The sequence below is a fragment of the Petromyzon marinus genome, chromosome 14 (assembly GCF_048934315.1).
Source record: "Petromyzon marinus isolate PM22_M1 ecotype Great Lakes invasive population chromosome 14, UKy_Petmar_22M1.pri1.0, whole genome shotgun sequence".
Lineage (NCBI taxonomy): Eukaryota > Metazoa > Chordata > Hyperoartia > Petromyzontiformes > Petromyzontidae > Petromyzon > Petromyzon marinus.
In genome coordinates this window covers 2,331,888-2,554,643 of record NC_133680.1, presented here as the reverse complement: position 1 = coordinate 2,554,643, position 222,756 = coordinate 2,331,888, and the positions used below count along the sequence as shown (strand labels likewise).

The 222,756-nt window shown below is 51.3% G+C and overlaps 5 protein-coding genes across 17 annotated transcripts; 3 read left to right on the top strand and 2 right to left on the bottom strand.

The window, feature by feature from the left end:
* Window positions 1-205: 205 nt before the first annotated feature.
* NOPCHAP1 (NOP protein chaperone 1) lies at window positions 206-11,386 on the bottom strand. Its single transcript, XM_032954363.2, has 4 exons — window positions 11,183-11,386; window positions 6,060-6,146; window positions 4,960-5,096; window positions 206-4,181 (listed from the first exon to the last, which is right to left on the bottom strand). The coding sequence occupies exons 1-4, from the start codon at window positions 11,340-11,342 to the stop codon at window positions 3,945-3,947; spliced, it is 621 nt and encodes a 206-aa protein (XP_032810254.2). The 5' UTR covers window positions 11,343-11,386; the 3' UTR covers window positions 206-3,944.
* Window positions 11,387-13,759: 2,373 nt separating this feature from the next.
* On the top strand, window positions 13,760-122,239 carry LOC116942442 (solute carrier family 41 member 1). 8 transcript variants are annotated; one of them, XM_032954366.2, is made up of 13 exons: window positions 13,762-14,214; window positions 21,079-21,514; window positions 25,145-25,425; window positions 45,538-45,645; window positions 49,053-49,124; window positions 49,929-50,073; window positions 51,603-51,749; window positions 57,557-57,704; window positions 60,830-60,909; window positions 61,164-61,298; window positions 68,048-68,196; window positions 73,692-73,923; window positions 74,215-82,083. In XM_032954366.2, exons 2-12 carry the CDS (start codon window positions 21,328-21,330, stop codon window positions 73,875-73,877), a joined length of 1,638 nt encoding a protein of 545 aa, XP_032810257.1. In that variant the 5' UTR covers window positions 13,762-14,214; window positions 21,079-21,327; the 3' UTR covers window positions 73,878-73,923; window positions 74,215-82,083. The 8 variants fall into 8 exon arrangements, with proteins under 8 accessions (XP_032810263.2, XP_032810262.1, XP_032810257.1 ...); XM_032954372.2 differs by lacking the exons at window positions 73,692-73,923; window positions 74,215-82,083 and adding an exon at window positions 122,162-122,239 and having other exon boundaries at window positions 13,760-14,214; XM_032954371.2 differs by having other exon boundaries at window positions 13,761-14,214; window positions 21,079-21,505; window positions 73,692-82,083.
* CHST11 (carbohydrate sulfotransferase 11) lies at window positions 89,030-174,664 on the bottom strand. Of its 2 annotated transcripts, none has more exons than XM_032954373.2 (3): window positions 174,335-174,664; window positions 130,605-130,687; window positions 89,030-97,830 (listed from the first exon to the last, which is right to left on the bottom strand). In XM_032954373.2, the coding sequence occupies exons 1-3, from the start codon at window positions 174,417-174,419 to the stop codon at window positions 96,922-96,924; spliced, it is 1,077 nt and encodes a 358-aa protein (XP_032810264.1). In that variant the 5' UTR covers window positions 174,420-174,664; the 3' UTR covers window positions 89,030-96,921. The 2 variants fall into 2 exon arrangements, with proteins under 2 accessions (XP_032810264.1, XP_032810266.1); XM_032954375.2 differs by lacking the exon at window positions 174,335-174,664 and adding an exon at window positions 138,453-138,951.
* Window positions 174,665-194,029: 19,365 nt separating this feature from the next.
* LOC116942444 (ras-related protein Rab-7L1-like) lies at window positions 194,030-208,581 on the top strand. Its single transcript, XM_032954376.2, has 5 exons — window positions 194,030-195,018; window positions 200,520-200,591; window positions 201,749-201,930; window positions 203,403-203,524; window positions 205,152-208,581. The coding sequence occupies exons 1-5, from the start codon at window positions 194,904-194,906 to the stop codon at window positions 205,264-205,266; spliced, it is 606 nt and encodes a 201-aa protein (XP_032810267.1). The 5' UTR covers window positions 194,030-194,903; the 3' UTR covers window positions 205,267-208,581.
* A 3,101-nt stretch (window positions 208,582-211,682) lies between these two features.
* Window positions 211,683-218,954, top strand: NFYB (nuclear transcription factor Y subunit beta). 5 transcript variants are annotated; one of them, XM_032954379.1, is made up of 7 exons: window positions 211,683-211,822; window positions 215,460-215,555; window positions 215,981-216,120; window positions 216,498-216,698; window positions 217,263-217,347; window positions 217,807-217,886; window positions 218,014-218,954. In XM_032954379.1, exons 2-7 carry the CDS (start codon window positions 215,462-215,464, stop codon window positions 218,044-218,046), a joined length of 633 nt encoding a protein of 210 aa, XP_032810270.1. In that variant the 5' UTR covers window positions 211,683-211,822; window positions 215,460-215,461; the 3' UTR covers window positions 218,047-218,954. The 5 variants fall into 5 exon arrangements, with proteins under 5 accessions (XP_032810270.1, XP_032810272.1, XP_032810271.1 ...); XM_032954381.1 differs by having other exon boundaries at window positions 211,684-211,822; window positions 216,498-216,695; XM_032954380.2 differs by lacking the exon at window positions 211,683-211,822 and adding an exon at window positions 211,897-212,000.
* The last annotated feature ends 3,802 nt before the right edge of the window (window positions 218,955-222,756 follow it).

Genomic DNA, 222,756 nt, shown 5'->3' with positions numbered 1-222,756 from the left:
ACGAAGATATGATCCCCCCTGTCTAGTTGGCGTGAATAATGACCTTGGCTCTTAAAGGCAATCCTCTAGCGTTCAGGGCGAGGAATTTCCTCTGGCATGTTGCTCGCGTGGAATAATTGGGGTAAATGATGACTGCAGATTGTGGAGTGAAACTCAGAGCCAGCATAAAGAGTTTGTTTTTGAGGTAAGCCATCGGATGTCAACATTCTCAATTGATGTAGCATTTATTGAAACACATTTTACACTTTTAGCTTAAAAAAATAAACAGCAACAACTTGATGCATTAATACGACAATGTACAATGTTAATTTATACAGCGTGGAAATGTGACTGAATCTCAAGACCCTGTAGAGCAGTGGTTCTTAAGCTGGGTTCGATCGAACCCCAGGGGTTCGTTGAGTCACTCTCCGGGGTTCAGCAGGGGTCAAGACACACACAGTATAGCAGCCCGGTTCGCACCGGTAATGCAGGCCGTTTTTGTCGGCCGTCAAAAAATTGGCAACACAATTTTTCTTCGCCGTGTTAGATTACAAATATTTAGTTGCTTAGTAAAAATGTGTTACACAAAATAAATTCAGCCCACTTGTATTATTCGTGACGTCACGCTCCGCTTGGCCATCATTGGCTGCAGCTGATCACGCCACATTGCGTGTTCAGGAACTTGGTGCGCTCAGTAGTCGACTTGTGGCTGTTGTGATTGTACGTCATTTGTGATTTTCTTTTAATCTTTCAATCCCTTCATACTATGTCGAGCAAAAAAATAAAGTGGTTGGACGAATACGTACAATATGGATTCACGTGTATAAAGGAACGCGATGGGAGTCAGCGTCCTCAATGCATGATTTGCAATGCCAAGTTGAGCAATTCTAGTCTAGCACCGGCAAAACTAAAGGAACACTTCCTAAAGCTGCATGGAGATGGGAAATACAAGAACACAACGCTCGCTGAATTCAAGGTGAAGAGAGCCAGATTCGATGAAAAGGCTACTCTGCCTGTTCTCTGCTTTGTACCATCGACAAACCGATCCTCACAGCATCGTACGAAGTTGCGCACCTGATCGCAAAGCAGGGCAAACCACACACCATTGGTGAAACACTCGTAAAACCAGCTGCATTGTAGATGGCGAACATCATGCTGGGAAAAGCTGAAGATAAGTTATCCCAAATTCTTCTTTCAAATGACACTATCAGCAGCAGCAAAATAGACATGAGCGATGACATCTTGGCTCTAGTCGTTGCAGATCTGATTTCAAGCCCAGCAAAATTCAGCCTCCAACTCGACGAGACCACCGACGTTTCCAATCTAAGCCAGCTTGTTGTATTCGTGCGCTATATGAAAGACGTGATAAAGGAATATTTTTTTATTTTGTAAGCCTCTTACAACAACCAAGGCAGTCGATGTGAAGAAACTCGTGGATGACTTCTTCAGAGACAACGATCTTTCGTGGAATATGGTTTCTGCAGTTTGTACGGACGGAGCTCCAGCCATGCTGGGACGACACTGGTTTTGGAGCGCTGGTGAAATCTGATGCACCACACACCATTGTTACGCACTGTGTTCTGCACAGACATGCGTTGGCAACAAAAACCTTGCCTCCAAAACTGGCAGAAGTATTACAAATTGTAGTTGAATGTGTGAACTACGTGCGAAATAGTGCTATGAAGCACCGCATCTGCAAAGAGCTGTGTAAGGAAATGGGCTCTGAATTCGAGGTACTTCTGTACCATTCTAACGTTCGGTGGTTATCCGAGGGAAAGGTGCTGAATCGTTTTTGCCATTGCGTGTGGAATTAGCCATGTTTTTGCGAGAGTACCAACATTGTCACGCAGATTGCTTCGAAAATTGAGTTCATTCTCATTTTGGCGTACATGGCCGATATTGTCGATGCTCTCAATCATCTCAATCGACAGATGCAGGGAGGTGGAGTAAACATCATCGAAGCGGAAAACCTGAAGGCGTTTTAAAAAAAAACTACCTTTATGGAAACGACGGACAGAGAATGATAACTTCGCAAACTTTCCCCCGGTGGACGACTAAGTAAGATCGAATACGTGCCTGGAATTGGAGACATTTCTGTATCTGGGGAGCTGAAGCAAGCAATTGCCATGCACTTAGATGAGCTCGCAAAGTCTCCCGACGGGTACTTCCCCACCAGTCATATCCAGCATGGGTGAGACAGCCGTTCACGTTTAGTGAAGCGACAGCAGATGTCAACGATGAATACCTCGAGGAAATCATTGAACTTCAGCAGAGCCAGCTTCAACAGCAACTCTTCAGAACAACGCTCTCAACGTTTTGGTATCACCAAATCGTACCATACCCTCTTATTGCTAAGACAGCCCTTGAGATACTCACACCGTTTGTTACATCGTATCATTGCGAGCAATATTTTTCGATGGTAGACATAAAAACTAAGAAAAGGAACAGACTTTGTTGCGAAAATGATGAGTGGCACTTGCCAAGGTGAAGCCGCGAATTTCTGAACTTGTATCTGAAAGGCAACAGCAAAAGTCACATTGATTTGCAGTAAATATTAATTGAGTTATGTTTTTGTGAAATTCATGTTTTGTTGGTTTTGTTCTTTGAACACAGTGATTTTGTGTGCAACTGATGCATGGTTCATTTTGTGCACTAATAAAATATACCTATGTTTTGAAGAAATCAAATTTTATTTTTCCAATCACGAAGGTTTCGGTGAATGCACTGATGAAGCTTGCAGGGTTCAGTACCTCCAATAAGGTTAAGAACCACTGCTATAAAGCAAGTGAGCATAAACCATCACGCGGACTCCGGTCCATCCTTGAAGTGGCGGGTTTTGGCCAACCATCGAACAAAGATGGCCACTGCATCAGGCACTTTTAGATGCGCTTCTGCGGCCGTCTGGAACGCTCTTCCTTGCAATATTTGGAAGCCACTGGAACTGTGCACTTTAAAATCTCGATTGAAAACTAATTTCTTTAGAAGTGCTTTTTGTGTTTGTTGTCCTTTCCCCACACCTCCGATTAGGATAGTTGGCTACGTACGGCACGGAAGAAGTTCATACATACATAGATATTTAATTGGCAGTGGGTCATAGGTAAAGAGGAAGGTCTTGAGCCTTGACTTGAACAGGGAGTGGACTGCATGGATGGCAGGGGCTATAGGGGCAGCAGAGGATAATGAACATCACTCAATTTGGCAACACAAAACATAATTTCAATACACACATAAACAAGTCCCGTTATGGATATTAGGCCACGGTACGCATGCGTCAATCCATCGCGCACCAGGGCAGCTCGCCGATAAACGCCCACATTCGCCACCCTCCTGGGGGCCATGTTCTCTTGCCGGGGGTGACCGAGCAGATTTCCCTGAACCCATACATCGTGCCGATCCTCTCGCCGATCCTTTCGCCATCATCGCCGTGTTGTTATTGATGACAACAAAAAAGCACCGACCACTCCGCTTATCCACTCTGGCTTGCATGCAACATTCCCTAAAGAAATGAAGAGGTAAGCCACATTCATAAAGGTCCTTAGGCCACACTTAAGAGTGTCATCGACAAAGGTCAGCGTCTCAGCCGCAATGTAATGGTCGCACCGAGATGAAGAGCACGTGAATTCTGGCCCATATTTATTTACTTATTTGGCAGGAATATGTTAACACATTGCGGTGGCCAAAAGCACGTTGAGGAAAACAATGCAACAAGAAAAGAAGCCCCTTGTATGTCCCTCAGGCCACATGGGGAAGGCACTGCATGACCCGTTTTGGGCTTTATGGCGGTCAATGCGTGAAAGATCTAATTAACGTCAGTTTGTGCAAAAGAATGTAAGACGTTTAAACAGAGGCAAAGAAAGGCATTTACACAGAGCCAGGAGAAAGTCCTCTGGGGCAAAAGAACAACCACAAAAGAACATCCTGACACCATTGGGAGGATTTGGCGGAAGAGAATCCTCGTGCGTTGGTCACGTGCCCTGGGGCTCACGTGGCGGCTGGTCCGTAGCAGGCAGAGTGTCCAGCTCGACGATGCGATGTCGCGCTTGCGCCGCCGGCTTCTGGCTCAGGCGCAATCTCGGCATCACCGGGAGTCCTTCCCTCCCGTCCGCCATCTCCGAGTCGGATGAGCTCCCAGACGAGCTGCAGTCTTCCTCCTCCTCCTCCTCGTCCGTGTCCGAGTTGTCCCCTTCAACCAGGGAGATGCTCTGCAGGTAAAAAAAATAATCACAAAGGGGGGACAAAAAAATGAACCGTAACGGTGCATCGTTGAGTTACGTACGGTGGCGGTTTATTTATATTTGCGACGAGAATGAAAAGGCCACCAGCATTCTCAAAAGATGATTTCAATACGCATGTAAACAAGTCCCATTGTGGATATTAGGCCACGGCACAATTACATTTGCGAAAGTATTAAAAGGGCACCAGCTGAATGTGTTAAGTTATGATCAACTGTGACCTTCTGATTAAATAATCGAATTTAAAAAAAACACTCTCGGCCGCTCCAGATCCACGTGATAATAAATTAAGTGACTCATTGCACTTCTGGCATCCTCCAACTGGAACTCAGCCACATTAGCAGAGTAAGTAGGTTCATGTTTAATATTTACCCTTTCCTGTTCAGAGACGTCTGCAAGTTGCAGGTCGGCTCCCATTCACCGCCGAATCTCGGAACACGCCAACGGTTCAGCGTTAATTTTATTTAGAGAGGCAAAGCGCCATTTTTTTAAAGGCACTACACTCGCTGCAGAGAACTGTAGCGACACGACTGCACACATGATAGCTGGCGTCAAACTGTGCCACACGCCCTCCTGCACGGCCTTTAACTTCCGATTCCGTTCCGATGACGTACACCTACGTCATCGGAATGGGAAAGGGTTAAAAAGAGGCCTCTACCGCCATTGCAAGGGCTTGCCCAGCGGCACGAAGACGCAAACCTTTGACGGCTCGCGCGACGGCGTCAAGGGCCCTGGGCGGCACACGCACCATCTCGATGACGCGCTCCTGCCCGTCGTCCACATGCTCGATATCGAAGTGTCCCGCCGGCATCTCCTGCATTTCCCTCTGCAGGACGTCGTTGGCAGCTGCCAGCTGAGGCAGGAATTTCTTCACCTGGCTCAGCGCTGGGAAAGCGGCAGTGGAGCGAGTGGGAAGGGGCGGGCGAATACGAGCGAGTTGGTGGTATTCTACTCCCAGATGTAACAATTGGTTGGGTCGTTGATGCCGCATATACGGTGGAGCATTTACGGAAAAAAAATGTACATCATGTTTTATTTCAAACTTGCGGCTTATGCACATGCTTGTTTTCATAATTCAATCGAAATTTTTCATTAGCTACCGATTATGCCGTCACGGACAATTGCAGAGGTATTACGGCCTGACGAATGTCGTCAGCATCTTTAATAACCTAAAAGAAAAAATATATCTTAGCTTGTAGGCAGGTACCTACGCTGTGCATCCCATGACCTCTTGTGAATATAACACCTTAATATAATGGTTGGGTGATGTCTCCGTGCTAACATATTAAAACGTATAGAGCGAGAGACTTCACGTTGCTGTAACTCGCGTGCGACAATGATAAACTCATCTTAACTTCATTTTTTTCTTCTCATTCATGAGGTGCAAAAGGCACAGCCTGGGGACATACAGAATCATAATATTTATTTGTGCTGGAGGAATCCGATGCTATGAAGCTCTTTTAACTTGGACCAAGTCACTATAAATAGAAAATATAAGATGTCTTCCTACAAAGCGATTACCTACAACGCAGCCTTTTTGTCAAACCACCGCTGAAAACAAGGGCCTCCCCAGACTGTGTGGGTCATTGGGTTATTTTGACCATACTTCACCATTCTGGCCTGAACGGGTTAGCGAAGGTGGGTAGCATAGATACGGGAGCATAGAATCACAACAACGCATTTTGCCGCCCTGCTCTCTGCTTCCCACAATGCAGCACGGCCGTCGCAAACGCATGGCAACCCGTCACGCACGGCGGCGGTGCAGAATGCGCAGACATTTTAATTCTACTTGTCTTTACTTGTACCTTTGGGTGTCAGCAGAACGTACAGCAGAGGTAGTTCACTCACCGCAACTGGGGGGCAGGCGGCTGGTGGAGCCAGCAGCCTGAGTCCTTTGGGCCACTCTGGGGTTTATGAAGAGTTGCTTGGGAATGACTGCACACGGGACAGAAATAACAAAAGAGAATTGAATATATAAAGGACACATACAGCTCTTTTGTCCATCCACTGCTGGTTGAAGGTGGATTTTGAGCCACTGCAATCTGCTGCCCACAGCGCAAACTGGCAGGAGCTTATGACACCTGTTTAATGCACTGCTGGATGAAGGTCGACCGAGGCCGTTTCAGTCATGGGGGTTGTTTGACCATACTTCACCATTCGGGCTAGTGATGGGGGGTGCTCAGTATCGGTTTAAAAATCGCTCACCAATGGTGACAACTATGGCTGGGAATCAAGACTCTGGTTGATGGGTTCATAGTGGAGTGTGCTAATCACTGCGCCACCACTCCGCTCAACATATAGTAACTACTCCACGCCAAATGTCCGAGCAGTCATTTCATGAAGCAGCAACATGTCAGTGCGCACCAAATGTCACAGTCACTACTTTTGGTCAAAGTGGGTTACCGCAAATATAAAACACTCGACATACAAGCTATAATCACAGTAACACTGAGTGTCCAATTGTCCGTAAACTATAAAATAATGTAGAAGTTTGGCTTCTAATTCAGAGGAAGCTGCATTTACTATTCGTTAACTTCAGTCACATTATAACATTTATGAGGAAAGAAACTTAAACAGGTCAAATCGAGCACAGCATGAATATAGAACTTTCATTATTTAAGATGCAGTTACCAAGCAACATTACTCTAACATGATAGCAAACATGAATAATCAAAGTTCCCAGAGTGAAGGGAAAAATCCGTTTCCATTAAAAAATGCAAATTTAATTGTCAGCAAAGTTCTATATGGCCAAAATGAAAGGACATCCAAATTCTGCCCGTAATGTAAAAGATTATCTATGACGTAATCGCTTCAGAAAACAAAGTTAATATGTGAAACCTTATAGATTGGTTTAATTATTATTTGACATAAAGTACAAAATGCTGCCAAATGGCAGGTGGAATCTTTTTCTGGGCAGTTCATGCAAAACAAGCTTCAGCCAACAAGTCAATTAAACATAGCAATAGTAAGCAGGTTTAATTATACAGGGTCTGTTAGGTAGCTCAAAGTTGAAACGGTTATGTAAGAGTGTGTAAACAAGAACCGATTAAAATATATGAATACATTTATATCCTTATGGTGTCTCGCATAATGAGGACTTCATATCAAGATCTTACCTTGAACCTATGTGACAAAATTAACACTTTTGTCCCATAGGTCACATAGGTGGCGAGATGTTAAATACTTCGCCAGGAATACGGGGAGGTCGTGGGATCGATCCCGACCCTGACGCTGGTATATTTGAAGTTTGCACGTTCTCTTCATGGTCGCATGGATTTTTTTCCGGGCGTTCCGATTTTCCCCTCCACATTTAGAAACATGCATTTTACAGTATTAAGCAGCCATAAATGTCCACGTGATGAGCCACTTCGTTGAGCTATCATTTGTGGCGAGGTCGCTTCTGAAAAAGAGCTATACAACTCAGTGGGCCTCACATGGTAAAATAAAAAAAAATTCAACAAGGGGTTTTTGGGATGCCAAATTAATGTTTAAATCGCGAGACTGATGGTCATCTACTTAGTGAGAAGGTGAGCTAGTTTGCCAAAGAGCCATTTTATTGTATTCCCGCAGCTGTCATGTGATGGTCGCTCTCTGCCGCTGTTCAAATCCCAAATTTGGAACAAAACTGGAGGAAGTCAAAGTGTCTTCAGAAGTAAAATATAAGCGTACAAAAAAATCTCCTTGTAACTGTTCCTTGCCAAAGACAGGGCTTGTCAATGTGTTCTCACCTGGAAAAAGGGGCAGCATGCGACAAAGTTGTAATCATTACCATTATAAAGACAGAATCTCGATTAGATCTCACCTAGCTAAAGGACATTGCAAGACAACCTTAAAGAGTTCTCATTTGGCTAAATTAGAGCCATAAATCACTAAACCTTTCCACTTAAAATGTTATATTTTCGATATTACTCACGAGTATAATTTAATTGCTTCAGATTATATGTGCTACTTTTGACAGTTGTGTATTGAAATTGTAATTGGGTTTTGTAATTATTTGTATTTTATATTCGTAACTCTGGTTTTCTCTTGAAAATTTTACTTTGAAAGTCTCAATTAGAATTAACCCAGTCATACATGAAGTACTTAGACAACGTTTTGAATCTCAGCTGGTTATATGCATATTAAATAAGGTAATATTTACCAAATAAATTTAACCACAAGTTGATCTAATAGTTAAACAAGGACGTCAATATTCTTGGTTCTTTCGGTAGTCACGTAGAAGGGAAACAATAAAATAAAAATATAAAACAATAAAATTATCACGACGTTTCGACTGCAACACAAGCAATCATCATCAGGTGTTCATCAGGTGTTCCCCTTCTACGTGACTTTACCAAAAGAACCAATAATTTGAATCCCTGCAGTCATGAAAGCTTTAAATCAAAATTTAAGGATGTCAATAACAAGAGACAATTTCATCGTGATGGGGGGGGTCGCACCTCTTGAAGGATGCCAGTTTCAAGGACAATGCATATATCATCAGAGTATGTTTTTTTTTGCATTTTGACTGCAGGTATTGTGGTTAATGCAGACATGAATCCTTGTAAAAAGGTTTCAGTTTTGTTGCTCGAAAAAAAGTGGAAAAACCCTATTATTACATTTTGGTACTGGCAAAGGAGGTCTAATGATGTAGATGCTCACCCCGAGCCCTCATTACTTTGATAGTGCATTGTCTTTGAGCTGTACGCCTTTTGGCGTCATCTGGTCGAGCACCAATTGGGTCGAGGCTCAAAAGAAAGCCATCCCTTGGAGTGGACCAATCAGTTTCAAGGACAATGCATATATTATCATAGTATGTTTTTTGTTTGCATTTTGACTGCAGGAATTGTGGTTAATGCAGACATTAATCCTTGTAAAAAGGTTTCAGTTTTGTTGCCAGAAAAAGGGGGAAAACCTTATTATTGATACCAAATAAGTTAATGAATCACAAGCCTTGGGTCTCGAATGGTTAAATAAAGAACGTCAATTAGAAATATAACGGATCTCATTCCGTTTTGTTGACGAGAAAAAATTTAAGTCCCACGTGTTAAATCAAATGTAAATTGTAGATGTTGTGGGTTCGCTCTCCCAACACACGCGTGTGCCGAACTAATAACGAATTGGCACGTTTGTGTCACGTGACAAACATTACTCATTGGCCGTGTCGTCGGTGGTGGCGGGTTTAACGACACATTTATATTCTTTGTTATTTTCGGTAAAGTCACGCAGATATAAAAGAATAATAAAGTGAATAAAAACAAAAAAAACACTAATGTAAACTGTAGCCTGGTTCTTAATCAGAGTGACACATTTACATTAACGTGATCTAACCCCCCCCAAAAGAAGAAATGTTAAGGGAAGTCAAAATAATGCGCCTCAAATGATCGCGGACAGTCCAACGACGTCAATCACTTATGCATACCTGTCAACCCCTTATCAGTGCTACCTTATTACAGACCAAGTCAGACCTTATTGGTCACCCCGTGCCACTTAGGGGCCGTCCATAAATGACGTCACGCGATTTTGGACGATTTTTGACTCCCCCCTTGTCACAAAAAGTCAGACCCCCCCCTCAAATGTGACGTCACAAAGCTCTGCCCCCCCCCCCCCCAAAACAAAATAAAACATGCTTCAAATCGCTGTAAACTATTGTCATTGTAGTGCGTATTTAATGTGGCGCTGCACTCTGATGTCGTAGGAGAAAACATTTATTTAAAAAGTCTATTTAAGTAGAACGTGTTGTCTATATTTATTTAAAGTTGCGCATTTTGATGTGACGTCACATTTCTCAACCCCCCCCCTTGTCACACATCGTCACAAATGTCTGACCTCTCTCCCCCCCTAGGTGCGTGACGTCATTTATGGACGGCCCCTTATAAATCTCAACGTTCATCCTACAAAGTCCCTTAACAAGGGAGAAACACAAAGACACGTTTCGTTTTAAAGCTTTCGTGACTGCAGGGATTCATATTATTGGTTCTTTCGGTAAAGTCACGTAGAAGGGAAATAATACAATAATAAACAAATAAAACAATAAAATTGTGAAAACCACACCTGATGAAGATTGCTTGCTTGTGTTGCAATCGAAACGTCGTGAGAATTTTATTGTTTTATTTTTATTGTTTTATTATTTCCCTTCTACGTGACTTTACCGAAAGAACCAAGAATATAAAAAGACACGTTTGTTTGTTTCTAACTCAATTTCCCTGTAAAAGAATCCGGGTAGTAAAGCGTATGCGTTGACAGGTGTGCGTGTCATAAATTAACATGCACGGCCCAAATTGAAATTTAAAGCTTTCGTGACTGCAATGAGTCATATTCTTGGTTCTTTCGGTAAAGTCACGTTGAAGGGAAACAATAAAATATATATAAAACAATAAAATGATATTTAATTATTTATTTTTTCCCTTCAACGTGACTTTACAATATTTTTTTGAAATATATTTTATTATATATATTTTATTATTTTATTGTTTCCCTTCAACGTGACTTTACCGAAAGAACCAAGAATATGCACAGCCCACTTATCAAACCGCTGCTGGACGAGAGTCGTGCGTGCTAAATGACCATACTTCACCACGCTTGGCTAGTGCCGGTTGAAGGCGGTCGACAACAGTCGTTGGGACCACAGAAGTACAGTACAGCACACCAATGGATGTTTTCCTACATTGCCCTCCGATACCCAACATCGCCTACCACCCCTGCTCTTCACAGAGTTAATGACCGCCCATCCGCGCACTATCCAAGCTCACCCCTTGCTTATCTCCCCATGCAGGTGGGTGAAATAACAGGGCGATTAAGCAGCGAAGAGGAAGTGCAGGCAACCGTGAATGCACCAGCGGCATATCTGTACGAATTAACGACTCGTAGAATTCGTGACTTCACCGTGAATTTAATGTCTCCGAGAGAACACGGGCATGGCTGCCTTACAGCACCACCATCGTCAGCAGCAGCAGCAGCCTACGCCACATCGCACTCGCTCGCTCTCTCACCAGGGCCTCCTTTGACGCCGAGCAGCTCGCGGGACACGGTGACGCCTCGCCTACTTTTGGCGAGGCCGGGAGAGGCTTCACCATCACCATCACCACCACCATCACCACGCTCCATCCCCTCACCAACATCACCACCACCACGCTGCTTCTCGGAGGCCATGACTCCCGCCGGGCGAACCTTGAACTCTCCCCCGCGTGACGTCACCGCGTGCAGGCTCCGCCCCCCTCCCATATAAGGACCACTGAGGCAATGGTTATTTATATTATTACTTATTGCATTTTTTTGTTGCAAATAACGTAACATGAACTAAATGGACACGTGTGTCGATAACAGTGGCCCTAAAAAAAGGTTAATATATTGACACCGATTCAAAAGTTAATTGCTGCTCATGTGAGGTGGGCAATCTCCCCTGTTGCCAGCCCTGAGCGAGTTGGTGGAAATTCCACATTCATATGGCAGGGGGCGAGCCTCTCCTACAGGGACAACCACTGTTGACTTCTCCACAAAGTGGTACTATACTCGTTTTAAACACATCGGAGGGACTTAAACTCACAACCTTCCGATTGTAGCCGGATGTTTTTCTGCTGAGTTCTTGTCACAGTTTCACTTAAATTAATTATAGCTCCGGCCATCGATGTCAATTCATACTGAGAATTACAACTTTCATGACGTCACCCCGCCGACAAAACCCACGCGCTCAAAACATGACCTCATCATACATACTCTTTGGTTTTATTCGGTAAAGTCACGTAGGTAAACAATTAAAAATAAAACAAAAATCACGACGTTTCGGCCACAACACAAGTGGCCTTCATCAGGTGAAGGGACTGTCCAGAGGACAGCGTTGGAGTGAGAACAGCCAAGCCCAGGTCGCGTCCTTTAAGCTGTGTGGGAGGAAACAAAGGCGCCTTGACAAAGGAATTAGCATAACAATGAGCATGATGTACGTAGGGGGTACATGTTGGACCGGCGAGGGGAGGGGGGGTTTACATAATGTTGGTGTGAAGGGAAAATAAGCAGCTGTGAAAGTTTGGGATACCACTACTTGGAAATATATATACTGTACCATTGAAAATTAAATTTCGATTTAAAGCTTTCGTGACTGCAAGGATTCATCTTCTTTGGTTCTTTAGGCAAAATCACGTAGCTCTGTCGTCCTGACGGGTCTGTTCCTTTCACCTGAAGAAGGCCGCTTGTGTTGTGGCCGAAACGTCGTGAGAATTTTATTGTGTTATTTTATTTTGTTAATTTATTATTTTATTCTCATTCTACGTGACTTTACCGAAAGAACTAAAGAACATTGAAAATTAGTTTAATGTTTGGTTTGATTTAAATAAATCCACCGTTTAAAAATAAATAAATTAATGCGAACCGACACACCTGATGACGACCGTTTGTGTTATGGTCGAAACGTCGTGATAATTTTTTATTGTTTTATATATTTTATTATTTTATTGTTTCCCTTCAACGTGACTTTATCGAAAGAGCTAAGAATATCTTTCCAGTGATTGCTTAATTTGAAACCATCCTCTCGGTTGAAATTGTGTCTGTGTTTGTAAATCTGAATTGCCTCGTGGACAAATCTCTGATAAAAACCCGTGGGTTTGCAGAGAACCTTGGTATCGGAGAAAATTATATCGCGATTACCCACAGCGTTGTAACAGTGATCAGCTATGGCAGAATAATTCGTTCTGCCGTGTTTCAAATCTGATTTGTGCTCGCGAATTCGGTCAGAGACATGTCGCTTCGTCTCCCCGATATAGCAGTCACCACAGGTGCAGATCAATCTGTAAACTCCAGGGTACTGTAAGTCAGGAATAACATCCTTCACGGATGGGATCATGTCACGGATTTTGTGTACTGTATTGAACCGGACCAAGATCTGTGTTTGTTTAGAATTTTGGAGATCTTTTTAGTAACGCCTGCTATATATGGTAGTGTGATGGTTTTGATCGGAGTATCAAGTGGTTGTTTCTGTATGGAGGGAGAAACAGCTTGGCGGATGGTACGGGCAGAGTATCCGTTCCTCTTGAGGACCAGATGTACATGTTTTAATTCACTGGTCAGGTGGTGTTGGTCCGAAATGCAATGAGCCCTGTGGTATAACGTTTTGATGAGAGAATTCTTTTGAGTCGGGTGGTGGTGGGAATCAGGTTTCAAGTAGGAATCTGTATGGGTGGGTTTCCTGTAGACAGAATGTCCCAATGAGCCATCAGGTCTCCTCTCAAACAGAACAAAACCAAAGAGTATGGATCCTTGCAGTCACGAAAGCTTCAAATCTAGAACTCATCATACATCTTGCAACGATGATGTCACAGCGCCCCCCCACTCACCCCCAACCCTACCCGCAATTTCTCCAACACCGCGCGGTTTACATGACGACATCAGACGGCAACGTGTCCGCGAGACGGGTCGACGTCATCCAATAGCTTGCTGTGACGTCACGCAACGCCTTGCGCTGCTGGGGTAGGGGGTGGAGGTTTGTTACACCCTGCGCTGAGGGGGGACCGGGCTGTGGTGGGGAGGGGGAAGTGGGGGGGGAAGTGGGGGGGGGTGTGGGAGGGAGTGGGGGGAGAGGTGGGGGGCGACTCGGGGACTCAATCGGGCCGGGACGAACGCTGTTGAAGAGGCGACGGTCCAGCTGCTGCTACGGCCACTGCTGCCGCTGTTGTCCCAGCTCCTCCAGTTGCTACTATTGCAGCAGCAGGGGCGGCTACAGGCACTGGTGCACCTCCTCCTGCAGCAGCAGCAGCGGCAGCAGCGGGCAATATTAAACCACCGTTCGTGTATCGACAGCAGTGGCCGTGTGTGGGCAGCATGGAAGGAGGAGGAGGAGGATGTAATGGGACGAGCGTGAAGTAGTGAGAGGAGAGAGAGCGAGCGGGCGAGCACAGCGCAGGCGGGCCGCGTCCGTCCGCGGGTTTCTGGTGGGGCCTGCCGCTGTGGACGGCCTCAACACGCGGCCAGCGAGGAGGCTGCAGCTCGAGCGAGGAGGACGCGGGGGGAGACCATGGCCGGGCGAGTGGGCTCGGTGTGTATGCGTCACCCACTGCTACTGCTGCCACCACCACCACGACCACCACCACACACACGTGGCCGGGCGAGTGGGCTCGGTGTGTATGCGTCACCCACTACTACTACTGCCACCACCACCACGACCACCACCACACACACACGTGGCCGGGCGAGTGGGCTCGGTGTGTATGCGTAACCCACTACTACTACTGCCACCACCACCACGACCACCACACACACACACGTGGCCGGGCGAGTGGGCTCGGTGTGTATGCGTCACCCACTGCTACTACTGCCACCACCACGACCACCACCACCACCACACACATGGCCGGGCGAGTGGGCTCGGTGTGTATGCGTCACCCACTGCTACTGCTGCCACCACCACCACGACCACCACCACCACACACGTGGCCGGGCGAGTGGGCTCGGTGTGTATGCGTCACCCACTGCTACTGCTGCCACCACCACCACACATGTGGCCGGGCGTGAGCGCTACGTCCGTCCCCTGTGTAACGGCACGGACTCTGGATATTGACAGGGGTGGAAACATCGACACACTTGGTCGACCACGGTCACTTGTTGGCACATGGACTGTGATGTTACAGGGGCAGGTAGCTCCTGCATGGTGGTTATGGCTATACCGCCACGCACTCGCCTTTGACGGCGATGTTACAGGGGCAGGTTATCTTCACGACTGCGTATTGGATGTGAATACACCTACCCGGCTACTCGCCATCGTCACGTACGGGCTATTGACACCCGTTGACAACTGCGACTTATTGATTGTCGCGTACGGGCACAGGTATCCACTAAGGTGTTTAACACAACTTGACGTACTGGCCAGTGGTAGTGTAGTACAAGGGCAGAGATGACGTACACACTATGGATATACCTACCAGCTGTGCACCTTAGCTGGTAGGGTTCGGACAGTGATATACACATTGACACGTACGTATAGTATGGTTATTGCTATACCCGCCATGCATATTGACCTAACCTTCTCTTGGCAGTGATATGCAGGACTCTGTATCCGGGTATGGCATTAACAGTACCGGTGAAGGTATTCGCGGTACACATCCGGTTGAATATACCGGCTGTGTAAACTGACTTACAAGTGCCCTGGTATCTATAACGGCATGTATATATACCTGCTAAGAATTTACAGGGTATATGTGTATACAGCAAGGCCGTAGCCATGGAGCAAACATTGGGGGGGACCAAATCTTCCAGGGGGTCTGGGGGTCCCCCCCCTTAGAAAAAAAAATCTAAATTTGAAAACTAATTTCCTGCCTAAAATATAAAAAAATCACTAACACATAGGATGGACTTTTTATTTATTTTTTACAACAATGTCTAAGTGTGTATTGTATTACATTGCTCTGTTTTTTTATTTTTTTACCTTTTCTTGTTTCATTGTATGTTATGGCAGAGATTAGGGATTAATAAAGTACAACCAGAACCACAATCAAATATACAGAAATCTATTTGATAGCAATATATTGGGGGGACATTTTGAGCATATTTGAATATTGGGGGGGATGTGCGTCCCCCAATATATATAATAATTACGGCCTTGGTATACAGTACCGTACTGGGTATGGGCATACAGGGTATCGATATACCCGTATGGACATTGATTTTCTTGGTACGGGCATATCAGTCATGACAGTGGCATACCTACTACCTATTATATGTGTCCAAATATTAATTGGCTTCCCGTTTAATATTTGCACACGCATACATACTGGTTATGGATATTCAAACATTGCACCGGAATAGCCAAACCAGAATAATGAATGGGTCACATTATCATCTTCAGCCAAAATGCATGTGGGACTTCTTTCGCACCGTACGTATCCAACCGTGGCAAATCACTGCTGGATAACAGATATTTCTAATGCATTTAAAATGTATGACTTAGCAATGTGTGGCATAGACTCGAGTATTGTTCACGCAATGCATGGTGCCGTGTCGACGAGAGCAAGTGGATTTATACACAATGGGGACTTGGAGAGGAACACACCGGGACGAGAAAGCTCGCACGCAAATTAGAGACGTCGCACATCGACTGTTGAGAAACGCGGCTTGCAAATTAACGGGGTGGATTTAAAGCCGACGGAGGAAGCACGCTCGAAGGGACGGATTCTCTGCGGAGATGAAGCGACGGAATCGGCTGCTGTGCAGGGGCTAGACGGGTTAGTGCATTGCAAACCGACGAACGATAGCGACAGCTTGGGGAGGACTTCATCCAGCAGTGGATTGATCATGGGTTTGATGATGAAATGCGCCCTGTGATGCATCATATCAACCTGGTGTGTAGGAACGTGATGGTTGTGATTCCACGTTAATACAATGTGGAATTCTACGAGTATATGACAAAATCATTGTAGTACAGATAATTATTGGCAAGTCGTGTATGACGTCACAATTTGTAAGACACAACGATAGACTGTATCTATACTGCAAGGATTGCATCACAATCATAATACCACTCCAGCGCTGTCCTACCAGACAGTCTCGTCCCTTCACCTGATGAAGGCCGCTTGTGTTGTGGCCGAAACGTCGTGAGAATATTATTGTGTTATTTTATTTTATCAATTTATTATTTTATTCTCATTCTACGTGACTTTACCGAAAGAACCAAAGAAGATGAATCATAATACTGTAATGCTTCAAAGCGTAATACGGTTAAATCTTGTAGTTTTGAGCACACCCAGATAGGGACAAGGTCCTCTCCAGACTGCGGGTTGGTTGCTCGGGTTTATTTGATCATAGGTCAGCACGCTGTTCAGTTTTGAGTTGGTGAAGGTGAGGAGCATAGACACGGGAGCATATATGTACAGCACAACAACGGATTTTTTTACCGCCTGATTTATTCGGAAGCTTGAATGTGTTTTTAATTTATCGTGTTGTTCACTTGTTGCGAGTAGCCACGCCGATTTAACCCTACGTTGGGAGTGTTGGTAACAGATGCACTAAAGCCACCCCTTCGATCTTTAGTACTAGCAGCTGGCAACACTTACACGGCAAATCTGGACTCAAGCCCGTGGCGCACACTCCGTGGCACAGCAGATTCGTGCCATCGCACAAAGTTTACTCCGCGGCGGTGGACACTGGCACACCGCGGTGGTGTTTACCGTTAGTAGGCGTCGGCGCTGTGCTGCTTGAGTTCAAGAAGTAGCCCGGAGTTGTGCCACACTTGTGGAAAACCCCAGCGACCAGCGGCGCTTCCGGCCGGAGAGCACACTGCTCCTGTTACATGGTCATTTAAGACAAACTTTTCAGCCATCTCCCGTTTGTAAAAGTCCACTGACACAGAGGCATTTAATTTTCTAAAAGAAAAAAAAGTAACGCGAATGTGCGAAAACCAGCAGAGCAAGAAATTCTGCGCTTTGAATATTTCTGAGAGGTTTCGTCAAAATTAAATCCGCGCTGCGAAAACACATTTATTTACGCGACAAGTGGGAATTTAGGACCCTGGGTCAATGCTTAAGGGCACCGATACCGGCTCTACCATCACCGGAATCCCGTCCTACATTTTGAAACGTGTGTTCACAACTCAACTGTGGTGGCGGAAGCGTGTCGCGCTCTGAACCTGGCATCCTGTGGTCCTGTGCTCCCTTCCCAGCCACGGACTGAAACTGCCAGCGAACGGTATCGATACCGGTCCTTCCACCAACCAACACTTTGCCAGCTTGCCAAAAATATGACCAACGTGGTATGGTGGATCCCATTTGTCAAGCAGTGGATTGAATGGGCTGAAAATTATTATTACGAATGAATTGCTTATATCGATACCATTTAAAAAAAAATTTCGTGCAGATACAACCTCTTCGGTTTTCCTGTGGCAAACAGAATGTGCATCTCAAAAGGGCTGTGTTGCCTGATTAAATGGAGCAGAGGTAATTACATTTAGCAAGAGGACACAGGCAGGCAGGCAGTTACCCACGGGAGGAGGAGGGTTGATCACTCACTTCCTCTCTGCGACCTTAACTTTTGCATCGCGACCACATCTTAGTGCTCGGGCTGCCTTGAATGCTTTTATTTGCCACTTGCAGTGTTCGTAAAGAGACGCCGAGCAGAAATTTGCATGCATTAAAGCGCTGCAGCAAGACGATTCTGCTTGTGTATTTCCGCTGATGTTACAGGAAGACTGGGTGATCCTTAAATAACCGATGCTGGTTTTACATATTAACTTTCGATTGTGCATTAATTTGCAATACAGTATGCATTAATTTTAATTATGTGGTGTCGTAAGCACTATGCAAGTCGGTGAGGGGTTGTTGGGGGGCGGGGGTTGGTGGGGGGCAGCTGTTGTTCAATTGAAGGTTAAATATTACATGTGGCTCGATTAATTATCACAAGTTTTTCTTCATTAATTATATATATTTTTGTTCTCATACCACGGCATCCCGTATAAATGCACGTGCGATGTCTCGGGACGGCACTTTGATCGGTGGGACGAGATTCCATCTGCCGTTGAAGCTCAGGCAAGCTTCGCTCTCAGGTTTGCATGCAAGCCCTCGTCGTCACGACGCGGTGCAGTGCGGCTTTGCACCGCGTCCAAATTGTCCATTATCTAAATGCCTTCGTTCCGACGCTGCTGCTGCATCGGTGCCGCTGCTGCTGCTGCTGCCAGAGGCTCAATTTATAAGGGGTAATTGTTGCGGTGCGGAAACTAAAAAAAAAGTCAATTAGGTGGTGACTTTTATTAAACAGGTTTACGGACAAAGCGACGAGATGGCCAGAGGGCATACACGGGTTTGTGTTTGTTAGAAAGTAAATTTGTCATTTAACCATGGCTTATCAGACGGATGTTATATGCTTATGAACAAAGTTATGATGTGCGATGCTTAAGTTATTTCAGTGTACGGATTCCCAAAGAGAATGTGCTTGAGGAGTGGTGCCCCAAGTGTTTAGCTCGCTGTGTTATGAACTTTGTGATCTGACTTCTATTCCCGGCCACGGCTAACATCAGTGGCGAGTTATTTTAGAAACGGTACTGGGACCCCCTCCCCGTCCTCCACAAACCCTCGGTGACCGGCATGGTGAAGTTTTGCCAAACAACCCCACATGACCAATACGACGTGAGGTGGCCTAAATCCAGCAGTGGAGTGATAACGGTCCGAAGCTTACTAACGCGAAATCTCCGATTCAAACGGTCATTTATAGCAGTGCGTTATAATTCGGGCGTATTTAATTTACGCTGCCGTGGCTTGTCGGTGCGCCGAAAAATAATTGAATCGATTTGTATGGACGCTTTAAGGTCGGGTGGCGTTTGTTGTCGGTCCGAGTGCAGTGGTACAACCGAGCTCGTACTGCTGAAATCCGAGCGTCGGCGTCGTATATATACACGTGGCCACCCGAGCCGCTATACATGCGCTCGGCACACGTGCTGCCGTTGCGCGCTCCTCGACGCGTACGTCGAGCGTTCGCAGACTCGCCAAAAGATGTCCTCAACCCATTGGAATGTTGAAGCGGCACCTCCACTGGCGTTTTTGGGCGAACGATGGCGACTCTGCCCACTTTACAAATGAGGAAAATTGAACGGGAGATTAGCGGTCGTGAAGCTGTTCAATGCTGAAACGACTGCATTGGCTTCCGAGGATGGGACGCGTCAATTGTAAAAACGCTGCATGTACCACCGTGTAAGATTCTCGCGGTTGTGCTGTGTATCCCTGAGGTGTGTTTTGATGTTGCACCGCGCGCTGTTCGGCACGAATGTCCGACGCTTCACTCCCCATGCCGGGAGTTCCTGAAGAAGCTCCCGGCTTGTGGAGTGAAGCGTCGGTCGTTTTGCGGAATGGCACGCGGCGATACAACCAGAAAAAACGAACCGGAGAACTGTTTTGCCGCTGACATTAAAGGCCCACAGCTGTATAAATCTTACTTAACTCGTTAAAGCGTTTAACCTTTCGCAGTTGCTGCGATCATTGGCATCGTATCTCCTGGAAAACCGATCTGGCTGGCACTTGTTGTGGAGTTTTTGCCACGTTGGCTGAGACATTATGTAACAGTCTTGGAATTCCAACTTTAGTCATGTAAAATTGTGTACGGTTGTAGGTCGGGCTTGAGCACACGCGAGTCAGTCTGTCTCGCTCTCTCACGGGGAACTTTCAATCAGTGCTTGATGAGTCTGTTAGGCAGTCACAGGTTGAATGCGGTACCTCCTTGAGTTTACATAACAAGGCGTATCGGTCGCAGTGACATGTGCGATGCGCCTTAGAGGTGATACGCGAACTAAAGGCGTTGTACGAAAACGTATTTATTATTTGGGGAATGGTGATGCAGTGGTACAAACATGGCATTCTGAACCCAGCGGCCTTGAATTCAATTCCCACCCACTGCGGCACGTTAATGGCGAGTGATGTCTGAACCAGTTCTACTCTCCAACCCTCTTCTCACCGACCAGCGTGTTGAAGTACGGCCAAATAAACCCTTGTGACTGACATGGCATGGGGTGATCTTAATCCAGCACTGGATTTAGAAGGGCTTAGAGTAATATTGTTCACTAGAGGCATGCTGTTTGATGATAAAGTAACAGGTCAACCCCCACCCGATTAAATTAATTGTCACGATTCAGGGGTCGTGTATTTAATTAAAGGATAGATCGTTTTTTGCCTATCCATCTCATTTTGTATAATTTCTAGTTTGTTCCAATTGATTTACACCATTTCATCCGTTCAATAAGTCTACATGCAAACGCTGGCGTATTTGCATTTCCTTCTCCACGAATCACAAGTGACCAATTCTCACACACTTGATACGTTGCACATATTTTGAGCATAACAATCTATTTCAACCGATATTCATTTACACGCCTACTCTCCGAATAGTTGATGACAAGGGAGTCGCTGTTGTCATCGTCTTTCCACAGCTAGGGGCATCGTCCCAGCTTTCGTGAAGGCTCTCTAGGCCCCAGCTTCACCCCAACACCCGCCGGAGATCCACGCAACGCGAGCAAACGCACACCGGTACAGACCGACAAGCGGACGAATCGACCGACCGACCACGCCACGTCGCCCGCGGGCCAAGCCAGGAGAAACCGAGAGACGGGCATCGTTCCAGACGGCGCCGGGAACGGCGACGGCGCCACGAGCACGGGCGCCCGCGCGGAGGCGGAGCCATGGTGCTGCAGGAGCCGAGCGGGTGCACGCCGACTGAGGTGGTGGCCGAGGGCAACGGACGGGTGTACACGGAGGGCACGGAGGGGCCCGGCGCCACCGACACCGCAGCCGGCAAGCAGGCGCCGGCGCAGACCGCCGCCAAGACGGCCATCGTCTTGCTCAACGGTGCCGCTGCGGGTGAGCGAGGTGAGCCGCCGCGGGCACTCGCCGGTCGGAGAGAATGTCGGGGCCCGCTGGCGACGCGTCCGTGCCGCCCGCTCGGGTCGACGCGCCGCATCGTGACGTCGCACCGCGTCCGGTGGTGACGACGGTGCCACCCAAACAGCGCTGCTGAGTAAGGAGACGGAGAACCACTTCTCTCCTGGTTTATGGCCCTAGGCGAGCGAGGCTTTGGGCACCGATTGTTGGCAATCGGCCCGCATTTTGTTCTCGTGTGCCGTGTGTGATGCGTCTGTGGTGCAAGCCACCGCTTGACGTGTTGGCTGGTGACCGTGTCACCCAAACGACGCTGTTGAGGAGGGCGATGGGAAACCAGTTGGACCGACCTCCTCTCAGTCAACGGACCTGTAGTAAGCTGCGTGGTGATGCGAGTGGAATATAAAAAAAACATGGAGGGACCGTGAGCCATGGCTCTTAGGCAGGGAACTTCCCAAGTAGAGTACATAGGTCTTCTATGACGTTGGACAATTGCCTGAAGTGTCATGTTATTGACGAATGTGTTGAGTGTCTTATCCAGAGGTCACCCCGGAGTTATTGTAAGTCTCCCAAATCTCCCTTGCTGCAAAAGACAGTTGCCCCTGGATCTTGACACAACAGCACTGTGATTAAGTTGCAGCAATCATCATCACCATCGTCATCAACCATGTCAACGTTGTTCTCACCATCATTACAAATAATAATTTTCTTCAACGTCATCGTCATCATAATCATACAAATCCCTGTATTTTTCCATCACGCATCTCCTAGGCCTGCCGCGTAACCAAAAACACTCTCCACTCCTTCCCCCCCCCTCCCCACCCACCTCTATCAAAGTGTAAACCCCAGGGTCCGCAAAATCAATGAGGCAGCCAAACCCAGCTACGGAGAGACCTCTGCCCAGGCAACGTTTGGGGGCCGCGTTCGTTTTTTTCAGCCGTTTCTGGCGCTAACTATAGAGCGCTGCCGCGAGCCGGCGCCAGCGGCGGAGCTGGGAGAGCACGCCGTGGGGGGCCCTTGATCGGTCGCCGCGACGGGCGTGGCGGGCCTTCGTTTCTCCCAAACACCGGGACCACGAATAAAAGTAAAGCGGCGAGGGCGAGCGAGTTGGCTGGCGCCGGCATCCAGCGTCCTCCGGGCCACCTGCTCGCAAGGGAAAGTTGGTGTCGTCTAAATAAAGCGCGGGGCCCCTTTATAAATGGACCACGTTGTCTGCATTTCCGTGTGGATTTTTTTTTATTTTTTCCCGGTATTCTTTTTCATCCTCACCTCCCCCCCCACCCCTTCACCCCCCACCCTCCCCCCCTGCCACGCATGATGTTCACAAAGTAAAACGGGCTGAGGCGGCAATGCACTCCGCTCGATGGAATAGCGGCCGAGACTCAAGTCGGAGGGCTCCAGCCAAAGGAGGGAACGCAACACGAGAGCGCGTCCCTCGTGGAGATGGAGTGATGGAATTGGGCTCGTCTGCGGGTGTTTCACATGATAGCATTATGGGAACACAAGGAATGGTAGTGGCTTGGAGGTGAGGGAGGTCTGTATCCAGCAGTGGATTGATCATAGCTCATGATGATGATGATCACTTCTCAGGACTGCGTAAACAACACAAGAAGCGATTAATTTGACAAATTTAATAAATAAATGTATTTTTAGAGGCCTCAGATGAAGTGCAATCTCAATGGCTGTAAAATAAATCTATCTCGTTCTCTCCACTCTGAATAAGGGCTATTGCCTGTAACATCAGCCGACCATCTATTTTCCTTCGTAGGGCAGGGTTAACAAACTTCCGCTTTCACATGGCGGGGAGTTGATAAGGAACGTTTATTTTTTTTGATGCCTTGAATAAAGGTGTCAGTTTTTGTGCCAGTTAAAAGGGTAAAACCTATTCCTGAACGTTTATTTGTTCATGTCGAGGTTAGTAAGTGAGCCACCGAGCGGCTTCAGGAGCAGCCTCACGGTCAATAACTGAATTGCTCTCGGAGAATGAGTGGAGTGGACAGCGGCGTTACAATTTGTCCGCTGCTTGAGACTCACAATCGCCTGAAGATTCGTAGCCTTGCGTGAAGACCCACGGACTCGCGTTGAGACCTCTTGGACTTGCACAGAGACTCGTAGACGCGTGGAGAGACCCACAGGCGAATTATAGAAGAGGGCAGTCGCCATAATAGAGGTTTATTTGGATTCGATCGCATAAATATAAATCTGTCGTTAAACCCGCCACCAGCGGACAATTAGTAAGGTTTGTCACGTGAACAAAACATGCCAATTTGTTACTAGTTCAGCACACCGGTGTGTAAGCCCACAACATTAACAGTTCGAGTACCGTGATGTTTCGCCGGTAATTAAAACCAGCCTCGTCAGGCGACAGCCAGAAGGGCAGTGGCATTACTGCGTGGGCCCAGGGTTTGTAACTGGTGACTGCAAGTTGCACTTTCGGCTTGTGTCGGGATTGGTTTTTTGCGTGTGCACGCTTGGGCACCGTTGTCAACTCGGTTCTTTCATCTTTTTGTTCCAGCGCATGAAAGGTTTTTTTTATTGCGGCAGGTTTGTGCTTATGCTTTGAGTTATAAGTCAAAGTGGAATCCCGCTCAGTTGAGTCTTGCAGAGGCATTCTTCATCACTGATGGCCCAATGCCAGCGGTGGATATTCCGCATTTTTGGGGGGGGGAGGGCGGAGGGGGGAGGCAATCGCATTGTGTGATTGTTAACATCCCACAAAGTGGTGCTCGTTTTTATCGACCCCAAAACAATAATGAGCTGGTGAGATGCTGACTACCTTGCCTGGTATACAAGAGGTCGTGGGTTCGATCCCGACCCTGATGCTTGAATATTTGGAGTTTGCGTGTCTCTCTCCCATGGTTGCGTGAACATTTTTTTCTTCGGGTCCTCCCGGTTTTCCGCTCCACATTTAGAAACATACGTTTAGAGTACTTGGCTCCTATACATTTCCACGTGATAAACCACTTAATTGAGCTACCAGTTGTGGTGAGATCGCTTCTGAAAAAGAGCTATACAGCTCAATTGGTCTTACCTGGTAAAATAAGCATCGTTTTTTTGTTAGTTTTAGTTTAGACTCTGCTGAGACTTAGGAGGGTCGAAACTGGTCCCGAATTTTCTGCTGGGTAACGTAAGTCAGGGAGCGCGGGAGGCCATTGGAATCTAAACATCTCTTGTTATCATGTGGACGTAGCGATTGGATGTCAGTGTGTTGGATTTGTTGAGACAAGCGGTCTCGTCTTCACGCGTTTAAATTAATGCGGAAAAAACGGAAAACCAATTGCAACGTGTACACCAACAAGCACAAGCCGTTCAGTGAGCTAAATTTGTTGTTAGTGTATTTTAATTAATCATTTGTTTATTATAAATAATAACGAATGGATAGATGAACGAATGGAAGTATCAAGGGTTAAACGTCTGAATACTATATGGAGAGATGGACAGTAATGTTTTCAATAAAAAATACATTTAATATTTAAATGGAAATTCTGTCTAATAAAATTACTCGGTTATGGAAATGACAATTAGTTTATTCCCAATAAGCAGGTGCATTAACAAACGAATACGCTGCGAGCTCACCCCGCCAATACCGTACCCGCCCCCCCCCCCCCCCCCCCCCGACAGGTGACCGACAGGAAAGTCCTGGCGCTGATGGCGGCGGCGGCGGCGGTGGCCGGAAGGTGGAGGGCGTGGAGCTGGCGGAGGTGCGCAGCGCCCAGGAGGAGGACGCCCTACTCGAGAGCGGCAGCCAGGCCACGGAGAGCGACGACGTGGGCAGCACCGAAGCTGACGCCCACGGCACCCACAAGGAGTCCGCCTTCTCCATCGGCATGCAGGTGCTGCTGCCCTTCCTGCTGGCGGGGTTCGGCATGGTCGCCGCCGGCATGGTGCTCGACATCGTCCAGGTGAGCTCGAGGGCGCCCCGGCGTCTTTGGCCGGAGAGTGGGGTGTGTGCGCAGGCGGTGCGGCCGCACCGGGGAGGAGGGCCCAGGCGCCCGGGCTTTGGAGAGGGGGAGTTTGGCATCGAGTCCCGTGGACTTGCATGAAGAGCCATAGACCTACACGTACCGACAACGAGACGCATCGATTAACAGAGACTCGTAGGCTCAAATAGAGCTGCGTAGACTCACGCAGGTATCCATAGTCTCGCACAGAGACCCCTAGACTTGCATAAAGACCCGCAGACTCAAAACGTGCTTCGAGACAAAAAGGCTTACATTGGTGCAACTGGGCCAAAGCCCATGAGCTAGAGGGGCCCAGATGACAGGCTGTGAAGAGTCGGGCAAATTGGACAGGGGTGGGGGAGGCACCCATTTAAATCCTTTCACCAAGGCTCATCCCCACCTCAATATGCTGCTGGGTTCGGTGTTAATCGCTGTGGCTCATAGAGCCACACTAAGGCTACCAAAAAGTTCAGTCATGACCGGTAGCTGTTGAGTGCAGGCAGTGCAATGTGACCTAGAAAAGGGGGTTGGGATAGACGGAGGGGTTATGGGCTGCGGGGGGCATAGGGGTACGGAGAGGATATACATTTAAATAGGGGGGTGGGGGGGAGTGTGTGCTTCATGTTGTTCATTGGACCATGACCTTCGACGGCAGTGGGTTCCCCGTGAGAGCATGGTGGGGAGGGAGATAGAGGTATCAGTAAAACCTCAGCCCAGCGGAGAGCACATTGAGTCAACAAGTTTGCAAGTGAGATGTCGGTCACTAAAGGCATACAGTGCACCACACGTAACACGAGGTCAAATCTGATAATGGATCAATAAAAGCGTACTGCAAACAGTAGTAAAATAAGATTAAATAAAAATGCCTTTCCGCGCGCCGTATGTTCACATGATCCAAGGCGTGAGGTGATTTTCTTGGCGTGCGTGTATGTACGTATGTGTGTAGCGTGGGGAGAGTAATGGTTAGCACGCTGCATTCGATTCCCGCTCATCGCCGCACCAGTGACGATTATCTGAACTGGCCCTGGCCCTCCCCTAGGTCGACTCAGCCTCAAATGAGTCCCAGGTGCGGTGTGCAAACATCACCACTGGGGAGACAAATGCGGTGTGATGCTGACCGCCCACCCCCATACTTACTGTGCCGGCCTTCATAGGTGCTGCTCGCTAACAGCACTTGCCCCAACACTCTTAAGGCTATAGGGGAAATTTTTGTCTTTCTTGTGGCCATCCGAGCTCCATTCCTGGCCACGGCTAGCATCATTGGTGAATGATATTAGAAGTCCGTACCTGGACACTCAGCACCTGATCGCGGCACGCAACCGTCAAACGCGTCCGGGGAAAGCGCCGGCCACACCAACGCCTTGTACCCAGCGTCAGCATTGATGGGTGCTTAGCCACTCACAGTCTCCGAAACAGGGGGGGGTCTTTGTTCTGGTGGTGGTGGTTGTGGTGGTGGCGTTGTGAGTGCTGTCACAGCTGGGGAAACTTTTTGACAGTGTGGGGGTCATAAAAGCAACCACACTTGGGGCTCATTCCCCTTTTTATGACTTTGAGGTGAAAATGTTTCACAGCTTTCACTTATTGGGTCACGCCTTGAACTTCGTTTACCTGAACTCTTAAGGTGAAGGCTGCCTTTGGACGTGCAAGTAACCATCATCACAAAATAACAAGCTTTCCAAACGCTGGCATAAAAGAGTGTCAAAACGTAAGCCCTCAAGTATCAATAAATGTTTTATTGGAAGTGATTTGACGTAAAAATGCATGTTATCGGTGACTTCTTAAAGACCCGTTGCAGAAGGTTAGCCCAGTCATGACAAAATAAGTACCACTTTTAGTGGAATCCAACATTGGTTGTCCAGTGGAGTGACCCGCCCCTGTCAGAGGAACGTGGACATGTACTCTTTTGGCTCAGGGCTGTAGACAGGAGATGAGCATTGTCTTATTGCGTATTTGAGCAGCAGCATGAGATCACTTTGCCTTTTATGGAAGGTAAGTCGCTCTCTTGAGGTTTCGTGTTAAAGGGTTTTAGAAGGCATTGCAACAACAGCCCCTAAATCCTACGTAGCAATGCGATTGTCTGATGATGTTGCGTCGACCTGCGTTGAAGTGGTGTAACCATCGTTCCAACTCGCCGCACTATGAACCTGGCAACCTGAGTTTGATTCCCCAGGCTATGGCAAACATCGGTGGTGCGCGATATCTAAAACCTGTTCTGTGCTGCACTCCCCATCACCAACGTGCATAGTCCAGCGTGCTGAAGTATGATGAATAAATACAAAATCTCCGTGAATGAAACAGCGCGGGGGGGGGGGAGCCAATGACACCAGCAACGGATTGACAACGGGCTCTTTATTTATAGACGTCGTGTTTACACGCGACACGCGCAATTCACGAAGCTCGAGGTGGAGCACGCCGGCCACCCGAATTGAAGTCGCCACACAGCCCAGGCTGATACCTCCATCGCAGAGTGTGGCTCTGCGATGGAAGTAGCAGCCTGCCTGCCTGCCGTGCCTCGTGTTGTTTGCAGGCGTAGATCCCGGCTGCCTATTGTTAAATACGAATGGGCTGTTTTTGTTGGGGTCCGTGTCACCGAATCAATACTTATTCAAGAACTGTTTTTGGTTGTGGTGCATCTCAACATACCCCCCCCCACCCACCTTTGATGTTAAGGTCTCACCGCAGTTGTTATTTTGCCCTGTGGCACCCGTGTGCTCGCCTTCCTTTGCAATCCCATTGGGCTCACTGGGCCATGGCCCAGGCAAACAAAATTTAATAAACGGAGGCGAAGACACGCGAGTCATCGCGCGCGATATTTCGGGACACTTATACCATGACAGATGTTAACATTTTGGGAAAATAATTAATTTGCGTTAATTTCCAGTTGGGGGGTAGAAAGTGGGGACGGTGCAGCGATTTGTGCGCTGTGCGATGAGCCTGTCGCTTGAGTTCAATTCCTGAACGTAGACATCATCATTGGAGAGCAATGTCGGAACTGGGACTATGTGCCCCCCCCCCCTTCACCAACTCATGCTGACCAGCGTGGCGAAGTATGATGACGACTCGGTGTGGGGGAGGCCTTATTTTCCACTGGTTTGGCAGAGGGCTGTCATTTATTTTTTAAATAGTTAAACATTGAGTGTATTCTTATTATTATTACTACTTAATCATCATCGACATCCATTTTCTCTCCACTGCTGGATGAAGTTCTCCCCCGTTTCCATCACTTGCATGGTCCTGTGATGCATGGTTCCATCTCACTCGTACGCGCATCAGCTGACCTCATCGCTCCGTCTCCGCCGTGATTTCCCGCCCCTTACAATTAGCACGGTTGGCTACGCACGGTGCGAAAGAAGATCAACTTGCATACACACGTGCGTCCTCTCGGGCGCATTCCCTCCCTTCCCCTCCCTTGGCTGCCATTCCATCACCAGTGTCGCCTATCGGCCCTCGTCCCTCCACGTGACACCTGCTGCCCAACACGCAACGGGCGACATTGGATCTACGGGGGGGTGGTGGTTATGATTTGATTTAGCTCATCGGCATGCTGATAATTGCCTTGCAGCGGTCTTGCCAGAATGACACTCTTCCAGCGTTAGCGAACGAGCTCCCTGCATAATTATCGGTCACGTGGGCGAGTGACCGATGATGTACGCAGTCGCATTTCCCCTTGTGTGCGGTAACTTGCACGCGGTTGTCAGTTGTAGTTGCCAGCAGTCATCCCGAATTTAAATCCTGATTAAAAGAACAACAAAAACCATTACTCATGTATTCTTAGAAGTTGGCGTGCGGACGGTTTGCTGCTATGGCAATTTATTGAGTTTAATATAAAAATTCCTCCGTTGAAGTTGAACAGTGGAATTTTTTAAAGTACTTCTTCGGGGTTTTACAGTTGAGCATTTTGAGGCTTAGCTATCCACAGCCGAGTTAATGAGTCCCTTAATGAAGGCCTGTGCCCATTGCCTGTGCCAGGCCTATTGAGCTTTGTTTATTATCATCAGGGCCCCGCGTGCGAGTGACTCAGATTAATGTATTAAGGGTTTAATTTATTTTAGCGTTTCAGCACAAAATTACCCTGCAACCCTTCTAATCACATTAAAATAAAACCAAATAAGCATTCGCAAGGATTTCACACATTTTTTCCCATCAGTTCTGTTATTCTGTAATATAAACCGAGCTCGCACATCAGGGGATCATTGATAGATACTTTCTATTTTTTTACGACCATTTCGAGTTAAGGTGGCGGGGTGAAGCCTTCGGTCTTTAAAGAGGAGCCGTATCAGCCGTGGTGTATTGAATCTGGATTCTGGAGTGCATGCCAGTCCCGCTTACTGCATTTGCCAGTCAGCGGACTGCATTGGAGATGCGTGCCGTGTCCTGCGCGTTTGAGTGACGGGGATTTTATAACCCGGAAAAGTGGACTGGATTAAGCCACCTGGACTTGGAGTAAGCCCACCTGGACTTGGAGTAAGCCCACCTGGACTTGGAGTAAGCCCACGTGGACTTTGAATCTGTACAGCCACGGGCTTCAAACAAGGGCAACTCCACGTGTCGTGGAAATGACCCAGTTCATATTGTCACGTCAACCACTCCAATAAATTGTAAACTCTAAATCGCGGACCGCATCCGCGAACATAAAGCAGACTTGAAACACGGTAGAACGAACTCCTCTGCCGTGGCAGATCACTGTTATAATTCAGTGGGCTCACATGACATTGACTTCTCCAAGACGGAGGTTCTTTGCAAACCAACCGGCTACCATGAGAGATTCGTTCATGAGGCCATTCACATATACAAGCACAGAGACAATTTCAACCGAGAAGATGGATTCTGGCTTAGTAACCATTGGAAAGATGTTTTAAACCATTTCGGTTCTTAATTAATTGTATTTTACGATGACCTTCAGACCGCAGCTCTTTCGCTGGCATTGACTCTTAATACCTCTCACACCACGGTTAATGGTATGGTTTACAACATGGAGTATAACAGCGCCTCGCAGCTGTCTCTCTCCCCCTCCTCCGTTCCGACCATTGATGAACTCGTCCGTCTGAACGGGGCTCGTAGCTATCCGTGGTGCTGAGGTTGAGGGTAAGAATCTACCCATTTTTTCGCCATATAGCATTGTGATATATAACGACTTATTGTTGGTAGCTTAGCTGATTGGAGAATATATAGAGTTTATTGATAACATTGAGGTAGTTTATATTTTAGTTTTAATTGGTTTACTATATGGTATTCATTATATAGTGTAGTGTATACCCAGTTACTGTTAATAGCTCAGCTTATTGAAGAATATATTGAGTACATTTATTATATTGATGTAATTTAGACTTAGGTTTTTTTCACATCGGTTTACTATATGATAGTCGAGTTGTTGCAGCCCCTTTGGCGTCCATGTACTAGGTGCCTCTGTAGATGTGTAGGCTTTGACTTTAACATAGCTATTTCTATGACCAGTCACAAGCTAATCCCTCAGTTATTTCAATGCTAAATTATCCTGTTTGATTTATACTAGATGCCTCTGTGGATGTGTAGGCTTTGACTTTAACATAGCCAGTTCTGTGACCAGTCACAAGCTAATCACTCAGCTATTTCAATGCTAAATTCTCCTGTTTGATTTGTACTAGGTGCCTCTGTGGATGTGTAGGCTTTGACTTTAACATAGCTATTTCTATGACCAGTCACAAGCTAATCCCTCAGTTATTTCAATGCTAAATTCCCCTGTTTGATTTGTACTAGGTGCCTCTGTGGATGTGTAGGCTTTGACTTTAACATAGCTATTTCTATGACCAGTCACAAGCTAATTACTCAGCTATTTCAATGCTAAATTCTCCTGTTTGATATGTAAACCCCTTTGTCAAGGTGCCTCACTTCTCTAAACCAGCTTAAAAGACGCTACGAATCTTAACAACGTTCATTGAAGCTCTGTCGTCCCGACAGGTCTGTTCCTTGTGTTATTTTATTGTATTAATTTATTATTTTATTCTCATTCTACGTGACTTTACCGAAAGAACCAAAGAAGATGAATCCTTGCAGTCACGAAAGCTTTAAATCGAAATCTAAATCGCATGTTTTTTTCCTGAGCAGACTAGAATCAGAATTTTTCTTAAAAATATGAAGTACGTAACCAGCACAAGTTCATGACAGTATTAACTCATCAATATTTTATTTAAGAAATATTCAGTCCCGTACATAAAGGACGTGAGGTTATCTATCATTATTATTATAATAATAATAAAACGAATTAGTCGGTGATGCTGTTGTTGGCAGTGGTTCAAAAGCACAAACAACAAAAAACACAATTGTCAACATGGTAACCTTAAACAGAAAAAATATATAATACGACGCTTCGGGCAACGGGCCTTCACATCATATAAATCATTTACTTGATATTGTATTTTTTTTATTTTATCCCCCACATACAGTGTTATTGATGAATGTGTAGATTTTTCAAAAGTTAATTATGATACTTTATTGAAGAATTACTGAATACGTTAACAGCACACCTCCGGCTTGGTACGGTGCGACACAAGTTCAACATACATACCAACATACCTTACAACCCATTCTTCTACTGGGACATTGAGTTTTCATGCCCATACAGCATATAGCCGTTTCAATACGGGAAACTTAAAGTGTAGTTTATAATGTAGTTTATAGTAGTGTATAGTGACTTTACCGAAAGAACCAAGGAGTATAGTGTATAGTAGTGTAGTGTATAGTACCATACCTGTCAACCCACACTGTTTACCCCGTATTCTTGTACAGTTAAATTGAGTTTTCAGGTCCATATGACGTAGAGCCGTATCAATACGGGCAACATTGTTTTGTCTATTTGTTTGTGTTTCTCCCTTGTGATGGGACCTTTGTAGGATGAACGTTGAGTTTTATAAGGACACGGGGTGACCAATAAGGTTTGAATTGGGCTGTAATAAGGTAGGGCACTGATAAGGGGTTGAAATGTGTGTTGTTCATTCATACAGGTACACAGTCATAAGTCTTTGGTACATAAGCATTGCAAATTCCTTAATACATTCAAATGCCATTGTGATGACCAGGTGAGGCCCCACTGAGGCCACCTTTGTCTTTCCAGGTGAACTTGGGCCAAGCGGTGCAGGAGCCGTGTTATTTACACGTCATGAACAAGTTATAATTTTAGCTTGAACCCTGTTGAGATAATTAATGAATCAGTTATAACAATGCAATGTGGAATTTAAAATCTCGCCGCGTATTTAAATGTATTCATTGTTAAATCAAGGTGTAAGGTGTTGTCTAACAGCGCTTGCGTATTGATTTAAGTGCCAATTCCAATTTGCTCTACCTCTCCCCACGTATGAGGAACGCCGTCAGAATCTGTACACTGGAGGAATTTGAGCTATGCCACTCGTATTCACATAGCTCTCTTACTCCAGTCGGGGCGAGGCAGAACGTTACAACAACACACAATACAAAAAAATCAGACAGGACTGCAACCTATAGGGGAGGTAAACAAATCACTTTAAAAACATCTACAAATACAGCAACAAATATACCAGACAGGTAAAGCCCACTGAGCTATTGGCTTCTTATTTCAGACGCGACCAGGCCACAAGTGACAGTTCAACCAAGTGGCTTATCACGTGGACATTTATAGCACCAAAAATAACCTAAAGCACTTTACATAAAGAATAGCTTGGAAATGTCGTCATATTTCCTCTTGTGACGTCACGTCGGAATGTTTTGGTGGGGGGGGGGCATCTTCAATCGCCAGGGTTTGAATGTGGGATTAATAAACCAGACGAACCGGTTCGGGAACCCCCCCCCCCCCCTGCTTTGTTAGAGGCATTCATGTCATGCCAAACGAACAACACGGTTGCTACCCATTATGTTTGTAGCTCCAGCCTCCCCCATTGATGTCGTGTGGCTCGTTGGTGCTTGGTGGTGGTGCTGTCACAGCTGTCCCTGGCGCTTGTTGTTGTTGTTGGTGGTGGTGCTGTCCCGGCTGTCCCTGGCGCTTGTTGTTGTTGTTGGTGGTGGTGCTGTCCCTGGGGCTTGTTGTTGTTGGTGGTGCTATCACAGCTGTCCCTGGCGCTTGTTGTTGGTGGTGGTGCTGTCCCTGGCGCTTGTTGTTGTTGGTGGTGGTTGTGCTGTCCCGGCTGTCCCTGGCGCTTGTTGTTGTTGTTGGTGGTGGTTGTGCTGTCCCGGCTGTCCCTGGCGCTTGTTGTTGTTGTTGGTGGTGGTGTTATCACAGCTGTCCCTGGCGCTTGGTGTTGTTGTTGGTGGTGGTGCTGTCCCTGGCGTTTGTTGTTGTTGTTGGTGGTGGTGCTGTCCCTGGCGTTTGTTGTTGTTGGTGATGGTTGTGCTATCCCGGCTGTCCCTGCACTTGGTGTTGTTGTTGGTGGGTGTGATGTCCCTGGCGTTTGTTGTTGTTGGTGGTGGTGGTGCTGTCACAGCTGTCCCTGGCGTTTGTTGTTGTTGGTGGTGGTGCTGTCTTCCCGGCTCTCCCTGGCGCTTGTTGTTGTGGTTGTTGTTGGTGGTGCTATCACAGCTGTCCCTGGCGCTTGTTGTTGTTGTTGGTGGTGGTCCTGTCCCGACTGTCCCAGGCGCTTGTTGTTGGTGGTGGTGGTGCTGCTGCTGCTGTTGTTCCTGCTCTCCCTGTCGCTTGTTGTGGTTGTTGTTGGTGGTGCTATCCTAGCTGTCCCTGGCGCTTGTTGTTGTTGTTGGTTCATAGTTCCATTTATTTGGTATAGCCCTGTGAGCTATTCGGCTCTTGAATCGGGTGCAACCGCAAAAAACAAAAACGTGAACAAGAAAACATCTTAAAGTGACTATGTGACTGTGCAAACAGAAAATCCAGGAAAAAAACATCAAAATATTCCTGAGATTGCACCGTACACCAACGCTGTGTGCAAAAATCCCAGTGGGATGCAAGTCAAACACCAACAACAACCACAAGACAACTAAGATTAAGGCCATCAGTCTAACTCCGTACTACAATAAACAAAAACATGGCCAAACCAAAAAAGACAGCGAGGCAACACACAGACGGACATCACAAACAGCACACAGAAGAATGGCAAAACTGCACGGAGGCAGCAATGAATCCCTCTGGCTTTAAACGTTTTGATAAGATTGGGACATGCGCACTGAGATGAATGTGGACTGAGAGGAGGAAGAGGAGGAGGGTGGTGAGAGATGCGTTGAGAGATGGGAGTTCGCTATCTATCAGGAGAGACCAAGGATACATGAAGTTGGGAGATTTACAGAGATGTAATCATAGAAGGCTGTAAGCATCTATTTGGAGATGCACCAGGAGGAGGCATGCTTATTATTTTAACTGGGCTATTATATATGTGTGTATTATGGTAACGATTGATGATAACAAGCGTTGATAATCATGGAAGTGTGTACAGATGATGTGAGTGTTGTATATTATAATTTATGATGACTGTGATCATGATGGTGGTCGTGGTCATTACCAGCAGCAGCAATGATGCTGTGATATTCCTTATGGATAGTGGAGCTGATTATGATGACGGATAGTGGACAGTTAAGATTATACAGATGGCGAAGGTAACGATCATGGTGATTTAATACGAGAGACGATTATGCCAGCAATGCGACTGATGATGCTACTGCTGTTGCTGATTTTGCTGCTGCTGCTGCTCCATGAAGACTTGCGCAGATGATTTGTGTGCTTGCAAATTCCCTGCACAGAATCCCCACGTAAATATTCCCATACACCACTGCACGCTGTGCAATCCGAGGGTCAACAACCATCGCCAACCATCATCATCACCACCACCAACAACAGCAACATAAATCATTATCAACACCGTCGTCATAATCATCAGCTCCTGCAGCAGCGACATCACCACCACCACCCAGCCACCACGGCCAGGACCACCATCATTACAATATCACTTACTGTGCACCGTTATTGTTGTCAACGTGCCACCATCACCACCATCACAACCGTCACAATCACAACCGTCACCACCACCACCACCACTACCATCATCACCACCATCGTCACCATCATCATCACCATTATAACCATCATCACCATCATCACCCCCATCATCATTTACATAGTCGACAATATCGCCATCACCACCACCATCAAGACTCTCTCACCTAACCTGGCGATGGCCCGCCACGTAATAAAATATCGTGTGGGAGGAGGAGGAAGATTCTCTGGTTCCTCTCCCCTTCCTCCCCTCCATGCCTCTCGTTCCATTCCTCTTCCTCCCCCCTCTCCTCTCTCCATCTCCTCTTTTTTTTCGCCTCCTCACTCCTCTTCAATGACGAGCTTCTTCCTCCCTCTGCTGCTGCTACTTTCACTGACCCTCTCTCTCTCCCTGTGCCATGCCTCTCTCCCTGCCTGCCTCTGTCACTGTCCTCTCGTTTTTTTGGTGGTGGTGGTTCTGGGTCTCGGATGCTGCTGTGATTCCCAGCCGTGAGAGTATATGAGCCAGAGCAACAAGTCCGTATACAACCGAAAGTCGCAAAACGTCAGTCCTACCGATGTATTTACACGGCCAATAGCAGTCACTGACTTGATAAACCACACTCATTTTAAACTCTAAACACAAAATTCAATCTTATTGGCCACGTCAAGCAATTTGAGCCGCTAAAGTTGAGCCACCCCAAGGTGGGTCCGATGAGTGAGATGTCTGGGTGAGTGAAATTGAACCCCCAACCCCCCTTCTACACAAATGCACATTTAATAAAAATGACATTTTGGTAAAGCATCCCAAGACGTGATTGCTTTTAGACGCTCTATCAATTGAAATTTTTGATACGCTGGCGTTTGCGCTCAGTTCGGCAGTCTCGGTGGTTATCTTTAATTCCCCGACAGCTCCGATGTAGACCGGGGGTAGATAATCGCCATCGCATTGAGCTGTCACCATCTCTCACGATCCATCGCAGGATAAGGAGAGATGGAGACGTCTCGGGGAGGGCTTCAACCAGCCGTGAATTGATCACTGCTGATGATGAAGATGATGATCCCCACTGTCAGGCATAAGGGAGATGCACTTTGCGTTCAACATCAATCCATATTTACACCCACATGGCGTGCGACGGTCATGGAAAGTGCATGCGACGTACAGTGCTCTGTACATCTACCTCTGCACGAAGGCCTCGCCCGCGCCGTGTCCATCATGGGGGCTGTTTGACCATTTCTTGTCCAAGCTGGTCAGCACAGGTCGCGCTGAATGGGGAACACCTACGACCGGTTCGTTTATCACTCGCCACTGATGTTATAACCGTGGCCGCGAATCGATTTCTGGTTTGCAAGGTTCACCGCGCATCGCGTTTAACCACCGGGCTCACCGTGGGGACCCTAGAAATTGGCTCCGTCGGCACGACACTCTGTCGCCGTCAATTCACTCTTGCGCTTTGTGCTGTGCGGTCGCAGTGATCGTAAGTAGGAGTGCACGGGGTTAATCTGTCGGCGTCGGGGCCGGGCTGGCTCGTTTTGATCCGCGTTGGGGTGTGAATTTTTTACTTGGGGATCAGCGCAACAAAGAGGCTGTTGAGACCTTCTTAAAGTGTAAACATTTCGCCGGCTGTAAGTGGGGCTGGTACACTCTGTTTGTACGCTCAGCTGCGGTGAGCATGTTATCATCGCCCACGGGTTATCGATGTGGTCATGCGATCTGCGTCGCCCCTGCGCTTTATCGTTAATCTCCGCGTTGCGATTTTATCGACGGGTCGTAGTAATCGCGCGATCGCTCTTCTCGCCGTCCGCAGCAGCCGTTGCTCGCTTTTCAAGCGTGCTCGCAGATTGCTCAACCCTCACTCCCACTGGGGTCGCTGCACCTTGTCACCACCCTCGTGCCGTCGGCGTGGCCCCGACTTCTGGAGACGCGTCCATGACCAGTGCCTTCCACCACCACCTTCTTCTTCCGTCCCCCGCTTTCTCTCGCAGTTCAGGAAGAGTCAAACTTGTCGTGCTCTGCCCACCTCATCCAGCCACCTCATCTGTGGTCTGCCCCTTCTTCTACTGCCTTCTGCCATTCCAAGCATCGACTGTTTTCTCTCCAGCGCTTCATCCCCCCCAACTACATGACCGGGGATCGCTGGCTCTCCGGATCTCCGGCCACGATTTTAACATTTGAACCCCATTGCGTGCCACTTTTCGCCCTTGGACGCGTCGTGTTTTTCTGCAAACAAATATTTAGCAATTAAAAACGATTACGCGAAATTTGCGATATTGCGAACATTCCTTCTGCTTGGTCTGAAACGTAAAGTCGATAATCCGCTTAAGGATTTACACTTGCATATTTGGCATCTAAACATATTTATGGGTAGTCGCACAAACTTACAAGCGGCCACGGTTGTCAACTTTAATTACTTTGGAATTTAGGGGGAATACATATTTATAAGTGGGATTGAAATCGCACTACCAATAATAATATATATTTTAAAATCAATGAAGAATTAAAATAATCTCAAATACTGTCCGGGGTAGGCTTAGTGCATCGGGGACGCCACTGCCACCTTCCATCCTTGGCTGGCATCATCTCAGATATTCACTAGGCTATGCCTGAAGACGTCCACTAACTCACTAACCGAGCCTTAATAAATATACCCATTGCCGATCAACGCGCTTTACAAAACGCGCAGACACCGGCGTGGGGAGCCCTTCATCCAGCAGTGGATTGACAAAGGGGGCTGTAAGTTACTATCATCATCATTATCAATTTTTTTTTATTAAAACTGATCTGCATTGAACAAAGGAACGTTTCACTGCTGCTGCTGTTGTTGTGGGTGTTGCTGCCCCCGGTGACGTTGTTGGCCGGGCCCGGGCCGCACGTGCCTGCCGCACGTGCCGGGCGCGGTTACTAAAATAGGAAGAAGAGAGCGGCGGGCGGCGGGCGGGTGACCGGCAGATAAACCACCCCTGCTGTCCGGCAAACAAAGACACGTGGCCTGGCAGGGTCGAGCTCGACCTCACCCAGCGAGCTCCGTGTCGCCCCGCGTTATCACCTAATTAAAATGAATAGCGGCACAGGGACGGGGCGGTGGACGGGGGGAGGGGGTTACACCTCTTCCTACCGCGCATGGACACCGACTAAAGAATAGGAGCACACCGGTGTGCCGAAAATAAGAAGGTTTTAAATCGTCGGTGCATATCACCCGCTGTAATGCGTTTATTTAAAAAAATGGATGTAGGTCCTGCGGTTTTTTTCCACGAGCCAAACAATGCCTTGAGATTCCAAATGCTAGGAGAGGAATTTTTTTTTTGAAAGGGCAGGGGATAAAAAAAAATAGTGAGCATTGTTTTTATAGTTGTAACCTGGTGTGACCCAGGTAGGCCACCCTCGCAAAAGAGGCAATGTGTCACGCACCTCAACGGGCCCTGTATCTCATTTTCTGGTTTGAAGAGGGCAATACTCTTTAATCGCTTTATAAAACTCTCGGCATTACTCATCCCTAAAAAAAATCGTCTGCCTAGCCTCCTAAAATTCCAGTGGGCGTACCGTGAAGCATTCCTTTTACCGCCCTAACCTTTCGCGCAGTTAAAAGCTGCACAAAAGACGGTGACAATAAATTGAAGGAAAAAAAACGAGAATAAATTGCGAACGGTTGACGTTTTCTTGTTACCCCCCCCCCCCTTTCATCTGTTTGCTCAGTGGCTTGTGCGGCCACGTGGCGTGGGTTATCGGGTTATCCGCGATGTGTTTACCCAAGCGCCCCTATTAAAACAGTCACCGCCGTGCAGGTGTATCCATCAATTTGTGGTGCACGCCCTTCGTAAAATAAAAATTAATATTAAACTGCGACTGACATAAACAATTACGTGACTTCCGCTTTTTTATTGCTGCCCTCTCTCTCCGTGCATTTTTTTTTAATCTCGTGTTTTTATTGGCCTCGGTTACGGAGAGATGATGCAGGCAGCCACCTCAAAAGATAACTCAGTCATCGCTTTGGGGGGGGAGGGGCGGTGTGAGCCGCAGAACTGCGCCAATTTGTCCGTCATCGCCAAGTGTTTGGATCAAGAAAAAGATTAATCAATGGGTGAAACACTCGAGCAAAATGTGAATAATTCGTAAAACTTCAATAACTTCTGAGACTCTGCATCTCTCTCTCTCTCTCTCTTGCCAGCCGAAAATAATATACGGTGTCAAATTAAATTTAGTTTGAAAGTTAATTTTGTTTAACCAGCTGAGAATTCAAGACACCAGGATGAAGTCTCATTTGCAAGAGTGACCTGGGGGCATTGGTCTGCCCGTAGGGGATCAATGATTGTCACGCATAGGCCCAGTTTAGCAACTTGTGGCTAATTTTGGAATTTTTAAAAATTGAAATCCTGCTTACATCTGCAGCGGCGCACTGATAAAATGCCTCCGTGCCTAACAAACCGCTCTGTCATGTAACATCGACTCTCACTCGCTTCTTTGTACACCGTCGTCTATTGCGAGCGTTTGCCGACTGCTAATTGGCTGAGTTTTGCATGCATGGTTGGGGGCAGTGGGGGGGTGGGTAGAGAGGGGAGAACACAGTCCTCACCCGGTAGCTGCCCACGAGCGGCGTGCCGGCTCGCGGAGCGGTATCTCGTATCGATGGGAAGGTTTCTCCGAGTGATTGGAGCCGGCGGCTGCTTTTGGCATGGGAACGAGCGTGTCGTCGGCGTGGCGATGGCGCTAAGCTGCCGCGTGGTGCGTGTCGTGGCATTGCCACGTCCGCGATGCCTCCACGGGACTTGCACTCTCATCGCTTTGTTGGGTCACGTGTCCTTCCCTTAACCGGGCAAGAGCCCATTGACAAATATTTACCCCCGTTTCCAGTTCGCGTCTTTTATTTCAACGAGTGCCGCTCATTCGGATAAAAGTTGTTTGGGAAATCTGTGATGACAATAATACAATTGGTCTTTGCCCCTTTTTAGCGAGCTCCTGAGTGTTTCCCCATGTATGCGTGGATCTTCTCCGGGGTTCCCCGATTTACTCGCACTTGCCAATCACTCGTGGGTGGAACTGGCCGAACGGCCCAGCAGCACGCGCCTGATTAAGAGTCTTGACACTTTGGCGTTTCTCGGTAAATAAAGGACATCATTCATATTGTTATTATAACAGGGCTGTATGAGCAACACAGTGGTTAGCACAATATACTATGAACCCAGCTACTTGAGTTCAATTCCCAGCTATGGCTAACACTCGTGGCGAGCAATATCGGTCCGACAATCCCTCATTCACCAACCCGCAAGCGGCTGCACGGTGAAGTATGGTCAAACGAGGCCCGTGACCGAGCACGCCACGGGCAGGCCGACACGTGGCAGTGGATTGACGGGGCACTGTAAACATTATCTTGATGACGGTGGATAACCGTCTCCCGGCGAGGTCGTCAGCCACTACTCCGCGATCCGCCTTCGTCGCCCGAGTTGGGACGCGAGGATAAACTAAATGCAAACACCCCGAGTGGAGAAAGATCATCGCCTGACAGCTGCGTGATCGGCGAGCGTTTAAAACTGACGAGCGCCGGGGAAGGTGTCCGCAGGCTCTGGATCAGGTTGGCTCTCGCGAAGGCGTGCGGTTGTGTAACGAGCGCGTGGTTCGGGGTGGATTGCCACGTGGGCTAACGCGGCTTTGGGCACGCGGGTGCAATTGGTGCCTCCTCATCCCACATGAGAGGGATTGACCTAATCGCCTGTGCGTGCACGCTCGTGTGTGTGTGTGTGTATGTGCCTTTCGTACGCGTGCGTGTGTGTGTCTGTGTGCGCGTGCGTGCTCATGTGTGCTCGTGTGTGCGTGCGTGTGCGTGCGTGTGCGTGCGTGTGCGTGCATGTTTGCCCGAGAAGAGCTGTGGCTAAGTGGTTAGCGGTTTGCGCCACCAACCTGGCAGATGGAGTTCGATTCCCGCTCACAGCTGACATCAGTGACGAATATCTGAACCAGTCCTGGGCCTCCCCTAGGTCTTAAATGAGTACCTGGTTCGGTGCGTAAACATCGCCAGTGGGGAGACAAAGACGGCTGGGCATCGTGTTCGCCAACCCAACTGCCTCGCGTGCCGTGACGGCACTTGCCCCGCCAGCCTGTTACAGGCTTTCCAAGGGCGTCTTTGTCTTTGTGCGTGTCCACACGTGCTCGTGTTATTCCATTTCCCGTGAATAATAACAAGAGAATTATGTGCAGAATTATAAAAGGACGTGAATAAATAATGAGGTTTATTGAATAACCAACATTGGAATACGTCTAATCAATCGTTGGCGGGAGATGGGATCAGGGTTTTGCGTTGGCGCTTATTTGAGATAGTCCCCCCGCCCCCCCGTGTCCATTTCTCATCCCTGAGCCTCATCATCAGGGTGTAACCTGTTAAATCGACGTCGCTGCTTAACCGGGTATTATGGATAACAGCCATATATGAGACACTGCCGGACTCAAAATTGTATTGACACATTTAGCACAAATCAGTGAAGATGAAAAAACCGAGATACAATTTTTTTATATATTGAAATATAATTTTTTTAGTCCGTGTGTTCATGTTTGTTGTTGGCTTTTCCCCTAATTCTATCCTGATTTCGCTCGCGGCATCATACAATGAGTAAAAGCATCAATTGGGAACTCTCGTACCGTGGTGCAGAGAAGGACCCGCGCAAGTATATATCGCAGATCCCTTCAAAGTGACCTCTGTTGCACGCAGTAAGAGGCACTGCTCTCTGTGGCATGGCACAGCAGTGTTCATCGCATGACAGTCAAAGCAATGTTTGCAATTCTCCGGCACGAAACCAAATTGATTGTGATGGTGCTGTTTGTACGATCACTGGTGACCGGGCTGAGACCACGTCCGCGTTACACTTGAGAACCCGGTTTAATAATTATAGGCAGCTGCCTTGATTTGAACTCGGGTTGTAATGAAACCCAGTTGCCTGCATTAAATCCGGGATCTCGACGGTACCAGCTCAGCGCTGTGACCTCTGACCCACCTCCCCTTCTGAACGTTCTCAACGCCGACATCTGCACGCCCGAGGGAACGCGATTATTTTATTTTTAATATCTTTCAAGGCAGCTGCCGTTTGGCAGACGGAATGAATCGGGAACGAGTTGGCGAAAAAGTGGGCAGACGTTGCAGAGCGGCTTCGCGTCCATAGGCAGAGCAAATCCGGCCAATGTGCAGTGCACGTCGCTCGCTCAGCGGTCGGGGCGTCCCCACATTGCGTCCTCGCAGATATTGATCGGCTCTCTCACTTCGCTTGTTTGGGGGCAAGATGAAGAGCGGTTTCCGCGTCGCTGTTTGCTTATTCCCGCGCGCAATCGCTTTTAGTACGCAGCGGGAGCAAAGCCGAGCGGCGGTCGGCGGCCTATCGGAATGCTAGCGTGCAACGCGTGGCGTTGCGAGAGGCAAAGGTGCAGTCCTGCAATTGCCGTGCTAAAGCCACCGTTGGCAGAAGGGGCTTGCAACTAGAGGGAGCTCGTGGCAGCCCAGCGGCGTTCAAATAAACCGAGTCGTGAGGGGTAAAGAGCGGTGCAGCAACATCGATTGTCGTACTGTACTTTGGTCCCGCGTCTGTGCTCCCCCAACCTTCAACAACAACCCGTACCGACTGACGCGGGGGTCAAATAACCCCCACGTCCTGCACAGCATGGGGGGTAGGCCCTCATCCAGGAGTCAATTGACAACAGAGTTGTGCGTGTAAATAAAAAAAAAGTATTATCCTGAAACATAACCAATTAAACTTTATTCGATTGATATGCCGCTGCTGTGCTCGCAACACGAGGAATCTCCCTCGCGCGACAGCCGGGCAACCGATTAGACGGGACCATCCGTGCAACGAATCAAAATGAACATCCGCGAGTGCGCGCGCGAGCGAGCGAGCCTACGGTCGCTCTCGCAGCGCGCGGCGACGCAGTCATCGAGCAACGGCGCTCTTGCAAGTATGCTCGTCGCCGCATCACACGCAGCCGTTGCCGCACGGTGCTGACCACCCACGAGCGTCGAGTCTATTTTGAAGAAGGGGCCGTGCAACCTACACGGACCTGGCTGTCTCTATACATAGCCCGGTGCACGCGCGCGCGTGTGCATGTGTGTGTGTGTGTGTGCCAGTGGGGAGTGGTAGTGTAGTGGTGAGCACACCGCGCTAGGAACCCGGCGATCAGAGTTCTATTCCCGTTCACGCCCACCACCGGTTACAATTATCTGAACCGGTCCTGGGCCTCCCCTAGATTGACTCAGCCTCAAGTGAGTATCTGGTGCGATGTGTGGACATCGCCACTGGGGAGACAAATGGTTCTGGCCACCCACCCCACCCCACGTGTACCGTGCCAGCCTTCATAGGTGCTCGCTAACAGTACTTGCCCCAAAAGTCTGTTAAGGCTGTACGGGGGTTCATTTTTTTTGAGCATGTGGGGAGTGTGACGTCGGATGCTCACAACAACTAGCGGATCACTGGGCGGCTAAAATTGTACCACTGCAAGGTGATACAGTGGGGAGCACAGGCGGTGTATCTGTCCGTCATCTCGGTTAACCCATAACACCTCTGAGTTTGTCCCTTGACATATCTGCTAGCAGATCTTTGACACTTCACGTGGCAGGCTCTCTCAGAGGGTCTCTAGCTCTGCGTGATCGCCGTGGTGATGTAACTGCCACTTAGTGAAGAATGGCGGTTGTTGTTGTTGTGGTGTGTGCGTGAGTGCACACCCACGTCGCTTGAAAGACCATTAAAAAGTCATCGAGAGCAGTGTGCCTTAAACTGTTTGTGGCCCGCGGGCCACTTGGCCGATGCAAACACTTGCGTGCACCACACAGCCCCCCACCACTGGTGACAACACGCATTCACCTGTCTCTAAATAACAGGAATACTAAATAGTTCATATTTACCGGAACATCATTTTTTAGCGCAGCTATAAGTTTTTTTTTGGAGGGCGGGGTGGGGGGGGACATTTAGATCTTAGAGATCTAAAGTAAAATATGAATTAATGTCTGAAGCAAAAGGTATAATAAGCATTGTCACTATTGTCCACCTGGAGGATTGTCACGGATCACCAGTTGGCCTGGGCCCGCACTCTGAGAAACACTGAACTGAAGTGTCACTCGATGATTTTCTTCACGCCAACGAAAGCAAACTGATCCAATTTCCGATTCTTATCGCTGAAATCGGCTGAATTCGGTGAAACTAAACACACACGACATGTGTAACGTCACGCTGTTGTTGAGCGGTTATTTGTGACCGTGCCTCGACCATCGATTCTCTGCGTGTGAGATCTCTTTAGTCATGGGCAGCTCCCTTCGATTTGAACCCAGGATCTTGGTGGTGCATTGTTCTCCCAAGAGGGTGGCACAATTAATAAGAAATAATAATTCAGTGCGTTTAGTATTCACGCGGTTATCATAGCACATGTGGCCTGTCTCTGTTTATATAGCACACATTCTTACGACCGATTAACTATCAGACACAAAGAAACGACATTCATCCACTCCGCCTCTCCCCCCCCACCGATTAACAAGCTTACAAAATTAACGAGATAATTGATCGCATTTCAGTAATTGAGTGTCGTAATTTAATTCACATTCACACTGTAATTGGCAATCGTCTGGCTTGGGTTTATTACTTGCGATAATTTTTTACAAATCACGCTCCTCTCCTACGGTGTGTTGCGCCGCGGACGCCGGCCGTGGCGGTGCCGCCGATTGTTTGCGCTCGTGCGCAACGCGCCTGTCCCGCTCGTTGTCACCGAGCCTGTGTGTGTGTGTGTGCTCGCTGTCCCCCCCCCCCCCCCGTGTGTGTGTGTGTGTGCTCGCTGTGGGGAGCGATAGTGTAGCGGTTAGCATGCTGCGCTATGAACCTGGCCACTCGGGTTCGATTCCTGCTCACGGCCAACACCAGTGACGATTATCTGAACCGGTACCGGGCCTCCCCTAGGTCGACTCAGCCTCAAATGAGTACCTGGTGCGGTGTGTAAACATTGCCACTAGGGAGACAAAGGCGGTCGGGCGTGGTGCTGGCCACCCACCCCCTCGTGTACTGATCCGGCCTTCATAGGTGCTCGCTAACAGCACTTGCTCCTACAGTCTGTTAAGGCTATATGGGGGATTTTTATCTTTGTCTTTGTGCTCGCTGTCCCCCCCTCCGTGTGTGTGTGCGCGCGTGTGCAGCACTGGCCGGTGTTCAAGCACGTGGAGGAGGTGTTCATCCTCGTCCCGGCCCTGCTGGGCCTCAAGGGGAATCTAGAGATGACCCTGGCATCTCGCCTCTCCACCGCGGTAGGGATTGCGTTCTCGCAGCCCGCTTCCTCTTGTCAATGCTTCCGTCTGTAATGGTGGGTGGGGTGGGAGGGGCCATGACCCGAGATGAACCAAGATGTACTCTAAAGTTGCGTTGATATTTGCGACTTCCCCAATTGAAAACCGGTGAATTCGATTAAAGGATTTGCCCCACTAGTTTGAGACACAAACCGGAGTAAAAACAAAAAAAGTGTTGGCCAATTGATTTGGCCGGCGGCTTTCAGAGACCGTAGGGGCCAGTTGCAGTGAATCAAAATAAATGATATTCATTGTTGAAATTAATTGTATCGTTATTTGTTTTAAAGCAAGCATGTAAAATAATTACTGTGCAGTTAATCTAGTCACCAAAAAGTGCAATAAAATTACATTTGGACCACTCAGCCTGTGCACTTATTTCGGCTGAATTTACATTTCAGCTGCATTTGTGTTTCATGGAGAAAAACCTTGGACTGGTTTCAACTTCCCTGACTCACACCAGTTGGCGCAGCCTGTTAAATAAGTGGTGCAGTGTCAGAGGCAACAGCTTTCTGCAAACATGTGGAGCCATGCAGCAGAGTACACAAAATATCTACAAATATACTGCCTTGGTGGATTGCGAGTAATTAAAGAATAAAACAAATAAATGCACAGGTCTATTTCAACACCAAAACAATTATTAAAAGTAACATGTTTCAAGCGGATCTCGCCGCGGTGGTGTGATGGTTAGCATGCTCGTCTAAAACTAAACTTTAAACTATTTTTTTTATTTTCCCACATAAGGCCCACTGAGCTATACAGCTCTTGTTCAGAAGTGACCTGGCCACAAATGATAGCTCAACGAATTGGCTTATCAGCACGTGGAAATATAAACGCATGTCTGGAACCAGATGTGTGCGTCTGTCCCCCCAGCGGTATGAATGGGGTATGCCACGGTTAGCCGGTCAGCAGGTGGGGTAAAGTGTGGGTACAACCACCTCTTCCAAGACTTCTGGCCAGCATGGCACAGCGAACCAAAATGCCCTTTAGAGAGGCTTCCCTCTCGTGGAGGCCCCCCTTGCAATAGTAGCATGAGCAACCAATTCTAGAGCTGCACCCTTTATATATTTATAACTTTTTAGATATTATTAAAAGAAACAAACCCATCCGGATGGTTTGCAGGAGCCAGGCTGGTCACCCACGCATGCGTGCCAAGTGCTGCATGAAGCTATCGCCGTGGCATTTCTCTCGATATCCGGGACGAGAGAGGGCGACTCTGGGAGGCTTCATGCCTCGCTCGTCCACTGCCTCCCTCCGTTGAGGAGGTGGCCCTGTGACTCGGGTGGCCGATGCCAAATCAGAGCTGCGAGTCAGCCGCTGCTGAGACCCTGCCGTTTGATTCCGTGTTTCAACCGCCCCGTGATTGAACTGGGTTCTCATGTTGATGGTCTCAGCCTGGCCGTGAATGACTACACAACACTCCCCCCCACCCCCGTTCCGTACCCCCCCCCCCTCCGATCCATCCCCCCCACTCCATCCCTCCCCGCCACATGCACCCTTGAGCTCTGAGGTTAGCTTGACGTGCAATTAATTTTCTTTTCAGGGTTTATGAAAGGTTATGCCCCAAGTGAGGATACCGACGATGCCTATTGAATTTATTCCTTTTTTGTTGTTTGTTGTTGTTGCATACCTTTAGTTTTTATGCCGTTTCTTTATTTGTTTTGATTACCTTTAGTTCCCAAGGGTCTTCCTTCACTGAATAATTGTTACAAATAGCATTTAGCCCTTTTACATAATTATCGTACAACGTTGTGAGATGCATTTGGCATGAATGACGCTGTTGTATAATTTTTTGTTTAATGTATGTTTATTATAATCACAGTTGATTCTGTGAGGGCTCCTTCCGGGACCCTGACACAAGGTGGTGCACTGTAAATCCTCGAGGGCCTTCCAGTCGACGTTGCCTTTCGCCTCCTCAATGGCAGGGTCAGAGATGTAGTGGCACAGCGGGAATACGTACGGTGCCGTGTGCTTGCTATGACAAGTCGACACCCTACGTACGGTGCGAAAGAAGTTCAACTTACGTGCATACACACCCTTTGCAAAGGAGGCATCGATTGCCTGGGGTTATCCAAGTGAAATATTTTAATGAACAAATAAAGTATATGTCCCGTTGTGTCACTCCACTGCTGGAAGAGGGCCTCTCCTCTACAGTGCGGGGTGTTTGGGGTTATTTGACCGCACTTATCTGTGCCAGTCAGTGTGGGTTGGTGAAGATGAGGGAAATGGATGTGGGAGCGTAGAAATACAGGACAGCGATCGATTTTGCTGAAGCCGCTCTCGTTGCCCGTCAGCCGTCTTGACAACCTGTTTGCGTGTTTGCGTGTGCTGGTCACCCATCCAAGCACTGTCCGGGCTCAAAGTCTGCTTAGCTTCTGAGATCTCTTGAGATCGGCCGTGTTGGTCAATAAGAACATATTGGAGAAAACCCGATTTTTATATTTTGAAAAACACCGTCCTCCGCCCTTCTTCTAATCCTTTATTTATTGGAAGCGCCGCCGCGATTGTCGCCACCGCTGCCTCCCCCCCCCCCCCACGGTTGCCATGCAGCTGACGGCTTCGCTGCACGTGTGCAACACAAACATTTGCGCCGCGCCTTGTTGCTCACGCGGTCAATAGAGACGCGCGCGCACGCTCATGCGACCGCCGCGCCGGCGACGCGCTCTCGCGGGGATACGAAGCGACAGGGCCGGTAAAGGTCGCGGCGGCGGGTTGTCCGCGAATCGAGATTCGGAGACCCCGGGTGGATTAAGGCGGGCGTGGTGGTTTACGCGCCTCGGGACACCGACGCGGATCTCGCACGATGAGGCGGCGGTGGCGATGGGCGATCGAGGTGGACGACGATGCGAGGTGGGCGATGACGGAGGAGGGCGATTGCGCCGTGACGACATCGGCCCCCCTTTCGCGGAAGCCGCCAGTGCCTCGGTTAGAAAGTGGCGCTGATGACGGGCCGTCGTCCATCACTGCAAGTGCTGTTATGATTTCGTTTGTCGGATACCCACACCAAGGCTTTGGTTCCTTCCAATAGGTGGGCACGTGACTAGTAGCCACAGCTGTAGCGAGAGTCGTACTGGGTGTGGTGAGCCGGGTGCGGCAATATTTTAATTTCGGGGTAAAATTAAACCCCGCTTTCCGCAGGTTCGCGATCGTGCTTTTGGTGGCAAATGTCTCCACCGTGTTTTGGAGCCCCCTACTGACGGCGGAGACGCTTCGCCTCGCTGCGTTGACAGCTGCGACGTCAACGCTCGTCGTGGCCTCTCCTGACCCCCCCCCCCACCATCGCCTGCCCCCTACCCCACTCCTAAACTCACCACCAACACCCGTGACTTGCCCCCACCCCCCCCTCTCTCCCATGCGTCTACCGCGATCAGGCCAACATCGGGCACATGGACTCTGCCCCGGAGCAATGGCGCATGATCACCAGCAACCTGGCGCTCATCCAGGTGGGAGAGATCGCCGCCACGCGCGCTGCCCCCCGTTTAGCCTCCGCTCGCTGCGTAGGCGCCCGACATCCTGTTGACGTCTCCGGGGGGCTCGTAGGCCGATAAGCTGGGTGCCCTCTGCAGGCCCGCAAACGCAGCGTGGGTGCCAACGTAGCCTGGGCCAACGCGGCGTGGGCCAACGTAGCGTGGGCGACGCGTGGGCGACGCGCGGGCACCAAGGCAGCGTGGGCCAACGCGGCGTGGGCGACGCGTGGGCGACGCGTGGGTGCCAACGCGGCGTGGGCGTGCGCGCCCCCCCCTCCGAGTGCGGTTTTCCCGGCGACAATCGACCGCGCGCTGGCGATTGGTCATTCGCTCGGTTTTTGTCAGCTTGCCTGAGCGGTGGTGGCTACGCACGCCCGAGGGTTGGCGGATCGGTGCACAGATGTTGCGAGACTCCCCCTTCCCGCGGGCGTTGTACACTGGCTCGCCGGGAGAAGGCGGTACAGCGATTGGACTAATCACCACCTGTTTCCGTCTGTTCGGGGAATGAGTGTTGCCCCCTCGCATGCATAAACACTCATTAATTGGCTGAAAAACGAAACGATCAACAACACGTGTTTTTTTACTCTTCTAAACCCTTGTTATTACTCTTTGGTGAAGCTTCACGTTGATATTTGAGAGCCCTGGGACCTTGCAGATTGGGTTTGCATCTCTTTAAGAGCCCATAATAACATATCTATCTGGTTTATTTTCAAGTCGCGTCCTGCATCAAACGAGAGTGACGCTTCGGGTTGACTCGATGACGTCGTTGTGAGCCCACAGGTCCAGGCCACGGTGGTCGGCTTCCTGGCGGCGATTGCCGCCGTCATCATGGGCTGGATCCCCGAGGGCAACTTCGACCTCCACCACGCCGTGCTGCTGTGTGCCAGCAGCGTCGCCACCGCGTTCGTCGCCTCCCTCATTTTGGGTACCCTCCCCCGCGCCTCCCCCGCGTCTCTCCCAGGCCCACCATCCTGCGCTAACCTAGCTCCTTCATCACACATAGTCAGCGGAGGACCGTTGCCCCAAACGTGTGACCTCTTGCGACAGCGTCCGCATGAACTGCTCTTGGCTGCCGTACACTGGCGTGTCTCGAGTGATTTGTTTCATCCACGGATCACAGAGGACGGGGGGGGGGGACGGCCACAGGGGCGGCCACAGGGGCAGTGCCATTGCTTTGAGGGTCGCGGTCCTCACTTCGAACATTGACCACCAACTGAGAGATAACTGATGGAACCCGCTCCTTTTGATGGATGTTTTTGGGTTAGGCCGCGTGGCAGTGGGGTTTCATGCCAAGGTTCTTGTCATTAACTCCACCACCAGCACCGAACAAGATTGTTACGGTTACAAAGATGTTATTTACGCGCGCTATGTGTTAATCAAATTCTGACTAATGATGCTGCTCCTGACTGGTGGTTGAATACTTTTTGGGATTCTAATTTAACATAAAAAGCGACTTTGTGCTCAAACTGCTTTGTGCATCATCAGGCAGTCACCTTGGAAATCGAGCGGGGGCTCCATTTGTTGTCTCTGTAGCACCTTCCGTCCGTCCAGGGGCTGCCCCGCAAGCCCCGCTAGGTCCGGCCCGACCGGCCATGCGCTGTGATGGAATCCAGTGAAAGGCGCGCTCACCCAGCCGCACCCATTCACCCAGCCGCACCCATTCACCCAGCCGCACCCATTCACCCAGCCGCACCCATTCACCCAGCCGCACCCATTCACCCAGCCGCACCCATTCACCCAGCCGCACCCATTCACCCAGCCGCACCCATTCACCCAGCCGCACCCATTCACCCAGCCGCACCCATTCACCCAGCCGCACCCATTCACCCAGCCGCACCCATTCACCCAGCCGCACCCATTCACCCAGCCGCACCCATTCACCCAGCCGCACCCATTCACCCAGCCGCACCCATTCACCCAGCCGCACCCATTCACCCAGCCGCACCCATTCACCCAGCCGCACCCATTCACCCAGCCGCACCCATTCACCCAGCCGCACCCATTCACCCAGCCGCACCCATTCACCCAGCCGCACCCATTCACCCAGCCGCACCCATTCACCCAGCCGCACCCATTCACCCAGCCGCACCCATTCACCCAGCCGCACCCATTCACCCAGCCGCACCCATTCACCCAGCCGCCCGCTATATTTTCGCTCACCCAGGTCGTCAGGGTTTTTTTTAAAGTTGTTCGATGCTGGTGCCCCTAGGACTTCTTCACAGATGCTGAATGCTTTTGATTTAGATCGGATTGGGATATTTTGCAAGCAGCTGAGAAACGCCAGATTTGAAACTTCAGACAGTGGTGATGGAGATGATTATGACAGTGGTTGTGATGATGATGATTGTTGATACTGGTGATGATGATGATAATCGATGACTGGTGGTTATAATAGCGATGATGTCGACGATGCCGAACGATGGGTCGAGGTGTCGACGGCTCCGACTCGCGCAGGCCTCATCATGGTGGGGGTGATCGTGGGCTCCAAGAAGGTGGGGATCAACCCTGACAACGTGGCGACGCCCATCGCAGCCAGCCTGGGCGACCTCATCACGCTGTCACTTCTCGCTGGCATCAGCAGGGAACTCTACGGCTATATAGGTACGCGGCACGGACGAGTTTCGTCATGGAAAAAAAAAACAAGATTTAATGTCGCCTTTATTTAACGAGGTCAAAAAAAATACCCTTGAGATTGAACGCCTCGTTTGCGAGGGGGACCTGGAAAGAAGTCGGAAAAAAGAAATCACCACACACATACACACACACATACACACATACAAAGACAAAGATCCCTCGTATAGCCTTAACACTGTAGGGGCAAGTGCTGTTAGCGAGCACCTATGAAGGCCGGAACGGTACACGAGGGGGTAGGTGGCCAGCACCACGCCCGACCGCCTTTGTCTTCCCAGTTGGCGATTGTTTACATACCACACCAGGTACTCATTTCAGGCTGAGTCGGCCTAGGGGAGGCCCAGGACCGGTTCAGATGATCGTAACTGATACACACACATACACACACACAATGCGAAATAGTACAATATAAAACAATAAAACAATTACATTGGTCAATGACATTTTCTTCTATCAGAGCTTTGAAATCAGACAGTGATACCCTCTTCTCCAGTTTTTAAATATTTTGTAATTCATTCCAGGACCAAGGAGCTTGACAGGAAAATTATGAATATAAAAAAATGACCATTTAGGATATTTTCATGGTGTTCCCGCACCTCCGATTAGCACGGTTGGCTACGTACGGTGCGAAAGAAGTTCGACGTACATGCGTGGATACGTCACAGGCCTCTGGGAGAGAGAACTCGCGTCAAAAACAGCATAGGGCTGCAACAGCCCACAGCCAGCACAGCAAGAGGGGACGATGGCAGTGGCGTGGCCGAGAGAGTTGTGCGTCTCGCGATGTCACCAGGAGAGGGCGCACTCACTCCGCCCGCAGCTCCCCCCGCCCGCTCTGCCTGCCTGTGTGCGGCCGCGGCTTTGCCAGCGCAGCGAATTGTGTCGACAGATCAGCAGCGACTTCCCTGTCGCGACGAACTCTGTTGCTGTTGCTTGAAGCGACTAAAGGCAAATCGAGCGACTTTCTGGGACGAGGGGACGATGCGCTTTTGGGAGCGACTCCCACGCGCGTGTTAAGCGTCCCGCATCGGTTTACGATGTTTTAAAAAACGTGCCGAATTGCCCAGTTACACTTTAGACCGCTTTAGATCGTTTATTTCGTTGCGTCAAGCGACTTGTTGATGTTCCGTTTGGCGACGTTCCCCCTTTCAGGAGTTGGCTACACCGGTGGCAGCGGTCGTCCGCTGCCTTTTTGTGTGAAGGACCCCCCCGGGTTTTGTGACACGCTCGCCTCCGAGCCGGCTCGCATGTAGAGACAGCGGTTTGCTTCCCGCCGCGGCACCGGCCCGTAAGCTTCGCAATTGCCCCTAGCGTATGGATCTTAAGCAGGGCTGTAACAATTCACCTCCCCAATTGCTGTGGTTTATGGTCGTGGAAGATGTTTTCCAAGCTAGCGACGGGGTAAACAAAATAATGGCTCGAACGTAAATGGAGAAAACATGAACCATCTTGGCATCACAAGGCTGTGGGCGGGTGGGGGCGACATCGGGAGGCCTTCATCCTACAGGGGGGGTGTGCAGGTTGTCGCCGCTGGCGATGGCGATGATATTTTGGGCACCGTTATTTCTTCGAATTTCTGCCGTCTTAACTTGAACGTTTTCATCATCGTAGCAGTTTGTGCCATTTCCGTCTGACAGCGTGCATCAGTGCCCCCCCCCCCCCCCCCCCCCCCCGGACGATGCAATGCATTAGCGTCGCCGTGCAGCGTTGATGTCCGTCTGGGCGTTCCAATATCGCATCAAATTATGGATATTGATTCCCCGGCCGCCGCGTCACCTTCAATGTCTCGTGTCCCGTCTCCCCGGCAACCTCTGCTGACCCCCCCTTTCACTTTCGGCGTCGTGATCTTTAGGCCTCGGCAATATTTAACCTTTTTCAAACCGGCCGATTAGGGTGAACGATGTTCACGCAGCCGTCGTGCCGGAGGCAATTGCTTAGTAAACCCATGCCGTTTGCTTTTTTTGTGTGTCCACGTCGGCGATGTATGTCCAAGGCAAACATACCACAAGCGACTCGTATAAGCAAGCAGAAACTGTTAGGTTCTCGCGTTTGAGTTTACTGAGATTCAGCTGCTTACGCACTTTAAACGGGAAGCGAAGTAGAGTCGAGGATGTAATGAATGAGAAAGGGAACGGGGGCGGGAAGAGAGAAGAGAATGGGGAATAAAAAGTAGATGGATGGAAAAGGAAGGGAGAAATGGGAACGGTGGGCTAGGAGAGATGAGGAGAGGGAAGAGGGGAAGGCTGCATCAGGGCCTCGATGCTGCGGCACGGGGGAGCAGCGTCTGTTTTCACAGCGGGCGGGGAGCGGGGAGAGACTTGGAGTGGGGGTGACCACACACAAGTCAAGGCGATTTACAGGAGACTTGAGCTGACTCGGCTATATGTGTAGAAGAGGATTTTAGAGACTTTCATCTTTTTTATTTCCAACGTTTCCACCAATCCCAGAATTCTTTAGCCTTTTAGTGTTCAAAGCCACTCGGTCAGATTCCACCACGGAGTGCTTTGAAACCGCAAATTGTTGCGCGTGGCGTTTAGCATTAAAAAAAAGAAACTCAATTGAGAACACAAACCAATTTCCACGTCCGTAACCTTTGCACCAACCACATAAGGAAGCCATTAAAGTAAACGCTTACAAAACATGTTTGTGACATTTACTGTACATTAAAAAAAAACATTCCAGGCCACGGCGGGAGCTTGGCTCCCATCTCGAGTCGTCAACCGACGGCGCGGGTCGCTGCGCCGTCGGGAGTGAAAGGCGTGAAAAAATCGCAACATTTTGCCGAAACTTTTCGCCTCATTCAGTGTGTTGCTGCGTGAGCCACGATGGCCGTGCCCCCGGGGTACCCGGCCAACTAAAGCGGCCCTCCCCCCCTCCCTGCGGGACGACCAGCGCCGAAATAAATCGTTGCCGTGTGCCGGTCGGACTCTTGAGAGGAGCGGGGACGTAGGAGGGATTCTCCGGGGGGGGGGAGGGGTGCCATGTTTCTGTGTGCGCCCACGTGTGTGTGTCTGTGCGTGCATGGGTGCATGCGTGCTTTTGGGTGCATGTGAATGCGTATGGGGAGTGGTAGTGTCGCGGTTGGCACGCTGCGCCACAAACCCAATGACCCGAGTTCGATTCCTGTTCACGGCCAGCAAAAGTGGCGGATGTTCGAACTGGTCCTGGGCCTCCCCTAAGGCCACTTAGCGTCAAATGAGTACCTGTGGAGACAAAGGCGGCTTGGGAGTGATGTTGTCAACCACGCCCACGTGTGCCATGTTGGCCTTCATAGGTGCTCGCTGAAAGCAATTGCCGCAGCAGTCGTTGAAAGGCTAAACAGGTCCCTGCAGGGTGGGCTGGTAGGAACATTGGAATTTTGCGCAATTTTATTTTTACACCCCAACAGCACGAGATTTCACTTCGTTAAAGTATTGAAAGGGGACGGACGGACGGACACATTAATCTATTGCAGGCTGGTACACTCAGTTTACAACTTCGTTCCTACCAGTAATAAGACATATCAAGTCTCTGCGCTGTCTATTGCTGATTTTACACCCAACAGCACGAGATTTCACTTCGTTAAAGTATTGAAAGGGGACGGACGGACGGACACATTAATCTATTGCAGGCTGGTACACTCAGTTCACAACTTCGTTCCTACCAGTATAAAGGAGGTCTTTGTCTTTGCCTGCATGTGCGTGCGTGTGTATTTGTGCGTGCATACGTAGATGCCAACGTGTGTGTACGTGCGTAGGTTGGTGTGCGCGCACGTACACCTACAAATACGAATTACGTTTGGGGATAAGACGTAAGTGGCATAAGCTGCGCAGCGGAAATGAGGCGACCGCAAGCCTTCCCGCTCGCTCGCCCGAATTAAATCCCACCAAAAGGCTCTTTCTGCCCATCGAGGTCCCAGGAGCCGGGTCGGGTGAGTGTGGGCGGTTTCAGGAGGGTTAAAAAAGAAGAAGAAAAAAAAAGCCCTAGACGCTTCAGCAGATTCGTTTCCTTCCTGTGGCCTCACCGAGCCCGGCACCGCGAGAATCGTTTTCCTCTGCGTGGCTGTGACCTCGCAAAAGCAGTTTGCGAGCATCACAAAAAAAATCCAATGTTAGAATAATCAAGCAGCAGCCTTGACGAACGGTTAAACACACTGCATAATACAGTTTTGCGAGTAAAAAAAAAATGATAGGCATCGAATTGGTTGTCGGGCTTTCAAAAAAAGGAATGTGCACATGGGGGGTGTGGGGGCAGCTCATTTTTCTTGTGTAATGTACAAGCGGTCGGCTTCAGTAACAGAGCGGGAATTTTCAGGCCTTCCTTCGATTCCTGCCGGGGTGGAGGCTCGGTCGTGAGAGGGCATCGGGTAACTGCTGGGAAAGTGGAGCCGTGCCGATCTTGTTAAGTAAGCAAATTGCCCCGAGCACTTCAGACAGTGTTACGCTTTGATGTGTGGTCTGATATTGGCCTGGATGGGTGTCTAGACTTTGCGATTTTTGTGCCTGGTTGGGTCATGTGTTTTTACGGAGTCTGAAAATTGCTGCGATTGTTTATTTAACCCACAGTATAATCGACTCTTTGCTCTTGCCAACAAATACATTTTCTGCGATCGTATTATTCACGCAAATAAACATAGAGGGTCCCCTTGTTATAGCCATATAGACTGTTGGGGCAAGAGATGTTAACGACGGCCTGTGAAGGCCGGCACGGCGCACAAGACATTGCGTGGAGAACACCACGCACAGTGCTGACCTTTACACACCGCACCGAGTCAACCTAGGAGAGGCCCAGGACCGGTTCGAATATATTCGCCGCTGTTATTCGTCACCGCACCAGCCCTCCGCTCTTGTAAACTCGTACAATCACGCACAGCTGATATTTGCAAAAAATACCATCAAACATGCTTATTTCACTTGACTAAGTTGATGGCCTCAGTGCATACTTTTGAACGTGATCACATCGCATTCTTGGGTTTTCCCCTGCTACTCTAGTCCTCTCCCACATGCAAAAATCCTCAAGGATTTTGGGAAAAAAACACTTGTTCCTGCATTTATAAGCCTTATTCACAACCAGACGAGAAACCCATTAAGACTGGAGTCTCTTTTCGCAAGTGAGTTCTGAAAAACATCCAGAGGGACACCATCCTAAAAACAACTTGGCATGGAGAGGGCTGGGCAGTGCCAGATTATCCTAGGAGCAAAAGTAGCTAGATATGCTACAGGCCCCGCATAATCCGGCACTGGGGCAGTGGCTTGCGCACCGCGCTGTGAGCCCGGCGACCCGACTTTAACTGCCGTCCACGGCTAACGTCGGTGGCGAGCGTTATCCGAACCCGGATCCTGGAGCCACTAAACCCCCTTTGTCGCCAACCCGCGCCGACCAGTGCGGTGACGTATGGTGAATCAACACCCATGAGTGACGCAGCATATGGCGGCCTCTATCCAGCAGCGGATAGACACAAAGTACCGAAAATTAGGAGCTAAAAAGCTCTTTTGCAAGGGCGACACGGCTGGCGGACAACATCAAAGAAGGCTACAACGTCGGGTGCAGGATAAATGCAAACAAAACTGAGATAACGCACGAGGATATGTTTCCAAACAAATTAAAACAAGCCAGAATTTATTGCCCAACGTGAGTTGCGCTCGGATGGCCGTGACGGAGAGGGGTCTTCTCCTTGAACCGCGGCTGTCCTTACGGTAACGATGGTGCCCCCGCAATGCCGTTTACCCAAGGAGTTCCCGAACCGACCTGACCTTGCACGCGCGTGTTCCGTGTGTGTCTCGCTTATCTCCGTGCCGCAGAAGTGTTCAAGTTTGTGTCGCCACTCGTGTGCGGCCTCTTCGTGGTGCTCACGCCGCTGTGGGTAATGGTGGCACGCAGGAGCCCGCAGACGCGCGAGGTCCTCTACTCGGGCTGGGAGCCCGTCATCATCGCCATGACCATCAGCAGGTGTGACCACGCGCCGGCGGCCACTGCTGCTGCCGCCGCCGCCCGCACCCATCCCACACGGCCACCGACCGCGTAACGCTCTCCGTAAACTCTGAGAAACCCATCGGACAGAAAAGGGGGCGTGGCAGGCTGGAAACAAGCGCGGGCGGTAACGATAGAGCGCGCGCAAGGCGACGTCTGGGTGGCCAAAATACTTGATTGCGACCGCAGGATCGGTGTCCCCATCGTGCCTTGCGGGTCACGTGACATCGCCGTACTGCGTGTGTAACGCCACGGAGCTTCGTTTTAAGCGAGGCGTCGGGGGCGACGACGCTCGGCGGACGCGCCCACACGCGTCGCCTCGCCCGCCCCGCTGCCGCGGCCTTGTTCCCAACGGTGATGTGCCGGGCGCGATGAGAACAATCGCGCTTCTTGCCGTTCGCGATCCCTCCGACCACGCGGCAGGTCGGCAGCCCCCGGCGCTCGTTGCCGGAGTTTCTCAAACTTCTCCGGTGCCGAGCTGGCTCGCTGTTCCGGAGGCCACCGTCGGGGAATCGCCGCGAGGGTGAACTCGGAGGTGCAGCCATCGCTGCCACGGTGCACGGGCGCGTGCGGGGGATCTGGCCTGCAGGAGCGCGCGGCGCTCTCTAATCTGCCATGGCACCACGAGTTATAGATTTTGCGCCGAGCTTTATGTTCTAAGCTCATTTTCGTTCCGTCACGCTTAGAAACCAATCAATATATATTTTTTTATCGAGACCGCGATCAGCAATATCGTGCAGGAAGGTCGGTTTGATTTCTTTTTCTTTTTTTTCGTTTTCGGTTCTTCTTGCTTTTTTTATCTATTCTTTTGCGTCGTGGCCGTTAGCGCCTGAGTTTGATTTCTTCGGGGATTGCTGCAGCGAAGCAGCTTAATAGAGTGAGCACCTCCCCTTCGCCGTATTCAGGCGTGGGAGCATATCTTACCCAATTCGGATTGAAGCTTTAGTCCATAACCCATATCTGGGTCATGCGCTGTGCCTGCCGCTGGCGCATCTGTCGATGCCCTGTTTCGCATTAACATGCAATAAAAAATGAGGTACATCCACCGATCCAGCGCCTATATATATTAAAAACAAAAGCTACGGTTAATGTGCTAAACCATTGCGTCGCTGCTCACCACACTTTCCACGATTGATCGGCTAAAACTAGAAGAAAACGGATACCACGGATGAAGGTTAACGTTGACACCGCCACGGTGAGAACCAAACTTTTTTTGGGCAAAATATATTTTGGTTTACAAATATATGTATATATATATAAAAACAAAGATCTCCTCACGATTCTTAATCTTACCGAACGCGTCAACGGAACACCGGCCTCGTTAAATCTCCCCTGCACGCGCAACCTAACGGGACGGCGGCGTGTTCAAAGCGAGCCGCTTTCAAGCATCGGGATTGATCAGCGGTTTTAATCGGCGGCTGCCAATTTTTGTCGCGCGCGACAGCCGCTTGTGTCGGCCTGGGTTTCGTCTTGGCCTGGGGTGTAGACGGCATTCATTAATTATTACAATTATAATTTTATCATTACCATTACTGCGAAGCTCCTTTACCCACAGCTTGTCTTGCGTGCGGAGATGTTTGCGTTTTCGTAGTTAACATCCCGCGGTGGCGAGATGTTAACTTCCTCGCCTAGCATACAAGAGGTCATGGGTAAGATCCCTACCCTGACGCCTGTGTATTTGTAGTTGCGGTGTCTCTCCCCGTGGTCACGTGGATCTTTCCCTGGGTCCTCTGGTTTTTGCCTCCACATTTTGAAACGTGCGTTTAAGAGTATTTGGCTGCTGTAAATTTGACCATGACAAGCCAACTTCGTTGAGCTACCATTTTCGACCGCAAAAAACGATGAAAATGTCAACGGCCTTCATGTTTTGTCATAAATGCATTCAGGGCACCAGCGAATAAGTGTCAAGCGGAAATACGTGACGCGTGATGGATTTATCCAGTTATAGGCAGTTGTGTTCTGGCCACCGCTGTACAAACAAATGTGTAAATCACAGCAAACCATTGCAGGATTGATCATGAAAGAGGAACAATTCCGTATTTGGAACATGCTAAGTTACGTAACTTTGTGCGAATACTTTTTGGCTCGGCGGTAGAGTGAGCGGGTGGCTCGCAACGGGAAGGTTGATAAAAGGAGGACCGCTTTGTGATAAAGTCTACTGTTGTTGTTCTTTGGGTAGACGCCTCCTGCCATAGGAATGTGGAAGTGCCATGACTCGCTCAGGAAATGCTCGCTTGAGACGGAAGTCACCGTTTCTGCGATTTCATAACTGAAACCAAAATGTCCGGCTGATTTTTACAAAATAGATTTGTTCATAACCTTCTCACTTTTTTTCCCAGCATTTATCCTCACAGCTGTGCCATGTGTGCTGTTCCTTATGATGTGCAGCTCGAGATAAGCCTCCTTTTTTAAAAGTGACTTCCGTCTGAGCTGTTTTACTTTCCATAGGGTTTATAAAAAAAATAATTGCTTTCTGCAAAAAAATAATTTGGAGCGGCAACGTGCATTGTACTTTGTTCTCTGATTGATCTCCATCGTTAACGCGAATACCGAGCGTCCGCGTCTGTTGCGTCGCGTTGGCGCGGTCACAGGGTGAACTTCACACGCGCAACGCTTTCAGCTGACAATTCGCAAATGAGTCGTTTGCCAACGCCACGGCGAAACTGCCACTTCCCAGAATGCCCTTCCCACCCAAAGCCTAGCTCTGGCCCCATCTGCGATGGAAAGGAACATATGGACTCGCTCTGCCGCTCAATCACGGCCGGAGAACCAATTAAGTGCTTTAAAATTCCTAATCGGAATTCGTTCGCCTCCCAGGGCGGCAGTTAATAGAATAGGCCTACGTCGACGCCTGCGCCGCAGCTTGTCGATGAGCAGGCCGCGTGCGGTGGGGTAAAGTATGGGTACTCGCACCTCTTCCAAGACGTCTTGTCAGTGTAGAAGGGTCGGTGAAATTACCCTCGAATGAGGCTCTCTTGCCCCCACCTCCCACCCCCCTTTATCAACCCGAGCTGTCGGCGTGTCGCACGGCCGGGCGAGTTCCCACCGCCAATTGCCGCGTCGCTCACCGCTTTTCCCACCCCTCCCCGAATGTCGGCCCGCAGCATCGGGGGCCTGATCCTCGACCGCACCGTGTCTGACCCCAACTTCGCGGGGATGGCCGTGTTCACGCCCGTCATCAACGGTGAGCAGGGACTGGCTTGCCTTCTCTCTTGGGGCTGAGCGGCACGACGCGGAGCCTCCACCTCCGATACGCAACCCTTCATGTCGGAGAATGGCCCATGGAAGCGGATATCACCGAGCTACGTCCGAGCTCTGTTCCGGTGACCCTCTCTGGTCCACGCATGGCAGAGGGTTGCGGTCGACTCCTCGCTCCACTTAGTGCCCCGTCTCTCTCTCTCTCTCTCGCTGCCTGTCTGTCTGTCCCGCACCCGGCAGGTGTGGGCGGGAACCTGGTGGCCGTGCAGGCGAGCCGCATCTCCACCTACCTGCACCTGCGCAGCCTCCCCGGTATCCTGCCGGACGAGGTCAAGTCCACGTGCCCCACACCCTGCCGCACATTCTGCAGCGGAGGTACGTGGGGGACCAGAGGGGTCTGTGGGGCCCCTTACTCCTCCTCCGCCTGTTGCCAGCGTCCTCTGTGAGTGTCCTGCCACCTTGCGATTCAGTCGTGTCCCCCGTGTCCCCCGTGTCCCCCAAGTCCCCCGTGTCCGCCGTGTCCCCCGTGTCTCCCGTGTCCCCCGTGCTCCCCCGTGCTCCTGTGTCTCCTGTGTCCCCCGTGTCTCCCGTGTCTCCCGTGTCTCCCGTGTCCCCTGTGTCCCCCGTGTCCCCCGTGTCCCAAGTGTTCCCTGTGCTCCCCCGTGTCCCCCGTGTCCCCCGTGTCCCCCGTGTCCCCCGTGTCCCCCGTGTCCCCCGTGTCCCCCGTGTCCCCTGTGCTCCCCCGTGTCTCCCGTGTCCCCCGTGTCCCCTGTGCTCCCCCGTGCTCCCGTGTCTCCCGTGTCCCCCGTGTCTCCCGTGTCTCCCGTGTCCCCCAAGTCTCCCGTGTCTCCCGTGTCCCCCGTGTCCCCCGTGTCTCCCGTGCTCCCCTGTGCTCCCCCGTGCTTCCAGGGCTTCTCTTGCATTCGAGAAATTCCACCGTTTTGGGCGGAGATTCATGAAGTTTTTTTTCTTCCTTCGGCATATTATGTCAGCCTTTGAGGACATAACCCAGAACACACCTGAGAAGCTAAGCAGGGGTGGGTAAGCCTCGATCGTGCTTGCCGTAGCCAACAGCGGGCTCTGCGTGGTGGTCAGAAGAGGACAGTGCAGGAAAATCCGTCCGTGCCCCCTCCCTCCCCCACCCTTTACCAGCCCACACTAGCCAGGATGGTGAAGTATGGTCAGGCAATCTACGCAACCGACATGGCCTGAGGATGGCCTACATCCAGCAGTGGATTGACAAAGGAGCCGTGAGATGTTTTATTATTTTTGACTAATAACGACTTTTATGATGACAGAAAAAGCACTCATCCCGTAGTTGGGAGGCCCTGAGTGATAGGGGCCAGTTGGTATCGATCGGGCACGGAATGGACAGATAAGCTGTGGCGTTGGCCTCGTTTGCGGCGCAAGATTGCTCGCAGTGATGGCTCTGGCAGCTCCTGAAGCCTGGGGAGCCGTGCGGTGGAATCTGGTGTGAGCACACAGACAAAGATCCCCCGTATAGCCTTTAACAGACTGTCGGGGCAAGTGCCGTGAGCTAAGTTGCACCTACGGAGGCGAACACGAGGGGTGTTGTGTGGCACGCCCAGCCACCTCCGACTGCCCAGTGGTGATGTCTACACACCGTAGCAGGTACTCATTTAACGTCGCGTAGACCTAGGGAAGGCCCAGGACCGATTCAAATATTCGCCACCGATATTGGCCGTGAGCGGGCATCGAACTTGTGTTGCCGGCTGCGCAGCGCTGTGCGTTAGCTACTGCACTTCCGCTCACCGCGCCTCCGATTAGCACGGTTGGCTACGTACGGTGCGAAAGAAGTGCAACGTACATGCGACACACACAATAGTGAGCTGACACTGAGCTGACGTTGCAGTGAGCTGACATATCGGTGGAATCGAAAATCAGTGAGCCGACGCAATTGCGCATGCACACACAATTGGGCACACACACACTAGTCAACTGACAACACCAGTGAGCTCCCACGTCAGCGGGCTGACACACCAGTCCGATGGCACGCCAGCAAGCTGACATATCAGTCGACTCACACCAGGGGAATGACACCTCAGCGTACTGACAGACACCGGCAATCATACCCAACACCACTAAAAAAAAAAACACGCTTACAAACGTCCCCCGTCACAAAATAATTGTACCCGGAGGTCTGCAATTTTAGCCGATCCCGTGACGGATTCTCGTTGCCGCTATTTTTATTATTATTATGCTCGCGGACCTTGAAGCACGCGAGGGCTGAAACACAATGAACCCCTTGCCTGATGTACTGTGTCTAAGCTGCGGTCAGGCGCGCAATAATAACAGGGCCATGAAAATGAAAAACGCACCACCTCCAGTCCAAAGCTAAGCCTTAATTAATGAGCTGCTGGCGGTTCTAAACGAATTGGAGAAAAGGTAAAAGAAAACGCACCTTTGCATCTGACTTGCCCAGCCGTGAATTTTAAATTAAAATCGGAGTGCCGGAAAAGCGCATAGCTCACATTAGACCACACACAAATTGGAATTTACATGCACCGCTGATGTGGAAATTTGTCCCAGAGGGGGGTGTTGGGGGGGGGGTGGGGGGGGGCTGGTGGGGGGAACACGGCCGCATATATTCCATGCAGGAAACGTTGAGCAGCTGTCGTCAGTGGTGGGCCGTGGGTGGGCGTTGAGTTTGGCCCGCGACTCATTATATTAGATGACGACTGGGTTTTGGCAGCGTTGAGATGCGTCGTCGGGTCGTGACTGTGCCTGCGCGCTGCCGCCGACGCCGCTGATGTCGCCGCAAGGCCCTCTTGATGTCTACCGTCGCGAGAGCTTGTCCGAGACGGGCACGGTCACCGTCACACCCTTCCGTCACGTCTGTCCGTCACGTCGCCGACGCACCACAACAGCGGCTGACGCGGCCCGCATTGGGAGCGGGCGACACCGGGATCCAGCGGCTTCCCGGGCGGACGAAACGAACGGCGCGCCGTCGCGCGCGGCGCGGAATACGCAACGGGGTTAAAGCAATTGGGTCGCCGTGCGTTTGTGCTGAACGCCAATTTACAACACAATGGCGGGATTTTCTTATTTACATTTTTTTTACCTCTTTCTCAAAGGGGGTTGGGTGGGGGGGGGGGGCGTGCGGCGAGGCTTGAGAGATGGAATATTATTGACGGCTCTCTGTGCGCGCGGAATTTTCCACGAGCCCTTTGATATATTAACGCTGAAAGGATTGGCGGCCGAAGAGGTTTGTTCATTACGATGATGAACGAGGCGCCGGGGCGTTACGGGAGATTGTGGTGCGCGTGGTGAACGAGAGGAGGAGCTGTCAGGGATGCCGCGCGTTCACGTTGTAGCCCCCTCGCCCCCACAGCCACACCCCATGTAAAACCTGTAATGTGAAAATTGGGGGGGTGGGAGGGGGGCTTGAAGGGGAGGGGAGGGAGGTGGGACGGGGGGCGGTTGGGGAAAAAGGCTCCGTCAGAAAATCCATTGCATCATAAATTGCCGTTATCGAATGCGAAAGCAGTTAAAAAAAATCATACAGTACGCGTTGACACGCGCTAGATATATGTACGATCGCACACGGCACTTTGTGCGGTGGCGGTGCAGGGCTTAGCAGTGGTGCACAAGCACAGACAATAAATATTCAACACGTTTGTCAACAACAACGCACGGAAGAGCAATCATCCGGGGTGCCTCAGCGGTGAAGGGAGCGGCTCGCAATTGGAAGTTTCCATGTTCAAGCCCTGGTTGCGGGTTGACTCAGCCCATCTTCCATCCAGGGTCAATAAAATATTTACCACTTTGTGGGGAAGTCAATCGTGGGGTTGTCTTTTGGATGGACACGTCCCTGCCATAGGAGTGTAGAATTTACACCACTTTAAACGAGATGGGCACAGCCTCGCACCTACGATTAGCACGGTTGGCTACGTACGGTGCGAAAGAAGCTCAACATACAACTGGGGACCCTTATAGAAATAGTTTCCTTGCCTTGGTATTCTTATTCCAAGCTGATTGGTTCAAAGGTCACGCGATCATTTGTAATCTCGCGTGCACCACCGCGCACCGCAAGGTAGGCCAATTTACCTATGGCCCGCCTTAGGCAAACGTAGTCTCTGTGCATGTGTAATTGGTCTCCAGCTGCTAAGATGAGAACACGTGCAACATCTTAAATCTGTTTCCCCGCAGCCTGGAATTGATTCCAAATGGTGGGCCCACGTTTTATAATGGAGGTGTTCGAAAAACAAGCGGCGACCGCATATTATAAACGAGTGCCTCTGGGTTACAAACGTGACGTCCATCGCCCAATAATTCCCTCCACCTTCATCTCGGGGGAACCGTTAAATGGCAATCTCGATGACAGGTTCGACTCTGGCGCAATAATTCATCGCTGTTGGACACAAAAAGCGACCTCGCGATTTGTGTAATATATAAACGTGCGTCTGCTGTGCGGGCAACACAAAGACATTAAACGCTTTCCTTGGCTCCGCCGTTCTCTTAATTGTGCCACGGATTTATTACATTTTTGGGACAGGAACGTGTACGGAACACGTATTGATGTTTATGCGGGTGCACGATGATAATAATGATGAAAAAAAGAGAGGACGTTTACCAGCCAATCGCGTCTTCCGTGGGTCGGGAAGGCGAACGTTAATTACAGAATTCGGACGTCCCTTACAGGAACGAGGTGTTGTGTTCTTCTGACCGCCCGCGCCTTTAGCCTGCACCGGCACGGCCGGTGCGCTCACTGTAAAGCGTGACGAACGTTTACTACTTTATAATCAATCGAGTGAAATACTCACCCGCCCGCCCGCTTGTAAATCCCTGCAGGTTGTGAGCGCAGTGGCACTCACGATTTATAACCCGTGCAGGTTTGACTGAACTGCTCTTGATTCTTTTTTAGTTTTGGTGTCATCGTGTGTAAAATTTTATTATTATAAGTTCCACGTTGAGACAGTGGAACGGTTTGTGTTTCCATCAGCGTGTACGTTTGTGGTGGGGCCGGGAATTGTTTTGTTTTATTTTCGCATTAAATATTTAAATGCGTATTACGCTCACTCTGGGTGCAATCGGATTACAGTGCAATTTTGAGCGAGTCGACGCCGATGAATATCAACGTTGACGCTCTTGGCACCCGCGATTTACAACCGTGCTGTAAAATAGCAATTCGGTTAAGTGTGTTCCATTCAGGGCCAGGTGTGAGAACGCTTGTAAGTTTCAATGCTTCTGTTACAACAGAGAGCTGAACAACAGCGAAGGATTTTACGGGAACAAAATAAAAACACATTAATTCTTCACAAATTAAGTCCAGTGACATAAGGTTGTACTTACGTTGGCATCCCATCATTTCACATCGGGTGTGATTGATTCCATTACACAGAAGGACCGTTGATATCGCTGGGTAATCAACATCTGATTTATAACATCTGCGATGCAGTTTTCCCGTCGCGGTTTGCTCAGTGTACGGCGAACCCAGCGACACGAGTTCAATTCCTAACCGCGTCTTAACATCAGTGGCGAGCGGTCTCCGAACCGGTCCCAGGTGTGGTTAAATGGTGGTGGCCACCCACCGCCTCGTGTGCCGTGCCGGCCTTCGTAGGCGTTCACCCACTGCTGTACGGGGGGAATCTTTGTCTTCGTAGCGCGAGAAAGTTTCCTGTCGTGGTTAGTGCGCTGCGCTACGAACACGGCGGCTTGAGAGAAATTTCCGGCCACGGCTAACGTGGGTGGCGATTGTTGAAACCGGCCCTGGGCCTTCACTCGGCGGTGCAATGTGTAAACATCGGCAATGGGGGAATCAAAGGCAGCTGGCCATGGTGCTGGCCACACAGCCCCAAGTGTTCCATGCCGGCCCTTAATAGGTGCTCACTATCAGCACTTGCCCAACAGTCCTTTAAAGGCTACACTGGGGATGTTTGTGTTTTGTATATTGTATACAAACTTTTCCTGCCCTTTCTTAAGTTGATGTTCTTTTTCTCGGCTGAGTGTCACGGGCTGTGCAATGAGTTAAAGGGCGCGAATGTGAAAAGTGACAGGTTCCTTTATCGCGCTCTAATAACGTCCCCGAATTGACGTGTCGAAACGCACAGGGATGGGCGTCGCGGTGACATTACTTGGGCGCAATGATGTCGCGTGTTACCCTCATTTTTATATTCCCGTTGAACTCGCGTCGCACAGCCCAGGACGCGCGGCCGAGGAATATAGCGGCAAGCTTAGGGCGGGGGAGGCTGTTTAGATTGTTGTGTGGGTCACGTCTTCATTTAAGAATATCATTCATTCAGTCAGTCATTGATGCTTGAAAACGGTTCATGGTATTCCAGCACAATTTCATCACTTGAAGCAATTGGCGGGACGCCGGGGTCCCATCACTGCCCCGGGGTGGGAAAAAGCCGCGTAGCGACACGAGTCTTGCCTTACCGACAACAAAACTAGCGTCATGCGATTGGCCTCGTCGAGAGCTACTCGGGGACACTAAGTTTCGTAATAAGTTGAAAAATTACATAAACACGTTAAATTCACTGCGGCGGCGGGCTCGCCTTGGCAAAGAAGCTGAGGATCGACGGCTGACCGGAGGGCGTCGTCGCCGCGCGCGACTGCGGCGGACGCCCCCCGGGGCTTGCGTTTGGCCGGTGGGGTGGCGCCCATCGTGTCGATCGCCGCCTGCTGCTGCTGGCGCTTGTTGGCGCGAGTCTGGGCGGGCGGCGTGTTGCTGTCGGGATCACGAGTGGGCGGACTGAAGAAAAATAATAATAATTATTGACCTGATTTTTGCGGGACCCCGGGGTCCTGCCAAATGATTCACTTGTGCAACAATGTGTCGTCGACTGGATTATCACACGTTTAATCTGAAATACATTTTAAGTCATCATAATTATCATCGTCGGCCTTGATCAGTCTGCTGCTTGGTGAAGGGCTGCCTAAGCTGCCACAACCTTTCAACTCAGTGTCATGAATGACTCAATGAATGACTCAATGAATGACTCAATGAATGAATGATTGACTTTGTGCTCCAGTCATTGCCATTGAGCTGTTTGAACCACGAATGGCAGCAGTGGTGGCAGCATTCGGCATTGCCCTTGCAACCCCTGACCTACTGTGACCTTCAACGACCCCTCCTATGACCCCCCCCCCCCCCCCCCCAGTGGTGAACTCGCGGTCGGCGCGCGTTCTCTTCCTGCTCGTGGTGCCGGGCCACCTCGTCTTCCTCTACACCATCAACTTCATGCAGGGTGGACACACGACGCTCACCGCCATCTTCATCGTCTTCTACCTGATGGCGGCGCTGTTGCAGGTGCGCAGAGCGTGGGGCGTGTGTGTGTGTGCGTGCGTGCGAGTGCGAGCACGTGTGCGTGAGTACATGCGCGGGACGGGCGTCGATGCCGGTGGCACGCCGTGGCTCGAGTTCGGGTCGGCCAGAGAGTTCCGCCTCGGGTTTTTGCAGGTGGAGAAATCCACGTGGTTTCCTTTGGTGGGAACAGTTCTGGTGTCCAGCCCAGGCAGCACCCAACAGTGCATTAAACATTGCATCTGCTTGCAATCACGGGCTTGTGATGCCTGCAAACGCAAAACCCGAGGCGAAGCTTACTCCCCGACGGAACTGGGTCCTCGGTACCGTCCCCTCTGTGCTTTACGGCGTGTTGCCGCTAACACTTTGTGCGTCTCAGTGTGAAAGCATTTACGGCGCAGTACAGTTGAGCGTTTCAAAGCATCCCTATGCAATAGTGGCTCAGCACATGCCACAAGAGGGGCTCGTTAAAGGGGAGGCGGGAGAAGGAGCAAGAGAAAATATAACGGCAGTGCGCTCCACGGCGGAGGAGGAGTTTGTGAGGTGGCCGGGTGGCTCAGGAGTGGGAGGTGCTGTGCTGGCACCACTGACGTCCTCGGTTCCAAAGCAGGCAGTCGCCTGTGATTAAACCGGGTTGTCAAGCGGCAGTCAGATGGATGTTCTCATCTCGGGCACTGGTGACTGCTCGTCATAAAAAAAAACCCCATCACATTAGATTTAGTTCAGCACTTAATTTGGCTAAATTCCCAGCCTGAGAGTAAAAAAATCAGTTTGGCATGCAACAAAACATTACTCTCTGTAGCCGGGTGGGGTGTGACATTTCTGCGCCTTAGTGTGTGGACCAAAAGGTCACGTGGAGGGATCTTGGCGGTAGCTCTGCGATACCCACTTCCGCGTGCCGTTCTTCAACGCGAAACGTCGCACTGCTCTGTGAGCGAAACCAAATGGATTCTTCATCTCGTGACGTGACAAAGGATAGTACAATCGGGATAAACCTGACAAAACAAACTATAAAGGTAGACATTGTTTTTTTATCAATTGCCTTTTTCAGTGGCGCCGAGTTCCAAACCCCGCAATCTGCCAGCGCTCGACCGTGCGATGGCGTATCCCCGGCGTATCTTCTCACGGGGCGCTCTCTCCAGTTTATCATGCGCGGCAAAAGGTCCCCGAAACGGTTGCGCCGCGCCCATTGTCACGAGGTGGATGGCCCTATCTCGATGAGGCGCTCCCTGGGTTCGCGGTGGATTAATGAATCCCATTATTCGCCTCGCGGTCAGGGGCACTCGCCGCCCGGGCCGGCTTGTTGCGGAGAGCGGGGGGGGGGGGCCCCACCGTTCTCACAGCAGCTGCTCCGGCGAATCTCTGCGGGGAGGTTAACAAATCGTGCCGTCTGCTGCAAAAAGCTGGTGTCATAAAGCCCCCCACCCGCCCCCCAGCCGCCCCCCACCCCCGTGATTTTTCGTCTTGCGGGAGTCTGACACTCGCCTGCCAGCATCGCGGCTCTCGGAATCCTACAAAGGTCAAATCGACTCGAAGCTAAGTTGTCCCCAATTAATTCATCTGGACGGTGCTGCCGGTTCAGCCCCATAGACCGATTGAGTCGGTCACCGTGAGATAACAGGAGCGGTTTGATTCGGTTTTATCCTGCACATTTAGAATCGATGTGTCCGTTCGGAGTATTTGGCTGCTGCTATAGATTTCCGCGTGATAAGCCGCTTCGTTATGCTATCATTTGTGGCCAGGTCGCTTCTGTAAAACAGCTGTAATAGCTTGGGTGGGCCTCACCTGGTAAAATAAAAATTGTTAGCAATGGTTAGTCGTAGATTCTGTAATTGGGTTATTTATACATGCATTTGCTTGCCCCTGTAGCGCGACTACAATCTGGTTTTGGGATGAAAGCTATGACTCTCGTACGCATTGGCAATAATCGATTCTGACACGCGACGATTTGATGATGCGTGCAACTTGCGAGCGCGAGAATCGACGTGAATTGAAGAGCCCCGGGCCGCGTCGTTCCACAAGTTGATATGCGCAACGGTCTCTGCGCGCGGCTCCGTTCTCCCAGATGCCGACATCTCCGCCACAAAGTAGATAATGAAAGTCAATGGGCTCTCGCCTGGTTAAATGGAGGACATCAATCAAGCGATGGATCCGTGTGTATTCTTCTTTTTTTCCACACGGACCATGACTGGTTAAATCTCGAAGGTTCTGCCTTGAAAAAGAGGCTTTTAGTCTCGGCGGCCCTCTCCGCCCGGTTTAAATAAAGGTCGTCTATCTCTATAGCTGTCTTGCGTAATTGAAGGTAGAGGAGATGCCGAATTGGTGAGGGGTATTGGAGTGGCACCCCGAAGGTCGTCGTCAAGGGTGGGATGTAATATATATGACAAAGGTGAAGATAAAGGACCTCCGAAGCCGCATGATGACGGCGATGATGGGACTGCGTACGAGTGACCTTGAAGAACATCTTCACTGTGTAAACAAGGGAAAAGACCTCGGCAGACGTGGGAAATTATGGGAGGTGGATTGGTCCTTTGAGGTCACACGATTGACTTTCCAACGGCTGCAGAGCGTTGCAAAAGGAAGGAAGCAACCACAATGTTTCGGGTGCCATCGGCGGCATCGGGAATCGCCATGACCCCCCTTTATCCCATGACCTCCCTTTATCCCATGACCTCCCTTTATCCCATGACCTCCCTTTATCCCATGACCTCCCTTTACCCGGAGCTTAATTGAAACGTGAAACTGCCCATCCGCCCGAAGCTCCGATCCATGTGTAGTTTAGTTTTGGTTGTATCATTTTCTTTTTCCTTTTCCCCGCTCCAGAATTTCTCTCCGTGACACTCATCCGCTCGGAGAGCGAGGCCCGGCACGTCAGCAATTACTGTCGTTCCCGCACGCCCATCGAGGCGTCTCTCTGCCTGTGATCTGTCTCCCACCATCAACCTCTCTCAGGCCCGGGCGAGCGTGCCCTCTGGAGAGTAATTTCAAAACAAATTAATAAGAAAAAAGGGGCTCAGGAAATGTTGATGTGCCCTTGGCCGTCGTTTGATCTTGTGAAAAAAATAAAAGTTCAATTGAAGCACACAGGGCACGAAGCTGCTATCACCCCCCCCCCTCATCTCCACTCCTCCACACGATATAGCGAGTGTCGTTAAAACTAATAATTATGCATGACGCCTAAGTAGTTTGAATACTCTTAAGGGTACGCGGTGTTTGTGTGCGTGTGTGTACGTGGTAGTGGTTAGCGGTCCGCGCTATGAACCCGGCGACCCGAGTTTGATTCCTGCTCACGGCCAACACCAGTGACGATTATTTGAACCGGTCCTGGGCCTCTCCTAGGTCGACTCAGCCTCAAATGAGTACCTGGTGCGATGTGTAAACACCACTGGAGAGACAAAGGCGGTTGGGCGTGGTGTTGGCCACCCACCGCTTCGTGTGCCGTGCCGGCCTTCATAGGTGCTCGCTAACAGCTCTTGCCCCAACAGTTTGTTAAGGCTATACTGGGGGATCTTTGTCTTGCGTGTGCACTTCTAAGGGCATGCAGTTTGTTGTAACATCTGCATGCGCGCAATGGCTTGCGCTTCTTGCCTGCGATAACGTTGTTCCCCGAACGCTGCGGGCATGTCCAATCAGCGCACTTGGCGTGCACTTGTAAACACATGTTCTCCGTTTCTGAAGAAGGACTTTGGTCTGAATTGTTGGCACATTGTGTATATTCTGTGGTTCTAAGGCGGGGTTTTTATTTATTAATAACACTGGTGAAGGTATTTCCCTACTTGTGTTCCTACGCCGCAACCAACATTATAATTTATTGTAATTGTGTTTTATAGCAGTGTGTAAATCCAGTACTGGATTAAAGGCACTCCCCACACTGTCGGCCATGCTTCACCACGCTGGTCAGTGTGGGATGGTGAAGAGGTGAGGGGTTGGAGCCCAGGACAAGTTCAACAGTTCAGATATCACTCGTAACTGACGTAAGCAATGGTTGGGATTCGAGCTCTTTGTCGCCAGGTCTGTAGCAGGGTGCCTGTAACCACCGCACCCACTATCACCACCACCACCACGTGACCGCACAGCCGGCATGCTAAATACATGTATGTTCTATGTCCCTGCCAGCCCTTGCAGGTCAACTCGTGAACGTTCACCACACAAGGAATTTTTTTGAAGTTACCTTTAGAATTTTTCTTTAAACAATTTTTACAGACCCCGGAGAAAAGAAAAACAACATCACTCGTACAAAATCAGTTTTCTGAATAGCCTAAACAGAACTAACCGACTAAATGATGTCAGCTTATGCGCGCAGGCTTTTGTCACGCGCGCGGCTTCTGAAAGTGCCGAGTAAGCGATGGCGTTTGCCTGGCTGGTTTATTTTTTATTAGTAGTAATATTATTATTATTCACAATGCCCTTACCCCAGACAAGTCTCCTCCCCCCAGTTTTCCCGGTCACCACCTTGCTTGACGTATTCGCCTGTCACGATAAGCGAATCGTCGACGCCGCCACGCTCATTTTCGTGCACCCGCGCAAACAATCCGTCTAACTTATACCTTAATTCCGCAGCGCTGGTTCGACATGATCTCGCCGCAGAAATCAATGCGGCTCCGCGTGTACGCACGCGCGAGCGCAGTGAATCCGATTCCGCTCTTCAGACGTGCGTGCGTGTGTGTGCGTGTTTGTCTCCGCGAGCGGTAGTGTAGTGATCAGCGGTACTGTGCTACGAACCTCGTGACTTGAGTGTACTCAAGATAAGCAACAGTGGCAGATGTTCGAACCCATTCTGGGCCTCCTCTAGGTCACCTCAGCCTTAAATTCATACCCGGTGTGGTGTGTAAACATCATCACTTGGGAGACAAAGGCGGCTAAATGTGGTGCTTAACACACCACTCCCTCGTTAGGTGCTCGCTACCAGCACTGTGTAGGTTACACGGGGGCACCTTTAGCTTTGTATTTATCTCCATGCTCAGAGAAAAAAAAACAGTGCAGTGTTGCAGATCTGACCGTCACACGTCAGCCCTGACAAAGACTGCACAAATTAGTGCAGTCTTTGTGCACGGTGTAAATGTCACTCTCTGCAGATGTGCGCAAATCTGACCTTTTCACGCGGTAACGCGTCCCTTAATCTCGCGCCCACATTCGCCCGCACGTCGACAGCACGGCGAAAGCATCTTCCCCACCGTGAGAGCAGCTTGCGCTTGGGCGTCGTCCCACGAGGCCTCGCTGTGCACGACGGCGCCGCCGCCGCCGCCCTCGTCCTCCGCCGGTGCCCGCGTTGTCCGCCCACGGCTCGGTCCCGAGCAAGTCGGGGACGAATTTTTTTTATTTTTTTCCGAGTGACGGTGTGGGGGGTCGCGTGATTCTGCTTTTAACATTTCGGCGCCTTCGCACGGCCGCCTTCCCCCCGGCGGCCGTGGCGGCCGTGGCGGCGGGCGACGTCGTCCGAAACTTAAAATGACGGCCACGGAACGGCGTGGCGTTGCGCGCGCCACCGCCGTCCCCCGCAGGTGGTACTGCTGCTGTACCTCGCCGACTGGATGGTGCACTGGATGTGGCGGCGGGGCCTCGACCCGGACAACTTCTCCATCCCCTACCTCACGGCCGTGGGCGACCTCCTGGGCACGGGGCTGCTGGCGCTCAGCTTCCACCTGCTGTGGCTCATCGGCGATCGTGACACCGACGTGGGGGACTAGACGGCGGCGGGCCGGACGGGCGCGGTGTGGCCGCGTGGTGGCGGCGGTGGGTACGGGAGAGAGGCCCGCACGCGCCGATGGCTGCCTGACTGGTTCCCCCGCCCCTATCCAGCCACCGCTGCCACTGGCGAAGAAACCTTATTTTCCGTAACGTTCAGTGCACTAGCAAAAATTGTGTCAATCTATCCAAGCCGGTAATAATGTCGATATTAATGAGAATAAAAAGAAAAACAACAAAAAAAATACCGGGAAGGAAGCACCTCAATGAGAAACACTCAACGTGAACAGGATTCTTTCCTCCCGTTGTTAATTTTGTAATTTGTTTGTTTTTTTAAAGTGACTTTGGAAGATTGGCAAGGATGCTTGATTGCTGCGCCACCCTTCGCAGACCCTTTTGCCCCGAGGCAAAACCACGGCTCTCAGCTGCCACCTCTCATCGCCTGCTGCCACCGCCGATCTTGGATCACGTGGAGTGCACGCGCTCTCTGTATTATCGCCATCGCCGATACCACCAACGTTGTCGCCGTGCGTCTCCCGTCCAGCGTTCCCGTCCCCTTTCCCCCCGGCCGACGCTCGGGCCGTGCGTCCGCTCCACCGGAACTGGCGGAGCGCCCTGGCGGTCCGTCGTGCTTCACCGCAGCTCCAGGCCGCGTTTGGGACTTGCAAGATCATCGCGGGACCCTGCGAAGTTTGGCGACGTGAGCCGAGAGCGACGCTTTACCTCTTGCAACGCCTCGCGCCCCGGGGACCCAAGTACTCTCTCGAGATGGCTCGCGTCTGAACAATCCACGGCGTGCATCGGTCCCACCGACACGGGTCCGCCCCCGACCTCTGTCGACGGGGGGGCCTCGTTGAGGAGTGAAAGGTCTCGGTGTCGCGCGGGTGGCAAGCGCTCGCCTGGGACGCACGGCGCTCTTGCCCGCAGCTGGCCAGTGGGACCCGAGCGCTCGCGCGTGGGTGAACTCGTCGTGGGTCAACTCGTCGTGGGTGAACTCGTCGTGGGTGAACTCGTCGTGGGTGAACTCGTCGTGGGCGAACTCGTCGTGGGCAAACTCGTCGCGGGTGAACTCGTCGCGGGTGAACTCGTCGTGGGTGAACTCGTCGTGGGTGAACTCGTCGCGGGTGAACTCGTCGTGGGTGAACTCGTCGTGGGTGAACTCGTCGCGGGTGAACTCGTCGTGGGTGAACTCGTCGCGGGTGAACTCGTCGTGGGTGAACTCGTCGTGGGTCAACTCGTCGTGGGTGAACTCGTCGTGGGTGAACTCGTCGTGGGCGAACTCGTCGTGGGCGAACTCGTCGTGGGTGAACTCGTCGTGGGTGAACTCGTCGTGGGCGAACTCGTCGTGGGTGAACTCGTCGTGGGCGAACTCGTCGTGGGTGAACTCGTCGTGGGCGAACTCGTCGTGGGTGAACTCGTCGTGGGTGAACTCGTCGTGGGTGAACTCGTCGTGGGCGAACTCGTCGTGGGTGAACTCGTCGTGGGTGAACTCGTCGTGGGTGAACTCATCGTGGGCGAACTCGTCGTGGGCGAACTCGTCGTGGGTGAACTCGTCGTGGGTGAACTCGTCGTGGGTGAACTCGTCGTGGGCGAACTCGTCGCGGGCCTTGACGGCTGCAGCTGGTACGCAAACCAGGGGACGTGTTTTGGGGACGCGTCCCCATCGGGAAGCAGAAGCAGGCACCGCCGCACGCGTGGCAAGCACGTGTCACTGGATCGAGCGCGGCCCAGGCTAAAGCGATTATCGGCTAATTCAATTCCATTGAAATGCTGTTTTTAATTAAGCGGCAATGTAATCTGTGCAATTTATAGACTGTCTGCTCGAGAATGATCGTACGCTTGATGGAAATGCTGCAGCGAGTTGCTCGCTAAGCAAATTAAAATTTAATTCCGTAGTCGGGGGGGCGGCGCCGCTGCAGGTTCCTATCGTTCGTGGCTGCCGCGGCGGCCGTGGCTCGCGAATTAGTGAGCCCGAGCGCTCGTGCGCCTGCTGTCTATCGCCGCGCTCCTGACGGCGCGTCCCAAGTTTCCGCCTCGTTCGTTGCACCTCGTTTCAACGGCCGACCCGCTCCCGAGTCAAACCTCGTCGCGTTTTTGTGCTGTTTCCCCAAGACGCTTTGACGAACCGAGGCGGACGCCGGGCGCGGTTTTGAAGCGCACGGAGGCAGCCGGCGTGGGCCAGCGCTCGGGATCCCTCCGTCAGGATCGTAGCGTTCGCTCGTCATGCGCACAACGCGCGCGTTTCGGGGGCCGTGAGCAAATTCATCATTGTCCCAATCATCTCAACGAATCGTTGTCGAGAAACACGCACGCAGATGTGTGCAAGCAGCGTTATGGATCGTCCTTATCGAGGGCCCGGGGGTAGGCGAGGGGGGCGCAGACTGAAAATAGTGCCGGCGTCGTGCGCCGCTCCGAGTTGTGAACCTGCTTCTGCAGAGACCGACTCTCCGACCCGCGCTGCGGAGAGAGGGACACGAACGTCCGCAGTGCGGCGCGTCCACCCCGCCAAGCGGGCAAACGGAAACGCCGCCTCCTCCTCTTCGGCACGTGCCGTCGTCCCTCCTCACCGCCGTACGCACGTGACCCAGCGGTGACCCGGCGTCACTGGTGACCCCGAGCACCACCCCCCCCCCCCACTGCCCCCCTCGCCCCGTGCCAGGTTCCACGGAGTGTCCCTCAGAGTTGAGGCGCGCACGGCACGGCACCGTGCCTTAACTCCGGCTACCGTTAGACCCTGTGAGTGTGAGAGCACCGGGGCTCAGCGAAGGCCTCTCTCGAATCTCGGTGGTTGTATTTTTTTTTTAAGTCTGCTTTAGATATTGCTCCATCTGTGATCGTTGTTACGTGACTCTGAAGTCAAAGCCTTAAAATCGCCGACCTTTTCCGCCCGTGGCATTGGTCCAAGTCGCTGAGTGTTCGGGTGGGAGCACGCCAGGGCGTCCGCTTCACGGGATGCCCGTCCAGCGGTGGCTGCGGAATCGCAAGGCCGCTGTCCGCTCGCACGCGGCCGTGAGGCTACAGTGTTCGTGCGCTGCGCAAACGCGGATGAAGAATTTTTTTTTTTAAACCCAACCGAGGAAGCTGGAATGTGTCCAAGGAAACAGCTCCAAGCACTCGGGTGATCATGACATGGCGTGCTGAGAGGGGGCCCTTTTAGTTAGATGAGTCATTAAGCAAGCCGTGTGCCTTCCTGGCTCATTAAAGTCAGCCGCTGTGCAATTACACGCGACGCTATGCATGCACTTTTGTGGTAACGTTCGCTTGCTCTCGCGCTCCTCTCTTGCACTCTGTCTTGCTCTCTCCCTCGCTCTCCCTCGCTCCACTCTCGCTCCACTCTCGCTCTCTGTCTCGCTCTCGCTCTCTCGCTCTCTATCGCTCTTGCTCTCTGTCTCGCTCTCTGTCTCGCTCGCTCTCTCGCAGCCCAAGGACAAAGCTAGACGGTAATTGTTACTGAAGAGACTGAAGGCCAGCAAGATTGAAATTGTTCTCGTATTCATGACGATAAGACTTTCAGATATGTTTTTGGACGAGCTTGTGAAAACTATTAAGTATTTTATCTGGGACGGTCATCGGTAACTAAGTAAGTTGATGAAGAATTAAGTTTCGCCTTTTACTCGACAAGTTTTACACGATTGTTGATGATTTAAATTTAACGAAGGGCGTTCCACCTAGTGGTGCAGTCCATGATTAAGATATGGGTACCTTTTAGGAGTTTTAAAAAATGTACGTTTTTGTTTGTTTAAAAAAAAAGTACATTTTTAATCTTAGAGAAGGATGACCGCAAATCACATTGTAATCATTTACAACGAGAATCATTACAGTCAGAAAGAGAAACGGCGCGGCCGTTTTCGGGGTCGTACCGCGCGTTGTTTAAGAACGATGTCCGACGTTTTGGCACGACCCGGTAACACAGGGGAGAACTGCACTTCAGTAGAACCGCCACGTACAGAGTAGTACATTTCTTTTTTACGTGCCACTCCCAGTATTTCATCCCAATTGAAGACAATATTTTTAAGGACATGGTTCAGTAAGTTTCCCCCCGGGCATTTTAGGAATACATTCGCTGGCGGCTTCCACCCCCTTCCCCCCATGCTCACATTTATTATTTATAAAGCGTCATCGCCATACATCTGAATCCCTTAATTAAAACACCCCCAGTGCCATGAAGGGGAGCTGTGCAGACCCTTACGAGAGCCTCCTCAAGTTGCCTCTGCCAGCCCGACGTGCGGGACCAGCAATCTCACGTGGCTACAGATCGCTCCGTTCCCATTCTAGGTCAGAGCCACGCACACGAGAGAGAGGCTCCGCCCCCGCCAAATTGCCCGCGGCTAGCGCTGCGCTGCCACGCAGCCGCCCGCCCGCTCGTTTCGTTTTCGTAATTTTAGTTTGTTGCTAAACTGGAGCCCACAGGTCCCGCGTCTCCGTGACGGGGATTCCTTTGATCTTTACGTCTGCGAACGTTTGCGAAAGCTGCGCTTAATCCGGTGCGCGTGTCGCATTTCACAAACTCTGATGACGCGCAGCTGTGGTGGAGGTTAAACCCCGGGGCCTCGCCCCACACGGCCGAAGTTGTGTCTCCTGCCCCCCCCCCTCACCCTCGTCTTGACCCCAACACCACCCACTTGCGCTCCCACCCTTATCGGCATGTGCACCCCCGGGCAGCCCAGTGGCCACCACGCAGGCTAAGTGCGGCCCTGTCGGTCGTCATCTCGAGTGTTACTGGGAGCAATGTTTGCTCTGTGCTGGCCAGCGCTCGGAGACTCCCACAGCGACTACCCAACCAGACCAGGCGACTACCCAACCAGACCAGGCGACTACCCAACCAGACCAGGCGACTACCCAACCTGACCAGGCGACTATCCAACCAGACCAGGCGACTATCCAACCAGACCAGGCGACTATCCAACCAGACCAGGCGACTATCCAACCAGACCAGGCGACTACCCAACCAGACCAGGCGACTACCCAACCTGACCAGGCGACTACCCAACCAGACCAGGCGACTATCCAACCAGACCAGGCGACTATCCAACCAGACCAGGCGACTATCCAACCAGACCAGGCGACTACCCTACCTGACCAGGCGACTACCCAACCAGACCAGGCGACTACCCAACCAGACCAGGCGACTACCCGACCAGGCGACTACCCAACCAGACCAGGCGACTCTCCAACCAGACCAGGCGACTATCCAACCAGACCAGGCGACTGCCCAACCAGACCAGGCGACTATCCAACCAGACCAGGCGACTACCCAACCAGACCAGGCGACTACCCAACCAGACCAGGCGACTACCCGATCAGGCGACTACCCAACCAGACCAGGCGACTCTCCAACCAGACCAGGCGACTCTCCAACCAGACCAGGCGACTACCCAACCTGACCAGGCGACTACCCAACCAGACCAGGCGACTGCCCAACCAGACCAGGCGACTACCCAACCAGACCAGGCGACTGCCCAACCTGACCAGGCGACTACCCAACCAGACCAGGCGACTACCCAACCAGACCAGGCGACTACCCAACCAGACCAGGCGACTGCCCAACCTGACCAGGCGACTGCCCAACCAGACCAGGCGACTATCCAACCAGACCAGGCGACTATCCAACCAGACCAGGCGACTATCCAACCAGACCAGGCGACTATCCAACCAGACCAGGCGACTATCCAACCAGACCAGGCGACTATCCAACCAGACCAGGCGACTACCCAAACAGACCAGGCGACTATCCAACCAGACCAGGCGACTACCCAACCAGACCAGGCGACTACCCAACCAGACCAGGCGACTGCCCAACCTGACCAGGCGACTACCCAACCTGACCAGGCGACTACCCGACCAGACCAGGCGACTACCCAACCGACAGTGTTGTCTTGAACAAGCGGTGGAGTTGTAACTGTGTTTGTGCCCCTTCAAAGAGCTGGGCCAATCTCGCAGTCTTGCAACAAATTCCACATGCGGGCAGATACCTGGCCAGCGAACTTGTGTGTGTCGGTTGCCGTTGTGGTTCTTGTAAAACTAAAAACAGTACCTTGATTGTGGAAACCCACCATTGATTAGTACGAGGTTGATTTTTTAAATCTCTTGCCATTCAAAAAGAGGGCCCTGTTTCACACGTGTTGTTGTTGTTGTCAGTGCTCTCATCGTGAAAAGTACTGGGCCAATGATACCTGTGCTACTTTTTGTACATAGTGGCTGGGAGCGTCGATTTTTTTTTCTTCCTTAAAGTCTCCTCTTGGTAAAAAAAACAATTTTAGCACTTTCTAAAATAATAGCGTTTGGGAAAAAGCATAAGTTTTATTTTAACGCCAGACATAGAACAAATATATATTTTATTTTTTAAAGAATCGCCCGGGTGAGCAGTGGGTTTGGAATAAGGCTCCTCTCCTCCGTTAGGTTTTCTTACAGAAAGAAAAATAACAACCAGCACATGTTCGGTTACGTTTTTGTTTGTACATTATATATTATTACACAACCACACACAAAGAGCACATTCACACATACACACAATGTATACATTGTAAAATACATTACAGCTATGGTGTTGTACGCACAAACACACGTTGTTTTATATCCAGTAAACCCATAACACAGACGTACAGTCACACCCGCTCACCCCCACCCGCTCACCCCCACCCTCTCACCCTCACCCGCTCACCCTCACCCGCTCACCCCCACCCGCTCACCCCCACCCGCTCACCCCCACCCGCTCACCCTCACCCGCTCACCCCCCACCCGCTCACACCCACCCGCTTACACCCACCCTCTCACCCCCACCCGCTCACCCCCCACCCGCTCACCCCCCACCCGCTCACCCCCACCCGCTCACCCCCCACCCTCTCACCCCCACCCGCTCACCCCCACCCGCTCACCCCCACCCGCTCACCCTCACCTGCTCACCCCCACCCGCTCACCCCCACCCGCTCACCCCCACCTGCTCACCCCCACCCGCTCACCCCCACCCACTCACCCTCACCCGCTCACCCCCACCCGCTCACCCCCACCCGCTCACCCTCACCTGCTCACCCCCACCCGCTCACCCCCACCCGCTCACCCCCACCCGCTCACCCCCACCCGCTCACCCTCGCGCATTGCTGGCCACTTGCAGTGCTGTCGAACTGCTGCCGGGATGGGAATGATGATGACGATGTTGGTGAGTGAGTGAGCACACTGGGCTCCAGAGGGCACCGGTGCAATCTCCCGGCCTGGCATTTGAAGTAACTGACTTCATCCCCTCCAACCCCAGGCTCTCTGCTGTCCACCCAGCAGTGTAAATGGGCAACACTTACAGGGTCGCGTGTGCTGGGGTAAAGTGTGGGTACTCGCAATTATTTGTTCTCCAAGACGCCCAACCGGTGTGACAGAGTTGACGGAGTGCATTCGCGAGTGATGGGATGGGCTGTCTGGAAGCCATTCCTCCTGCTGGGGCGTCAACAATTGCAGGGCCGAAGCCTTATCCGTGTTGCAGCGTAGCACTCGCAAAAAGCCACGCCCGGCCACATTTGTCTTCCCAGTTTCGACGCGTGCACATCGCAGCAGGTACTCCCGCGAGGGTGAGTTGACCCCAGGAGAGAGACCAGGACCGTTCAAGATGTTCATCACCGGTTTTGACCGTGGGCGGGAATTGGAACTCGGGTCGCCCGGACCCTTAGCGCAGCGCGCTAACCATGGTGTACATTACCGCCGCTCCAACTAAAAGTGTTGTACGCGCACGCGCACCAGTTCACGCATGGTTGGCGTGCCGTTCATTCTCGTCCTATTTGTGGCCCAAAGCGTGCCCTGGACGGTTCCTCCCGCCACCAACAACAGTGAGCGGCGCAGCTTCGCCGAGGTGGTGGTGGTGATGATGATGATGGCGTTAAACCTTTCCATCCGCCGCTTCGCCACAGAAGCGTGAATCGGGGCTGCCCGTGACGAAGTTGGTTCGAGATGACACGCACGTGGCGCTCGACGCGTGGCACGCGACACGCGGTTGCGCAACGTTGCGCGCGGAGACCCGGGAAGGTGGCTGCCTGGTTATGTTGCGCGCGCGTGGTTGTATTCGTTATTTATTTGATAAAAAAAGAAAGAAAGATTAGAAATGAAGGACCTTGTTTTGAGCCTAACTGTTGCGCATTGTACCGTGGAAGAATCGTTGTGACGGGGGTAAGTCGGTGAAGTGCGCTGGAGAATGCGACCTTATTGAAATAAATGACAAAAGGCACACACCGCTGCAACGTGCGCTTTTCCTTAGCTTTTTATTAATTTGTTCAAACGTTCCCATTGTTTTGTAAAACAACTACAGCGGGGGGGGGGGGGGTATTGGATGGATGGGTGGATCGAGGCAGCTCACCGGGGAACTGAATAAACAAACTGCGCTTACAACCTCTCACGGCCTAACCCCCCTCCCCACACACAGCCACGCGGTCTCGCACGCTGCGTTCTCTCCGCACCACCGCACGTGTTCGACACGAGGGGCGACAACTTCTGCTGCAATCCTCATTCATTCCGTCGCGTGTTGTGTTGTTGTACTTTCGCCCCCCCCCTCCCCCACCGCGCACCCCCTGTTGTTTTACATTCGTAGCCAGCCGCGTGAGTGATGATCATGCAAGCCGGGTTATTTTTTGCCCATCGCCTCGCCTCTGATCGTCCTCGCCTCCCACGAATTTGCAGCGGGCGAGCGGGGGGGGTCGTCTCGAGACGTCGATGGCACCGCCACGTGGCCTTCCTCGTGCCGCGCGTGCCGTGTTTTTGTGAGCGCGTCGCCGGCATGACGTCACAATGGCCCGACGTCGTCGTGACAGCTTGTGGGCCTAACTTCGGAGCAAAGTGTTCAACTCGTCATCAGCAAGTTGGCGAGTTCCATTGCCGGTCAAGGTGGCAGCTCGGCCACTTAACGCTTCTATAATAGTACACAGCGCTTAAAAAAAATCCACTGCTAGATGATACCGGTAGTGTCAAGATCGACATCTATGGAGGAGGCTCGTGAAGGACGCTGCCTTGCCAGCAGGGAACCTTCCGTGCTTTTCGTGGCCTGGCACGGGCGCCGTGGTGAAGTTACCGCCACTTAGTGGCCAGAGGCGACTGTCGTTGATGTGAGGTCAAGTCGGTCTTTATCCCGCTTCCAACCCGGCGATTAAGTGAATCCATCGAGACAGTGGGAACAACATTGCCTCTCTTACACGGGCCCAAGACCCTGGCTGGGGGTCGTTAACATCCAAGCCAAACACACGGGGTGACATCTCGGTGAGAGTGGCACCTACCATCGTGATGTCGATATCCCCACCACGGACTCGCAGCTGCAGGACGAGATGAGCCATGCCCGTCCCACGTGACACGTGAGGGGCGTGCGGGGGACGCCGCTGACCTTGGGGGCCGAGGCCAATGCCGTGGGACGGACGCAGACGAACGCCGCTGGGCCCTCACGCCAATTAATGTCTCTAATATTCATCATCTCTCTCTAATATTATATATTTCTCTAATATTCATCATCTCTCTCTAATATTCATCATCTCTCTCTAATATTCATCATCTCTCTCTAATATTCATTATCTCTCTCTAATATAATATATCTCTCTCTAAAATTAATCATCTCTCTCTAATATTCATTATCTCTTAAATATTCATTATCTCTCTCTCTAATATTCATCATTTCTCTAATATTCATTATCTCTCTCTAATATAATATATCTCTCTAAAATTAATCATCTCTCTCATATTAATCTCTCTAATAAAGGTTTTTTTTGTTTGCTAGATCGCGTAAAGATGAATGTGTCCTTAACCCACACACCACCCCGACACAGCTGATCGGTAAGGTTTGTTACGTAAAACAAAACGTGCCGATGAGTTACTCCCTTTCGGCACGCCGCCGATGGTGCTGGTGAGTAACCCCACAACGACGTTTACAATTTGAGCACTGTGACGTCACGCTGGTCATTACAACAACAGCAACCAGCTTCAGGCAATTTGCCAGAATCGCGATCTAACCCCCCCCCCCCCCCCCCCAATGTTTTAAATAATGTTATTACGGATGATATTGGTCGCGAAAGCCCAACCACAGTACGTGTTGATCACCTGTGTGTGTGCGCGCGTCACGGGCGTGGCCGGTTCGTGCGTATCGCTGCCACTCGCCCCAAAGAGACACTGCCTTCACTACGCTGCTACGGGCTGCCTGGCGTTGTCGTCGGTTGTTCCACCGCCGCGCAGAGCTGCCCGACGTGTTGTTGTTGTTTTGCTGTGTTTTTTTTTGGGGGGGGGCGGGCGGGGTCATTGCCGTGCGACGTTCGGCACGACGCGTCTCCGACGTTTGGCTCCACATCCCCCCGTGGTGCGTTCAATTTCCTGCAAAATAAAAGTTGGCACCAGCGCGCGGAGCGGAAACGTCCGTGTCGGTGATGCGGAGCGGCACGCGGATTACGGGCCACCACCACCACAACAACAACAGTAGCAGCAGCAGCAGCAGCAACAAACACCACGTGGCACGGCAAAAAGCGGCGTGCCGCTTACATTGCGAGGTGCGCCGCTCACTGATGGGAGATGGCAAGACGGTGGACCCGCATCGGAGCCACCGGGGTGAATGTCCAACAAGAGGGCGCTCCTTTCACCTCTAAACATCTGGCAGTTTCGCCAGCATCGGTTCGATATTGAAATCGGTCCAAAGCTTTGCTTGCGTTGTAAACCAATGTCTGCTGAAGTCCTTGTGGCTAATGAAATGTGCTAACCGCGTACATATACACCTTTAGAGATACACCTCTACAGATATACCTTTACGTGGCTGTACAAGATATGTCGTTGCTTAGCCCCTAGCTGTCAGAGCCGAGTGCTCTTTTGCCACCCGCACTCTTATGTTGCGGGCTCATCGCTCGAGCGGGCTCTACGAGATCCGAGGATGTGGCAGCAGCTGTCGCGTTCAGTCCTTACGAGCGCGGCGGTGGCACGGTTCAATAATTATTTTCCCACATCATACATATATATAATGAATGTTCAGTCCGATAGCCGCTGTTCGGCGAGGCTGCTCTTGGCGGGGGCCCGATTCGTGCGGATCGATGACCTCCGGTGGCCATTACGAACCGCGGCGCGGAACGGAGCGGTTGCCTCGCGGGACTAGCTACGCTCGTTACGGGAGCGCCTCGTTAGGAGCGCGTGGTGACGGAACGATGAAAGGGGATGATGGAACGCGCCTCTGAGCTGCTGCTGCTGCTGTCGATAGCGAGAAATGTCATCTCTGATGGCAGTGGTGCGTAATGGTAGTGATGAGAATGATGGTGGTGGTCGTGGGAGTGGTGATGTTGTACTCTCGCACTCCTGAGCTTTGACGGCAGAGTTGGTGTCTCATTCCGAGATGGAGCCATCGAGTATACGACACTCCCAACCCGAGTGGGCTTTAATGGGTTCGGTGGTTTCCTCCCATGGGCAAACATCACAATTCATGACCTTGCTAAAAGCAGCCCTGAGACTCCGTGAGACCTTTTTGGAAATTAATCATAACGACTCTTTGTCAATCCACTGCTGGATGAAATACTCCACGCGGCGTGGAAGTTCTGTCGGCATCCTTCACCGCGCTGGTCCAGTGCGTGTTGATGAAGGGAGGGCTCGGAACTAGTTCAGATGTCTCACACCACTGGCGTTCGCTGTGACCTTGACTCGAACTCGGGAGAGCCGGGTCAACAGCCGCAGTGCACTAAGCGCTGCGCCACCGTTCCTCCCCTCCTTTCGGGGAGACGTAAAGGGGTGGTGTTATTCCCTGCGCTGTTCCATTGCACATCTTTGAAAGTTGCGCTCGCTCCCCGGGTCGCATTGCAAAAGCGATTTGTGTGTCAATGCGTGGCCACTTAGCTAAATAAGTGTACAATTGTACACGTGTAACTGATGCGTTTAGGTAATGAAAACCCGACGCCAAACACATTCACGTGGGACCGGTCAAACATCCCAAAATGCAGGCGAGGAACCTTACAGGAAAATATAATCCTGAGACGCCGCGTGGCCCTTCTGGACAGATGAAGAGCATTGGTATGATTGTTATGATCCGTGTACACGTGGAAATTTGTAATATTTATGGCATTGTGTCAGTGGTGATGCTGGCCCAAAGGGGGGGGGGCTAAGCAGAATAGAAATGTATGACCCCCCCCCTCTTTCAGTTTACAGGATCCTAGTGAGATGACAAGAGATTTCGATGAGATACACACATGGTGTGAATTGAGATAGGAGACGCAAATAGAGTCGCGGTGAGATGAGGGAAAAGAGATGCAGGCAAGATAGAGTTGAGAATTGAATTTGTTGTTGAAATGTTAATCGGCTTGATACGTTTATTAGAATTTGAATGTTGATCTGACAATTGATCTCAATGTAAATTCGTTTTGACTGAAGAAATTATAGGTACGAGAAGCCGAGGAAGAGGGTGCGTAAACGATTTGAACAAGCGGATGCAGCTAGGCAGGAGTTTATAATCCAAGTAACATCACAGACAGAGATAAATGGGAGAAAAAAGAGCCATGCGTGGTTCGCCGACGTCTTTGAGAAAGGCCGTGGCTCGTAACGAGAGTAATGATGCGGGGCTTACTAAACAGTGGGAGACGTCTGGATTGGTCGCGGTGAATGCGGGCCTGACTCGAGTCGCTTGGGTGCCTTAAACGGCTTCTCCTCGGTGTGTCCACGCCTCACGGCGCCACCACCGGTTAAACCAAACTGTGTTCTTTTTTATTTTACCAGGTCAGGCCCCACTGAGCTATGTAGCTCTTTTTCAGAAGCGACGTGGCTAAGAATGATCGCTCAACAAAGTGGCTTATCATGTGGACATTTATAGCAGCCAAATGCTCTTAAGCGCGTGTTTCTAAATGCGGAGGTAAAAACCGGAGGACCCGGAGAAATATCCACGCGACCACGGGAGACATTCAAACCCAAAATCTACAGCAGGCATTAGGGTCAGGATGGAATCCACGACCTCCTGCACACCAGGCGAGGTAGTTAACATCTCCTAGCCACCGTGGCGCCCTTTCGCACCGTACGTAGCCAACCGCACTAATCAGAGGTTTGGGGGGTGGGGAGGATAACAACGGAAACACACAAAGGTCAGGATGCTCCACCAGAAGCGAGACAATGGTGGCCCGGTGGTCGAGACTGACGACAGAGTGGCAGCTAAAGGAGAGAAACGCGCCCGAGAGAGAGAGAGTGTACGTGCACCGAGGAGACGGAGCGAAGGGATCGGCTTGGTCCGACGACTCCAAGAAGAAACGATTGCTCACCATTGAATTTGACAAATAAACTTGACGAGAATCCGACACGTGGTCTGGCATAGACCAGACACCAGACCGAGACTGGAATACAAACGTTCTGACTTAACGTGACCTCCTGGCTGGAGGCAAGGCTGCGTTGGCTAGGTCGTGTAGCCCGCACGCCCAGCCACCGCATGCCTGAACAGCTTTTGTTCGGCCAGAAAGAGGGGGCTAAACGGGCGCGGCACGGGCTAGAGAAGAGATGGAGTGATGTGGTACAGGAGGATGTGGAGCTGAGTGGACTTGCCGATGACTGGTACCAGCGGTGTCAAGATCGGCCCCTGTGGAGGAGGCTCGTGAAGGACGCTACTGGGCAGTTGGAGGCAGTTTTCCTCCAGCAACAACGGAGCGACGCTCACAACAACGAGCAGAGCGCCAGGTGTCTAAAATACAGCAAGTTGGCACAGTAGGGGGCACAGGTGATGCATTGGCCAGTCATCTCAGTCGACTCATGACACCTGGATCTGTCCCGTGACCTACTAGCGGGCGTTCGTCACTTCACGTGGCCTTAACGTGCATATAGCCTGGCACCAGCGCCGCAGTGGCGAATGGGGGTTGTTGTTGTATACACAAAATGCACCGCCCGTTAGGTGAGAAGCATCGACTTTGTTATTAATCGCTTGCCATTTCTCAGGATGATTACGAATCCATAGCCACGCTTGTGTGTAATCCTTTCCCACACTCGAGAGAGAGTAAATTGCCCCGGAAGTATTAATGCCCAGCAATGTGTTTGTCGTTGGTGCTGCTGCCGCTACCCTCGCATGTGAAGCGGAATGATCCACGTGTCAGAGGCATCACGAGATTGAAAATCAATGTTTAAAACAACAAAATAATAATAGGTGTTTACTCTTTCTGGCAATAAAACAAGAGGTGTTAAGATGTTTAAACACCAATAGAAACCTTTTTTTTTGCGAGGAATCCAGTACTGAATTAACCACACGTACTTGTAGTGAACATGCAAACAAAACACGCTCTTGGAAACCTAATTTGCCAGTAACAAAATATGATAATTGGTTTTTTACCCTTTAATCTGGCAACAAAACTGACACTTTTTTTTTTACAAGGAGTCATGTTTACATTGACCACAATACCTGCGGTCGGAACGCAAACAAAAAACAACTCTGATAATGTATGTGGCACTGTCCTTGAAATTGATTGGTCCACACCCGAGACAGCTTTCTTTAGAGCCTCGTCTCACATTGTGTTGGACCAGAAGACGCCAAAAGGCGCACAACTCAAAGACAATGCACCATCAGAGTATGAGAGCTCGGGGTAAGCATTTACACCATTGGAAACCTAATTTGCCAGTGACAAAATATGATAATTGGTGTAAATGCTTACCCCGAGCTGTCATACTCTGATGGTGCATTGTCTTTGAGTTGTGCGCCTTTTGGCGTCTTCTGGTCCAACACCATGTGAGACGAGGCTCTAAAGAAAGCTGTCTCGGGTGTGGACCAATCAATTTCAAGGACAGTGCATACATTATCAGAGTTGTTGTTTTTTGTTTGCGTTCCGACCGCAGGTATTGTGGTCAATGTAAACATGACTCCTTGTAAAAAAAGGTGTCAGTTTTGTTGCCAGATAAAAGGGTAAAGAACCAATTATCAAAACACGCTCTGTGATTATAATTGATGGGCATTGTCGATGAACCTGATTGGCCTACACCAGACACAACAGCATTCTTCATGGCCTCTTCTCACGAGTGTCAGACCAGAGAATGCCAAAATGTTCACCACAAGTACTGTGTGTGGCTCATGCAGTAACTTGATTCCTTGATAAAGGTTTCTATTTGGTGTTTGAACGTGTTAACACAACTCCTGTTTAATTGCCAGACAGGGTAAAACACCTTTTCTTAATTTGCACACATTCATACTACAACAAAAGTCACACTCAGTCACACATTACAACTCAAGGCCTTTATTCTTTAACACGTGTAACTCACGGAGTTCAAGCGCTCCCGCACAGGCGCGCCCGGACACGCGCACCACTTTCCCGTCTTAACGCGACTGTGCATGGGCCACGGCTGGCCGACATCTGCGCCCCCTACCCCCAGATCCCCCCCCCCCCTTCCCTTGGCACCAAGAGGCCGTGGCGAGAGTTAGCGAGGGGGAGGGGGGGGCAATGTCGGTGTTTTTTTTTCTTTCCGCGGCCATATCATTTCGTGTCGCGACGTCCGACGTTTCGCTGCACGCGCCGGTCGACCTTTGTCGGGAACCAAATTCTGAAAAAGCAACCCCGGGGTTACCTGGGGCGAAACGTCGGGCGTCGTGCCGAACAACAACAGGCGGCGATGACCCGAAACCCCAACAACATAATCGGAGAGTCGGCGTGGGGAGTTGGTGCAGAGTGGCGGGTCTCTGCCTGCCATTTCTCTCTCTCTCTGCCAATGGAAAATCACAAATGAATTCAGGTTTGGGGTGGGTTTGTAATCGAGTGAGAACTCAAGAGAGCAGGATGATTCCCGTCGGAAGCGAGCGGAACCTGGGAGTTCATCACCACGGTGAGATGGGAGAGAGCAATTCTCTTTTAATTTGAATAAACTAGATGCTGGGGTTGTTGTTCAATAATTGCAGGGGCCGCCCGCTCCGCCGTGAATTAATTAAAAGTTTCTTCCGAAAATTTATCGTCGGTAAAAATCGACAAAGCCACCCCCCCCCCCATGCCGGGCTCGTTGATCACCCAGATGTCGGCGGAATGATTCGCAAAATAACTCTCTTTCACAATTGACGCGATGAGAAATGGCACGTCGTTCATCGTTATTAAGGCAAGCCTGGCTGCTTAATGCAGCCTTATAAATTAAGCGTTTAATATTGACATATATACATCACTTAGGCTGTTCAGCAGCAGCGGCGGCGGCGGCAGCAGTGACAAGCCCAGCTCAAGGAGAGTGATGTTAAAAATAAAGGCAGAACGTGTAAACTTAATTTAGATGAATAATGTTAACACTGACTTGAACGCAAAACATTGATCTGAAACCGCGCTTAAGATGCAACACTTTTATATATTGCGTTAATAAATTACGGGGGGAATTATAATCGCGCAATTTAAAAGGCAGGAGATGGACGATCTATTCATGGAGGAGGCTCATTAACAATCGCCGATCTCTCGAGTTGTTTTGGAAAATGGTGTGAATAATTGAGTGTTTGACGAGCCGCTCCTCGCCTACTTAAATTCCCCATTGAGCAAAATTAAACGCAGACATAGGGATTAAAATCCGCAAGAAAAACACGCGACTGCTCGGAAACTCTTCGACGATTCGCAATTGACGGCTGCCCCACCCCCCCCCCCCGCCGTTTCCTTGCCCACGTGATACCACAATAGAGAAATGGTATCCAACATAGCAATTGTCTAATTTAACTCCAAGCAGCTCGCGAGTTACTGCCGGCAGTAACACGCGAGCTGCCGGCAGTAACGCGAGTTGCTGCCGGCAGTAACGCGAGTTGCCGGCAGTAACGCGAGTTGCTGCCGGCAGTAACGCGCATTCAGCGGGCAACGGTCTCGCCGAGGCATCGCGCCGTGCGTGGAATTGGTGGGGGCGGTGGGTTTGGGGCTGTACGGCAATAGCCAACGAGACCCTAACTACATACCTTGCTCTAGCTACCCGCGCCTATCAGATCCTTGCCACGGCAATGACCACAACCGCGGTTTCCAACTGCACAGTAACCCGAGCACTAATCTTTAACTTTGCTAGCCAAGCGAACCGCAACCCTAACCATGCTATCACCATACCCTGGCGCTAACCTTAACCACGCTCCACAGTGAGGCAAACAGTTCCTAGCTTGACCATAATCTTGATCAGCTCAGCATACCAGACCCTCACCCTAACCCCGGCCGGAATGCTAACTCCCCACTAGTCATCCAGATCCTGGCCATAGCACCGTCCCTATCTCTAACCCCTACTTGTGCACAACCCAGCCTTCGTTTGCTTCTCCCTGTTCCCTGGCCAGGTGTAAAGATGGAATTTGTTCAACTTTCGGGGGTTCACAGTAAAACTCGTGACGCACCTGCACGCACCTTGAATTGAGCACCGCATCACAGGGGCGCACTCACGTTTCCTCCGCCGTACGTCCGTCGACGCCGAACAACTCCAGAGGGAAGAAAAACAAATCGCCTTCTCGACCCGTTCGAAGGCCTTTCTGTTCATTAAATAATAACAATAACCACAAGAATAGCAATAACCGTCTAGCGCTGGCTGAACAAATCTTTGCACCGATAACACTTGGCGGTTCGTGAGTCTCTGCGCATCGTAAACACTTACAAGGTTCCCACTTCGCGCCGATCTTTGGGCTCCGCGGGGTCGGCGCTTGACCGGCGCTCGTGGCCCCGCGTGGTGTGGAGGAGGGAGTGGGGGCGTGGGGGACCTTTGGCCTCCGAACCTCGGCGCGGTTTAACGAAGTGGCCGGGCCGGGCGGGCGCCGTGGCCGGCTCCGGCGTACCGCGGCGCAGAGTCCGGTGGTCTGGAAGCGGCCAGAGTGGAAACGTCCGTCACCTTTGCGTCTCTGTCATAGGTAACGAGGCCTGCACATCCCCTCGGTCAACTCGGCCTAAACATGAGTCCATGATAACTTTGGTGGGGGGGGGGGGGTTACCAGATGTGGAACGATTCACTCGCGAGGGTCACGATTTGATTCAAGAATCGATTAAAATAATTTCCTCTTGGTTTAGCTTCTTGGTGTTTAAAAAAAGAAAAAAACGTTATTTTGTCTTATTTCAAGAAGTGTGTTCAGAATCAGAATGAGAAAATGTATTTATCCCTGGAGAAATCCGACGAGCCATGAAGCTCTTCATCAGCGGATGTCCAGGTGTTTCGCAGACGTCCCGTAATTGATTCTTATTCCCCTCCTCTGCGGCCTCCTCTTCCGCGGCCGGCATCCCATCGTATCCCCGCCGAACGCATTTCAGTGTAAGGGGGTGAAGGAGTAGCCCTGCAATTGCTTACTCACGCTACCGCTGGTGGAAGGGGCCTCCACCTGGATGACCAAGAGGAGGCTAAGACGCCCTTCAGGATTGTATCTCCCGAGGCCCTTGCGTCTAGTGTAGGCCCTGCTACCAGCAGTGCCACGAGGCATGGAATTTCCACGCTGTGCCTGTACCTTGTAATATTAATCATGAAACTAATCAACGTCGCTGTGCCAGGCTAATAAAACATTACGGCAGTGCTGCGTACAATTTACAAATATTAATTGGGGGGGGGGGGGGGCAGGGAGGGGAATACAATTGGTGGCAGGAACGATTTTCAATGCACGATTTTCTAACCGGCTTGCTAAGTTTCATGTGCCTCTAGTGCAGCGCAATGTGAGACCGGGGCTGCTTAATGTGGCCAGGCAGCCGTTTAAATCATTTGTACCCTTAACATTTTATAAATCACAAAAGCTCAGGGCATTACATTTCTGGAAAATGAAACGTACACTAAAATTAAACTCTTTCACGAAGTTACACATTCTGTTCGTCTACATCATGGTTTTGGCTCCTTCGCAATTATGCAGAATGAACACGAACAGCGGCTGATTATTCCTTGATAATTTTCCCGATCTTTTACAGTGATTGCACGCTCCTCTTAACGAGCCAAAGATTCCATTCGGATTTCTCGCACAGCGGCGCCGGCTTTTGTGTCCGAGGTCATCCCGTGGAAGTGGATGTCACGGAGCGACATCTGAGATCCATTCATTCGAGTGACCTCTGGTTCACACAGTAGAGGGCAGCACTTTTCCCCACCTGCTCTGCCATCACGTAACAGTCAAAGCAGTATTTGCGATTGCCAGAGCTGAAATGTAGAAAACTTCAATGGCCACCAATATTTACCACGGCGGCTTTTCGTCGCTTGCTCACTGGTAACCTGGATAAGACCATCCACTCACTCGTCCCAGGCGGCCAGCTAGATTCAAACACCAGGATCTCTGCTCAACGAACCCGCTATCTCAATGATGAGTGACAATCGGAAGAAAAAACACACACGCGAAATCGCCCCCATCCCAGGAGAGAAGAGGAGGGAGTCTCTCTATACACACAACAGCCGCCACCGCACGCCGGCAGGGAGTTGGGGGCACACGCTCGCACTGCACCCCGTTTGCCCCGGGGAGAGCTCTTTCTCACCCAACGGTAGAAATTAGCGCCAACGCAGCAGATTTAACATTTAAACAAAACGTGCGCACGCTTTGCCGGCCTCTGAGAAAAAAAAAGACGATAACAACTGCGGCGTTGCTTTTCGCGGCCGAGGGCACGTACGGCCAAGTTCCCGAAATGCTCGCCGATGGAAATGTTTTTTTATTTTTCAAAAGAGTCGCACTTCATTATTTCAGCGTCCCATTTTTTGTTTTTTCTTGCAGCGGTGCCCCATTCCAAAAAATAGTCTACTGAAAGAAGTCTTTTATAGAGCGGCCGATGTTTTGTAATATATTTCGCTCTCAAGAGTAATTACGTCTGGGCCGGGGCGTTGATGGATGTGACGGTGACGTTATCGCTGACAGGGTGAACGAGCGCCGAGGGAGTTTCATTTTATGCCACTAAGATTACCACGGCGCCGAACCCTTATCACGAGGCATGCGATGAAATTCCAGGCAAATTCGAACATTTTCGCCCTGCTCTAGCCACCCACGTTTGCATCTTTCCAAACGAAAATAAAACCGAAACTGCGTACATTCCCTTTATTGCTCTGTGAAGTCCATCACAATAAAAACGTCTACAACCCTCTTTACACTTATCTGGAGCCGAGGAAAATGTAATGAGAAAGCAAGCCCGCTTCATGAGTCACATGATCAGGGCTTCCTTTCTCGTGGGCGCCACGGTGGCTAGGATATGTTAACTACATCGCCTGGTATACAGGAGGTCGTGGGTTCAATCCCGACCCTGACGATGCCTGCTGCTGTATATGCGTGGAGTTTGCGTGTCTCTCTCCCCGTGATCACGTGGATTTCCCTTCGAGTCCTTCGGTTTTTCCCTTCACATTCAGAATCAACATCACAACGCGTTTGGAGTATTTGGGCTGCTATACACTTCCACACGATAAGCCACTTCGTTGAGCTATCATTTGTGGCCAGGTCGCTTCTGAAAAAGAGTTACATAGCTCAGTGGGCCTTACCTGGTAAAATAAAAAAACTGTTTAGTTTAAAGGATATATTTTCTGGAGCTCAGCTCCAGACAGATCCTCCTCCAGCTGAAATGAAGCCCTGGACTCGCTGCTGTTTGCAGACCGAACTGTGCAATGCGTAACCATCACCGCAGCACATCGTGAACATAAAAACAAAATATTGTAGGCCATCATCACCGAGTTTAAACAATCATTTAAGAGGAGAGAGAACACTATGATTGTTTAACAGCAAAAAAAAACCCATCCCCACAATGTAAAAAAATAAATCATACAAAAATAAAAAAAGAAATGGCTAATTTGTTATAAAAATATAACACAGTCCCATCATCTTGTTTTTGTCATGGCCTCACTCCTATTGAAACATCCATTCTCTTCGCCGTTTGGTTCCACTCTACGTTCGCGAACACCAACGACGGAAACAAAAAAATATCCGCTACCTCCACCCCCCAATCTCCGGAAGGTCTCTGAATGTTAAAACGCCTCCCACGAAGCTTTCGTCCCAGATAGCTGTCCGACTTGCCAGCGGGGACGTTTTCGCAGAGGCATTGCAGAGCCTGCACCTTGCCCCTGGCCACTGGCGCCGGTGCCCACCAGCGCGGGCATCGGCGATCGATCCCCACCACCACCACCACGACACCGACCGGTGGCGGAATCCGTAAATCGTTGAAATCGTCGCGATTGAAAACTCACTTCTTGAGAGCCGCTTCGTGCTGTTGCGTTTCGTTTGTCGTCCTATCTCCCGCGCCTCCGATTAGCTCGGTTGGCTACGTACGGTTGCGAAAGGAGTTCAACGTACATATGTAACACTATTGGTAACACGGTGTAAACCTTCCACCGACACTAGCTGCTCGATAGCACGCCCGCGAAAAATAGAAAAGGTTATGCCAACCGCTGCCCGTTGTGCGACGTCTCCGTTTGGACTCTGAAATGTGCCGTGGTGGCCGATTTCGGATGGAACATTTTTTATTGTGATGCTGCGCTGGCAGTGGCGTGCGAGCACAAATAACAAAACCTACCTGTCCATTAACCCAGAGTCTGAAAGTAAAATATAAATACGGTGAAGCGTCGGGCAATGGCCCCGCTCTATCGCAGAGAGGGCAGCGTGGTTGACAGATGCACTCGAGATTCTTGGTTATTTCTGGCGGACTTGCAATGCGGCAGTCACTTAGCACCATCAAATTTTTAGCATCTACTTCAGCCGTGGTCTATCCACTGCTGGATGAAAACACCGGCTAATCTCATTCCTGCGCATTAACGAATCTCATCGCTCCGTCTCCGCAGCGGGACGCTCTGGGTGGATTTCTTTTGCCCAACGACCGGATTAGCAGCGTGTAAAATTGTCACGTTGCAATGAGCGGGTGAGAAAATTAGACGCATATGTTTTTCTGGTGGCCAGTTTAAAACGGGCCTGCAGTTCAGCTGATACAGAATCACACAGTTCTGTCCAGAGTGGCGGGGTAATTAAAGGGAGCGTCAGTCACCATGAGGGCCGTGACAACGGATGGGCTAGTGCAAAGTGAGCGTGATGCATGGCGGGTGCGTGCCGGGCGCGCTGTGGTCTGTGAACGGTCGTACCGCCGCCTCGTTTATATTCCGTATGCTAGGTCAACCGCAATCGCACGGTGAGGAGGAGAGAAAAAAATAACTTGCCAGCCAAAAAAACATTCCGTGGGCTGCGCTGCTTCAGAAGGCCTCTCAAAGGCTGCTTCTGGAGTCTTGCACGAGGGCCCACGGGCCAAAGAGCAAAGGCCATGAGCAATTTAGGAATTCCAACTGCACCCCTCACCTCCTCTCTCTCTCTCTCTCTTGCTCCACCTCCTCCGCTCCTCGTGCAGCTGCAGACCGGTCTTGAGACATCGCTTATAAGGCTGCGTCCAGGCGAGGTGAAGGGGATGCAGATTTATATCAAAAGGCCAGTTTTGGCTTCCAGCCGTCGTGTTCAAACCAAACTGTCCGCTCCGTAAACGGAGACCACGGCGGGCTGGAATGCCGCGCGGCCCACGGAGAGAGAGAGAGCCGGGAATGCCTCCAGCAGCTGTCCCAACAACTTGTGCAATCACGGCGGACGGCGATAAACACCTCGCGGCTTCTAGCACCGGGGTCCGAACGCCAGGCCGCTTGAGATAGCGGCGGCAGTGGCGGTGGCTAAAAGATCCCCCCCCGCCCCACCTCCCCTGATTCAGAGGTGTAACGCGTTCGGTCCTGACCCGTGAAAAAGCGTCAGTAAGAAAAAATGAAATAACACTCGACTAATTACTCACGCAGACAAAAAACTAAATCACTTTTTAACGCGCGGGAGGGGGTAAAAAAAGGGGGCGGAACCCGACAAGTCAAAACGTTTCACAACAGTGCAAATACTCCCCCTGTCAGAATTTCACTTAACACTTTTGGAAAGAAAACAAAAATTGAAAGAGTCCTCTAAGCCGCGCGGCCCATGGGCAATTACCGCGCTCGGGTCAGGGCCGGGGATGGCGGCGTTGATTGCGCCCCGCTTGGTAAACGAGTGCCCCCAGCCAGATGGCGCCGTCAATTACCGCGCTGAATCGCACCGAGCTGCTAAATAGTCGGTGTCATGAGACGCCGTTTGCTTTGCTTTTTTGTTATCTTTGCACGGAACAAATAAATAATGGTTGCGCCGGCACCCCCTTCATCCCCCCCCCCCCCCGACTTCATCCCCCTTCTCGCGGCTCCGGGCCCGCATCCCGTTCACTGCGTCCTCAGGTAGCTGGGCACGGAGTAGTTGAAGAGGAGGAAGTCGAGGCGGTAGAGCTCGTAGAGCCGCACCTGGTCCTCGGCCGTGATGTTCTCGAAGAACTTGGCCGTCATCTCGTTGGTCGTCCTCGTCTGCTTGGGGAACGCCGGGAACCCGACGAGGCGGTCGGCGCCGGCGCTGCGCAGCACGAACGCCGCGTCCCTCTCGAGCGTCTCGTAGCGCCCGATGACGTCGTAGCGCACGCGGCACGGGCTGCACAGCGAGCTGGCCAGCTCCCAGTGCTCGTTGAACGGCTCGGTGCGCGGGTCGAGCAGGTAGCGTACGAACTCGCCGAAGCTCACGTCGTCGCCGCCCTCCAGCGCCTCGGCCGTGGCGTTGGCGCGGTACCGGCGCACGATGCGCGTGCCGTAGCGCCGGTGGAAGGCCGTGTTGTAGGCCTGCGTAAACTTGTTGCGGTAGGCGCTCACGAGGCGCTCGAAGGGCTCGCGCGAGAACATGAACTTGACGTAGGAGGCGAGGCGCCGGCGCGCCTCCCGCGGCGGGAACTCGGCGAGCGAGCGCAGCGTGCCCTGCACGTGCGCCCGCGCCGCGGGGATTCCCAGCGGGTCGCGCGTGCCGCCGCTCTGCCCCGTCAGCACGAGCAGCACGCGCTTCCAGTTGGTGCACGCCACCTTGGGCACGTAGCAGTAGAGCAGCCGGTGCTCGTCGTCCACGAGGAGGTGGCGCAGGCTCTCGGGGCTCAGCGGCGGCGTCTCCGCCGCGTCGGGGTCGTTGGGGTCGTCTGCGTCGTACGCGGCGACGCCGGTGGAGGAGGCGGAGGAGGAGCCGTCGGTGGCCTCGCAGGCGCGCTGGAGAGCCACGCGCCGTCGCTCGTGGATGGCGAGCATGCTCTCGAACTCCTCCTGAAACACGACGGCAGCGACAGCATGAGCAACCGCACCGCAGACAACCACACCGCGGTTAAACCACACCGCAGACAACCACACCGCGGTTAAACCACACCGCAGACAACCACACCGCGGTTAAACCACACCGCAGACAACCACACTGCAGACAACCACACCGTGATCAACCACACCATGACTAACCACACCTTGTTCAAACACACCGCGCCCAACCACACCGCGCCCAACCACACCGCGGCCAACCACACCGTGGCCAACCACACCGTGGCCAACCACACCGTGGCCAACCACACCGTGGCCAACGATAGCAACAGCAGCGGTGGCGGCAGCAAACGAGCGCAGTATGACCCGGAGAGAAAAATCCACGCGACCAAGGGGAGGGAGACACGCAAACTCCAAATATACAGCAGGCGTCAGGGTCACGATCGAACCCACGTCTTCCTGCATATCAGGCGAGAGAGTTAGCATCTCGCCACAGAAACACATTCATTCTGTTGCGATCTATCGCAATCACACTCGAATATGGCGCTCCCTTACGGCACGCGGGGTACGTTTAGCAAACATCGGGCTCGTACAGCGCGCAAATCACTTCATTTGCATCGGGAGCGGGGACGATTGGCGGACGTGGGAATGTGTGTCTCCGTGGGAGGTGAGGGCCGCCACGGGGGACTCCGTGGCACGCTCGCTGTGCAAAGTCGATGTGTGCGAGCACCGGCTTAGAACGAGCAGGAGCCAATAATGAGCTTTAATCGGCAGGATTTTTTTCGAGGAGGTTGTGTTGCGTGGGGTTTTGATAATATATATTTTATCTTTAAAGGGCAAACCTTAATTAAACAGCGGTTATGCCAGAGTCCTGACTTTTGGCTCCCGGTTCCAACGCGTGCTGTGATTGCCCAGTGCCACGGGCGTGCTCTCTTCGTTTGATCGAAATTGCTCCCCAGTCGTTTGCCATACGGGGTCCCATCTCCCGGTCTGCAAAACGCATTACATCTTAATTAGGCCACTTTTTTTCTTCTTTTACATCTTCGTCTTCTTTGCCTACCCTCGATTAACCTCGTCTTGCCGGTCCCGTCTGCGAGGCCGGCTAACGGCTGCCCCGAGACTTCTGAAGCAATGATCACATTGAAAACATTTTCTTCAGAGCTTATTTTTTTTGTGTTTAGTTCGCTGCCCTCCCACCGCATCTCCGATTAGCGCAGTTGGCTACGGACGGTGTGCGAAGGAAGTTCCGCGTACACCCGTACGCACGTACATATCGAGCGTGCGGGCGGCTGGATGCAATGCCCACTGGGAGCCGTGGTTTCCGGAGGGACTCAGACGCCGGCGCTGGGAAGAGGAGGGCAAAAAATGGGACGGGGGTAGCTGGTCCCATTTCCATCCCCACGGCCGCGGGCCCTTGCCAACGACGTCACGCTACCGGTCTCCCGCGCAGAGCTCCGAGCGCGCTTGCCGCTTCGAGACCACATCGCTGGCATCCGACATTCAAGTTGACGTTTGTTGATCTAAGCTTGGCCGCTGCGGGGTTATCGTCAGCGCAAGACACCTGGACGATTCCGTCCCACTTAAGACTCATGGGAAGGGACGGCGGAGCAGCTTCGCATCGATTCCCATGGCAAAAAAAAATGTTTTTTTACATTATTCTCCCCTCCGAGGAGATGACAAAGCCTCGTGGCGCGTGACCCCGCCGCGCTGAAGCGAAATGAGAAGCGAGTCACGTGACCCGTGTGGCCACGGGATCATCCGCCCGGGCGGAGTTTCCCGCCCGTGCCTTTGTCAATGAGTCGCGTGGCCACTGACGGATATCATCTGGGAGCAAGCGATCCTCAGAAGCCCAATTTCAAGCCGGTCTCTCCATGCAGAAACGATTATTTCGTGGACGAATAAAATAAATAAAAGAAAATCCCAGCAGGGACCATTGTCCTGGCAGGCCGAACCCACCGCAGCGCCTATACCATCATTCTCGTGCCGCGAGAAAGTGGGCAGGCTTGGGAAAGTGCTCGGTTGTGTGGGAGTGGCAAGGGTGGCACACGGTTTGCACGACATTGGTTTAGAGGGTTACAGGTATAAGATGGCTTGGGATGGCACAGGGAGGCACGGGATACCGTGGGATGGCACGGGATGGCATAAGATCAGGTAAAATGGAGTGGCATAAGATGGCAAGAGGGTGGCGTAGGTTAACACAGGACAGAACGGACATTCAGGTCATCGCCGGCGTGAGCCTCGCGCACGTAGCTAGGGCATTGGAGCGAGTGTACGGCAGCAGCAGTCTTGCACAATCCAGCGCGGCCGACGGTATCAGCCCCAGGCGCAGACGCGCGCACGGAGCCCTCAGAAATAAACGACACTCTCTGAAATCGGTGTAAATTGCCATGATTGCGCCAAAAGCCCTCGAGCAAAAACGCACTGGCCGGCAGCCACCCTGCGACGTCGTCGTGGAAGCACTCTCCCTGTGATTTAGGAAGTAGTCTCATTGTCGCCGGGGAGCTCAGAGGGCGTTTGCCGAGCTTCAGTGTCGGAGAACCGGGGGTTTCGTGTCCATGGCTCGGCTGTTCGGAGCCCGGCAAAGTCGGCAAGGAGTGGATATAAACCCCTCTCCAAATCACCTCTTGGTACATTGCACGCATGTGTAGGAGGTGAAGTATGGTCAAACTACCCCCACGACCGACACGGTGTGGGGTAGGCCTTCATCCAGGAGTGTATTGAAACGGCGCTGTAAATTATCATTAACTAATCTGCGGACACCAACACACTTTACCCGCACTGGCACTTCGGCCAGAAGGATGGTAACGCATCCGAGAGGGGTGTGGCCGCCGCGGAGATGGAGCGGCAAAATCAGTTCCACGTCCAAGAGCGAGCGCTGGACCGGCAGCGCTGGCCATGGCATGTCTGGAGGCCCTCATCCAGCAGTGGGTAGACAATGGCTGATGATGAAGACGACGAAGACGACGAAGACGACGATGATGATGACGATGCAGCGATTCGCATCCACTGAACGTTTACTGGGATTGGCGAGATGTTTTTTACAAACGTGTTTCTTTTTTTACTCGTTCAGAAGTTTAATGTTTGCCGGTTTAACCCAGGCGAGTGCGCGAGCAGCAACGGTGAAAATGGAAGTCGATTTGTCTCCATACTTCACCCCCATCCATTACGTGAGCGCTCCCCCCCCCCCACCACCACCCCGGTTTTTTCCATCGCCGTATATATAAATGTATATATTTATATATCACCACTCCGCGAGCAGAAATACACGACAAAATATCAAGAGGGGGATTTCCGCCGCGATATATAAACAGATGCCATTGAGACGGCGATGAAACTGACAGAGCGACGCCATAAACATCCGCATCACGCCGCGAGATTACAAACCGGCGCGCGTCCTTCACGTTTCACTTGCAATTAAAGTGACGGCTGGAAGGGGGGGGGGGGGGTGGTGGTGGTGGTGGAGGTAGGGAGGCTCCGGCGCGTTTTGGCCGAAAATTTCGTTGGCAAATGGTCAGACGGAGAACGACGTTGGGGCGGGGCGGGGGGGTTCGTGCGTAGCCGCGACACCTCGGGCGTGGCTCGACGCTCGTGCGCCCGTTGGCACGCTTCGTCAACGGGTGATTCCAACCACGATTGTGGGGGCAGCGGGGGGGGGGGACGGACTCGCCCGAATACCGGTACACGGTTGTGTGCCGTACACAATTTACACGGCCATAACCGTGTTGGTCTAACGAACGAGGCCGTGCGGCGTCATACACCGCAGCATGGCGACGTCACGTGGCACCATCCTTTGGTCACAATCGCATCCCCTGCTGTCTCGAGATCACGGTCCGTGTGGAACTCTGGGGGGCAGACGGCGGGGGGGGGAGTCGACCTTCAACGCCGCTCTGCGCGCGAATCAACGGCCGACGTCCCAGCCAGCGTCTGCTGCCGACATCCGAGCCGCACTCCCGGTGTCTGAAGCCAACGCGGAGCGGCCGGGTTGATGGATGATGCAGCACGCGACGGCTCCCTGTAGCCACTCGCTCCCCCTCACCGCTCGCTCGTCCTCCGCACCTCCGATTAGCGTGGTTGGCTACGTATGGTGTGAAGGAAGTTCAGCATACATACATTACATGCATAGCCTCGCTCAATTCAAGCAAATGCAAGTAACTTTCTCGTTAGTTTTTTTTTAAGTCTTCAACCGCGATGCGTTTTGCGTGTCACCAATCGCTTGGCCTCTTCGGGCCTTTGGGGCCTGTGCCGTGATGGCTTTAAAATGAAAAAAAATAATAATCAAGACTTGCCATTTCTTTCACCCCTCGCTACATACGTTCGTCGCCGAGCATTGAGCGTGCGTGCGTGCGCTCTCTCGGATAGAGGCAGTGGACTCTGGGGTAGATGAAGATTGTTCAGCTTTTGAGTTATGGCGGAAATATATTTTTCCGACCTCTCACGGAGTTATTCAGCAGGCGGGGGGGGGGGGAGAAGAGAGCCCCGTACGGAGCTTATCGGCCATAAAAGTCAAAAACCCTTGTCGCTTAAAATTCAGCCTGAATTGTCGCCCGCCCGTATTAGCTTCCTGCTCATAAGCGCCGAGCCATTACGCGAGGGTTTCGTTGTAATAAAACATAATGCAGGAGGGCTTTTAGTCGTAAGGAATTGCTGTCGCCCACCCGGCCGCCCGGCGGCGTACCGAATACATTACGGTGCATTGCGTGCACGTTGAATATGCGTGTGTGTGTGTATGTGTGTATGTGTGTGTTTACAAGGAGGTGTGAATGAACGCGTGTGCTCAATATGTATGGATATCAGGCGTCGGAAGATTTGATTATTTCGGCCTACGGCGGTCATTCGGTTCAGCGAAGGCGTTAATGTTTGTGCTGCGCGTTAACTAGAGATTTAATTCCGTGTGCCCTGCAGGGCGGGGAGGAGGGGGAGGAGGGGGGAAAGTTGGGAGGAGGCTGGAGAGGGGGATAAGCCCCCCACCCCGACCCACCCCACCCCAACCCACGCCCCCTTGTTAAAGATTCAGCCCCCAACGTCTACGTTTCACAAAAGGTCAAAAAAAGGTGGGAAAATATTGAACACCAATATTGGACGCAAAACAATTTACCGACTCGCCCATATTGGACATCTGTCAAAAAGAGCTTCATAGCTCATCCGATTTTCCTGCAGTCTAAATAAAGATTCAGATTCCGACTCGGCGGCAGAGCGAGCGAGCGGCTCACAATCGGAAAAGGTCGGGAGTTCAAATCCTGGTTGGTAGGTGACATAGCCCATTATCCCTCCAGAGTCGATAAAATCAATAACACTTTGTGATAAAGTCAACAGCGGTTGTCCGATGGGTAGCTTTTTCCCACTGCCTTAGAAATGTGGAATTTCCACTACCGGCTCAGAGTAGTAAACGGGGGATGAGTACTGCCTTGCCCAATATCGATTTGAGCCGGACATCATGTTGACCTTGTCACATCACGATCTCTCCGCAGTGAGTTGGCGGAGTTGGCTGAGTGTACAAAGCAAATATTATAATAATTTACTTACGTATCCATTAAAGCCACACTGAGGGTTTTTCATTTTAAGCTGTTCGAGGAAACCAGAGCGCCCGAAACAACCCACGCGTGCAAGGGGGTAACACTCTATCCCCGTAGCAGATGGCGATTGGTCCTCCTCGACGCTACACGGGAAGGGAGTTTCACAGCCCATCTGTGTGGCAATCCGCCAACCTCCGCAGTTGTCAGGTGCGCAGGCAGCAACCACGTGTAGCAGCATAGCCACCACCACGGCCACCACCACGGCCACCACCACGGCCACCACCACGGCCACCACCACGGCCACCACCACGGCCACCACCACCACGGCCACCACCACCACGGCCACCACCACCACGGCCACCACCACGGCCACCACCACGGCCACCACCACGGCCACCACCACGGTCACCACCACCACGGCCACCACCACGGCCACCACCACGGCCACCACCACGACCACCACCACGGCCACCACCACGGCCACCACCACGGCCGCCACGGCCACCACGGCCACCACCGCCACCAACGCCCGGCTCTCGTGCAATTAAGCGATGGATGTCGCAGCCCTTCCCCATAGCGCATGGCGTGGTGAGAGCCGGAGCGGTCACGCTCTCTTCAACTAGGTCACGGCTACGTGGCAGCCTAGAGGAAGCCCCCCCCCCACCTCCCCCCCACCTCCCCCCCACCCTCTCCCCTCCCTCCCCTGTGCTCGGTGCTCCTATGGACGCCTCCCATTCTCCTCTCCCCGGCCGAGTCTCCGCTCCCCGTGGAAGCGGATCCATAATTCACGAGCGTAATGAATAAACAAGCGGCCGAATAAATGTTGGAATGCGCGGGGTGAATGAATGAATCGAGGGGGCGTGGGGAAGTCCGTCGCGAGCGAGCGACCGCCCGCGGCGCGTTCCCGGCGCGGTCTCGTTGATCTAATTAACCCGTTCCCAGGTAGAGACGACTGCAAGTTGCAGGGTGGGGGGGGTGGGGGGGGTTCCCATCCGACCGCTGAATCCCGGAACGCGCGAGCGGCTCAGTGTAAATGTAATTTAGAGAGGGGCAGCGTCGCTGTTTTTGAAGACGTTGTACTCACCGCAGAGAACCGTAGCGACACGACCGCACTCTGCGATAGCCGGCGCCAAACTGTGCCACACTCCTCTCCCGCACGGCCTCTTACTTCCGGTTCCATTCCAACGACGTACGTGTTCACACGTATACACACGTGTGTACACGTATACACGTGTACGCACGCACGTACGTCATCGGAATGGGAAAGGGTTAACCTGCACGGGCCACAGGTTGATTCCTGTAATGCGCAGCCATTAGCGTTAGCGACTCTGCCGTTAGTGTCTCTGGGGAGACTGCACAAAAATTTGTAATTTTTTTACATTTGGTGAAAACTCTGTGCTTTGGGAATCATCTTCCCCCGCTCCACCGATTAGCACGGTTGGCTACGTACGGTGCGGAAGAAGTTCAACATGCATACACCGCTGGATGATGGCTATCTCAAACAACAAACCACCTCTCACGAGCCTGCGATGTATAATCATGCACCCAGCACCTGCACTCGAACGGATTCCATCGCTCCAATATCTTCGGTGGATGAACTCTCTCAAGGGCGCGTCACCACTCCTCGGCTGGTCATAATAACTTGGTATAATTAACGAGTCATTGACTTGATAATTACAGGTAGTTATTGTGTGTTACAACAATCGTTGCCTTCCCCCTGTAAGTCTCCGGCATGAAGCCGCGATGACAGAGACAGGTCGATGAACGATAGCAGGGGAAAGTCGACAAACGACCGTGAATTCAATTTAGCGGCTTTCAGCAAACCCTCACCGCGTCCGCCGTTAACCGCTTCATCGCCTGCATCCGCTGCAGGGCCGACGTTTCGGGCACGGCCCTTGTTTGCGCACGAAAAGAAAACGTATCCATCTGAAAGGGCGATGCATTTAGACGTTTATTTCAATAGCTGAAGGAAGAATTGGCCACGGGCTAAAATCAGAAGCGCCTTGTGTGTACGTATATATATACATTATACGTGACTATATTTGTCGAGGGAAACTGCCGTGATATGAAGCTTAGCACGCAAGACTTGCAATCCACAGGTCGCCGGTTTGATCTCTCGGCGCGGCGGTCGAAACGATCCCAGCTTCTTCAATCCTCCCCCGCAGCTCGGCCCGCCCAGCGGTGTATAAAGGGGGAACGCCGCAGCGAGCGAGATCGGCAGGTCGCGTGCGGTGGGGTTAGGTGTGGGTACTACCACCTCTTCTTCCAAGACGTCTGGGCTCTCCTGTAGAGCTCCCTCCGGGCGGAGGTGCTGTCAACTGTGTGGCGTGAGCGGGCAGTTTCAGGGCTGCGCCTTTAGCCCTTCTTGTGCGTATTCCCGTAGAATAAATGAGGCGGCGGTGGCGGCGTGGTCTGAATTTAATAGGGATGAAGGTCAAAGGTTACTTTGAGTCAGCGGGTTCCCTTGGTGCCCCACGCGATGGCTCGCTTATATATGAATTTCCTTCGTGTGCGATTCTGCACACAAACACAAAAGCGGGGAAGGGTCGACGCTAAATAAAAAAAGCGCGCCCATTTAATTAGGAGGCAGGATAGAAATGGCTTATTGCCAGCCGGAGGTGTGGGTCCATAACTCAAGGGAGTAACACCTGCACCGGGGGTTGTCTCGCCGGTGATTCACCGATCGCGGATTACATTAGCGGCACCGCGTCCAAACCAGAGCACCCCCCCCCCAACCTCTCCTCACTTCTCTTATCACCATCGTCGTCATCACCATCGTGATCATCATCATCGTCATCACCATCGTCATCATCATCATCGTTGTCGTCATCACCATCGTCGTCATCACCATCGTCGTCGTCATCATCATCGTCGTCATCACCATCGTCATGACCAATGATCGTCAGCCGTGATCGATACACCGCTGGATGAAGGGGTTGGGGGGATTGGAGGGCCCCAGAAAACATTCCGTGAGAGATTAAGCCCTGGGTGTACGTACGGTTCCACAACAACAGACAACAAAAATAAACCCGGGACCTTTACAGGAGACGAAACAGACTTCCCCCGTCACAGCAGCAGCAGCAGCTACCGTCAAAAAAAGAGGAATGATCCTGGGAAAACCGGAACAGGTGGCAACCCCGATAGCGCGACGATACCGCGAGCGAGCGGAGGAGTCGTTTAGCGATGTTTATACGGCGATGGATAATGGATGAATTCACGGTTTTAGGCCTCCGAGTGTTCACGACGCAGCCGACGACGAGACGAGGAGGTGGGGGGGGGGGTCCCGCCCCCGGTGGGAACGTCGCCGGGGAAATCCGCCGAATCATTTCTCAAACCGCCCACACCACGGCGACCGCACGGAGACGATTCAAGAAGCAACTGGCAGAGCGATATCCATCGCGCCGCCAGCTATTTATGAACCGCGCTCTCTCTCTCTCTCTCGCTCTCTCTCTCGCACCGTCGCCCCTTCCGCCGTACTGAAGAGCGGTGGCCGCTGTGGTCTAAAACGCTGCTCCGGCTCTCAGGAAGGATTGCCGTGGCGTGCGTCACAACAAACCCCCCACACACAAGCGGTTGCGGGGGAAGTTTATTTCAGTTGCGGTTTTTCTTTTACTTTTCACGATGAACTCAGGTCCTGATGCCCATCAATTTCAAAGTGGCCGGAAACTCAAACAAAAGTCCTTTCCGCCGGAGGCGACAACTGCTTCGGCGTAATTGGTGATGTCTCAAAACAGAAGCCGCGCCCTCCTGCAGATCTATGCGGGGGCCTAATTTCTCACGCGAGATGTTGTGGCCGGACTGGAGGAGGTGGCACACCACGAGCAGTGGCAGCAGCCGGAGCGAGAGGGTACACAAGTATCGTGCACGTGGCGTGCCCGGCGTGGAAAGAGTCTTTTTCCTGTCTCGTTGGAGATGAATCCCTGGCAACAGCCTCCCAGCTCCCCCCCCCCCTCCCCCCCAGCCTTCGCGAACTGCGGCGGCAGTGTCCGAGTCGATCATCCATCGTCAGCCGTCCGGAGACGCGACGAACAAGAGAGGGCGAGAAAGAGACGCCTACAAATAGAACCCGCGGGCATTTCCCCTTCGAGGCAGGAGAGCGAGGGGGTGCGTCCGCCGCTTGAGGACGAGAAGGATGGGGGGGGCATCGCTCCTCGCTCTTCACACGTATCTCGTGGGAGGAGGGAAGTGGGGCGCGCAACAACGCTGCCGGGGACACGGCGGTGGAGGGCGAGGATGCGGCATTTTAATGTTTTAGGGGGCTCCAGCTCTTTGTGCGAAAGTTTACGCTCAAGGGGGGGGGGGGGAGGTGGAGGGGGGGGGGCGAGAGAGAGTGAGGCTGTGACTGTGTCTGCCCTTGAAAACTGTGGCAAAGCACTTGTTAATATTAATGGATAGCGCCGAAAGGCCCTCTTGTCGCCACGACTGTCATTATCGTCAACGTTATTATTATAATAATTGCAATAATGTTTGTCATTTTAAACACAGCTGTCCGGTCACGTGACGTGGCTTCTATCAGTCTGCGCCTCCTAAACACTGGCTGGCATCAGCCGCGCTCAGACAAACCGCGTCTCGATCAAAAATGTGTTGCAAAGCCGGTGAATCGAGCTCAACTCCCTGCCAACGGCTACCGCCAGCGCCTCGACTCACTTCACAAACCCGCCGCTCACCAGCGCGGTGTAGTACGGTCGATGCACTGTAGGAAAGCCTTCGTCCAACAAATGGATTGATTGACAACGAGGCGGCGCCTTGAATAAAAAGCTCTCGTGTTCGCCGCGGGGTCCGACATTCATTCGTTACTTTCTGGGCGTTTTCATTTTTCTTATTTCTACCTTTTTCACCGGCAGCTGTCAGTCACGCGCTCGATTCCCCGGCTCTCGCTCGCGAACACAATGCGACGTTCTGCCTCCGTGCCTCTAGATAAAGGGAATAATTGATTTATCGATTGGGGGGAGGGGGGAGGGAGGCGGGCTGGGGGTTTGGGATCCTGGAAACGTGCCCAATGCGGCAGGGATTCACCATTGTCTGAAATATTACGCTAAGCGATGTTGGCTCTCATCCGCAGAGTAGCTCATTGTGCTGATGCGTGTTCGCAGCAGCCATTGGATTTTAATAACACCGAGTCGGCCCTCCCCCCCCCTCCTTGTAAACTGTCCTCTTCGAGCGTTGTCAAGCTCTTACCGAAATGAATTTGCGTATATTCCGACATTAATTTCGCCAAGCGAGCGATATTTCTCATCGCGGGCGCGTTTGTAGTTGTATCACGCTGCGCGGATATTTATGGACATGAAACATACCTTTTTTTTCCCGAACTTCAGAATCAGAATCGGAATATTTATTTATTCCTGCAGGAGAAATCCGATGAGCTATGAAGCTCTTTTTTCACAGATGTCCAGTAAGGGCACGGGGTAAGATCGTTACGACAAGAAGCAACACAAACCACGCTAGTAGTGCAATCTACAAGGCAAACAAAGCACGTACGATCGTAACCCGAGGATGCCGTAGGAATGATTTTCTCTGTGCATCGACTTGTCGTCGATTCGCACACTCCTGCCCGGAGATCTGTGAAAAGGAGCTTCACAGCCCCCGCCATATTTGCGCCGGTCTAAATAAAGATTCCGATTGCCGATTCCGACGCTCGCGACACGATCATCAAAACCGCGCGTGGAAGGATGGACCGCACTGTGTGCTGTCGGTGCACGTCACGCGAAAACTGACGGGTGACACTCTGGGGTGCCATTGGTGTGCGAGCACAACGAACGAAATAACTCCGCGCATTCGCCGGTGACTCCGTGGCGTTGAAAGGAATTAAAATGACGCAATGGACGACGTTTCGGGCAACGGCCCTTCTTCACATTTCACGAGCTATGCATATAGGGCCCTTGCCTGCAACGTCAGATAGCGTTGTTGACGAACGTGTAGAGTTTTACGTTATATTTGCTATCGGTCCACGTGACCGCTGCCGCCACTGGCGGTGGCTACGATCTCCGCAATGTGCAAAAAAAAAGTCAACTCTTGAACCTAATCGCAACTCCATTTCGTGGGAATTCATAGAACCGTGAGGTTGGTGGGTAAGTGGGTGGATGGGTGGGGGGTGGATGCGTGGGAGGGGAGGGGAGGTGGAGGAGCTCATTACAGAGGCAGAAAAATTCATTACAGTTTGGGGTCCAATGGAAAAAAAAAATCGCAAGTGTTTAACAATGACCTATTTGCTCGACGTTAATTAACTCCTGCGGCTGAGAGTATTGGAGGTGCGGGCGGAGCCGTACCGCGCGGGAGGTCGCGCCGTATCGCCAACTCACGCCGTGCCGAGATGAAGCCACGTGTCGCTCTCGCGCAGCAAGCGACGGTCGGCCAGGGCCGCCGGCCTACGGGTCCTCGGGTTCCTCGTCGCTCCGACGCGCACGCACGACGTCTGCTGTCGCTTTCGCGGCCGCGTCGGCGACATTTGACCGTCGAATATCTACGCAGAGTGATGTGTTCCTGGGCAAGGCTGGAATTCACTTGAAAACGACGATCGCGGAAAGTGGTCAGTCGGTTCAGAAACTAAAAACTATAAACTTTAACAATTTTTATTCCTCCCGGTGAGGCCCACTGAGCTACGTAGCTCTTTTTCAGAAGCGACCTGGCTACAAGTGATAGCTGCACGAAGTGGGCTTATCACGTGGAAATTTATAGCAGCCAAATACTCGAAACTCATGTTTCTGAATGTGGAGGGGATAACCGGAGGGTTAGGATCGAACCCACGACCTCCTGTATACCAGGCGAGGTAGTAAACATCTCGAAGTCAAAGAGTTGATGCCGCTGAGATTCTGCGTGGGAATCTGAGCGGCCGCCCGTAACAAAAAGTGTGCAGCGAGCTGATGCCCGCAGCTGCGTGGCCAACGATTGCACAAAAGAGCCACCCGGTGTTACATTTGGCACTGCGCTTTATTTGGACAAATGACAGTTTCTCAATATGTATAATATCGCCTTCGATTGCGCACGCAACAAATATTTATCTCCGCATTTGTGACGGTGGGAAACAACCGCCCCCTTGGCCGTGGATAAGAGGCACCTTCAAAAGAAATTCAGAAGCGGCTGTCATGACCACTCCCCCTCTCCGGATGGTTCACTCACGCCGAGGGAGGCACTTTTGCTCCCCGAGGGACCAGAACGGATTCTTCGTCTCCTGGACAAGACGGCAAGACAATTGCGGAAGAGTACAACAATTACCCTTTTTATTTTATTGCTCACTTTGCGACGATCACGTTCGCGAGGCGCCGGACCGACTCGCGCGCGTGCAGCGCATTCGGAGCGAAACCTCCGTAGAATTGAAAATGCCCCTAATCGGGCGTGAAACAGACCTCGAGCCGAGCTATTGACCGTGGGCGCGTGAGTGCCGGCACACCGCCCGGCACGGCGTGCCGTGACGGATACGCGCGGGCGAGGGGGGGGGCGCGTCCATCCCTGAGCGAGCGAGCGAGCGAGCGAGCCGGCGAGTGAGCGAACTTTGGAACTCGCTTCACGGCGCGGCTCTCCCAACCCCCACCTCCGACCGTGGCATGTTTAAGTAAACGCGATTACTCCGATGACACCGCGATCACTCCGATGACACCGCGATCACTACGATGACACCGCGATCACTACGATGACACCGCGATCACTACGATGACACCGCGATCACTACGATGACACCGCGATCACTACGATGACACCGCGATCACTACGATGACACCGCGATCACTACGATGACACCACGATCACTCCGATGACACCGCGATCACTCCGATGACACCGCGATCACTCCGATGACACCGCGATCACTACGATGACACCGCGATCACTCCGATGACACCGCGATCACTACGATGACACCGCGATCACTCCGATGACACCGCGATCACTATGATGACACCGCGATCACTACGATGACACCACGATCACTCCGATGACACCGCGATCACTCCGATGACACCGCGATCACTACAATGACACCGCGATCACTCCGATGACACCGCGGTCACTACGATGACACCGCGATCACTCCGATGACACCGCGATCACTCCGATGACACCGCGATCACTCCGATGACACCGCGATCACTCCGATGACACCGCGATCACTACGATGACACCGCGATCACTACGATGACACCGCGATCACTCCGATGACACCGCGATCACTCCGATGACACCGCGATCACTACGATGACACCGCGATCACTCCGATGACACCACGATCACTCCGATGACACCGCGATCACTACGATGACACCGCGATCACTCCGATGACACCGCGATCACTACGATGACACCGCGATCACTCCGATGACACCGCGATCACTCCGATGACACCGCGATCACTCCGATGACACCGCGATCACTCCGATGATACCGCGATCACTCCGATGACACCGCGATCACTCCGATGATACCGCGATCACTCCGATGACACCGCGATCACTACGATGACACCGCGATCACTCCGATGACACCACGATCTCTCCGATGATACCACGCGCTGCGAGAACACGACCCCGCTGTGCGAGCGGTCGCCCCCCACAACTGCGCCCATTGTGCCACGCGACTTGACGCGCACGCGGCCTGTACCGGCGCACTTCGTCTCGGGGGGGAAAGGGGGGGGGCAGTGAGGGGGGGCGGCGACGACGACTAAACGCGTGTGATCAGAGAGCGGGGGAAAAATGTGGCGGTGGTACCACCTTGGTGGTGTCCAAAGCTAATCAAGGTTATCCCCCACCCCGCCCCCCCGGCGCCCTGCGCCCCTGCCCCCCCCCCTCGCCCCCCAAAAAACTGAAAATCCCATACAAAATATAAATATTTGGCTCATAAAGTCTGGCATCAAAAAAGACAATTGTGCAAAGTCGTGCGCCGGGTAAATATGATAGCAGTGGGCACAATCTATGCCTTGACAAAGTCCTTCCCCTTGGCACCCGTGACTGGGAATGGGAAGTGATTGGAGCACCTGGCCAGCATGATAATTATTGTTGTGTACCCAGGCCCCGCTTTTTCTCTCGAGGGGCCTGGCTGTCGTTACCGACTGCACTTGCAAGCAGTGGCGTGGCAGAGCTTTTGAGTGCACAGGCACTGCAACTGCGTCAGGGCCCCTTGGTGGTTGCTGGAGGGGCCTTGCTGACAGATTCCAAAGAGGGGAAATTGAATAAGCCCCCCCCCTCAACCCCAACTCCCCCCACCCCCATACGCATATATGGACAAAATGTTGTTAGCGGCACATTAGGGTGTGGGTGGCAGGCACCACGCCACACCGCCTTTCTCTCCCCAGTGGCTGATGTTGACACACCGCACCAGATGCTCGTTTAAGGCTGAGGATCGGTTCATATATTCGTCACCAGTGTTGGCCGAGAGCGGGAATTGAACTCGGGTCGCTGGGTTTGTAGCGCAATGGGCTAACCACTCGACCTCCTCTCAAATGCTCAGTGCAAGTCAAGTACACGTGTACACATAAAGACAAAGATCCCCCAGTTAGCCTTAACAGACTTTTTGGGCAAGTGTAGTTAGCGAGCACCTATGAAGGTTGGCACGGCACACGAGGAGGTGGGTGGCCAGCACCACGCCCGGTCGCCTTTGTCTCCCGAGTGGCGATGTTTACACACCGCACCAAGTACTCGTTTGAGGCTGAGTCGACCTAGGGGAGGCCCAGGACCAGTTCAAATAATCGTCACCGATGTTGGCCGTGAGCGATATTTTAACTTGGGTCGCCGGATTCGTTGCGCAGTGCAATAAGTGGAGCACGACCGCTCCCCAGACATGTACACACACGCACACACGGCAGACCCAAACACTCACTCGATTCGATCCGATTGAAATGAAACAAACGGTAATAGAAAACCCTCCTAAACAAACGTGCCGGAAATGTCGGCGCAAACATCAGTTCCGCGCCACGGCTACGGTCGGAAAATTGCCAGAGGAATTTCCGTCATCTCGGCGAAAAGACGGCGAGGGTTTGACCCCCGTGACCTCGGAGACTCGGGTCCGGCGTCCGAAAGCGCCGAGCCCTTTGCCCTCTCGTGCGGCACCGACTTGCCACGAGTGCTAAACGGGCTTTATAAAGTGCTCTTGACTAACGGGAAGCAATAACAAGGCAGCCGTGTGTACCCCCAGGACTACCCGGACTGTTTTTTTTTATACTGTATGCGTTGCGGCTTGTGTTCCACGCCGAGCAGAAGCAGCTCGTGAAATCCCCGTGGTGCCGCGTGCCACCACCACCACCACCATCGCCGCCGCCGCCGCCTGGTGCGAGAGTTTTGCTGCTGGCGGCAGCACCGGCGATGTTTATTTGCGTCGGTTACCCCGCGAACGGCGGCGGTGTCCTGCCAACGTGGCGCCCGCGTGTAAAAATACTACGCGCGGGTGGGGGAGAAGGTACGCAATCCGTCCAAAGAAACAAGTTAATTAAGAGACGATGACACAGCGATGGTAAAAGACAACAAAGGTAAGTTCGCTGAGATAATTGCAGTGCGTACAATTCCATGGCAGAGCTGCGAAGGATGGCGATGGCCAGGGTGGCGATGGCCAGGGAGAAAAGACACACTCATAGAATACCGCGGTGTCAGATGTACTCCGATGGACTGGCTTTTTCATCATTTATTTATTCCAAGTATTTATTTTTATTTGGCCGTGTCAGGTGGAGGAGGCTGCACGAGACACATTTGGGATTTCCCGCCACAATTATGTACGTCTCTTGAACTTCTTTCGCACCGTACGTAGCAAACCCGTGCTAATCGGAGGTGACTTTCTCTCATCCTGCCTTCTAGGGCTGCCCTTCAACGAAGCCATCTCCGGAAAAAAATTGTGCTCAATCCAGATGTTTTTCCTTCCCCTGAATTGTTCCAATTAGACTTCTCCCCACCTGAACCCGTCAGATCTTCACTGTAAGCAACATGAAAGCAAGGGGTGGGAATTACTCATGGAATGTTACAGTCATTTCCACACAGAGGTTATCGTCAAAAACATGTGGGGCATATAATGATCTCATTACTTACCTCGGTTTACGATCGCCAAACGTTTTTAACGCGTGTCGCCAGAAGGGATCACGATGGCCAGTGGTCGAGACTTATCATAGAATGGCAGAAAAAGCAGTGAACAACACCGAGGGAGCGTAAAGCACGGAGATGGAGCGATGAAATCAGCTCGCGTGGCACGCTGTCGATGGTTTGTCACAACGCAGCATCGTGCGTGGTGACAACGACGATGGTGACGATGATCCCGGCAAATGTTGCGGAGAACAACTCAACATCATCTGCCGCTCACTCACACAGCCGCATGTCCGTGTCAAACAGCTTCAAGTGGGCCACGCGTTGCTGCAGGCACGCGCCGCGCACACGAGTTGCAGGTTACCATGGGCCACGTAAACACAATTTGGACGGCACAAAACCAAGAGTCCTCAATGCAGTGGACTAGCAAACAGGAGGCGCCCCGAGGTGAAAGCTGACCTCCTCCTGTGGGCCTGGGTTGGGGGGGGGGGCAGCGGAACTGGAGGCACGCGGTGGGGGTGGTCCGTGGGTTGACGATCGCGCGATGGCCACGCAGGCGTCGGAGGGGAGCGCGTGTGCGCGTGGAAGAACAAATGAAATTATCCTCGCGTGTGAGAATTCCCGCTCGGGGGGGGGGAGAAGAGACCGGAACGAACTCGCGAGCAGACCCAACGTTCCGTGATGGAGGAGAAGCGAGAGCGACGCTTCCCCCTCCGAGGGTGCCATCTGCTTCTCGTGGAGAAATGCGCGAAATCCAATATGCGGCGCGCGCCCCAGAGGCCGCCCCCCCCCCCCGCAACATCTCCCCCCATACCCCCCCCCACCAATCGCACGCCTCCACCAGCGCGAATGAATTCCCGTCGCCGCTCAATTTGCAACCGCGCGTCACGGCGAGTCCTCCGTGGTCGCACGGCAAATGCCGGGAATTATTTAAAAGAGAAACGGCGCGGCGAGCGTGCTCGGGGCCGGGATCGCGCGTCTCGCTCAGGCCCCCGGCGGCGACCCTGAAGGCTTCGAGCGCACTGAGCGGGCGAGGCTCTCTCGCCCAAGTAGCGCAAGGGGGTCCCTGACAACAAAAATAATAATACTTAGAATAATATTTATTGTAATGAGTCTATGGTCACATTATCTCGATTATGAGACGCTCGGGAAAGGAAGCCGTGTTCCATTCTCATGCCCGGTGTCAATGAAGTAATTACTAGTCGGGTCACACACACATAAAGACAAAGATCCCCCATATAGCCTTAACAGACCGTTGGGGCAAGTTCTGTTAGCGAGCACCTATGAACGCTGGCAGGACACTCATGGCGATGTTTTATACATCGCACCAGGTACTCACTTGAAGGTGCGTCGGCCACGCGCACACATACACATCGGCACAAACGCCCACACGCATATTGCTCACCCGCTTAATACAATAATCCCCCATATGAGCCCTTACAGCACACTGTTGAAACAAGTACTGCCAACAAGCACCTAATAAGGCAAACGAGCACAGACACTCGTGTAAACATCCACACGTTCGCACGCCACACGGCATGCACTGGTAATGATCCAAACTATAGTCTTCAAAAGACTGTTGGGGCAGGGTGCTGTTAGCGAGCACCTATGAGGGCCGGTACGGCATACGAGGACGTGGGTGGCCAGCATCACATCAGGCCGCCTTTGTCTTCTAAAATTTTAGGCTGAGTCGACCTTGGGGGGGGGGGCAGATCCGGTTCGAATATTCGCCACTGTTGTTGGTCGTGAGCGGGAATCGAACTCGGGTCGCCGGGTTCATAGCAGAGTGCGCTAACTACTGCGCCACCACTCCCCACCTACCACATAGACACACACACACGCACATTCGCCACAGACAGCCATGGAGGCCATTATCAACATTCGGCGTTCGTCAGTGCCACACTCCCTTTGCGCCTACAAACTCACACAAATGAACAACAAAAGACAACAAAGCGACTCGACACAACAACGCCGAACCGTTTCTCTGCGCACGGCCGCACATTCCGGAGAATTAAAAAAAAAAGTTAGCGCCCACGTGAGTGGACATTTGTGAAAAAGAGCTTCATAGCTCATCGGATTGCTCCGGCCTAAATAAACATTCCATTTCTGATGTTCACGTCGATCGGTTCAAGTTCATTTGTCTCCCCCCGAAACAATTTGCCCAGCGCGCATCGAGTCATTAGGCGCGCTGCGTGTGCGCGCGAGCACACGCGATGCAATCTGCTGCCACGGGAGCGGCCGTGCGGTTTCAACGTCGCCGGCGCGCGCGGCCGCCGCCGCAGAGCCCGGGGGCTCCGCGGTCACCCCGGGCCAAACGCCCTCGACGCGGCCAACTGTGCCGCCGCTTCAGATAAAATTGCGTTTTCGTCAAAGGGCGGTCGGTCGCGTGATTGCGGGCCGCACGTTCGTGGGGGTTTCTGGCTTCGCCGCGGCGTTCCGAGACCCCCGGGGCGAGCGTGGATTCGATTTGTTTCCGCTGACAGAATCCACGCCCTGCGCGTGTTTTGTGCGCGTGGGATTTGATTGTTCTTCAAGCCAAGCAGGCGTGGGTGCCACCGAGCGTTTGCCGCAGGTTCCACGCGTGCCGTCACGTGGCTTTGCCGACCTTGTGCCGCCGCCGTGCAGCTCCCCCGATGGATTTTCACACTGTGCCGCAATGGCCGTTGTTCGGCGCGACGTCCGACGTTTTGCTCCACGTGGCTTGGGGGGGGGGGGGGGCTCCTTCAGGAACTTCTTAAAGAAGCTCCAGGCGCGTGGAGCGACAGTTCAGACCTCGTGCCGGACAATATTCGTTATGACCCCGTGCCTCGACTGGACATCTGTGAAAAAGAGCTTTATAGCTCATCGGATTCCTCCAGTATAAATATTCTAATTTGTATTCACTCATCGGGGAGCTGCTCACCCACACGTTTCTGTTCCGCTACGAAGATCCAAGACCTCGGGCGAGCGTGGATTTTGTTCCCAAAATAAAACCTTCGCTTTGTGCGTTTGGTTTAATTTAATTCTTTGGCCCAGCAGGCTGCGAGTTTACATAACACCGGGGCACATTTCATACTGTCTACTGTGTACGTGGGAGATTCAGCGCCATAATAACAAGTGGCGTTTTAATTGGGCACACTCTGTCAACCAATCAGGACTGCGATTCAGATACAAGCAAGGGCTGTAAAGTGTAGGAGTGCGAGGGGAATAATTCATCCACCTTTCCTGACAAGTGAGAAATGCTCGTGAAATTCCACGCGGTGTCGGACGGACTCAGGCCAACCAGCGTTTTGCATCCACGCTGTAACGGTGGCGTTGATGTGCCTTCGTTGACATTAACTCATTCCACAAGTAAGCCATACGTTCAAAACCTATGATTACCCTCACAATTGAAATCTCACGTGTGTTACAATAATCGGACGATTCTTTTTTTGGTTTTTAATGTTGATTCGAAGGTCGCCTCATTCACGGAACTGCCCGCAAGCAGAAACTTTGGGACACAAACACCGTCAATACCAGGCCTAACTTGTAAAAATAAACTTGGAAGGGACATTCCACCTCATTAGCCTCGCGCCAGATGCATCTGGCTGGCCGAATGTCATTAACATTACCCAGCGCGTTTGTTTGACAGCATTGACGTTAAAAAAAATTTTTTACGGAAGAATAAAACTAAAAATCCGGAGCTGGATTTAACGTCTAGTTTGTCTCCAGCCTTGCGATTCGCCGCGCTCGTTCGTCTGCGCTCCCCCCCTCTTGGCCAACTCGCGTCTTCATCACTCCGAGACACCCACCGCGCGAGCCTTCGTACATAAAACGGCCGCGGCCGAGCGAGGGCGTCCAGCGGGGGTGGATGAGGTCACGTTTGTGAGCGGCAGGCGGTGACGTTTCTCAAGCATGAAGCGGCTTTGCTATCCCTCTGTCGATAAATGGGGGGGGGGTGGGTGGTGGAGCGGTGGTGGGGGACACTCGACGATTTTGACTGAGCGAAGCGACGCTTCTCACCGCGCCGGATCGCCGCGTGCGACCGCGCGGCTGAGTGCGGTGGACTCGGTGCCCGGCGGGCTCAATAAAAGCGCGAGTTCCGTGGGATGCAGCGCGTGGCCGGCGATCAAAACCGCCACCCTTTGCCGTCGATGCACGGTTGCACGTGGGCTTGCGAGTGTCAGAATCCAAATAGCGGTCACTCTACGGTGCCTTTCGGGGTCGATGCGGAAGCGCGACGTCACGCGTCACGACGTCGTGCTTCACGCCGCGTGCGTGATTTCTGCTTCCGAAGGCGGCGTCACGTTGCGCGCGCACGGCGATGTCACTTTTGTGGGCACGGAGACGCGCTACACTACGTCACGTAGCGTGAACGATGCCAAAATCAACCCCAAGTAACTCTTAAATAGTCTCTGAAAAGTTTGAAAATCCGAGATGGTTTAGTCCGAAACTCACCCGACGCCGCATCTAAATATATACACACATTTTGTAAGAGATGGCACAGACAGTGATGGGCATGGAAGATAATGAGACTGGAACACAGGCGAGGAAGTTCCACACCACGAGAATATCAAATGAGAACCGACATCCTGCGGAGTAAACGCTGTTCAGGCAATTCAACGTAACACTTTGGTTACTGCAGCAGTGAGAAAGAATGAGAGATGAGAAGGGAGAGTGGTAAGAGAGTCCGTGGAGGATTGAGAATGGACATCTGTGGAAAATTTACCTTTATAGCTCATCGGATTCCTCCAGTATAAATACAGATTCTGACCGTAGGTGAGATTGACGTGATTCTTGGACTGGATATGAAGCCAGCGTAATGCAAACTTAATTACACGTGTGATGAAAGGTATTGTTTTTTTGTTTTAGTCTGAGACAATGAGGAACCGTTGTTTTGTAAAGAAATGTACCACAGAGACTCATGGACGGTTCAGTGTCCCTCGGTGAGTTTGAATAATGAGCACGTTGCTTCTGCCGGCAACATAATTTTCATTGGAGCTGTTTGTTCCCATTTCGGAGTGAAATGCCTCGCATGGAAATGCCACCGAGGGAAATGAATAAACAAATAAATAAATCAGCACATAAATAAAATATACAGCCCCACTCTCTGTGTAGCAGTGACAATGTGTTAAACTGGTGCAAAATGATTCATGAAAACGTTGACGTTCATGACGTCCTAAATTAATACAACGACTGTTACCAGCTGAAGGAATGTGATTTTTTTATATATACATGAATCTATTTTAAAAGCAATCCAAGAGTGGTGGTGGAATTACAGCGGGGTTTCCTGACTGCGGCTAAATCACCCCCCGGGCAGAAATGGTTCGTTCCAGACCGGGTGGCCGCCAGACAGTTGCCGGCTCCAAAGACAAAGATCCCCCGTGTAGCCTGTAACAGACTGTAGGGGCAAGTGCTGTTAGCGAGCACCTATGAAGGCCGGCACGGCACACGAGGGGGTGGGTGGCCAGCACCACGCCCGGCAGCCTTTGTCTCCCCAGTAGCGATGTTTATACACAGCACCAGGTACTCATTTTAGGCTGAGTCGATCTAGGGGAGGCCCAGGACCGGTTCAGATAATCATCATTGGTGTTGGCCGTGAGCGGGAATCGAACCCGGGTGGCCAGGTTCGTAGCGCATCGTAGCGTTGACAGCTACACCACCGCTCCTGACACGTACACATGAGCGCGCGCACACGCGCGCGCATGCGTACACACGCGTACACACACACGCGTACACACACACACACGCGTACACACACACACACGTCTACACACACACGCGTGTACACACACACGCGTACACACACACGCGTGTACACACACGCGCGTACACACACACGTACACACACACGCGTGTACACACACACACGCGGTAGCGGCACTCCCTGCGGACCGACCCATTATTATCATTCGACGGGGAATAGCGGCGGCTCGAGTAACTCAACGTAGCTGGCCGTCAAAAGGAAAAAAAACCACAACGATCGTGGCTGTTAATCATCCAGGTGACAGCCAATTGGGACAACAACAAGTCGCTGTTGCGAATGAGACCGGGCGATGCCGAGTTTCACTGAGAATCTCCCCACACACACAAAAACACAACCGTGGACGAATCCCACAACATGACTCAGCCCAAGCATCGGGCTCAGACCATTTTTTTATTTTTCCACTGCCGTGCCAGAAGCCGGCAGCCTGTCTAGAAGTCCCCGGGGGAGCGGCAGTGAAGTCAGCCCGCAGTGTCTGTTCATTAACGACGCTCGCCTGGATCCCGTCCCATCCACCGCCGCCTTTCCTATACCCCCGCCCCATCTCTCTCCCACTCCATCGCTTTCTCTCCCACACCATCTCTCTCTCTCTCACACCATCTCTCCATCTCGTCCTCTCTCCCTCTCTCCCCCCACTCAATCTCTCCTTTTCTCCTCCACATCATCACTTCATCTCTCCCTCTCTCGTCCACACAATCTCCATCTCTCCCACTCAATCTCTCCTCATCTCTCCCACACCATCTCTCCCTCTATCTCCAACTGAATCTGTCCCTGTCTATCCCACTCCCTCCCTCCCTTTCTCTTTCTTCTACCCCTCCGTGCCAGATCTCCCCTCTCTCTACCTCTCCGTCTTTCCCTCTGCTTTTCTTCTCGCCTGCTATCCCTCTCGCCATCTCTCTCTCCCCTCTCCCGCTCTCTCCCGCACCATCTCTCCATCGTTCCCCCTCTCTTCCTTAAACGAGTGGTAAACTAAGAAAGGCTTTCTCCTCGGGTTGCCTCCTGTCCTCTTTGTTCTCCCCAGGATCAGTGTCTTGTAGAGGTAGCTGCCATCCCGATGCATCTTCTGCAAGTCTTATCGGGACATTCATATTTCCGGGTTTTGTCCGATAGACAATAGCTCACCACTCAAAACGATGCATTTGCAGGCAGTTCTCCCCTCTTGCGGTATAGCGAGATATTCTTGTTGTTACCATATGACGTAAAAAAACGAAATGACATTGGCCTCTGGTTTATTGGCACCTCAGAGGTGGCAACTCCCGACAAAAATGACGCCATTGTCCCCCCCCCCCCCCCCCCGCGGTTTGCGCCGCCGGTCGCAGCTGCTCGGCAAAAGAAGAAAATAAATTTGGCCGCTTGAAAAATCTCCCCCTTGACTCCTGGAAGAGGAACAAGAGCTGCATTCAGTCGGCACTCGGCGGATGCCGAGAGCGGGCGGCGGGCAATCGCCGTGTTGGCACGGGGTCACGCTCGCTCGAAAGCCAACTTCGAAATGCCGCCCTGCAGGGTGTTGCCACTGCTTAAGTGTGCACCGCGAGAAGCCGGGAACGTTTGGTCCAGAAGGCCACGAAGGCTGATGGGCGAAAATGTTATTGTTTTTGTTTGTATTCCGTGACGAAATGGACCCCCCCATCCCCCCCCCCCGACTGGTTCTACATTAATGTCACTACCCACGGTCCAACAGGCAGGAGCGTGCCCTCATCTTGTACGGAATTCCTGTGGGGCACCGAATGCCGCCCTTGTCTCTTCACGCCTGGCGAAGCAGCGGAGTTGGTTTAAACGGCCACGTTCTGCTGATGAGACTCAGACAAATCAAAACCATGCTGGCGTTTTCCTGCCTGAATTAACGCTGCGGGAAGAGAGTGGTTTATCAAGGCCCAACGGGCCGATGAGACTTGAACCTCAATTTACAAAGAATCGCGGTGTCTATCTTTGTCGCATGGTAAGAGCACGCAATACGGCTTGCAGTGGCGAGGTCGCGAGTTCAAATCCTGGTCAACAGACCAAACAACTCAGATCTCTGTTTCTCACAGAAAACTGATGGACCCTCCGTTGGAGCGTTCCTTGGTTCGGCGCGCGAGTAGCGGCGCTGCCACACTCATCATCGCCGCTGTCGTCCACAGCTCACGCTGCAGAACGTCGCCTCGGCCGGGCGTGAACCGTGCTCCTGCCGAGGGCGCGCGTGAGCCGTGCCGCTTACAGCTCCCAGGACGATGGTCGTGACACCTCGCCACCGTCGTCATCGCCGTCATCGTCGTCGTCAGCCACTGCTGGATGAAGGCGCCCCCCAAGCTGTCGCCACGTCACGCAGCATCGCGATGCAACGGCTTGCGACCGCACGCAAGCTGGTTCTATCGCCTCTGTCCGTCTCTGCGATGTGCTGATCGGCGGTGCGGGGGAAGGACAACAAACTAAACACAAAAAAAGCAGTTCTAAAAGAAATGAGTTTTTCAATCGAGATGATTTAAAAGCGCATAGCACCGGTGGCTTCCTAGTATCAGAAGAAAGAGCGTTCCAGACGGCCGCAGAAGCGCACCTGAAAGCGTGCGATGCAGTGACCGTCTTTGCAACGTTCTTTTTCAGAGTCTGTGTTTGTGATCCGTATGCCATAGTAGGTGTTGGTATCATTCGATAAATGCTCGATGCAGTCAACGCGCAGCAAATCCCCTGGTACGTAAACGATGTCCCTACTTTGTTTTCGCATTCCCTATGTTGCGCCAGAGCAGGAATTTAATGATCACTTATTCATTTCTGAAGACGCACAAGTCAGCCTTATTTTTGTGATGTGTTTGTCCGACCAGGCAGTCGTTTAAAGTAACGCGGCGGTTGTGTTCATTTCATGTTCTATATATGAGATATAAAACAAAAAGATCGAATGCAGCCAGAGAGAAATGAAGCCATTTTACGGTCGTAAGATTTACTGTGTTTATAAGAGACCAGTCACCGTGTGACATGGGAGAGAGACGCGTTCGGATAAAAAAAAAGTCAAAGCGGTTTCCTGCTCAAAAGAACATTCGAAGGCGACGGCGCATCTCCCGATTACAGCCTCGAGTCATCGGTGGAAATTCCTCGATCCTATGGTGGGGGGGAGGTCCATCCATCGGAAAAAAAAGCTGCTGTTGACTCCTGCACGAGAGTGATGCATGTAGCATTGGCGCTCGGTGAAAGGGAGTACCGTTTGAGATTCACGGCGTTTAAAAAGAGACCCGTCACTTGCATGTCTGTACGTTGAACTTCTTTTCCGCCATACGTAGCCAACCGCGCTAATCGGAGGTGCGGGGATGAAGGACAACAGCTTGTGATGAACCGCACGCGAATGATACTCGTCTGGCCCTTGAAATGCAAAAAAACACCTCAACTCACCCCCCCTCGCAATGACGACTGTCGATTTTTGTTGGTGAGGTGCAACTAGAAAGGGCAAGGCGCTCACACCCGAGGGTGGGAACGCACCTGAAGCCACCACCTCGCGCACTGGAACGAGAGGGCACCCCCGAGGTCAAAAAGGTCACGTGTTAATCAAGGCCACGGGTCGAACCCACTCCTATCTACACAAACCCTGCGCACAGAGCGAGTGTCTTTGCTTTTCAGAGGGAGCAATAATGATAAAATAATAAGTCTCTCTCTCTGCTCTCTATCTCTCTCAAATGATTTATCCGCCTGCTGCGTCAAAGTGTCGAGTTGCGTGAAATTTCTGCTGGCCCAGTTCGTCAGGCCATTATTCCACTCCCTCCTCTGTCTGTGTTTTTTCTTCTCTTCTGCCATTCTCGTAAAGAAGATAAGAAGCCACCCTCCTCCCCCCTTCTCATTCTCACTGTGCGCCTGAAAGGGATCCGAGTTAGTTATTATTCTGCCATACTCAGCACTTCGGTTTCTCTCCATGCCCATGCCATTCTCACGATGCTACTTCACGAGCCACGTTTTCCGCTGGGGCCCCCCTGCCCCGACCTCCCCCCCCCCGCCCCCGTTTTGAGAGCTCGGCTATCAACATTTGAAATTCCGATGCGAAACAAGAGTGGAAACGCACGTGGCCTTTTCAGATCGCTCGTTTGGCGTCTGCTGGGACTCCCTTACCCCGGCCGTCCCCGCCGCCGCTTCAAGTCCACAATCGAGGCCATGCTTTTGTTACCCGTTGTGTACCATTCTCTGTTAATAGAATGTGTATGTTAGCGCTGTCTTCTGTGCGGTCACGGTCGAGTTGCTTCATAAATCCACGTTGTGCTGCATTGACTCGAGAGACACGCAGACTCACTTTGGGCCCCATAGACTCACAAAGAGACCCAGAGACTCACAAAGAGACCCACAGGCTCACAAAGAGACCCACAGGCTCACAAAGAGACCCACAGACTCACAAAGAGACCCACAGACTCACAAAGAGACCCACAGATTCACAAAGAGACCCACAGACTCACAAAGAGACCCACAGACTCACAAAGAGACGCACAGACTCACATAGAGACCCAAGCAGTCACGTAGATTGCCATCTCTCTACGTAATAATCGGCCCACAGTTTATGTACAGCGCCTTGAGATGCTGTCAGGCATAGGACAGCATCTTATTGTGCGACGGGGACACGCGCTTATCTTAACGTGACAATTTGCCGGGAACCACTTTTTTTCTTTCGTTCCTACGTGACTTAAACTTGCCGCCTTAACTTGACTCCCATCGATTTCTGTGCGCCCGGTAGGCTCGCCGGAGTAATTCAGGCCGATTTGTAGGCGCCGCGAAGCCGCTGGGTGTCTGGACGAACGTGCACGGCCCCCTGCGTCTGTCCACTGCTGAATAAGAGGGCCCCCTCGCCACCCCCCCCCCCCCCCTCGAGCCACCATGCTGGTCAGTGCGGGCAACAGTAGAAGTACACAGGACGAGAATGTGCGGTAGTACACCGCGGAGAGAATGGCGAAATTATATCCAACGACAAAAGTCAGAGTGTTTTTTTTGTTGTTGCTCAAATGAGCATTGAGGGAATCGGTGCTCATCTCCCATTTACAGCCCTGCCAGAGCCAGTGGTGGAAATTCCACATTGCTATGGCCGGGGGGGTGGGCGGGTCTATCCACAGGACGACCGCTGTTGACACCCCCCGTATAATTGGTGTTCATTCCATCGACCCCCGGAGGGATGACCGAGTAAAATTCCACACGTTGTCGTCAGCTAAATCTCAGGCTGCAAGGACGACGGGCGATGCTGTGTGACTCAGCAGTCATTATTATATCCTTATTAGTATTCTTGTTGTCGAGTGAATAAGCAACTCGGCTCTTGTTTCACGTCCAGGGTGATTCATGCCGCCAGACCCCGAGTTCCAGTTGGGGAAAGGGGTGATGGTGGGGTGGAGGGGGGGGGGCGGTAGTGTCGTGGTTAGCGCTACGCTGCGCTACGAACCCGGCGACCCAGAGTTCGATTCCCGCTCACGGCCAACACCGATGACAAATATCCCATCCGGTCCGGGGCTTCTCCTCGGTCTACTCAGTCTCGACTGAGTACCCGGCGCGATAATGTGTAAACATCACCACGTGGTGTGTAAACATCACCACGAGGGAGGCAAAGGCGGCCGGGCGTGGTGCTGGCCACCCAGCCCCTTCGTGTGCCATGGCAGCCTTCATTAGGTGCTACTCGCTAACAGCACTTGCCCCAACGGTCTGCTAAGGCTACACGGGGGATCTTTGTCTGGCAGAGACACACCACAGCCACGGTGGATGGGGGGGGGGGGAGAATCCACGACGTGCCTTGCGGGTTCATTCTCCGGTCTGCTGCGCGGCGGTTTCGTTTAATCGTAAATTTAAAAAAACTTTCGTCACGAAGGCTGGTAGCGTAGTTTGATAGATTAAAAAAGAAAGTACGTTAGTAAAAAATTGTAACGAAAATTCCATGTTCGCAAAAAATAATAATGCACCCGTATGGATTTGTGTGTAACGATTTGCCAGCGTGAGTATATGCGCGTGTTTAATGAACAGCACAGAAGACAATGGGCAGCCGATAGGGCTCAATGCGTATTGACAAAGGGCTCCTTCCCTTTTTGTTCCGGTTTGCGTCTCCACGTTTTTGGGGCAGTGACCCTCCGACCGATGCGTCAGGTGACTCCCTAGGAGCAGCGCAACATTGAGCCAAAGCTTCGTGCACGTCGAATCAGCTCTACCGACAGCCATGACGGCTCCCCCCCCCCCCACCCCGACGCGGATGGCGAGACGGACCGACCCACCGAGGAGACGGAGGGACGAACAAGGAGACGGAGCGATGCACGGAGCGAATGAAAGGGCGCCTTTGACCCGAAGCTGCAAAGCGTCCAGACGTGGCCGGCGTCGCTTTGGTAAAGCGGTGTCAGAAGCGGAGGAGTCCAAGGGGTGCGTGGTTTATTCGCACAAAGTCTCCAAGCCGATTTTATTGGAAATAAATCCGCAACAGCAGCAGCAGCAGCACGTCGCGTTCTAACGGAGGCGTGGGCACAGTCAGAGTGATTTGTGATGTCTGCAGCCGAGGCCACTGTGGGGAGAGAACGTGGCGATTTTGGAGAACGTTACGATTGCGGTGGGGGGGGGCACAGAGTGGGGGGGTGGGCATAGAGCATAGAGGGGGGGGGGGGCAGAGGAGCAGGGGCTGCGTCTCTGTGGACCGCACGGGTGCTTTGTTGGAGCTCTCCGCCTTGGAGCAAGCGGTGAACGTGTGAGCGAGCGAGCGAGCGTGCGCGTTGGCCATTGCGGCGTGACGGCCGCGGCAGCAGCTCACGGCGCCGGGGTCGGTATCACCGTGCACGCCACCACGCCACCACGCCACCACGTCAACGTGCCTGTGTCCGTGCCCACAACGGCCCTGAGCGTCTGTCAGTTGTCTCGTTCGGCGGAGTTACAGATTAAACAAACTGTGCCCAGCGGTCTCTGCACAGGCGATCTCTAATCCACACCAGGGGCTCCCCCCGTGCGTCGCCACAATGCCTGCCGTAGGAACGTTCGTCAAGCTCAGCCGCATGTCATGGCGGAAGGGATGAGTTTGGGCAGTCGTCGGTGATCGGGCTGAGACGGTCAACTCGCGCCACTGCAGAATTCCGTTGAATCGCGAGTGGCTTGAATCTCAGATTTTGAACCATGGTTCTCCGACGTTGCCGGCTCAGTGTCCCTGACCGCACGGCCACCCGGTCACCTCGACATCACAACCCCAGGAGATGTCAATCCCAGAGATGTAAATGATGAAATCGGCTGGTGGATTGTTGCCTCGGGGAAAGAAAAAAGAAGCACAAAACACGGCGACGGCTCAGGGATGGCACCTTGCAGCAGTGAATTGATCGAGGCTGACGATGATGACGACGGCGTGTCTGGAGTGCACGCACAGTGCGGAAAATCGGCCGTCCCTCTTCACGGGGTGGCGCTTAGCAGGCCAAGGTTTAAGGCGGCCGAACGCCACATGCTCTCCGAATTAAAATCTGGCGTAGTGTCGTGGAAATCTTCGGGTGGCGACGACGCTCGCATCTGGATCTCATTTACTGCTGCCGGAGGACTCAGATACGCGAGATGGTGGGTCCGGTGGGCTGGCCAGATTTCAACCGGGGCGGTCAGGTTTCTGCAGCGCGGTCCTGCGGCACCTTCCTCAGCGTCGAGGGCTTCCACGGCAGCTCCCACCATCACCGCCACATCCCCCCACCCCGACAATGCATTTAGCCGACATTGATTTCCGCGCTCGCGAAGTCTCCGTGTTATCTCTCGCACGGCGGGGATGCAAGAGGAGGGGGAACACCATTAGAGGGGTCTTCACAGGAAATTGATCGGGGGCACGTGGGGGGTGTGCGGGGGGGGGTGTGCGGGGGGGGGTGCGGGGGGTGGGGGGGAGGTTAGCAGCCCCCCCCCCCGCTCGCGTCCCCGTGTGGCCGCGCACGCCGCTGCCACGATAATGCCACGGCCACCGGCAAGATCTATCCACTGCTGGACAACCCCCCCCCCCCGTCATGTATACACACGCCCGTGACCGAATCACCCGGACTGCGCCCACTCTCGTCAGAGCAGAGCGGAGGCCAGATCGTGCTCGGATGGGCGAGCACCACGAGACTGGTTGCCGCAGGCTGCCGGGGAGCTTCGCGGTGGGCAGCGCAGGGCAGTTCGTGGAGAAAAACACATACTGCATATATATATCGTCATGCCGAACTCCCATGCTCTGGCGCGGTCTACGTTCCCCGCCTTCACCAACGCGCGAAGTTCGCTCGAACGACCACCGTGACCCGCGCAGCGCGCAGGAGGCCCTCTAGCCGCGGCGGGTGGCGAAATCCTCCGGTGACACCGACCCCCCCTCCACTCCCCCATGGCCTGGCCAAGGCTCTCTTCGCCGCTCTCACCGCCGCGCTGAGAGGGCCCGCCCCGTTGTATCGTCAACCCCGCCGGGCCGCCGCCGCCGCCGTGATCAACGAGCGGCGGATCTCGGCTCGCGACTGCGTCGGCTGCGGGGCAGCGGGCGTGACGAGAGAGCAACCTCCACGGAGGCCTCCCGTTAATTGCGTTGGTTTAAGCTTTTCACCGTGGTAAGACAAAATTATGGAAGCTACGGAGACGGGGGGGGGGGGTGGGGGCGAGGGGGGGGTCACCTGCAGAGGTTAATCGCATTACGGCGCTCGCGTCGCGATTCGCGCCGCCGAGAGCTCGCATCGTCCCCCGCGGGCGTTTCCGAAAATACATCGCGAAAATTATTGCGCAAGAGTGTGCTTTAATCATCGTGCCGCGCGCGCGCGTCCGTTAATTCAGCTCCGCTATCCAGGCGCGGAGACTTGCTCGGCTCTCGCAGCGTTTAAAAAGGACGAAGAAAAAAAAACACTACTATATTTTTTTTATGTACATCTATGCGTGGCTTAGGAGCAAGCACCCATTCTGTGGCCTTCTTGAGCGGCACGTCTCGCCGATCTGCACCCAGACTCGGCCTGTCCGGCTCTGCTGTGGCAATTCGTAAACCATGATGCAGCAAAGGGGCTTAGAGAGCTCCGTAGAATCATGCCACTGTGGTTTTGTGCTAGGGTGTAGGTGTCCGGTTGTTTTTTTTACGAGTCAAAGGTGTCAGCAGTGGTCTGCACACTGCACGGTGCTACGACCTTCCCCGACCAAGCTTCAACTCCTGGCCCCTTCACAACGTTGGTGAGATTTGACCTTGGCCTGCAACATCCCCTCGGTCAACCTCGGCCGAAAATTACTCGACGGTAACTTTGGTGGGGGGAGGGGGGGTCACTGGATGTGCAACGCTTCACCCGCTAGGATCACGATTTGATGAAAAAATAGTTTTGCTAAGCTCGTGTGTTAGCGTCTTGTTTACATTTTTATTAAATGTTGTCTTGTTTCATTGTGTGTGTGTGTGTTCGCCCCATAAGCATGATTAAATCTGACATCACCATACCATTTTCATGAATTGTATATCGAGAAAATCGATTCTCACGTGCCAATTACAACACCCACGTCGCGGTCGTAAGAATCGATTTGAACCTTTGAAGCGATGTGTCGTCAAACGGCCACCACCCAGCACTGTGAAGACAAAAGGCAGCCGGGGACGGGCTCGGCACCACTTTTATCATCCCCCACACACCCCCCCCCCCCCCCCCAACGCGCCATTAGCTTTGCCGGCCTTAATAGGCGCTCGCTAGCAACAGCACCAACAACAATTGTTCCAAAAGTCAAGGAAGTCTGCGGGAGTGGCGTGCGTGTTTCCACTTGTCTTCGACCCGCCGGTGAGTGGTCGGGTTAATCTCGGTGTGCCGCGAATCGCAGCCAGCCCCGGCCAAGAAAAAAAAACCGCAGCCCGCAATAAAAAAAAAATGAGGTTAAATTGGAAATTGAGCCAAACACCGTTTACATTTATTTAATGTCCTCTGTGTGGAACTTTCCCACCACAAAATGTAATAAATCGACGAGTGTTAGCCGCCAAGCAGCAATCTCGAGCAGAGTTATTACGTTCCTCCTGCAACAGCCGCAGCAAATCTCCTTTCATTCGTTTGAAGCCTGATCGCTCATCGGCTCGCACGCAATGAAACCAGCAATTGAATGGACCGTTGGGTCGCGAGTTTTTCAACTCAAATTCGCTCCTTCATCGGGGGTCCCTTTAACATGCCCATTGCCCCCCCCCCACCCCCGGCCACGTATAACAATATAACGATGATGATCATGATAATAATAATAATATCGCGAGCACTGTGACCGCTGTGGCCTGTGCAGCACTTCGTTACGAGCCTCCGCGCGGCGTCTTGAGATGCGGCCACACAATTGCACGCCGCGTTTCACAAACGTGCACTGGGAGTAAGTAAGGGAGGGCGGGGGGTAGACAGAAAACCTGGTCGATGGATTCAGGCTTGAGGGGGGGGGGGTATGAGATCCAGAAGAGCGAAGGGGTGAGACCCGCTAGAGGATGAGCACCGTGGAGGAAATTGGGATCGCGCCCCATCATCGCAAACGATGAGCCCGGGTCCCAGAGCGTCGTGAGTTGTCGGTCTCGGCTGGCTAAAAACAACGATGGCACAACCCCCCCTCCCCATAGCCCCCACCGCCTGCCACTCCCCCCCCCCCCCCCCCCCCGTTTTAAGTTGAGGCTGGTTGTGCCGTGAAGACCTCACTCACCTGGCTGAAGGAGTTTGCTCCCGAGCCCCGATGATCTCCCTTCCGGCTCCAGTATTCCCCGATGCCGGGCCCCTTGTGCACCACTGCACACGCACGGGGACAGGCAGGAAGGAGCTCGCGGTTAGCGCTGTAGACTGTTGGCGAGCACCTACTTCGGGTCAGAGTGGCGTGACGAAAAAACACACACGGACGTACGCAACGACGCAGATCCATCCGCGCGCAGCCTACACACGCTGCAAGTGCCGTTTGCGAGCTCCAGCACGGCGCACGAGGGGGTGGGTGGCCAGCACCAACGCCGGGCCACCTCTGTCTCCCCAACGCTGATGCTTCGTAAACAGCGTACCGGTCAGCGCACCGGACGCACAATCCAGAGATCACCGGTTCGTTCTGAATTCCTGGAGTTGCAGTTGAAACAACGGGGCAAGTGGATTCCATCCCCCCCCCCCCCCACTCTGCCGCCTCCGCTCAACCAGCAGTGTCAATGGATGCACCCAAGTTAGTTTCATGTACGAACGTTGAACTTCTTTTGCACCGTACGCAGCCAACCGTGATCAATCGGACGTTCGGGGGAAGAACAACAAACTAAACACAAAAAGCAGTTCTCAAGAAATGAGTTTTCATTCGAGGTCATTTAAAAGTGCACTGCTCCAGTTGCTTCCTAAGATCGGAAGGAAGAGCGTTCCAGACGGCCGCAGAAGTGCACCTGAAAGGGCGCGATGCTGTGATCGTCTTTGTTCGATGGTTGGCCATCGGCACGTCGCGTGAAGTGGTGGGGGGGGGGGGGTAAAGAGTGTGAGTACTCCCAGCCTCTTCCAAGAGACCTGGCTAGCGTAGAAGAGTTGGCCAAACACCCTCGAGAGGGGGAGGCTCTCTCTGGATTGCATCTGCCATGAGCAAGCAATTACAGGGCTGCACTTTTTTTACCTTCTATATTTTACGCGTAGGGCCGTGAAAGGCGGCGTGCGGGAGGTAGTACGACTACCTCTACTATTTTTATTTTACCGGGTAAGGCCTACTGAGCGCTATGTAGCTTTTTTTCAGAAGCGACCTGGCCACAAATGATAGCTCAACAAAGTGGCTTATCGCATGGAAATTTATTGTGGCCAAATATTCTAAACGTGTGACGTTGATTCTAAATGTGGAGGGAAAAACTGGAAGACCTGGAGAAAAATCCACGCTACCACGGGGAGAGAGAGACACGCAAACTCCGAATATACAGCAGCGGGCGTCGTCAGGGTGGGGATCGAACCCACGACCTCCCGTATACCATGTGAGGGAGTTAGTATATCGCTACCGCGGCATCTAGTGAAGGAGTCACGCCTCTTGGCTGCACGGGATTGTTCTAGAGTGCCCGTTCTCTGTTTCTTGTTCATTTTTCTTACGTGGTAGCCTCGCACACACAGCCGCCCTGTCCGGCCGAGCCAGGCTCCGTCTGCAATGTGGCAGGGCTTCTAACGGTGAAGGAGCTCAACTGCTGGCTCGCGCCACTGCTGGCGGAACGACCTTCCCCTAGACCGGCCCCTAGAGAGAGCCACTGTATAAAGCGTACGTTGGCCTACTCTTCCACGCTGGTCAGACGTCTTGCCAAGAGGTTGTACGTACGTACGTTGAACTTCTTTCGCACCATACATAGCCAACCGTGCTAAACAGAGGTGCGGGGGACGGACAACAAAAACTAAACACAAAAAACAGTTATAAATAAATTCGTTTGTCAATCTCGATGAAAGTGCCCCAGTGGCTTCCGAGTATCGGAAGGAAGAGCATTCCAGACGGACGCAAACCCCTGTCTAAAGGCGTACGATGCAGTGACCGTCTTTTTTCCTTGGCTAGCCAAAAGCTGCCGCGAGGATGACCGGAGTTCACGTGATGGTTGGCAGTACCCACACTGCACCCCACCACACACGTGTGTACACAGTACTGCTGGATGGAAAGAGGCAGGGGCGAGAGGGGCAAGGGGAAGGTGGGGAGGGCTGTTTAGAAGCTTTACCTTTTTCAAATATTAAACAAAGTTTTCTCTCTTAAAATCCCACAACTTTGTCAACAACGTAAATGGTGCTGCGGTCTACTCGGGAATTGGGTCCGGGTTGTTTTAGGAAAGAGTTCGTGAGCAGCTGGTGGTTAATGTGTCTGTGACTTGGCACACAATGGCTAACTCCCATTATAAGCGTGTCGGGCTCTGGGCGGGCAGTCCCAACCAGCTTCACATCACTGTCACCAGCCACGATCAATTCACTGCTGGATGAAGGCCTCCCCCAAGCCGTCACCAACCCTCGCGCTCCTGTGATGTAGGAATCCGTCTGGCACCGGCACAAGAGCTCAATTCATTGCTCCATCTCCACTCACTCAGACTCTACAGGATAGGGGGAGAGCGTACACACTCCAGTCACTCTCAGTCTGTAGAGCAGGAGGAGAACGAATAGACTCTATGCAAAAAGGCACACGAGTCAGGAATCGAACTCAGATCCTTCTTGCCATGAAGCTCAAGTATTACCCCTCTGGCGAATACCCTTCCACCCTTTACCCAGTACAGTACAGTATTCCCTCGCTATTCACGAATTTTCTTTCCGTGAGTCTGGCTATCCGCGAATCGCATCTGTAACTCCACACGCCCGTACCAAGAGAGAGAGAGAGAAAGTGATGAGATAATTTCAACGTATCCAAACCACTTATTAACGTAATCATTTCAGGTAATTCACGAAAAAAAGATAGGTGTTCGCGGGCCAATGTCATTAACTGCGAAATGTACTGTTCACAAGCATCTCCGGCACGTTTGCCTCATCGCGAATAAGGAGGGAATACCGGAGACACAGCCGGCTTGGACGCCCCTTGTGAACGACGCTGAACTCTGTCAGCGCGAGCGGGGGGTGGTGCGGGCGAGCGGTTTTAACTTCTGACTAATTTCTCGGGATGGCTCGCATTGAACGCATCTGTGTTGCAGGCTCTGGGTCAGATCCCTTTAACTCAACACAATCCGGCTTCTCGAAATAAAATGCACGTCTCATTCATCTGGAAAGGCTTAGTAAAAGGGCATTACAATATATGCAATGTATTTGTGCCGTAAGTAAAGGCCGTTGCTAATTTTGTACGAAATTGGATTTTACTTTAATGTGGTCGCAACGAATCTTTTTTATTTAGCGTTTTACTTTCTTGGCACGATCCACGCTAAACATCGGTTCATTTTAAAAAACATTATTACATACAACCTGTGTGCCGGTCATGGGGGTTGCTTGACCATACTTCACCACGCTGGTCAGTGCCGTTTGGTGATAGGGAGGGTGAGTGCTGAGGGCCGGTCCTGGTATGACTGAAAATTAAATTCAGGTCAACGGGTTCAAGGTGCGGTGCGCTTACCACCGCACCACCCTCCAACCCAAATGATGAAATATATTGAATCTAGATTGAAAAACTCATTTCTTTAGAACTGCTTTTTGTGTTTAGTTTTTTGTTGTCCCCCCCCACCCCCACCCTGAATCTCCGATTAGCACGGTTGCCTTACGGACGGTGCGAAAGAAGACCAACATACGGTACAAGCTTACAAAACGAATGCTAATTAACGACAACGAAATAATCACGAGCACCGCTCGCTCACTCGCTCGCTCCCCGGGTCACCACCCACTCTCGTGGCGGGGGGACGGAGGGAGGCAGATAATGTCCGGTAAATGCATGACCCCCGCCCCCCCTTCACTGCTCACCCCCCCCCCACACCTCCCCTGCTCAACACGAGACAACCAATCACCTCTCTTCATCAGCCAGGGCCGGATTAACTCGGTGGAGTGGTGGGGGGGGGGGGCTTTAGGGGGGGGGGGTGCAGCCCGGCGCCTCGAATGTTGGTGTGGGTGGGGGAGCTCACCCCTGCATGTTATACAGACCGCTTTGTTAGTGGTTGCCATGCAATAGTTTTAGCACCGCGATCAATCCTGGAGCGTCGCTGTTGCGTGCATTGCTGGCGGTTTATCGGCCGGCACCGAAGTACGGCCGTGTGTGCTTTTTTATTCGTTTTAACTTTTTGATTTCGGCGTTACCCTTTGCGCTTCACGGTTTAAAAATGGGAACTGAAAAAAAAACCAGAGGTGACTATCCAAGGCGTGTTGTCCGTCATCATCGGGCACGGGCGGCCGTAGCGAAGCAGTACGCGGTAGAGGCGCGGTACGGCAATTGCTCACCCGCGCTACTGCTGGCGGAAAGGGCCTCCCCGCTCGAGGGCAGTTTGGCCTACTCTTCCACTCTGGTGAGACGTCTTGCAAGCGGTGGGGAGAACCCACGCCTTACCCCACCACACGCGGCCTGCCACTCAGCGAACCGTGGTGCGCTCATTTATACACCCCGCGTGGACAGAGGCGTATGCCGGGATTGCGAATAAGAGCTCCGTGCCCCCCACTCGAACTCATTTCACGCCATTAGCGTAGCGTGGTTGGTGGTGGTGGCCTGCTGCGTTCCTATGGCAGCGCTGACACCATGGAGGATTCTCGGGGGATCAATCAACCCAAGTTTGATTTAACCCCCCCCTCCCGCGCCGTACAACATCTTTGAGTGTTTGACTCGTGGAGTAAACACGACTCGCGTCGTCGAGACGTGGAGTATTTGCGAGGAATTTCCCCAGCTTTGCCGCTGCTTGTACAAAAACGGAACGTATTGGTTGGGGTTGTTTTTTTATTATTATTTTTCGCAAACGCTCCGAGCCAAAGTGTTAAAAAAAAAAACCACGACGCTAATGCTGGGCGAGCGAGCGAGTGAGGGCAGTCTGCGGTAACAGTGCGGGCTTCTATTCTCTCACGTGGAATATGCCGACTCTCTCACGGGCGCGCGTGTGTGCGTGTCTCCACACACGCGCACGCGAGACACGCACAACATGCGCACACAGGAACTCGTTCATGTCGGTATGTTTATTTATCCCCCCCTCCCTACCAACCAACGCTCCCGGTAGAGTAAACCGCTCAGCAATGCCGTGCCGCGCTTGACAGACCCCAACGCTAATTGTAACCGCGCTGTTTCTAAGCAAGCGGTGACAGCCCTTTTCTTTTGGCTGCAGATTAAAATATGTTGTAAAGGCGCAGCCCTGCAATTGCCCACGCCACTGCCGGCGGTAGGAAAACTCCACCAGCTCCAGACAGCCCCAATAAGAGGACTACTTTTGCCGACTCTTCCACACGCTGAACCAGACGTCTTGGAAGAGGTGTGCGGGAGGACACGCACATGAAATCACAAAAATTGTATCCAGGTGCACACTTTGTGCGCGTGGATACATTTTTTGTGCTTTAATCCGACTGCTGCCTGAGAGTGGCAACGAACGTTATAAGCCGCACAGTTATGTGTGCGAGTGACGCTTGGGAGTGACCCCTGGGAGTGACCCCTGGGACGACCACGCCACGCGCTCACTCACCGCTACGCACGGGCCCAGACTCAGGCTTGCGAGCCTTCTCATCGTTAACGCCTTGCAAACAACCGCTGAGCCAATCACTCAAGCCAGAGCTCCCCCTCGACTCCCGGTGGCCAAAGCACTAAGGCCAAAGGTCAGCTACTGGCAGCCCCATGGCATCAGAGAGGTGGTCGGGAATGAGCCCCCCACCGCCCCCCAATCCGGCTCAAGGTTCAGCCCCCTTCCCCCCCCTCCCTTCTAAATTCCTGTGGCCAAGTAAAAAAAATGCCAGTATAATATTTAACGCGATCTCTCTTGCAGAAGTTCGAGGAAGGGGGCTGGGCACGAAGGCTAAATGTTGGGTGCAAATGCAAGCGACCCACGTGTCAGCCCCTTCCTCGTTACACGCAGCGTGGGAAGACGAGCACAGCAGACAAAATTAGATCACATCGTTCGCCGTCCCGTTCAGCCTTTCACATTTCTTTCGAGTTCCGCATTGGCCGTGTCGTGCCGTGCTCCGTCCCCCAGACCCCCTTTAAAGGACGTCGTGCTACAGGCTTGGCTAAAGGTCTGGCTCTAGAGCGGTGTTCTTCACTGGTGTTCAGAGAGAGGGGGGGTGGGGACACTTTCACCGATAAGACATCGTCAGTGAGTGAGGGCCGCCACACCATTTGAAACCATTGGGAGTTTGACAGCAGCACGATGATGATGATGGGGGTGTTGTCACATTTGTGTAGGGGGGGGGGCGCACTAAAGGCCACCAGGGGCCGCCAGTGGCCTGCGGGCCTTGCAATGAAGACCGCTGCACGAGAGCCAGAGCGGTGGTCATTTTACCGGGTCACTTTCATCTCACAGCGAGCATCGAGCACAAGCCCTCAAATCGACCCTCGAGTCTCTGTTGAAGGCAACCTGGGATAGCGCCACAACGTCCCTAGCAACAACAACAACCGCCGTTCGCCACTAAGTGGCGGTGACATCACAACGGCACTTGTGCCAGGCTAGGTGCACTTCGAGGCCACGTAATGGTGCGTTGAAGGGCTCGCTGCTGGCAGGAGGTCACGGAACAGACCCAGGTGCCACTGGTCGACTGGCAGATGCATCACCTGTATTCCCTAACGAGCACCTATCCACTGCCCCTGGAGCAGAACCTCGCGATTTAAATTTACACCCCCCCCCCTCCCTCGCAAACATTGGACTGCATCGGAGGGTCGCCCACTGATGAGATGGAGCGACGAAACCATCTCGTGTGGGGGCGTTAGATGGAATGTTACATCTCAGGAACTCGTGGGACGGTGCGGGCTCTTTCGCACCGTGCACGTTCGCCAACCGTGCTAATCGTAGGCGCGACATCCATCAGCGGATAGATCCTGGCCGATGATGCTGCTGCCGATTCGACGGGGCCCTCGCTCGAGTGAGGCGGCGCTCGTGCAGAGCTGCTACGAACCCCTCTCTGCCGACCGCTGGCGCGACACCAACAACAACAAACGACACAACCACGCAAGCCCAACAAGTGCCGCCCACTGTAAATCTGCTATCGGGGCCGATCTCGCATCGGCCGCTCTCTCACGAGCAACTTGCGCCTGCAACAGCGGTCGCAGGAAGTCTGGCATTCGTCCCCGCAGTGGATGATGGATCATGGCCCATGAAGATGATGATGATGATAACGACGACGATAATGATATGAATCTGCAGTGGCTCGCTCGCGACGACAGGGGATGTAGCCACCGCGCAGGGGTCCGACAAAGCGAACCCCTCCGATTACAAATCTACTGTTTAATATTCAAGGCGACCGCAGTCGCCCCCGCACTCGCACCACCACCGCCACCACTAAGTGTATGCTAACGAATTCATCGCCGTGTACCAAGGACCCTTCTTCCCGCGTCTTATCAACGCTCGCCACCGCCGAGTCTGCCGCTCACGACGGGAAATTAAATGCTCCGTCCGAATTCGGACGGGCGGCAACGGGCAGCCGGCGGTGACGCCGCTCTCCCAGAGTCCGTGGCGGACGCAGCGTTGCGGAACGCACCACCCACGTATAGAATCCGCGCGGTCATTCATTCATTCATCGCTTCTCCTTGTGCAGAGTAGGATTACAGTGCAAAGGTTTTATTATTCCGGCGGGTTGGTTGTGTACGGAGCGGCTATTTGTGAAGTAAACCGCCTGCCACGAACTCAAATGTAAACACTCGTACATCACACGGGGGGGGGGATGTGCCCGTGGAGGGCGACTGGTGCGGAGATGGAGCGGGACGGGGAGGTGGAGCGATGGGGAAGTGGAGCGGCACGGGGAGATGGAGTGCTGGGGAGGTGGAGCGATGGGGAGATGGAGCGATGGGGGGGGGGGGGTGAAGCGATGGGGAGGTGGAGCGATGGGGAGGTGGAGCGATGGGGAGGTGGAGCGATGGGGCGGTGGAGCGATGGGGAGGTGGAGCGATGGGGAGGTGGAGCGATGGGATCAACTGCGTGCGGAGGAGCGAGATGGATCGCGGTACCTGCAGGTGTGGCGACAGCGTGCGCAGGCCTTCATTCAGCAGTGGATTGATCATGGCTCACTAAGATAATAACCAGAACGTTGAGGATGATTCATTGCAGTGGTTTCCGCTGCTGCATTGGGTGGCGGTGTATAGACACTACCGCTGTTTTTATTTAACGAGTGACACCTCATAAATAATATATATAATAAGCTACGACTTTTGGACGTTTGATCTCTTTATCTGATCGCTCTGGAGAAAACGCTTTTGCCCCGGCACATTATGGGTTATCGCATTCACCTTATCGCACACGTTCTGCGGCATTGCCTGTTGGCAGCGCTTCGGCGATGATGATGATGAAGGAGATGCAGAGCGTTTTCCCCATGCAGAATACAAACGCTCCGATTATTATTTTGACAAATACAACATCCCTCGCTGATTGCAGGAAACGCAAGTCCCACATCGACGGTTTTCCAGGGTGTGGGTCCCCCCCACCCCCCCCCCTTTCAAATTCCTGGGGATAAACAGAGCGCACTTTTTGTGTATCCTGTAACAAAGGAAGCCCCCCCCCCCCCGCGGTGGGTTTAAACGTAGGCACCTCCGTAAACATTTCCGAGTAATTAACTAAACAACGCTGTACCGAGGGATGTTTCTTCTCTCCCTCTCCTCTCCCTCCTCCTCCCTCTTCACGGATATGGAAGCCATTCGTGGCGATATTTACAAAGGAAACGAAACGTCTGAGACCTCCCAACGATCGTTGGATTAACCGATTCCCCCCCCGCCCCCATCCTTCCGTAGGCGGCGGACGGTACCGAAAATTGCCCGGACATTGGGGTCACAACAAAGACAAAGATCCCCCGTATAGTCCTAACAGACTGTTGGGACAAGTGTTGTTAGCGAGCACCTATGAAGGCCGGCACGGCACACCAGGGGGATGGCTGGCCAGCACCACGCCCGACCGCCTTTGTCTCCCTAGTGGCGATGCTTACACACCGCACTAGGCACTCATCTGAGGCCGAGTCGACCTAGGGGGAGGCCCAGGATCGGTTCAGATAACCGTCACCGCTGTTGGTGGTCCTGAGCGAGAATGGAACTCGGGTGGCCGGGTTCGTGGCGCAGCCCGGCGCGAACCGCTGCACCACAACGCCCACTTATCCAACATTCAGGGCGACGACGCCGCCACGCTTGGGTCAACTGCACTGATGGGATCATTTGCCGCCTTCGCTCCGTTATTTACTTTAACGATCTGTCCATCTGTCTCGAACGCCACTTTTTCCTTTTTTTTGTCGAAAAGCGCGAGGCTAAGTCACGATGATTGAGACTCGGCAGATCAGGCAGGACGGGACCTGTGCGAGCGCGCGTGCGTCTTTTGTGCCGACGCTGCTCACGTTTAACCTTCGAGTCCTATATTAGCGGCTGCATAATGCAAGCGCTTTTCATCTTCCGACTCTCGGATGTCTCTTCGATCTATGTACCGCTTCGCGGTGGTGAGATGTTAACTACCTCGCCTGGTATGCAGGAGGTCGTCGGTCCGATCACGACCCCTTGACGCCTGCTGCTGCATATTTGGAGTTTGCGTGTCTCTCTCTCCCCCGTGGTCGCGTAGATTTTTATCCGGGTCCTCCAGTTTTTCCCCTCCACATTTAGAAAGACGCGTTTAGAGTATTTGGCTGTTATACATTTCCACACGTGATAAGCCACTTCGTTGAGCTATCATTTGTGGGCAGATAATTTCTGAAAAAAAAGAGCTACATAGCTCAGTGGACCTTATCTGGTAAAATAAAAGAGAGAGTATAAAGAGAGTATAAAAGAAAAAGTAGTTTAGTTTAAATAGTTGAGGACCCGCAGCTGCTGCACTGTGACACGCGCCTCCCTACCACCGCACATAACAGCATTCATTTTGATCAACCCTGACAGGATGATGAGCCAAGTCAACCACCGACCAGGATTTGAACTCATAATATTCCAACGGAGAGCCGTGTGCGCTGTCTCCGCGCCACTCGGCCTGGATGATGATGAAGAATTATAGTATTATTATTATTATTACTGTCATGTCTCCCTCCCTGCCCCTCTGTGTCCCCGCACACTTCAAATTTCCATTTTTGCCAGCCAACAAAAGTCTGCAGTGCATCATTACCTAATTTACATTTAAATGGAGCCTATTGGAATAGAGGGAAAGGTGGACCAGGGTGGTGGTGGATGGTGGTGGGGGATTGGGTGATTGGAGTGGTGGGGATGGGGAGGGGGTATGAATGAGAAGCACAGGAATAGAATTCGAGAAGAGCTGTTGATGTGGGAGGCCTGGGGGAGATTTGGGGGGTGAGGGATTGGGGGGGGGGGGTTATTGGGGGGAGGGCGGCGGGGGGGGGGCAAATGTCACAAGCCACCTGCTGAGTTTTAATCAGTAATCCCGGAATTATCTGGGGCTGATAGGGCTAATTGGGTAATTTTACTTTTTTTAATTGATTTTCTCTTGCAGTGATTCACGCCCAGGTTCCAGAACCGCACCTGCAGTCGGGAATGTTTATGAGAAATCCACGGCAGATGGCACGAGCAACTGGTACAAGTGTTTTGGCCGATCTCGTGTTTATAATCAAAATCATAATAACGTTGCGATAAACGAGGCCCCGTATTATGTAAGGGGTTCTCTTGCCAATAACATCTGGCGTTTGTTTAACAAGCCTGCATCTGCTGCTGAGGACTAGGCAAGTCAAAACCGGTCCAGAGATTACTGGCTTAAACAGATGTTGCCTAAATACAGGGTGCTTCAGAAAAATGTTAACACTTGTATGGGAATATCGTTTTTAATGGAAAAGAGTGGATAATACACAGTAACATGATAACAAATGTATCTTAATCGCTTCAAAAAGTATCCACTTGTCCGCCATCGTTGTCAGCACGTGGTCTGGAATCTTCTCCAGGTGGTCTCCAGAGCCCAGAGGCAGCAGCACATGTCACGTGGTCTTGTTGCAAATTCTCCGAAGTGTTTACATTTTTTTGAAGCACCCTGTATATTAGTCCGGAAAGTCAATCGGCTGACGGACTAAAATTATATATTTTACTTCTACTCTGTGTGGAGATGCAAAAGGGAGGTGCTTCTATTTACTTGTACTGATGATAATCATTAATAATGATGATGTCCTTTAGCCAGGGCTATGGAAATGCCACCAGAGCAGGGCAGGAGAAAGCAGCAGAGGGAGACGGGAGGGGCTGATGGGAGGATGCGGTGGCGCGAGATACCAGGACGGTGGATGTGATGCGAGAAGAGGCGCCGAAAAAGGAGCTCGCGGAAGGGGAGAGCAAACGCGAGCGGCCAACCAACCCCCCCCCCCCCCCCACGCAACGAGGAGACTTTTCGACGTGAAGAAGATGCACCAGGACCCCCACTAAGCCTCACGACGATTTATTAAAGACCCTGCATCGGAGCGTCCCTTCGTGGCACGGTGCATCGCGGAGAATCGTGGAATCACTGGGAGAAACCTCGCCACGCACACCACCATCACCAGGCCACCCCGCACCGCAAGCTCGCGAAAGCCTGGCATTCCCAGGCGGTCTCCGATCCAGTTACGAAGCCAACTTACCTCCTGATGTCTGGCAATATCTTGGAGGGTGTGCGGGGGGGGGGGGGGGAGACTCGGCCATGGGAGTTTGTTTTATTAATGTGCAGCCTTCCGCCACACGTGTGCGGCAGGACTGCCGGCACAGCCAGACGGATGTTGTGGTCAGAAAGGAACCCTTGTATTGCTTAGAGAGGAAGACAGAGACAAAGAATAATAGATGGCACGAAAAAGTAAAATAACCATGCCCTCCGCCAAATCCCGCATCTGCTGCACAGTAGACATGCACGGACCTCCAGGATCTGCTTTGACAGTCCCATTCCACCACCATCTGGCCTTTGATGTTTACCCCTTGGGTGCCGGACTCGTGGAGGTCAATCTGGCCTCGTCCACCCGACGCACGTTGGGGGTTGTCTATGAAATATACCACAAGAGAAGGACGTGTGGCTGCCCGGAGATCCCAGGGGACACCAGCGCGTCGGAGAGGAGGTCCACGGAGATGTGCACGCCGCTGCGTGACTTGGGGATGCCGTGATCCAGCAGTGGATTGTGCAAGGCTGACGACAACGATGAAGGTGGTGATGAATAGCAGTGGCTTTTTCAGAATCGTCGCGACGAGTCTCAGCACCTTTTGATGAGCGTCTTTGATAATGATGTTTGACTAGTTCCTCAATTAAAATCTTAATGCACGAGGAGAGAAGACAAAATACATGTAAGGACACCATCTGCGAGAGACGAGAAAAACAACCTCAATATAGTTTAAATATTTATTATATCAGCTTGAGAGTGTTTTGCTGGTATTGCTGCACCGCTGTCATCGCGGCCTCGAGATGTTTACGTGTTAAAAAAAAATGAACGAGCCGCTTAGCGACCTCTCACGAACGTCGCTCAAGAATCTGCAGCTTCACACTCTCCAGGCCACGACGGGCCTCGGCAGCCTGGTGCCCAATTCCAACCTTCGCGCCATTTCTTTTTGGTTCTACCGCGGTTCCAATTCTCAGAGCTTAGCGCACCGCCTCGGTGGGGTAGGAAAAACGAGAAACGTTGTCATCACCTCGCTCAACGTGGGAATCCACACCCCGGGTTACAGACGCCGCCGCACCTCGCTCGCCGCCGCGGTTGATGGCGGTGAGCGTTTTCGGCAAGAGTGCAGCACGTTGTGAGCGACCGCCGAGCTCAGTCCGGACACCTTATGGAATCAGATTCTTTCGAAATCCTTTCCCTCCCCTTCCCCCCCACAATTGAATCCATCCTACCCTCCCTCCAAATAAAAACAAAATTCGAGATTGTCCTTGAAAATCCAAACCAACAAAACATTTTTTTTTAAATCTTCAAATCACAATTTTTTAATCTGAAACTCATCCCTAATGCCACATCTCTCATCCGCACACACACACACACACGTCACGTCACGTCATTAGCGACTCCGTTTTGCATTCGAGGGAGCATCCAGTTGGTGACGTTGCGACACCGGAAACAGAGTCGCGATGTTAAATAACAAAATTGTGCCGTGTCGTGCGTTTTAAAGGTCGCCAATGATGCATTTTGGCCGCGGTGAATTACCTTTGCTTAAGATTGACACGCTTGCAGTCGTTTTCGTCGGAAGATATTATCAATAACGGCGCTCAAACGCTCCGCGGATTTGTGCCAGCCTGGTGTGCAGATGCCGGGGGTGGATTGTTGTAATCGCAGCACAGTGAGAAGAGACGGCGATGCCCCTAGGAACTCTTCGTCCAGCAGTGGATTGATCACGGCTGATGGGGACGATGCTAATGTGGCGGTATTGCGCCCAGCCCCGCTGCAAATCCACCCCGCACACTCGCTCCGGAGTGTCTCTATGGAACCCTTTCAAAATGATGAAGAAGAAGAAAAAAGAATCGGCTTTACCCTTTCTGACAACAATACCGGAGGTGTTTAAGAGGTTCAAACACCAAATAGACACCCCCATTGTAAGGCACCAAGTTTGCATTCGCCGCGCATGATCCCCTCCCCCAACTCTCTACGGGGGCTAGCCATTGTGTGCCAATGCCACAACAGGCAACAGGCAAAAATCAACCACCGGCTGCACGGACATGTTTCCGAAAAACAACCGAAGGACCCATCCTGCAGCGGCGTGCACGTGGCGCATGAAGTAAGAAAATTCAATTCCCGTGTGAAAGCGTACAAATCACGGCTGATGACGATGACAATATAACGATGACGATTACTCGCGCTGTGACTGAGCAGAGAGTGGAACGCACGGTCACCCGCCGCCTGCCCCCCCCCACCCCGGATCGCTCGACTGAGACCCCTGAGCCCATCAGCTGACAGCCGGCGCCGACGAACGGCTAAAGAACCCAGACGCCAATTTGGAACGTTTGCTGGTGTTCCAAAATCAGTTGCCCACTTCAGCAACACGCTGTGAGTGAAGGATGATGGGTCTCGGTGTGAGTCTCTGTGTGAGTCTATGGGTCTCTGTGTGAGTCTGTGGGTCTCCGTGCGAGTCTATATTATGCTCAATGGTTGCACCACAGCACCGCATTGGCTTACAATCAATGCCATCAAATGATGGTTCGAGAGATAAACATGAATTCATATAAATGTTGCCGCTGTACCAAAGCTGACTTCCTTATCTCTGCAACGCGCCGTGCAAGCAAAGAAGCAGAGGAATTGTACGCAAATAAACACACACAGCCAAGGAACTCAAACCACTTTTCCACATTAAATATTGCACTTTTGATGGAACGCGACGAGACAAGGCTGAGTGATCACGCACAACAAGACCAGACATTATCGCGGTGGTGCTTTGGGAGCTGGAAGCGAAGCACGTCGGAACAGGAGAGATGTCAAGGAGCACACGGCCGCACGGCTGGTGAACCGTCATCACAGAGTGACTGGGTGTGTGTGTGCGTGTGTATGTGCATGCGTAAGCGTGTGCGTGTGCGGAGTGCGTGCAGAGCGCCCTGCGATACGAACCCGGTGACCAGAGTTCTATACCCGCTCACGGCCACCAACACCAGCAGTGAAGATTGTCTGAACCGGTTCTGGGCCTCCCCCTGGTCGACTCAGCCTCAAATGAGTATCTGGTGCGGTGTGTGTACATCGCCACTGGGGAGACAAAGGCGGCCGGGCGTGGTGCAGGCCACATCACGTTATCGTGTACCGTGGCGGCCTTCACAGGTGCTCGGGAACAACACTTGCCCCAGCAGTCCGTTCAGCCTATATGGTGAATCCTTATCTTTGTGTGTGTGTGTGCGTACAGCCATAGGCTTAGCTGCTGCTACTGCGGCAGCAGCAGCTTGGAGCGAGCGAGGCGTGCGAGTTGAGACTTGCGACATTGAGAACACAGTCACGGTCGTCCCGGTTATCAGAGAATGTAGCGCACACGCCCCCCCCCGCCCCCCGTGAGCGGATATTCGTTGCGGTGGCGTGGCTGGCTGGCATGGGGCCCTGGTGCGACGAACGAAATGGGCCCCTGATCTCAAATCTGCCTCTCTTCCCCCCACCTCTTCGCAGCCCGGATCCTGTGGCCCCTCTCGCCCGTGGACCCCCCCCCCCAACCTGGTGCAGTTGCACCGCCTGCACACTTAATCGCTACGCCGCTGCTCCCAGGATATTTGTTTTCTTTATTATTGTGCACCAAAAATAAATAAAATTATCTCTCTCTTTGCGGGGGAGTCTTCATCCACTTTCCGCACTTAGTTGATTTCAATATAATTTGAATGTTCATGCCGGGTTACTGCGTCCTAACCGATTTAAGCTTTAACCCCCTAACCCCTTTACCCAGAGGTACAAATAAGTCAGGGGAGAGAGGCCGGGGGGGATATTCACTGGTGTAAACCAATATTCATTCCCCAGTAGTAACAAATAAATCACCGGCTTCGTTTTTCCTGTGACGGCGCCACCGATGATGCCACGCCAAAACGTCGTTGCGATGTTCATTTAAAGATCGCTCCCCGAGTATTCCACGATAGAACTGCGTACGCCGAGCTAATTAGCACCTCCGATTAGCACGGTTGGCTACGTACAGTGTGAAAGAAGTTCAATATACACGCATACATTCATACTTTGGTGCTTGCATTGTCCTTGTGCTGCTCGCCTGTTGGAAGTTTTTGGTCTCTAGCACTGGTGAGGCGGTCTCTGGTGCAGGCCAATTAGTTTCAAGGACGTTACGTACATTATCAAAGTATATATTTGCATTTTTCATCAAACATATCTGTGGTTAATGCAGACCTGATGCCTTGTAATAGGTGTCAAATTGGTGTTTGAACACCTAAAGTCGTGTATTTAAGCCAGAATTGATCAATCATTTTTAATTCAGTATTTTGATCCTGGAAAAAGGATCCCAAAGATGCGTCCAAATGTTCATCTCAATAACCATCGTTGCCATTCTCATTCACTCAGGCGAGCGCCTTCGGCGCAAGAGCGCTAACGAATTAGTATCTAACGAGAAATAATAATTGCGGAATCCTTATTTTGACATTTACAGACGGGGGCGGGTGGTGGTGGCGGGTGGTGGTGGCTGGGGGGGGGGGTCGGCGTATCATTCTTCTTTCCTGACGGACCGTGAACATAGAAGCTCGGAGAGACGTCACCGTCGCGTCTCGCCCACGCCCTCCTCCACCGCCACCGCCCGTCCCCCGTCACCGGTGCGGGCTCGCGGAAATGTTGCCGAGCGAGCGGCGGCAAGACGGGCGAGCCGCCCGTGTCCTAACAACGTATCGCTGTGCAATGTGACTCCGCGCTTGTGTTTTCTTTTACCTCGCGCCGAAAAAGTGTCAGTGACGCATCCGCACGAAACCACGAAGCACGCCCGGCGTGGTCATTGAGCGTGTGCTGTGTGTGTAACCTCGCTGGGCCCCACGGGGCTTAGAGCAGACCCAGGTGCCGGGCTACCGCAGAAGGGGAGACGTTTGGTGAGGCCGGGTGCGAGGGCCCTTTTAATTCCTTGCACCAGAGCCCACGCCAACACCAAAGAGCACCACCGTCATCATTATTGCCGTCGCACTGAAAAAACAACAACCCTGGGGTCGTGAGCATCGGGCTGCGTTTTGTCACGGTGGCCGTGGGGGGTCAGGATGCCCAGTTGGCACTGGCGATGCCCTGTCTTCGAGTCCGGCTTAGCGAGCAACCGCGATTAAACCCGGCATCTCGAGTGCAGAGAGTTCAGGGCCTTTAGCACAACTGAATTATAATTGGGAGAGAAAGAATGCGACGGGGTTTTTTTTTAACACGCAGAACTATCGACACGCCGAGCGCTTGGCTACCCAGCCGCCTAATTATGTATTTATGGTTGAGCTCGGGGGGGGGGGGGGGAGGGGGGTGGTGGGAGAGATGGGGGTATTAGGGTTAAGCACGCAGACACGAGCTAACCGGCTGGAGCGTGGAAACTCGCCGCAAGAATTGCTCGGGCAACACATCCATTCAGCCCTCTTCGTTCGCATTATTTGGTGCAGTTGTGCGGAAACGACGGGATGCGTTTTTTTTTCTCCCCCCCCCCCCCCTCTTTGCAGGAAGATTATTCTCTGGGAAGAAAAAAAGAAAACGGTAAGCGTTCCGCGCCTCCGAATCGACAAAACCGCTGCTCAGCGTGAGCGATATTAATCTGCCAAATTTGACAGTCATTTTGTCCGGGAGACCAGACATCTGTTTTAAAATCGGAATGAAGCGCTGTGCGATGAATCCAAGGCCTGCCAGAAGAGATACGGTGCTCTGTAATCTGCTGTCGCAACGGAGGAATGGCTCGCACCAATTTTTTTGGGCGACAGATACACGAATGCACAAGCGAACGTGGCAGCACACACACACGTAAAGATGCCTCGCATAGCCTTAACAGACTGTTGGGGCAAGTGCTGTTAGCAAGCACCTATGAAGGCCAGCGCAGCGCACGAAAAAGTTGGTAGCCAGCACCACGCCCGACCGCCTTTCTCTCCCCAGTGGCGGTGATTTTACACACCGTACCAGGTACCCATTTGAGGTTGAGTCGACCTAGTGGAGGCCCATGACCGGTTCAGATAATCGTCACTGGTGTTGGCCGTGAGCAGGAATCGAACTCGGGACGCCGGGTTTCGTAGCACAGCACGCTAACCGCTACACTACCGTTCCCCACACAACAAAGACAAAGATCCCCAGTGTAGCCTTAACAGACTGATGGGGCAAGTGCTGTTAGAGAGCACCTATGAAGGCCGGCACGGCACACGAAGAGGTGGGTGGCCAACACCCACCCACACTGCCGCTCCCCACGCACACACATACGTACACACACGCGCACACACACACACGCAGCCTTGCGCTACGCCGGGCGAATTCTCTTTATGTAAAAACTCGCTCCAAGGGCAAAGGATTGTCGCACATTCCCACTGGCTGCAGTCACTTTCCATACTAAGGGGACCCCCCCCCACCTCGCCCTCCCCTTTCTCCCTTTTATATTTAAAGAGGAGAAAAATATAAAACGAACAGCTTTACATTTTGGACGGCGGGGATGATCCCACTTCTGAGAACCATCGTGGATGAGAGCTTCGCGGAGTGAGGAGTCACAGATATGGCACAAAGAGGCTTCAAAAATCGGCGCTATTACCGCGCCCGTGATTGGCAGCGCTATTACAGCCAACAACGAGGCGGCCAGGGGCTCACTCTCTCCATGCACCGACTGGGAATGTCGCGAGTGGACTGGCACTGATAACACCGCTGTGGCAAGCCAATCGGAGCCTAAGGGTAAAAATAAAATAACTCAACGTTTGTTAACGCTGAACGGCGTTCTGCCCGTAACATGCCCATCATCCATTGTGTTTCGCAACAACGCACGATGAGTTTGTACGCAATTATTTTATTTTTTGCTTGCGTAGAGCCGGGCCCCATCGCCTGTATGATGGAGTGCTCTGGTAACCCAGCCCTGATTCTGCTGATGTGGGGCCGACTCGGTCAAAACCGGTGCCCAGAGTTCGCGTGCTCGCTGAAACAAACGCCGCTGGCTCACAAACTTTGGCGTGGACAAGCGAATTGGACGGCGGACTGTGGAGACGCAGAACCCAGTTTTCACTGTACAGCAAGAGCCCAACACAACCCGTCAATCACGCGGCCCTGAAGGAGAAACGTGTTAATCTATAACAATGTTTATAATAATTTGCACGCATTGCACGCCTTCTGTCACGATGTCTCAAGACGAAGTGGACGAAAATGACAGAGATGACTTAAAGCGGGAACTGGTTGGCAAAAATAAGGGCCAGAGAAGAACAAAGCTGCCCATCAGGGAAAATCTATTTTTTTTTTAGATGTGGTGCGGTTTTAGTCGGCACTAAATTATATAAGGCACCGTCCTAGAGCCTTGGCCTCCTAAGGTGGGGAAGCTCCATAACCACAGGGGGAGGAGGGTGGGATCAGGTAATAATGTGCACACGAAATGTGAACTAAACTAAACTTTTATTTCACCAGGTAAAGGACCACTAAGCTATATTGCCTTTGTTGCAAAAATTATGCCCCAACAAAGTGGCTTATCGTCACGTGGACACTTACAGTGAGGGAAAAAAGTATTGGGTCCCCTGCTGATTTTGTACGTTTGCCCACTGACAAAGAAATGATCAGTCTATAATTTTAATGGTATGTTTATTTGAACAGTGAGAGACAGAATAACAACAACAACATCCAGAAAAAACGCATGTCAAAAATGTTATAAATTGATTTGCATTTTAATGAGGGAAATAAGTATTTGACCCCCTCTCAATCAGAAAGATTTCTGGCTCCCAGGTGTCTTTTATACAGGTAACGAGCTGAGATTAGGAGCACACTCTTAAAGGGAGTGCCCCTAATCTCAGCTTGTTACCTGTATAAAAGACACCTGTCCACAGAAGCAATCAATCAATCAGATTCCAAACTCTCCACCATGGCCAAGACCAAAGAGCTCTCCAAGGATGTCAGGGACAAGATTGTAGACCTACACAAGGCTGGAATGGGCTACAAGACCATTGCCAAGCAGCTTGGTGAGAAGATGACAACAGTTGGTGCGATTATTCGCAAATGGAAGAAACACAAAAGAACTGTCAATCTCACTCGGCCTGGGGCTCCATACAAGATCTCACCTCGTGGAGTTGCAATGATCATGAGAACGGTGGGGAATCAGCCCAGAACTACACGGGAGAATCTTGTCAATGATTTCAAGGCAGCTGGGACCATAGTCACCAAGAAAACAATTGGTAACACACTACGCCATGAAGGACTGAAATCCTGCAGCGCCCGCAAGGTCCCCCTGCTCAAGAAAGCACATACTGTATCGTCACAGCAACTGTCCTCGTATTTCGCTGCACCGAATCTTTCCCATGCCCCATCAGCCTCCCTCGATTCCCTCTCGTAGCCCTTCTCACTGTGTCTTCACTGACTCTTCTCATAATAAAACTATTAAACTATTTATTATTTTGCCAGGTAAGGCTCAATGAGCTACATAGGTCTTTTTCAGAAGCGACCTGGCCCTAAATGCTAACTCGATTAAGTGGTTTATCACGTGCAAATTTATAGCAGCCAAATACTCTAAACGCGTGCTGATTCTAAATGTGGAGGGAAAAAACGGAGGACCCTGGAAAAAAATCCACGTGACCACGGGGAGAGAGAGACACGGAAACTCCAAATATGCAGGTGTCAGGGTCGGAATCGAACCCACGACCTTCTGTCTGCCAGGCGAGGTAGTTAACATCTCGACATCATGGATCGTATGTAACTTGTTGTCTGGAAAAGGAAATCAAATGGATGCGTGCAGCAGTAAGTCTCTAGCTGGCGAGCAAGAGCCTCTCTGGAGCAGCGTGAACAAGAGGACACTGTCAAGGATGTCTAGCCGCGTCTTGAGGAGCAGCAGCCTCATCTCGAAATCACAAAACTCCATTCGGTTGAGCGGCCCAAAATAAAAATAATGAGAGGAAGATACAAGAAGACTTGGTACGCAAAACGTCGCCTGGAGCAACGCTACGGGTCGAGCTGCTACTGCAGAATAATAAGTCCCAAGGCCCCCACGCTGTTGGAGGGTGCCGATGGCCGAGACATCCTGAAGAGCGGCAACCCCGATGGTCGAATCGAGCGCAGGAGCCGGAGTCTTGGTGGTGGTGAGGGTAGAGAATTGCCCAGAATGCCACCCGTTTTGTTCCGCTCGGTGCCGCCGCGTTCTGGACGAGCGTGTTCAGTCTTCGTTTTTTTGTTTGTTGGTGCCCGTGCACCGCTGCCAACGCAGCAGCGGCGGCGGCGTCGCAGTAACGTCCGGCCCACGTGCCAGTTCGCCGTTAACGACGCGCGGCTCTGGCACCAAACGAAAGGTGCAAGCGGCTCGCGCTTTGACATCCGCAGAAAGAAGACAACTTTAAAAACAAAAACACTCCGGCTAGGGTTGGCGCAGGAGATGATGAGTAGCGTGCGTGCAAACCGCTCGCAACACCAACTGCATTTGTGAAACTTAGGCATGGCATGATTTGGTGCTTATTAACGATGCCCCTGGGGTACGGCGTGGGGGGGGGGGGGCACAGCCAGCACCGAATGGCTCATCAGCGGCCCTAATCGGGGGGACACTCGCAACCGCCTCCTCACCCCCATTAATGAGGCGATTGCAGCCACTTACTCGCTACCTGCGGCACCGCTCTACACAGCCCTGCGCTCGGTGTGTGCACCCCATCACGATACGGCGGTGCACGTGAGACGATGACAAATTGCATAATTAAGGCTCACATATACATACAAAGACAAAGATCCCCCGTATAGCCTTAACAGGCTGTAGGGGCAAGTGCTGTTAGCGAGGACCTATGAAGGCCGGCACGGCACACGAGGGGGTGGGTGGCCAGCACCACGCCTTTGCCTCCCCAGTGGCGATGTTTACACACCGCACCAGGTACTCATTTGAGGCTGTGTCGACCTAGGGGAGGCCCAGGACCGGTTCAGATACTCGTCACTGGTGTTGACCGTGAGCCGGAATCGAACTCGGGTCGCCCGGTTCGTAGCGCAGCGTGCTAACCGCTCCACCACCGCTCCCCATACAAAAACATACATACCACACACGCATGTACGGAACACACAGACACAAGGTACAAATATCTCCCCGTATAGCCGTAACAGACTGTAGGGGGCAAGTGCTGTTAGCGAGTAGCGCCTATGAAGGCCGGCACGGCACACGAGGGGGTGGGTTGCCAGCACCACGCCCGGCCGCCTTTGTCTCCCCATAAACACACACAAACAATGATGTCAAATGGTTAAATGGAGTAATTGGGAAGCAGCAGCCGCAGCTTTAATGAGCCCTCTTCCAGCCTCTGACAGCGGCTCCAACACGTTCACCGCCCCAAGCAGGGTTTCACGGTGCGGATCCAGCGGCCGCCCCCGATCAATCCCGCGGTGTGGGTCGTCTTCACTCGACGTCCGCTGCACAGTGGACGCTACAGATCCCGCTGATGTCGTTCTGCAAGAGCAGGCCCATTGTGTGCCGGTGTCGTGGCCCCAACCTTGATAAAAATTCACGCGGCCACGGAACCAAACCGGTCTGGCAACAGCTCAGCTGCTCAGCGCTGGTAGATTGTTACACATGTGTGTGTGTGCGTCCCTCCTCCTCCTAGTCCCGCATTCCAATTATAAACTTGACACGCGCACGCGTCTGAGGAGGCACAGAGGTGTAGAAGCAGGGCCAAGGACCCACGGCGCGCGTGGGTAGAGGCGCACGCTTCCAAACTGCGGCGAGGGGCAGAAAGGAGGAAAACCCACGACAAACTCCGATTCGAGAACTGATGCAAGTCCATGGAATGAAATTGAAACGACTCTGCGAGGTGGGCCTTGGCCAGAGAGGATGATGGCCACTGGCCAAGAGTGGAAGAGACGGAATGGCGGCTCGAGAGGAGGAGGAGGGGCACCATCCGCCGGGAGAGACGGAGCGACGGAATCGGCTCGGGCTCAAGGTTCTGGGGTGGACCTGATGAGGAGGTGGCGGCGGCGGCGGCATGGGGAGGCCTTAATCCAGCAGCAGATTGACCATGGCTGCTGACGATGACGACGCTTGTTAAGATTGTTTGTGTACGCTCTCGTTTTGGGGGTGCCGGGCTCGATGTGATCCAACGCCGCCGTTCCCCCACAAAATCTTCGGGCACCGATCGGGAGCAGACTCATTTGTTCGGGGGAGCGCGCGTGGCGCGGCGGAGGGGGGGGCATCGATCGGCACGCGCTGTGCCAATGACCGCGCGTAACCGGCACGTTTCAATTTACATCACGTTAAATTACCCACTCGATACGCGCAACGTCTGCAGGTGACCGAGGTGGCACGGCTCCCTGGCTCTCTCGCTCTCTCTCCGCCAACACAGAGAGAGAGAGAGGCCGCTTGACTTAAAAACGCCGCCCCCCCCCCCACCTACCTGCCCCACATGAGGATTGTGATTTTGTTATCCATTGTCACGATGGGTCACGGCGTGCAAGCAAGCTGCGTTCATTGAAACCGGCTGAGACAGAGAGAGAGAGAGCGATGCAACCCAAGAAGAGAGAAATATACAATGAAGGGGGAGACGGCGGGGAGAGGGGGGGGGGTGAACACGAGCAAGCGAAGTGAGAAGCTTACGGCACGGATTAGGCGCTTGAGGTTACGCCGTGAGTCACGCCAGCGCGGCCGTGGCCGCTCACCGTGGCACCGCACCCGGCCACCGCTCACGGCTTGGGTGAACAATTCCGGTGGTAAATTGAAACCAACCGACTCGCCACGGCCGCCGCCTGTCCAAGCCACACCGCCAACACGGCCCGGAATAATCAGCCGGTTGTTTGTATTTTTTAATAATTATTTATTATTACTATTCGCCAATGGAATCCGCGGTGGCCTCGGCTGGAATTGCTCGCCACGTGTGGAAATGTCAAGGGGCAATTCCGCAACAAAGCCGTCGGCAGCGATGGAGGCTCGGAGCGCAGCGCCCCTTGGGACGCGGCTGGCACCGTTGCTCGCGACTGCTCCGTATGCTTGGGTTTGCCCGAGCCGTAACGAGAGGGGGGTGCTCTGACTAGCGTAGAACGCCGCTAAGAAAGAAGGAACGAACGAACGAACGCGTAAGTTAGGAGGCAATCGGCCACGCGATGGATTTGCCACCTTCACCATCCCGTCGTATTCGTTCCGCGAGTCCACAGGTGACACTTGCATGCGGTTATTTCTAAATAATTTAATCCGTTCCAACACGAACAATAGCAATGCCCACGTCACGACCGTCGTTATCGATATTCACCTGTAACAAACCTGCCGACCCGATCTTTCAAGGCACAAATTGCGCCCAACTTAATTTCTCACATTAACGATGAAGCCGTTGGATCAGCGTAACAAGATCAGGAACTTACGCGGTAAAAGGACGAAAAATTTACGGCACCCCGGCGCTTAAATTGATAGCACAAATATCAACAACTCCGCACATTCGTCACTAATAGCCTTAACATTAAAATTATATAACAGGTGACGTTTCGCGCAACGACCCTTCTTCAGAGCACGTGATGTGCTTCTTCATTTTTGTTCTCTGCAGAAGGGCATTGCACCAAACGTCGCCTATTACATATATTTGTTTATTTTAGGGCCACACGGTGTCATGGATGGGCGTGTGGAGTTTTTGTTAATTGTGCTGTGCACCACCGCCGAAGCAGCAGCAGCATCCCCACGTAATTTGTTTCAATCGGTATGGTTGGCAAAGTATGCGATTGCGATGTGTCCTACCCTACAGGAGCCATTCTTGTTATTAACAAGCACTCCGATATGCTTCCATTCAAGATTAAAAAAAAAAATCAAACGTTAAATATTGATTTAAAACTTTCGTGACTGCAGGAATTCATATTCTTTGGTTCTTTCGGTAAAGTCACATAGAAAATTAAAAATTTAAAATATATAAAATAATAAAATACATTTAATTAATTAAAACCAAAAGCTCACGACGTTTCGATCGCAACACAAGCGGTCGTCACCAGGCACACATGCGCGCGCATGCGCGTGCACAAAAACAAAGATCCCCCATATAGCCTTAACAGACTGTAGGGGCAAGTGCTGTTAGCGAGCACCTATGAAGGCTGGAACGGTACACGAGGGGGTTGGTGGCCAGCACCACGCCCGACCGCCTTTGTCTCCCTAGTCGCGATGTTTACACACCGCACCAGGTACTCATTTGAGGCTGAGTCGACCTAAGGGAGGCCCGGGACCGGTTCAGTTAATCGTCACTGGTGTTGGCCGTGAGCGGGAATCGAACCCGGGTCGCCAGGTTCATAGCGCAGCGCGCTAACCGCTACACTATCGCTCCCCACGCACACACACATGCACACACACACACACGCGCACACACACACGCACGCGCACACACACACGCGTGTATGTGTGTGTGTGTGCGGACCGGTTGCGCTACAAACCCATCAACTTGAGCGCGATGCCTGCTCACGGCTACCAACACCAGTGAGGATTATCCGAAACGGTTGTGGGCCTCGTCTAGTTCGACTCGGCCTCGAATGAATACCTGATGTGATGTGTGAACATCGCCACCCCCTCGTGTACCGTGCCGGCCTTCATACAGTGAGGGGAAAAAAAGTATTTGATCCCCTGCTGATTTTGTACGTTTGCCCACTGACAAAGAAATGATCAGTCTATAATTTTAATGGTAGGTTAATTTGAACAGTGAGATACAGAATAACAACAAAAAGATCCAGAAAAACGCATGTCAAAAATGTTAGAAATTGATTTGCATTTTAATGAGGGAAATAAGTATTTGACCCCCTCTCAATCAGAAAGATTTCTGGCTCCCAGGTGTCTTTTATACAGGTAACGAGCTGAGATTAAGAGCACACTCTTAAAGGGAGTGCTCCTAATCTCAGCTTGTTACCTGTATAAAAGACACCTGTCCACAGAAACAATCAATCAATCAGATTCCAAACTCTCCACCATGGCCAAGACCAAAGAGCTCCCCAAGGATGTCAGGGACAAGATTGTAGACCTACACAAGGCTGGAATGGGCTACGAGACCATTGCCAAGCAGCTTGGTGAGAAGGTGACAACAGTTGGTGTGATTATTCGCAAATGGAAGAAACACAAAATAACTGTCAATCTCCCTCGGCCTGGGGCTCCATGCAAGATCTCACCTCGTGGAGTTGCAATGATCATGAGAACGGTGGGGAATCAGCCCAGAACTACACGGGAGGATCTTGTCAATGATTTCAAGGCAGTTAGGACCATAGTCACCAAGAAAACAATTGGTAACACAGTACGCCGTGTAGGACTGAAATCGTGCAGCGCCCGCAAGGTCCCCCTGCTCAAGAAAGCACATATACATGCCCGTCTGAAGTTTGCCAATGAACATCTGAATGATTCAGAGGACAACTGGGTGAAAGTGTTGTGGTCAAATGAGACCAAAATGGAGCTCTTTGGCATCAACTCAACTGTGTTCGGAGGAGGAAGAATGCTGCCTATGACCCCAAGAACACCATCCCCACCGTCAAACATGGAGGTAGATTCATTATTGTTTGGGAGTGTTTTTCTGCTAAGGGGACAGGACAACTTCCCCGCATCAAAGGGACGATGGACGGGGCCATGTACCGTCAAATCTTGGGTGAGAACCTCCTTCCCTCAGCATTGAAAATGGGTCGTGGATGGGTATTCCAGCATGACAATGACCCAAAACACACGGCCAAGGCAACAAAGGAGTGGCTCAAGAAGAAGCACATTAAGGTCCTGGAGTGGCCTAGCCAGTCTCCAGACCTTAATCCCATAGAAAATCTGTGGAGGGAGCTGAAGATTCGACTTGCCAAACGTCAGCCTCGAAACCTTAATGACTTGGAAAAGATCTGCAAAGAGGAGTGGGACAAAATCCCTCCTGAGATGTGTGCAAACCTGGTGGCCAACTACAAGAAACGTCTGACCTCTGTGATTGCCAACAAGGGTTTTGCCACCAAGTACTAAGTCATGTTTTGCAGAGGGGTCAAATACTTTTTTCCCTCATTAAAATGCAAATCAATTTATAAAATTTTTGACATGAGTTTTTCTGGATTGTTTTGTTGTCATTCTGTCTCTCACTGTTCAAATAAACCTACCATTAAAAGTAAAAACTGATAATTTCTTTGTCAGTGGGCAAACGTACAAAATCAGCAGGGTATCAAATACGTTTTTTCCCTCACTGTAGGTGCCACTCACTAACAACACTTGCTCAAAAAAGTTTGTTACAGCTATACGGGGGGTCTTTGTCTTGTGTGTGTGCGCGCGCGCGCGTCTGCACGTTGGGTGGCTCAGTGAGTGAGTCCGCCAACACCTCAACTGTAACGCTGAGCCAGCACCGCTGAGAAGCTGGGTTCCAATCCAAGCAGCCGGCTGTAATTACGGGGAGATTTTCCCAGAGGGTAGCGAGTTTGGTAGTCTCGGCACGATCAAGAGAAGGGCACAAATACAACCACGGGTATCGGTCTCGTTTTGAAGTTGCCGCTGTCAAACCCATCCATAAAGGTTTCTTAACCAGAAGAGGGTTGGGAAATTCAGTCACCCCCGCGGCCAAAGTTTCTTCACGCTCATTAATTGGCTTAAAACATCTAAATATGTAGAGGACTCCAAAACTTGGGAAATTGTTGGCACTGGCTCACGCCTGGCCGCTGGCTTCCATCTCGTCTCTGTGGTTCCTCAGCGATTGTGAGAAGCAATGTTCACGAGCGACGACGAACGAGATATTAAACTAAGCATCGTCACCGTTGTTAAGCTAGATAATTGAAGGGCGCTGGTGTAGTAATGTGTATAACGGTCATTCTGGCACACGAATTAAAAGTCTGCAGTTACATGGAGATCTAAAAGTTAGTGCTTTGATCTGTGCCGAGCTGAGAAGTCTCTTTGAACAATCAGGCAAAGGTAAAAAAAAATCCGTGGATCGAGCACATTCACAGGGGTGGCAACTGGATGAAGGAAGCTTTGAAAAAGGGTTGGGGAAGTTGGGAAAGCAGAAAAAATATCAATTCTGGCCGACGACGACTCCAAGGCAAGTGGCCCTTGTAGTGAAGCGAAGACGACAGCTGAAGATCACAGATGACGGACGCAGCTCGAGCCAAAGACACTGGCACGAGGCAGGTGATTCGAGAAGTTTAGAAGATGCCAAGAGTATGATTTGGCGAATGCTTTTCATGCAATTTCGAACACAAAGCCTTTGACAAATGATCCCCAACGACTGCTGTCCCTATTCAGGTCTGTCGATGCTAATCGAAATCGGCGAATGAAAATCCACATTCATGGCTCGAACCACCGAGTGAAAGTCAAAACTCAAAAAAGCGATTCGCCATTTACAACCCTGAGCCAGCGGTGGAAATTTCACGTTCCTATGGCAGGGGGCAAGTCTATTCATAGGGCAACCACTGTTGACTTCCTTACAAAGTGGTGCTCACGTTTTCGACTCCAGGAGGGACGACGATTGGATGAGTCAATTGACTCCCCAACCAGGATTTGAACTCATAACCTTGCGATTGCGAGCCGCTTGCTACCTCGCTCGCTCGACTGCTGAGGCACCAGGCTGTAGCCCAACTCAAGGTGGCGTTTGCACAACACTCTGGCTGGGGGGGGGGGGCGAGTGAGCGGAATTTCACAGCGGTGGGACATTGTGGTTATTTCCATGGAAAGGGGAACACTGCAGAGCGCTGCAGATGTAAAGTCCACTGCAGATGTAAAGTCCATTGATTTCCCGTTTAAGGACTTCTTAAAATTGGCTTAATCCAAAGCTGCTGCTGTTTGTGCAAAGTACTTGGCACCCGCGAGACTCGGAGGCTGTGATGAATGAATGAGGGCAGTGATAAGAGATAAGAATAATAATAATATGCCAAGAAAGCCTCTGTCTCAAGGCTCAATTTCAGGGGCGGGTGCCGCACGTAAATGATTAGCTATTGCACAAGGAGTAATGTCAAAGTCCTTCGTTTATCCGAATACTGTAAATAGAAAAACTCGTGGAGTCTCAAGACTCTGTTGTCGGCAGGGTTCTGAAAATGAGTTTGTAGGTGGGTTAAATCCTTTCTTAGCCCTGATGGCGGCCCCACTTTTTTTGTTTCTTATATGCACTGTCTTGAGATTTAGCTTCCTTTGATGATGATGATGATGACGATGCTTTGTACTGCAATGGACTTCAAATAATGTATTTCTTTTGTAAGTAACGGTTTTTTTTTTTATTGGGTTCAATCATCCAATGACATCAACATTATATGCGGTGAGGATTTCAAGAAACTGTTTAAAGACTCTTTATAAATTTGAAATATTATTATGATTCAGACCTTCCAAATGACTGTGCGTGGCCGAGCTCAAAGGAAAATACGGATCAGTGTTGGCAACCAAAACAACGGATTGAACTCAAGAGTTTAGCTTTCTTATTCTTCTGCTGCTGTGAATACTGCGCCCACAATGACTCTAGCTTTTGCGCGATGAACATGGCCCCGCCGTTGTGACGGAGCGTCCTCGCCAATAACCCATCCGGCGATCCCAGCCGCATTTCGTCTAAACGCCGATGAGCAAACGGAAAATCGAAACCGGACCGGAACTCTTTTCCCTACTCAAACGAATGCTATTTGATATTTTTTTAAATATATATTTGGTCTGGGGAAAGTCTATTGGCAAGAATGGATTGAAACGCAGCCGTATTTACGTGTGGAGAGAGCGAATTGGAGGTCCACTTATATTGTACAGCGTCTGGTGGTGTTTGCGGAACCATTCCCCTTTGAAGTCCCGGCAGCTGCTGCCGCTCGCCAGGGCCATCCGCCGGGCATCCAGCAGAGAGGAAACAAAAGTGGAGATGACAAGGGGGGTGGAGAGGCGTGGGAGGTGACGGGCGGGGGAGATTTAAAAAAAACCCCACGAGCCAAGGGAAAAAAAAACACTCGATGCTGCGTAAAGTACGCTTTGTTTACAACGGTTGCTGAGCACAGGAACCACAGGCCTTGGAAACGCCAAGCGGCCAGCAATGGACAGCACCGTTTGGTGGTGTGGTGACACCTCTGGTGTGAAGAAGGGCCACACGTGGTGTTATTGGCGAATTCGCCAAGTCTTGATTGAATGTGTGTCATTAGGTAAAAGGGTTAACGCTTTTCTTGAATTGAGCACGGTTTTTAATGAATACCGTCTTGGGGGGAGCAGGAGTCGTTGGAAGTGAATTCTGAGTGGTGGGGGCAGAGCGGTGACAGCGGCACCGCAGGAGGGGTTTGTGATGTGGGCCGCGTGGTGGAGCAACTCAGTGTCGACGAGACGAAGCAGCCACGCCTTAGACCTAGTGCTTAACTAGCGCTGAACTAGTGCTTAACTGGTGTGGGAACCACTGAGTGAAGGCCGTTGGAACAGTTTCCATCAGAGCTTGGGGTAGGGATTTTTTGGCGCAAGGCACTACCACGAGAGTACAAGATAAACGCCTTTCCATAATGATCCAATATTATTGTAAACTATATTCCACTTGAACTCCACAAAAACATGCCACAAAACAATATGAGATAAATGTGACGTGCCAAAGTTTTTATTTTTCTCAGAAACTGCGTTCCGAATCGACTGAAAAATTAATCCACCGCTAGTAGCGATATGAGAGTGACGAGGAGACGACTGACCGGGCGAGCGAGGTGACTGGAGGAACGAATCCCTCTGAGCCAGGAAGAGCGAGCGTGTGGAGCCGGAGTGAGAATAGGTTTTTAAGATGTTAAAACACCAAACTGAAACCTTTAACAAGGAATCATGTCTGCATTAACCACAATACTTGTGGTCAGAATGCAAACAAAAAACACGTAAAACCAGAGGACGCCAAAGGTCTAACACCGTTTTGAGACGAGGCTCAAAAGAAAGCTGTCTCTGGTGTGGGTGACACAGTGAGTGACAGTGGGTGACAGTTCCCGCCACGCAAAGCCACTTCCTCCACTTTTATCTCCTCTCTCTCCTTCTCCCGCACGCAACACAAAAGGCGTGGGCAACAAACGCCACCGCAGTGCTGCTGCTGCTGCGGCCGTGACCGCAGCTCCTTCTGCTCCTGCATACATTTCACGCCGAATAAGCCCCAGTAATCCTGGATGTGACTTCAAAAGCAAATGGGAATATTTTTCAGAAAAAAATACTCCCACCACAGCGCCAACAGAGAAGCATCAGCAGCAGCTGTTGATTTTGAAACGATTCCACGACGAAGCTATTCTGCGACGATACGTACGGATTATTTATCGTTTCTCGTGCCGTGCTCTCATTGTTTTGTTTCGCTTTGTGTTTGTAACTCTCTTGAGAGAGAGAGAGAGCGAGGGAGAAAAGAGAAGAGCGAACACGGACGGTTGGGCTGCGAGGGGAAGCGAGGGTTGCTTGTTCAAAGGGACCTTCAATTAAAAGAGGCTTTTGTTTATAATGCAAATGTTCGCGTTGTTTCTCTGGCCGTCTCCTGCAATTTATGAGCTAGTTCGGATAGCAGAGGATGCCGCCAGCAGTCCACCCAGTGGCGGCCGTGGCGGCGTGCATTTCACAGACATAGCGTTCTAAACGTGGATTTCTGGGGAAGTTAGCCGAGTGGCCCCACGGGGTCAGAGCACCGGGCCAGCAACGCTCAGATTCCGGTCGTTTAAAATCCAGGCGGCAGCCCCAATTGGTGAACGCGAGTTCCCAAGTGCAGCGACCTAGTGGTCTCAGCCCAATAACTGGCAACCGACCGCGCCAAAACAATATTATAACGATGTCAAATGTACTGCGGTTTTTGGTCGCTCGGCGTTTCCTCCTCGTGCCCCGAAGAAGCTCGGGGGCCCTTAAGAAGCTCCCACCCCGCAGAGCGAAACATCAGACGTCGTGCCGCACGACGCGCGGCGCAACCCCGAAAAAACGCACGTGAATATGTATCTAATATACATATGAATACACTATATTAACAATGGGGTTTGTACGCCATTGGCATGAAGTCATTCCAAGCTTTGAGCATACAAAGCCATCCGTTTTAACACGGAGGCCTTCGCGACGAATGTTATCAATAATAGAGTGGTTTCTTTTTTTTTACAGATGTTGCAGGTTTACTCTCAAATACACCGGTGTGCTGAACTAGTAATGCATCGCCACATTTTGTTCGCGTGACAAAACCTTGCTAATCAGCTGTGTCGGGCAGGGTTTAACGACACATTTGTTGTTCCGCGATCTAACCCCAAAAACATCGATTGCGGACCATCCATTTTTTGACGGTCAGTGCGGCCGTCTCGCGGCAGAGTGTGGAGGAAAGTGTGGCGTCTACGTTAATAAAGGGTTTGTTTACAGGGGGCGGGTTAGTGTGGCGTCTCCTCCGTGTAGGATGCGGACGGCAGAAGGCTTGGGTCTGGGAGAAGCCATGTGCACAATGCCCTCTCCAGCTGTTGCTTTCTTACGCAATGCAGGCATGCACACTGCCCTGCGAGATGTCCTTATTGATCTTCGCATCGTAATTGATTGCTGATGGCATGAACAGAATAAATTGACAAGGGGGGATGGGAGGGACCGAAGGAATTTTTTTTAAACGTAGATTGCCGGCATCACAAATCAGCCACGGATCCCCTAATTTGTATGCGTTTGTAGGCGCCCCAACGGAGAGGCCTTTGTCAAGGCCCGGCTGTGTAACATCAGAAACATTTATTCTAAAAAAGCGCCCCCTACCTCATTAAACCGCGACGTCAACGCCAAATAGGAGGAGACATCTATCGTGTTGGGCTTGCTGCAGCTGCTGCTGCTCTTATGGTTGTTGTCTCATGGACATATGTGGAAGAGCTTTATAGCTCATCGGATTCCTCCAGTATAAATCAATCTTCTGATTCTGTTGTTGTTGCACTTGGAACGGGCGCACATTTGGCGCGTCCTCCGTAAACGCGACTGCGTCGGTTTTCACCGTTGCGCTCTGGCACCCATCGCACGTATACTCCGGTCGCACCGCGTCTTGTCCGTTCCTGAATAAGCGCGTGGAGCAAAACGTCGGACGTGGCGCCACAACGTCGGAGAGAGAGCTAATCTTTGTAAATTATTTAAACCGATGCGCAGCAAAAAAAAAAGAAAAGAGACATCCCACTTGTTTTTTGGGGGGTTTTGTTCGTTGGAATAAATTGTCAGAATTTGCCGGCCGACTTCAAGATTGGGAACGATCGAAGGTTAGGGGCAGCGGAGGTTATCATTGGCAACGGGAACAGCGAGCAGGCGGTGCGATGCGTCTGCCGGTAAAACCCTCGCCGAATCTTACGGGCGGGTAGCGTTTGCGCGATGTCATTTTTGTGATTATTTTTACTTCTCTCCCCTTCCAATTGTATCCCGATTGGGCCACCAGCGCCACGTCGCGTGACAAAGTGGCCATTCTGAACTTTTCGCAGGGCAGTGCCAACTCTTTTGCCACGCCCGGATACAGAGCCGGCGACCTCTGGCCCGAAAGTCCAATGTGCTAACAATGACACCGTGGCAGCCACCGCCACACCTCGTTAATGAAAGAGTTTATAAATACAAGCGCGTGGTTCGCCGGCGCCACCAACGTCATTTCTAAAGCGTCGCCATAAAAAGCCCGAGCGAGGTTCAGCCGCCAATAATAAAATAGAATCCGCTCCGGTTATGGACGAGCAATTCACGAGCGGCAGGAGCGGGCGCGACTCCGTGCAGAAGATGATGACGACGACGACGATAATGATGTTCGTGGCAGAGTGGTTCGGTGGCTGAGATAATGAGGTGAGCGCTTCGGCTGCGATCTGGCACGACCACCTCCCCACTTCCCACTCCGACACCGCGCATTCGAAGGCGAAAGCTCTGCCGTGCATACCGTACGCGTGGTTATGATGGCAACAAAATAAACGGTTCGCGAAATTGCCGGTTTCAGAAACCGCTCATCGCCATCGTAGACAACAATTTGGGGGACTGGTGGAGGGGGGCTTCAGTAGGGGGGGTGGGGGGAGATGCAGCAACTGTGGCTGTCGTGGGGGTCCGGACACCACCTCTAACGTTTTAATATTTGGTTGAGAGACAACCACAACATTTTTGGGCGAACATCCAGGTATTCTCCCTTCGGCGAGGTGACAAGAGATGCCCGTCATGCTGACGACGGTACCTTGAAGTGATCGGGAGCAGTCGGCTCGGCACTGAGTCAGTAGCGGCCGGCAGTGGCGGAGATTCAGCACCATTAGAGCGCAGTGGAGCTCCCCTTATCCGCGCTGAAGTAGTGGGGAGCGAATACCGCAGGCCCCGTCTGTAATGGAACCAATCGCCTCCGGGGAGCCACGCACGCGGAGGAAAGCCCCCCCCCCACCCCCCCGTCTTCTGTGCACTGTGCACAGGAATGTAGCAGCCGAGCAAGACTGCCAACAGGGGGGGCGGCAGGGCTCGTGACAGCTGCGGCGCTGCCCTTTCCGTGCGGATTCATGACCGTTCCACCCTCGCACATTGCGGGGTTTCTCCGGTTACACCGACTGCCTCTTTCACACATCGGAACGCGCAAACATTGCAATGCAAGAGACTCCGAGAGGAGGAATCTTGAGACTCGGCGAGGCGTTCCTGAATAAAGAGGACATTGCTATTATTACTGCTATATTATCAGAATGAGAATCAACATGTGTATCTATACTGGAGGAATCCGATGAGCTATAAAAGCTCTTTTCACAGACGTCCAGTAGGGGCAAGCACAGAAACGTTACAACAACAATCAATAATAAAAAAGCACAATTGAAGTGCAAACAAATCACTTACAAAATATCTACACATCTCTCCGGGTAAAGCCCGCCGAGCTATTACGACGAGCATCACAGCAACACGGTCACTGCCGTCTCTTCTTGGGGAAGGAGGGGGTCCAGGCGGATCGATGGCCAGGCCAGGATAAAGCACTGAGGGGGGCGGTTCGCGTGGCGAGCAGCACAGGCAAAGTCGCCACTGGTCTTGGCCGTCGGGGCTCCGCTCGCCCCGGTAGAATGCGCCGCACGGTAAGTCCGGCTCGAGCGACGGTGCGGGCGGTGGTGGGAGCGTCCTACGGCCCTGAGGGCACTCCGCAGGGAGGGCCCAGGGGCACTCGGGGCATCTCACACTCACTCGGATTTCCGGTCGACTTCCATCACCCCCCCCCCGTCCCCCCCCTGCCCCCCCCCCCACTGCCTCCCCTGCCCCCCCCCTGCCCCCTCTGCCCCCACAAAGCAGCCGGCATCTCTCAAAATCCTGCGATGGGACACATCTCCAAGTACAAAAGTAGAATATGTCTTTTACAATATATATTTATATTTTTAAGTGACCAATTTGCGAATTTGCTTTAAAAGGTCAAATTACGTCTCTAAAAGCAGCATAAAATCTTAGGGCTATTAACTCCTTCAGTGGGAAATATTTACTTTCCAAATTTCATTCAGCGTCATGTAATGAGACAAAAGACACTCGCGTTAAAAGCCTTCAGTGCTATCAGTGTGTTATTATAACAGTAAACTACCTTGCTTTGTGTTATTATAACAGCCGGAAGGGCAGGAAGCTTAGCCACGCAAATGGTGGTTGAATTTTCGCTTCAAGGAGGCATCTATATTCACCGACGCCAAGCGGCGCGACTCTTTTTACGGTCCTCTGGGTAATTCCTGGCAATCGTTATTTTCGTGACACGAACTCCACGATGTGCAGCGCGATCACGTGTTGCACGTCACGTGTTGACAACAAACCCCCTGTGACGTCACTCTCACGCGTATCTGACGTTGTCGACAGCAGCCTCGGAGCCCAAAGCGTTGGATTGCTCGTTATCAAACCGTGGTGAAGGTATTGCGCTTTTCTCGGCTCTGCCTCGGCGCAATATCGTAATGCAACACCCAACCTGATGTTCAAATACAAAGGCAGCGACGCGAATGCGTTACGAGCGGCGCCGATGGCTCCGACACGAGACTTTGTCTGACTGGCCGTCGCGAGATGCGCATTGAACGACAACCTTTGCTCGAAATCCATTTACAATCCGATCCTCCTCTATTAACGATTTTCCTATCCCTGCGCCCGTGACTCGTGAGTTTAACCACGCGGCATTGTCGCGCCATTCATGCAATTCGGAGGTTTAATCGCCGCTATGCACATGGTGGGGGTGTACATGGCACTGTACAATAAATTATCCAATTCCCTCCCCCCCCGATTAGTGATTGAATCGCAATTAAGCGCAGAGAGGAAGTGGGGGTGCGTGGGGGTGCGTGGGGGAGCGTGGGGGTGCGTGGGGGAGCGTGAGGGAGCGTGGGGGAGCGTGGGGGTGCGTGGGGGTGCGTGGGGGTGCGTGGGGGAGCATGGGGGTGCGTGGGGGAGCGTGGGGGTGCGTGGGGGAGCGTGGGGGAGCGTGGGGGTGCGTGGGGGTGCGTGGAGGAGCGTGGAGGAGCGTGGGGGGACTGTCGCGGTGGGGGCGTGGAGCGGTGGTGCTGCGGTTAGCGCTACGTTGCGCTCTGAACCCATTGGCCCGAGTTTCGATTCCCGCTCACGGCCAACACCAGTGACGAATATATGAATCGGTCATGGGCCTCCCCTAGGTCGACTCAGTCTCAAATTAGTATCTGGCGCTGTGGTGTGTAAACATCGCCACAAGGCAGACAAAAGCAGCGGGGCGTGGTGCTGGCCACATCGCCTCCTCGTGTGTCGTGCCGGCCTTCACAGGTGCTCGCTAACAGCAATTTCCCCAACAATCTGTTAAGGCTATATGGGGGATCTTTGTCTTTGTGGGGGGGGGGGGGGGCAGGGAGGCACGGAGAGCAAGGCAGCCACACAACAAAGCAGAACATCCCATGCCACAACCACCCTCCGAGAATGGATTTAAATGTTAGTGGGATCATATCATCATCCCAGTCATCAATCATCTGTCGCTCCATTGACTCATTAACGGTGATGAGGCAGAAGCCATATCTGCCATGGTTCTCTCTTTCTCTCTACCAGCAGCGCTGCTTTGTTTAGTAAAAACCCTCCATCTTTTACGATCTCTTACCCCCTTGCGTCTCTCCACCCGGTTTTCTGTCTTGCCCCTAACCACCATTTCCCTGCCCGTTCTTTGGCCAAACGTTCCCATGTAAGACCACTCCGGGGGGCCAAAAAAAAGGGGAAAGAAAAAATCCAAACACGCAAAAAAGTATCAAGATCGATTGGAAGATTTCGGTTTTCCTGGCTAAACGACATTACGACCGGCCACTGTCGCGGTAGAAGCAGCAGCAGCAGCAGCAGCCGTGCGGAGAACGGAATAACAAAGACGCGGAGTAGAAATCGTGCTCCCAAGGAAGATTCCATCGCTCCCATCGCCTCCTGTTTAAATTTGTTTTACTTCTCCCCACTCTCGCCCCCCCCACCCCACCCCATCCTCGCCCCCTCCCTCCTCGCTATCCATGCCCTCGTCTGGCCCATTTTAAAATTCTCGGGGCAATCGCGGCGCGCCTCCACCGATGGCAATCTCATGCCTCAAGCGTCCCCCACGGCCGTAAGAGAAGCGCCGGGAACGTCCAAACACAGAGAGCGCCGCAGTGGGGGGCGGGGGGGGGGGCAACAACTAGGAGAGTGATAGGAGCAACATTCAATTTGGCGGAAGCAGAGAGCACATTAGCCAAATAAGCGCCAGCAGCTTCACTTCTCATGGAACATTTTGCCAGAAACCCAGCCGGGCGTGGCGTGGTGGTGGTATTTTCCGCAGCTCAGGCCTGGCTATCAGCTGCAGGTAAATGTAAAACCCCTTGGTTATCATTTTATTCAAAACTAGCTAACTCTGCGACCATCCACTGGTACGAGCCCTCCCACTGATGAACCCAGTCCTACCGGCTAACTACGCAACCACGCGTTCTAACCCTTGCAACCGACTAAAACCTTCAAGCAGCCAACCAGCTAATCAGAGTGGAAGATGGCAGCGTTCACGCGGCCCATAACGTTGAGTGAGAAATTGCGACCAATGCCAATCGTCGATTAACGATCTCTCCCGGCCTGCAGAGCAACAGCAGCTCAGCCAACGCATCAACCAGACGCTGGTCCTAGCCCTTAAACCCTCAGATAAATGATAACGATGAGCTCAGTTAACCACCTACTAGGATCTTATCTTGAGTGTGTGTGCCAACGCACTGCCTAGTGCCCCTTTCAGCAGGGAGGGTATTGCCATGGCAAGGCCCGGGGGTGGTTGTTTCCTGGCAACAGGGGCACAAATCACTTTCTATCGATCGGTGATTTACGGATGAGATGGGCAAACGTGTGTGCGTACGCGCGCGAGCAATGCCACCACGAATTATTCCCGGAAGAATGCGTCAAACACCCAATTTGTAGGATCTTCCTCACAAGGAAGCTTGAGGCCCAGTGAGGCTGCACTGGCTAAAAAATAGACGGATAAATGTATCTCATTATTATTTGTCCACCGAGTGCGCACGTGTATAAATGTTCGGAGAGGGGGGGTCGTTCGGTGGCCCGATGTTTATAGGAACACTTGACATCAGAGGTGGCAATGGTGCATCTGAACCTGGTCTGGAATTCCTTTGGGTCCACTCAGCCTAAAACGAGACTGGTCAACATCAGCAGTGCGAACCTAGGGGCACTGCGGCTTAACGTGGTTCTGACTACGACCAGCTCCTTCGCGGGCTATGCCAGCGTTAGCAGGTGCTCGCTGACAGCGCCTGGGCTAGCAGTATATAGTGCGGATTTATTACTCTTCAGCTGATCCTTGACCCTCAACTCACGGCACAGGCAACAGTGAGCTCGTTCTTATCACCGCAGCCCAAGAGGTAAAGTTCCCGGAGAACGCGCCATTCTAGTGCGCGCCTGTGCCCTGGGTTTGGCGCGAATTGCTGTCAACAACGGCGGCACTCCGCAGATCATCCAACAGAAGTTGGTTTCACAAGGCTCCTCTGATTTAGTTTTTTGGTAAACACGTATTTTAGGGAGGAGTGGTCAGCGCTGCGGCTCTAGCGTGTTGCGCTGCTAACGAGCGAGAGCCGGGTTAGATTCCCGATCGTTGCCAACATGAGTGCACAGTGATGTCTGACACGGTCCAGTCCTACCACACAGCCCTTCCTTGTGTATCTGGTGCTCTAACTGCGTGGAAGTCACATGTAAAATCATTCTCTGAATAAATACTGACCAGAATAGCGAAGTACGGTCAAAAAAACCCCCATGACTGACACTGTGTTGTATGTCTGTATGTTTAACTTATTTTGCACCGTACGTAGCTAACCGTGCTTGAAGGCCTTCATCCGAAATGGCTGCACATTATCATAATTATTATTGCACATGGAATACACATATGATAGACACGCATATTTTACTTAAGACTCCTATAACGGAAACCTTGTACGAGTGCCAAAGTGGTGGAAATTCCACATTCCCATGACGGTGGCCAGCCAATTAATTTGACAACAGTGACGGGTGCATACAGATTAACGTGGTTCACCAATTGGCCAAGTGACAATGCCACGAGACTGCAACCCCTTTCACAGGGGGGCACAGCGACAGCTATTGACGCGAGCAAGTTAAGCCACCGGCCGCTATTTGTGATGCGACACCGAGCTGAGCGGGCCCGACCAGCTCGTGTGAACGACATGACGCACTCTTGAACATTCAGCAGTTTGCGACAGACCGGCAGACCGCGCCTGCCCCTTGTGCAAATGCACGCAGTCCAAGCTGGCCCGCTAGCCGTCTGTTTACGCACGGCAGTTCATTCGGTACAAATGTCCCCTCTTAAGAACGTAGTAAAAAAAAATTGGATTTGGATTTTATATCCAACAAAAAAAGATTCGTCAACAACACTGCTTTAAATGGAATCGTATGATAGTGACGTTGCTCGCAATGTCACCTATTTTTTATTTCAAGGCAGTGTTGTTGATTAATGTGCTGTTGTTTTCTGCTTGTGCATCACTGCCAATGGGAGTATAACCAAACTATTTGTTTAACTTAATAAAATGGGAATGTTTCACGAAGTTTGTCTCAACCGTTGCCGTCAGAGTGGCATCACGAGACAAGTATTTATTTGGAGCTCTCGCACGGAGGCGGACATTACAGAGCTACCTCCGAGATCCCGGAACTGCGGCCCACACAGCAGCGGGCAGCACTCTCCCACTCGCTCTGCATATGAGAGTAACGGTCGTCACATCACGCTCGGGACGCATATTTAATATTCTCAGCAGGGCTGGAATTTCGCCGAATTAAGTTAAAAAACTATAATTATTGTCACGTGTGTGTGTGTGTGTTTTTTGTGAGGTCACCGGTGACTGGCGTGAGACAATCGCCGCACCGGATTTAAAACACACAGCCAGCTGCCTGGCTTTCAAACCCAGGATCTTTTAAATGCTTAACGTGGAAGCACGGTAAACATATACGAGGCCTGATCAAAAAAGCTCGAGGCCAGAACGTGAGTGGAGGAGAGGAACAGAAACGGAGGGGGGGGGGGGAGTGGGGGAGTGGTGGGGGTCGCGTGAACCGGAACAGATGACCGCTTCAGCTCGCATGAGAATCTGATGCGAACCGACGGCCGAACGTAAACGCCGCCGATGTCTCCGCGAGCATGGCTGGCCGTGCGCAAACTCACGAGCGGAGGTCAAAGAAGTCCTGTGCCTCGACGCCTGCAACAGCCCCGGCAATCATCGGCGTGGGAACACAGGGCCAAGAAGGGCAAGTACTAGCCCATAACTTTTATGATTCCACCGCTCACATCCTTCATAAAATCGCCACCCTCACAAACCCTCTACCTACTACTTGACATAAGCCCCCCCCCCCCCCCCCGACCACGATGGCTACTTGACCCCGTGTCTCCACCCCTTCTCAACTTCAAGATTTGTTCCAACGTGCATGTTGACGAGACCGGACGCATTCCGAGTGACTGGATGGACAGGGCACCCACACACACACACTGTATGCACCCACACGCCTCGCTCCAAGCCGAGGGCTCCCCAAGTCGATCCATAATTCGTTTTTTGCGTGGTTCGGCGACGTATTGGTCATTTTAATGCCAAAATTTGCGCCATTAACCCTCCACCACCCGACGAGATATCTCACGTTCACAGAGATAATATTTATACACGGCAACGTAGAGATGAAATTTTGACTGATGAATCTCCACACCGGTGATTTAGGACTTTGTTATTGTTGCACGGGGTCACCTGCTCGGATTTGCTCCTTCCATGAGATTCTCTATTCAGTGCCTCGTCAAGAGTCTCTTAAAAAAAAGTATTTTATTTTTGCAGGTAAGGACCACTTAGCCGTATATCTCGATTTGAGAAGCGACCTGGCTGATCGCAAATGATATCCCGACGAAGTGGCTTCTCGTCACGTGGACATTTATAGTCACATCCACTGTCCTCGTATCTCACTGCACCGAATTTTGTCCCATGCCCCATCAGCCTCCCTCGACTCCCTCCCGTGGCATCTCCACCGCTGGCACCACCACAGCCCTTCTCAATGTGTCTTCACTGCCTCTTCTCACAAACAAAGAGACAAAGATCACCCATATAGCCTTAACAGACTGTAGGGGCAAGTGCTGTTAGCGAGCACCTATAAAGGCCGGAACGGTACACGAGGGGGTGGGTGGCCAGCGCCACGCCCGACCGCCTTTGTCTCCCTAGTGGCGATGTTTACACACCGCACCAGGTACTCCCTTGAGGTTGGGTCGACCTAGAGGAGGCCCAGGACCGGTTCAGATAATCGTCACTGGTGTTGGCCGTGTGCGGGAATCGAACTCGGTTCACAGCGCAGCGCGCTAACCGCTACACTACCGCTCCCCTCTTCTCACATACACACACAGACACACATTCTACCTATAGTGCCAGTACGGACAAACAATAACTACAATAGCCAAGTGACCGTACACACGTAAACACACGTACAATAGTCAATTGTCCCACCGGAATTTACAAAGTTACAAAAAGTTTACATGTGTACAAATAGACGTACAATAGATATGCGGTCACACATTCATGTATTTGTAGAGGTGATAGCCAATATTCATGCACACACATACAAAGATACACAGAGACAAAGATCCCCCCGTATAGCTTCACATAGACTGTTGGTGCCGTTAGCAAGCAGCTATTAAGGCAACACGGGGTTGCCAGCACAACGCCCGACCGCCTTTGTCTCCCTAATGATGACATTGCTATTTACACACCGCGCAAGGTATGCGTTCAACGCGGCCAACGCGGTCACCCTGAAGGAGCCCCCCACCCCATTACCAGTGCAGATAATCACCAATGATGTTAGCTGTGCCCGGGATTCGAACTCGGGAGGGCCGGATTTGTAGCGTGCCGTGCGCCTAGCGCTGCACTACCGCTCCCCAATCACACGTCTCCAACGACAAAAGACGAAGATCCACCGTACGTACAGCTCAAGCAGATTGTTGGGGCAAGTGCTGTTAGCGAGGAGCACCTATGAAGGCCGACACGACACACGAGGTGGTGGGTGGCCAGCACCACGCCCGGCCGCCTTTGTCTCCCCGGTGGCGATGTTAACCACACACCGCACCAGATACTAATTTGAGGTCGAGTCGTTTACGGTACAATGCCAAACAAAACAACACAGGTGCATATAGTTGAGGGTCCATGGACTTCCTGCGTGTGTGTTTATCCGGTAGGTGTCATTATATACAGGGAGCAAACTGTGTACAGGGAATACTTACGAGCAAATCGACTCACGAGCAGAGCCCTGTACAGGTGTCGCGACCACGCACGTGCGAATTGATCACAACCCAGCGATCATCATCACCACACGGAACACACAAACACAGCGACTACTGAACCACAGCCTGTATGGCGTTAGCGATCACGTCTGCGTGGAGCCGTAGACAAACACGCGCTCCCACGTGTGCGTGTGTAGGAGTTGTGTGATTATACCAGCGGCAACAGCCCATTTGTCGCACACGCGGTGACAACAGGCGTTATAAAGACCCCACATGATCAACTATGTCAAGACAAAGATCTCACCCCCCCCGTATAATCTTAACTTACTTTTTGGGCAAGTGCCGTTAGCGAGCACCTACAGCACTATGTAATATACACACACATACACACGTGTAATTACCACACCGAAAGACAAACACAAAGATCACCAGTATAGCCTTTAACAGACTATTGAGGCAAGTGCTGTTAGCGAGCATTTACGAAGGCCGGCACGGCACACGAGGGGGTGGGTGGCCAACACCAAGCCCGGCCGCCTTTGCCTCCCCTGAGGCGATGTTTACACACCGCACCAGGTACTAATTTGAGGCCGAGTCGACCTAGGGGAGGCCCAGGACCGCAACCCGGTACTCGTATTCATATACATTAAGATCACAGGATACCCAGAACACACATGGTCACGCCGTACCCGATACGGACACACAGCAACCACACGGTACATACACAAACCATTAACACTTCACGTCCATTACACTCAAGGTGACCACTCAAAATAAATATTTATGTACACCCCTCCATATCAATGCACGCTCGCTTAACCATAGACACAACGCAGCAGTAGCCAGAGGACTCGCACCAAGCCGTGTATACAAATTACACACACACACACCAATTATAATCACGCCATATGATACAAAATACAAAGATCTTCCGTATAGCCTTAACAGACTGTTGGGGCAAGTGCTCTCAGCGATCGACGCTATTGACCACACACACACATATACACACGATGACTGCACGAATGATTGCTGTCCGCGGCGCACACGATGATCACACACACATTGATCACACCAAAGACAATGGTGACACCACACACGCTCACATCACACCATGCACACAGTCTACCCAACACAACGCACACACACACAGAGAGTCTTTCCTCGACACCGCAATACGTTACACACAACTACAAATACCAACATCCTATACCCCGTATATCCTCGACTGTTGGGGCAAGTGCTGTTCGCGAGCGTCTATGAAAGGTGGCACGGCACGCGAGTGTGTGTGATGTGCCCAGAAGCACGCCCGGCTGCCTTTGTCTCCCCAGCGACGATGTTTACACACCGCACCAGGTACTCGTTTGAGGCCGAGTCGACCTAGGGGAGGGTCTGGTTCAGATCATTGTCGCTGGTTTGTTGGGTGGCCGTGAGCGGGAATCGAACTTGGGTCGCCGTGTTCATCGCGCGGTGCTCGAGCCGCAACACGACCGCTCCCCGCGTAATAACAAAGATAAATGTACCCCGTATAGCCTGAACAGACTGGTGGGGTGAAGTGCTGTTGGCGAGCACCTACAGAGGCCGGAACGGTACACGAGGTAGTGGGTGGCCAACACCACGTAATTACACTACACACACACAGATACGATGATCACACACACCCCGCACACATAGCCTCCTCCACACACACACCACACACAAAGTCACCTCCACACACCACACACATAGTCGCCTCCCCACACACACCACACACTCATGGTCTCCCGCCACACACAAACACAAAGTCCCCGTGCACACCACACACACCACACTCACACAGCACCCCCACCCCCCACAACACCACGCTCACACACCACACACATACTTTGGAAGTAGAAGATGACGAGCAGACAGGATCCCACGCTGGTCACAAAGATCACTCTTCCCACGCTCCTGCGTCTCGCGTCCATGGTCTAGGCGCTTGGCTCCTCTCAGCTCTGCTGGGCTGTGCTGGGGTCCCAAACTCGTTCTTCTCTCCCCCCCCCCAAACCCCACCCCCGATTCAACACAGCTGGAGTTGAACCCACTGCGTGTGCAGGCGCGAGCGTGCGAGTCTGTGCACCTCGACCGCCCTACCACGGCGAGTCTCTGTGGCGTGCCGGGGATGCGCACAGACGCGCAGCATCACCCCCGTGGGTCGCCTTAAGTAGCGCCGGGGAGGCGGAGGCACGGGCTCTGGGAAGGAATGTACCATGACCGCAAGAGGGAGGAGGAGGAGGAGGGCGGGGAAATGTGGTGATGGTGCTTAACCCTTACGTCTGTGGGTGTGGTAGAACCCAACGAAAGCAGCACCCTTTGTCAATCCGCTGCTGGGGAAGAATGATAATGATAATAATGTATTTATTTATCCGGGAAAGCCGCACTTGAGTCGTCGGGGTTATTTTTCAGCAGCGTCCTGCTACTGCTGCTGCTGCTTTGGATTTTTATATATATATTTTTTAAAATGTTTCCATCCAATTGATGATGAGTTCTGGACGTTATACAAGTGGAACGAAACCGGAGCACCCGGGGAAACTCCACGCGTTGAGCGGAGGGGGTGGGGGCAAACACGCTCTCCCCGTAACATGATGAGTCCACTTGCTGTACTGCCTTCTGACGAGCCAGGGCACGGCACCTCCTCAACACCCATTGTAAGGGAGTTTCACAGCCCATCTGTGCCGTGATCAACCAACCATCGCTGCTGCCACCACAGTTTCTGCATTACAAAGAGCCGTCGCCGCCACCACCACCACCACCGCCCGGATGCATGGCTGGGTCCCCACAGTGCGTCCGTCAGTCCGTGGGGGCTGTTTGACCATACTTCACCATACGGGTGCCAAGTGGGAAGTGGCGGTGGTGGTAAGACGGGTGCAGGAATCTCTTGCCACTGATGACTCATGTTAGCCGTGGCCGGGGAAATCGAACTCTCGTTGCCGGCTATGTATGTTGAACTTCTTTCACACCTTCTTTGGTTCTTTCGGTAAAGTCACGTAGAATGAGAATAAAATAATAAAATAACACAATAAAATTCTCACGACGTTTCGGCCACAACGCAAGCGGCCGTCTTCAGGTGAAAGGTACAGACCTGTCGGGACGACAGAGCTTCAATGAACGATGTTAAGATTCGTAGCAACTTTTAAGCTGGTTGGGAGAAGTGAGGCACCTTGACAAAGGGGTTTACATATCAAATAGCTGAGGGATTAGCTTGTGACTGGTCACAGGAATGGCTATGTTAAAGTCAAAACCTACACATCCACAGAGGCAACTAGTAATTTAGCATTGAAATAGCTAAGGGATTAGCTTGTGACTGGTCACAGAAATAGATGTTAAAGTAAAGGCCTACACATCCACGCTACGAATCTTAACAGCGTTCATTGAAGCTCTGTGGATGTGTAGGCCTTTACTTTAACATCTATTTCTGTGACCAGTCACAATCTAATCCCTTAACTATTTCAATGCTTAATTACTAGTTGCCTCTGTGGATGTGTAGGTTTTCACTTTAACATAGCCATTTCTGTGACCAGTCACAAGCTAATCCCTCAGCTATTTGCACAAGCTAATCCCTTAGCTATTTCAATGCTAAATTACTAGTTGCCTCTGTGGATGTGTAGGTTTTGACTTTAACATAGCCATTCCTGTGACCAGTCACAAGCTAATCCCTCAGCTATTTGATATGTAAACCCCTTTGTCAAGGTGCCTCACTTCTCCCAACCAGCTTAAAAGTCGCTACGAATCTTAACATCGTTCATTGAAGCTCTGTCGTCCCGACAGTTCTGTACCTTTCACCTGAAGACGGCCGCTTGCGTTGTGGCCGAAACGTCGTGAGAATTTTATTGTGTTATTTTATCATTTTATTCTCATTCTACGTGACTTTACCGAAAGAACCAAAGAAGATGAATCCTTGCAGTCACGAAAGCTTTAAATCGAAATTCTTTCGCACCGTCCTGCAGGTGTAGCTGCCATTGGGACAAATCGTGAGGATCGTGGATAGGCTGTGTATGGGGCAGTGTGTCCGCGTGGTTCAGGGTAGTCGCCAAGTGTGAGTGATCATCGTCCTCGGATGACTTCTATGGTCGTGCCACGTGGAGTTGAGCATTTTTACTTTACTGTTTCGCCTGTGTACCAGGAAAACCTGACTCACGAGCACCTCTTGACTCTGTTTCAGGAATTGTCCTGCCACGTTTTCTTTTTCGGTATGGGCCGATGATTGCTACGTGGATTCCGAATGAGTAATTTTGCGATGGAATATATATTTTTTTCAAATTCAGCAAAATTTGGACCGTGACGCCCGGCACACGATGGCCTTCCACTTGCGATTGGCGTCACGGGAACTTTAACGTCCCCTGTGAGTGAAACAGACGGCGCAAATGTTCATGGCTAATACACCCACGATGTCCGACGTTTCACATCACGTCCTGGGAAGCCTCTTCAGGAATTGAACGGAGCAGCTCGCGTTTATCCCCTTGATTTTATATATATACTGTACGTAGCGTGAGATGCCAAATTAATTTCCTGAAGGAGCTCCCAGCACGCTACAGCTTGACCGTCGACAACGTGCCGAAAAACTCGCTGTGAAACCGGAACACCAAACCGGAACGAGTTACACAGCACGACCACGAAATCCCGCGACAGTAGGACCACTCTATAACAAATAAAAATACCCCACGTGTTCACAACATTGACAAACGCGAATGATTGTGGCTGGACGCGTTACTAATGTCACTGTGAAGTGTGTAAATCTTACGATTGAAGTGCAGACAGATGAACTCTGTACAGACTTGGCAGCGGTGGTGCATGTAATTTTGCCTTGCAAGAGCATGCTAGCTTCTCGCGGTGTGGGCGCCATGGTGGCTAGGAGATGTTAACCGCCTCGCCTGGTATAGGGGGGTTTGTGGGTTCGATCCCGACGCTGACGCCTGTATATTTCGGAGTTTGCGTGTCTCTGTCCCCGTGGTGGTGTGGATTTTTCTCCGGGTCCTCCGGTTTTTCCCTCCACATTTAGAAACACGTATTAAGCATTTAGAGTATTTGGCTACGATACATTTCCACGTGACAATCCACTTCGTTGAGCTATCATTTGTGGCTTGGTCGCTTCTGAAAAAGAGCTATACAGTATAGCTCAGTGGGTTTTACCTGGTTAAATAAAACATTGTTTATAGTTTTAAAATACTGTAGTTTAATATTTTGCCGTAGGAGATATTATACAGCGCATATATTATCATCATGCTCTTCGCTAATGCACCACCTGTGCTCCCCACTGTGCCAGGCTAGATGCAGGAGGTCACGGAACAGACCCAAATGCCATGGGTTGACTGACTGAGATGCCTTGCAGATTCACCAACTGCGCTCCCCACTGTGCCAACTTGTTTCGGTTTATCCGCCTTGCGTTCCGCGCTAGTTGTTGTGAGCGTCGCTCCTCCGCCCTCCGTTAATGCTGGAGGGCGACTGCCTCCAACCACCCAGTAGCATGCTTCACGAGCCTCCTCTGCAGAGGCCGATCTTGACACCGCTGGTACCAGTCATCGGCAAGTCCACTCAGCTCCACATCCTCCTGTACTGCATCAGTCCATCTCCAGCCCGTGTCGTGCCCGTGTAGCCACATCTATCCGGCACAAACGGGTTGCCATCTACGACTGCGGGGCTACGTAGTGAGCAGTAGACGGCAACTCAGCACATTCCATTTTTGTACTGTGCTTCTAAGCTCTCGCGTCTCTGCTTCCCGCCTTCGCTAAACTGCGCTGACTAGAGTGGTGAAGTATGGTCAAACAACTATGACGATCGACAGAGTGTGGGGAGGCGCTCATCCAGCAGAGCATTAGCATAGAGCCCGGGTCTGTATTGACTGTCGCGACAAATATCTACAATGGTTGGGTCACGTGCCGGGAAATTACCCAATGACCCTTTAATCGAACAGAGGAAGGGGTCAGAGACATTGATTTTATTCTAATGTTGTGTTCGACAGGACTTCCAATTCTCACTCAATATTGTTTTCCATATCGCTGGTAAGACTACAGTGAAGGCACGTGGCGAGCAGCCATAGCGAGGCGAGTCTACTGGATGTGGTGTACCGGGTATACTGGATGTGGTGTACCGGGTGCGGGAATAACTTCTTGGTCGGTGACTCCGACAGAACCGGTTGGAAATAATCCCTGGCTGGCTGGCAACTCCTGCCAACAAAGTCCCTTCATTTATTCAACTCTTTACAGCTGAAATAACATACATTTATTTAGCTCCGTTCATCTGTCTGTGGGGGGGAGGGAGAAGATGGGAGGGATAGGAGGAGGGAGGGAGGGAGGGAGGTGGGGGAGGGGGAGCGGTGAGGGGGGAGAAGCACAACAGCCCTTGTCAATAAAGATGATCCAAGTTCAGCATAACTCAATATAATAATTCGCGTCGCTCTAGGGAATGGACAGGTACATGTGTTGATTGTGCAGGGTTAGTACTCTATGTGTTTAAACTCGGGACCTTGGCCAATGTCCAGGCCAAAGCGACCTTAAGGTTGCGCGCAATTGTGAGTACGAAGCAGAGGTTAATTTGCAAAGAGGAGAGAACATTTGCTAAGCCTGCGACAAGCGTGTCGCTTTTTGTGTTGCTCCGGCAGGAAAACCCCGCACGTTGCACTGCAGTGCGTGACCCACAGCGTTTCGCGTGATCCATTATTTCTCCCCGAGTGTTTTTGTTGTTGTTGTTGTCTCGAGAAGAGGCCGGCCGGACGAATTTACCCTGCAGCGCACGAGCAGCCGTGGCAGCAGCGGCGTCTCCCTGCGTCAGGGGCGATGAAGAGAGGCAGAAACTTTGGAGCGACGTGACAAGAGACTCACACTGTCACTCGTGGCTCCGCATCTCACCAACATCTCCCACGCGCGCTCGTGTGTGTGTGTGCGTGTGTGCGTGTGTGTGTGCCTAGATCTGGGCAAAGTCCCATCGGTGAGCTACTCCGGCAGCCAAGGCTGCGTTGGCTGAGTCATGTAGCCCGCATGCCCAGCCACCGCATGCCTAAACAGCTTTTGTCGAGGGTAAATGGGCGAGATTTAGGACTGTGACTCATGCAACTGCAATGGCTGCGTTGGGTACGCGGTCCAGACCTCCCCAGATACCCTGGCTGACAGAGGAGGTGTTCAGGATAGAAAAAGCGACAGGCCCACTGTCATCGGCTACAGAATCCCACGTCAGAGAATGAGGAGGCTTAACGCAGCCTTCGCTCGGAGGTTCGGAGAGCCGTGAGGCGCTGCAAGGATGGGTCGTGGTCGCGGTTTGATGAGGAGATGGAGTCTGCCTCAGTGGCCCGCGATCACAAATCTCTATTTAACTCCATCAAAAAAGTAACCTGCAGCACCACACCTATTACCATCATTAGGGGGAAAACGGTGATTCAATCTCCGACCCCCAGAAACAGGTTTGCAGATTTGATGAGCATTTCTGTGAGGTCCTGGGGGAGGGGAAATTCCTCAGCCAGGAAAACATCGTGGCACAAAGTTGGGATGACTTGCTGAGGCTGCAGTGCCTCAAATATTGGAAGAAGTCACCCCCTGTGAGTGGCTGGCTGAGGTGCCATCTGCTGAGGAAGTACTAAAGGCGATCCAGAGTCTGAGACCAGGAAAGGCACCGGGCAGAGATGATCTCCCAAGCGAAATGCTGAGGGAGGGTGGCGTTTGTGCACAGACTGCCCTATATGATATCATAACAACAGTCTGGTCCACTGGACGGGTTCCGCAGAATTGGAAGGATGCCCTGGTGGCCCCCCTCTTTAAGAAGGGGGACCGCACAGACTGTAACAACTACAGGGGCATCTCACTCCTCAGTGTGCCGGGAAAGACCCTGCAAGGATTATTCAACATCGCCTTGCCAGGAATGTTGAGGAGAAGCTTGCGGAGCCCCAATGCGGTTTCAGGAAGGGCGTTCCTGCACAGATGCCATATTTTCTGTCCGTCTGCTACAGCAGAGGTGTAGGGAATTCCAACAAGAACTACATCTCTGCTTTATTGACCTGGTCATGGCCTATGATACCATCAGTAGGCCTGGGCTTTGGGTTGTTCTTCGTGCTTATGGAGTCCCTGACCCTCTGCTAACGATCATTAAGGACCTTCATGATGGTGAGCGGGACCGGGTAAAACTACGTGGCCGAGAGTCAGAGCCATTCCCTGTACACCTTGGGGTGCGACAGGGATGTCCACTGGCTCCTACATAATTTAACATCTATTTTGACCACGTAGTTCGTGAAGCCTTCAATAGCTGTACCGGGGGAATCTCCATATGGTACAGATATAATGGGAGGCTGATCGATGCCCGGGTGCGGTCAAGGGATGGCTCCCTATTGCTCAACCACGTTATGTATGCCGATGAATTGGTAATAGCTGCTCATTCAGATGAGGAGTTGGAGACGCTGCTGCTGAGACTGGGGCGTGCCACTATGAGATGGGGCCTTACCATCCGCCCCACCAAAACTAAGCACCTGCCTGGGTATTTTGTACCATCGGACACTCCATCCCCTCAACTCCCAATCGGTGATGGGGCAGTAGTGGAGAGAGTGGAGAGTTTCCCATACCTGGGCAGTGTCCTTATGACCGGCTCCAGTTTAACAGCAGAGGTCTCACTCCGAATCAGTCAAGCGGGAATTTCTTTCCATCGGTTGCGTAACGCTGTGTGGAAGCTACCTGGTCTGACGCTCCGCACTAAGCTTCAGGTCTTCTCGGCCAAAGTCATTCCCTCCCTTCTCTACGCTTGCGAAACGTGGACCCGCTTAATGGAACATCTTCGCAGGTTAGAAACATTTAGGCTAGCCTGCCTACGATCCATCCTGGGTTTAACCAGGCTGGATTGTGTGAGGAGCTCACAAACCCTTGAAAGATCTGGACAAGGTCCCATCGGTGAGCTCCTCCGGCAGGCAAGGCTGCGTTGGCTGGGTCATGTAGCCCGCATGTCCAGCCACCGCATGCCTAAACAGTTTTTGTTCGGCCGGATCGAGGGGGCAAAACGGGCGTGGCACGGGCTAGAGAAGAGATGGAGTGATGTAGTACAGGAGGACGTAGCGCTGAGTGGACTTGCCGATGACTGGTACCAGCGGTGTCAAGATCGGCCTCTGTGGAGGAGGCTCGTGAAGGACGCTACTGGGCAGTTGGAAGCAGTCGCCCTCCAACAACAACGGAGGGCGGAGGAGCGACGCTCACAACAACGAGCGGAGCGCCGGGTGGCTAAAGCACAGCAGGTTGGCACAGTAGGGGGCACAGGTGGTGCATCAGCCAGTCATCTCAAGTTTTTTTTGTCAGTCGACCCGTGCCACTTGGGTCTGCCCCATGACCTCCTGCCAGCGGGCGTTCGACACTTCACGTGGCCTCAAGGTGCACATGGCCTGGCACAAGCGTCGTGGTAACGTCACCGCCACTTAGTGGCGAATGGCGGTTGTTGTTGTGGTGTGTGTAGTGTGTGTGGTGTGTGTGTGTGTGTGCGTGTGGGGAGCGGTGGTGTAGCGGTTAGCGCGCTGCGCTATGAACCTGGCGATCCGGGTTCGATTCCCGCTCACGGCCAACATCAGTGACGATTAACTGAACCGGTCCCGGGCCTCCCCAAGGTCGACTCAGCCTCAAATGAGTACCTGGAGCGGTGTGTAAACATCGTCACTAGGTAGACAAAGGCGGTCGGGCGTGGAGCTGGTCACCCACCCCCTCGTGTACCGTTCCGGCCTTTATAGGTGCTCGCTAACAGCACTTGCCCCTACAGTCTGGCCAATCTTAGCCGATGTTTCATCCCCTCCCGTTGCATTGTGATTGTTTTACCGTACTTCACCATGCCGTGCGACTTGGTGAAGAGGAGGATGAGTGGCGGTGGGGGTGTCAGTACCGAGAATAGGTTTCGCCTGCCGTTGATGTTAGCCGGGGCCGAAAATCGAACTCAGGTTCGCTGCATTCATACCGCAGTGCGCGATCCCGAGCCGATATGTTTTTCGCCCGCGAAACACTCGGGAGAGGATACGGCGTGCGTAGGAAGCCGCCATCCAGCAGTGGATTGACAGAGGTGCCGTGACATTCACATCGCCGCAATGCAGAGCCACGGTCGGCAGAAGCACCTAGCCTGGCACGAGCACGGAGACCCGGCACCGAATATCACGCAGCGGAGAGCAGGCGTTGCGCAATTACTTTTCTCTCGCTATTACGTATTAGGGGCGCACGTGGTCATGATTAAATCCCATACATCAGCACGCGTGGTTTTATTTGGCTTTAATGCGCCGCGCGGCTCACACGGGGTCCCAGGGTGCTTTTTTCGCAATCATGAGGCGGCAGCAGCAGCATTGCTATAATCTTCGCGTTCAAATGAAAGGGGGCCCCCAGTTTTGTCAACGCCACTGCCTGCTTTGGCTTCACGAGAGAGGCCGCATGAGTTTGGTCAAGTCACGTTTATTCAGTTTAACCTGCAGCTCGGAAGGACACCAGAGACCCAGGACGAGGCTCGTTTGTACCACAGAGCGACGACCCGCGCCACCAAAAAAAAGTAAATACGTGAGATGGATTCCAGGGTCCTTTCAGTTACTACTCGCGACTGACGTTAACCGTAGCCGGGAATCGAACCCAGGTAGCTGGGGACCAGTGGTCTTCACTGGATGGCTGAGAATCACCGCGCTAAGCCTGAAAACACGGCCGCATATGTTATTTTTAAAAATATCTTTCTTTCGTGCAAGATTCTCGCCGGAGCAGTAGAGACGACTGAAACCGGACACTGCGCTCGGGACGAGAGACACAGTTGGTCTCGGTTTACTGAGACCATCTGTGGAGGCGGAGGAGGACGCTCCACGGTGGCTGCTTAATGAATGCGGCGTAGCGCAGTGAAAACGCGTGCGGGGTGGGGGCTCTGTAAGAGGCGTCACGAAGTCAAATCCCGCGGAATCTCGCTGATGATGACTATGCTCGAACCTCTAGCATCAACATCATCATGATCCGGTGTTTAGCCGGCGCCACCCATGCATCGCTGGACACCTTCACCAAATCCCACTGACCAGCGTGGTGCAGCAAGGCCGTAGCCATGGAGTCAACATTGGGGGGGGGACCAAATCTTCCAGGGTGTCTGGGGGTCCCAACCCAGAAAAATATCTAAATTTGAAAACTCATTTCCTGCCTACAATATTAAAAAATTCACTACCACATGGGATGGACTTTTTTTTTATAATAATGTATCATAGTGTATTGTATTACATTGCTCTGTTTTTACTTTTTTTTTACCATTTATTGTTTCATTGTATGTAATGTCAGAGATTAGGGATTAATAAAGTACAACCATAACCACAATCATATAAACAGAAGTCTATGCATTGATTTATATGAAGACAAGTCCAGATATTGTGGCCAATGTTTAGCAAATTGTTGTTTTTATTTACATAGCATAGAAATTTTTTTTAAATATATTGGGGGGAACATTTTGAGCATATTTGAATATTGGGGGTGATGTGTGGGGGGGATGTGTCCCCCCCCCCCCCCCATATATATTATAATTACGGCCTTGTGGTGCAGTATGGTCAAATAATCTCCCCCCTCTCTCTCTCACAAAATCGCACGCTCCTGGAGAGGATCCACTCCCCCTACCTCCGTCCGGCGGTGTGGGTTGACGTTGACTCGTGGCGAGCCATGCGCTGCAGGTTGCGTGTCGCGAGACCTCGCGGAGTGGCCACCCCGACAGGCGCAGCCTCTGTTCGCCTTCGCGAGCACCCGAGCGTGGAATTTTGGGGCTGCGTAGGAGGATGCTTGGGATTCTTGCAGGGTTTTTTTGCAGAGGGTTCACCTCTCACGCGGAAGCACCGAGTTCACGTGGTGGGGTCACCCATCGTGTCTCTTTCTTGTCGCTCTTCTGTCGCTACTGCCATTATTATTACCAGCTCCCGAGAACAGCACCCCTGTATTCCTCCCGTCGTGTTGAGGAGTCGGTCGACCAGACAGACTCGTTTGTCCCACAGTCTTCACCCACCACACTGCAGCTCACAACAACCCACTCACACCCCCACTCACCACACAGTAGCTCACGACTCACCCACTCACTCCCCCACTCACCACACAGTAGCTCACAACTGACCCACTCACTCCCCCACTCACCACACCGCAGAGAAAACTCGACTCTCCTGGCATCTTCCCTCGCACTGCTCCTCTTTAGAATTTCTTCTCATCGTCTATTTCCCCCCCAAGTTCTCGAAATAACTTCGCCCAATATCAAGATAATATAACTCTTATCTCGAACAACATTAGCAGTGCTGTTTGTTGCTGGTCGTTTAGCGTTTTGGACCTTTGGGCCCGATGTTCAGCAATCGTGATGATTAATAAAAGTAAAAAAAATAAACCACAACTCCACTCCAACCGTGGCTTCAGAGGCAGGTCATCTCGGGGTCACGCTGAAAGCCCTTCTCATCTGTCACCAAGAATGTTGATGGCATCAGCGATAGAAGTTTGCAGACAGTGGCTGCTTCTTCCTCTCTCTCATCTTCAAAACCACAGCCGCTTCTGATTGCTGATCTCGTGGATTTTCCCCCTCTCTTGCTGCGATAACAGGGAAGCGGTGTCACTGTGGTTATGGCGCTGTGCTGTCAACCCGGGCCACCTGAGGTGAGTCCCCCAGACCCCCACAGACCCCCACAGGGGAAGCCGTGGATTTCAAATAGAGATCTGCGTCTCGGTCTCTCTACAAAAATAAATTTCTTCCCGTCGTTTCAACGCAGAGTCATGAGTTTGCTGCCACATTTCCGACGCTATAAAATCCACATTTGTGTTTTACATACCTGGACAGGGCACCATAGACTCGCACATATATACCTAGAGCCGACTGCCTCTGTACATATATTTAAGTCTGCTTTGAAAACCCATCTCTTTAAAGTAGCCTTCACTCTTTCGTTTGGTCGGATGCCCTGATTCTGTTTTTGTTTCCTGCGTTTCATTACCCATTGTGATCCTAGGATGGAATGCACATTATACATTTTCATTATTATTAAAGTAAAATAGCCCACTGTGTATAGCGTATTCTTGTTGAGGTGCTATCATATTTAAACAAAAACTATTTAGACAAACTTTATTATTCCAGGTAAAACCCACTGAGCTCTATAGCTCGTTTTCAGAAGGAACCTGGCCACAAATGAAAGCTCAACGAAGTGGCTTATCACATGGACATGTATAGCAGACAAATACTCTAAACGCGCGTTTCTAAATGTGGACGAAAAACCAGAGGACCCGGAGAAAAATCCACACAACCACGCGGAGAACATACAAACTCCAAATATACAGTGTCAGGGTTGGGATCGAACCCACAACCTCTTGTATACCTGGCGATGTAGTAAACATCTCGCCACCGTGGCACCCTGCTCATTTTTACGGCGCGTAAAGCCACATTGTGTCGGACACCTGTCCCGCAATACGCAGATCTCCACCACACCGAAGGTATTCTACAATGACACGTTGTGACAGCCACAACCACACGTGACATCAAGGAAAAAATTACTCTTTGGTTCAACCGGCTCCCGTACCCACTCCCATAAGTGCGAGGTATTATTTGCCTTGAGCCCACTGTGAATGCCAGCATTCATGGAAGTGACATTCCACAATCTGACAGTGCTGCCTGCAAGCAGAACGAGACGTAGCAGTTACATCTATGGGACCTTTTACTGTATATCTGTAGTGGGTTCCAGGACACGGAGACGGCGGAGTAGAAGCAGCACTATTTATTTAAACCTTAACAAGGGTTACACTAGAAGGGGAAGCGGCCCCTTTACCTGTATAACTCAGGAACACACCCCAGGCTCTCTAGCCTAAGCGCTAGGCTCCCAGTTCCTCCGGGTAGGGCTCTAAGGGAGGCTATCAGATCTGGCCCTGGTTAGGCACAGATCTCAGCACCCCGCCGACCAGACCGGCCCTTAGAAGGACTCTGACTCTGGGGCTCTGGGGCCGCACCACTGGCTTGCTGTGCCGGCCCTGAAAAGGGCAGCGGTTACAGGAGTCTCACCTAGCTGGCCTTCTTTCTGCACTGGTTGCTTCAGCCTCGGGCCCAACACTCTGCCCCGAGCTCCCTAGCTCCCCGCACTTTATACCCACAGGGGGTGGAGCCTTAGCAGACGTTGTTGTAGCCACCAAGGTGTGGGTGAACCACACCTTCCCGTGCCATGTGTTTATTCCCCATAGGACCCCTACATATCTATGGGACCCATATCATCAGAGCATGTTTGTATGTTTTGCTACAAAGTACATGCGGTTAATGCAGGCTTAATGCCTTGCAAAGGGGTGTCTATTTGGTGTTCGAGCATCTTAGCACCTGCTTTATTGCCAGAAAGGGTAACGTTATTTTTATCATCAGGATGAGGTAGCTTACAAGCGGCTTGCAGTGTTGCTGCTTGGCCTGTTGGTGTGGGTGGGTGGAGGGGGGCTTAAACAGAAAATCATTTGCCCGCCCCCCACCCCAAAATATTTTTTCAACTCCCAAGTCGGATGAGAGAAGAGATCTCGACACGAAAAAAGAGAGATGCAGTGAGGTGACGTTACAAGAGAACAGAGCTATCGTGATGTGAGGGGAGAGAGAGGCAGATGAGACAAATATGTAATTACTAAAAAAAGTATGATTTATTTTATCCAGGAAAGCATCACCAACACCGATCACATGCTGTGTATGTATGTATGGTGTGTGTATGTATGGTGTGTGTATGTATGTATGGTGTGTAAGTATGTGTGTGTATATATGTAATTACTAAAATGTGTGTATGTATTGATTTGCATTTTAATGAGGGAAATAAGTCTTTGACCCCTCTGCAAAACATGACTTAGTACTTGGTGGCAAAACCATTGTTGGCAATCACAGAGGTCAGACGTTTCTTGTAGTTGGCCACCAGGTTTGCACACATCTCAGGAGGGATTTTGTCCCACTCCTCTTTGCAGATCTTCCCCAAGTCATTAAGGTTTCGAGGCTGACGTTTGGCAACTCGAACCTTCAGCTCCCTCCACAGATTTTCTATGGGATTAAGGTCTGGAGTCTGGCCAGGCCACTCCAGGACCTTAATGTGCTTCTTCTTGAGCCACTCTTTTGTTGCCTTGGCCGTGTGTGTTGGGTCATTGTCATGCTAAAATACCCATCCACGACCCATTTTCAATGCCCTGGCTGAGGGAAGGAGGTTCTCTCCCAAGATTTGACGGTACATGGCCCCGCCCATCGTCCCTTTGATGCGGTGAAGTTGTCCTGTCCCCTTAGCAGAAAAACACCCCCAAAGCATAATGTTTCCACCTCCATGTTTGACGGTGGGGATGGTGTTCTTGGGGTCATAGGCAGCATTCTTCCTCCTCCAAACACGGCGAGTTGAGTTGATGCCAAAGAGCTCCATTTTTGTCTCATCTGACCACAACACTTTCACCCAGTTGTCCTCTGAATCATTCAGATGTTCATTGGCAAACTTCAGACGGGCATGTATATGTGCTTTCTTGAGCAGGGGGACCTTGCGGGCGCTGCAGGATTTCAGTCCTTCACGGCGTAGTGTGTTACCAATTGTTTTCTTGGTGACTATGGTCCCAGCTGCCTTGAGATCATTGACAAGATCCTCCCGTGTAGTTCTGGGCTGATTCCTCACCGTTCTCATGATCATTGCAACTCCACGAGGTGAGATCTTGCATGGAGCCCAGGCCGAGGGAGATTGACAGCTCTTTTGTGTTTCTTCCCGTTGCGAATAATCGCACCAACTGTTGTCACCTTCTCACCAAGCTGCTTGGCAACGGTCTTGTAGCCCATTCCAGTCTTGTGTAGGTTTACAATCTTGTTCTTGACATCCTTGGAGAGCTCTTTGGTCTTGGCCATGGTGGAGAGTTTGGAATCTGATAGATTGATTGCTTCTGTGGACAGGTGTCTTTTATACAGGTAACAAGCTGAGATTAGGAGCACTCCCTTTAAGAGTGTGATCCCAATCTCAGCTCGTTATCTGTATAAAAGACACCTGGGAGCCAGAAATCTTTCTGATTGAGAGGGGGTCAAATGCTTATTTCCCTCATTAAAATGCAAATCAATTTATAGCATTTTTGACATGCGTTTTTCTGGATTTTGTTGTTATTCTGTCTCTCACTGTTCAAATAAACCTACCATTAAAATTGTAGACTGATCATTTCTTTGTCAGTGGGCAAACGTACAAAATCAGTAGGTGATCAAATACTTTTTTCCCTCTGTATGTATGTGTGGGGAGCGATAGTTTATCGGTTAGCGCGCTGCGCTATGAACCTGGCAACCCGAGTTCGTTTCCCGCTCACGGCCAACACCAGTGACGATTATATGAACCGGTCCCGGGCCTCCCCTAGGTCGACTCAACCTAAAATGAGTACCTGGTGCGGTGTGTAAATATTGCCACTAGGGAGACAAAGGCGGTCGGGCGTGGTGCTGGCCACCCACCCCCTCGTGTACCGTTCCGGCCTTCATAGGTGCTCGCTAACAGCACTTGCCCCTACAGTCTGTTAAGGTTATATAGGGGATCTTTGTGTGCGTGGCGTGTGTGCGTGGTGTGTGTATGTTTGTATGTATGTGTGGTGTGTGTGGTGTGTGGATTTTTAGCTATGACAGGAAACCGGAGAACCCAGAGGACACCCATTCGGGAAAAGGGGGAGAACATCCGCACGAGAGGCAGAGTTACAGCAACAAGCCACTCACCGCTTTCGGTTCTGCAACACCCACAGCACTCGCCACAGCCCGCGGCGATCCGCCGAGCTGTGTGATGCAATGTCGCCACCGCATGCTCAGAGAGGCAATGTCAAGCTGCTCAACCAAGGGAAGGGATGTCGCTGCGGAGAGCACGTCGTCTTCCGTCAGCCGCGATCTATTTGCTGCGGGACGAAGGCCGCCCGCCCCCCATCCCCAGGCCGAGGCATTTCGCGATGTCAACAAATTCGTCTTAGGTCCCTGCAAGCGAGCTGATGTTTCAAATTGGTTCTCAAGTGTGGCGGAGTCGATGACCTTAGCCCGGTTAACCATTGTCCGCGAACAAATCCAGCGTGCAAATGATAGTTTTCACTTAATTTGTGTAAAATTCCATCTCTGACCACCAAAAAGAAAGGCACTTCAGTGTGACTCCTATGCAATGAGCACCTCTATGGCAGAGAGGCAATTGAAGGGAACCTCGGAAGAAGTTCTATGTTGTCACCTTTCGGAGGCCGTTCTTGCTTTGACACGGGGTGACGTTACGCCGCCTTCTGCTGGCGTTCCGCACGAATGTTTGTTCAGCGAATGACATCGCACCGACAGGCTAAGAATGGAACACAATTGGGCAAGAGAGGAAACATTATTGTTATTAAAATAAAAAAATCTTTATACAAATACCGTGGAAGCGGCGAGCTCTCTCGCCTTCATCGCACACCGGCAAACACCTCGAGTCGCGGTCGCGTTTTAAACGCGAGATAAATCGAAATTGCTTTGCGCCTCTCAAAGTGCCAGATTTGTCACTTTAACGGCCGCGCCGAGTGGCGTGTTAGTCTCAGTTTATGTAATTCCAGAAAAAATAATGCAGAGTGAGTGATAGAGGATGGGGGCACTTTGTAGCAAAAAGTCGCTCACTCATGCAGATGTCAGATTACGCCGTGTGGGGATGCGTGGCCCCGTCAGATTAACCCAGTGACGGTAAACATCGAGCAAGGTGACGGAGTCTCCATCGCAGGCCGTGCGCTCGCTTCGTTGCCGTTTATTTCACCGGGCGAGGGCCCTGCCCGACGATTCATCTCCACGTCGCGGTCTTCCGCAGCCCACGTGCGCTTATCGCGATTGGTGTGCGACGCAATGCGGTGTCCCCGTCTTTCACCTGGTCAGTCATGCTGCTTGCCCACAGTGCGGCCGATGCTTCCGCTCAAGGGCTGGGCTCGCATCCCACCAGCGTGCAGGACGATGCTGCTGCTGCTGCAAATCTCTGTTCTTCGCAGTCATCATCGTTCGCGATGGACAGCCGAAGAAATAATAAGTCGTAGTAAGTAGGCATCCGCCTGTTCCACCACCAAATATAACAAATAAATACAACTCCTCAAGTCCTTCAGCCTTTTGGACGAATATTTTCCCAGCAGAAAAAAATATTGGACCGGATTCGTGTTTTTGGGTCTCAGCAGCATCAGCAGCAGCAGGTTGCGACCATTTATGTACGAATTGTGTTTTTTGCAGGCAATGCATTGGTTTCACAGGGTCAGTACGCTCACAAACTCTTGCTGTGAGATCAGTGGCGCAGCGTGCTTAGCATGGGCCCCGTTGCAAGGGATGGGGGAGGGGGGCCTCTGTCCGATTTCCGGGCACCCCTCCTCATAGGCCGGCCTCTTGGCCTCCCGAGCTGTGCAGTTTCACAGGGCGCCGCGGTGGCGAGATGTTAACTACCTCGCTGGGTATACAGGAGGTCCGTGGGATCGATCCCGACCCTGACGCCTGCTGTATATTTGGAGTTTGCGTGTCTCTCTCCACGTGGTCGCGTGAATTTGTCTCGGGGTCCTCCGGTTTATTTCCTCCACATTTAGAAACATGCGTTTAGAGTATTTGGCTGCGATGAATGTCCACGTGCCTAAGCCACTTCGTTGAGCTATAATTTGTGATGGCCAGGTCGCTTCTGAAAAAGAGCTATACAGCTCAGTGGGTATTGCCTGGTTAAATAAATAAATATAAGTTCATAGTGTTTACAGCAGACACACTCCTCGATCGCTACTCCACTGCTTTTAGGGCTCGAGTCCTAGACATCCTGTCCCGTGATCGTAACCACCTCACCCGCGTGCAGTGTAAAGGATGTTGTAGTAGTGGCAGCGTTTCATTTTCCAGAAAATGTGCTGTGTGGCAGCGTTTAATTTCACCCATCCGGGCTGTTATTCGTGGCTGTCAATAAAACACGTTGGGTTTAAAAAGACCCTACATGGTGTTCATATTGTATCATCCTTTATTGAAAAAAATCTAAATTATACAGCTGATTGAACTTCTGAAATGTTGATACCGTATTGCTCATATGCTTCGGTTTTTATAATTGTATTTAAACCAAATCCCTTGATTAATCTTCACCACCTATACGCTCCATAGCTCTGACCACCGAACGTGATAACATATTTTAAAAGATGAATCACACATTTGGGGTGGCTGAGAGGTTCGGCGGTCAGAGCAGTGAGGCAGGACAGATGGGATCTCGGGTTCTGACTCTGGGTTTCAGGCCGCTCGTGATTGCACGGGCTTCTCAAGCGGAGCCAGTTGATGGCATGAGCCCAGGTCACCAGTGACTGCACACACACAACTATGAAGACAAAGATACCCCCCCCCCCCCACCATATACCCTCGACAGATTGTTGGAGCAAGTTCTGGGGCAAGAGCACGTATGAAGGCCGGCACGGCACACGAGGGGGTGGGTGGACAGCACCTCGCCCGGCCGCCTTTGTCTCCCAAGTGGCGATGTTTACACCGCACCAAGTACTCATATGAGACTGAGTCGACCTGTGGAGGCTTCTGGTGTTGGTCTTGACCAGGAATTGAACTCGAGTCGCCGGGTTAGTAGCGCAGTGCGCTAACCGCTACACTACCGCTCCCCACACATGCACACAAACATCACATTACATGTATCGCTTCACTTCAATTTGCCTTAAATTCCAAACTGTGGCAATTCAAAATCTTGCCATGCAACAACCTCCTGAATGAGGCCCTCCATCCCCGCGCCGTGCAGGTCGTGGGAGGTTAACTGACCATACTTCACCACGCTGGTGAGTGTGGGTTGACAAAGGCAGGGGGGGGGCCGTTTGTGCAGTACAACAATGGCTGTCGCTGCACTTCCCCGTACTGCCCAACCCAGCCTATGGGCTCATTACCCCCCCCCCCCCTACTCGCACGTGCTGGGAACACAACCGAGGACAAATCCTAGGCTGAACGCCCGCTTAGCTTCCGAAGATCGATCGCAATCCGGCACCTGCGCATCGCTCGTGTCACAGCCTTCAATGCCTAACCGCGGTGCATGGAGGGGATTTTTGTCGACGGCAGGTGATGTGCAAAGTACACCTGGGGTTCCGTGGCGTGACATCGCATCGCCGCACGCTTCACGACGGCACGCGCTCGTAAACGCAGCCGCGCGGTCACGCCGTGTGTGGCAAGGCACGCGTCCGTCCGCCTGCTGCTCTGCTGATGCTGATGGTGATAATAGTGATGGTGAAAATAGTGATGGTGCTGCTGATGGTGCTGATAGTAATGGTGATGATAGTGATGGTGCTGATAATGTCGGTGATGGTGATGATATCTGAAATTTATAGAGCGCTTTTATCCAAGGCGCTTTACAAGGGTTTATGAGTGGTACAATTAGGGGAACTAAAATCGATACGGTGAATAGGGATGGGGTATAGGGAAGGCAGTTTAGCGAGTACCGGATTGACGGTGGGTACCTCGGGATGGAGGGAAGGGGATGGGCCAGGGAGAAGAGGCGGGGGTCTTGAGGGAGGAGCGGAAACTCGGCAGGGATGGTGCTCGCTGCTTCATGTGGAGGGGAAGCTTGCTCCAGTGATGATGATGGCGGTGATGATGAAGATTCTGATGATGGTGCTACTGCTTGATGATTCAGATGTACAAAATAAACAGAAAAAAACATTTCTAAAATATATAGTGTTTAAAAAAATAATGCTGTTTATGATGGTGATGTTTATGATGCTGCTGATGAAGGTGATGCTCATAGTTCTGTGATGATGATTGTATCATTAGACCTCCTTTGCCAGTACCAAAATGTAATAATAGGGTGTTTCCCCTGTTTTCTGGCAACAAAACTGAAACCTTTTTACAAGGATTCATATCTGCATTAACCACAATACCAGCAGTCAAAATGCAAACAAAAAACATACTATGATATATGCATTGTCCTTGAAACTGATTGGTCCACACCAAGGGACGGCTTTCTTTTCAGCCTTGGCCCAATTGGTGCTCAACCACGACGCCAAAAGGCGTACAGCTCAAAGACAATGCACTATCAAAGTAATGAGGGCTCGGGGTGAGCATCTACATCATTAGACCTCCTTTGCCAGTACCAAAATGTAATAATAGGGTTTTTTCCCTTTTTTCTGGCAACAAAACTGAAACCTTTTTACAAGGATTCATGTCTGCATTAACCACAATACCTGCAGTCAAAATGCAAACAAAAAACATACTATGATAATATATGCATTGCCACACTCCCCAATAACAGTGTGTGGCCTTAAAATAAAAAAAACACATGGTTGACGTTTCGGGCAATGGCCCTCTTTCGTGATACATGCAGCCATCCCAATAGCTCACAAAGCAAAGCTTGAGCAGAACGTGCCTATAAAATGACTCTAGATTTTACAAGAGCGGAAGAGCTCCACCGACACCGTGGCATTTTAAGAGCACGAGAATTGCTGCAGTCATCTGTTGTCGGTAATGAGTAGTTGCGCGTTTTAATGGGTCACTAAGCGAGTTGGGGGGGGGGGGGGGGGGAGACTGGGAGGTCGACTTGCAAATCATTTCTCGATCATCTTCATCGGCATACAAAACACAAGATGAGGCGCATCGCATTTGATCCTTTATCCACACGGGGAGGGCGGGGGGGCTAATTTGAATGAGTACGTGTGTGAGTGTAAGTATAGACTCCATGTGTATGTATGTATGGGGAGCGGTAGTGCAGTGGTTATTGCGCTGCACTTACGAACCTTGCGGTCCGACTTCGATTCCCGCTCATTAGCACCATCAGTGACGATTATCCGAACCAGTCCTGAGCCTTCGTTAGGTCTACTCCGCCTTAAATGAGTATACCTGGTGCGGTTTGTTAACATCAACGCTGGGAAGACAAAGGCGGCCGGGTGTGGTACTGGTCACACCACCTTCTTGTGCATCGTGCTGGATTTCACAGGGTCCTTACGAACAGCACTTGCCCCACAACAGTCTGCTAAGGCTGTGCTGGGTGGATCTTTGTCTATGTATTAATATATAAACCGAGGTGAACTTGAACACGTGATAGCCAGGTGGGCGCGTGCAGGTGAGCCCCGGTGCACTGTAGACAATTACCTGACAAGCGATGCGCACTCGAGTCTGATCATCACCAGCAGGCTCGAACACACTGCCTGTGCGTGTGCGCGCGTCTTACATACATTTGTAATTATTGTTGTTTAGTGTTAATTGTTGATCGTTGAGATCGACTGGAGGCGAATACGTCAGCCCATACACATTCACTCGGGATAATAGGCGCACATCTCTTTTTTGGTGCGGGTGGCTGAAGATCTGTCGGCTACCGCGAGCTGCTGCCGACGATCAATTACGACAATTAAAGCAATTAAGACTGTCATTTCTAGATGAGGAGTTTCCCATGCTTTCCGGGTCGTGGGGTTATTATTATTTAACCATTCTTCATCACGGCTGGTCGGCTCCAGTTGGTGAAGTTGGTAGCAGGCGGGCAATACAGAGACTCGCGAGCATAGGCGGTGCAGTACAATCGCGTTGTGGTCATGGAGGAGCTCTTCAAGGTGGTGGTAGTGGGAGAGGTACAGGTGGGGAAGACCTCGTTTGTGCAGAGGTACAGCCGCAACGCCTTCACGGAAAATTACCGCATGACCATGGGAGGTGAGTGGAGTATCATCATCATCAGCATCGTCATCGTAGACATGATTATCGTCGACATCATCATCAGCAGCAGCATCGTCATCGTAGACATCATCATCGTAGTCCGTAGACATCATCAGCAGCAGCATCGTCATCATCGTAGACATCATCATCCCTTTTCCGTCACATCAGCAACAACATCATCAGCAGCAGCAGCATCATCAGCATCAGCATCGTCATCAGCAGCATCGCTATCGTAGACATCATCATCCCGTTTCCAACTCATCAGCAGCAGCAGCAGTGCCGTCATGAGCAGCACCGTAGACATCATCATCCCTTTTCCAACTCATCATCAGCATCATCATCATCATCGCATTTCCGTTACATCATCAGCAGCAGTAGCATAGTCATCAGCAGCATCGCCATCGTAGACATCATCATAATCATCCCTTTTTTATCACATCGTCATCATCATCATCACGGTGTTCGTATTGACATCCGCTCCTGTCCTGCATCACAATCAGCATCCCTTTATCATCGTCTCTTCTTATTCTCATCATCACCATCACCAGCTTCTAATTCTCTTAAGTAGTATTCTTAATTATTATGTATGCTGTTTGCTGATTGCGTGTAGACATTGCTTACAGTAGAATGTATCATTCATTAAACATGACAGACCCCCACGTGAGTGAGGAACGTTTCAGGAATAACAATACAATTATCATTATACCAATTGGTTCTTTCGGTAACCAATGAGTAAAGAACAATTATTATTCAATCCTTTGTAAATGCACTCACTGCTGGATGAAGCCCCCCCCTCCCCACGCTCCGTCAGTCATGGGGGTTGTTTGGCCATACTTCACCACGCTGGTCAGTGCGGGCTGGTGAAGGACTCAGGGACGGTGCGAGATCGCTTCAGATATCGCTCCTTGCTGATTGGCGGAGCCGTGGTCGGGAATCGAGCTCAGTTGGCCGGATTCTGAACGCAAAGCGCGAACCACTGCGCCACCGCTCTGTTCTACAGATCAGTGGCGGATTATCCGAGTAGCAAAAGTAGCTACACATGTAGTACAGTAGCTACTACATATGTAGTAGTCGCTACTACACATGTAGCAGCTACGGGCCCCGCACTTTCAAGGGCCCCGCGCTAAATGCTTTCAAGCTATCAATTCCGGTTCAGTGATTCTGCACTTGCTCTATTACTATAGTACTATACTGCCTTCAACTTTTATGAATGACTGGGTGTTTAAGGTTAGCGATTTGTAGTATTATCTGGCTGTATAGCAAATGAAAAAAATACAATGAAAACTTTGTTTTTAATATTTACGTGTTTTTTTATTTTATTTAGGACACATTTATAACATATACTACGGGCCCCGCATTATCTTAATCCGGCACTGTTAAAGACGAGTACGTGTACGGCACTTTCATTATCGCTCCCACTGCCGGACGAAGGCTACATAACCTGTAAATAGATCATTATTTACTGAAGGATCCTCCTGATTATGTTTCTTGAGAGACTTTCCTATTAATTTTAGCCGAGTATGTCCCTTCTGGTCAGAAAGCCGGAAAATATTTCCACACCCGGCACACCACGTCCAGTATTGCTCTCACGTTGGCTTAGCTGCACGGCACCTTCTTACTCCAATCTACCAACGACTCGGAACATATACATTGAGAAATAAAGCCCTGTAAAATATTACGATTGTCATCATTCATATTTGCGGGCTATTACCTATTCTACGGATTATAAGGTTATTTCCTTCCCCTAGTGGGAAGTGGGAGGGGTGTGCGTCTTATCATCCGGTAGGTGTATGTGTGCCACCAGATTGGTATAAATTCATTGACACCGGGCACGAATTCGGGGTGCGTAGAGCGATGGGAAAAGAAAAAAAAACGGGCACGCATTTGCCAGTGGGTTATTGATGCGTGCATTATCCACAGTGACATCTGCGTGGTGTTCATTGTGCCCTGTTCATCTCAATTAAAACGCAGACACTCGGGGTCTGTGTAGACGAACAGATGACCTCACGCGAGGGTCAGTGGAGCAGAGCGCTTAGGGATCGTGCGTGGCTTTGCCCGATTCAGACCGAAACGCAGCGACAGCTCACCGACTTGGTGACAATCATTGGTGACAATCATTGGTGACAATCATTGGTGACAATCATTGGTGACAATCATTGGTGTATTTTGGTATTCGCCTTCTTGTTGTAGCCCAAGGCTACAACGAGGGTGCAACGTGTTAGTCACATACGGTTAAAGTTTAATGTTGCTTTGTGCTTTTACCCATTTAGAATTTAGACCGTACATTCGTTCACTGAATAGAAGAGTCACCCAGCTAACCAGCTACCTAGCTACCCTTCCAACTAGCCAATAAGCCACTGAGCTACCCATGTAACCAGCCACCCAGCTACCCTTACAATTAGTCAATAAGCCACTAAGCTACCCACCTAACCAGCCACCCAGCAACCCTTACAATTCGTCAATAAGCCAAAAAGCTACCCACCTAACCAGCCACCCAGCTACCCTTTCAACTAGCCAATAAGCTACTGAGCTACCCATCGAACCAGTCACCTAGCCACTCAGCTACCGAGGCATCGAGCCAAAGAGCCACCCAGCTACTCAGCCATCCATGTCTCTATATATTGTATTTTAACGACTGAATACCGCATATAACCTCGTTTCGCAGTGCTGCGTCATCGCATAGTATCTCCTACCCGCCGTCTATGAATCCTAGCTACGCCCTTGGCTATATACGTGATGTATGTGTGTGTGGTTTATTTACATTTTATAGTGGGGAGCGGTTAGCGCCACTGCGCTAGGAACCCGGCGACTCGACTTCGATTCTCGCTCACGGCCAACACCGGTGACGATTATCTGAATTGGTCCTGGGCGTGCCCTAGGTCGGCTCAGCCTCTAATGAGTACCTGTTGGTGTGTCACCATCGCTACGAGGGATACGAATGCGGCCCGGCGTGGTGCTGGCCATCCACCCCCTTGTGTGCCGTGCCGGCCTTCATAGGTGCTCGCTCACAGCACAAGCCATAACAGTCTGTTAAAAAGCTACATGGGGGATGTTTGTTTTTCCATTTTAATTCCACGTTTCGAAGTATTTGGCTTACATAAATGCTCAAGGCGTCGTCCATAAATGACGTCACGCGATTTTGGACGATTTTGACCCCCCCCCCCCCTTCGTCACACAGCGTTACAAAAAGTCACACCCCCCTCAAATATGACGTCACAAAGCTCTGCCCCCCCCCCCAAAAAAAATAAAACATGCTTCAAATCGCTTTAAACTATTGCCATTGTAGTGCGTATTTAATGTGGCGCTGCACCCTGATGTTGTAGGAGAAAACATTTATTAAAAAGTCTATTTAATTAAGGAGAACGTGTTGTCTATATTTATTTAAAGTTGCGCATTTTGTTGTGACGTCACATTTCTAACCCCCCCCCCCTTGTCACACATCGTCACAAATATCTAACCCCCCCCCCCAGGTGCGTGACGTCTTTTATGGACGGCCCCCAAGTTAAAAGCCACTTTAATGGGCTCTAATTCGTGGCCGAGTTCGCTTCTGAACAATAGCTCTACATCTCAGTGAGCCTTATCTGGTAGAGTGCAAAAGAGTTTTTTTTTAACAAAAAACATAACGACGACTCAACCCTAGCTGGAGAGGCGAGATTATGTTGCAGTCTGACGTCTCGAGTTTCAAACCAGCCTCGTGGGCCTGCCCGTCTGTCAATCATTCGTGTCCCACGTGCGCGCACGAGGCCAACGCGGCCACCCACGCGGCCATCAGCCGGGCCGAGCGGGCGGGGGTGTCGTGTTTAATCGAGCAGCGTGGTGGCCTCTCTCTTTCTCAAGGCCATTTGAAACCCCAACACCCATCCTTTTCCCCTCGTCTCGCTTCCTCTCATCTCACAATAGCCATGACCCGCACCTGCAAATTCCCCGTGCCCGTCATCGTCGTGTGTATGGTGTGTACGCATGCTGAGCTTCGTTCGCATCGTACGTGGCCAACCGTGCGAATCGGAGGTGCGGGAGGGAAAGACACCAAACTACTAAGGGACCGTCCATAAATGACGTCACGCACCTGGGGGGGAGGGTCAGACATTTGTGACCATGTGTGACGATGGGGGGGGGGGGGTAGTTGGAGAAATGTGACGTCACATCAAAATGCTCAACTTTAGATAAATATCGACAACACAACACGTTCTACTTAATTAAATAGACTTTTTTAATAAATGTAACATCAGAGTGCAGCGCCACATTAAATACGCACTACAATGACAATAGTTTAAAGCGATTTGAAGCATGTTTTATGTATTTTTGTGGGGGCGGGGGGCAGAGCTTTGTGACGTCATATTTGAGGGGGGGTCAAAAATCGTCCAAAATCGCGTGACGTCATTTATGGACGGCCCCTAAACGCAATGCATGGGGGAATTCCACGCAGCATCTTCATCCACCCGCCTGCAGTGAAGCCTGGTCTGCATGTGGGCCAGCACCTAAACATTTCCTTTTTAAAAACTTTTTTGAACTTATGTTTTAATAAGTTATTAAAGTATGTATGTGTGTGTGTTCCAATACCCTAAAACAGTGATTAATCATGTTTTTGGAATCAATTCGGATATATTCGATTGAAAGAAAATCGATAATTTAGCAGCGATTCATGCAGGGCGTAAATCGAAGCAAAGTTTTGTCAGCTTCCCATTGGCCGCTTCTAACTCCGCCCACAGAGAAACCATAGGGAGAGGCGTGGCCTAGGGGCGATCTCAGGGACGCCTCAACCAATCACAAGCCGTTGTTCCGGGGTCATTAGCATTTTGCCCTCCCGATCCAAATGGCATCGACAGGTCCTCATCCAGCAGTGGATTAACAGAAAAGGGCTGTACATGTTCTTATGTGTGTCTATGTTTGTGTGTCTGTACATCGATTGCATCTGCCAGTCATCTCAGTCAACACATGGCACCTGGGTATGTCCCGTGCTCTCCTGCCAGCAGCGAGCCTTCAACATTTCACCTTGCCTCAAAGTGCGCATAGCCTGGCACAAGCGCTTGGTGACGTCACCGCCACTTAGTGGCGAATGGCGGTTGTTGTTGTATTTTCTGCCCACATCTGTGCACCCTGCCGGCTTGACAGCAATTGCCCCGGTGGTGAGATGTCGTCTGCCTCGCCTGCTATACAGGAGGCCGTGGGTTCGATCCCAACCCTGACGCCTGCTGCTGTATATAATTATTTCTCTGGTTTTCCCCTCCATATTTAGAAACATGCATTTTGAGAATTTGGCTGCAATACATTTCCACGTGAAAGCCACTTCGTTGAGCTATCATTTGTGGCCAATTCGTTTCTGAAAAAAAGAGCTATATAGCTCAGTGGACCTCACCTGGTAAAAATGTAAACATCTACTGCCCACACCTCTGCACTCTGCTCGCCTTACAGAAATTGCCCCAGTGTAGGCTGCACGGGGTATCATTTGTGGTTGCGTCTGTGCGTCTGTCTGTCTTGTCCGTCTGTGTGCCTCGCAGTGGACTTCGCCTACAAAGTCCTCAAGTGGACAGACACGCAGATGATTAAACTGCACCTCTGGGACGTGGCAGGTAGCGGTCAGTGTGTACGCCGATCTACCCTTGTGCACAACCACACGCGTCTGTCAGCTGTGATTGCATGCGTGTGTCATTTTAAGATTAGCATCATGGGCGAACAATTGTATTATTTAATTTATACAGTGTTTTACAATTAAGATAATACTCTTTGGTTCTTTCGGTAAAGTCGCGTAGTTAGAAATTAAATTAAACAAATCACAACATAAGCGGCGTTGCGATCGAAACGTCGTGATTTGTTTTATTTTACGTGACTTTACCGAAAAAGCCAAAGAGTATTGATTCCTGCAGTCACGAAAGCTTAAAATTAAAATTAAGATAACATACTAATTATATGCTTCCGCGATTTCTGATGTGAGTTAACTGCTGCCCCCCCCCCCCCCCAATATGGAGGTCAAACTCCGCCTGTGATTAGCATGGTATGGCGTGTTTCTTTACGAATGGGAATTTCAAGCCAGCTGGAACAAAAACGGCAACGTTATCGAGTAGATGAGTGGATGAGAGGTTAGGCAGGTGTCGGAGTAGACAGGTGAGAAGCCGGGCGAGCGAGTGAGTGCCCCTGTGAGTGTGTGAGTGAGTGTGTGAGCAAGTTATTGAAGTGAGACCGGGTGATCGAGTGAGTGAGTGATTGGATGAGTGAGAGTCTATTTGAGCGAGGGGATGAGTGAGACAGTGGGTCTATGAGTGAATGAGTGAGCGAGTGGGCGAGTAAGGAAATTATTTAATGGACGAGTGGATAAGTGAACCACTTGGCGTGTGAGTGCGTGAGCGAGTGAATGTAGAGGGTGGGTGAATGAGTGGATGGCTGATTGGTGAGTGAGTGAGTGAGCAAGCAAGCGAGTGACCGAGTGGATGAGTGAATAAGTGAGACACTTGGCGTGTGAAGGCGTGAGCGAGCGAGTGAGTGGGCAAGCAAGAAAATGAGTGAGTGGTTGAATGTAGTGGCTGGGTGAATGAGTGGATGGGCGAGTGAGTGAGCACTCGAGTGACCGAGAGGATGAGTGAGCGAGCGATGGTCGTATGAGCGAGTCTGGCCGTATGAGCTATCGTCCGCCTGCTCGCCAATCGCCTGGACCTGATGTGCCGCACGAGCGAGAGAGCGAGAGACGCAGCTACCGGGCCGCACACCTCACACCGCCCCCCCCCTTCGCCAGGCCAGGAGCGGTACATGAGCGCCACGAAGCAGTTCTACCGCGGAGCCTCGGGCTGCGTGGTCATCTACGACCTCACGTCGCGGCAGTCGTTCGACAAGGCGCTCCTCTGGAAGGAGAGCATCGACGCGCACGCCAGCCTGCCCGACGGCAGCCCCGTGCCGTGCCTGCTCCTGGGGAACAAGGTCCCGCGCGCACGCACGCCGCCACCACCACCACGTCTCGGCAGCCCGCTGTGCCGACGCACGCGGAACTCGCGAAACGAACGGCTACCATCGCTCAGAACCGAATCCCTCCCAGTAGGTGGGCTCCCTTCGTTTGGCCGTACACGAGGGAATGGGGGGGGGGACAAACAGAAAACTTATGGCGTTGTGCAATGTAACCTCGTGTGCACCTCGGCCGGCGTTTTGTGCTGTGATCCGCGTGGTGGTTTTTTTGTTCCTCTCGGTGTAATTTCCAGCATGAATTTCTCTGTGATTTGTGTATTTTTTGTGAGCTTTTCAGCTTTTGTTCCATTTTATTTGTCAGTGTTACTTGTAGGCAAATTGTTACATGTTTTTTTTCTTAATATCAAATCCAACTTTCTGAAAGTAGGTTAGTCAGAAATCCATAACATCTGCATTATGGATTTCTGAAAGTACTCTGACCTGCCCTTTTGTCAATCCACTGCTGGATGAAGGCCTCGCCAAGCCGTGTTGATCACGACACAGGTTGGTGAAGGAAAGGGGCCCAGGACCGGCTCAGATATCACTGGAAGCCGATGTTAGCCGTGTCCGGGAATCGAACTCAACTTGCCGGGTTTATCGCGCGATCTTCCACGCACCGCTCCACCAATCCGTCCCAATGAGGCCTTTCCCTTCAGCAAATCTGAGACGGAGAATGTAATCTCCAGTTGTGACCTAATGCTTATATTTCTGCAGTCGTTCATCTCATTTTGCCTATTCCTCTTCCGATTGGTACGCTTCTTGATGTAGAACCTCAGCGTTGATGTTCCGTCTTTATTAATGGGTTTGATAACTTCCATACATCTTTTAAGAAGCCCTTGGGCCACAAGGGCAGGAATTACTTTATTTTCAGCCTCCAATGAATCAAACGCCTTTTCATAACCTACAAAGGCCAGGCATAGCGGTATTTGATATTGATTTGTAGTTTCAAGAATCTGATTGATAGTGTGTATGTGTTCATTCGTAGGCCACGATTATAATTTATTATACATCACTTGAAACGCATTTTTTTAAAACCCCAATTCTTTTATCCATATAATATTACATTTTGTTTCATGACATATCACGAAGTCATCAAGCATTGCTTATCCTAAGCTTAGTTGCTTTGTAATGTTTACAATGCATACGCAGTATGTCATAGATTGTGCAGCTCTTTCTATTGCCAGACGACTCGAATCCTCGTAATTAAATTCCTCACCTTATTTCAAATTGACTGTTGCCCTATTATTCAGCCTCAAATGAGTAGCTGGTGCGGTGTGTGGTAAACATCGCCACTTGGCAGACAAAGGCGGCCGGGCGTGGTTCTGGCTCCGCACCCCCCTCGTGTCCCGTTTTGGCCTTCATTGGTGCTCGCTTACAGCGTTTGCCCCAGCAGTCTGTTAAGGCTATACGTGGGGGGGGGGGGGGGGGGTACCTTTGTGTCCGACGATCAGAGTGACCTGTCGGAGCGGGAGGTGAGCGCCGCGGACATGGAGCGTGCGTGCCGTGAACACAAGTTCCTCGCGTGCAAGGAGGTTTCAGTGAAGAAGAACAAGAACATCGGTGACGCAATGAGGTGCGAACGCGTGCTCCCCCCCCCACCTGCCTTCCCCCCCGGACCCTCTGGGAAACCTCAAAGGCAGACAATGCTGGCCGCGAACCTCACTCTCACTTTGTAGTTAAGATAAAAATTAAATATTTTACCGGGTAAGGCTCACTGAGCTGTGAAGCTCTTTTTCAAAAGCGACCTGGCTAGCACAAATTACAGCTCAACGAAGTGGGATTACGTGGATATTTATAGCAGCCAAATACTCTAAACGGATGTTTCTAAATGCGGAGGGAAAAACCGGAGGATCTGGAGAAAAATCCACGCGACCACGGGGAGAACATGCAAATTCCTAAGATACAGGCGTCAGAGTCGGGATCGAACCCACAACCTCTTGTCTAGCAGGCGAGGTAGTTAACATCTATATTCTTGGTTCTTTCGGTAAAGTCACGTAAACAAAAAACAAAAAATCTAAAATGAAAATAAAAAGAATTCGATAAAAAAATTAATAAATTGGGTTTTTTGCTTCTATTTTTTATATTTACATGACTTTGCCGAAAGAACCAGGAATATGAATTCCTGCAGTCACGAAAGTTTTAAGTCTATAGTTAACATCTCCTTACCACCATGATGATAATGAGATAGAGACACGCACACTCCAAATATACAGCAGGCATCGTCAGGGTCGGGTGCGAACCCACGACCTCCTGTCTACCAGGCGAGGTAGTTAACAACTCCTAGCCACCTTGGCGCCCGACAAATTTTCCGCCGCTATTGTCACATAACGCTTTCCAACTCGGTTCGAAAGTGTTAAAAACCACTATTAACTTGTGTCTGCTGTTTTGACTGTGGGAAGTTGCGTGCAAATCGTATTCGCTAAATAAATAACAAAAAAATATAAAGTTGTGATGCTGTTAGGGGCTAATGCCATTCAAAACTGGCCATATTGATTACCATTGGCGGAATTATGCAGGAAAAGTATTGTATAAAATAGGCGACTTTTGGGCAATTGCCCTTCATGATAGCATATATAGTGATTTAAAAATGTTAAGGTGCAATACTGGCCCCATAGAAACCAAGCTTCACTGCAGGCGGGTGAATGGAGCTGCGTGCAATTCCCTATGCATTGTGTTTATTCATAATATTGTGTTTAGTTTGTCATCCTTCCCCCGCACCTCCGATTAGAACGGTTGGCTGGCTACGTATGGTGCGAAAGAAGTCGAACATCCCTCCGTACAATGTCTTGGGTTTTGTTTTATTTGTACTTTTGCACCAATGGCAACAAAGCAGCGCCGGCAAATAATTAGAGCAACGAGGGCTCATAAAAAAGATATATACAAAAAAACGTTGTACTCAGATTGTAAATGTTGTCCCTTTGCTCTCAAACACACCGGTGTGCTGTACTAGTAACGAATTGGCATGTTCTGTTTACGTGACAAACCTTACCCATTGGCTGTGTTGGGTGGTGGTGGGTTTAACGCGATCTAACCCAAAAAAAACCTGACAGCGACCTGTCGGATTGTACACTTTACCAATTGAATACTCCTCTAAAGACAAATGCATGATTGCGTGCGTGACACAATGCACGCGTATGCATGACTTTTTTTTAGTACTGCCTCGTTATTACAATGCCCATCCACCATCTCTGTGCCGGCAGGTGTCTGGTGGAGGCGATGATGGGATGGGTGGCCAAAAACTCCTCGCAGAGCTTGGAGCAAGACAATGTTCAACTTAACAATGAAGAGAAGGCCTCTTGGTCGTGCTGCAGATGAATGCACCGCGACGTCCTCGAACTTCTGGGTCCGAACTCAAACACTCACGCCATTGGCTGGCTCCCCGCTCCCTCCTGAGGACTTGCGCTCATCTCTTGTGTGCGTCACACCGGCTGCTGCTGCTGTTGCTGCTGCCTGGTGCTGCACAACACCACCACACACACACACGAATCGCGAGTTGTGCAGAGTGAGAGCAAGTTCTAAGATGAGAGGGGGGCAGGCAGGTCGGAGGACTGGACGCTGGGATTTAAGAGCCGCACCGAGTGAGGAGCGGAACTGCTTTTTGTGTTTAGTTTGTTGTCCTTCCCCCGCACCTCCGATTAGCACGGTTGGCTACATGGGGTTCGAAAGAAGTTCAACACACACACGTGGTTGTCATTGAGCCCTGGTGCGAGGAATGAAACGGGGCCACCCCCTGTACGATCCAACCCCCTCCCTCATTCGCCCCTCATCATCGGAGCCCAGTGCCTGCGCTCCTCCGGCCCGTGGGCCATGGTGCAGTTGCACCGCCTGTGCAATGAATAGCAATGCCACCTGCACCAAGTTCACAATACGCACGGTGATCGGACAACCACGACTGCACGTACGTTAATTAAAACATCACACAGCAGCTCGGAAGGGAAGATCATTGGGCATAGGGTGGTAGGGAATGTACTAAACCATCTTTAACACTGCTCGAGCATTGGAACATGGGTGAAATAGATGTAACGAATGATGTAGATAATTCAGACATTTGGCCACGCTTTACCATGGCTTCATTTGGCTAGTGACAAAAAAACAAACCGAATGTTCCTGCCTCTCTGCCTTATGTAACTTACACAATGTGTGAATCAGAACCAGGGGCAGACTTCTCATTCTTGGCTACCAACACCAACACCCGCCATTCGCCACGAAGGTCCAGTGCACTTTGAGGCCACGTGAAGTGTCGAAGGCTCGCTGACAGGAGGTGATGGGACAGAGCTGGGCACACACCAAGGGCGGCCGAATGAGAAAAAGGAGGAGCCCGTGCTCTGCGATGACGTCATTGCATCTGAAAACGCGTGAATATAAATGTGTCATGTAAACAAAACACGCCAATTCGTTACTAGTTTAATGACAGAAACCAATATGTAGCCTAAAGGCTATTTAAAAATAAACAAAGGTCTGCGACTGGTAGAAAGAGGCCTCCACGGTGATTGTTCGGGAGCCAGAGAATATACCCACAACATTTACAATTTGAGTAAGACGTTTCGCCAGTAATTACAACTAGCATCCTCAGGCGACAGCCAGATTTTGCTGTCGCCTTATGATGTTAGTTGTAATTACTGGCGAAATGTCACGGTACTCGAATTGTAAATGTTGTGGGTTTACTCTCCAACACACTGGTGTAGTGTACTAGTAACGAATTGGTATTTTTTTAACGTGACAACCCTTACTAATTGCCTATATCGGGTGGTGGCAGGTTTAACGACACATATTTACGCGAACTTACCCCAAAAAACCTCATGGATTATATTGGTCGCGAAAGCATACGTGTTAAACTGACATGTTTTGTTTACGTGATAAACCTTACTAATTGGCTATGTCGGGTGGGGCGGGTTTAACGACACATTTACGCGATCTAACCCCCACCCCAAAAAACACCTCTATTATGGATAATATTGGTCACGAAAGCCCACGGCGAGTTAAACCGAAAAGCCTTTTCGGCCAACGTGATGACGTCACACACACGCCGTTAACGATGGCGTCATCTTGAGCGTGACGTCATGCCGAGGTGCAGGCCCCAAATTAGTCTCGGTTCACCCCCCGTGCTCGGAGAACGCCGTTAAAATAAATTGTTTGCAAGGTTAGGGGGAAAAATACGAGTTTTTAAACGAAGTTGAGTTGCGCAACATTTGCCGAAATAAACAACTTAGCTGAATGTGGTATGATATATGCTTGGGATGTAGCCATCAGACTGTAATTGGTTTGCAGAGCCAGTGGAAAAACGTGTTTGAAGTGGCCTGATTGATGTTTTAGTGTGCTGATGTGCAGTCTTCAGAATTTAAATATAATGATCGAGAAGCACTTTTAACATGAGGACGATTAGAGAATCATTAAACGGATTTAAATATAATTGCGTTATCATTTTGACGAACAAAAGATAAATGTAAATAAATCGTCATGCCGAGGTGCAGGCCCCAAATCAGACTCGGTTCGCCCCCCCCCCCCCCGTGCTCAAAGAACGCCGTTAAAATAAATTGTTTGCAAGGTTAGGGGGAAAAAATACGAGTTTTTAAACGAAGTTGAGTTGTGCGACATTTGCCGAAATAAACAATTTTGCTGATTGTGGTATGATATATGCTTGAGATGTAGCCATCAGACTGTAATGGGTTTGCAGAGCCAGTGGAAAAACGTGTTTGAAGTGGCCTGATTTATGTTTTAGTGTCCTGATGTGCAGTCTTTAGAGTTTAAATATAATGATCGAGAAGCACGTTTAACATGAAGGTGATTAGAGAATCATTAAACGGATTTAAATATACTGTAATTGCGTTATCATTTTGACGAACAAAAGATAGATGGTCGCCTCCTGTCGCGTGTGCTAATTGTTAGAACATCCAACGACTCGATTCTAAGTCACGACTTCTTGCGTCTGAAAGCACTTCACAATTAATTTTAAAGAAAATTTCTCAATAATGTTCAGGTGCCTGATTATACCAACAGCCTGCACACTCGCTGCGGTGGCGAGATGTTATCTCCCTCGCCTGGTATGCAGGAGGTCACGGGTTCATCCCGACCTTGGCTGGCGCCTGCTGTATACTTGAGGTTTGCGTCTCTTTCCCCCCGTGGTCGCGTGGATTTTTCTCGGGGTCCTTCGGTATTTTCCTCCGCATTTAGAATCAACATCACGCGTTCAGAGTATTTGGCTGCTATAAATGGCCACATAAGTCACTTCGTTGAGCTATCATGTGTGGTCAGGTCGCTTCTGAAAAAGAGCTACACAACTGAGTGGGCATTACCGGGTAAAATATAAACAAATAATTGTTGTAATAGTTTCGTTCATAAATGGGGCCCCCTGATCATTATCTCCCCTCTTCGAAGCTCGGCGCCCGTGCCCCTCTGGTCTGTGTGCCCCGGTGCAGTTTCACCGCCGGCGCACGAATCGAGAGCTCCACCACCGCTCTCAGGGCTGGAGTACCTCTCCCGATCACAACTGGGTTGTCCACATTCGTGCGCAGTGAAGGATGTAGCCAAGTGTTTGATTTTCCATATAATGTGCTGATGTGGCGCGTTTAATTTCACCCGTCCAGCTGTTCTTCGTGCCTATTAATAAACACGCTGGGTTTGAAAAAAGACTACAGGGGTGTCCACATCCTTTATTACAGAATTAGAATTATACAGCCGTTTGAACTGTTGACCTGTTAACATATTCCTTTAATCCTTAGGGTTTTTATTAACACCAAAAATCCTGAGTGATCTGTAACTACACTAACGTAAGTATTCGAAAAAATCGCAGCCGATATGCTGGCAAACACCTGGCACTCTGTTGAACCTCAACGGGACGTGTGTCGTTATCGCCACTACCGACACACGGCGGGTCAGCAGAGATGAGACTTATGCGATTAAATCATCTCACAACCAAAAGTGTGTGCGTGCGTGTCATTTCATTCGTCGAAAATGGATGGTTGCCCTCGTCTAAACACATTAAAACCCTTCCGATGTGTTTGGGTTCTACCGCACATCGTTTGGCATGTCTGAATAATTCATTGAGAAGCTAAAACAATCATCATGGGATCTCCTTTGCCAGTACCAAAATATAAGAATAGGGGTTTCCCCCTTTTTCTGGCAACAAAACTTAAACTTTTTTTTACGAGGAATCATGTCTGCATTAACCACAATACTTGTGGTCAGAATGCAAACAAAAAACACACTGATAATATATGCATTGTCTCTGGTGTGGACCAATCAGTTCCAAGAACAATGCATATATTATCAGAGTATATATTCTTGGTTCTTTCGGTAAAGTCACGTAGAAGGGAAACAAAATAATACAAATGTTATTTTATTGCTTCCCTTCTACGTGACTTTACCGAAAGAACCAAGAATATGAATCCATGCAGTCACGAAAGCTTTAAATCAAAATTTATCAGAGTATGTTTTTGTTTAGATTCTGACCACAAGTATTGTGGTTAATGCAGACATGATTCCTCGTAAAAAAAAAGTTTCAGTTTTGTTTCCAGAAAAAAGGGGAAAAACGTATTCTTAAGCTAAAACTATTCATTTCCTGAAGCTCCCCGGACCTGGAACAAAACGTCGGGCAGCATGCAATACAACCCGAAAATACATCGCAGAGTTAAACAGCACAACTTCGAAATCTGCGGAGGAGTCGTCTGTACAAGCCGTAGGTAGACCAGATGATTGATGATAGCACGCGGCGAGCTGTGGACAACAAATCCTTGACAGGAAGGCTATTTCGAATGTATAATTAATGGACAAAGTTCAGATACAATGCTGGAACTGGATCTCTACTATTTTATCAGTGGCCAGTGATTTTGGAAGGGGAAAAAAACAATCGCCTGAAGCAACAACATCGTGTTTGGGCTGAAGGAAGTGGCATTTCTCTTGGCAGCTCTCTCTGCGGGGTGCAAACAGCCCAAGGCAAACTCGACTCGAGTCAATTACTTTAGCTACATTGGGGCGCTGTCAAAGCATTGGGTGCTCGGGGCATTGCTGCAGGTATGTGGAGGGGTTCCGGCTATCGGATTTCCAGTCCATGCTGGAAAATCACCCGGCTAGGTCCGGGCTATGATTACAATTAACATATCTGCCGCTGTGCCAGCTGGATAATGAACATACAGATGGTTCTAAACCAACTAAAACTAAACTTTGTATTTGACCAGGTAAGGCCCACTGAGCTGCATAGCTCTTTTCCAGGCGTCAAGGTACGGGATTGAACCCACGACGCCTGCAAACCGAACGAGGAGGTGAACATCTAGCCCACGCCACTACAGGCGGAAGGGCCTTCACGAGACGGAGCTCAAGAAAACCCCTCTAGAGGGTGTGCCTTGATCTACTCTGCCACGATGGCCAGACTGATTGTCTTCCAAGAGGAGGGGGGTAGAGGTGTGTGTAGCCACACGCGACCCACTGATTCACCGGTGAACCCATTTATACTGTTTGGTGAACAAAGGCGGTATGGGGGGCATGAGTGAAATTCAGAATGTGGTGACACGATTTGAGCGTGTGGGAGATAACCCCGGGCGGTGGTAAGCCAGCCGTTCAGATGTGTCTCACAGAGAGGGCGCTGGCAAGAGGGGGCCCGGCGGGAGGCGGCCGAAGAGGAGTGGGAAGTGGAGGGGGTGGACGTCGGCCCCCACAATAAACTTGCCCATTGTATCTTCCGGTGACCCCATGTATTGCAAGCCCAATGTGCTAACCATTACACCATGGACACGTGCTTTAGGACGGTGAGAGCATTCGATTATTTTAATTCGGGAGTGGCTGTTATGGGGGAGAAAGGAATATTTATGGAGGGGGTTTGTTGTTAGCATGGACTTGATCCATAATTTCCCGTTGAAGCGTACACTATATGCCATGCGTGGAAAACAAATTATATCTCTATAAGCTTTTAAATGTAGTTTCTGTCTGTGCGTAGTTTATGCAGTTTTTTCCACATTGTTTGGTTTGCAATTTTCTGAATCTCTTATTTCAAATGCACCTTGTTTCCGGCACCTCGAGATGTACTGCGTGGGGTATAAACAATACGTTGTGACAATAACGATGTTCCGATTTATCAGAGCAAACTGAAAACGCCCCCGTATCCACAACTCCACAGCGTAAATACGTGCGGTCTCCAACTCTTATTACCCACTCTCTCTACCGGTCTACTGAAGTGATAAATAGGGTCATTGCCCGAAACGTCGTCTGTTATATTTACTTTCAAGGCCACACACGCGCGCGGCGTTGCTATTCGCGGATGTTTCCAGCTGCGTTGTTGATGCAACTGCATCCCCAGCGAGAGGGGAGCGTGGAAGACCCCAGCCGGAAGTCGTCGGCTGAGCGGAAGTTGTGGGGGTGGGGAGTGAGTGAGGCGGGGGGGAGGTGGGATGGCGGGGGAGGGGGATGGGTTGGGGGTGGGGGGAGGGTTGGGGGTGAGGTGGGGATTGTGAGAGTGGGGAGGCGGAAGAGTGGTGGGGGCATCGGGCGGTGGAGGCGGGGTAGGGGGCAGAGGGGGAAGACGGTGGGGGGGGCAGAGGGGGAAGACGGTGGGGGGGGCAGAGGGGGAAGACGGTGGGGGGGGGGCAGAGGGGAGGATGATGGAAGGGTGGGAGGGCAGAGGGGGGAGAGGGTGGGGGGGGCAGAGGGGGAAGACGGTGGGGGGGGGCAGAGGGGAGGATGATGGAAGGGTGGGAGGGCAGAGGGGGGAGAGGGTGGGGGCAGATGTGGTTGGGGGGGGAGGAGCCGCGCGTTCCGGATGTGACACCGCGCCGGACGTGACGCGCGCGGGGCTCGCGCCGACTGGCTCGCCTCGCAGCCATCTTCACCAACCAGAGGCCATCTTGAGGCAGCCAACCGCCGGCCGCTGCCGCCGAATAAGGTTTGTCGCCTCTTGACCAATGATTGTCACCGCCCGCTGCCGCCCTAGCTGCTGCTGCCGCCGCCGCCGCCTCTGCCGGAGCTCGGCCTCGGCGGCGGAGGTGGTGGCGGCAACGGCCGCGGCGGGGGACGCGCGGCTTTGTGCGCGCGCGCGCGCTCCCCGCGTGTGCCTCGCATTGGCAAGAGACAAGAGGGCAGAGCTGAGCGAGGCGCTGGCGCTGGCCTTAGCGGTGGCGGGAGGAATGGTGGTGGTGGTGGATGTGATGGCAGCGTCTGTTGTTATTGATGGTGGTGTGGACGTGGTTGATTGGTGGTGGTGGATGTGTTGATGATTGCGGTGGTGGTGGAGTCGGCGGGAGTAATGGTGAAGGTGATGGCAGTGTTGGCTGTGTTTTTGGTGCCGTTTGTGATTGATGGTGGACGTGGTGACGGCGGTAGCGATGATGGTTGTAGTGAGTTGGTGGAAGTTGTGGATGTTAATCTCGGTTGTGGTTGGTGGTGGTAACGGCGATGTTTGGTTTGGTTTGGTTGCGCGCGTGGTGGTGATGGTGATGATGAGAACAATTAAGCTCGGTGGTTATGGAAGAGTTGATTAATGTAGGCGACGGTGATGCATGTGGTGGCTGATGTGATGCAGAGGATGGGGCTCGCCCCTCTTGGCAGTGATAACGGTTAGAGATGCTGAATTGTTGTGTAGGTGACAGTGATAATAGAGTGGTGGCAATGGCAATAATGATTAATGTGGTATGCCTCATGGTGGTTGAGATAGTGTTGAAGAAGCTCATTCAGACTTGTCCGTCTTAATGCCTGACTACTGAGACGAATTCACGCTGAGAAGAAGAGTTCTTTAGTGATGGATGCACCATGACCATGATGGTGGTGATAACGGTAACAGGTTCCTTGTGCCAAACTTAAAGACGCAGACAAAACATTTGCTGATGGCAATGATCGGACTGATTTGAACAACGTTTATAGCTCTAAATCATATCACTGTAGAGACTTAAGAATTGCGGGATTGAAGTAGCAGTATTGTCACTGGTGCGAGTGACCGATTTGATGTTTTCCCGCCACAATGGAATTTCAAACTCGGTGTATTTGCCAGCGTATTCGTGGATCCGTCCCCCCTATCCCTACAATTTCTCCCACGTGCAATTATCCAAACACCCCAATGCAGGACTGTCCTGGGACTCGGCGATACTTCCTTGGGTACAACAAGAGGGCATTGTTCACTGGATTAGCGCTCCCTTTGGTCTTGATAAAGGTCGCCTTAGGCTTAGCACATCGAAGACAGGTTGACTTGAGTATTTTGCATGTTATTTATTTGTTGCTGACACGATTAGCACTTAGTTTTATGAGTTACCTTCAGTAACAATGATCACGAATGCGTAATTTCCAACACTGGCTCGTGGATGTAAACCTAACTGCTTCCCACCCTCATTTAAAAGTGAAAGGGGGGCTTGATAACGTCAAAGCAAGACTTACCATCTGCCTATAGACTTTGTGCAGCACTTGGTCAATAACTTCCAGATTAAGGCATTTGGGGCCATCCATTCAGTACGAACGCATGGAGGGGTGGTTAACCCAAATGCGTACGCTTGCATATGGGGGTTGTCTACTGACAATGTACGTAAATGTACGCATAGGAAACGGGGGGGGGGGAGCCTCGATAATAATTTGTCTACATTGGCCTTGAAATGAGCCACAGTTCAGTGTCCCCAGCTGTGAGACAAGTACTACCGGGAGAAGTGGGTCTGTGGGAGAGGTGTCACTTGTATGCCACCGTACCCCTGGCTGCGAGCTATCACGCAGCTCGGCAAAATAAGTAGCCAAGATACGCAACTTAATTCTTTAACGCAGCCGGCGGTGGACTATCTGCTTAAACACGTTAATATTATTCATCCTTGATCGTTTCTGCGTGGATCAAATATCGCCCGTTCTATAGGATTCGGGGGTAGGGGTGCGTCAAGCGTACGTACGCAGGTGGGGGGGGGGGTCAAGTTTTGACAGATTTTTGCGTACGTACTAAAATAACTAATTGGATGGCCCATTTACACGTATTTTGTTTTCCTTACGGAGTTCACAATCACGCTGGACCCTGACTTGTGATAATACAATTAAATTTTTGGAAAGCAGTGATATCCACTAGTTTTTATCTCAGGTTATTTTCCCTAAGTGAGGTCACCATAATAGACCAGTTTCAAAATGTATGTAAATTGTTTACCAACTACTGCAATATGGTGAACCAGATCTCTCCTGTAATTGAAAATAATGGCATTAGTCCCACGTGATTGTGTAATTGACTCGCAATCCATTAATTATCAGAGCACATTATTAAGATAACATCTGTGTATGAATTGTATTTTTGTTATGGTCTTGGGTCGTGAACACGGTGCAGCGACTCGAAGGGCTATAATTCGCACTCACGATCTTAACGCACAACAAAGCCAGTGACAACTGTTTAGGCTATTTGTTCCAGACAGAAGCGGACACCTGGCACTGTAGAGAGTGAGCCGACTTACAGTTGCGTGGCGCTGTGTTTAGAGCAATGGGGCTTGCCGGCCAGACACCATGTCTGAGGAATGTGCGTTATCTCGCGTTTTTTCACGCAAGGCGCACACAGGACAATCCCGATTATTAAAATTTCAAACGTCTTGACGAAATATTCCCCATAGCTTCCAAATGTAATTTAGCATGGCGTGCTATCCTGTTGCTGTTCAAGATTAGCACATGGGGAGTGGGGGATTTAAAATAGCCCTACTGACATTCATTTTGACTCGTATTACTCTCTTATTAACAGACCACTGACTGCCCCTTGCATATAGAATAGTGAGCGAATGATCTTTGGGGTGGAGTGGTGGTGTAGTAGTTTAGACGCTGTACTGTGAAGCCAGCTATGCTTGCTGGCATTGAAAGATATCAGTGGTGAGTGAAATCTGAACCTGTTGTGGGACTCCCATTCACTGATCAGCGTGGTAAAGTATAGTCAAAATAGCCGCCACGACCAAAACGGTACCGGGAGGCCTCTTGAATTGACAACGTGAATCATACCTACTATTACACGACAGCACACTTTTGCTTGCTGGCTCCTATCTGGATTCCCGACTGGTGTGCAAATGTGTGTGTGCGGCACGCACGAACCCAGCTCATCCCATGGAGTTGAGCCGGTTTCGTGCATGCCAACGTCACGCCTCCGCCACCAACCCTGCACCCCGACCATGGATCCCGCGCAAACGTGCGGGATCCATGGTAGCATACTATCATAATATGCTTGACTAGAAAAATAGGTTGGCTGACTGGAGGGATGGACTGTCGTGTTCGAAGGACGTGCGAGCTGCAAGTTTAATGAGTAAAGAAGGCGCTTCCCACGCCACGTGGGTCATGGCTTTTTACCATACTTCACGCTGATTAATGCGGGTTGGTTAATGGGGGAGGACAGTATTGGTTCCGATGTCACTTGTCGCTGATGCTAACCATGGGTAGGAATATTTGATAACTGTAAATTATTATATAACCAGCTATTAAATCTAACCCATTGATTACGTTATGAAATAGAGCATTGTTGTATTACTATTGAAATTATTTGTGTCCAAGATAATATGAAAAGACGATTGAACTTTGTACTCTTTGTAATTGTTTAGGGATGGATGCAGATGGCTCCACTACAGATGCTTCCCAGCTGGGGATCACGGGGGATTACATCGGAGGAGGACACTACGTGCTCCAGTCCAGCGATGGTGAATATGCCTGTGTCCTATTAACACTAAGTGGTTTGTGTGGAAACTACTGACAAATGGACCATGATGACCCATACCTTTCGGGCAACAATGTAATGATTTAAATTAAATTGACTGCACTTTGCTTTCTAGAAGGAAACAATGTTGTCATAAGCTTTTTTTATACTGTAATGCCTTCGTTTAGAGTTGTCAGGATGCTGATATAAGTTAACGTACATTGATAATACGTGAGCCCTGATGGGAGATAAGTTTCCACTTGGCAAACAACAACACAGCTAAGTAATTGCCTCATAATATAGCATTGCTTTTGCAACCATCTATAAAGAGATCAGTTAAAGTGGTATTTTTAAAGGGAGGGAATTGTATAATGATACAGGGCAGAGAGAATATTAATTGTTTATTTTGGTGGTATTTTACTTAAAAAGGTGATGCTGAGGGTAGCCTGGCGAGTGGTGATCACGATGAGAGCTGTGGATCGAAAGACCCGTATCGCGAGCAGGACATCTACCTGCCGATAGCTAACGTGGCCCGGATCATGAAGACCTCCATCCCATCCTCTGGGAAGGTTTGTGCATATTTCCTAGATTCTACGTAACGACGACCATATAAATACACGTTTATTAACCAACTGACCAACGCATGAGCATTTACCACAGTTACGCAGTGAAAGCATCACCCGTCTTTTCCACGTTATGAGGAATGTATTTATTAATCCAAATTGTGATGCCATGAATTGTCATGATTGCGAGTCCATTATTTGAAATCTGTTTTTTTCTCTTGTTTGGCCTTGCTTTTTCCATGGTGTAAAAGTTGTATTTACATTCAATTATCATGAATGATCAAAATCTATACTTGCATGCATGGTTTGTTGCATGTTGTCATTATTGTAAAAATCCGTTCTACTTGATCATTTGTCTCCTGACGGACCGCCTTTGGCTTCAGATTGCAAAGGACGCCAAGGAGTGTGTGCAGGAGTGCGTGAGCGAATTCATCAGCTTCATCACGTCGGAAGCGAGCGAACGCTGCCACCAGGAGAAACGCAAGACGATCAATGGGGAGGACATCCTCTTCGCCATGTCCACCCTTGGCTTCGACAGCTACGTCGAGCCGCTCAAGCAGTATCTTCAAAAGTACCGTGAGGTAGTGCTCTGGCAACTGTTACTACCTCAATATACACCCACAAGCATGCACATTGGCAATCATTCCTGGACTTTTCCATGCCATAGAAACGTGTAATTTTATACTGGTGGAATGATGATATTACACTCTGAGATGGAAAATTGTTAGTCTCTTGTTTGCACAGTTGTAGCCGTTTGCAGCACACACATGATGACATCGTAGTATGTACACATGCAACTCTTCAATAACAGAATCATTGGCTTATTAAATATTTGATGAAAATGCCGAAATATACTACCAGAGGGAGGTGAAAAAGTAAGTGATATTTTGACGGCATTACATAATGGTTTCATGTACAACCTTTTGGTCAGTTTACTGCTTGATGAGAGCCATCTCACACCATGCGTGTCTTTGGGGTTGTTTCACCATGCTGGTCAATGCGGGTTGGTGAAAATGTAAATGCAGTACATAGAATGAATCTTTTTTTTCTCGTGGACGATTGTTTATTCAAGGTGTTAAACGGAATCCAGACGAGTGCTAATTGTCTCTGTTAAATAATGTCTGGTATTGTCATGTGATTGTTTGCAGTCAATGAAGGGTGAGAAAGGAATCAATGCGACTGTGGTGACCACAACAGATGCCATACCCGAAGAGCTCACAGAGGAATCTTTCTGTAAGCCCATTTCTTGTACTGAATACTGTGTGCACTGTACTAACTTTGGCCCCATTGTAAGATTTACACGACAGATTTACCGGCACATTCAAATTTAAACGGGGTGTGTCGTTCGGTTCCATGAAGCCTGGCTGATTTTTTTTTGGTTGGAGTTACGTAGCATATATATGGTCTGTTTCCTCCCAGGATATAGTCATCTTTCCCGTGTGTGTAAAATATTTGGGCATCTCTTTATCCTGAAACATTAGAACTTTGATGTGAAAAAGTCTTGAGACATTGTACATTCCAGATCAGCCGAATAAGATTTTAATAATAATAAAAAAGTGTTTTATGGGGATTGGAATATTTGTTACAGTGATTATACGTCAACTATTGTTGGCGTCTTGTGCTTAGCTGTTTCTCAGTATGTTATATTTTTTTGTAATGTATGCACTTTGTAACCTGTAATTTTATTTTCAGCGGGTCCCCTTGCCACTAGCATAATTACCGCAGACGGACAGCAACAGAATGTGATGGTCTACACAACGGCGTACCAACAGGTGATGTCGAATGCACATTTCGATACATCTTACGTCTTAAACAACCAGGTGATTACTTGCAGAAATGTTGCAAATATGGTACAACCGACTTAATAAATAATTTCTGGTGCAAATGTTTTCCCAACAGATCCCGGGAGTACAGCCAATACAGTTTACTTGAGTTGGAGGCTGATGAGCCAGCACAGTGGACGTGTGGTAGGAAATATACCAGATGTTGTTGCTGCGTGCCCAAGAAAACTGGACAAAATCCCATTTCAGGCTCGAATTGTATTTTACAGCTGTTGGTATAACATTCACTGTGTTAAATTGAAACCATGTATATTTTTTTTAATGTACATTATTGATATTAACCATTCTCGTACTGCCAGTTTTTCTATGCAGAGGAAAACAATGTAAAGTTGTTGGAAAATTCAGCAGCTGTTTTATATTTTATTTACTTGAGCTGCACTGAAACCATTTCCTTTCACATCACAGTTAATGGTATCTTGATGAAAGTTACAACGTTTTTGCATGAACATCACTGCTGGTCGAGGTCACCATGTGTATAAATTGTGGTTTATAATAACTTTAATATCAATCAGTTTATAATTAGTGTATTTTATCTTGTAGGTATGGGCTTCTAAAATGACATAAATTTATTATCGATGGTGCAAAACCTTTTATATACTGATACATTGAAATAATCTGTGCTCTTGGCTACAAAAGTGAAAAAATAACTTTCTTAAATGTTATTGTCTGAAAAGTTTTCACATGTGCAAAAATCGAGAAAATATAAATGTAATTGAGCATACTGCTGACCGAAGTTCTTTGCAACACGTGGTCATTGAAGTGTTACATCTAATTGAGTAGCTTGTTACAAGGGTACTTTTATTTGTTGCCAAGGTACCTTTTTATAGTCCTGAATTCTGCTATGCAGACCACTAGTATTTCTGAAATGAATTTTTTTTTAGTCCTTTGTATAATTTCTCCGGTGTTAAAACCTGTAGCAAGTGTTTATATGTTTATTTTGTTCCAATCCTGGACATTCCTGTTCTATTTTTCTGTTATAATAAATGTTTGTTTACTTTGCTTGTCATATTTTAAACTTTTTATGCACTTCAATATTCTAAGTCCTTGATGTCCGAGTGTATCTGGCTCGCAGTCATGACTAGTTTGTGGACTTGCCTACCTGGCAAACCAGTCGTATTTTGAAATGATACGTGAATAATTCGACCAAAATTCCTGTTGAAATGGAACTGAATTCATTCGGGGCACTCTAGCTTATGGCCATTGGAGTTGAGCCTGTATGGTCGTGCTTGGATGTATGACAACCACGCAGGTTACAAACTGCGCAACGTCGTGGGCAGCAGAGGGCAGAGCATACAAATTCATTATACTGTACTTTATGGTTCTTGCCATTCACTAGCCTGTGCTGGCCAGATTTTAAGTACAGTATGACCAAATGGTCCTCGCGGCCAACACGGACGGTGTGGAGGTTCTCGTCCAGCAGTGGATTGACCAAGGGCTGTCCACGTAGACTTCACCGTGCACTTGAAAAACAGGATTAGAACATGACTAACCCTCTTGCCATGGAACTTAATTCGTCTACATTTAAAAGATGAACTCGGATTCAGTCGTGTTGACCCGAGTTAATAAGGGGCGAAACTCGTAAAACTTTATAGAGACATTTTTTTTATAATCCACGTTATGCTAATATAACACAAAGACAGTGCAAATTCGAAAACAAAGAAAGTACACAATACAAAAATGCAGATGGGATAGCCAACAAGAGTCAGACTACAAACGAGCAGTACACAGTGGAATGAATAAGAGTACAAATGATACATCAGCACCATCAGGAAGGGGCACAGGACAAAATAATCGATCTTTCAGTTTTATTCGCGACGATTCCTGGAATCGCGAATCGTTCCGCCCCCTAATTTAACCACGCCGGCTTAATAAAAGGCTGGCGTCGAGAAGTGTAAAGGTATTAGTATATACTCTCCGTGCATAATATATGCATTGTCTTTTAAACTGATGGGCTTACACCAGAGGAGAGCCTTCAGAGCATGTTCACAAGTACGTGTGGTTGATGCAGACTTGATTCCTTGCAAGAGGTTTATACTTGGTGTTTGAACATCTTAACACCTGTTTTATTTCCAGAAAGGATAAAACCTATTATTTTTGTTTCATACTTTGATACTCGCAAAAGGGGTCACAAAGTAGTGTTTTTAAAGAGCCGCATGCGGGCTCAGGAGCGAGCCGCAGGTTGCAGAGCCCCAAAGCCACTCGTGCCTCCCCCCTTGCCCATATATGGCTGTAACCACGCCCCCCTTGGGGCTGTAACGAGCTCTGATTGGCTCCGCGGCGCCACAAGTTTTAACGACCTCGGGGCTGCGGGGTTACCATGGCAACTGCGCGCGCCAGCCAGCGGGTAGGAGAGGGAGGGGCGAGAGAGTGGGGAGAAGAGAGTGGAGTGGGGAGAAGAGAGTGGGGGGAGGGAGTGGAGTGGGGAGAAGAGAGTGGAGTGGGGGAGAAGAGAGTGGAGTGGGGGGAGAGTGGGGAGAAGAGAGTGGAGTGGGGGGAGAAGAGAGTGGAGCGGGGAGAAGAGAGTGGGGGGAGGGAGTGGAGTGGGGAGAAGAGAGTGGAGTGGGGGGAGAGAGCGGAGTGGGGGGAGGAGAGAGTGGAGTGGGGGGAGAAGAGAGTGGAGTGGGGGGAGAAGAGAGTGGAGTGGGGGGAGAAGAGAGTGGAGTGGGGGGAGAAGAGAGTGGAGTGGGGGGAGAAGAGAGTGGAGTGGGGGGAGAAGAGAGTGGAGTGGGGGGAGAAGAGAGTGGAGTGGGGGGAGAAGAGAGTGGAGTGGGGGGAGAAGAGAGTGGAGTGGGGGGAGAAGAGAGTGGAGTGGGGGGAGAAGAGAGTGGAGTGGGGGGAGAAGAGAGTGGAGTGGGGGGAGAAGAGAGTGGAGTGGGGGGAGAAGAGAGTGGAGTGGGGGGAGAAGAGAGTGGAGTGGGGGGAGGGAGTGGGGAGAAGAGAGTGGAGTGGGGAGAAGAGAGTGGGGGGAGGGAGTGGAGAGAAGAGAGTGGAGTGGGGGAGAGAGCGGGGGAGGGAGTGAGGAGAAGAGAGTGGAGTGGGGGGGAGAGAGTGGAGTGGGGGGAGAGAGTGGAGTGGGGGGAGAGAGTGGGAGAAGAGAGTGGAGTGGGGGGAGAGAGCGAGGAAGAGAGTGGAGTGGGGGGAGAGAGTGGAGTGGGGGGAGATAGTGGAGTGGGGGGAGAGAGTGGAGTGGGGGGAGAGAGTGGAGTGGGGGGAGAGAGTGGAGTGGGGGGAGAGAGTGGAGTGGGGGGAGAGAGTGGAGTGGGGGGAGAGAGTGGAGTGGGGGGAGAGAGTGGAGTGGGGGGAGAGAGCGGGAGAAGAGAGTGGAGTGGGGGGGGGGGGGAGAGCGAGGGAGGGAGTGGGGAGAAGAGAGTGGAGTGGGGGGAGAGAGTGGGGAGAAGATAGTGGAGTGGGGGGAGAGAGTGGAGTGGGGAGAAGAGAGTGGAGTGGGGGGAGAAGAGAGTGGAGTGGGGGGAGAAGAGAGTGGAGTGGGGGGAGAAGAGAGTGGAGTGGGGGGAGAGAGCGGAGTGGGGGGAGAGAGTGGAGTGGGGAGAAGAGAGTGGAGTGGGGGGAGAGAGTGGAGTTGGGAGAAGAGAGTGGAGTGGGGAGAAGAGAGTGGAGTGGGCAGAAGAGAGTGGAGTGGGGGGAGAAGAGAGTGGAGTGGGGAGAAGAGAGTGGAGTGGGGGGAGAGAGTGGAGTGGGGGGAGAGAGTGGAGGGGGGGGGCGGAGTGGGGAGAGAGAGCGGGGGAGGGAGTGGGGAGAAGAGAGTGGAGTGGGGGGAGAGAGTGGGGGAGGGAGTGGGGAGAAGAGAGTGGAGTGGGGGGGGGGAGTGGGGAAAAGAGAGTGGAGTGGGGGGAGAGTGTGGAGTGGGGGGAGAGAGTGGAGTGGCGGGAGAGAGCGGGGGAGGGAGTGGGGAGAAGAGAGTGGAGTGGGGGGAGAGAGTGGGGAGAAGAGAGTGGAGTGGGGGAAGAGAGCGGGGGAGGGAGGGAGTGGAGAGAGAGGGAGGGAGTCGAGAAGATGGAGGGAGGAGGGAGAGCGAGAGATGTTTTAAAATATTCTGGCCTGGACCGTCTATGAAAACGAGCTTCATAGCTCATTGGATTCCTCCGGTGTAAATAAAGATGATGATTCTGAGCTCCTCGTACGGGCAAAGGGCAGGCTCACCCGAGTGGCTCGCGCGCATGTTCCTGGGAGTGGGTGGACCACCCACCAATTGTCCTTTGGGTGAACCCACCCAGGTGATCGATTAAACTTATTATGCTGGCCTCTCACTTCCCCTGACTCGATCACACCGGGTAACACAAAAACAAAATTAAAAGTTGAACTTGACACAAACGCGAGGAACGCCGCTCGCTCGCGTGGACGGCGCTCGTGATTGATGTGGCGGGAGTGGATGTGTTGTTGAATGTGGTTGTGCTGTTGAACGTGGTTGTGCTGTTGAACGTGGTTGTGCTGTTGAATGTGGTTGTTTTGTTGAATGTGGATGTGTTGTTGAATGTGGTTGTGCTGTTGAATGTGGTTGTGCTGTTGAATGTGGATGTGCTGTTGAATGTGGATGTGCTGTTGAATGTGGATGTGCTGTTGAACGTGGTTGTGCTGTTGAACGTGGTTGTGCTGTTGAACGTGGTTGTGCTGTTGAATGTGGATGTGTTGTTGAACGTGGTTGTGTTGTTGAACGTGGATGTGCTGTTGAATGTGGTTGTGCTGTTGAATGTGGTTGTGCTGTTGAATGTGGATGTGCTGTTAAATGTGGATGTGCTGCTGAACGTGGTTGTATTGTTGAACGTGGTTGTGCTGTTGAATG

Bases quoted from the DNA above. Each gene is read 5' to 3' on its own strand.
- CHST11 (XM_032954373.2), bottom strand. From the start codon at position 174,419: ATGGACGCGAGACGCAGGAGCGTGGGAAGAGTGATCTTTGTGACCAGC. The intron at 130,688-174,334 runs GTATGTGTGTGG...GTGCGTGTGCAG, and splicing joins CGTCATCTTCTACTTCCAAA to TGGTGCACAAGGGGCCCGGC. The intron at 97,831-130,604 runs GTGAGTGAGGTC...GTCGTGTTTCAG, and splicing joins GAGCAAACTCCTTCAGCCAG to GAGGAGTTCGAGAGCATGCT.
- NFYB (XM_032954377.2), top strand. From the start codon at position 212,679: ATGCACCATGACCATGATGGTGGTGATAACG. The intron at 212,710-215,459 runs GTAACAGGTTCC...GTAATTGTTTAG, and splicing joins CCATGATGGTGGTGATAACG to GGATGGATGCAGATGGCTCC. The intron at 216,121-216,497 runs GTTTGTGCATAT...CTTTGGCTTCAG, and splicing joins CCATCCCATCCTCTGGGAAG to ATTGCAAAGGACGCCAAGGA.
- NOPCHAP1 (XM_032954363.2), bottom strand. From the start codon at position 11,342: ATGGCCTCCGAGAAGCAGCGTGGTGGTGGTGATGTTGGTGAGGGGATG. The intron at 6,147-11,182 runs GTGAGAGAGCGA...TCCCGTGTGCAG, and splicing joins CGGCGTCAAAGGAGGCCCTG to TCATTCCCAAGCAACTCTTC. The intron at 4,182-4,959 runs GTGCGTGTGCCG...TTTTACCTGCAG, and splicing joins AGGAGCGCGTCATCGAGATG to AGCATCTCCCTGGTTGAAGG.
- LOC116942444 (XM_032954376.2), top strand. From the start codon at position 194,904: ATGGAGGAGCTCTTCAAGGTGGTGGTAGTGGGAGAGGTACAGGTGGGG. The intron at 200,592-201,748 runs GTAGCGGTCAGT...CCCCTTCGCCAG, and splicing joins GCACCTCTGGGACGTGGCAG to GCCAGGAGCGGTACATGAGC. The intron at 203,525-205,151 runs GTGCGAACGCGT...CTGTGCCGGCAG, and splicing joins AACATCGGTGACGCAATGAG to GTGTCTGGTGGAGGCGATGA.
- LOC116942442 (XM_032954366.2), top strand. From the start codon at position 21,328: ATGGTGCTGCAGGAGCCGAGCGGGTGCACGCCGACTGAGGTGGTGGCC. The intron at 25,426-45,537 runs GTGAGCTCGAGG...GCGCGTGTGCAG, and splicing joins TGGTGCTCGACATCGTCCAG to CACTGGCCGGTGTTCAAGCA. The intron at 57,705-60,829 runs GTGTGACCACGC...GTCGGCCCGCAG, and splicing joins ATCGCCATGACCATCAGCAG to CATCGGGGGCCTGATCCTCG.